Source organism: Uloborus diversus, chromosome 9 (assembly GCF_026930045.1).
Source record: "Uloborus diversus isolate 005 chromosome 9, Udiv.v.3.1, whole genome shotgun sequence".
NCBI lineage: Eukaryota > Metazoa > Arthropoda > Arachnida > Araneae > Uloboridae > Uloborus > Uloborus diversus.
In genome coordinates this window covers 124,823,357-125,111,714 of record NC_072739.1, presented here as the reverse complement: position 1 = coordinate 125,111,714, position 288,358 = coordinate 124,823,357, and the positions used below count along the sequence as shown (strand labels likewise).

Sequence of the window (288,358 nt, the reverse complement as noted above, 5' to 3'; positions counted from 1 at the left end):
TAAATGTATCGAGGAATTAATAAGAATTGATAGTTCCGTTAAATTTTAAAATGAGAAAAAGAGAAGCAAAGATGGCGCCAACATAAACGTTATTTTTCATGTCGCCAAGTCGAGTGACGTACCTACAACGGGAAAAAAAAGCTAAGTCAAAAAACTATTTTGAAGCAAAAGTTTTGAAATAACTCAAGAGATTCTAAGAGCATATTCAGCAATTATCTTTTTCCTTATTTTTCCTTTCATATGATTTGAGCATACATTTCATACAAAATACATTTTTATTAAACGACTGCATTAAAATGATTTTGATCCTACGCCAAATAAGATATAAATTAAGGCATAAAAATTAATCTTAGAAATTGGAAAAGGAGTTGTGGTTAGTATCTTGTTTTTTCACTTCCATTAAATTTTATTTGGTGAAATTTATGAAGAGCAAAAGGAATAAATTTAACGGAAAGGAAACACTATTCGTATGACATAAAACTAAGAATTTAATAAAAATTAAATTTAAAAAGGCCAGTTTTTAACACAGTATTATTAGTGTTGCAATTAATGAAAAGGTTGTAGAAATTGTCCTAAAAATACTAATGTTTGAAAAAGAGGTATACTTGCAACTAAAGATATTTTATAGTGACATAAACAAATTATAATGTCGAAGTTGTGCAAATAACTATTGAAATTGCAGACCCATGTTCCCAAAATGCAAATAATCTTGTTTTGAGTATGAAAATCAAATAACAAATTTTCAGGTGAAAAGCATAAATGCCATTCATGTAATTTTATTGTTGTTTGACTAGAACGTGCTTGTATGACACCAAGACAAACATTATTTTCTTATTTAAAGAAATAGTAAGAAGTATTTTGTTCTTAGTTTCAGTTTCACAAAGACGACTTAATCTTAACTGATAACCAAGTCATTTAAACTATTAAATATATTCTCAAGGGCTCAGTTTTACTTAACATGTTATCTTTCTACATCATTCAAAACTTGCTTCTGCGTTGACGCAACATGCGATCGATTTTTGTTTTTTAAGGGTGGCATGTTGAAGTGTTGGGTTTGGAGTAAACAGTGCTGGCACGCTTAATGTTATGATCGTTCAGAAAAATACAATTATTTTGATCAAAATTTTTAACTATTTTGTCCACTTTTTTCATGGTTAAACTTCGTTTGATTGAAGCAACTTGTTTACTTTCTACACAGTTTAACATCGTTAATTTGAAGTAACTTGATCACATCGTTAAACAAAATTAATTTGAAGTAACTGTTTCACTTTCTGCATTGTTTAACATTGTTAGTATGAAGTAACTGGTTCACTTTCTGCATTGTTAAACATTGTTAGTATTAAGTAAGTTGTTCACTTTCTACATTATGATTTCAAGTAATTTTTCTATTGTCTAATTGTTAAACATTGTTAATATGAAGTAATTTGTTCTCTTTCTACATCGCTAAACATTATTAATTTGAAGCAACTTTTTTACTTTCTAAGTCGTTAAATATTTTTAATTTAAATTAGCTTGATTCCTCCCTACATTGATAAGTCAACTGTGCTGTGTCTACATCTTTAATTTTTAGTAATATGCTCTGTGCTTTTACATGCTTTAACATCGTTAAACACTTTCATTCACGTTTATTCATCACATAATATACATATGTCGACAGATTTTCTGCTCAATTGTTATACTGAAACAAAACAGCACTGTTACGAGTATTGTCACGAACTTTTAGCAAAACTACCAGGCACATTTAAAAAGGTTTAAAGCAGGCTCGCAAATGAGAAATCTCTGGAAATTTTTCAATGAGAGAGGGGGAATCAAAGGTGTACATTCAGTGCAAATTTAAGCGTTTAACAACGAAAATCCCACTCGCTTATGTGTTAAAACAGTAAAGTTTCAAAGCTATCATTCATTAGGTGAGCAATTGACCCCACTTTACCTCCTTAAATGACGAATTTTTTTTAAAGTCACTAAATTTTGCAAACGAATTTTTCTTCTTTTACTAAAGGTATGAAAAGAATTCAACCCAATGGAGACATAACATTCTAATTCAATAATTGAAACTTTATGTGCTATTTTTTTTAAAGAAATGGTTCACTTTCTACTCCGCTAATTTCAAGTAATCCGTCCACTTTCTATATCGTAAAACGTTGTCACCCACGTTGATCCCGCATAATTTATGTGCTTCGACACGTTGTATAATAAAATATTGTATACTCCCAAAAAAAAAAAAAAAATACCGTTATGACGCGTATCGTTACGAATCTTGTGAAAACAAAATACGTTTACAAAATATTTAAAATCACAAATCTTTGAAAACAGATTCCTTTTCTTTTACAGAAAGTGTAAATTGAAAAACTTCAACGAAATAGAAGCATTACATTTTAGTCAAGTATTTCAAACTGCATAAAAAGGGAAATTTATCCAATCATTAATAAATTCCGTTCTCTTTAAAAAAAATACATCGTTTCTAATTAAGAAATGTTTATTAAAGTAAGACAAAAGGTAATTAATATCATAATAATAAAAAAAGTTTTTTTTGAACTAAAGCAAATTTAGTGGTTAAATCATACATATTTAAATAACCATACCGAAAGGTCGATACTTCAGTAATTATTATCAATGCCAGGAAAATTAATTCAGACAAAAACTTCATCGTAATACCTAGCATTCATCACTTATTATCTAAACAAAGATTTCTTTCTTTAGCTGAAGCATAAGTAAACTGCGCTCAATCAATGAGTGGTCTTCTTTCATGTAGTACAGAACCAAACCGGCAATTACGGGCTTCAATGTAAACAAAGGTGCTTATTAAATAATCGAAAGGAATTCTTTAGAGAAGTCGTCAATAACCATTCGTATAATATACTCAAGAACAACTTTCATTTCCAGGGACGGCCTCCCGACTAAATATTCATTGCGTTATTGAATGCGCAATAAATTCTCAATGAGACGCAGAGAAGAAAAAATGTATTTTGTGTTTATTCTAGTTTATTGAACAAGGATTAAGAGAAACATAAATAATTTAGAAATGAAATTTGTGAGGAGGTAAGAAATAGAACAAAGTATTCGAAAGATATTTGCGTACATTAATTAAAAACTTGAGTTGAATGATAATAAAAAACATTTCAATTTTTTTAAAAGAACATACATCTAGTATTTTGTACACAATCTAAACTCATTGAAAATATTTTTGGTTTTGCAGAGTTCCAATTTTTGTAAACTAAAATATTACTGTACCGTGTTTCGTGATTACCATGCTAGTCTACAAAGTCAGTATAACCTTTGAATTATTATTTTTCAATTTTCTCGCCATTCTGATTATATTTTACATATGACTTACTTTTATATGACTTACTGAAACGAACTTGTCTTTGTATATACCAATGCTAAGTGCACCATGCAATGCCGGGAAAAATAACATACGTTAGTGTAAAACGCTAAAAGTATTAATTGAATAAAAGCAATGTAAAAATTTAAATATAGTAAAAGTAACTTGTGGTCGCGGAACATATTTGCTCATGAGACATCACTATCGCATCCGATAGCACACATACCTGGCAAACCCAAAACAAGCGTGGGTCAGAGCAATGGCGCACATTTTTGTAAAGCATCACGCAAAGTGAAAGTGGAAGTTCATGCTTAGAGTTGAAGCTAAAGTTCTTTTTTTGCTTCAAAGATAAAGTTAATAATTTTATGGATCCACTGCAACATATTTTTCCTTGCCAAAGGGATGGTGGGTTTTTTTATTTAAGCCGTCATCGACGGACAGGTTGAAACAAATGTTGATAGGCTGTAAACTTCAGTGATAAGAAATGCGCCCAATTTATTTGGTTAAAGAAAATTTTTCGAAGTTTTTCTTAACAGAATCTTCAGCATTTTACCCTTGATTCAAACCCCTGAAAAGAATGAGTATTCGTGATCTTTCATTGGATAGAAAAGTAGGGCTGGTGAGTTGGAAGGGAAAAGATAGACTCCGACTCTTTGCCCCAAAATCAGTTCGACCCTGACTCTGGCTCCGACACCGGAAGCACTGGCAGAGTCGCGAACTTTGAGGGGGGAAAATCCCGACTTCGACTTCGATTCTTGGAACTTTAAACCTTCTACTCCTGACTCCGACTATGTTACCCAAAAATCAGTCCGACTGTGACTCTGCAGCCCTCGAAAAAAAAATAGTAATTTGAATTTTGACATCTTGAAATCAAATTATATTTTTCGCAATCTCGAGTGTGTGAATGTATGTGTGTGTGCATTTGTGTGTGAAGGCATGTGTGTATGTATGTGTATAGGCGTGTGTGTAAGCGTGTGTGAATGTATGTATGTATGTGTGTGTGTATGTATCTGTGTAAGCGTGTGTATGTGTGTAGGCGTGAGTGTATGTATGTGTGTGTAGGCGTGTGTGTGTATGTGTGTGTGTGTATGTGTGTGTGTGTGTGTGTATGTATGCGTGTGCATTCAGGATATGTACGCTACCTGGAAACAGTTTTCGCTAGAGGAGCAGCATCGTGAAGCCGGTCGACAGTGGTGCTGCAGAGGGATGCGGGAGGAAAAATAAAACCATACGACATCAAAACAGTCAAGTGAGAACAATAAGTAATGTGATTGCTAAAAGAAAACTGCTGCTCAATAAATTACTCATAGTAGAAAATTATTTCTGTAACCTTGGAGATACCTTGGACTAAAAACTAATCTAACTTTTCAGGCAAAAAAAAAATTATTAGACTTCTTTGGTCTCTTGTAAAATAATACTTCAAAACTAAGATTCTAAAAAAAAGTGGTGAGAAATAAAAAGAAAACAAGTAAATAAAAGGAAAGGCAAAACTATCTCCACCACGTTTTTATACCACTATCGTAACGTCTTTAAAAAAGCATACAACAAGCAGTTCGCAACAAGAAAAGATCTCCCCCCCCCCGCCAAAAAAAAAAAGAAGTAAAAACGACATCGCTGTTTACAGCTGATAGTGAAAGAAATGCCAGCGTGACTTTCTCAACAAAGCTGGACTTCCTTTATCAAACACTATTTTTCTGCCTTTCGGAAATGTACAGCACAAATGCGGCGCATAAATCAGAAATGAAGTTTAAAGATTGCTAGCTATAAAAAGTGTCTTTCAACGTGAAGATTAAAAGTAAATTGCATTTTGAGACTCTGAAAAACATGTATTGCTTCGACGAAATTCAGAGCATTATGTAATGTCTGATAATGTTAAATGCGTGAAGTTTAGTAGGTAATAACTTTTGTTTTTGGTTTGTCGACGCAAATAATGAATATGTCTATTATCATTTGTTTGGATTAAGAATTTATTTAAAGCTTTATTATACCATAGTTTTTTCTTTGTATTTTTTTTAAATTCCATAAATTAGTTACTTTGATTAAAATCTTTTTAAATACAAATTTAGCCCCCCCCCCTCTGCTTTTGCTAAACTGTATTTTAGACGCAAAACACAAAACCACACATTTCCGATAAATATAGATTTTTTTAAAAGAGGTTACTAATTTCATTTTCAAAAACGAGCATGAAAAAAAACCTTAAAAATGTTTTGTAGCGGGTATGACAGTTCGTTAATGCATAATTTTTGAGGGACATAGTTTTTTTATTCGTTTTGTTTTTATTTTATATATTTGACTACATTAAATAATAATAAAAATCATATCATTTTAATATGTCTTTAACTAATAGTTAAATCATGCGCTGCTGCCATAACGCACGTTTGAGGTGGAAATGGATTAATGTTCCATACACAAGTCATAAAAGTCCTTATCTATACAGTATTGGTAAAATTACCTAAAAACATTGAATGCGGGATAGCCCCCCCCCCCCCTCATCGTGGCGTCATTGGTTAAACTAATAATTGGTGTTATATTCTTTGAATAGAGGTTAGACAAGGTGTCTATTGGCCGCTTGGCATCCGTTGTAACTGGAACCCGTTGAAAAGGACAAGTCATCTGACATTTTGGTTCCAAGACAGCACTGCATCCAACCTCGTTTCTTGTAGCATTTATGAATACGTTATAATATATGTTGCACACGCACACACACATACAAACATACATACACACACGCTTACACACGCCTACACACATGTCTACACACACAATGCTATGTCGTAAAATAATTGATTATAAGTTGAGTAAACGGTCACTTCACAAATTTAACAAAAAGGTATCGGGAAATGTCTACTTTAACGAACCTCCTTTTCACACCTCATTTGTCTTTAGTTTGTATTAATTAAATCTCCTAATTTGCAGTGAATCATGATCAATTTTAACAGCAAACTTTAAAAAGGGGTAAGAAATAAAAAGCAAATTACGGTAAATAATCATTAAATATTATTTTCGAAAAGAGTCTATTAAATTTCATCCAAGTATTTTATGTATGAGAACTAAAAGAGCCTACTTTCCCGTATACCATTATCGACTTTTTAGTATCTGGTCAATATTCTTAAAATTAGCTAAAGTCGCAAATTATTTGAAACGCATCTTTTTAACATTTTAACCTGATTTCTAGAAAAAAATATGCCTTTCTCATCCGAAAAAACCGATACGTAAAAAAATAATAATAAAATAAACAAACCAATAAATTTGTAGCATCATTTTAAAAAGCAGCTAACATACTTTTTTTCCTTAGAAAAAATCTTAAATCGCTTTAAAAAAGAAAAAAAAACTATATTAAGCTCATAAAATAAATACATTGTGTTAAAAACAAATCGTTTGTTTTCTCCCTGTAGCCAAAAAAAATAAAAAATGAATAAATGTACTTTCAAAATAAATAAAAAACAACAAAGTGTCCACTTAAAGAAAACATTTTCTTTATCAATAATAATAATTTAAAAAAAAAAAAATCGTATGCGCATACCTTTATGTAGAAACATAAAGGACTTCGAATTTCTACATCAAACACTATAAAAATTTAGCGTGAACATAAAAACAGTTCATATCAACAGGAATTATTTCAAAGTAAAAACCATGTCTGCGAAGACGGAGTCAATTTCATTTTGGGGTAAAAGAGCCAGATTCGGGAGTCGAAGGTTTTTACTTCAAAGACTCAGAATCAGAATCGGTCATTTTCCCTTAAAGTACGCCACTCTGCCATTATTTGTGGAGTCGGAGTAGGACTTATTTTTGGATAAAAGAGACGGAGTCTGAGTTGAAGACTTTAAATTTCCAAGAGTCGGAGTCAATCACTTCTCTTCCTTGCCAAAGCTGCGTAGCCAGAGTCGTAGAGTCGAAGTAATTTTCGGGTACAGCAGTCGGATTCGGAGTCGAGTACCCTAAAATTGGAGTCGAGAGTTGTTCATTAAGAGCTATTTCACACAAAATGTGTTTTAAGAAAATCCGCCATAAAGTTCAGGATCTAAATTGATTTTAAGACTCGCCATAGGCGAGAATGTTTAGGGATTTGATCTGCAGACGGAAAAATTTTTCAAATCAAAAAGATATTTTCTGTGCACGTTCTTCTTTCTTTCTACTTTTCATAAAACTTTTTCCACAAAGTTTATTTGAAGCAAATTCGCCTCTGAGTTCGTAATTTGTATACGCTTTGAATTTCCCCGTAGGCGCTAATGTTAAGTATATTTTCGAACTGTTTAAAATTGTATGAAAATTTGTCCAAATCAAAAAATAAAATACGGGAATAAGGTGTCCTCGTCGATATCTTTCCAAAAAAAAAAAAAAAAAAAAAGTTAGAATTGGACTGTTCCCTCAAAGTTTTTTATTTTTATTTTGGTGGAAAAAAAGGGGGGGGGGGGCAGACAGACCGGCAGACATTTTCCTCCATCTCAATGCACTACTTTCGAATTTTTAATTTTTCGATATTCATTAATTATTTAATTTATTTTGGACTTCTTTTGTTTTCCGTGATATTTTTAAGATGTATTAAGTCTTCTTTCATGATTGTTTCTTCTTTTTCTGATTTTTACTGGGAAAGTAGGTTAAAAAGGGACTGTACTTTTCTGATTTTTAACCTTTTATCATTTCTAGCTCTGTAAGATGATTTTGAACTTAAAAAATTTGAGATTTAATTGTGTAAGCAATATTGATTGAATAACTACCGATTTATTAGTTTTTTAAAAAACATATATTGAATCTACCAGTATAAATTATTATCTAAGTTTTATAAATTGCGAAAACTGCTTTTTTTTTGTACGTCCTTTTTTCTTTGGTGTAATCGAGAACGTCTGTTTTGGATCCTTTGAGTTTCAGAGTAGACGGCAAATTTTAATTAAAGTATTTACTTGGTGTTTTGAATAGGCGTGCTACGGGAAAGGCTGTGTGCAATGGAATATATATTTTTTAATGCTTCAAAGTATTTTAAACTTTTCATGAAAATAATAAACTTGAACTAGCGTCAGAAAAGTATAAGCTTTCGCAAACAAAATTGCAGCCAGGTCTTCACTGTGTGCATGTATTGAAAGTTTTACATGGGTCGTTAAAGAGACGGCTTGATGTAGGAAAAAGACTGTTGGTAGTACAGTCATAGAAAAAAAAAAACGAAACACTTTTAATAATTCGGCCGTTATACATGCTAGAAAGAAAAGAAAATTGTCATCCGACTTAGTTTAAAGTCTTCTTTAAAGCTACGTAGGTAAAATTTTGATAAGGGACCATATACAAAGCAAAATGAGTGCCAACTCTTGATTTTCAAATGGGAACCCCTATTTTTTTGCTACATAATTATGTTTAGACAGCAAAATACAGCCAGGGTACGAAATTTCACTGCATTCCGTTCAGTAGAACAGGAGTTATTAACGAAAAACGTTTTAGGGACCGTCACCACATTGAAAACGCTGCTATCAAGGTCACGGCTTATCAAGTAACGGAATGTAAACAAAGAAAAGATCGAGATTATCTAGCTCAATTCATGATTCTTTCAAGTTCTCTTTTTTTTTTTTCGTAATTCGATACTTTTTGGCCGATAATGTTGCTCCAAAAAGCGATTTCCGGTAGAAAACTTTTGTTTTTTTTTTAAGTTAAAATATTTAATGATTTTTGTCTATCTGGATTAACCTAAGAAATACGAATGGGGTTTGGCTGGTCCATCGCATAGATCGTTGTTTAATAAATCGAATAATGACAAATTAAAAGTAATGGAAATTTTTGACTTTTCTAATATAAACCTTGGATTGCTTATATAATCATTCAGCAAATTAGCCTCATAGAAATGTAAATATCCAACCTTATACCTAGAATCATGATGTGAATATGTTTGATAAATGTATTGCACCTATGCTACAAGTTTCTTTTGGAATGAATAGAAAGTCATTTGATATAAAATGGAATTGCGCGTTTTTAATTTCGCAGAACATCGGCAGAAGTTTGGGCCATCACACACAAAAATATAAAAAATATACCGCACAACGTGGGAAGACACAGCATTAAATAGATTAGAGACTCGAGCGAAGCAAGGTCCATTTATTCTGTGAAAGTTTGCTATAAATACATTAAATGAAAGAAGTATCAATCTAAAAATAAAACAGAAACAGGAGAATATAAATACCCGTTAATGAGCAAACTGTTCATACTCGAACTTTATTTGGGAAAAATTTGGTTATTTGAATTACCACAGTGGAGAAACACAGTAATTGTTCTAGCGGATTTTTTGTAATCAAAAAAAGAGAATTTCCAAATTTGTTTCAAATCCAAATTTGTTTCAAATCCAAATTTGATGCGAAAGGTCATAATGCTCGATATTATTAAAAAACATAGCACAATCGGCGGTTTTAGTTAAACATGTAATGGCTCTTAAAAGCAATTTAGGAAAGTAATTTCCCAATGCTGTTTCTAGCAACGAGATTCACGATGGTCCAAACCGTATTTTTTTTTAAAAAAAATATTTGAGCTTAAACCAAGGTGAACCGAAATCAAACTTCTTTTCACTTGCAAACAAAGCTTAGCGTTATTTGATTTTGTTTCGCGCACTATATACTTGCAAATGAAGATTTTTTAAAGTATCAGGCACCAGGCTGGTGCACTTATACACGCAGCATACCCGACAGGCAGGTTAATCTATCCAGAGGCTACAAATTTATCCGTTCTGTGGATTTTTGCAGACAGGAATCGGAACTAGTCGTGCCGGATGCAAAAGTCACCTCATTGAAGCTGAGAGTGCGAATAAACTGGTAGGTAAAGTAAATTTATCTGCGGTATATGTTTACGGTATCTCACTGGGTGAGGTAATTTTTCTTCATCCACCAGTTTTTAGACACTATCAGCTTCAATGACATGGCACCTGCTTCATCGTTCGATTTAACCTAGTTCAGTGCTGGTGTGCTCGTTATTAGGAGCCACAGCAGCTGTCGACTGGGATAACCAAACGCATCTATATCGCCGTGAAGACGCAGGTCCATGTGGCCCCTTTGTTTGTGTAAAGAATAAGATCAGAAAGGAGAATTAGTCCCACTGTCATAAAGTTGGAGCCGAATAATCAGATATTGGTTTCTGAAAAACATGCATTTAATAAGATAGGCATCTAGTAGTTAATAACAATAATTTATTATCTCTTACTATTTTTAACTCTTTTTTTTTTTTCGATTTTTTTCCATGTTATTCAAAAGAGAAAATAATTTGAAAATTTATCTTTGTCTTGCGAGAATGATTTTAATGTGAAATGCACGGACACACAACGACCAAGAAAGTAAATAAAATAATAGTATTTAAATTATAGTTAAGATTAGACAAAGACTCAACTTAATCTAACACCAAAATTAATGTTTTATTAAATCTTTGACGAAGTCAAATTTAAAAAAAAAGTTCACAATTAGCCACAACTACTATTTTCGTGCAGAACACGGCTCAAAGCACGCGGCCCTATATTGCGACTGACATTTCCTCTCCTAGATCTTAACACATTGAAAATTATTCAAACACTTTACAAAAAAAAAAAAATAAATAAATAAATTAAATAAAATAAAATAAATAAATAAAATAATTCCTAAAAAACCAGTAAACTTATCTAAGAGCAAATATTACCTATTGACCCATTTGGATACTGTTAAAGGCGAAACTTCACACTGTCGGCTATCTTTCGAGTGCTTTTTCCAGATATAGACAAGGCAATAATTTTTCCTTTTAGCGAATTATCACCTGGAAGAGCCGTTAACTCTACACTGTCTATTGCAACATGACTAGCAAGACAATGAGGTTTTATTGTATGTTTCTGTGAAATAGTTGTGCAGGTTATTTATTTTTCAAAATTATTGTTTTAAAGAAGACAATGACTAAACGCAGGGGGAAAAAAAAAACAGAAGTATGTTAAGTAAAGCTTTATATTTGAAATTTCTATAAAATATTCTTTCATTAGACAATAAAGTAGTGTTTCGCATTATATTTACACATTCACGTTTGAACGATATCCACAAAAAACTGACGGTTGCAATATTGTGTTGTTCTGCAGAGACAGCGAATAAATTTATGCATTTAAAAATTCATAGACGTATTTCTAATGTAGCAAAACCACGTTATAATCTGTTTGCTTATTTTGTTGAACAATTTTTTTTTCTTTTTTTACGAAGAAACCAACTTTTGGAATTTCTGTTTTAAAAAAGTATACGGCCCCCTATAGTGGGAAAAAGTGAATTTTTAAGCATAGCTCGAAAACTACTGAATATTTTGAGCTCAAATTTTGGATTCTCACAAAAAAATTCTTCAAGATTGTTTTTCTGTTAAAATTTAATATGGTTTCAGATCATATTTTTTTCAAAAAATATTAAAATAGTTCATTAAAGAAACTAAAATTACATTTTAGGTGTTGTAAATGATGTTTTTATTACTGGGTCAATTCATATTTTGATATAAAAAAACAATCTTTGCCTCGCCTAATCTAGTTTTTGTGTTGTGAGTAAAAATATCAAAGTATGTTTTAACATTACAGGAGCAACTTTTCAAAACTCGATTCTGAAGTAACGGCTGGATCCAATTAAACGAAAATTTGTATACACAGTTGAAAAAAGTTGCTGATTACAAATACGTGATAAAAAAGGTAGGTTCTCTTTGGAAAATTTAAAGTTGATGCTCATTTTAATATGAAGACGACCCCTTAACAACAGTTCATTAACATAATTATGTAGAAGACATTATTCCTGAAAAAATAACACCTTACACGTGTCTCTAGTGTCAATAGTCTTTGAATACGATCGAGTGTTTCGTTTTTTTGTATGACTGTACAAGCTTGATGTATTTGAAATCTTAAGTCTACGTTCTTAAGTTGGCGCTGGAGTTTTAAATAGCTGATTAATTAGCTTTGCCATGGTTATAACCTCAAAATGAAATTAAACTATGAAAGGTCTTCTTAAAAATTTAACGTTGTTCGAACAGCGATGTGTGATTTGTTTTTTGAATGCTGAAGGTGAAAAATCTGCTAATGTTATGCTTTAGAATAACTTAAGTGTGCAGGGAAAGTTGTTTAAAACTCGGAAATTTTTACAAGCAGTTAGAACAGTTCAAAAGTGGCCGAGAGTCAGTGTCTGACGAGCACCCTCCGGGCCGAACTATTAAAGTTTCAACTTTCTCTATTCAAACTCTCAAAGTATAGCGTAAAGATAACTATCAATACTACTCAGCAATACTTTTGAAGAAGGTGAAGCCAGCGATGAGAGGGAAATCTGATGGATCTAAGAGAATGTGAGTGATTCTCTTGCAAGACAACGCGCGTCCTCACGTTGCTCAATTAACCCATGAAATCGTTGATAAAGTGAACTGGGAGGTGCTCATCCCTCTTATCGGCCTTATTAAACACCCTCTGATATCCAGTTTTTTCGTTCACTAAAGGAGGCATAAAGTGGGAAAAATTTCAAGGATTTCAAGATATATGTGAGAAATGGGCTCCGCCACCACCAAGATATAAAATACTATGCAAGCGGTATTAAAAAGGTAGCAACTAGATGGGACACGATCACAAATGTTGATGGAGATTATGTTGAAAAGTAGGAAACGTCTTTTTTTTGTTGGAATAAATTGCGTTTTTGAGGCAGTTTGTCCCTTTTGTTACTGAATGTCCCTCGTAAATTTTGCATGAATTTCAGATTGCATTTTCATAAGTTTCAATCATTTTCATTATCATGCAAAAATAATATTAAATAGTAGCCGAGGTGCTCATTATGGGGGGGGGGGGGAGGAATCACAGTCCATGTCCTGCGTCAATGAAATTTTTAGAAAGTTGGTTTTAGGGTTTTTTTTTCTCGTTCTTTAGAGGAGTGGGGTGCTTTTGTTATTGCAGATATACTTCAAGCCTGATTTAAGGCGTCTCCTTTTAAGAGCTCTGTACAATCTATGTATCTTAAGAACAACTATAAATGCCTGTTTAAGAAATGTTGGTAAGCATTTCTCGAGTCTTATTACAAGTAAGTCACGGGAAAACACATAGAAAAAGAATTATCAAAATAGATGAGTTGAGAAATACTTTCTAAATGATTTAAGGCTTAATATTTTTCCTGAAACCAAGAATCTTTGTCAAAATAATTACACGCGGATGTGCCAGAGCTATAGTTTTTGCCAACAACGCTGTGCATCACCCTCACGAATTCTCTTCATTCCTCAAAGTCCTTCTCCTTTAAAGTACTTCAAATTATATGCGGTTTTCCATTTTTTTTTTGTTTTAAAACTTTCATTTGCGTAATCTATGCAATGGAATTGGACCCCAATAAAAACTACTACGGAATAATATGATTTAGAGTTATTCTTACAGCACTAACAGCAGGTCAGTTGACTCATGTTCCTTCCATTCCCATGGTCTTTGCATATTTTCTTTTCAAATTTAAGTGATTACAACCTCCAATGGATGTTTCTGATGCCATCAGCATCATCAAATCAGAAGTTCAAATGTCCCAAATACAGCGTTACATTCGAGAAGGTTGTATTGTTCAGTGGAAATTATATGTTGGTCTCTGTCGATCAGGAAATGAGGTAAATCAATTCATTTCGAAACTTCATAAAATCGAAACAAAAATTCTTGTTTAACATTAAATTTTAAATTAAAAAATACCTGGGCAATTCCATGTCAGATTAATCACCTTCTTCACCTCCCTATCTCCTATGAGGGACACTTTTGACAAGATAAGTAATAAGACCAATTTTTAGAATTCTACTTTAAAAAATTTTACGAAATACAGGGCTGTTAAAAAATTGAAAATGTGCGAAAAAAAAAGACAAAAGTTTGTAATATTCAAGCGACTGTAAATTCTTTCCTAGTTATGGTAGAATGAAAATTCAAAAACCATTGTAAAGCCAAAGAATAGAGCTTTCTACTGATATAAGGCATAACTTTCTTCCTACAGTTGTAACTTTTAAGGTCATTCTCAGTGACTTTTGACCTTGAATATATCCAAACACGCCCCCTTAGAATTTCTCCAAAAAATATATTTTATAGCTCCAACACTTCTTCTATTACACCAAAACTTCTGGTGAGATCGCAATGGCAAGGGGCTGCATAAAAATCAGGAATGTTTAAATATTTTTGTTACATGTTTTACATTAATTCTGTTCTAATAGAGCTATAATATGTAATTATAATAGAGCCTGTTAGAGCTGTAATATGTATGTTAAAAAAAAAAAAAAAGGTGGCTCGTTCTGAGACATTTAAGGTCAAAATTCAAGGTTTACACAACAACGGTGAACAATTTAGAACTTTTACACACGGTGAACCTTGAAACCTAAACCTGTCGTCAGAAAGCTATGTTTTATACAAATAGACCGCTCTATTCTTTAACTTTCTAATGGTTTTTAAATTTTTATTCTATTGTAATTAGGATAGAAGTTACAGTCATTTGTATGTCACAACTTTCCGTTTATTTCGCACTTTAAAAGTTTTTAACAGCCCTGTATTTCGTAAAATTTTTGAAGTAGAAATTTGAAATTTGGCAGGACTACTTATCTTGTCGTATGTGTCCCTCAGACGAAATTTCATTAAAATTAAAAATGGTGAGGAGGTCAAGAAGTGACTGACCTGACATATGGAATTTCACAATGTATGGCGTTCTTGATATGGCGTAATGGAAGCTCATTCGCGAGTAACTGGCACAAAATCCATTGTAGTGGACGCTTTAGAATCAGTTTTATGTTTCAAATAATACCTCCTTTGATTCCTGTGTTGACAGAAGTTCTGTCGCAACCGATTGAAATAATCTTTGTTACATCTATTTCATTATGAACAAATGAAAAATTGACGTAGTTTTTTTCAATGATTTAGACTTTCCGCGATTTACAGAAACGTAGACGATATTCTTAGAACCAGAAATAAAGTACAAAAGAGATGGATATAGAAAACTATTTAATACTACTTATATAATACTCAATACTCAATGCTCAATAATTATCACTTTGGGGCACCTTAATTGTAAGAAAATATCTGTTTTGAATCAAGAAATATCTAACCGAAAGTAAGCATCTTTAATATTTCTTTTTTCTCGAATTTCACCCTCCACTGTGGCAATATTAAATTTGAAATCATTTTTTTAAATGATTTTTTTCATTACTCTTCTTGCCATAGACCATTTTTTTCTGCTTAGGCAAACTTTTACTAACAAAACTTGTTTTTTCGCTACGTAACAGTGATCCACCATAAAATATATACGTAGTTAGAAATAAAATTAGTTTAACAAAAACTACCGTTATCCCAACTTGCAAGTAAAACAATGATGTGGGTATAAGTTAAAGCTTAATATTTGATGTGTTTAACTCAGGCTTGTTTTTTCTTTCAAGTTGCTTCAAATAAAAATTTTGCTACAAAAAATGTAAAATGTTAACATTTTTTGGAATACATATTAATGCTTACTTGACAAAAACGTTCATAGCATTATTCTGTACTGTAATACCAAGAAGAAAAACAGATTGCTTTTGAAGATTATTTACTTTCTATATTCAATTTGAATGGAATTTAAAAGAAGACGAATTTTTTAAAAGGACCAATCGACTGCTCAAATGTTTCGATAACAAACGATTAAACGTTACTGAAAGAGTAAGCCAATTTTTAGTAACAAATCGTTTCATATGTAAAAGTAGTTTCATCATTGGGGAAACCATTTAGATAGAACATCACTCAAAGGTATTTCATTTATTGTCCAAAAAAGAAATACATTTACGTTACAGTAATATAGCCCATATTGAGAATTTTTTTAAGTAAAAAATGACAAAAAAGGGGAATGTTTATTTCTCACGCAATGGGATCGTTTCCAAAATGTTAAAAGTATTTTTTTCTGAAAGAGCATGCTTAAAAACATAGGATCTGATCATTTTTTAAATAATTTGTTTAAGTTTAATATTTAAAAAAAATTACTTAAATCGGCGCGCTTTCAATGTTTATGCTTCTCTCCGATGACATCACAAATGATGAAATGCCATTCAATGTTGCCATTCACGGTCCAAAAAGTTTAATTCGCATCTTTACTCACGTGTATTAGCAACGATATGGTTGATAGCAAACTTAGAGCGCAATTTTAATTCACTTCTTGATTATCATAACGTAGAATCGCGGTAGAAAGATGCGGCAAAGTGCATCATTTGTGACATCATCAAGATCACGCCTTGTTTCAAAAACCAGACATTTCAAAAAATTAATTAAAAATTAAATGTTGGGAAGACAAAAGTGTTTTCTGACATCCATGTTTTTTTTTTTTAATGCTTATTCTATCAATTTCAGTGACAAAAAGCACTACTTTTGACTGAAGGAAACAACCCCATTGGGTTGTTCCCTTCACTCAAAAGTTCTACTTTTAGCCGCTAAAATTGGCAGAATAAGCAAAAAAAAAAAAAAAACATGAATGTCAAAAAACACTTTTGTCTTCCCAACATTTAACTTTTTATTATTATTTTTTAAATGTCTGATTTTTAAGCCAAAATGTTTCACAGTGTGCCATGATGTAAGCCATCTTGAATCGGAGCACGTGGTAGTCTTTTCTGGTAAGATGCCTCTTCTTAATGATTTTGTTCACCGCGAGTAATTGATTAACGGAACGAGAATTGTTAGTTAGATTAAAATATTCATTTAGCGAAGTTTGGGAGTGTCCTGAAATTATTTTCTGATAGCCCTAGCTATTTGCTCACTTGTGACGTCAGCAGCGAAAATGAAAACAACGGCTGAATGCCGCTTTAAATTATTTCTTAAAGAGAAAATAAGTCAAAACTTGAAAAAAAGAAAAAAACCAACCTTACTCTATTTGATTTTTTTTTTTTTTTGACTGTGTCCCTTAGAAAAAAATATTTTTGATGAATAAGAAACAACCTAATAGTTAAATTTTTAGTTCTATACATTATCACATAATTATTATTAGCTTTGGAAAAAAAGTGTTTACACTATTATATAGCTTTAGTTGCTTCCATGACTGCATATTACTTGTATTCGTAATTTGTTGTCGTTGAAAATGATAAGCACTAGAGAAAAAACAGTTTAGAAACTGCATTAATATTAATTCGAAGCGTTTGGAAAGTTGCCTGATCAAGTAATATCCATTGCAGCATTACGACTTCTTTGTGCTTACGACTAAAATGCATCAAAAACTTATTAGACTCTCAGTGATTATCGACTTCATTTCCACACGTAAGGTAACGCGAATGCAGATATTTCTACCCTCGAGATATTAAATGAGGCGCATCAATCATTTTGGTAAAAGATTATGATGAAAAATCAATGAGAAACAGATACACGGTATCTTCATCTTCTCCTTTTTTTTTTTTTTTTGAAGGAGGAACAAATCTGATTGGCAAAAAAAGAAAGAGGAAAAAAAGAAGTAAAGCTGTTATTTAGTGTCAGTAAATGTGGAGTGAAATATTGGCTTGTGTAGTTTTCATACATTATTTGTGTTTTAAAGATAGATAATTTCAAAACTCCAGCGAAGGTGTGTTTAAAGGAAAAGCGGAAGCTCTTCTTGAAAATGACCTTAGGAACGCCAGGAGTAAGTTTGAAGAATCTAGAAAACGATTTAATTCTTAAATGCATCGCGTTGCCATTTGGCAACATGCCCAAGTTACTCTTCTAAAATACTATAGGAACAAATTAAACCTTTGTAGTTGAAAGTAAAATACCCACTGAAGATGCTACTAAATCAAATTTAAGCTTGTAATAAACCATTCTGATAGAGAAAAATTGATTTATTTTTTCGGCATACGCAAATGCAGGACTTTTTTTTTTAGTTTATTGCGTTTGAAATGACTACTTCTTTTCATTCTAAAGACAAACTACTAATAAACAGTGAGGTATTTTTACAATTTTTGTCAATGTTTTGAAACATTTGATGACAAATTATATGTCGTTTTTTCAGTTAAATTCCGGTGTTAGCAAGTGGTTATATAAACATAAAAAACACCTAAATCAAACTAGGTCTTTTAAAGTAATTTTCTTATGATTTCACGATCTCACCCTCTGATTGAACAGAAGTTTAAAACCAACAACATATTTTGGAGTATTTTTTAAAAAAATGTATGCTCTTCAACGCTAAAAGTATTTTATTGTCACCCATACTAAAATAAATACTTGTGAACGAAATAAACTAATATGTCATCCTTATTCACGTCGTTGCGAAGTGTAAAATAAAAATAAAATGTTTTCAGGGTCATGCTTCAAAATAACATTTTTGAAATGCTGTTTTGTTACAGTTTATTAAATAGAAGTTGAAAATTTCTTATTTAAATGATGCGTGAGTATGCGGAGAAAATAACGTTTTCCAAGTTATCGAAAGCAGCAATTCTAGAGATTTTTTTTTTTTTTTCGTATTTTATATACGAGAGAGAAGTTTTGCGGATGGAAGAATTTTTTTACGATGAATCCAGGTTCTGAGAAATTTTGTTTTCAAACATTTTGGAATTTATTTATTTTTATTTCGTTCATATTTTTGCGTTTCATTAAGTTTTGAGTGCCAAAGTGGCAATTTACATAGCAAAATAAGCTGTGATGGGAGGTTTCTCAGCGAAAAATTGTTGCATTCCTGCGCATGAAGTTTCCTTCAGCAGCATATTGTTATTCAAACCAGAACAATATTTTAGCACGTGTCAATAATTGTTTGACTTTCCAGAAATGAAAAGGAAAAGTTACCCAAAGTGATTTTTTATGGGGTTTTGTCAAAGATAGTGTTTATATAACACCATTGCCGACAGCATTGATAGAACTGAAAGATCACATGTGTGTAGCCTTACGAAAAATTGACATTGATGCATTCCAAAATGTATGGAACGAACTGGAATACAAGCAAAATGTGTGTCGCGTTATGACAGGCTCAAACACCGAAATTATTTTATGCTAATCTGTATGCCTGTATGCCTACTTATATATATATATATATATATATATATATATATATACACACACACACAATTTTGTGAAGAAATACAGATGTATATCGACTGATCTCCTAAAAAAGAAAGGTATATGAGATTTTATTCGTCAAAATAAAAGATGGACATCACAGGAAACAATATTTTTTTTATATCGGAATAGTTAAAACTTATAGCTTCCGTTTTATCTCGGAAAATAGGTTTAGTTTCTTTCAATAACGATAAATTTGCATGCCGTAAAAGTGATTGTGTGCACATTTATCTCCAACATGTTTATACTCAATGTTTCTTTTAAATATTTTCGTTTTCGGTGTAATCCTGGTGTTTATTACTGTTTAAAGCTTATTGTAACTTAAGTAGTGTGAGCTAATTGTCACACAATTCAGTATTAGATATATTTCTTAGGATAGTCTGTAAATATGTGTTTTATTACTTTGAGATGCTCCAAAACTGTTCCAGTTTTGCATTTAGAAGTGATTTACAAGGCTTTTCTTAACCCGTTACTGGTGTGCTGAGGTCTCTTACACCCAATATTAATTAATGTTAACATTGCAACGTTTTGCAATGTTTACATATGCAATCTTACAGTATTGTTTCAAATGTATTTGTGTGAACAAATAATGCAAAAACAACTGAATATTTTCTATATCTTCATTTTTTAAAACTTGCAGAGTGCAGTAGAAATAAAATGCTGGGGTTATATTACTCCATTTCACCACCTATGTTACAAAATCCACTCGAAAACACTGTTATTGCGTTCTGAGACTTCCAATATTCTTCAAAGTATCCAAACACGTTCAGAGAAAAATTTCTGAAAATTGTTAAACAAAACCTCTTCTGTATTTGTATTTTATAAAGATGACTAACTGAGTAATATTTATAGGCATCCATAAACAAATTTTCCAGAAAAACCCCCCGCTAAATTTTTATTTTTTCTCAGAAAATTTTATGATTTTTCAAATAGGATATCTTACTAATGTATTATTAGTACACTGTTTTGATACTGCAGAAATTTCAAGCTGCAATTTTTATATTCTTTGAAATTCTTTTCAAAGAATAAAAGTTTGCATTTTTGTCTTCGTATTATTGTTATAAAATAATCATGTATCTCAAAAGATTTTAGTATTAAAGAGAACATTTCTTTTTTTTTTTGAATCACAATCAAATTAGTACCTTCTACAAATATAGGGCAACAGCAAATTCAGTTAGTTGCTCTTTTTTCAAAAACATCAACGAATTTTTCAAGCTATTATTCAAGAAAATTTATAGATAGTGTATTCTTCGAGCAATTCAGCAGCTAGTTATTGGTGATGACATCCTCTTGTGTTCCTATTAATTGATTTCGGATTCCTAACAAATGTCCTAAAAAATGATGAATTAAGCTTTTATTTACTGCTTAGAAACGGACATTAGAATTGATTCTATATCAGTGTCATAATACCAAATGGATTACCGATACCCGATAAGACGGCATTTTTCATTCCGAATCCAAATATCAATTTTAAAGAATAGTTAGAGAAAGGTCATGAAAGGTGTTCTGCAGCGCCCTTAAGTCATCCAATACTGTGTTAAGTTTACTGGGGTGGAAAGATTTTCGTATGTGCTAGAGTTTTGCGAAATTATTATTAGATTTAATGTTTTATTCATAAACTAGAAAGTCGCTCGACAAGGTATGACAAATGAAAATTGCTTCTACATTTGAACGAAGCCATTTCCTGTTTGGTGATATTTTGTTAATTGAAATTGTAACCCTAACTCCAGTGGATTAACCATAAACTCCAGTGGGTAGCAATCATTCTTAACCATTTTTTCGTTTCTTCATTTGCCCGAAATCGTCTTACCAGTAAAACAGTTAAGTTGCCGGATCGAGTTCAGCCTTGTCACAATAAAGCCTTTCCCTGCATATTAAACTTTATCAAATATATTATCGAATTATCATACCATGGAGCGAGTGTCATTGTTGAAACACGCGGGTTACTCGATCATCGGCTATTATTTATATGAGAATGAAAAAGGCTTAACCAAATTTCCCCCCGAGTTCTTAAAAAGCAGAAGTTTTTCTTGCCCCAGACGTTCTCTTGGCGTCTGGTACATCACCAACGGCATGTTGTTTTGTTTTTAATGTTACAATTCAAAAACCACAATTACCCCAACTACGTTACAAAATTGAAGCCAGATATTCAGAAATTGGTTTCGGGAAAACAGATGCATTTAATAATGCATAATATCTAAAATGTATTAAGATATCTAACAACAATCGTTGATTTTGATTTTTTCTCATACTATTTAGAACCTTCTGAGAAAACCTTTGTAGGCTTTAAATAATAGTTCAGCTCCTTCCTGATTTACTAATAAAGTTCTAAACGCAATCATGGCCGAAGCTATGACAACACAGCAAGTAATTAATAAGCTTCTCTTTGCTTGCAATTCTGACAAAGCAACGGAGCCAAGAGACTTTTTCGCTTGCTTAGAGAGCGCAATCAAACTGGACAGATTGATGCACTTAATAAATATGCTCAATTTATCTTTAAACTGGTAGCTAAAGATATTTTTCACACTAGTTTGAAGTCTGAATTCGTGCAAATTGTAGTACTGCGGGAAACATTTTTATAAAAATATTTAACTTTCACAGGACATTGGTGAAAAACCTCTGATATCCCGAAAAGTTTCATTCAAATAATCAGTGACGTTTCGGAATTTCTTCACAGTGTACGTCAGTCCTTTGGTAGATAATTTGGTTCTGGTTATCTTCTTGAATGGAATAAAACTGTAGTACCTAGCTTTTATTTTTCCTCCGGAACTGCATCTCTCATTGAAATGAAACTCGTGGTGCAGAACAAGTAATTTGACATGTAAATATTTTATAAATATATACTGGGTGTTCCGAAAAGGGGAGGGGGGGACTGATATTTAAAAAATCAACAAAAATTTAACGGGCAGCGATAGAAATATACCGTTTGTTGCATTACCCTCTGGACAACAGTAAATTTTCAGACAGACAAACAGAAAAAATTAGTTGAAATGTTTCTCAACAGATGGCGCTACAGGTATTTTAAAAGTTATGACAGAAAACGCAGTCTAAAAGATCGGCAAAATGAGTGGTATGTTTGAAAAAATCAATAAAAACTAAACGAGCAGCATTGATTTTTCATGGTGTTTCTTTAGGCAAGGGACCAATATTTTCATAAAAAAGTGAGGTTTAAAAAGGCTACATTTCAATAATATCAATTGTTTTTTTTTACTACAGCGAAAAATAATTAATGATAATAATAATAATAATAATAAAACCAGATACACTAGTAAACGTAAAATTAAAGGGGTTTTTATGATTTTAAATTTTGACTACTGCTACTTCATAAAAATTATTTTAAAACAAAGTCCTAAAAGCAGCCTATTCCTAAAATTGAAACGTAAATACTGAGCACTTAATTATTCAACTGTCTCTCTCTCTCTCTTACGTAAAACCAGGAACTTAAACACTAGCTTGCTAATAGAAATGCCACAGTTGCGAAGAAATAATCTGCTTTCTGAAGAAAAAAATCATCTACAATGTGTGGGGAAAATATCAGAAACCTTTTTTTCCTCCGCTTAGAGCACAAAAATTTCCACATATTGGGCTCATAAATTCAGCCATAACAAGCAGAAAATCTAATTACATGTTCAGGAAAAAATGTCAAGTTTTCAGTTCAGTAATTGCTTTTTTTGCAGTGACATTTAGTTATTTAACTGCAATAAATAATTAAATAACTACACCTATGGAAGCAGCTAAAGAAAGTGCAATGAATTTGCAGTCAACTATTATGAATAAACCACAAGTTTCAGAGTTATATTTTGAGTTTTGCGAGAAATAAAAATACACGCTATTATTTGGTGCATTTTCTTTTTTTGTTTATGTATCGTATTCAGTTAAACTTAAAATTGGTTTTTCGTCTATTTATGTCAATAAAAACGATCAATTTGGGAAAAAAATGTGCCCTAAAGCTGATGTCTAAAAAAGTTTTTAAATCTAGCGTCTTTAAAGATTCAAAAACTTTCAGATTTTGCTAATTTTTCAATACATTGAAACAAGTTTTTCCTTCTGCATATGAAAAACGAACTAATTTCAATTTTTTTAGAAAATAGAAACTGTTTTAAATATTTGATGATCAAAACATGTCAGCCTTCGAACTGTTTTTTGAGTGTCAGCTTTAGGCCTCTTTTCTAGATCATTAAAAATTACTTAACAGCAAAAAGACACCAAAAGTAAAAAATTTATTTGAAAGTAGTGGTTTTAGTTCTTGTTTTCAGAGTCGCTTAAATTAATTATATATCAGCTTATTTATTTTATAATCACGTCTTCAAAACATGTTAAACACGACAAAAATGTAGCTTACACATTGATAACTTGAAAAATGTACGTAGTTTCATATTTCTATTCTAGCATTATATATCATAATCAAAGCGTTTTTATTATCAAGTATTTATAGCCACTTTTTTTGCGTAAATAAAATAAAACGTTTTCTCTTTCATAAGTTTTGATTTCATGGTCAGGAAATACCGCTAACTGCAAGGTGTAACTAAATGTAGGTTGAAAAAAAGTTTCTAAAGGTTTCATGCAAATCAGTTGATAGTAAACTGTTCCTTTAGTTTTGAACTTACACTGCGAAAAGAAAATATATTCGTTTTTTGTGTCAGTTCGATTAGCTACTGATGTTCTATCAAAAGCAGGAGCCGTTACCTTACTTTCCCTTATCATAGATTTCTATTTAATTATCAAGTCAAACTTTACTGAAGTGACGTCACGCGTTATTGCAAATCGAATACTTTAATTGAGGGCTTATCAAACTGTGGTCCACGGACCCGCGAACTTGAATAGGTTGTCAGCGGCAAACTTCGAAATAAATAAATAAATAAATAAATAAATAAAAATAGGAACAATGCATTCTTAAATTTTGCATTTGAAAACTAATATTTTGACCTTTTTAGTAAGGGAATCTTTTGAGGCCTACTCCCGACATCTCAAAGTAAAATATTGAAAGATCATGCATGAGTGGTCGAACCGTTTTCTTCTTTGACAAAACAGTACAGTCCATCGTCATGTGAATATGAATGTTCGATAAGTCGACATAACTTAAAACTGAACCTTGAAATCTACTATCCGGGATACTTACCGCGAGGGTCCAAAAAGTCCGACTAAAAAAGAAATATCTTGGTGATTAGTTCTTTCAGAACAATACCAATTCAAAACTTTAGAAACAATGTTAAACTGAATTTTCCACCAAACCGTGAAAAAAATATTTTGTGTGTAGCAAATTTTACCTTTTTGCTAAGATTTTACATTTTTATCTGCCGGTGCTTACCCTCATTTTTGGCTTCCGCTGGAAAATAAAAAATACCAATCGTTGAAAAAATTTCTGTTTGTTCAACTTGATTTTTGTACTCCAGACTTTGTAAATAAAGCTAAGCATTGTAAATTAATAACGCCTTTTTTCAAAAGTGATTTTACCCTCTAATTAGTAACAGTTAATTCAATTAAGCTCATTTATCTACTCTTATAACAGGTGTCCACAGGCTATAAAGTTTGGGAAGCCCTGCTTTAATAAAATGCCTTCAAACAAACAAGTATGGACGCAAAATTATAGTAATTTTCGATTCATACTGGACAATCTATAGTGCATCTTCTTCAAAAATCAAGAGCTCGGAAAGGAATACAAAAGTTACTAGAGGCTAATATAGAAACTTTGTAGCAGAATGAAAACGGTGCTTCTCTTTTTCATAAACTATCACGGAAGAAAATGACATCCACAGTCACCGGTATAACCGATTTAGCGGAGAACCGAGGCGTTTTATAACGAGGAGTTTCTGTATTTAAAGCGAACAGTTTATGAAACGTAAATATTGCGTTTTAAAAGCTTTTTAATTACATCATATACAAACTAAGTACAATACTTAAAACAGAAAAGGTAAATGTTTAGATTCTTTAGCAATATCGAAAAGATATCAGTTACAAAATGAATTTATTCCTTATTTAAGTGGTATACTTGACTTTTAAGATTTTTATTTTGAAATATGATTTTCTAAAACTTTACTTCACATGAATTTATCAATGCACTTGAAAAATAAAAACCATTTTTCAACCACAAAAGAAGAAGAAAAATGCAAATTAACCGAGCCTGGGCTAATATTACAAGAAATATTAGCAAAACAATTCAATCAGTTTTTAGCAGACGACGGGCAAGACAGATTGAGTATTAAAGTTCTTTTGAAAAGAAAATTAAATATAGTTAAACTTTAACTTCTTCACAAAACAATAATTTTATTTACAAAAAAAAAATATTATATACATATCGACCTTTATATTGTCAGTGTATCAGAGCAAGAATCACCCATTATTCTTTCTTGTCTAACAGAAATTTATCAGAGGCGAAATGCAAAAGCAATTTCAATGCTAATAAGAAAGCTTTTGAATCTTGAGCATTGAAGTGCTGACATATGAGGACACCCGAACCCAAGTTAAAGAGGAGCTTCTAACTTATGGTGAATTTAAATGAGGCATTGATTTTTGGATGGGATTTCCCAAAATGCTTCTTCAAATACGTATTTCTCTTTGGAAGTTGAAGATTAATATTAAGCATATATCTGAATTGATTTTTTCGGCTGAAAAGTTATGCTATGCATATAACTATTAGTAATCGTAGGTTAAAGAAACGTAATGTTATGGATAAGGAAAAACTAAACTTAAAATTTATGATTGTCTTGTTGATCATATAATGTTAGCAGGGGCGTACCTAGCATGGGTGACACCCGATGCAATAATTAGTGGCGACAATCCTCCTCTCTACAAACAGAAAAAAAAAAGATTTAATAATCTATATAAACATGAAATTCTTACAATTTTCATAAGCAACAACATTTATGTTATAACGAAATTTTAAGTGGGTACAAAAGACAAATAAAAAGTAGGAACTCTTTCTGTGTAACTTTCCCTAGACATGTGCAGGCTGTCGAGAGGTCAAAAAGGTGAGGGAGTTGTTGGTGTATGAAATTGATGACCTCTTAATTATTTCAAACTTTACCCTAAGCACAGAGAAAGATAATGGGGTTTAGTTTTTTGGTATAAAAAAAGTGACTACCAGGTCTTAAGTATTGACAATATTAACCTAATCCTGAGTACATTTAACGAAGTACTCTACGAAGAAGGGTGGGAAAAAGGGTTCGGGGGTTTCTCCTCGGAATTTTTTTTCAAATTTCTAGTCTTAAAAAAGCGTTTTAGCTTAATTTTCCAAAAACCACTTTGACTGTCATCCCCTCTGACGAACAACACTCGAAGCGGATCGCCCCCCGGTAGTGACGACACTGCTGTTAGTATTCTTCGGAATCGTGGATATTGATGCAACACAGTAAAAATGTTTTTAATTCTTCTAGACTAAGAGCCTTCATTGGAAGAAAGCAAGTTGATGGTGTTTGGCACAGACACTCCAATTTACAACTTTACAGTACATTCATAAAATATGCTGTAGTTAAACTTATAAAAAGTTCAAAATTTTAAATAAACTGGTTACTTTGTTATATTAAACAGAGAACGTTCAACACGGGCAATGTTTTTTTAAAAATATTCTGGAGCTAGATTAAAGGGCCGACATAATCTCCGATGGGATGATTGCCAATAACAATATTTCCTCAACCAAAGAGTTAATAGTTTGCAGTCTATAATGAAGATCAGAGCGACCTGGAGAATAATGTTTGACAACACTAGCACCCCCTCCCCTTCTTCAAGTTTTAAGCCAAGCTTTTTTGTTACAAAGCATGCATTGTTATGTAAAAAAAAAAAAAAAAGAAAAATAAAATGAAAAAAAAAAAAAAAAAGGATTGTATTAGGAAAATATTAGACAGCTAGTGTCTCTAATTTTTGCTAGCAACACATCTGGAGAAAACAGAGAAATTTCCCACGAAAAAGTAACGTTCATCAAATTAACCTTCAAATTTCCTAAGGCCTCATAAAACTTCTCAAAACGAACCTGTCTGGATTATGCCAGGAAACTTAACAGCGTTTGGTCGTTATTGTCTTGTATTGCCAGGAATGCTATAAAAGCAAATTTGGCAGAAGCTTAGGCAGAATTGCAAGCAATAACCAAACAGCTTATTTGCCTATAACTGATATTAAAGGTATAAAGTAGCTACTATATCTAAAGATTTCAGTTCGCCCTCGTTTGGGAATCAGCAATTGCAGGAGCGCCATATGTTAACTGCAGGAGAAGCATACAATTAATGGGCTGAATACATCTCAACACTGGTAGCTAAAAGTGTTTTTATAACAGTAAGAAATATGTGTACAAAAAATCCCTGCTGGAAATGACTGTTTGTCAGAACTACCAAAATGAGACGTGGGTATAATACTTAATTTTCTTTTGTTCTTTTTAGAAGTGTCAAGTATGAAAATAATATTCAATATGCATGCTTATAACTTGAAGTAACATTTAAGGTTACTTAATGTATAAAAAGGAATACAGTCGAGCCCGCTTAATGGAATATCGGATAATAGAATATCCCGCTTAATGTAATAAAATTCATATGTACTACAGCGTTGATGTGTGTTATTTTTATCCCGGATAATGGAATATCCCGCTTATTAGAATATTTTTTCCTGGCAAATTGCCTATTCCATTAAGCGGGCTCGACTGTATTTTATTACATATTTACGCATTTTAAGTTAACATAGCAGTAAATTCCTGTTAATTTCAAATTTTTCGTAAATAAGTTTTAAAAAGCAAAAAACTCAAAGCTTAACAATTTTTTGGAACAAAAAAACTAAATTCATTTAAATTAAGGAAAATTATACGTAGAAAATTTTTGCGGCAAAATTATGTTTTGTGTAAACCTTGATTTTTAAATTTAATTTCTGCCTATTTTATCATCAATATTATTATTGTTTTAATTATTAGTAGTACTAAGCTTTACAAGGAATATTCATTTCTTGGATCATTCCAAGACTAGGTGTTTAGAAAACTATGTGCGTACATTGCTTAAATTATTTTGAATTGGCATTTTTTTATTCAATTAGCAGCTATTATCTAAGTTTGTAGTATTTATATCATTCAAAAATGTCAAGTAAATCAAATACACTACATAACTTTCCACATATTTAAATCTCAAACCATTAGTTTACTTTAAAGACTATAACGATTCTAAACTAAAACCGTTGAAGTCACTAGATTCTTTTCGAAAATATTCACAACTTTCTTCCTAATGCTTCTTCATGTAGAACAGCTTTACCACACGCAACGAAACTCTAAAATTAATAAAAACTGAAAAAGTGAGAGGGAATGTATGGTTTTAGGCTACCTAAAATGAGGTCATTAACTTGAAAAAAGTAGAGTAATTAAACTCAGCGTGAAACGCTTGTTGATTAAAAGCTATTATGCTTCTCAAGTAAACATTTTAAGCCACAAGAATAGTGATGCACTGTAATTAATTAAATATTTCTCTTTCGATTTGAAAGATAAGAATGCATTTAATAAACATTTTTCACTGTCAACGTAAGAAATTATTATATCAAGAGTTTTTCTTGTAGTTATTTTGGCTAAGGAGGAGTTTCTGAAAATTTCACACAATAAAGGAAAAACTCTAAAAATAATGTATTATCTTTCTCTCTTTTTCTGCTTGATAATATTCTGTGCTTGCAATATTTCTTAAAAGTGCTTAATGATTTTTTTAAAAACATGCATATCATATAACCATTATGAAAACTCTGTTTGCTGTGGATCAGTCTACTGTTATATACAGCCCCCGCCCCCCAAATAGTTAAAGGAACAAAGAGACCAATAAAAAAAAATGAATCAGACTTAGACTAAATATTTTCGCGTAACAGAACTAAATATAGCGTAGTGTTAATATTTAAGTACTGTGTTAGGTAGCGCAGCATTAAGGAATAGTTTGCTACATTGAAGAGTATGTAACAACATAGGGGGGTATTGAACGTATTTTTGAATCTATACCAGTGTAAGTACCTTGAAATTCATTGTGAGAAAGTTTCTGCTAAAATACCTAAAGGCCCACTAAGTTTTTATTTCATTTGCTTTAATGATATTCTGTTAATATCGTTTTGGGTGTATTTATGTGTCTGTGTATGTGTTTATATTTATTAGAAAAAAGTACAACGTAAAAAAAAAAAAACCCGTTCTGCGAAAAATTAAGGGCAGCTAATGTTCCTAAATTCTCCCAGTAATATGTTTGGAAAAAAACACGAAATTTTTTTTTATTAAGTCGGTAAATCTTCCTGCTACTGGCATGGATCTTTTTGAAGAATTCAGAAAACTTCCCAATAAATACCAATCACGTTTTTAGAATCAATGAAAAACCTTATAAGATAATTTTTGCGTGTGTGAAATAACAGTACTGCATCATTCAGATTTACTAGTAAAGCTACCAGATCATTTTAAACCACAAAATCAACGCAGACTTACAAACACATAACTGACACCTTATTTGTCCGCAAGTCTCGGAAACACTGCATTTCGTCTTCAGATAGAGCTCAGATGCAGCTGGCCGAGCCGCAGGTTAAACGAAAGCGAAACACATAATAAAAACGTTGAGTATATTTTGAAAATGGTAGATAAAAATATTTTTTACTACTGTGAGAAGCCGGCATTATTCATACTGCTAGTAGTTAAGTAAACCTTTTCGCACAATTTCTTGATTTTTAGTGGAAACTGTTCGGACCCCGTGAAATACCGGACCCCAAAACATGTCGCATTTGAAGGAAAAATTGATGAATTTCAATTTTTCTTTTTTGACTTACCAGCTTAGTATGTGCAGCGCCATCTATGGAAACTTTTTAACTAAAATTTGGAACTCTGAGGGAAACAATTTAGCACCCACCACATGAATTTTCTGCAAGAATTTGTTTTTATCTCATTTAACCGTTCTTCTGTTATACATTTTTTAAAATAGTCAGTCTTTGCGTGCTTTTTTGTACAAATGCATTTGTTTGGTAAAATATATTAATTTTATTGTTTTCCAAGTTTTATTCTTTTTCTTTTTTTTTTGTGTGTGTTTCAAAGACTAAGATGCTTTTCCTAAATGCTCTTCGTATACATAAACTGGATGATAGTACTTTTTTTCAATTTTTTTTTCACTCCCGACAGCACGGACTTAGAATTTGAGGTGAGCTAACTCTATTAAATAAAAAAAATTACTTTTTATTTTCCTTTCTAAATGTAACGATGAAATTACCATTTATCTAATAAAAGTTTTTGTTTTCATTGAGTTTTTCAGTTAAAAGAATTAAACACTTTTTTAAGCAAATTTTACACATTTCCGTATTTGGTAACTTTCGAACCTTATCCAACACAAAATTTACCAAAATATCAATTGACATTGCATTTGTGTACTATAATGCATCAGGGTCGATGTCTAAAACTCTTTCATTTAGATACTTGATAAAACTACCTACAAAAACATTTTTTTAATTTTGACAATCCTCTTAGTCTAACCAACAATATGTTATTCATATAATTACAAAAACATAACGTTTAAAGCCTCATTAGTAAATACAAATGTATCATGGCTTCTTCTTTAAATGTGTCTTAACTTTCTATCGCTTTCTGTCTGCAATATAATTTTCTTCCTTTCCAAAACTTTCTCTATACTTATGATGACGTTTTGACGCATAGAAAGTCGTAAAATATTTGAGGCGATCGGAAAAAGCGTTTTCAGATATTTTCAAATCACAGGGGCGACGAACTAAATCCAGTTTGATATCTTTACGATCTGGCATTATTTTATACATGCTGCCGTAAAATACTTTAAATGTCGTTTCCTTTTCGGCTATATTCTGCTCAGCAAATACAGAGGATAATTTTTTCCATTAAAAAGCAACTTTATTATCAAAAAAAGTTTTTTACAACAGGAAAAATGAATAAATGGATAGATATAAATATTCAACATTCTTACAGGAATCCGTTGAAAACTGTTTGTAGTAAGTAATTGACCGACTGTGAATAAGACTCCAAAACCAGACTTCTTTACTACAAAACCAGTCTGATTGTAACTCTGAAACCTTGGTGGTTAGTATTTAGGATTGAAGAAGTTCTAGTTTAACATGCATAAACCACATGTTTATTTTCGTATGACAGGCTTGCATCACGGGTAAACAGTGAGACCTAGGAATATAAAACTTTTTAGAGACCAGGGGTTCCAAAAGTGTGTGCGCAGGGAGGGTTTGGGGGTTCCTCGAAATGTCAATGGTTTTAGAATATTCATTTATAATAGGTACAGGATGCAGCTAGAAAATTCTAATAATTTGAAGGGTGCCAGAAACGGGAAAAGTTGCGAAATCTTTGTTAAAATCATCTACTTCACTTCAAAGCCCAAATTTTCTTAACAAAAACTGAACGCAATTTATTGAAAAAAAAAAAAAAAAAAAAATACAGTGAAACCTGTGTAAGTTGACCACCTGCGGTGCAGTACCTTAGTGGTCAACTTAGACAAGTGGTCAACTTACAAAAGGTTTGGTATATGATTCTCAGCCAAATTTAGTGCAAATTGGTGGTCAGCATAGACAGGTAATCAACTTACAAGGGTGATCAACATGACAGGTTTTACTCTATTAAAGCGCGATGAATTAAAATAAAAACTGAATAAAAATAAACAATTAAATAAATTTACCTTAAAATAACAAAATACCTTTTTTTTTTAATTGAGTCAAACTCACTTGACATTGAAATACATTAAATATAGAGTAGGACTTTCCGTGTACTTTTTATTTACTGACGGTACTCTAAAGAACCATCTGATTCAAAAATGAATAAAATACATTACGAAGTCGGAATGACTCCAGTACTATAACATACCAAATCTGTATAGCTTCCTTTATCCTCACTGAATAGCACTAAAGGTTCCATTAAGTTTTATTCGTTCTAGGTAGCATCTTTTAGCAGCCTGTCACTGTTAAGAAATGTCTTTTAATGAGCTCATCACCTGTGTTAGAAGCTATTCCATACTGTCCCGAGAATTGAGGCGCTTTAGAAATATTTTCTACTAGCGCGCGATACCCGCACGACTTTGCCCGTAGTAGAAAATTAAAAGGTCATTTGGTTTGCCTCTATATTTACAAATAACGGACGATGAATTTCTTGCGAATATGCTATGTTAATAGGCTCGTCCATGTTAAAAATTTCACTGAAAAAATGGTTAAATAACAGTTTATTTTATTGTCATTTTACCGTATTCAGCCTCAACAGTCAAATAACCATAAAAAAGATGGTTTTCAAACCATTAATCGAAAGAAAAACAGTATTTTCACCGTATTTTGAGAAAGCGGTTATTTCACCGTAAAATTGAGCCAATCGGATCGACTGACAGCCAATAGGAATTCAGCGCGCGCAACGCCATCTTCCGGAAATGGAAAAGCGAGGGTGATGATAGCAAGCATGGCGGCCTCTATTGGAAAGGTAAATACATTTTTCATTTATTAGATTTTTAGTTATTTGTTGTGTACTTAATGTTATCTCTACTAACACTTATTTTAAGAGCTGAAACGCACTTATAACATATCAATGAGTGCCACTGCACCTATTCTTTTCTTACTTTAGATTATACATATACGTAAGCAATGTTGAATGTTGAATGCATTTACAGTAGTAAATTTGAAACTTTGACTCTTCTCTCTCTATTTCCCTGAGTTTATTATCCCTTCCACGGAAAATACTGTTCAAGTTGCAAAAAACAATTATCTTTTAGGAATTGTACCATATTTTGCGAAATACTGAGTATTTGGCCGAGAATTACAATCGTATACGGTTGAAAATTGTCTTCCATATTGCATGTAGTATTATATGTGTCGAATTTGGTTAGTTTATCTGCAATTCTGCACAAATTTAAATTCCTTTATTTATTTGAAAATCTACTGCTTCAGATGTATGATTTTACAGCGTACAATCATGGTAATGTTATGTAAATAAATCTTGCAGGAAACCAAATGTTTCTGCACCATGACTATTATTAAACTTGGATCACTGTGATTAATTAAATTAGATTGTTTTTTAGCAGTATTTATTATATTGTAAATCAACTTCTAGAAATTTGAAGTATGAAAAATCAGTAATAAGCTGACTTTTCATATTTATGACCACTTAATATCATGATGTCTTATTTTTTTACTTTTTCTGTTTTATGTATAAATGAGTAAGTAAGAGTAAGGTTAATGTAATGTGTCGTAAGATTTAAGAAATAAGTTATAAGGTAACGGATAAACTAAAACCCCCACTTATACGAATTTAAAAAATCCTCCCGGAACCAAATACTTTCACTTAGACGCAAGTGTTCAAGTTCCCAGCTTAATCGAATAATATTGTTTAGCTTTCCCAATATTTTTGCAGAGAAAATTTTCGAATAAATTAAGTCAGAACTAGAGTTTAAGCCGAGTTCAAAACTTTTTAGCAAAAAAGCTAAAATGTGAAAAAAAAGCTTTAGCGAAATGCTAAAACATCCAAAGTTAATGAATATCTTTCCATAAGGCAAATTATGGGGAAGGTGTTTCTTTCTAAATGTCTCAATGCGTTTCACCTGCAATTGCAAATTAAATTCCAAATTTAATTTGAAATGAAAAAATTTAGAATTAATGCAACTGCAAGCAGAAACACTGGTAAGTACAATTATTGATGTAAGATATAAATTCATATTTTTTTGGCCAACAATGGGGGGGGGGCATTAATATTTTGTCAAAACATTTCCACTAACTCTAATTTCTTTTGTCGTTCCCATTGCAAATACCAACGCAGTTATAAGTTAATAACACTGAAAAATATTTACCCTTTTAAGATGAGTATAAATTGATAAATACATCCTAACCTCTTTTTGTGGTGGATAGGGACCACATTAAAAAACTCGCATAAAAGAGTTCGTTCGTTTCATAAATAACTTCGTCCATTTTATAAATACTTCCCAATCTCAAGCTTCAAAAATTTTCATATTATGACATATTATTTATGTAACGCTTACTCATTTTGTGTGTAATGGATTACTGGGGGTATACCCTTAGAAAAATTGGTAGGAACATCACTGATCCAAATAACAATCAACAGCAAACAGAAGAGCAATTACGTCAAATGTATTTCATTTTAGCAGTAATTGCTTTTAAGCATCTTCAAATTACGAGGCTCTGTTGTTTTTAAGTAATTGGCCGAACAGAATATTCGGCTTGTCTGCAGGCAGGGCCGCCAAGAGTTAAAGGGGGGCCCCTTGTCAGTTTGGTTAATGGGCCCCCATTCCCCCATACTTTATGAGGAAGTAAGTGTAAAAAACTAAATACTTATAATTAATGTCCTATAATTTTCAAAATCTCATGACTCCGAGCAATGCCATGAGAGCTGTGTATGCACAGTTAAAAAGGTAATTAAAAAAAAAGAATTATTAAAAATCAGTTTTGCTATCTAATTTTTCTTTTGTATTTGTATTACAAACAGATGAAGCATTTTAAAATTATGAAAAATATGCTTATGATATAAATAATTAAAGTATGTTTTTAATCCTTATGTGACTTACTAGTGTTTTTCTTTTCACCTAATAGACATCCGTTGTAAGATCCTAAGAATTTGTGGACAGTTGATGGCATTGGGAAAAACTCATCAATGATGCATTTGCAAACTTTAAGAGGTACTAAGTATTTTCATTTATTTTTTGTTTCCAATTAGTCTCTTTCTGGATATCTGTTTGACAATCTTGTAGAATGCCTAAAAATTTGGTATTATTAATCTTTGAATTAAAATATTGAAAAGTTAATATCCAAGTGTTTCATTGTTATATATTATTAATCACCTATTTGATTAATTTTTGAAATTATATATTTTTAAACACTTAATGTTATGAAGTTTTTTTTTCTGGTTACTGTTTCATATTTAAATGAGTTTGATAGTAGGGTTGATGTAATGTGCCGTACAATTTAAGCAAAATTAAAAAGCAAAAATTAAATTTTAATTTAACATTTGAGGCTTTTCTATTACAGAAAAATTACTTTGAATTTGATAATAGTAGTTTGGCTATGGTTTTCAACTGCTGTAACTTTCCTTCATTCCATAGAGAAAGATGTGTTTGTTTACCAATTGTCAGATATTTACATTTGTTTGCTATTTGATGGTAGAATACTGAAATAATTAGCCGAATCAAATATCTGGTTTATCTGCCGAATAGGCAGTATACTGAGTATCAACTGAATATAGTTAAAATGTTATTTTAACATTTTTATAAAAACTTAATATTCTGAGTTATTTTTCTGGTTATTGTTTTGTTTTTAAATTATTTAGTAATTTTCAGTAAATTACTGCCCTAGAGCCAGAGCTAAGGCAGAAATACATAAAATACACCACCAGCTCAGTCATTCCATTCGAGGGTTGTAGTTTCGTGCTTATTAGCACTCATGAGCCCAGATTAGGAAGTGACTGTGCTGGAGGTGGAAAACAACTTAAGAGAGCCAAGAGTTCCAAACAAACTGGTAGCTCATATAAAAGAAGTGTTTGGCACTTTCGGCTTCCTTAAGGGGGTTTTCCATCTCCAGCTCAGTCCCTTCCTATTCTGGGCTGATGAGTGCTAATCAGCACGAAACTGCAGTCCGCAAATGGAATGACTGAGCTGGCGGTGTATTTTATGGATTTAGTAATAGAGTAAGGTTCAGGGGCATGCACAGGGGGAGGAGAGAGAGAAACACCTGTTAGCCTGAGCATGAAGGGTGCCTGAGATTTTTAAAATGAGAGATGAAATATGTGTAGGGGACATAAGAGTAAACAATATGGAGGAGGGCCAGAAAAAATCATTTGTGACGGGCCCCAAAATTTCTGGGCACGTACCTTGGTAAGGTTAATGAGGTGTGTGATAAGATTTAAGAAAAATTGAAAAAGCAATACAACTTGAGCTTAGTATTTTCTCTTGCATTAAATTTACTTTCAGTGTGATAATACTACTATTAATAAGAATTTGCATACTATAATTTTCATTCATTGTTTCAAAAAATATGTTTTTGGTCTCCATTTGTCAAATATTAAATTTTTTCAGTATTCCGTTGCTGAATATTAAAGTACAATCGACCAAACTGAATCTTCGGTGCATCCGTAATTTGAATTATATCTGTGACAAAGCCAATTTAACTCTAACCAGGAGTTTGCAATTTTTTATTTATTTATTTATTTTTTTGCATTAAAAAGTTTAACAGTTATTTTTACATTTGAAAAAAATCATTCAAGGTAAAACTAAAAATAATTCTTCAATTGAATAGGCTAACTCTTTAGGATATTATATAAATCTAATAACATTCTATCCAAGTAGCAATTTTGTTTCTATAGTGATTAATGTTACTTTTATATATTGTTGCAAATAATGCAAAAATTTGAATATGTAAAATCAGTTTTAAAAATTCAAAATCCAAGTTTTAAAACCATTGGGAAAAAGTTGGATCACTGTTTAAATGTTGTTTTCAAAAATGTTGGGGTTGGGGGGGGGGGGAGTGAGAGAGAGCTTTTTTCAATGGCTTAAAAAGTCTTGGTAACAAAGTTAAGGATCTGAAATGAAATTACTTCATAAATTATTCGAAATTTTTCTTGCTTTGTCATTTGAAATTATTGGGCATTTTATAGAATATCCTTGTGGACTTAAAAGAGGAATTAATGGTGTCAGTTACAGTTGTATACTCTTCAAACAAAGGACAAAAAAGTTTGTCGTAAGGTTAGTATTTAAATTTCACAAAGTGAGGGCTTTGTTTTTTTAGCAGAATAAAAGATCTGTTATAGGATTTTTTTTTTTTGATGAATAGTTAAGAGGAAATTTTATTAATTTTTATTTGTTCTATTTAGTATATTTTCCAATTTTTAAAATTATTTTTTGCAAGCAAGGTGAAAAATAAAGTCTGAGGCTTTATTATTTTTCTCAGAAAAAAATTGCAAAGCAAACTTTTTTTTGTATATACAGTTGAACTCGGTTAATATGAAGTATCAAAAAGCTATGAATTCGTTTGTATTAGCAGTTATTCGTAACTACTGTGAATGAGTGATTTTGTGGATGAAAAAAAACATGAAGAAATGCTGCTCTACATTTAAAAAATATTTCTGCACGAATTGTACATTTAGCACATTCATTTATAAGAAACGAGATATTTGTTTCTGAATATATTTGGAAAATATTGAAAAAGGAAGATGGTATCGAAAATCACGGAATAGGTTGTAATCCGCAATGGAAGACGAACAATTTTATCTCCGTATAAATTGCAATTTCTGCGGGTCAACAAATGTACGGACTGTATTTTCTATGCAAAATAATCTATATTTTCTTGATACACGATGGGACTTCTACTACCAAACGAAGTAATGAATAATTTCTAGAAAAGGATACTACAGTATTCAACCACAAACGTTTTTAGTAAGAGGTCAGGAATTTTTGTTCGTCTTAGCCGAGACTTGCAATTACGCATTATGCGTGAAATTTTCATTGTAATTAGATGGCAAACCAAACTTAACGAATAAAACGTTCATTTTTGCCGTGATTTCATATTAAGAGAGTTAAACTGTACATATAATGAATGTACTTTATTTGATTAGCTTTAATGTGCTTTAAATGCAACTGAATTTTTTAATAATGCTGCAGATGTATTTTAACTTGTAAGTTATGCCTTAAGAAAGCATATTTAATTTGCTACGTTCTTCCTAACGAACCAGTATGTTCTATTGTGTATTGAGGTAAATATTGGAAAAGATGAAAAGTGATTTTGCTGTTGCATTTAATTTAATGTTAACAGAAACTGATTTTGTAGTTTCAGAATACCATAATATTAGGCTTGTGTTTTACATGGCTAATTTTAATCTATGTTTCAGGTGCTTTGTGGAAATAAATCCAATGCCTGGGTCCAAGACATAAAAGATGATTTTTATTATTTGTAAATGTTGCGATTTGTAATACATTTGTTATGTTGTATATATGTATTTGTGAATTATTTTGTATTGCTCAAATTCTAAAATAAACAAGATCTCCACGTACGGTTTCTTATTTTTTCTGTGTTTAAAATATTTTCAATAATAAAGAGCTTGGATTAAATTGTCATTTGGGAGGTAAAACTCAGTACCAGCAAATTTTGCGTTATTGTCATCTACTGTACTTAAGTTTTTTTTTTTTTTTTTTTGTACAAGCTTGCTTATTTGGTTGGAACTCGAAAAATAGAGCTCGAGTAAAATGTAAAATTTCAGCATTTCCCTAATGCTGGTATGGAATTCAAAACTTATTTTTTCACACAGCTCAAAAAATCATTTCTGCAGGTATACCTTCCCATAGTAGTACATTCAAATGCAATTGCAGATTCTTGCTTCTTTTTTTTTTTTTTTTTCATGTTAGTGCACTTGAATGCATAAATGTACTTGAATGCATAAATGTTTATTGCTGGGTTTTTACTTGATTTTAGGTCCTTTTTTTATCTTTGAAAAAAAATTTAAGAAGTAATTTTTGTTTCGCTATGTCTCATAGAAAAATTTAAGTAATTTTTGTTTCGCCATGTCTCATAGAAGCCAACCTTGAAGAACCATTGCTTACCATTTTTTGTGTGAATGATTGGAAAGATCCAATCGTTTTAGTTCAGAAGTAACAAGTTTTCTGAGCATTTTTTAAAATATTGTTTGTTTTTTCATTTTTGCTGCATATTTTCATAGTTTTAGTGCATATTTCAATCACTTTTTATTGAATATAACCACAGCTCTAATTATACATTAAAAAATACTGATAATCAATCTTGTACATTGTGTAACAACATGTAAGTACTGTGTAGTGTATCTATTGGGTTTTTACTTATTGATTTTTAAAAAATTGAAGTCAATTAAAATATTCTCTTAATTAATGCCTTTATTTTTAATATTCCGTAACTGTTACAGTTGAAATGGTAAGCCTTAATTCTAAAAGGAAACTCTCTCTCTCTCTCTCTCTCGAATTAATTTCTTACCTGCATTTATAATTTATAGACTAAAGAGATCCATTCATTTAATTAACATACTATAAAACCTGACCAAATGGGTTAAATTACTGTGAATACTAGTAATTAGGTGCCTGTGCACATTTTAAATGGTTACAAAAAGTGTTTCATTAAGAGTTTTTCCACGTGCTAATCGTATGTGGTCACAATACCGTAAAGTGGTATAGTTACGGTACATCAACATACTAGTCCTATATGGTAACAAAACCGTAAAATGTTACGTTGTGGTATCTTTACGGTTTTTTTGACGTACTAGTGGAATATGGTTACAAACCCGTAAAATGTTGTATTTACGGTTTTTCTCCGTATTTTTTGAATATGGTTACAAAACCGTAAATTGTGGTTTTTACGGTTTTTCACTGTACTAGCTGTATACGGTTAGAAACCGTAAAATTACATGTTTACGGTTTTTTAACCATTTTAGTTGAAAATGGTTTTGAACCCGTAAATGTGAAGTATCAACCCTAACCGTAAACTTTACGGTTAATCAGACGGACACACTGCTGCCGGTTATTTCACCGCTCGGCATTGCTGCAGAGGATTTAAATTCACCAATGGTGGCTTAAAATTGGAATAGAAAAAGAACAAAATCGAATTTTCGAAGAATCTCTTCAAGGTGCACATTCCTTTGCTATGAACTAATTTTGTGCCAAATTTTATGAAAATTGGCCGAATGGGCGTAACAGACATACAGAGACACAGATTTTCAGTTTTATTATTAGAGAGAGGGAGAGAGAGAGTAAAGATACCACTTTTTTCGACCCTTGTGTATCGACGGCACTTATGGTAACTGCCATTTTATGTATTTGTCAGTAACTACACTGTAAAAGAATTCCGAAACGTTACTAATTATTTCCCTGTAACGTTTAAGGATTTCAATGGTTTTCATCCACTTCCTGGAAAAATCAAGTAACTTTGTCAAAAAGTTTCCTGAATTGCTACAAGTTGTACGAATGCGGTTTTTTCATTGTTGTGAAAAATATTTTCAGCTCCCAGTTTAAAAATTAACTAAGCGTATTTATAAAGTGTATCTGCTTCAGTTCGGTTACGGCCCGTCTCGACTGATTAAGCTCCCAATGGGAGCGAATAAGTCCACGGACAGCTCAGCTCAGCTCAGCTTTGCAAGACTTGCAGTAGAGTGGAATTCTTGATACTTTCTTGCAATGCCGCCTTAGCTTTGGCCAAGTTTCCTATACTGATTCTAGAGCTTTCTTGACAATTCAGGAAGGTGCCGAGCTTTTACATTATACCTACCAAAGTTGACTCTAAAGTTCAAGAGACACGACTGGCTTTAAACGGGACGGTTACTGAATGTTTCAGGAAGCTTCCAGGATAACTTCAGGAAGTTTACTGAATTTTAGCAGAAAACTTTCCTGGTTTTTCCAAGATATGTTACTGGCAGAAATTGGGCACATCAGCTGCCCATTATTTTCCAGGAACGTTTCTGAATCGTTTTTACAGTGTAGGAGCATAAGGTAAAAATTACATTTTGTATTGATTTTATCTTGTAATTGCTCTTACGCAGTACTAAAACAAAAGTACTTCAAATGGATCTTTGATGTGATTAATAATGTAGTTAATACAGGGACGCAATTGATGCAAATACCTACTATTTGTCAAAACATTAAAAGACGATACAAATTAACTTCCTGTTGCAACTAGTAGTGTATCTGAAAAAGAAATAACTAAATAAATAAATAAAAAATAATATTCCCTTCAAATATTCCTTAACTTTTTGAGAGAGAAAAAAGCATTAAAGAAAATAGTTTTATTAAATATGTCTCGCCTAAACTTCTCTTAAAATCCATATTTGCAAAAATGAAGAAATAAAAGCTTTTAAACATTTTAGCTAGAACAGGGAGATCCAGTCAACTGCTTCTTTTTATAGCTGAATATTTCAAATTCAACAGCTGTGTACTGATTACACAAACTCACATAAATTCGTTGCTTGTAAAATTTCTTTGGAAGCCATAAATTCAGATGGAAAAACATCAGCTCAGCAAGCGTGGAATTCAAATTGCATATTCCGCACGACGTAAAAAATTATTGCTCGGAATATAACAGCAAGCGAAGTAGAAAACGGAATATTTTATTTACAAACTTTTTATGATAGACCACTGCATAGTTTTCATTTATTCTGTGAGGTATGCGTATTAATCTAAACCCTTGTCCGTTAAGATTAGACATTTCAGCATAATTTGGAATTATGAGGTAAATAAAAAACTAAAAAGGGTGTAATTTACAGTTTTAAGTGGCAGAAAGGGATAAAGAGTGGTTAAGACTAACATTTTCATGCACTAATGCAGAATGTGACGTACAGATTGAGCCATAACTCAATTAATATTAAAAAATATTTTGATTGGTGATAGAGAAATGTTTTGAACAGTTTGGTCTGTAAACTTATTATTTGTTTGTAATTCGAAAGCGCATTTATTCAAATGTTTAAATGTTATTTAGCTTCTTCTGTAAGACAAATTCGGAACGTCACACATTAGTTTTGTGCAACGTTTTAAATTTTACTGGTTTTCATCAATTTCTGGTAGAAATCGATTGTATTTGAAAAAAAAATTCTGAATTTTTACAAGTTGCACGAATGCAGAATTCTCATTGTTTTGAAAAAAAATATTTTTAGCTACCAGTAAGAAAATTAATTAATCCTATTTATGATGTTTATCATTTTCCAACTGACAGTAATGTGGCCTGAAGCCCTCAAAGCGAAGTTACTTTTTGAGTGATTGTTTTAAACGGCTGGGGGAGTTGAACAAAGTCGGTTGACTCTTCCGACATTATGGTTAAAATTTGTACGCTTGAAACTGTTCTTATGCGCGCAGAAAACCAGTTGCTCAGCTATAGATAATGTGTTGTTTATGAAAGTTTTGATTCTCTTATTATCTAAATAGGGAGAATATATTTCAATTCATATTTAAAACCAAGTGAGGTATAAAAAGATGACCATCGAAAGAGACACCTCCTGGTAAACTGTTATTTCATTTTTTTAAAATATAATCTTTCTAGATTTACCTGAAAAGGGACGTTTTCCTCAACTTATTATCAATTATTTTACGATTACCAGCGACTATAATTACGTATTTCCAAATACAGGGTGTCTTGAAAAAGACTGACTGTTTTCAAAAATTTATTACAGAAGAACGATTAATGATAAAAAACAAATTCTTGCACAAAATTCATGTGATAGGCGCTAAATTTTTTCCCTCAGAGTTCCAAATTTTAGTTCGAAAATGTTTCAACAGCTGGCGCTGCACATAGTAAGCCGGTAAGTCAAAAAAGATTTGAAGTTCAGATTTTTCCTCCGATTGCGACATGGAATTACAGCCGACGATTGTTTGAAAATAGTTTTGTTCTTTTGTTCAATATTTTCGCAAAATTATGAAGTTATATTTTCTATCTTTTTTTTTTTTAAATTTACGGGCTTACTATATGTAGTGCTAGAATTATTATCTATTAGAAAAATTTTAAACTAAAATTTGGAACTCTGGCGGAAAAAATTTACGGCCCACTATATGAATTTTCTGCAAGAATTCTTTTTTTTATCATTTACCGTTTTCCGGTATAAATTTTTGAAAACAATCAGCCTTTTTCAGGACACCCTGTATATCAAACAAGGCCGGATCCAAAGATGTCGTAGAACAAAAATGTTGGATAGGTCGGCCTGTCCTCAAAAAGGTCTCAAGTCCGTCCAGATGGACTAAACTCTCAAGGACAAGCTTTGATCTGGAAGTTTTGGAATCAATCAGAGAGATTCCAAGATAATTTGGGGGAAGTTACTAACCTTCAGTGGAAAGCATTCATATTTGTTTGCAAGGTATATGTTGCTGACAGCGATTAGGCACATTAGCTAGCTACTCATTATTTTCGAAGAAAAAATCTCCTTTCAAATTCAAATACTGTTAAATCCCATTACAACGTGTACCAATTGAACAAAATATCTGTTTACACCAAATAGATGCTTGACCCCGTTTTAATTGCCATTACATTGAATGTCATAACAACGAAATCACCATTACAAAAAAACAAAATTTGAGACACTCATAGGCTTTTTGATACAGGATTTAACTGAGGGTTTTTTTTTAATTTTATTTATTTAATTTTATTACATATATTTTTGGAAAAATAGTTTTATAATGCATGTATGTATTCATAAACAAAATACAAAGTATCTGAGAATAACTACAAAAAAATATGGTTTTTAATACGTTTAAGATAGTATCATCATATAAATTATTGCTAAACCTAGTCTCTACATAGTACAGAGTTAAGTCTATGTGCTTTGTTTATGCTGTTCCTAAAAGTAACGTGAAGTTTTGAGAGCATTTAGCCTCAGTTTTTGTGTTGAACTTTTCCTTTCGGTGCTGACAAAAAGGAAAAGTAGCAAGACAATATTTAGTTAGGTAAAAAAAAAAAATATTTTTTCACTATGTGTAAAAATTTTTTTATAGTGTATCACAGATAGTTATAGCACTAGAAACACAGGACTAAATGTAGATTTATACAGTAGTACAAAATACAGACATATTAATGTGGGGTTTTTTGTGTAAGTAAGGTGTTCCGAAAATATACATAAATAGCAGCCGATATCCCTTACTTTTCGCCAACACTAAAATCCCTACCCCCTTGTTTTCATTTTCAAGTTAATAATTAAGGGGGGGGGACATTTTTAATTTCGACAAAAAGTAGGACAAACCAATTAGCAATCTAATTGTTTATTTAACTGTTACTAACATCATCAGATAAAACACTCACACTTCAAATGAACTTTGTAGGAAGCTTCGAAACAAAAACTTAAAATCACATATTATACTTCATTAGTGATAAACCTGGATAGGCTCGTAACATTGAACCAGTAATTAGTAAATTAGTTCTACGGGCATCATTAATATACAAAAACTTTTACGGTTTAACAACCAAAAGCAAGCAAAGAAATAACAGATTTCTTCAAATTACATTAAAATCAAATTACAACAATTAAATTTAGTATTTAAAGCTGTTGTTTCAAAAAGACATTTTTGTTGACTTGAATGTTAAGCATACATTATGTGCATGGTAATAATAAACCTCTTTAGAAAAACATGCAATTTACCAAAATATAAAATACATGTATCTATCCTTACTGAATTACAGTTTACGAAATTACTCTTGGGAGGGTAAATTGTAAACCACTAAAGTTTAAAAGAAGTTTAATTTTAAAAGATGACCAAAAGCGAAATTTTACGACTCAGGTGAAGAAACGTTAGAGTATCGTTGATAAAGCAAGAGCGAATTCCCAGTGGATGTTCTTCAAGCCATAAAACTCGGCGTTGCTTCAGATGAGCCAGAAAATTCCTGAAGGAAAATAAGTTAAAGTAAAATAAGTTTTCGACGCAACAATAGATTTAGGAGCTTCATCGGCACTGTTTTGGTTATTTTGTTACGAAAATTCAGCTTTTAAATACGTTTTTTGCCCCCAACTTCTTCTTATATAGTTTTCTTTTTTTATATTGTGTGACACCGAAAATAAATTAGGTGCTAAGAAACCTTACAAAAATGCCTTAAATGCAAACACACATATTGATTAAAAAAAGTCCTTTTAAAAACCTTTTTGAAGTAGGATTTTTTAAGAGGGTGGGGGGATTTTTTTTTCAGGGTACCCATTCATTGTAGATTTTTCTTATAAAATAAGTATTTTCTAAAAAATAGGGGTAGGATTGTAAAGGAATGAATATGAAATTAAATACTTAAACTCCACTCGATAATTGAAGGTAAACTCAAATCACGCTTCATATAGTTTGAATTGATTGATTTTGAAAAGTTTGATTATTTATTTAAATTTAACGGTACATTTAAATGATCCTTAGCTCGCTTTGAAGAATGTAAAAAAAAATTGAATTTCCCTTCGAGATACGAGATTTAATTCCAACTATTGCATATTTTTGCATAAAACACTAAACAATTCGTTGTTAACAATTACGAAGAAAATAATGATGACTATTTAAACTTACAATAATGTTTCAACTTTTAAATTTATACACAAGCCAGTCTTGAACTTACGTTTTCTTCGTATTTTAGAACAAATAGATTACCTAATCGCATAAGTTAAATATCATAAAGTAAAGAGGAAACTGGTGACAGTGAGATGAAATATATACAATTCTTAAAATTTTTAAACTTTGAATATTAAAGAAAATTTTTAAGGTGGATTTGTAATGCAGCTTCAAGTACAATCTTTAGAAATGCAGATATTATTTTTCTTTTAAAATTCTGTAATAATACAAAAAAAAAAAGAAAAAAATTTGTTTCACTGTTCCCCACCCATGTAGTACAATGTGGGGTGTTGTGGTAACCCAGGAGAACTTGCATGGGGTCCTGAGTCCCCCTCAGGCATATTCAAAAGCGTCATTGATTATTCCCGTGGAACCTTTCAGGATTTCATAAGTTTTCATCTACTTCCCCGTAAAATCAGGTACCTTTACAAAAAAAAAAAAGGTTGCTACAAGTTTCACAAATGCAGACTTCTCACTGTTGTGAAAAATATTTTTAGCTACTGGTTTAAAGATTGACTGAGTGTGTTTGATAAGTATTTTGGATTTAATTCAATTGCGGCCCGACCAGATTGATTAAGCTCTCAATGAGAGGGAATTAGCCACTCGCTGCTTTCAGCTTTGCAAGGCAAGGAAGATACTTGGTTCTTACTTGAAATTCTGCCTTAGCTTTGGACATGGTTGTATTGATGCTTCTGGAGCTGTTTTAGTAGTTCGGGAAGGGATCTAATCAATTGCACTAAAACTAGCCATTTTCCCTTCAGCAATCCAGAATAGCTTTAACCGGGGATATTTCAATTTTCTTTAGCAATATTCGAGGATATTTTCAGGAAGGTTACCTACTTTTAGTGGTAAACTTTCCGATAAAACAATTGACACATTAGCTGCTCATTATTTTCCAGGAACGTTTCCGAATGGTTTTTACAGTGTTGTATTTTCAAATATGTCATTCAACTGATTTGAACCATAGCTTCAGTAGCCTAATATCTAAATGTTTTCTTTCAAAAGCACATGCCGGTAGTTGGTGTTTTTCATTTGTTGAAAACCCACATTCATTTCTTGGAAGAAAATCTGCTAACTGGAGGCCAAATCCAATTAGGGGCCATACCTCCCCCCCCCCCAAAAAAAACTAAATTTTGTGTGTTAAATTACTTGCAAGCTTCACTCTAGTTATGCCTGTGATAAATAATTTAAATTTAATACGGGAACATGCTAAGTGTCTTTCCCGTGGTTTTACTTTATTTTGTTCCATTTTTGAAATATATTTAGTACTACCATGTTCCAGAGACTTACAATATACTTTTGTCAAAATTTACGTGTATGAATTGCAGTAAACATAAACTAATAGTAGGATAAATAAATACCTTTGTGCTGAACAGTAAAGTAAGAAAAAACAACGTCAAAAAAGCACAAATTGCCAATTACAGCACACACGTGTTTCGACGTTGCAGGTAGCGCCTTTTTAATGCAAAAAGTAATGAGCTTGTGGATGAAAAGACATCCGACAAAAGCTTTTGTCACGATCTTTGCACGCGAGTCCTACCGGGTTAATATCCTAACCTCTCTTCTTCTTTCATACCCATGAAACGAAATTCAGAATAAATCCATAAGGTCATCCAATAAAAGACAGGGACATATATGTTCCTTTTAGCGTAAAAACCACCAGGCAAAAGCTTTAATAAGGATAACGGTTATTGAATTTTGTGACGCACTTGCATTCAAGAAAGGCATCATTAATAACACATCTTCGCATGGTCACTGTCCCTTGAGGTTATTTTCCTTTACTAGTCTTTCGTTTGCTTTCGAGCAATGAAGATAAATTTGTTATACGACATCTGGGATTTATAGAAGTCTGTAAGGAACTGTTCTTTTGTTTCACTGATGTGTAAGTATTATGCTTATTTTCCTTTTCTAATAAGCATTAAATATTAGCTCTTAAGTAGTCCATCCATATTGTCGTGATGCTCAATGTATGTGGTGTCGTACATACATGATAAGATTCATTAAGTTATCAATTTTATTCCACCTATAAAAATTACTGTTTAATAATAATGTTGTTCACTGATGTATATGTATAGTGTTTTATTTTTTCAAATAATCGTTAAATAGTACCTCTTAAAACTTATGAAGGTTATTTGAACTTTCATAGAGAGATAAAAATAGTTCATCCATATTGTTGTAATTCTCAATGTGGTGACAGACATAGTAAGATTAACTTAGTTATCAATTTAATTCTGTATAATAATAAATACTATGTAATATGTAAAAACAATCACTGACTCATACAGGAATGCATTATGCTTATTTTCTTTTTTTTACTAAGCATTAAGTATAAAACCTAAAGATAGATGAGGGTTTGTTTAATTTTCGTAGAAAAACAAAAATAATACATTCGTAGTGCTATTTTTCTCACTATATGTAGTGACAGATACGTTAAGATTTACCAAGTTATCAAATTAGTTTTATGCAATGCTAAATACCATGTAAGAATAATGTTGTTCGCTGATGCAAATGTATTATGCTTATTTTCCTTTACTAGTAAGCAATAAATATTAGCCCTTAACACAGATGGAAGTATGTTTAACTTTCATAGAAAGATAAAAATAGTTCGTTCATATTGTTGTGTTTCTCAATATATGTGGTGACAGACATAGTAAGATTAACTTAGTTATCAATTTAATTCTGTATAATACTAAATACTATGTAATATGTAATAACAATCACTGACTCATACAGGAATGTATTATGCTTATTTTCTTTTTTTACTAAGCATTACATATAAATCCCAAAGATAGTTGAGGGTTTGTTTAACTTTCGTAGAAAAAAAAATAAATTCGTAGTGTTATGTTTCTCACTATATGTGATGTGAGATACATTAAGATTTACTAAGTTATCAGATTAGTTTTGTGCAATGCCAAATACTATGTAAAAATAATGTTGTTCGCTGATGCAAATATATTATGCTTATTGTCCTTTAGAAAGATAAAAATAGTTCATCCATATTGGTTGTGTTTCTCAATATTCGTGACGACATACATGCTAAGATTTATTAAGTTGACATTTTAGTTCTATATAGTACTAATCACTATGTAAAACACTATTGTAGCATTCTTGTATAATACTCGATTGTTTTTATTATTTTCTAATGCGGCTGCGTTAGAAGCTAGTTATCCTCTTGCAGTCCTAGTTCAATCCTCTTTACGGCATCCAGACTTTCATGTGCCACCATTAAGGCGCGGATGTCAATGGCGGTGACAATTTTTAAGTCCAGTTTTAAACCAGTTCGAGGCACCTAGGATCTCTTCGATGTGGAACTGCACTAGAGATTTTAATTTTGCCAAGGGCATTCAAAGCCAAACGAATACCCAAGGTATCTTTCAAATGCCACATAATCATACGACATCGGCGCTGATGATTTTCCGCAACTCGAAAATCCACTGACTGGCCACACCTAGCATGGCAGCCCCAATATGATGCTTTAATTTATCTGTGTGGAGTGTTACGACCAAAAAACGACCCTAGAATGAAAAGTTCTGTCTGTGATGGTGTATTTCCTTAGTTTCAACAACAATTTCTAAATACAGCAAAGCACTTCTTTACCAACACATAAAGTTTGGTTCTTTTTCCTGCTTATTGATTTTACGTTACTTCTATACTACACTGTAAGAAAATTCTGAAACGTACCATATTGTTTTCGAGATTAAATCCGGGGTTTTAAGGGATTCCTGTGAAAAACAAGTATATTTAGGTAAAGTTTCCGGAACAACTGCAAGTTGCATGAACGCAGACTTCTTACTGCTGTGAAAATTATTTTGTTTCACCAGTATGAAGATATACGCAGCTTTTTAATTAGATGTTTCGCCTTCTGTGTAGTTACGGCCCTCTCGGATAAACTGATTCCTTAAAAAGGGTAGAATGAAGTCTTTCAGCCATGCTCTTCGCAAGAAATTGCTGGCAGATAAGCTGTTTGGAAGTTGCTCACTATTCTGCCTTAACTTCGGTAATTTGCGTAAGGAACTTTGCAGGTGGAGAAGGAAGGTACTAAGCAATTGCGTTAAACATGACAATGTTTTCTTGGAAAGTTCCTGATTAATTCCAAAAATTTGACTTGTTTTCTTGGGGATTGCTTCTAAAGTGAGAAAAAATCAAGAAATAAAATCAGTTTCAGAAAAAATCAGGAGACTTTTGGGAAGGTTACCGACTTTTAGCGAGAATGTTTCCTGCTAACTGTCCATTACTTTCTAAGAATGTTTTTTTTTTTCAGTGTATGATTGAATACGAATTTCATTGCATGTTATACATAATTTAGTATGGGCTCTTTTGAAAAAAAATTATTATTACTAAACACCATTTAATTAAATTCATTGAAATTTTATATGAACTCTGAATAATGAACAATATCCATTAAAATAATATAAATCTTCATAAAAACAATTAATATTACACCTTACGTACATGCTTACCACATTCACTCACTGTCGTCTCTCCTTTTATTTGTTTCATCTCAGACCATTCTTAAAATTTGTCTTCGTAGTTCCCTTTGAGTAGTTCCCTTTTTGAAATTATCGACATTTATTTCTATGAAATATGACGCTTTTTGTAAAAAGCACAAAAGCATAAATTCCTTTTATCTAAATTCATTCAACAAATCCGTTTCTTCGTCGGACAGTACGTGCAGCTAAATAGCCAAGCCAGAGGAAATGTCTTGGAAGAAAGGGGAATATTACTCTTGTTAAGTTGACTGTCATTCCACTGCGCGGAAATTGTATTTCAGATAACAATAAAATTTATTTCGTTGTTTCATTTTGTTGAACATGGCGGTACAAGAAGCTAGAACAACAAATAGATAATTTATATACAGCGGCAGTGCTACGAGCTTATTTAATCTGACAGATTTCTTTTTTGTACTAACTGAGCCAACGCGTACTTATCTTTTTAACCCCTTAAAATCCGAGTTTTTTTTCTAATAAAACCGTTAAAAACAATTAATTAATTATTTATTTATTTACAGAAACTGAATATACACTAGTGGACTTAATTCTGGAAAATTTTCAATTTTTATGAAATTCTATCATTTAACATTGTATAATGATTAGCATTGTATAAGTATTGGATTTATTTATTTACCCTAAATCAATTATTTATCGCTTCTCTAATATGTATGTATTCATTTCATGTGAGTATTACCTGTATTTTACTTTATTTTATTTTTAATGCAAACTGTAAGAACAATACTTTTCAAATTATTTTTTATTTATTTGCATAATTAACTTTGGTAAATAAAAAGTAATAAAAAGTGATGTTTTTTCTGCAAAATTTTGACTAAACCACTGATTCAATATTGATAATTGAATGTTGATTTCATATTGATTTGAAATTGATCATTAAGTATTGATTTAATATTGGTTTGAAATTGATTATTGAATATTGATTTAATATTGTGAAATTTTAACTTGTATATTGTTATTGTAACTTTCGCTATTGTTTAATAATATTAACGTAAAATGAGCACAATAATAATAGATATCTCATGAATAAACCATATCCAAATATTAATTACACAATGTCAAATGAGGAAAAATTTAAAAAATTAAAAGTGTCCAGAACTAAGTCCATTAGTGTTTAGGTGCAAATAGTGAATATATAGGTTGAGAACCATATGGCGTGTAGCATCGCATATACCCTTCGTTTCACGGATTTACTTTAAAAAAATATATATATATATATATATAACACCAAAATAAAAATCAAACAAACATCTGTAATTGATGGAAGAAGGAAATTTAGCCTAATCCAGGCCATACCGCGTGGATGTCCACAGTTGGTTTATACTTCAGTACTTGAAACATTCAAAATGCATCAAAAATGTTAAAAAAACATAGTATTTCCTCGTAAAATAAAACAACCACATAGTTTTTACAATTTTATTCTCTGCATATTACTTCCCAACACCTCATATTTAAAACTTGTTCCCCTTGTAACGAGGCAACACTACTGTTATGGTGACTACACATCCCTGCTTACAAAAAAGCTCTTGATACTAGATTATCAGTTTTGTAGTTTGTCCAACGCAAAAACGCTTTTTTATTACATTTTTACCTCTTTTGCTTCAAATACGTCTGAAGGAATTAAGGATGTTTTATTAACAATCATTCTAAATAATACAAAAATCTACTCGGTTAAATCCAGTCATGTTCCTGGACGTAACCCTGTACTGAAAACTTAAGCAACTCTTATTGTGAAGCTCTGAGAAGTTGAGTTCCGACTATGACAATGTTTACCTCTGTTTCGTAAAATAGGGAGGGGTAATTGGCGCTAAGTTGAGTTGAGAAATTTTTTTAGTAGTTTTTCAAAAATATTCCAACTAAAATCCGTGCCGTTGTAACAAGTCTATTTTTCACTGAACTCCCCTAAAACAGGAGAACATAGTCAAGGTCACAGCTCAACTAACCAGAGTTGCACTATAATTGCTTATCCATGCTTTACTAAGACAGTTCCAAAATTTCACTTGCCCGCAATTCTTGCGAAATTGCAGAACCCAGAGTGTTACACGCTTTCAACAGAAGCGTAGTCAATCTGGCCAGGCTGCAGGCAGGTTAAAGCCAAGGCACTTAATAAATACTCTCAGCTAATTTTTAAACAGGTAGCAAAAATATTTTTAAGATCAACGATCAGTCTTCATTCGTGCAGCTTGTACTGATTCATTAAACCTTTTAACAAATACACTTAATTTTCACAGGAAATCGGTAAAACCTGTGAAATCACGAAATGTTCCTCTGAAATAACCAGTACCATTTCGGAATTTCTTACAGTGTTATGTCCTTAATATTTTTTTTATAAAACTACAATAAAAAGTAAATTCATTATAAAAGTTTGCATTTCATGTTTATTACATGTTAATTGATATAAAACATAAATATACAAACTAAGTACATTACAACTTCGTGTATTCGAACTAGCCGAGATCAAAAGCAATCCGGATTAACGGAAATCCGAATAATGGGCAAAAAAAAAATCTCTTTAATAAGCAGACGTGTCTTTTGCTGCAGCAAAAATCTATGCTTTGTAACAACATCACGTAGGGTTGCTTCGCGCCAACACTTAATCATTTACAGTTCAGCTTCAGCTTTTTCGGACCGAGGCTCAAAAATACGCCATGATGTTTATTAGTTTACTATATTTTTTTCACAATCTATGCAGAAGTTGTACTTTTAATCAAAATAAGAAGCGCATGTTTTGCCTACTTACGGCACAACTACCTTAATTTAAAATTATTGTTTTTTGTGAGTCTAATTTTCTATTACTCTCCAATTTTAATCTGAATTAACCTGAGATCCGGATAAACGGGAGCCAGATAATAATGTTCTACCGTATAGAGTGTTTAAAAAATTTCACTGACAAGGTAATTTAGTTTAAAGAAAACTATTTCAGTTTTATACATAATAATTTTCTTATCTCAACTTTTTTTTTTGTGTCATTGTTGTAAGATTAGTTAAAGCTTTATTTAGCCTTTTTATGTGGCATCAACAGCAAAAACTGAAAATGGTGTTATAAAAGAAAAAAATACCCATTGACGCCGCGAGGGGGGGATTTAGGTTTAATCCCCAGAACCACCCTTTTTTAAACTCATATTGCTATTTCTAATATCACAGTTTGTGGCCATATAAGGGCTGTTATAGCTGAATCATCTTTACCCATAAGATAAATTATGGCTGCTCTAGTACCTGGAACAAAGTTTAAAAGCGTCTAAATCTTCTCAGAACTACGATAGGTGAGCATGTGGAAAGGTATTAAAGTTTTGAAAAAAAGCTTTTTAAGATAAGTATAAAAAACAATATGTTAAAGCCCGAAAATTATTTATTTATTTTTTTAAATTTGTTTTCTTTATAATGGCAAACCTAAAAAAAAAAAAAAAAAACTATGTATATTTGGAGCAAGATAACACATAATACATACATAAATACATCTTTATTCTGATATACTTAAAAAATACTTTCAAAATATACTCAACCTAAAGAAACCAATACCGACTTTGAAAAAGCCATTACGTATGCGAAAAAACACTATAAGTGTAACAAACCAGCCGTGCTTGTCTGCATAGCAATATATCCGGAGCAATTGTTTTCATACCAAACAGAGAACCCAATTTGCATTCTTCTTCTGCTGAGATAATACTTTCTGTTGAAATTTATGATATTTGGTGTAACCTTACCGACAGAAAAGAGATGCGACTTTTATATTTTGGGTTCATACCCGCTGGAGATAAAATACAAAGCCATAAAAAGGCTTAGTTTTATTCAATTTGATTTTACTAGACACGTAGGTTCTTTGCTGGTTAGGATGTTTTTCCAAAGCGGATAAAGGGGGACAGGGGGGGGGGGTTGCTTGGAAATATGATAACACATGATAAGGTCAAAGTTAAATTGTTGCAAATAAGACAAAAAAAAATACTTATTTTGTAAAAAGATTTTTTTTTTTCATTTAATCCTTCAAAAGCAAAATACCTCTTCAATTTTAACAAATGTAAAGGTCAATTATGATTAAAAAAATTTACAGCCAAAAACCACGAATGAGTAATAGTTCTTCACCCAATTATTAATCCAAATGTAAGTTTCTAATACATATCCTTGAATGAATTAATATGAACAAGAATTTTTTTTTTTTTTTTTGGAAATAAAACTTTTGCAAGTAGTAGTACTTTAGAAAAAAATCAGGAACGTTCCAGGATAAACATGGGCAGCTAGTATGTCTTATTTCTGCCAGTAAAGTATCTCGCAAAAACAGGAAAGTTTCCTACTAAAAATCAGTAATCTTCCTAAAGAATTCAGAATCTTATCCAAAAAAAAAAAAAAAAACTGCTCCCGTTTCTGGAATGAATCAGTAGATTTTCAAGAAACATCACATACGTTTATAGCAATATCTTGGCACCTTTCTGATTAACCAGAAAGGCTTTTAGAGCATTTTAGTAAATATGGTCAAAGCTGAACGCAGAATTGCTACCAATTACCGAACAGCTTATTTGCTTCAAATTATTGCAAAGCCCCCTACAATATTATAAGACATTTTGCCCTAGATTGGTGATTAACAAATCCGATCTCTAATTCCTGCAAAGTCTACAGTATTATGAAACATTTCGCCTTCGCTTGGTGATAACCAATCTGTCCTCCCATCCTGCAAAGCCTACAGTATTCCGAGACATTTCGTCCTAGCTTGGTGACTAAACAATATGACCTCAAATTCTTGCAAAGCCTGCAGTATTATCTAACATTTTGCCCTCGCTTGGTAATTAACCTATCTGGCCTCAATTTCTGTTATATGCCTACAGTATCCCAAAGCATTTCACTCTAGCTTGGTGATTAACCAATCTGGCCTCAAAATCCTGCACAGCCTACAGTATTTTGAGACATTTTGCCCTAGCTTGGTGAATAACCAATCTGGCCTCAAATTCCTGCAAAGCCTTATGAGACATTTGCCCTCGCTTGGTGTTTGACCAATCTGGCCTAAATTCCTGCAAAGCGTACATTATCCCGAGACATTTCGCTACGGAGAGCCATTGTGTCTACTTTCTACCAGTAGTTTATCCGGAAATATACGAAAAATTCCAGCTAAGAGTCAGAAACATCCTGAATAAAACAGGAATCTTTCTGAAGAACTCAGAAAACTTCCCCATAAAAAGCCTGTCACTTTTTTGGAAATCTCCTACGTCACTTTAGCAAAATGACCAATACTTACGCAGTTTTCCACGCATATACCAAACATCTTATCTGTCTGCAACTCTTGCACAGCTAGTTCCAGGACACTGCACTCTGACCTTTTATTCGTCTTAGTCAACATGGAACGATCGTTATTGTGCTCAAGGCGAAACAACTAATAAAACACTGGGTATATTTTTACACTGGTAGCTAAAAAAATGTTCTCTAATAGTGAGAAGTCTAAACTGATACAACATGCAGCAATCCAGGAAACTTTCAGGCAAGAATACTTGATTTTCAGAAGAAACTAGTGGGAACTGTGAAATCCCCGAAAGTTGACCGGAAATAATCTGAGGTTTTGAAAATGTGTTGTCTTAATGGTGTGACGTTTCATTTACGTATATGTGTTAATTTGTCAGAAATGTTTAATCAAGAATAGGAGACTAATCTTCTAGTTCAAACATATTAATTCAAAAGAAAAATGCAATATATTTGCATACAATTAGGTCAAAAAAAAAAAAAAAAAAAAAAAACTGTAAACCTAAGCGATTAAAAAGATTTCTGTGGTAAATCTTTTTTGATAGAGACAACATGGACAAAGAGCACAAAATGTAAACCTTACCATTGTCGGTGGTGAAAGGATTTTATTTGATCAGGTATACATAAATCTGAAATTTATTGCTCACGCGTGGATTTTAAAGTAAATCCAAATGCTTTTCTGAATGGTTTGAGGCATTTTATGGCTCCCTCTGCGATAAATGCTGATCATAAATCTGAGGATAAAATTTTCTAAAAAAGACTAAGACTCTCTGAGTAAAAAACGTGTAAACATCAAACTCGTGTTAAAAGTTAATGGGTTTCTATAATATTTTACGTGATGCAGAGAATTGTTTTAAGTTTTCCATTTTTAAACAAAGTTGAATTGATAAAAGTCAGGGGGCACAACAACTGGGGCAGGATTTTAAACCCCCAAGGTAAAAAAAAAAGCCTTGGTGACAATAGAGCTCATACGGAATAAGAATGTTTTTATTAAGGTAATAAGATAAGTTAATAATACTATTACTTATGATACAATCATAAAAAATATATAAAAGTATCATTTTGTTGTTGGGGATTGTGAATGCGGGGAGGGGGGATTGAAGGGGAAAATCAATGGTAAAATAATTTTAGTTTTCAGCGCCACCTAATTTCAAAGCTTACGAAAAATAACAATGATTTGTCAATGTTCTTTTGTGTAGAACTTTGAAATACATATTTTATTGAGTATTTTAAACTCCTTTTTATCTCGATATAAAAAAAGTCATTTAGCAGTGTATTTCTTTTTGTGGCAAAAGTCTCAAAAGGGAAATTTACTTGGGTGTAGGTGATGTTTATGAAAATTCAACGTACTAAAAAAATAGAAAACCACTGATAACAAAGAACATTTAATGAGTAAATACATTCATAATTTATATCACACAATTGTTACATTTTTCTCGATTCTGTATAAAGTATTCAAAACATTTACATTTTAAAATATTTTGATCCAAAGTATATTTTTGATTTTAATCATAACAGATGAAATAAAGATATTTATTTAGCAATGTATTTCCATTGTACACGTCAATTTTCAACTTTTTCAATAAAGTGTTTGAAACTTCTATCGCTTGCGTTTTAAATACTCTCAGCAATGGAAGACTTCACAAGGACTTTTTGAACTAAAGTATTGAGAACTAAAATTTGAGCATTATTTTATTGAACCAAAAAAAAAAAAAAAAAAAGAAATAGTAAAACAAAGCAAAACTTTGTTCATTCGTATTATTCCGTCGACCATTTTTGGCAAAAAAAAAACCCTATTCTCAAATGAAAATTAAGATCATAGAAACTTGCCAAAAATGCATTTTAAAACGTTGATTTAAAATCTTCCTATATGAGCAAATCAACTTCGGCGGCTTCATCATTTGCAGTTTATTGCTTGCCTGGTTCTTTGTTTTGACAAAAATGGTCGAGAGAAAACAAATGAAAGTACCAAAAACCAATTACAAATTTTAAATTAATTTTACTCTCGAAAAGCACATATATGTTTTAACACGTTTCTGTATGGAAGAAATATTTTACAAGTCAAAAACAGAAACGTTTTGGAACTGTAATTCTTGAACCAAAGACTTAAAGGAATACTATATCTCTATATCATAGACAATTAGCCTTTAGTATAAATGACAAATATCTGTTTAAAGAATCCTATTTCTTTTTTTCTGATGACTGTGGGAGCACAAAAACTTATTAAGAAGTAGGTATTTCAATTTTCATCACGTTTTTAGCGGATGGGGTGATTTCCTTCAGTCAAAAGTACTACTTTTAGTCATTGAAATGGATAGAATGAGCAAAAAAATTAAATGGACCCAGAAAATACTTTTATTTTCCCAACATTTTTTTTAAATTAATTTTTTTAAATGTCCGATTTTTCAAACAAGACGTGGTCTTTATGAGTCACAAATGATGCCATTTGGCGCATCTTACTAATACGTTTCCACGTTATGATAATCAAGCAGCGAATTAAAATTGCGCGCTACGCTTGCTATCAACCATATCGTTGCCAATACACGTGAGTAAAGATGCGAATGAAATATTTTGTTCTGTGAATGGGCAACATTGAATGGCATTTCATCATTTGTGATGTCACACGACAAAAGTGTAAACAATGAAAACAATCCGATTTAAGTAATTTTTTTGAAATATTAAACTTAAAAAAATTATTTAAAAAATGGTCAGATCCTATGTTTTTAAAATGCTCTTTCAGAAAAAATACTTTTAAAATTTTGGAAACGACCCCATTTCAGAGTTTGCTTTGACTGACCACTCTGCCGGCCATGGGCAGGTAAAGAGCAGCAACTGTAAATTTTTCATTTTAAATTTTTTTGTAATTTTGTCATTTGTTGCACGTTAGCTTTATTCTACGAGCTTGCTTATTTGGTTTCTGCTGAACAAACGGAGCGAAAAAAGGTCTAATTCCAGCGTCTTCCTGTAGTATGGAATCCGACAAACATTTCTCCAAATATCTGGAAAACTCATTTCTGCAGATACTGCCGTTAACCTGCTCACAGAAACATTACTTTTTTAATGCGTTTTCACTGAAAAATTTATAGTAGTTTTGAGAACATCTCTGTGTGAATAGAGCCAGATTAAAAAAAATGTATCTAATCAAATTACTCACATGCACTTGATTTATATTGATACAGTACATGCTCGAAAAGGAAGCAATGTTTCTCGTAAGAATAACAAACTCTTGACTTATTTTACTTTATTGAAACTTCCTGACATTGTATTTCTCTAAAACCCATATTTTAGACTATCTCTTTTAGGTGTACAGTACTCCCCCTAAACAAAGTGATTAAAAAAACAAGGTCAGTCATTTACTTTTGATTGTTTTTTTTTTTCGTTTTTCCACGAGCTTTCTAGTGAAACATTTGCAATTTTTCTTTCTCATATTTTGTGGTAACATGCATGATAATGAATAAAGTCAGTTTAAGACGTTCTTAATATCGGTAAAAAGGATTTAAAAAAAAAGATTTAAATTACAAACCTTTTAATTATTTTAAGTGCATGAGGGAAAAGTGTATTCAAGAGAAGATCTTACTCAGGCAACAAACATTTTTTATCCTCTATGAAAAAAAAAAAACAATCCACCTCGAATGACTTTTAGTGTTTTTTTTTTAGCTTTTAAAGGAAATCACACGCTAGTATGCAAAGTTACCAAGTTTAGTTATGATTTTATATATTTTCTTTCTTTTTATAAAAACCAGAAAACATCTTCCACAGTAGGAATTAGAAATGAAAAAAAAGAATCAGTATTGTATGAAAGTAGTACTGTACGAACTATAAGTCGAACTAGTAGACGGTCTTTACTAAATTCTTTAAGGTTACATTCCACTCAATTTTAATGCATGTTTAATGATTTTTCATAATTATTACTGGCTAAAAATCAAAATTAAAAGTGGACTTTTTCAAACATGAAGTTCTTATCCACTATTATGGATCTAAAATATTCCTGAAGAATTCTGCAAATAAGCTCCAAATATCAGCTTTCAAACTGATAAAAATATCCGAAAGAAGTAAGATTCTGAGAATCTAAGGCTCGTAAATTTCTCTTACCTTTCTATTATTACATCGAGTAGTGATATGAATCCATATAATACTTTTTTCTGTCCTATAAGCAATTGCATTGCTTGAAGTTCTTCTTCCTACCGTTGTAAATTAATGACAATCATATTTATATATAAGCCGCGATTGGAGAAAGCGGCATTTTTTTTTCGGTTACGGGCAATGGCGCACGTCATCCACGCTTCAAGACTTGGATTGAGTTGCAAGGGTCCTTCTGGTTAAGATGGTTGCTCAATTGAGCAAGCAAGACTCAACTTCACTCAGTAATAGTAGTAGGTGTCACGTTCTCTTATACTCTGGTATGGTGTCGTAGACCAGCCCTTTTTTATCTATAAATGTTTGAAACACGCAGAAAAAAATACTGATATTTTTATAGTATTCATAAATATTAATATTTAGTAAATAAAAGTAAACCAATATGATTAAAATTTCATGAGTAAGTACAGTAAAAGCAAAATGATATGTACTTCCAAAAGTTGCACTTTATGCGAAGATAGGGGCCAAAACAAGAGAAAAATAAAAATTCATGTTGTTCTAATTTTAAAAATTTTAGCTCTAAATCTGATCTTTAAAGCTTGAAATCCAGTTTTTAAACTGCTATTTTAGTTTTGGATTATAAAAAGCAATCTGACCGAGATTTCAAAATTATATCTCGTGTTAACATAAATCTATTAAAACCTTACTTTCGTTTTTAAATTAATTGATAGAAATTTAGACCATGGAATGTTGTGGGTCTTTTGTTTTTGTTAACAACACAAACTAAATTTCATCTAAAATGTTTATCAAATTTTAAAAGTTAATAAAGAATAAAATTTATGCTAAATTTTTTACCGCTTCATATTACTAAAACATGCACCAGAAATATTTAATTAAGAGACAGTAAAACTTTTTCATTTCTTACTTACGAAATATATTTCTTATTTTCCAGTCTGGAAAAATACACAGCTGCATCATTTTATGTATTTTTAGACACATTGAGTCCGAGTGTCAACAACTAATTTGAATACATTAAGTAAGATTTAAAGAAACAAAGTGAAACTATAAATCAAGGAAAAAATTTGGTACCCAGGCGATATAAGATATTTGCGTTTATGCACATAGTAAATTGCGCAAACGTTTAATGTCTTTATCTACATTTTTCTGGTATTGATCTTTTTCAAATAATTTCGTTTTAATAGTCAGACATCTTTAATGTAAACCCTAAATCATTTAGAAATCCTATTGTAATTGAGATTTAATGATGTTCTATGGAATATTAAGTATTGTAATCAACTCATAGATTCTCTTTATTTTAATCGTGGTACAATAATAATACCTGCTTTTTGCAGTAATAGGCAGTTACATATGTGTTATGGCCCACGAGATTCATCAGATTATGAGTTGTATCATTCAGATAAAATATTGGTCGGGAACCACTATTAATTTATTCCTGAAGAGCAAATTATCACAAAAGTTCCAATTCAAATCCTCTTCGAAGATATAATGTGCGTTTGACACCAAAAAAGAAGAACAAAAAAAGTAAAACTAATCAAGCGCATAAAACTACATAAATATATTTCGACTTTTATTAATAATTTTTTTCAGGCAAAGTGAGTTGCTCCATCACATTTTAGTAAATATTATCTAGAAGAAAGTTATTTCTCACTAGCATCGTTCTGAATTAGCCTTTATCGTATTGACCTTTTCATTCCAGATTATTTTGACCCACTGTTTAAACAAAAGTTTGTATCATTTTTAAATCTTGACAACAAGCGCACAAACGCAAGGAGATCGTTCATTTCAATCAATACATAACCCTTCATTCAATACAAGTAGCTACTCCTTTTGTTAATTCCATTTTTTAAATTTTCACCTTGCGTTCAAACCATTTGGCGTTCTTTTGCGATGAAGAAACTAAACTTCAGAAATAGATAATGAAATGGGTCGAATCGTATCCGGGATAAAAAATATGTATAATATTTTGCGGGATGTATAACTCAAAAATTCATTTACACAAAGCTGTTAAATAGCTTCATATTACTAATACACATGTACATAAATAGACAAACAAAAAACGATTAAATGTTTTTGAACTATTATTTTTTTCACGAAAGCTCTCCTTGGTTCTCATATGAAACATGAAATACAGTAAAAGTATACGTGCATGAGATAATTTGTGAATATAGAAGCTTGATGTCTTAGTCAGTCATGACTAGATAAGTCTAGTCTACGTAAATAAAATCTTCTCGTGACTCCGACTTTTATGTACAATATAATTAAGGTCACTATCAACCAGTGATGCATCACTTTGTTCATATAATCTTCAACGAAGTCCATCTGGTCACGTTACATACACACGAGCCAGAAACAAGACTACGAATGTCCAACTGCAGCATAAGAAGTAGTATGGAGTCGACAACAGCAACCTCAGGCCAGATGAATCATCAATGTGAGCAGAGGGGCATTCGATGACCTGTCGTTGGAATACTTGTCGTCGTCTTCGCTCGCAATCATCGCGCTGAGGACCGATGCAAGCAGCATATGCCATGGCATGAGGTACATATGTTTGTTCCAGAACGCCACGGAATAAATGTGCCATGGGCCCATAAGCATAGACAGGAACATCTTCGCCGCCATGTGTGTCCCAGCGGCGTGGAACTGCACTCTGTTGCACATAATTCTTCTCTTCTGAAAAAAAAAAGATTATTTTGATTACAGTGAGTCTGAGTACCTTTGATTCATTTCAAAGGGGGGGGGGGGGCATGTTACTAGCGTCTGTAGCCTATTTTAAGCTAAAAGTGGCACCAGTAGTCAGGGTCTCATTGCGCGAAAGGTTCGGGAAGCTTGAGCTTTCCCTCAGAATTTTTAGGGGGCCCAAATATCACTGTAAAACTGTGCTTAACAATTCCAGTTTCGGCTTTTAACTGCGTTTTTTAAAGAATTAAATTATTCAAAGTGAGGACACATTTGATAAAATATGTAGCGACAAGCTAGATTTTCAAATGGAGGGATATATTCAACTCTGTTAGAATGTACTTTTACGGCATTTAATTTCCTTTATGAAGTGCGTCAAAAATGATTCAAAATGTTACTACCCAAGTTTGCTGAGAATTCAAGTGCAACATATGTAATAAACGAAAATTTCTGTCAGTCGGTAAAGTGGGATAAACTCAACTCTGAATTCTACTGGGCCACTTAGCATTAGTCACTGTTGCATCAATGTGCATAAATTGTTTCGAAAAATTTCCCCAAACAAAAAATGGGGAGCCCTAAACTGAGGCTGAGCTTTCCCTAATTTTAGAGGTTAATTGGGCTCTTACCATAGTGGGAAATGAGTAACGAAGATTTCGTGGTTGAAGCATGAAACTTCTCAAAACTCCAGCTTTTCCCAGATCTGATGCAGTTGCAACATTTCAGTTTGAGACTAGGCACAATTTCTTCGCTCAACGCCTGCATAGCACTATAAAGAGTACAGTGCTGGCCAAATGATTAGACTGAAGAGTTTTTTTTTTTTTTTTTTTTTGTTTTTTGTACACTCTTTGTACTAAAGTACTATTTATTTTACTGTTAAAGTACAGAACATATTGTACACTGATTATTACGATATTTTAGCATAATGCTATGTTTGCAGGTGGCAGCACTGTCTGCTTTGTTTATGTTCTTTGTTTATCTATCTACCAGGAACATAACCTCAATCAGCTTAAACAGTTTGCTAGTTCTTTTCATTGGTGTGTTCTGTTATATTTAAAGTTAGTTTTATGTAATTAGTGAGGATGTGTATGTGAGTATATATAATAGTGAGTGTAAACAATTTTTTACCTCCTTTTTTAAAAAGTTAAGAAATGGTGTAAACCCTGTGAAAAGTATGCCAAAAAGACTTAAAATGCTCATCAAGAACAAGGAAATGCATACTAAATATTAGATAATTATTTCACTGTTCGTTAATGTGTCCATAGTTATGTAATAAATAAAAAATTTGCTTTTAAAAGTATTAGTCTAATAATTTGGCCAGCACTGTAGTCATATCTGCACTTCATGTAATGAAAATGAAGAGAAGGACAATTATCATTTGCTCAAACAAACATGATGGAGTGCCAGGAAGCCAATGAAGCTCACATTTAGTGACTATATTCTTTTGTAATTCATGTATTTATACGCGATTCTTATCCCTTATTTAATCATGTATTTTTAATATTTTTATTGTTTATAATTTTACTGTTCTAATATTTATCAATGTTTCTTTTATCCTATTTCTGAACTACACTCGCATGTATAGGTGTCCTGAAAAAGACTGACTGTTTTCAAAAACTTATAACAGGAGAACGGTTAATGATAAAAAACAAATTCTTGCAGAAAAGTCATGTGGTGGGTCCTAAATGTTTCCCTCAGAGTTCCACATTTTAGTTCGAAAATGCTTCAATAGATGGCGCTGCACATAGTAAGCCGGTAAGTCAAAAAAGAAGAATTGAAATTCACCGATTTTTCCTCCGATTGCGACATGTGATTACAGTCAACGATTGTTTGAAAATATTGTTTTGTTCTTTTGTTTATTATTTTCGAAAAACTGTGTTGTAATTTTCTATATTTTTTTGACTTACGGGCTTACTATTTGCAACGCCGTCTATTGGAAAAAATTTCAACTAAAATTTGGATCTCAGGAGAAAAAAATTTACGACCCACCACATGAATATTTTGCAAGAATTATTTTTTTATCATTTACCGTTTTCCTGTTATAAATTTTTAAAAACAGTCATTCTTTTTCAGGATACCCTGTATCTGCGATGCATGGGAGCATATGCTGTAGCTTTTGCAATAAAAAAAGCTTTTGATCCACAATGTCTCTATTTCTAACGACCCCATTTATAATGTGTCTCTGATGAGTTGACTGTGACCTTTAAATTATTTACCACTTTCAAGGGCAGTAGGGAATGGTAGTTGGCGTCCAGTAGAGTAGGGATGATTTCTTAGGAGTTTGGCAAAAGGATTCCAACATAAAATGTTTCGATAACACGTCCCTTTTTCACTGAACGTTCCAAAAACCATTGTGGGAGGCATAACTGAACTGATTAGTGCCGCACCCTATACTTCAATTCTATTATTGCATCTGTTTTTCTATCTTTCAGAAAAGCTGTTTAAATATTTGAGTGAGGATAACCACCGGTGAATACGAAAAATGGGATCTATGTTCTTTGAAACCATGTTGTTTGAGACTACAAGAGATCGAACTATTTTTTGAGACAGAAAAAAAAATCTAGTGCAGTTTTGTCTTTGGTCATAACTTTCTATTTTCTCAAAAAAATCAAGGTTTGATATAAATTAGTTGGACTTTTTTCTCCGTAAAATAATACAGCGAAACCTGTGTAACTTGACCACTTGATGTGCTTTTAATTATTTTGTATCATTGTCCGAAATTGAAAACGAATAACTATGAAAAACTCTGAATTCCTTCTGATACATCCTCATTTTTATAATAGGAAATTCACTGATCGAGTAACGCTGATGTCACCTACAATGACACTCGCACCACTGCGTGATAATTCGCTAATATTTTTTGGTAATGTTTGATATGCAGGGAAAGGCTTTATTTTGACAAGGCTGAACTGGATTCGGTAACTTAGACTGCTTCAGTGTTAAGACTGTCATTTTAGGAGAATGAAGATACGAAAAATTCGTCAACAATGAACGTTATCTACTCGAGTTTAGGGTTAACCCACTAGGGTTAAGGTTAAAATTTCCACTATAAAAATAACAGCAAACAGGCAATTGCTTCGTTGAAATGTAGAAACAATTTTCACACGTCATTGCATGACGGGCATTTCCATTTTCAAATAAGTGGCAAAAAATGTCCTAAGTAATATGAAGGTGTTTCAAGTCAAGGCAATGTGTAGCATAATTTTTCTTTCATAAGAAAAAAGAAATTAAAAAAAAAAAAAAAAAAAAAAAAGATTTTTTAGAATTACAGTAAAAAATTTAACCACTTCAAACGACGGAAACTTAGTCATGCGTTATTTCTAACTTTGTTTTTTTAAATATAAATATGAACATTGAAAAGAGAATATCTCAATTATCGACATAATTGATGAATTAGCTTTTGCATACGTTTTCCCCCATAAAGCTCTTAAGACTAAGATGCTAAGAAAGTTTATTAAAACATTTCTTATATAGCTAAAGAGTTCTCACTTAAATGTTTAACAAATAACTTAGAAATGAAAAAAAATCGAAACATTTTTTTTTATGATTACCTGTATCAATACTAGTTAAATTTTCCCTTCCTGTTGGAAAGTTTCTATTATATCCAGGTCCGTTGGCGTACAAGAGAGTTGTGTAAGGCATACTGTCTACATCAGAGGGTTTGGTGTCAAGACCTACATAAAAAAAAGAAATGAAAATGGAACGTAGATTTGAACTGTTATACTCTAAAAAGACTTACGCTTATCCGCTCAATCTCTGGTCTTAGACACGAAACTAAGGTCGTTGCGGAGCAAATATCATCAACAGGTTAGATCGCCCACATGTTTTCGCCCACATGTTTAGGAATAGGTACTATCTGCAGCATCGCTTTATGTCATTAAACATTTTATTTCCTATATTTATATAAAATAACAGATTTTTTTGTTCAGCTGTATCGTCTTATTTCATTAAATATTTTATTTATGATATTTGTAGCTTAGCTTACAAACTGAGAGACCATCGGAAGCGACAATACTATTTTAAAATGATTAACAAGTTTTGAGAAAGGAGTGAATGCTGCGTTTGATTACTCATTTTCCAATGTAAAATTATTCAAATTACAGGGAAACTAAGTTTAATTTTTAACACTATACCTACGTGCTTAGTTTTTTTTTTTTTTTTTTTTGTTTAACAGGCTATGTCCCAGCGCAGTCAAGTTATAAAAGAATTAATTTATTCAAATTGACTTAAAAAAAACACTACCTAATTACAAATTTCGCCAGCTACAAGAAAATCCTTCAAACCGTGTACCGCCTGGTTTGAGACCCTACATTTACGTGGTCGCAAAGCAAATTGAAATAGCAACCTAGCAGGCAAGAAACTTCTGTTCTCGTCCACCTAATCAGGGCGGTCATTCCAAGCTCGTCAGCTTGCGAGATCGAGACTTTCGCTCACGTGATCGGTTGCGACGTAGAAGTGTCACAAAGTAGCATTTTAATCTACTCGAACTTAGCTTGCGGCTAGGTTCGAGTAGATTAGAATACTACTTTGTGACATTTCTACGTCACAACCAATCACGTGAGCGAAAATCTCGATCTCGCAAGCTGACGAGCTTGGAATGACCGCCCAGGAAGTTGAAGATAATTCTGTAACTTCGATAGCTAGGCACAGCCTTTTCTCTTTTTATCATTACATAACGTTAAAAAAAACTGGTAGAGAAAAAAAAAAAACACTTCCCGAAGTGATAATATTAATGAATTGATGAGACCCATCCCGAAACCTTCTTCTAATCTATATTACGAATTCTTGGACCTAACGTGTTGTTACGGGTTTTGTAAATAGTAATTTTTTTATGTACATATATGCTGATTTGTTTTGCAATCTGTTTAAATTTGGCTTTAATCCGTCAATTTCTGCTTGAAATTACTGAAGACCTTGGAACTTTAGCCTATTTGTTGATTTTGTCTTCTATGCAACATTTAATATCATACGAATAGGATTGGCGAGAAATTTAAGAGACATCGAAAAATTGGCATTATTTTTGGAAACTTACAAGTACTGTAATGCTAATAATGAAGGAAACTTGTAACGTCTAGAAAATAGTAGAATTAAATGAAGATAATCAATCCCTACGTCTGTTTAGACAAGGAAGCAATATTCCAAACAACGAGACTCCGAAAATAAAATTACGCACGCATTGTTAACCTTCCCAATTTCCAAATAACCGATAAAGCCTTGTAAAAGCAAAGAGTGAAAATTAAAAATTATTTATAGGCCTTGCTTAAAATAATTAAAAATATTTTATTTGTTTAACAAACGGAAGATGACAAATTACAAACATTTTGAATCGTTGAGATTTTCCTGATCATTTTACAACAATTCGCAAACGATATTACAACATGTTTTATCTTTCTTTGTGTTACATTAATTAAGATATTTTTATTTTGAAACAAAAAACCGTAAAAATTAGCCCGTTTGGAGCAATTAGCTCCAAATTAAATCAGCACCTTTTTCTGTGTCGGTTCACGTTTTTCTTTCTTTCAGATTTCATATAAAACATATCATTACTTCTTAAGATATAGCACAGGCAATGAACAAGAATGAACGTTCGGATACAACACCTTATTTTGAGCTATTAGTACAAGAGCTAATCAGCTCTTGTACCCTCTAAAGCAGTGCTTCTCAACCTTTTTCACTTTGCGGCACACTTAAAAAAATTTCTAGATCAACGGGGCACACTGCACTTAATTTCGCAATGGTAATATAGAAATTTTTTATCATTCACAAATAAAAAAACGGGGGGAGGGACTTTTTTCATATGAATAAAACAATTATAACTAACGTAGTGTATTTAAATTAATTTAGAAAGAAGAAATATTTCGAATGTATTGAGGTTTATAATGAACAACAAAACTACTTATATCAGACTAAACAGAAAATTATGCTTCATATGTTTCAAAGCATTTCTGTCAAACATGTCATCAAAGTGCACAGTGCAGTTAAACAATTTATCAAATAATGTTTCAAGAAAGAAGCAAGCAAGAAATTAAAACCAAGCACCTGACTTCCGTTTGACACTAATGAGGCACTTGAGCCTACCTTGAGGAGCAAAGACGTTCGATGTTCGGCACTATGCTGGAAAAAGCTACACGAAGTTCTTGATACAGGCTCTTTAGAGATGGTCTCTTGCTGTTTTTTTATAAGTGTGAGGGTTATGAAGCTGAGTTCCAAAAGATATGTCGTTGAAAATGGTATCAGCACGTCAATAGCAAGACAAGAGATGGTGGGATACTTATTCTTAACTAGCAACCAAAATTCGTCCAGAGACACTTCGCTCAACCCAAGTTTAAGAGTACGGTCACTCTTGAGGTTCATAAATTCTTCTCGTGCCTTCAAAGAAAGGTCTTTAACTGATGCAACCGCAGATGAAGAGAATGAATCGCGAATCCAGTCATATTATTCTATGTCAGTATTCTTGAAATAGTGCTTAAACTTGTCCCGAAATATGGCTAAATTCTGCCACCACATTCAGCAGCTTTACTTCCATGCCATTTCCTTCACATGCCATGTTGACGGTCCATTTGAACATATCCAATGAGCCATGATCTCCTTCTTCTCTCCACAGCTGAATTTTTGATTTGAACCCATTTTGCTTGTCCATACATGTAACCCAAATTCTCTCCTTGTCCTTGCATTTTCCGATTAAATTTGTTAAGGTGTTCAAAAATGTCAGCCATGTACTCTAGTTTTCCCAGTCAATATTTGTCTTGCAACAAACTGGTTTACTGCATTTCGTTTTTTAAAATCAAAAACTGTCGTACCTCGTCCCTTAATTCGAAAATTAATGATAGTACCTTACCACATGAAAGCCAGCGAATCTTTGTATGAAGAAGTAGGGAGTGGTGATCTGCACTCAATTCTTCACAAAGTATACGGAGAAAAGAAGAGAATTAAGCGGCCTCGATTTTATAAAATTCACGATTTTCACGATTTCAGCTAAAGCTGACTTCACCTCATCTGGTAAGATCTTTGCCATGAGAGCTTCACGATGTTGGAAACAGTATATGGTTTTATTTCCTAGTTTGCTAAGTCTCAGAACCGAGCTTTGAGAAATTACGATAAAATTAAATTAGTATCGGAACCGGAAAAGAGGAAAACAAAAGTTAAAGCTGTGGCTAAAATTCTGGGTGGGAGAGGGAACGATTCCTACCTGGGGGAGGGGGCGATAATCCCGTTTGAGAAATATTTAGAAAAAATTCTGTATAATTAGTTGATTTCGTGGAAATTAGAATCCGTTTTGAAAAACTGAAAGTAATTGGATCACAAGAAGTTAAAAGAGGTGAGGCAGCAAATCCCGCCTCTCCCCTCCTTGGGTATGTCTTATTGCACAAGATCGACTGGGTGAATTGAGAAGTTACAGAACGATGCAAACGCTATTCGGTCATAACTTTAAAACAATATACATCGAGTCCTTTTCTTTTTACCCAACTGCGCGTGCGCGACGCAAAGGAGGGTAATGTGTTTATCAGTCTATGTATGTCTGTTCCTATGTAGCGTTCTACAGGCTAAACGCCTTGGCCAATTTCGGTAATTCTTAAGTCAATCGATTTGTCTTAACCTTGAGAGTGTCACTAAACACATGACAGTAATCAAAAGTACCATTTCAAAAATCAGTTGCCATTTTGTCAGTTTGGAATCGGCGCAAGCTGGGTGTCGCACATTGTGTCGTACGCTACCTGCGTGCGACAAATGCAGGTAGTTTTCACTGCCTGAATTTTTTGTTTACTAAGTCTACTAATTGGGACCTCAGTGGCCGAGTGGTCTAAGCGATTGCTCCTCACACTTGAGGCGGTGGGTCAAGACACCTTTGTTCCGGATGCACTTTCCCCCTCTTTCTGATGTAAATTCTTTCATGTGTTCTTTATAAGAATTCAGTACTGTAATAAAAAATATATGATGCGTAACGAAGGCAAGACACTCAGATTGTAGTCTCATCAAAATAAAACAGTGCAATAAGCACCAAAAGAAAGAAAGTCTACTAATTCGATTTTCATCTCTAACTAATTGAATGTTTTTGCCTTGATTCAAGGGACTGAGTTTCGCGAGAAAGATTTGACTCGACAGTGGCCAAACGGTCTGAGTTACTGCTTGACATCGGCACACCTGAGGCGGTGGGTTCGACTCCCACCCTCGCTCTGGTTGTACTGTCTCATCTTTGTGATGTAAATTCTTTCATGTGTTTTATTATATATGTAATAAAAATACATCTCATGCCTAAGGGAGGCAAGGCACACAGGTTGTAGTCCTCATCAAAACATACCTGTGCAATTAAGCACCAAAAGAAAGAAAAGATCTAACTGACGACGCTTCCGATTTCGCGTCATCATGAGTTATACAGGCTGTTTATATAGCTGTGCTGTGGTTGACTGAAGTTCGCTCATTTTTGACGAAGGTGAAGCACATGTAGCTTTAAGCCGAGTTAGGTTCCTAAAGGGACTAATTATCAGCAGTTTAGACCATCGCAAGTTACTTAATAAACCTCACGATACAAACAAACGCTCTCAATGAAATGGCAAGATTGCGAAATATATCGTCTCCTAATCATAATAACAAAGTAATGAAAATGAAAATTAGCTAAAAAGTGTAAAATAAAAATTATTAAATAAAAACAAAAAACCCCAACTGGTAAAAACCAAAAAAAACTGAAAAGAAAAATGTATAAGCTCAGTAATTTAGAATGTTATTAAGTACAACTGAATAACTACACTGTTGAAATCGTTTTATAATCGTACACAGAAAAGACAAATCATATATTCAAAAGCAGAATAGAAGGATCAGCAGTTTTGTCTTATCTGTGTACTGTTATAAAACTATTTCAACAGTGTAGTTATTCAGTAGTACTTAATAACATTCTAAATTACTGGGCTTATACATTTTTCTCTTTAGTTTTTTTTTTTGGTTTTTACGCAGTCGGATTTCTTGTTTTTATTTAATAATTTTTTTGTTATATAACTTCGAAAATACCGTGGCACACCAGGTTCCTTGTCGCGGCGCACCAGTGTGCCGCGGCACACCGGTTGCGAAGCCCTGCTCTAAAGGCTACCTGTCAATAAATTTTGTTTAATTCCGTTTATTATTTATTGAAATATTGCAGTCACAAGTAACGACAAAAATATTCGATTGCTTAACCCCCTTTTAAGCTATTGACACGAAAATTTACCTTTGCTAGTTCGGGGCAACAATGAACCAAGTTTTGTTTTATTACGCCAGTTACTTCTTGAGGTACAGCAGGCACGCATAACTGACGAAACGTTCGATTTTGCTTCACCCTTCTTGCAGGAATCTGCTCCAAAATCTAATGGGCAGCTGTTCACATGAGTCTACACGTGTGCACCACATTTTGTTTGATTTCATACTGTAGTTTTTGCTTTAGAATGGCACAAAAAACGGTTACACACATATATTTTCCATAAGTGGTCGAAATGGGTTTCGTATACCTCAAAACGTTCAAATCCATCGAAATTCGAAAATTTGTTTGAAACCAATGCTTTTTGCAATACATTAGATACACAAGACAGACAAGTTAATTATCTATTCGCTGCGCACGATCTCGCTCTCAATATTCGCCTTTCAACCGTTTTGCATCAGTAGGTAACCTGCGACCGTACAGTATGGTCGTCACAGAGCAAATGAGGTTCTCTCGCCCATGAAAACAGGAGATGAGAACGGCCCTTTTCATCAGTTATCCTTCCATCCCCTCAACTCTTAGTATCTAAACGGCGCTTGAAAAAAAAATAATTTGAATTTTGACCTCTTGAATGCAAATTATGATTTTCGCAATCACGAGTGCGTTTGTGTGTATGTGTGTAAAGGTGTATGTATTTGTGTGTATGTGTGTGAAGGTGTATATGTGTGTGTAGTTGTGTATGTTTGCGCGTGTGTGCCGGATATGGACGCAACCTGGAGACGGTTTTCGTTATAGGAACAGCATCGTGAGGAGACGGTCGACGGTGATGCGGCAGAGGGTGCTGGCGGGAAAATAAAATGATAGCACATCAAAACAGTCAAGTGAGAACAATAAGCAATCGTGATTGCTCAAAAAAAAAAAAAAAAAAAACTGGTAGAGAAAAATAAACATTTGTAGAAGTGACAATATCAAAAATAGATAAACGTTTTGCGAAAGCAGTGAATACTGTGAATAATATTTCATTTCTCATAAAAACTAACAGTCCAATGAAAGGGAAATTGAGCTCCTTTGCAGAAAAACTCTTGATATTTGCACAAAATTGCAGATTATTGCATATACGTGCTTCGAGATTACAAGGAACCACTTTTTCAATGCAAAACAAGTGAGCCAATGATCAATAAGCTCACATGTTTTGCACTCAAAAAGGGATTTCGCGTTACCTTAAAACACGTGCATGCAGTAATCTACAATTTTGCTCCATTAAATGTTGTTATTCCTTATTTTAATCTTCATGCAGAAAGATATTTATTCACATATCCTATTAATGTTTGTTTCCATATATTTGTGTAAATTTGGCCCCAGTGCAGTTCATTCATAGACGACGCGACGTTACAAAAAATAACCTTAAAGAAACTGGTTTTAAGTAGCAAAATCTAAGAATGGACGGACATACTAAACACGATTTTCGCTTTTTATTTGAATACCCTTTAAAGAAGCTTTTATTAAACTTGATTTCTGCGGTCAAATTGGGACAAGGTTTTATAATCATTGAGTAAGGAAATTAACATAGAGATGACAGACTATACAGACAAATTCAAGCCCGTAGCTTATTGGATACGTTGATTCAAAATATTGCATTTTGAATCTCAGTTGGTTCTTAATTTATAGTTGCAAGTTTATGAAGTTCATTTATGAAATAACGTTAAGACTTGACTTAAAATGTGAACCAATCGGCCAGCTTTATTTCTTATCACTGATCGCAGTCTTGCAATGTGACCATATTATCATAACCTCGCTCATTTTCGTGCCAACGTATCTCATAAACTTCAATGTCATCTCCTTTTCACCATAAGCGTATCATCTCTTTTAAATTTCCTTATCTTGGTTAAAATCAGTGGCAAAAACTAAAGTAATAGTAAGGTGAACACACCAGTAGTGGCCACTTCAAGGTTTAAAACGCACTAGTAGTGTGCCACAGAGAAGCATATTTTTAAAGTGCGGGTCTGCAATATTAATTACTTCTCTTAAAACTCAATGTGCGTATTATATCCCAACTCCTCCTTAATCATCTCATTTTCTAAAAACACCAAAATTTCAATTTGTTCAATTTTTTTTATCAATTTTTTCCCCAATCATCAAATTTAATCCTGTATTTGCCACTCCAAAAACTGAAAATTTCAGTAGTGGCAATCTGAGATCCTACCATCCGAAGCATTTTCATTACTTACTTTAAATTCAAATAACTGATGAATAAAATTGATTCAAAATGATAGTTACATAAAGTACCAATATATTAACCATATCATTAATTATGCACTTGTTTCTTCTGAGAATGTAACCTTGAAATGGCTACTACTGAAACACTGGCCACTACTGGCGTGTTTACTTCAGTGGCGCCCATCGAGGGGGACCCCCCCCCCCCCCAGAGGCATTGGTTTAACCATAAATGCAAATTCTAATACAGTAGCTTATGCGTATGAAAGGGCCATTTTGATCAAAAAAACCCCTTTCAGAACGTATTTTCGATCAAAACATCCCCTTCAGAAGGTATTTTTGATGAAAAACCTCCTTCCAAAAGGTATTTTTGATGAAAAACCCGCTTCCAAAAGGTATTTTTGATCAACCTCTCCCCCTCCCACACCTAATGTATTTCTGGCTGCGCTAGTTGTTTACCTTAATTATGAAGTGAACTGTTGATACAAATCACAAATTAATTTGAAAGCTGAACTTCAGGGATCATAGAGGTTTGGATAATGTGCTTTTTAAACTTTTCAATAATTAAAGGTTTTTGAGGATTTCTTCCGACCGAGTTATAACATAATAGCTATAAAAGTCAAAATTCCGAAACGTCAAAAATCTGAATGCACTGATACGAAATTTTAATAAACTGATCGGCAATTGCTAAAAAACAAATACACTTCACGAAACAAATAATTACATACAAAGATTAAAGAAACGTAAAACTCTAGCCGGAGCTAACCTAATCTGGCAGCAATGTGTAAATTACGCAAATCCTACTCACAGTATTACGACAAAGCCAGATTAGATTTGCCCGAACTTTAAGTTATATATGCACTAGAGGCGAAGAATTACATACTTTAATAGTTTAATTACTGTATCATGGTTATTGACATACACTAAAAATAATCCGAAACGTTACTGAGTTTTACAATGTTACATTTCGGGTTTTAAATAGTTTTCTTCCGCTTCCTGGAAAAAGCAAGTATTATTGTCAAAAGGTTTCCTGGATTGTTACAGTTTGCACGAATGCAGACTTTTGATTGCTGTGAAAAAATTTTTGAGCTCCAGTTTAAAGATTGACTGAGCGTATTTATAAAATGTAACAGTTTCAGTTCGATTACGACCCGTCCAGACTGATTAACCTCTCAAAGAGAGCAACTTAGTCAAAGAACTACGTAGCTATGCAAGAATTGCATTGCGAGTGACTTTATTGATACTTACTTGCAATTCTGTCTCAGATTTGGCTATGCTTGGAATATTGCTTTTGGATCTTCCTTGATAAATCAGAAAGGTGTGAAGCTACAACCTTCCTAGAACCTCTTAAATAGGACAGTCTGACTTATCCGACATTTTGGTTCCAAGAGAGAATTGGATCCAACCACGTTTCTATTATTTATAAATATGTTATAATATTCACTGGTTGGTTATGTCGTGAAAAAATTGATGATAAGTTGAGTAAAATGTCACTTATGTAAGGTGAATCTAGAAAGATAACTTAGTTCACAAATAAAATTTGCACCCTTCTTAAAACTTGTATATTCACATAGGAAATTTTAAATTAAGGACTTAACCTAAACATCACCCTTTATTTTGATCTGTTTATTATAAAGCGTTCGCGTGGCTGTACTTCTTTCAAACGCTACAGGTGCTTAATGTAAAATACTGTAGACCAATCATTTTTAAGAAGTCAAGTGGAAAAATATTTTAACACTTTATGCTGTCTTGTAAACAATCCTTAGTAACTTCGTTACAAAATGTGTTTTTTTATCGTAGTGAACGGAACATGTGTATTTTAGGATATTTTATGCTTATTACCACACCACTTGGATTATCCGGACCTTCGATTATCCGGATTCCCTTTAGTTCCAGTTAGTCAGGACAAACGAGGAAGTGCTATATACCACAGGAACGAAATGGGTTATAAGAAAATATCCTTTTTAAAAACTAACTTACCTAAAATCGGGTTTCCTCTCTTCGGATTCCCGCCAAAAGCAAACACGTGAGAATGATCTGATGTGACAACAATAAGCGTGTCATCGGCTCTCGTCATATCCAGAGCAACACTAACAGCATCTTCTAATGCAAGCGTATCTGTCAGAGCACGATGGGCGTTATTGAAGTGATGTGAGTGATCGATTCTGCCACCTGTTGGAAAAAGGTTCTTAAATCCGGGGATAATACACGTTTTAAAACTACAACTATTTATAATGATATATGTTCTATACTGCCGATATCATTATTTCCTATAGAAAAAAAAATATAAGCACAGATTATTAATGTAATGAATACATACAGTGTTCTGGCAAAAAAAAAAATCTTTACATGTGGTTGGCAATTAAGAACCTGACATGCAAGCTTCTTATCATGATCTTACTTGTCCTGTTCGCTGATGATTTCGCCGAATGCCGTATTAGCCTCACAGTGATTCGGTCACAATTTAGGGTTAGCATGCCAAGTAAAAACATGACAAGAATTTTGCATGTCAGGTTATTAATTGCCATTCACATGTGAAGATTTTTTTTTTTGCCGGCACAGTATATAATGAAATAAGATGCTATAACAACGTATAAAAGACAAAAAATTTCAGATCGTAAATTTGTGAGAGTAAGCTGTAATTTTCAGAAATTAGTTAGCTTACAATGCACACTCATTTTTCATACTTTTGAGAAGGTATCAATGATATTCACGAAAATATAAACATTTCTTTCAAACTACGAATTTTATTTAAAGGCTTTTGACTCATAACACGCAAAGTTTTCCATCAAAGCTTAAGTAACTTTCTGAAAATTTGACAGCATACAAGAGAATATAATACTAAAATTTAAAATTAAAATAATGAAAATTTGATAAAATATAAACATTTAAAGCAATTAATTTTTCGCTGTGCATGCGCGAAAGATAGCAATTGATAACTTCATCATATAAGACCCAACTAACTTCTTCAACCCATAAAAAATTCCAGTTTAATATCTTAAAAATTTAGGAAGTTATCAGCGATCAAATGAGCCAAATTTCAATAATCCTTAGATAGGCGGCGAACTGTGAGGGGTTGTTCATTAAGGGTGGACTTATCTTTTCTGGGTTGTCATTTTTAGGGTTTGGATAATAACAAACACATGGAATCAACAGGAGACGATATCACTTATTCAAGAATAATCACTACCAGATATGTAACTTAATTTAACATTCTTATTGAACAAAAGAAAAAAAAAGAAAGAAAGAAAGAAAATATTTCTAAGATTAAAAACCGTAGTATAATAAAAAGTTGTGGGACGTTTAAAGAGAACTTCAGAGAGAAAACTCGATCTAGTGAAACTTAAAAAAGTTGGGACACAAAAATGTCAGAAGTTGATTTACAACATCCAAATGGAAAGCATCTATGCACCAAATAAACATATAATTAAAAAAAAAGTATAATTACGTGTTGCTAAAATTGGGGATTTTATGGTACAAGATGAGAGCTTATGGATGAAAAAAATTCTACGAAATCGAACTTTTGTTGAAGAAAAATTTGACAGCTCAGTCGGATGTTCTTTCATAGCGTATATTTACTCATTTCAGTAAAACTATAGTTCCACTTTTGTTGAGCTCTAAGCACACAAGCCTGTATCTTTCTTTCTTCTATATATATTGCGTATATATTTCAATGTTATAGTTTAAAAATTCATTTTAGTAGGTAACGTAGCTCTCTATTCATAAATATCATGTAAAAATCAGCTGGAAATACTGAATACATGTGGATGCAAAAGTAATCATTTTGCATCACTTTTAACAAAATAATAATTTTATGTTTAAAAATAATGGTTAGTTTCAGTACGATTTAAAAAGTTCATAAGATCTCTGGCATAACGTATGTTTGGACAGGGTTGAGTTATAATTGTTGCTTACATATAATTAACTCGAGATAAAATTGCATTCTTGCACTTTCCTATTAAAGGTTTTTGTTATGTACTAAATATTTTGACAGTAAACATAGGCAGTCAAAGTAATAATCACATTTTTTCCCTTTAAATATTGAAACCTAATTCTGATAAGAAACAAATATCTAAAAAAAAATATCTGCGTCACGGGACCCTCGGCAGAAGTGATAATTTTCATAGGATTAAATTATTATCATTATTTTATCTTATGAAAGTAGCAATTGGTTTATGATAGCTATAATAAGCAACGAAAGTTTTGCATTGTATGTTATCTAAAAAATCAATGTCTTCCATTTGTTGTTGTTACTGTTGTCGTTCAAGTAATAAGTTTCTATATTTTCTTTTGCGTTCAGCATGAGATTGTGATTGACGTTTATTCATTTGAATATCATGTTGTTCTTGCTGTAGAAGAACGGCATTCATTTTATCAGCTTTGTTCTTTTATCTCTGTCTTCTTTGGCGTTCAGCATTTGAAGATCGTGTTTGGGTTGATTGAATATTTCGTTGCGAGTGTTCTTGCGTCTGTTGCTGAAGTTGATGCACATCTGCAACAACTTACATTTGAATAGCCCTAAAAGAATGATTTGTAAATAACTATTGAACAATTGAATACGTAAGAGAGACAGAAAAGTGCTTGCTTCAAAATTGTTCTAAATGAAAAATAATTTTATTCTTTGATCAGCATTCAGACTACTTTTAAACATAAGTTTTGATGTCGGCGCAAAAACAATAGATTAAATGACGCGTCGTTTCTAAATATTTCGTTTATCAGAAAAAACACTCAAATTTACAAAATATTTTAGATTTTACTGTGTGATGAACAAATGAAATGTTTATTTATTATTTTTGTTTTCTCGACCGTCCCCAACCCTCGCGTTACGTAGTCTGCGGGGATGAAGTTCGATTAAAATATGTACGCCTTATCACAGTTCAAAACCCCAAATGAAGCGAGATAATTTTTGTATAACTAATCGCAAAAATGTTTTTTTTTCGAAAATAAATTTAAAGATTAAATGCTGCTTTGAGCATATATTTTCTACAATGTTATTGGTATTATATTGCATTATTAAACTCACCTTACATTAGGAGATTGCGTTATGTTGCGACGATCATCCATCTTCTGCTAGTTTCATTACTTTTTCGACTATCACTTAACGCTTAAAACTGACCCAAAGAGCAAAGGAACAAAATTTCCCCTACCATGCACACTTCTGTAGTATGCACGAGCGAAATGAATGCCAGACGAGAGTTGCGCCGTTACGCTCGTAATGTCACAAATCGGTTTAACCGCCCATAAGAAGTTATCCCTTCAAAAATTATTTGAGTACAGAAGATAGCATTTTCCGTTAGAATTTCATGAAATAAAGCACTGCAGCATATATTGGTAAGTAAAGAATGCGAACCCGATAAAATTAAAGGAATAAATTACTATTCGTATGAAAAACGAATTAAGTCTGTTATCTCAGGTAATTCAGTTTTAGAGAATTTAAGGAATTAGGAATGAAATAGCTATAAGGGGGGGGGGGGGACCAGGTTTTTTGAAATGATATTATCAGTGGTTTCAGATTCGTTATTTGGTTGGTTGTCGTGTCCACCAAGAAGTCAAATGGGTTAGTGGGACTTGGTAACTTCTCTAGCACTAGGATATCTTAGGTGTAGAGATAGGTTTGCTCCTATGATCTGGAGAAGTGCCAGTATTGCTATGTAGTTAAATACACTGTGAAAAAAATCGAGAGGTTTTTACATAAGTTTTCTGTAATTTATTTTTTCAGAAACGCATGAAGTTGCAGCATGAATGCCGATTTTACTGTGTGGTGAAAACATTTTTAGCTAACTGCAAGCATATAAAGGGCTTTTCTGTGATAGGTTTTTGTATTAAAGAAAAATTGACTGAAACCCAATCGAGAGCGGTATGTAGTCTCCGGAAACAATATCTTTGAAAGAATTGCTTGAAATTCCGTCTTAGCTTCGGCTATATTTGCTTTAGGAGATTTCTTGGTAACTTATGAAGGTTTCTGGATATTACTGTACAAATAAATAAGTTTTCACAAAATGTTCCTGAGCTAAACAGCCCATTTCAATGCATTTACCCATTCCTCCTTATCTGACCCTCATGGTAAGAAAATCCCTAAACGTCCCGAGATATTTCTGGGTAGCGTTTCCAGGATTTCACTAGTTTTCACCAGTTTTCTGTGAAAAACAAGTATTTTTACGAAATATCTTGGGTTCTGAAGCGCTACATATGTCTTGAAGGCAGACTTCTCACTTCTGTGAAAAGTATTTTTGGTTACCCTTTTGAAAATATATTAAGTGTTTTGAAGAAGTGTTTCGCTTTGAAGTCCATTACGGCATCTCCAGAGTAACTGAGAAAGGTCTGAGTTCAGCAGCTTTGTTAGAATTGCATGCAAAAAAAAAAAAAAAAAAACTGTTCAGTATGTGTTTGTTATTATGCCTAAGATTCGGATATATTTGCTTTAGGAGAGATTGCCTGGTGATGCAAAACGGTGCCAAGCTGATACTCTAAATGTATCAGTTTCTTGGAAGTTTCTTGATTTTTTTTCCAAAATCGGTTTCTGAATTCTTCAAAGCTCCAACGTTAATGTCAGTTTGAGTACTGTCTTTTTAAGAGAAACATTCCTAGTTTTTTTCCAGATATATCATTGTAGAAAATCATGCATATAAACTGATAATTATTTTCTAGGAACTTTATATATTTTTTTAAGTAAAGGCCACGGTTATTATTTCCTTTAAATTTATTTTGTCCCACTGATAACAGGGATATTGTTTGGTCATACTTTTACCACGTATTGGTTAAGATTGCATTATAAATCACTTTTCAACCAAAGAAAGAAAAAAAAAACATTACTTAAGTTGCGCAAAAAATGAGTTCATTCATGTCGCTGCTTTGCCAATGGTTACATGGACTTTTCTCAAATGCACCAATTCTGCAGTTATGATGTTGTTGTCAACAGACATAAAATGTATGCGACTGAGTAGCAAAATTTAACCTTTCAATTGCGTAACACTATAACATGTGTTAATCCCTAGAATAGGGAAAGAAATTTTTCTTCCTTGCAGGAAGAAAACCCCCACATTTAATCCATCAAAAGCATCTTAAAGGTTTTAAATATAGATTCCGAAATGTCCGATACAGTTCCAGAGGCTAGAACTTACTAAAACTGAGCTTATGTTAACCAAATGTTTGGATTGAAAAAAAAACTTGTGCTTTGATTTGATGCTTCCTTTTATTTTTGTTGCGCTTTCGCCAAGTATGTATAGAAATTACAGTAAAACCCCTCCTAACGGCCACCCCTTAAAGGCAGACACCCGTCTTATGCGAACAATTTTTGATTCCCCAGTTAAAATGCAAATAATATTATTAAACCCCTGTCTTTCGGACACCTCTCTATTGCGGACAAAAAAATTTGTCCTGTTGGTGTCCGCATTAGAGGGATTTTACTTTATTTAAGAATGCATTTACAAATCTATTTCGGACAAAACTTATAATATTTCTCTTTCTGAAAAGAGGTTCTTTACCAATTTTAAAAAATCCATGCTTTATTCATTATTTATTAATTAATTTTTCGTTGTTAGTCTACGTAATGAAATCTTAGGCGAAAAACAAAATATGTACATGAAATGTTCATTTGAAGACTGTCCTAACTTTGTATAAAAAATACACTTTCTTTCTGAAACAAGAAACAGAGATAAGCATCAAAGGAAAATAAATTAATATGGAAGAATTTATCTGCAAACAACAAAGAACAGGCAAAAGTAAATAGTCTTTCCGTAAAAGCTTTCAAACAATACATGAAAATCTGAACGAGAAGAAAAATATATTAAAGGTAAAGCAGAAATAGTAGACACATTTCCTTAAAAAGAAACAACAAAAGAAGACAGACTAAGAGATGTAAGGCTTATATTTTTCCCCCTTGAAAATCTCTCGAGATTTCTCCTAATAGTGGATATCTAACATATGGTATTTTTACAATTTCCTCTTCTAGCCTTTCAGGTTCGTCTTACCTTCCACCATAAGAAAATATCCCCTAGGGTTTTTACGCAGGATTTCTATGGACTTCCGGGTCATTTCCGCCAGAGATGGCTCTCCGTCTGGTCCGGAGTCACGGTCAACTTCATATGCCATGTGACCATAGTTGAAAAGACCTGTAAAAACAAGATGGGTTTTAACTAAGTACAGCCATTAAGATCTTACTAAGTACAATCATTGAGGGAATATGCTTTATTTTTCTTAACTTGGTTTTCAGTCGTTAGGTAACCTAGTTTCTATTTTTTTTTTAAACTTTTTTTAATGCTAGAAAAACTTTTTTGTAGTATTTTTTGGCAAGAGAAAGTGTTTGCGTTCCTCAAAAACAGGGGAAGATACAAGGGGAGGGTAATAAGGGTCAAGAATAGTTTGAACTGTTAAAAAAATATCCGTTCACATTTGTGTTTAAATATTTTATGAATAAAATGTAAACGACTTCAGCAGAAATTATTTTTGAAAGCAAATGTTTGAAATACTACTCATTTTCATATGCTTATGAAATTAATTTTTAACATTTATGCCCTATTAAGTGCATTTTTTCGGTCGATTCGGTGCCTTTTATTAGTTACCCAACCTTTTATTAGTTACCCCTTTAGTTACCCCCCCCCCAACTAGTTTTTGAAAATTTTCGTTCCCATTCATTCATTTCATTCTTTCATTCATTGGAGGGAAGGGGGTAGTATTTTTCAGCATAACTCCCCCTAAAATGGTAGTCTGTATCAACCGCAGCTTTGAACCTTAAGTCTTTAATTAGATAAGCTATTGAATGTCGTTATGTGGAACATTAGGAAAGTTACTACACAAAAGTTCAGAATTTGTTAGTTCTACCTTCCCTTCTCACCCGCTCACAATTTCACGAACCCCTCCCCCTTTCAAACCATGACATCATTTGTGAACAGCCCCTAATATAATGACACCCAATAGAAGTGAAACTTTTATATCCTTTATTTATTTATTTATTTTTTGTTTTTACATTATGAACTGTCATTTTATAGGCACGTTTTCCATCACGCTGAGCTAAAATGTTTTCTGCGCCCGCCTTAGGCATGTTTACAACAAAATTGTATATTTTAATGAAATAAATAGCTCATAAACAACGAGAAAACATAACAATACTAAATATCAACTTTTTAATTCCTGCCAAAACAATGAAAAAATATTTGTAGTTATGAAATTTAGCTTTGCTAGAAAAAGTAAAAGATATAATTCCAAGAATGAGCTTAAGCTATGTGGATTGCAACATGATTTGAAACATATGCTTGCTTAATTTCAGTTTTGAACAATGCTACATGCATTCCTCTATACTATTTCAATCTGTTCGTGTCTATCTGTAAGTGTGCTAGATCTTCTCGAGAATCACTGCGAGTCAAAAGCCAAACGAGGTACCGATAGATTTGAAATTTTCCAAAGAAAACAATAAGACCAATCTCGTAATTGTACGACTTTAATTAGCGAATATATTAGTTAAAGCGTCAATTAACAACCTATTCTCGGGATCTTTATTTTTTTCCTGTTGCCATTTAACATGGGTTAAAATAAAATTCTAATAATTGTTTTAAGAGCGCAGTTTTTTGGCTGCTGTCCAAATCTTAAAACAACTTTTTAGTCTAGAATTGTATTTTAAACTAGCTTCATTTCTCTGGATATCCATTTCATTTTCTAGACAGTCCGTGCAACGCTGGGCTATGCAGTTGTTAATTACTATTATATTTCGTTGTTCTTGATTACAATTATAAAATAACTACGTCACTTCCGTCACACAAGAAATTGCAGATCAGAATTTTATAGCCTTCGCATAAAGAGTATCACTTCACAAAGGTCGTGCAATTGAGTTGCTTTTGATACTTAACCACTTTTATGTGTCGCAGTCATGATATCTTCGTTGTAGTGCCATTTTGAGCTTACAAAATGCCCAATGCTTGTATTTTTGGACACAGGAAGTCTGATTTTTGAAGTAAAAACTGCATTATGCAGCTTAGTTTCATCTTTAAATCAATTACAACTATGCTTCTGGTTTTGAGCTTTAAAAAATCGCCAATAAGCTTAGTACTCTTTTCTTTCTGTGTCAATGGAGAAGAATGACAAAATGCTTTTAGCGCAATAAAAATAAGACGAAGATTTGCCAATTACAGTTGCATTTACTCTACTTCTCAGGAAACCCGTTTGTCTGATTGAAAGCCGGAAGAAAAACGCCATTAGGGCAGAACTGAAATAACTTTCAATTCTTATCAAGTGTTTGAATCACAAAATGCTTTCGAACGAAAACAATTAATGGGAACAGATAAAAGTTTTTCCATTAATGGGATGGCCATTTACTCTTTAATTGCTATTAAATCTAGAGATAGTTCTTTTTTGGAAAATTTTCTTGCATAGACTTGCAGAGTATGTTTAAAAGAAGGGTATTCAAAAATTAATTAAAAGTAATACTTTCGTAGATTTAACCAGTGACTTGTTCGAAATAATATGACATTTGGCATTATTTATATACAATCAATTGAAACGTAAACAGGTGTTTAGTTAATAGGACTCTTTTACAGTCAGAATACCAGAATAAATATATACTAATCAAATTGGTCAGAAAAAGAATTGTCTATTAAATCTTAGTGATTGACTATTAGAATGTTATTTATATCGGATTAGTTTTTAGTCGGAATGCCATATTATGCAGAAATAGCATAAAAGAATATCCCGGTTTTAAAAATTTATATTTCATAAACTGTTACACTTACCAGTATAAATTATACATAAAAATAAAGATAAACTCTGAAAGTTTTTTCTTATTGTTAACGGAAGTAACTACTTAAACATAGACGTATCGCACTAACGCAACCAGAAACTCTTTCCGGAAAGGTTTTTTGGTCACAGCAATCATTACACGTGTATTGACTACTGTATTAAGATTAGTAACAATGTTAAAACCAAGACCTGTTCGGGGTGCCCCCCCCCCATTTCGCAGCGCCACTGACGTTTCACAACGCTGGATTGGCCGTGCAGGTAATCATGATTTACCCTTTATGCATTGGTCAGCCAGATCCCCAAACCTAACCCTATGGGATTTTTTTTATGAGGTTTCGTCAAAGAGAGTGTTCATACACCACCAATGCCTTCAACACTGCAAGAACTGAAAGATCGCATATGTGTAGCATTACGAAAAATTGAGTGTAACGCCCCAAAATGTATGTTATAGATGTGTGTCGCGTTACGAAAGGCGCACGCATCGAGCATTTGTAAGTGAAAAAATAACTTTCAAAGTTTATCTTTACTACTTCTTTTTACAAAAAAGGAAGTATTGTATTCGCGAAAAAAAATTTCAATCAAAATTCGGCCTTTATTTCCATTTTGCTCACCCCCGAATTAATGTTGAGTTTTTTTTTTCAACCCGACCACACGCGGATAAGTGCTTAAGAATGTATAAACACTCGAAATATCCATTTTGACATTCCCCGAGTTAATTACAACGACTTTTCTCGTGATTTCCGTATGTACGGATGTATGTATGCGTGCGTATGTATGTCGCACAACTCAAGAACGGTATGCCCTAGAAACTTGAAATTTGGTACGTAGACTCCTAGTGGGTCTAAGTGTGCACCTCCCCTTTTGGTTGCGTTCGGGTGTTTTTTAAGAGATCTTTTGCCCCTTTTTTTGGGGGAGGGGGAAATCATTGTTAATTTCGATGTATACTCAAGTTGTGCTATAATTTGGCGGACACTAGGCGATATATATCGCCAGTCTTTTGATCGCCAAGTTTTGCCGCCAAGTTGGCGACAAAGTTGGCAATTTTTTTTTTAAATCTTGTTTCAATTTGGCCACTGGGGGTGATATTGAGAGAGCAAACTATTGAATCACATTAAAATTGCCAATGATTGGAAAATGACATTAAAATTGGATTGAAAGGAAGTCATGTGATGCACACATCAGCCCGTTTTTATGTATCATATATAGTTCTATGGGTAATAGATTATGAAATATACATTTTTAAAAGCGGGATATTCTTTTACGCTAACCCTGTATATACTAACCAGATTGGCTAAGAAAAGAAATACATAAATAGGCTAGGTTTTAGTGAATTATATTTAACAGCATTAAGCTGTATAAGTCAGACACCATGTCAGTAGTTTGCTTTATAAACAGTAAGTTATTGTTAAGACACTCAGCGCACTGTTAAATGTTAATTAATATCTACTTTATAGCCAAATGGTAATTATTTTTATTTTTCTACTGTGTTTTTGTTTATTCAATGTGTTTCTTTCTTGCTTAGTAAAATTTAAAAAATATTAAATATATTCTTCTCTATATTGTATTAGTACGAGGGAAATATTAAATATTTTAATTGATACTTATATAATAATGCTTGTGTTAAAATTTTTCGAATGCATTTTATAAAGTTGCCTTCTTAATAGAAAATTTCGTTGCAGCCGAAGGAAATTCCGTTTCGGCGAAACGGCGGAGACACCAAAAGTTTGAAGTCTACCGGTGTCTAGAAAGTTGGACACGGTTTAAGAACACCAAAAATTGCTCAATATACCGGACTGTGCTACTTCAAACTTATCTATTCTAGAGAATGTTTCACTGAAGGACAGTATAAGGATAAATTATTTTCGTCATACGTAAACGAAACTAGATTCTCGTATGCAAGATGTCAACGTACGATTTCTTACGGCATTTATCTTAAGTTTCAAATTGTTTAAATTTTGCATTACCTATTACAGCCTTGCTGGTGATAAGAGTCAAAGTCCATTGTTACTATACATTTGCTTCTAGGCAGGACTGTGGAATCGGACTGATTTTGGAGTAAAGGAGTCAGAGTCGGACTGATTTTGAGGTAAATGAATGGGAGTCAGACTGATTTTGGGGCAAAGGTGTCGGAGTCGGACTGATTTTGGGGTAAAGGAGCCGGAATCGGACTGATTTTGAGGTTAATGAATGGGAGTCGGACTGATTTTGAACTAAGGGAATCGAAGTCCGAAAGTTAGAAAACATGCCAACTCCGACTTTCTTTTTTTTTTTTTAAATTTTCATTGACTCCTTGCATTTTTTATACAGATGGCTACTAATTTGTTCGATTACATGTATAAAAGCTTACTAATAAGAAAATTTCTGCCATTGGCAACCAGCTGGCTTGATTGTTTATAGAACTTTCTGTAACAGCTAACTACATCTTTACATAGTTGTTTTACATTAGCGTGTTTCAAATTTTCCTTAACTAGTAGCAACTGTCAGCAAACAGGTTTGTTGCCTAACACTTTTTTGGTCATTATTTTCAAATAAAAATAAAATTTTTAATGGAACTGTTGATGGTTTTGTCATTTCTCCTCTGAGTTTTCAAGCAAGAGACTATACAGAATTCAGCAATTGACAAAATTGTGTACATAAGCACCAGCCACTGTCCAAACAAATACCTAATCCGGCTTTGAGAAAATGGGTAAAACGAGTCACATTATTGAAAGTGAGCTTCGGAATTTGCACAAGAAGTCGAAAGAGTTGTTAGGTCAGTGGTAGAAGCGTCTTTATCTCTTTGTAGAGCAACAAGTTGCGATGGTTTTATACGGAAAACATTGTGGTCTCGAAAATTAATGCCCAAATTCGAATTTAAAGCAAAGCAGTATACGGTGTAAAATATCTATATTACAAAGAAAGAAACTACTTAGCCTAAACTCGGGTGCTTGGGAGGGCGCTGTGGTGGAATTTGAATGCAGTCACCTCCTCAAGTTACAAAATTCGAGAAAGTACAAGAAGTCTGATTTCAGTTAACCTTGTTTTAAGCTAAAGTAACTTATGTCATTTTAAGTTACGGTTTTGATCCTTCTCAAATATCGTTGCTGAAAACAGCATTGGGAAATTACTTACCAAAATTGCTTTTAAGAGCCATTATATGTTTAATTAAAACCGCCGATTGTATTTTGCTTTGTCAATAACAAAACGAATTGTGAAGTTTCGCATCAAGTTTGGGTGTGAAGCAAATTCTCGTTTTTTGATTACAAAAAAGCCGCTAGAATAACTACTGTGTTAATTCACTGTTTCCAAATAAAGTTCGAGTATGAAGGGTTCGATCATGAACGAGTACTTATATTTTTCTGTTTCTGTTTTATTTTTCAGATAGATACTACGATACGTTGTGCGGTGGTGCAGTATATTTCTTATATTTTAGTATGCGATGTCCTAAACGTCTTCTGATGTCGGCGAAATTAAAAACGTGAATTCCATTTTACATCATTCCAAAATAAACCAGTAACATAGGTGCAATACATTTATAAAACACATTTATATCACTTCTCTAGGTATGAGGTTCAATGTTTACATCATCATAATGGCTGAATGATTAAATAAGCAGTCCACTAGGTTAATATTACAAAAAGTCAAAAAGTCCCATTACTAGCAATTTGTCACTGTCCGATTTATTAAATAACGATCTATGTGAGAAACCAGCCAGACCCATCCGTTTTTCTAAAGTTAAACCGGATAGACAAAAATCAGTGAATATTGTAACTGTTTTTCCAAAAAATAGATCCTGAATTAAGCTAGATAACCTATATTTTCTTTGCTTACATTCCGTTACTTGATAAGCCGTGATCTTAAAATTAAAGTTTTAAATGTGGTGACGGTCCCTAAATCGTTTTTCGTCTTTAACTTTTGTTCTGCTCCACGGAATGCAATTAAATTTCGTACCCAGGCTGCATTTTGCTGTCTAAACACAATTATGTAGCAAAAAATAGGAGTTCCTATTTGAAAATCGAGATTTAGTGCTCATTTTACTTTGTATACGGTCTCTTATCAAAATTTTACCTAAGTAGTTTTAAAGACTTTAAACCATGTCAGATGACAGCTTTCTTTCCTTTCCAGCATGTATAATGGCCGAACAATTAAAAGTGTTTCGGTTTATTTTCTATAGCTGTACATATTCACGGTCAGTGCACTGCTAAAAAAGTTCTGCACTTGGTGTTACAGCTGTTGTGTTATGGAGTGTTACATATAACTAGTTTTTGTGCTGTAATTAATGTTAGTTATAGAGATATTCATAAGAAGATGTTTTATCTGAGCTTTTAAATAATTACTACTATTATAATTTAATATCCAGTTTGGCTTTAAAACACGATTGCGAACCATCTTTGGAAGCGTTAAGGGAAGAGATAGGATTTAAGCACCCTTGTGCGAAAATTTTTCGATAAAAAATTCCAAATGTGTAAATTTAGGCAATACTCGACGATATTAGAGAGGAGGAGGTTAAGAGACCTTTCAGCAGAAATTTAAAAAAAAAAAAAATAAGTTCTAAAAAGAAGGTTAAGAAAACCTCCAGTGATGTTGGTGGCGGGAGAGGTTCCGGGGTGCCACTCCCCCGAAAATCCTTCAAAATTGAAGTCTTAAATGACTGTAAGCCCTAACTTTAGTAGTAAAAGCAGATGGGTGTGGTTCAGGGACTCGTCCGGGGTAAATGTTTGGAAATTGAAGTTCAAAAAACCAAGTTTTTAGAGGATCTTTGATGATATTAGTAGGGCTCTCCGTAGGAAGTTTTACAATATAGAAGTTTTTAAAACGCAATTGTAAGCTATTTTGGCAACGCTGAAGGAAGGTATTGTGTTCAATATGACTCTCGCGTAGCAATCTTTCAAAATAGAAGCTTGAAAACGCATTATTAGACGGTATCCAAAGATGTATTGAACTCCTAAAATAATTTTAGAAGAAATTTAATGATGTTGAAAGGGGGAATTTGAGGACGCCCACCCACCCTCCCAGATTTTTTCTTAGTTGAAGGTTTTTAAATGCGATTGTAGGCCATCGTTTGGTAGGCGTTAGACGAAAATAAGTTCAGGGACTCTCCATGTGCCACTTTTTAGAAATTGAAGTTTAAAAAACGCAATTTTAGACGTTTTACGGAAGTGTTGTATAGATAGGGCTATATACGGATTTGTCCCAGAATTTTTCCTACTTTTTCTTCTTGAAAACACAATTGCAGGCCATCAATGGTAACTTCAGAGGAAGGGGCGGGGCTTAAGTACTCAACCGCAGCAATTTTTCAAAACTGAAGTTCAAAAAATATAATTTCAGGCCACAATCGGGGCCATTAAGGAAAGGTTTGAGTTCAAGTCCCCCCCCCTGGGCCCTCCTTGGCTGCGGCATATATATATATATATATATATATATATACATATATATACATATATATATATATATATATATATATATATATATATATATATATATATATATATATATATATATATATATATATATATATATATATATATATATATATATATATATATATATATATATATATATATATGGTGGAACCACCCATTTCCAAAATCGGCCAATGTTCAAATAAAATGCTTACACCGTGAATGGATCATTGATAAAAGCGCTACTTCCGAAATGCTGAATTATTTCAAGTTTGTGCACGTAGTAGTCTAACATAGACAAAGGTTTGGCAGCATTTTCTTAGTATACCTCAAGTAAAAAGATAAACAACCACCGTAAAATACAAAAAAATCTAAAAACCGTAAGATAAGTAATAGGAGAGAAAAGAAAATGGAGTGTTTGAATTTCTTTAAGTTCCTCTATAATGGACACTTTGTTCGGATACTATTTCTTTTCTGATTGTGTTTCTTTTCCATTTTCGAAACTCAAAAGAAAAAAGAAACTTCCAAAAAAAAAATGATTCTTTACATAAGAAGTAACAATGCTTCTTACTGGACTTTCTATAAAATGTTATTATGTTTTAAAACGAAGTAGGGGAATGTGGGGCAAAGTAAACTAGTGGGGCAAGGCTAATAATATTTTATAAATTAGTACCACATGTAGTCTATTCCAGTCAAGAAAATTTTACCTCTAAAAATCAAAGAATACGATAGCAGAAGTATTTTTCAAAATCTGATACTCATACTGTAAAATTTTGCTGTAAGTCAAAAATTATTTTTCTTATTAATAAACGATAAAGTTCGTGTTATTAGCATTTGAAATACTCACTGAAACTTACTAATATTCGATGAAGTATTAATTTTTTTAATATTAAACTTATTTCTATTTGAAATGTTTGTACAATGGGTCAAGTGCATGTGAGGTAAAGTGAAATAGTTCAATTCGTTTACTTATTCAATTCTTTATCAAATCACTTACATATTCTTTATTAGTTATTTCCTTCATATAATAATTTACTTATTTATTTATTGATGCACATATTTTCATCTTAATTCATTATGTTATTCATTCATTTATTTTTCTCATGCATTAACTCATTTAATTTTTCGTTTCCTTTTCATTTATTAATTCATTGTTTTATTTACTCATTTACTTGATAATCTTTAACAATCGAATATAAAATGTTTCATTAGAAAATATATTATTTTTCACTTTGCCCCACGAAAAAAAATGAAGTGAAAAAAGTCCTTTTTTTTAAGTTCCAAATTTTGCAAAAAATAAAAAACAATGCTTCAATGCAAGTTTTTTTTTTTTTTTTTACAAAATATATTGTTCTTCCTTTATGTACCGAAGTTTACAGAACAAATTTTCAGTTTTTTCCATTCTGAAACAAGTAAGTTATCAAAACTATTTCACTTTGCCTCACATTTAACCAACATATTCGTATATTTGCATTATATATAGTGTATGACTGCAATAAAATTTATAAAAAAAAAAAAAAACAAGAACTCATACGTAGAATTCATAGCATTTTACTGCCTTGAATTTAAACAAAATAAATAAAAAAATAGCAAATTTTTACATTCAATCTTTACATTGATCGCTTTACATTTTTAAAAGCACGTTCTGAAATATCTATGCAATTGAATTTCTGTAAAAGAAATGCCTTGAAAAAGTTTGAAAAATCATAAAATAATACAAAAAAATAATTAAAATATAAATGATATCAATCATTGCTAAATGAGAGAAGATTTAGCCTCTGGGTTATTTCATTTATTTAAGTGTTTCTTTATATTCTTTAAAGAATTTTATCAGAGAAGATAAAACTTAGAGAGTACTCTTTGAACTTTTTAACGTTCTGTTCTGAAAGCATTTTTAATTTTGCTTAATAAATACACCTTTGAATTGAAGCATTTTAAATAAATTTTTAATTTGAAAATATAAGAAGAAGAAGAAAAAAAGAAAAGAGAAGATATTAAAAATGCATGACAGTTTTAGCATCCCCTAATGTTGATTAGAAAATAACTGAAAAGGAATATCTTATGTAACTTCTTTATAACACAGTATAAAGTAGAAAATTATTTTTTGAGGATTTAAAAATGTTTTAAACTTTTTGTTTTGCTATACATAAAAGATATTTCGTAATAAAATTGCAAATTCGTCTATAATATATTCAACAGGAGAACAGCAAAAAGCAATTTATATGAATGCATTTTTCTGTTATTTGTCTAAATAAAAATTTTTGTGCATTTGATTTTTAATTGCGTCTATTTCTTATAAATATTTTGCACAAATGAACAAAATATTTTCATGCACTGAATAGTTATACTTCTAAGAAAGAAAAATATATTTTGAGACACTACTGGAACGAGAATCAACCTTTAGAGATAGGTCATTATTGTCTTGAAATATGTTTAAATTAGCGTATTCTGATCAACCATAATGTTAACACCAAATATATTTGGGGGGTTAACTCTTCTTCATTTATGCGCCGTTATTCTTACTTGTTATTACAACTTGAAGTAGAGTCATAGAAAAAGAATTAAAAAAGGGAACACTCGTTCGTATTCATAGACTTTTGACACTTTGAAACGTTACTGATTGTTTTTGTGGAACGATCCGAGATTTCACACGTTTTCACCCATTTCCCCGTAAAATTAAAAATCTTTGCAAAAATGTTTTCCCAATTGCTACAATGCATTATTTTTGCTGTTACTAAAAAATATGTTAGCAACCAGTTTAAAGATGAACTGAGCGTGTTTATTAAGTGTATCGGCTTCAGATGGGCTATGGTTCGTCCAGAGTAACTGTGCTCCCGGTGTAGAACGAATAAGTTACTGGATAGCGACAGCTATGAAAGGCAAGAATTGCAGTCTGGGAGATGTGTGGTTATTTGTAGCAATTCTGACTTATGTGTGGCTTTGGTTGAAAAAAAAAAAAAAAAAACGGAACACTCGTTCGTATTCGAAGATTATTGACACTACACTAGAAACAGTTCAGAACCGTTTCTGGAGAATAATGGGCAGCTAATGTGCCCAATTTCTGCCAGTAACATACCTCGCACGACACAGGAATGTTTCACACTAAAATCCAGCAACCTTCCTAAATTTTTCCTGGAATCTTTCAGGAGAATTCCAGGATAATTCCCGTTTAAATGTCAGTCATGTCTAAGCAACCTTTAAAGTAAACTTCGGTTACCATAATATAATAGCGAACCAATCCTTCCTGATCCGAATAAAAAACAAAGCTCTAAATATATTACTTTAAACATGGGCCACAGCTAAGACAGAATTGCGAGATAAACGCATTATGGCAAACATGGCCATAGCGAAAGCAGTATTGTGAATAAGCATTAAAAATGTAGCTTGCAGGTACTTCTGGCAAAGCTACGGAATCCAGAGATTATTCGCTCTCCATTAGGAGCCTAGTACAGTCTCGATGAGCCGTAATCTAACTGAAACAGATACGATTAATAAATACGCTCAGTTAATTTTTAAACTGGGAGCTAAAAATATTTTTCCTAACAGTAAGAAAATCTGAATTCGTGCAACTAGTAGAAATTCAGAAAACTGTTTGACAATGACACTTGATTTTCAAAGGAAGTAGCTAAAAACCAATGAAATTTCGAAACGTTACACGGAAATGATCAGCAACGTTTCGGATTTTTTTTACAGTAAAACATATTCTTAAATAAGCAAACTTATCTTTTAATACAGAAGAAAAACAATGCTTTGTAAGAAATTGCATTTTATCTTTTCTAGGAAATACTGAAGTGCTGGAATAAGTTGGAGTGCTGTCAGACTGATCCTAAAGCATGCCATGTTGTTTGCTAGTTTAAAAATATATATTTTAATGCAAGTAATATGCAAGAGGTGTACGTTTCACCAAAAATAAAGTCGAATATTTGACATATTTTTATTTCCTTTCTTACTGTCATAATTTAAAACTGTTATTTAGAGAGAAAAGAACTTTTACTAATGTAACTCTACCAATTTGATCCGGATAAATAAAAGATCAGGATAAACAGGGGCCTGATAAACTAGGTTCTAGTGTAATGAAAATGTGAACAACTTTTACATATATATCCTTTAATGACTAATTTTATCTAAGAAATTGAACGTTTGACGTTAAGTCAACAACTTTCAAAAAATCTTTCACTTACTTACCCAATTTTAATGTGAGAAAAAGAATATTCTCTTTAAAATTTCCAACGAAAAAAAAGAGACAAAAAGCGTAAAATAATGTTCTTATGTAGAATAATTAAAGAATTCCTGCATAATTATTTCGCATTTTTGTTGAAACGAAAAAATCCAAAAGGAAGGAAGTATTAATTACTAGGATGGAAAAGAAAAACACAATTAGGATTCTCTCAGTGAATAAAACTTCCAAGGGAAATAAAGGGGTTGAATTTCAAAAGTCTTGTGGTACAAGTCTTCTTTTGTTCATTTCCTCTTTGAATTTTTAGTTTTTAAACAAAACTTTTTAACACGGCCTATTTTTTCTTTGAAGAAAGAAAAACCTTTTTTTAATAGTCAGTTCTTTTCGCACAATTATTGTGATCAAATTTATTTTTAACGATTTTCTTTTTAATTCTAGCAATGACGCAAATTCAATTGAATATAATTTACGCTTTTCTTTCAATTAACTCTGGTATTTTTCTTTAAACTTTAAAAAAAAAGAAGTTTTCGATTTGAATTTATGCTTTTTTTATTTCATTAGATTTCAGTTTCTTCGAAAAATATGAGCATAGTTTTCTTTTTTCCTCACCTAAAAAATTTGAACAAAAATATAAAAATATTGAGCTAATATTAAAAAAAAAAACCAGCTGATGTGCGCATCACATGACTTCTTTTTACTCCAATTTAATGTCATTTACCCATTATTGGCATTTTTAATGTGATTCAATAGTTTACTCTCTAAATATCATCAACAGTGGCCAAATTGAAACCAGATTTTTTAAAAAATTGCCTAATTTGACACCAAGTTGGCAACAAAACTTGGCGACCAGAATACTGGCGATATATCGCCAAGTGTCTACCAAATTATAACACCACTTGAGTTTTTATCGAAATTAACAATGATATCCCCCCAAAAAGTAGCAAAAAAACCCCTTTAGAAACACTAGAATGCAACCAAAAGGGCAGGTGTACAAATAGACCCTAATAGGAGTCTACGCACCAAATTTCAACTTTCTAGGACATACAAGTCTTGAGTTATGCGACATACATACGCACATACGTACATACAGACGTCACGAGGAAACTGGTTGTAATTAACTCGGGAATCGTCAAAATGGATACTTCGCGTGTCTAAACTTTCTTGGTACTTATCCACGTGTGGTCGAGTCGAGAAAAAACTCAACATTCATTCGGGGGTGAGCAAAATAGAAATTAAGGTCGATTTTTGAGTGAAAATGTTTTCGCGAATAAAATACTTCCTTTTTTGTAAAAGGAAGTAATAAAGAGAAATTCCATTTAAAATGTCTTCTTGCTGAAAGCTTGTGCAAAGATTCTTCGCGTTTTGTTCTCGCTATTGTGAAGTCCCATTTTAGTGTTGCACTGCCCAAAGATATCAACTCAAGACTTTGGAGAAATTTAATTTTTTTTTTCTTCTCAGGATTCAGAGGAACCCAAAACCTCTAGTTTCCCCATCCTGGTGCCAATCTGAAAACACTTAATTAAAGTTTAATAAATTGTGCTTTTTGTTCAGAAAACAGTAAAAGTGAACTTTTGATAAATTTTGTATTACACGTTGTAGAACTATGCTACTGCATTGTACAGTCATAGGAAAAAAAAAAAAAAAAACGAAACACTCGATCGTATTCAAAGACTATTAACACTAGAGACACGTGTAAGGAGCTATTGTTTCAGGAATAAAAAGTTCTACATTATTATGCTAAAAAAATGTTGTTAAGGGGTCGTCTTCATATAAAAACGAGCATCAACTTCAAATTTTTCAATGAGAACCCCCCTTTTTTATCACATATTTTGTAATCAGCATACTTTTTTAACTTTGCGCTATGCTTAAAAATTCATTTTTTTCTACTTTAGGGGACCGTATACTTTTTTAAAACAGAAATTATGAAAGTTGGTTTTTTCGTAAAAAAAGAAAAAAAATTGTTCAACAAAATAAGCAAACCAATTAAAACGTGGTTTTTCTGCATTAAAGTTACGTCTAAGAACTTTTTAAATGCATAAATTTATGCAATATATTAACAACATATTAACATACACAATATTGCAACAGTCAGTTTTTTGTGGATATCGTTCAAACGTCAATGTGTAAATAACGCGAAACACTGCTTCATTGTTTAAAAAAAGAAAATTTTATAGAACTTTTAAAATTAAAAGCTACACTTAAAATACTTCTGTTTTTTTTCTTCCTGCGTTTAGCCATTGCTTTTTGTAAAACAGTAACTCAGAAAAAAATTAACATGCACAACTTTTTCACAGAAACATACAATAAAACCTCATTGTCTTGCTAGTCATGTTGCAATAGACAGTGTAGAATTAGTGGCTCTCCCCGGTGATAATTTGCTAAAACGAAAAATTATTACCTTGTGTAAATTGGGAAAAAGCACTCGAAAAATAGCCGACAGTTTGAAGTTTCGCCTTTAGCAGTATCCAGATGGGTCAACAGGTAATATTTGCTCTTAGATAAGTTGACTGGTTTTTAGGAATTATTATTATTATTATTATTATTATTTTTAGTAAAGTTTTTGAATAATTTTCAATGTATTAAGATCTAAGAGAGGAAATATAAGCTCTTAAAATATCCTCTTAGATAAGTTTACTGGTTTTTAGGATTTTTTTTCTTTGTAGAGTGTTTGAATAATTTTCAATGTGTTAAGATCTAGGAGAAGAAATGTCAGTAGCAGTAGTGGGCCGCGTGCTTTGAGCCGTATTTGCACGAAAGTAGTAGTTGTGGCTAATTGTAAACTTTTTTTTTTTTGATTTTGTCAAAGGTTTAACAAAACATTAATTTGGGTGTTAGTTTAAGTTTTTGTCTATTCTTAAATATAATTTAAATCTTATTTTTCTAGTTACTTTCTCGGTCATTGTCCGTGCATTTCACATTTAAATCACTCCCGCAAGACAAAGAAAAAATTTAAAATTATTTTCTTCTTTTTTGAATAACATGGAAAAATATCGACAAAGAAAGAAAGTTATAATAAATTTTTGTTATCAACTACAAGATGCCTATCTTATATATATATCTATATATATATATATATATATATATATATATATATATATATATATATATATATATATATATATATATATATTAAATGTATAACTTTTAGACTCCGATATCTGAATATTCGGCTCCAACTTTATGACACTGGATCAAATTCTACTTTCTGATCTTACTCTTTAAGCAAACAACGAGGCACAGGGACCAGCTTCGCGGGCTGAATGCGGCTAGCGTCGTTACTGCAATGTAATTGCAGTTTGGTTATTCCATTTGATGGCTGTTGTTGGACCTAATAACGAGCAAAACAGCCCTTAACTAGGTTTAACCGAAGAATGAAGCGGATGTCACGTCATTGAAGCTGAGAGTGCCTAAAAACTGGTGGATGAAGAAAATTTATCTCACCAGTGAGATGCCGAAAACATATAGCAGATAAATTTACTTTTCGTACCAGTTTATTCACACTCTCAGCTTCTATGAGGTGACTTCTGCATCCCGCACAATTATTTCCGATTCCAGTCTGTGAAATCCACAGCAAGGACGGAATTGTAGCGTCTTCATTGATTAACCCGCCCGTTGGGTATGCTGTGTGTCATATTGTTATAGGTGCCCCTGCTAAATGCCTGATACTGTAGAAAATGTTCGTTTGCAAGTATATATAGCACGCGAAACAAAATCAAATAATGCTAAGCTTTGTTTGTAAGTGCAAAGTTACAAAATCGGAGAAATGAGAAGAAGTCTGATTTCGGTTCACCTTGGATTAAGCTAAAATAACTTTTGTCTTTTTAAACTACGGGTTGGACCATTACGAATATCGTTGCTAGAAACAGCATTGGAAAATTACTTTCCTAAATTGCTTTTAAGAGCCATTACATGTTTAACTGAAACCGCCGATTGTGTTATGCTTTTTTAATAATACCACGCATTATGATATTTCGCCTCAAATTTGGATTTGAAACAAATTATCATTATTATTTTTTTTTATTACAAAAAAAAAGTCGCTAGAACAGTTACTGTGTTTGTCCACTGTGTTAATGCAAATAATCAATTTTTTCCCAAATAAAGTTCGAGTATGAAAGGTTTTCTCATTAATGGGTATTTATATTCTCGTGTTCATGTTTTATTTTTTAGATTGATTCTTAGTTCATTTTTATGTATTTAGAGCAAATTTTCACGGAAAAAATGGACCTTGCTTCGCTCGAGTCTCCAATCTATTTAATGCTGCGTCTTTCCACGCTGTGCGTTTTTTTTTTTTTTAAATATGTTTGTGTGCGATAGCCCAAATTTCTGCCGATGTTCTACGAAATTAAAACGCGCAATTCCATTTTACACCAAAAGACTTTCTATTCATTCCAAAATAAACTTGTAACATAGGTGCAATACATTTATCAAACATATTCACATCAAAATTCTAGGTATAAGGTTGGATATTTACATTTCTTTGAGGCTAATTTGCTGAATGACTATATAAGCAATCCAATGGTTTATATTAAAAAAAGCAAAAAGTTCCATAACTTTTAATTTGTCACTATTCGATTTATTAAACAACGATTTATGCGATGGACCAGCCAAACCCTACCCGTCTTTCTTAGGTTAATCCAGATAGACAAAAATCAGTTAATATTTTAACTTTTTTTTCAAAAAAAAAAAAAAGTTTTCGACCGTAAATCGCTACTGGCGCAATATTATCGGCCAAAAAGTATCGAATTACGGAAAAAAAGAGCACTTCAAAAAATTATGAATTGAACTGGACCATCTCGATCTTTTCTTTGTTTACATTCCGTTACTTGATAAGCCGTGACCTTGAAAGAAGCGTGTTCAATGTGGTGACGGTCCCGAAAATGTTTTTCGTTAATAACTCCTGTTCTACTGCATGGAATGCAGTGAAATTTCGCACCCTGGCTGTATTTTGCTGTCTTAACATAATTATGTAACAAAAAATAGGGGTTCCTATTTGAAAATCAAGAGTTGGTGCTCATTTTGCTTTGTATATGGTCCTTTATCAAAATTTTACCTACGCAGTTTAAAAGAAGACTTTAAACCAAGTCGGATGGCATCTTTTTTTCCTTTCTATCATGTATAATGGCCGAATAATTAAAAGTGTTTGGTTTTTTTTTCTGTGACTGTACATATATAATGTATAACTGCTTTATTTGATAATGTGGGGTACTATTTTCCTAAACGATATTGTCTTGGTTATTTTCGAAAATCAGATCTATCTCTGCCCAAATTACAATTGATTTAGACTTTCTAAGTTCTGGTGTGCATTTTGATACAATTGAAAGAATTTAATCGAAAATGTACTGTAGGGTCAGCGCAATGCTGCCATAAACAAAAACAATACAAACATATACAGAAAAACAAGAAATAGAGAGTACCAAAGTTACAAATTACAAAGCTTGGAAGGAGACGAAATGAAATACATGTACGTGAATTAGGGACTGGACACGTCATCATGACACGTCATCATTGAGGATATTAATCGAATGATATTTTGTAAGTTTGGCATTCTCAATTTCTTGTTTCTCCTGAATACATAGTTTAGGTGTTAGCATTTATTGGTTGATACCCCACTAAAAAGGATCTCAAAATTTTCTCTAGAAAGTGCCGCTTTCTTGAGAAATTCTGCAGAAATCTGAAGATATTTTTAAGATTTTGTTTTGCCTCAAAAATATCTCAAGAATTTTTTGAACCATTTTAGAGTCATTCACAGCTTGCTAAATTTGTCTCAAGAATTTCTACACAAATTTAAAAACAATTTGGCGCTAAAGTAAAATCTGAAAAAAATCTGCAGATACCATTAACATCGAACAAACAACGATTTTTGCGATTTTCTTTTTCGAAATTTTAAATTTTTTTTTTTTTTTTTTTTGAAAATTCATTTTATAAATGTTGTGCGAAGGTCCTTTGATGCTCGAGAATTCAGAGGGGGATTCCTCTCATTCCTATAGTTGGGGGGGAGGGAGTGTCGATTATCCCCCCCCCCATTGAAAAAGGTTTTTCTTATTCAAATTCAGTTTTCATCTGATCTAAAGGGATTTTGGCACCAAGGTCCTTTGATCAGGAGGAGCTCATATTGGTGTTTTTGCTCCCTGTAGGGGGTCGACCCCCATGGGGGGGGGCCTTATAAAAATTCAGTTTACATCGGATCTTTGCTAAATTTGAACAGAGGTCGTTCAATGCTCAGAAATTTACGCAAGGGGAATCTCGACTTGTGTGGGAGGGGGGACCCTTAATGAGGGGGGCGACCCCCCTCATTGAGATGTCTTCTTTGTACAATATCTGTTTTCGTCGGATCTTTCACAAATTTGACACAGAAATCCTTTGATCAGTAAGAACTCGCATAGGTGGATTTTCGCCCATATGTGGGGGGCGGGGGGGGGGTCGCCCCCATGGAGTTTTTTTAATACTAATCCACAGTTTGCATCGGATCATTGCTAAATATGAAACAGGCTCTTAATGCTCAGGAGTTTACATGAGGGGTTTTCACCCCTTTGCGCTGGGGGGGGGGATAGACCCTCCAGGGCGTTTCGCCAGAAAATCTGTGAAACAGAATGTTTACACTTTTTTTTTTTTTTTACAATGACTGAAATTTTGAGATTCTAAAAAAAAAAAAATGAAGTCCAAATATAAATTTAAATTTTGAGTCATAAAATAGCTCTTTGGGAAATTTTACACTGTTTTTTCTTTTATTAAATGTTGATGTCGAATGGAGTTTTTCGATGTTAAAGAAATTATTGTGAACATAGGTGTCCTTTAGGTTTTAAGTATATAATCTGTGATAGTACAATGCAATTTTGATGTTTTTGAAGATTGAAACTAGAAATTTGCAAATACTTATTTACTTTATCAAGTATTTATTTAAATTATTTTTTTATAACTGATATCATAATTTTGATTTTTACTTTTTGAATTAAAATTATACTAATTGAACACATATTTCTACATTTTTATCCATAAAAACAAGATACGATTGACATAAAAGAACCAATCTAGAAATGAAATTAACTTTTGATTCCGCAATAACTTTTCTGTCCTACTGCAAAATCTAGAGTCCAGCAAAATCTAAGCAATTCACGACAATGAAAATTAATACAACACTAGTTCATATTCTGATAGTTTGTCCGAAAATGCTGCATTTTTTTTCTTTTTTAGTTCGTTGTAGATTTTTTAAATTTAATGATTTATGAACCACTTTTTTTCATATTTTTTTTGCTCCATACTAATCAGTTTCGGGCTTGAAGTGAAGAGAACTTGCTTGCTTGAAGCTTTACCGGCGACCGGCGATTTGTTTACGTGTTTGCCTCTTCTATGCTTTCGCTCATTCAATTTTTTTTCGCTATTATTATAATTTTAAGCTTTATTTTGTCTTTAAACTGCTTTTGCTCATATTAATTGAGCTACGGGTTTTTTTTTTTCTACAGGGTTTTTGTTGTCATGTGATTTCTTTACTATCGTATATCGCCAAATCGCTGGGCTAGTTAACGTGAAACACGTGCTTTAATTGCTAGTTAATTCTTTAGATATATACTTAATTTCCAGCTTCGTTATTTCGTTGTTTTTGTTTAATGCAAATTGAGTCTTTGATGTCCCTACTGTGCTTTAATTTTCATATTAATGTGAGGGGAAAAAATCGCACTTTTGTTCATGTGCAGCTTTTATTGCGTATTTTGGCAGTTGAAACATTGTTCGTTTTATTCGATATGTTCGGGTTTTTTCTTTTTATTTTTATTATGATTATTTTTATTTATTGCGTTATTTGCACGAAATTGAAACTACAGTTGACTGTGTGTAACTTAATGCATAGAAGTAACCTAAAGAAAAACGAATTTCACATAATAACACTCAAATATCAAATGTATAGTTAAAAATAAATTGAGCAATGTGCAAGTAGACAAGCATGGAAAGATAGACGCATGTTACTTGATTATATAGTGAAAAATGTAAATGAAAACTTGAATGTAAGTAAAAAATTTCTAATTAATAAGTAACCTGAAATTAAGAACAAAGCGGAGAATGAGTGAAAGCGTAGCAAGGCAGACGTATACACCATAGCTGAAACATTTATTATCAGGTCAGTCCCCCTTGCCAGAAACCTATTGCATACGTCTTTCATTTTTTGTCAATAAGTATTAAAAGATAGCTTAAATTAGAGACATACTGAGAACTCGGTACTTCGGCTTACTTGGACAATTTGCCGAATACTCGGTACTCGGCCAAATTTTGATGAGGTACTCGGCCAGTACCGAGTAGTTGTAAAAAATTGAATATTGTTCAAACCGGATTTTACAGTTAATAAAAAAGTGCAAGCATATAAAATACCGCAATCATTTACAATTCAAACTTACAAGTAAAATTCAAATTTTGAGAATAATGAAGTCTGTTATGCTTCAATGGAGTAAATCTTATATTTTAAAGCCCCAAAGTTGATAAAACTTAATTATTAAAAATGGGGACAAAAAAGGTAAGTACAGAAAATATGAAATGTTTATATTATTAAATGGATTTTTGCCATTTCCAAAATTATTTATAAGAAGTATAAAAATACCTTTTCTTAAAAAATAAAACGTCAAAAGCACGAATGTGCAGGAACACTGCAAACACGTGTTTTGGCATTAAAAGGAATGCTTTTTTCAATGCACAAAATGTGAGCTTACGAATTTAAAGACATCCGACAAATATCCGATTTTTTTTACATTCATATTCTCGCATTTTATGCACTGAAAAAGATGTTCCTTGTAATACAGAAACACTTGTCTTGATGGCTCGTGGCTTAATTTGGCGGGTGGGCCCGCTGTTATCAGGGGCACCCCGATGGAAGTCATTGTGGCCTCCCAAAATATTCTTTATTTGGCAAATTTGGAGTCCATATAGCTGTTTAGGCCTAGAGTATCTTCTAATTATATTTAAGTATGTGCATGCTCATTTTTTATCATTTGGTAAAGTTCGGAGTTTCATTTTGTGAATTGACAACTTAACCACTCTCCTCCTAAAAGTTTTAGTTCGGGTTGCCTCTGACAATTGTATAAAGTTTTCACAAAAAAAAGGAAAACAGATAAAATGAAGAGAACTAAGGTGAGTATGCCAAATAATAGGACAATGAGACCCCCACCCCCTCTTTTTCCCATGCAGGATAGCAAAAATTAGATTGTGACTGGGATCATGCAGCAGCACTAACTTTCACTTTAACATGCTTCGTTTATATCAAATTACAAAACTGGTAACTAATTTTTCTAGAAACACGCAGTTTGCTTAATTACCAATACGTTATTTTTATAAGAAAATTAAATTACTTTTAATTTTAGTTGAGTAATAATTTAGGTTTGCTCAGTGCTAGAATACTCTAGCGTAGTAGAGGCATGAAAATAAGCCCAACACGATTAAGATTTATTACTTTAACCAAATACCTAGCTTGAAAGAAAATTGAAAAAATCACACTCGATGAAGAGTATTTTAGGAACAGCTTTTAATTCAAAAAAATAGTCTTAGCTCTTATTGTACTAGCCCGACACTGAAAACCAACCGAACCTAAATTCAAACTGAAACTTAAAAAATGGCAAACGCCTTTTCGAAAATAAAATCTCCGTTCAGAAATTTCGAGAATGCGCTCTTAGTTCCATCAAGATAAATAAACAAATTAAAATAGGCATCCCATGCAATGAAATGAGTGGGAACCCAAAATATTGTAAACCCCAATACCTGATAGTAACAGTCGTTTAAGATTTAAGAAAAGGAAAAAATGGATTAAATAAAAAGAGAGAGTGAGAGAGAGAAAGCAATGCGAGAACTTTTCCTGGGGTGGGCTCCGAAAATTCTGCCCTTTGCCTCACTGAAACATTGTATAAGCAACGCGAGACGAGACACATTCCCCCCACTGCTTCTACTATTGCTATTGGATGAAGATAGTTTTCGAAGGAGAGGAAGGGAGCCGGCCCATACACATCGTTCGGGGTAACGTCGCTTGCCGTTTTCGTAATGCTCGCAGTTGGTTAAGTTGTGGGCCGTTGTTGAAATGGCCTGAAGGATCATTCTTAAAGTGCTGTCGCTAGTCAACAGAAAAGGAACACTTTTTTCTTATATTAGTGATTAGCAGAGTGCTAGAAATTTAAAATCAGTTTCATGCCTGATTTTATTTAAAACTGAAACACAAAAAGACATTTTTATATAATCTAACTATGCACAATTTATCCGGGTGTGCTCGGCCCATAGTGACGAGCCGCCACTGACGTGTCTGCAGTGCTCTTGCACGTTTGTGCTTTTAACGTTGTTTCATTTGCTTCAAAAAATTATTTGTTTGCCGGACTAGAAGTATAGATTGATATGCTTGGTTTTAATTCCAACTTGATTAATCCTACCTTTAATGTATTTTTTTATTTTTACTTTAAAAAATGCATAATTAAATTTCAGCTGGAATTTTGTTTTAAAAACTTATTTGGACATGGAGGTCTATACTACTATTCCAATCAGTTCATAATTCGTCATGTGTGTGTCAGTGGTATTTCTTAAAACACAATTGGAACTGGGTACTCGGCCGAGTAGTGAAAGGCCGAGTATTCGGTACTCGGCCAAAGTGCTACTCGGTACGTCTCTACTTAAAATCAATTTTTTTTTCTGTCTTGGATCCCATTGCCGAGGTTGCATCTATTTTCTTCCTCTGTGACAGTTGTGAAACTTTCGAGACTGCCCCAAATTTTTTAATTTGTATTCTCCGCAGGTGCGAATTAAGAAGGAGGAATAGATTGATTTCAGATATTTACCCTTTTATAAATTCGCAAACCTCCGCCTTGTAACATCATGGAAGATCGTCTCAGATAAATTTTTAACTTCCATTCCTCAAAACTTACATAATAGTGTACTCCCCCCCCCCCGTCCCTTACCGTAATGTCTTCAAAGGCAGGCCCGAATTAACGTACCTGTCATGTGGAGAAGGGGGGGGGGCACGCCCCTAAAACGGCAGTGGCCATTAGTGCCATAGCATATTCTGGTGGACAGTTAGGGGCCCAAAAGTTACAGATCCAGGCATGATCAAAGGTGTCCTATTCAGTCGACTCTCGATAACACGAAGCCTTACAACTTGAATATTTCTTTATCTCGAGGATTTCACTCAGTCCTAAAATAATTTAGTTTTTTCAATACAAAGTTCTCTATATCTCGAATAAACTCCTTTTAAGTTGGAAAGTTCTACGAAAGCTTTGTTTTGTCTAATGCGTTAAAATAAGAAAAAAAAACAAGATTTTCTAATCAGCTTGTGTGAGGGGATAATTATTTTATATTAGTGCTCCTAAAATGCACACAGTGCTTATGAAATCACTACATTCCTAGATTTTACACAATTGCGGCAAGTACCGTGTGCAGCAGAGTCAAAAAACTTACCCTAATGTTGAGTAAACGGTGGCCGAATTTGGAAATGCCAGGAATTCGGGAATGGGGTTTAACAACAGTATTTTCACCCTACTCGATGTGTTTCTGTGAGTCTGCCAAGTTATCCAGTTCTGAGACTCTACTGTATCTCTTTTACATATGAATGCTTCTACTTTATGCTTTAAAAGGTAAAAATATATTGCTAAAAAATGTTAAAATTTTAATTCTGATGCTACTTTCATAATATCTTATTTATGCACTCTTTTTCAAAGCACGAAAAGAGTTGATTTTCAAAAATTTCACATTAGCCAAGAATTTATTCTTACAGTAAGAAAAGAACTTATTCACATCAAGCATCACACTGAAAATTCAAAAATATCTGCAGGAATGAAAAACAATATGCAATTGAAAGATGAAAATAAATGACAATCCCATTGGCTTTTTTTCCAATCATATATCCATGACAGCAAAAGGGGAATTTTTTGCATTAATTTACCTATTTTGAAGATAATACTTAGTATGGATATTAATTAACAATTATCAGGCAATGCACATATCTACAGCAAATGTATGTGCGCACAACATGTGCCTCTGTAATATCTATGCATATTCATTATAGGGTCAAAATACACCATTACCACTTGCCCGTTTGGAACATGTAAAAATGTTGATAGAAAATGGGAAGCTCGGGTAATTCTTATCTAAAATTATTCATAAGTGTGGAAAAGTAGTTTACACAACATGAAGAATGTTTCAAATATTTGTAGGTTTTCTTAAAATTTTGTTGATCAAGTTGGTAAGTTAATTTAATTGTTTATTTTATTCTGATTATTTATTTATTTCATTTGGTTGATTCTGAACTTGATTTTAGTAATTAGTAAATTATTGATAGTCACGCATTTAAAAAAGAAAACTGCAAGCTTTCAAATGAATTAAATCTTAGCGTCTTTCTCTGTTCTTAAAATAACATATTTTTAAAAATAAATTTCAAAAAAAAAAAAATGCAGTAAATAAAACCAGTTTAGCAGGTTCATTTGTTTTGTAAAATCAGTATTTTTAGTAATTGAGAGATTATTGTGTATTATATCAGATATTTCAAGGAAAAAATAATAAATTTGCTTTCATGAAAATTCCTACCTAATTTTTGTATGATTTGTTGAAAACCAGAAAATGTTCATGAAATTTATTATTTCTGTTTTTTAGTTACAATAGTAGTTCAGCTCATTACATTTCGCTTTAATTTAATGTGCTAACTGTAGTTCATGTGGTTGAAATTTTATTTTTCACAAAATACTAAATTTCGGTATTCTTGTGAAAAATGCATGTTTTTTCTACGAAATTGTAACTCATGAGTCATGGAAAGTTGCAACTAAAGTCATGGATTTCAAAACTCTAAATGTAGCAGCCTGCACTTGCATGATTTTCAGTGCCTCTGCATACATAAACACATGTGATTGCCCTACATTATTATTGTTTATCTTGTCTGATCTAAAAATTTGATAAAATTTAGGTTTATGATTAAAGGAAGTATATACACATGCAAAATAACCTCTCCCTCCCTGCAATATAGTGCTCTATTTTCGCTAAAATTTGAATGGTTAAACATCGCTCTTTGTAGTGACGCTACTGAAATATATACAGTGGTGTTCCCATAGGGTATACTTCCTATATGCCATATACTCACAAACATTTTTTAGACATATAGTATACCCTCAAATTGCATAAATTTTCATATTATAATATACTATGTATATGATCATGTACACCAATTGTGGGTAATGAATTACTGGAAGTATAACCTCAGAAAAATTGATGGGAACATCACTGAATATATATACAGTGGAGCTTCATAACTCGTCACCCCAAGGGAAATTAAAAACATGTTGATTCAAGCGGATGTCAACTTACTGAGGTTCCATAATTTTAGTTCCTGAAGAGTTTATGTATCACTTTTACTTACCAAGGCTGCAGAGTCAGAGACTGACAGATTTTAGGACAAAAGAGTCAGATTCAGGAGTCGAAGGTTTAAAATTTCAAGTGTCGGTCATTTTCTCCCTAAGCCCGCAACTCTGCCACTGCTCGCGGAGTCGTAGTCTAAGGGTGTGAAATTTCCAGAGTCGGAGTCGGTCATTTTCCCTCCCTACACCACAGCCCTGTCACTTTCTAATGCTTAACATTTACATCATGGAAACTAATTCCAGTATATGAATTTTCTTATTTCGAAAAGTACATAATAAATCTATAATTTTTGAAAAGAGATAATAAAAAGATTCTTGTCAGTCAGGTCTGAATTCACACCCCCAGGGAACATGAAAACATGTCGACTGAAGCGGAAGTCAACTTACTGAGGTTCCATAATTGTAATTCCTAAACAGTTTCTGTATCACTTACCAGGGCTGCGGAATCGATGACTGACATATTTTGTGGCAAAGGAGTCAAAGTTTTAAAACTTCAAGAGTCTGAGTCGGTCATTTTCTCCCAAAACCTGCAACTCTGCCACTGCTAGTGGCGTCGGAGTCTAAGGATCTAAAATTCCCAGAGTCAGGGCCGGTCATTTTTTCCCTCTACTCTGAAGCCTCGTCACTTACAAATGCTTAACATTCACATTATGAAAGTTTATTCCAGTACATGAATTTTCTAATTTTTAAAAAGTACATAATAAATTCGTTATTATTTTTTTAAAGAGATAAAACAGATTCTTGTCAGCCACGTCTTAAGATAAAGTCCTGCTCACCCTTATTTGAAAAACATATCACGGTGCCACCTTTCTCTAGAGGACATTTATCTTACCTTAGCCTTTTAGAATTGCACTAACAGCACAGAGTGGTGGCTGATTCCCCTGGATAAAAATGGAATTCTCTAAAAGAGCTTCCCAAAAAAGGATTGACTGACCAAGAAATCACTGCATAAGGTTCTGAGAAAAGGTCAGTATGAAAGAATGTTGAAAGAAAAAATTGTGGACTAGAATAGCAATTGGATGTTGACTTATAGGGGTTCCTGAAAATGTGCGTCAAGTTAGAGAGATTTTAGCCCATTGAAATTAGCATTGAGCCAACCATAAAGAAAATAGATGTTGAGCTACCAGGTTAGTCGAGTTATCCGTAAGTCGAGTTTCCAAAGTTTCACTCTACATGAAACTAAAAGTTTGAAATATCTGGCAACTGTCCACATGAGACGGTGAAAGTCAACATTCTCTTATTTAAAGCTTTCACAGTAATATATATTTAAATGTGTTTAGGAATAAAGAAATTGTTGCACAATTAAGTCTCAGAAGTGTAGAGTTGATGCTAAATATCTCATATCAGAACAAAAAATTTATATTGTGTGTGTATTCTTATATATACTGCCAGCCCCGCTTAAACGGGTAACGGATAAACAAATACCCCAAATATGAATAAAACCTTTTGGAACTGAATACTTCCCCACTGAGGAATTGTCAAAGATCCTCGCTTAATCGAACAATATTGATCAGCTTTCACAATATTTTACTAAGAAGTTTTTTAAATAATTTAAAAATTAATTACGTATGAACAATTATTCATGTAAAAATATTAAATTATATTTTTCGCATACAACAGATGAGGTTGTAAGTTGCATTTTTTTCCTTGCGCCCTTCTAATATATATTTAAAATTATTATACCTATTATTTTGTAGTTCACTTAGCTTGTTTCAATATATTTTTACCAAAAACATTACTTCCATTATATAGTTATTGATTCATTATGTTGTCAATTTGGTATGATAAAGAATATTTCCCCGCTTAATCAAATAATATTTCTTGGAACTGACAGTATGCAATTAAGCATGGTTGACAGTATATATATTTTCAAAATCAGAGTAGAGCAAATATATATTATGATGTAAAAAAAAAAAAAAAATATTTCAAGGTTATTACTATCTTTCCATTAAATTATATTCTTCCTACTCTGATTGGAAAAATATTCAGGTGCATACCACTTCTCAAATAGCCAATGAAATACTTTTCACAACAAAATTTTCCACAGTATAACTAACTGTTTTTGAAGTAGAAGGGATTTTTGTTGTCAATTTATATTTGAAATACTTGACTTATGACCATTATCCTAAAAAAATTAGTACCATCTACAAGATATAAAAAAAAGTGTATCCTATTCATAACACCAATGAATTAAAAACACATTGTATACGCTGTCCTACATCAGTACGGTGAACACATTTTAGTCTAAATTAAAAAATCTTATTTCAAGGTATCTGTTTTTGCCAAGCACAATGAAAAAAAAAAAAAAAAAAAACTCTAGGTTTATTCTTCTGAACTAATTTTAAGTACTACTTTCAAAGTTATTTCTGGTAGGAAATTTTTGTTATGACAGCATCTCATGTATGTAGATTGAAATTTCAAATGCTTCTTAAGCTTTTATTTGGATGATCTACGCACATAATCAAATCTAGATTAAATAAATTATCATTATGCAATTTTTAGAGAGTTTCAAATCATTCGGAACTATGTTTTAGCCGAAAGAGTTCTAAGATTTTCTTAATTACTGTATTTTTCAAAATAAATAAATAAAATTTCTGAAAAATTAATTTTTAAAATAAAATCTTCAGAAACGCCCACCTTTAGAAAATCTCAAGTTATTTGGCCCACTTTAAGCCTATATATTCTAAGAAAACCTTGAGAATAAAAATTTGAAGATTTTCTTCAGAACGTTTTACAGAAAATCTACAGATCTTAAGTCTGTAGATTTTCTTAAGATTTAGGCTTAAAAGTGGGCCAAATACCTTCAGATTTTCTCAACTTCAGAACATTCTGCAGAAAATCTAGAGATCTTCAGTCTGCAGATTTTCTTAAGATGTAGGCTTATGAAGTGGGCCAAATACCTACAGATTTTCTCAACTTTTTTTTTTAAGTTTTTTTTGAGATCCTTTTTAGTGGGGTATTTTTATTAAAAAAAATACTTTTAGTAGTTTTACAAATTTAACCATTTGTTATAAAAAAAACTTTGCTTGTTTTTTTTCTCCTGCAAGAAGCAAATGCGGAAAAATGATGAAGGTTCCCTCTATTTCTCCTTTTCTGGATCTTTTCTTTTCTTTTCTTTTTTTCTTTAAGTCCAAAAACTATCAATTAAAACCGTTCAGCAATGATTCGTCTTTTCGCTGCAATTTGCTGGTCTCTCGGGAAAACGCTTTAGACAATTGCTTAGTTCGAAGCAAAAAAGAGAAAAATTATTTTCTTCGTATTTAGGTTTTCTTTTTTTTTTCACTGAAGACCCTGAATCAGCAAAAAAAAAAGAAAGAGAGAAAAAGAAATGGTAGCTGAAAAAAATAACAGAAAAAAAATACTGAAATGCTTGGTAGTAGTTTCGAAGAATACAAATGCGATAATCTGAGAGTACGGACAACTTGTGAAGTTGTTAAGTTGGTATCTTTGCAGCTAGTAAAAATTGTTGCAGTAGAAATATAAATAATTTTTTTTTTCACATTTTAGAATATACTTTTGTAATTTGAGCATTTAACAAACATACCTTTATTTTATACAGTTGGATTCACTCTTAATCTCCATTGTATATTTATTTTCTGATATCTTTTTCACCATCGCTAATCTTAAAAGGTATAACTGAGCACGAACTATAACGTAAACAGTCAGAATATCCGCAGTTTTTGTGTCAAATAGAATAATAATTTCAAAAGATTTGAATTTGATATATTTTATACAAAATGAGAATAAAAACTCTTTCTAAATGAGTTCAGTTAAATTTCTTTAAATAATTCTAACGTTAAGCAAAATTTAAAGATTGATCATTCATAATGTCTGTACCTTAAAGTCTAAAGTAATATAATAAAATAATGACATTAATTCTAATGAGATTGCCAAAAAAAAATCTGCGTATAAAAAATGTCGATAAAGTGAGATATATTGACTGCTAAAAAAATTAAGAAATAGGTAAAATTAAAAGTAAAAACGGGAGGGAAAAAAAACAATAAAAATGAAAAGATACCTATAATTCAGAACAAATCCTGACCAAATGGAGACAGTGTTTTTAAACTTGTAATTAAGAATGAGTCGTAGTTTTGAAAATATTTGGGGGAAGGATATACTCATGTGGGTTTTATTCGGAAAATATATAAGAAACTTTAATGTAGATTTGGGAGATCTGAGATCATTGTCAGGCTTCGGGTGAAGTTAAAGCAATAAAAATTTTTGATTGTTCAAAGTAAATAAATAAATAAATAAATAAAAATTGTACTTCTTGATGGAATGTTCATGAATGATTCAATTTTTAAACCATATTTTAACTCCTCCCTTTTTTGTTACAAAGTGTCCCACTTTATCATACTCCTGCACTCCTTGTTACGTGTGATGCCGTATCTCTTATATTTATTAGTTTTTTTCCTTTTTCAAGTAAAATGTGTGACGTCATGCGTTTTCACACCAACTCCCTTCCCCGCATTACAAACTCCCAATTTTATGAACTCTCCCTCCTACCTTAAAGTGTGACATCATTTCAGGCAGTAAGAAGCAAAGGGGTGTAAGTGCCAAAATTAAAAAAAAATATGATAATCAGTACAAGTAGAAGCTGAACCTCTCCTCTGATTTGGAGCAAGATCTAGTTGTAGTAGCAGTGGTAGGTTCTGGTATAGAGCATGCTTTAGAAAAAAAAAATCAATGAAAGTCTACTTAGACCGCAACTTCAAACGCGTTTTACTCAAAACTTAAATTTCCAATTACATCCCATTCTTTCTCACTGCCTCATTTGTAGACAAGTAAAACAAAAGAACTGTCAAACATTTTGCAACTATACGCAATAAAAAAATGGTTTCTTAATCTTTAAATCCATGACACTGGCCACAGGCAAATTATTCAACCTGATCCTCTTACCCAGTAAGTAATCTGTGCTTTTCGGGTCAACTTGGTCGAACTCCCTCTTGTTAGCCACGTATTTGTATTTGAGGCCTCTTGTCTTCTTGTCGCTCTGCCAAGAATCGATAAGATTTTGTCCATCTTCCCGACGTCCCATGTCCGTCGGGATTTGGACGTCTTCTTCTTTCTTGGGAAGAAAATTACTGCGTCCGCCTCCGAGAATGACCTGAAACGAGATAAAAAGAAAACTAATGGCGTGGATTAAGTCAATGTTTTGGGTTTGGGCATTATTTTGAGATTTTAGTTTTCATTGTTTAAAAGGAAAATTGAAGCTTTTTTACTTATTTGTCTCTGTTAAGAGAAAAGAGAAAAATAAAGCATTTCGTAACGAAGTCAAACTACATTTTAATGATGCCACTAAATGCGACGGAAATCCTCTTTAAATTGGAAGTTCATTAAATAAAGATAATTGGGTTAGACTAGCTTATGAAAAGACACTTGAAGAATTATATTGCTCTTTATGATAATTATTATGTGATTGTAAAACATTTTTGTGAAAGTTACAAAGAAGATCTTGTATATAATAAGTATTATAATACAAAAAGATGCATAGAATGCTATTTTGAATATTTAGAGTGCCTCCTTTTATGTTTTTTGTACGATAAACTTTTTCAGAGAATGTTTGATTGAAGGAAAAAAATCTCTTTGATCACTATAAGTAAAATCAAATTTGAGAGCGCATAAAATATCTGATCTCCAACCCCAATTTCAAGAGCGGAGGTCGCTGACTTGATGTATTTTGTCTTTACTGTATACTTCCTTTAGTCTTGTTACCACCTAATCTATGTAGCCTAAAAAATGTAGCTATTGACTTTTCGATTTCATAGATTTGATGGAAAGTATTCCATCCAAAGTCATGAAAAAGGTGCCCTGTCAATATTTTGCCTACATGAATACATTTGAAAACTAAGTTTCAATAAATAAATAAATAAGATAATAAAAAAGTTGTATACTAAAAAGACTTAAAATATACATAAAAATTGATTAAATAAATAAAAGTAAACGTACTTGACAATATAAAATTAGATGCACGGGGAAGGTGTCTAAAAAGAAAAAGTGATTTCAATTATCTTCTCCACTTGTCCACAATTTTCGTTTCCTGGCTTATTGGTTTCTTCGAGGCAAATGTAGCACATGCCTTATGATGTTATTTAAAGGACTGTTTTTTCAAAAAGCTAAACGTTAAAATTAAAAATTAAACATAAGACATGTGGTATATTGTCTCGAAACAAACCAGTGAGCCAGTAAATAAAAATTTTGGAAAAGCAGAGAAGATAATTGAAATTACTTCTTCTTTCTACACTTTTTCATCATGCATCTGATTTCAAATTCTCAAGTAAGTTTACGTTTATTCATATTTTAAGTATATTTTAAGTCTTTTTAATAGACAATAACTTTTAGTATATCTATTAATTATTTATTATTGTTTTTTTAATTGTTACAGACTAGTAGAAAAGTTTTTAGTTTCGCAAAAAAATCGAAAACTTGTCCAATATTTTACATTAAGGTGATTTCTCCAATAAATGCCAATTTAAAAAACCAAGACCAACTTACATTAATATTTCTCCCAGGATCATTTTCAACTAACTGTCGAGCAATATCTTTGCATCGAGGTCGGCTATCTTCTGGTATCTTAGCGTCACTTTCCCAGTACCGACTCGCCGAATGGCCATACATAGCAGCAGGGGTAGCATGCGTCACTCGCGTTGTCGTCACAAGTCCAGTTGATTTCCCTTCAAAAGAAAACATAAGTTGGTATCAGAACTACGAAATACTACATTAGCTATTAATATCAGGCTACTTAATTTATCTAATGTTGTAAGTTTTTATAACTCTGGTTTTTTTTTTTTTTTGATGAAATTTTAGTGAGACCGCTAAATCAAGTTTTTCTTCAAGCAAATACGTTTTTAAACTAGCTGATGTGAGCATCACATGACTTCCTTTTACTCCAATTTAATGTCATTTTCCATTATCGGTAATTTTAATGTGATTCAATAGTTTATTTTCTAAATATCACCGAAAGTGGCTAAATTAAAACAAGATTTTAAAAAAAAATCGCCAAATTTGTCACAAGTTGGCGACAAAACTTGGCGATCAAAAAACTGGCGATATATCGCCAAGTGCCTTCCAAATTGTAACACCACTTGAGTTTACATCGAAATTAACTATGATTTCTTCACAAAAAGGGACGAAAGATCCCCTTAGAAACACCCGAATGCAACCAAAATGAGGGGTGCACAACTAAACTCCACTAGGAGTCTACGTAACAAACTTCAACTTTCTAGAACATACCGTTCTTGAGTTATGCGAGATACATACGCACATACGCATATCAGCACATACATACATACGTACATACAGACGTCACGAGAAAAGTCGTTGTAACCAGGGCTGCGGAGTCGGAAGGAAAATGACCGACTCCGACCCCGACTCCGACTCCGACTCCAGATTAAAAAATATTTTTTTAATTGTATTTTTTCATTTCCCTCTCTCCCTTCAGGGGAAGGGGGAAAACCTTTAAACAGAGATTGAAATATCATTTCTTTTTTAAGAAAATTTCGCATTTTGTTTTTTATTGTAAACCCAAGACGCATACAACGTTTTAAATTCAATTCAAAAATCAAATTTTTCAATAGTTACGAGTTTAAATGTGAGATGACTTAAAAATCCCTTTAAAAAAATTGAAAAGGATTAGCTGTAATTTGCCCCCCCCCCCCCCTTAATGTTTAACAAAAATATATTGATCAAATCTTGTGCTTTCAATTTTTGAAAGCTGTAACTTGAGAGAAAAAAAGCTTTTTTTCAAAGTTCATGTTCTTGAGAGGGAGTGGTTTGGTCCGTGTGATACTCATCTGGTAGGTGACACCAAAAGTTAATTTCAGAGTTAAAGCAAGCAAACTGAGGGACGGCTACAGAAAGTTCAAGCTAGATGATTGCCATAATGGCAGTTATTTTCTCATTAGTAGCTTTTTATACATATTTTATTGCCTAACATTTCAATTGGTAGTCAGTTTTTAAAAAATGCAAGGAGAGTCAGTGAAAATGAAAGAAAAAAAGAAGCCCGGAGTCGGGAGTCGGAGTCGGCATGTTTTATAACGACTCCGACTCCGACTCTTTTACCCCAAAATCAGTCCGACTCCGACTCTTCGACTCCGACTCCGACTCCACAGCCCTGGTTGTAACTAACTCGGGAATCGTCAAAATGGATATTTCGCGTGTCTATACGTTCTTAGGCACTTATCCACGTATGGTCGAGTTGAAAAAAAAAAAAAAAAAACTCAACATTCATCCGGGGGGTGAGAAAAATGGAAATTAAGGTCGATTTTTGAGTGAAAATATTTTCGTGAAAACAATACTTCCTTTTTTGTAAAAGGAAGTAAAAAATAGTGCACTGATTCTTGTTATCAACAACTTTTTGCCGTCCAGTATTTTAATTTTCAGTAACGGATAGAAAGTAGTCAATAGGTTTTGCAGGAAATTAAAATTTTAAAATAGCAGCAGTTTTTCAAGTTTTTTTTGTCGTCACATAACAGCTGACATAATAGGAAATTAAATGATGCAACGTAGGGTAAATTTGGTGTATGAAGTCATTTTCATGGTGTGTGTTGAGTAGTTTGGTCTTGCAAAGTCCGGTTTCGGATTCATGACGTTTCTGTTAACAAACGCTGGAAGAAATTTATATGACATTGTAACATCTAAATTCATTGTTATTCAATTGCTGCAACATTCTATGTAGAAAAAAAAATGATAAATTGGGTGCGCACAATTTTAAAGATGCAAACTAACTCCTACTTTAATACGCAAAAAAAAAAAAAAAACAATATAATGCAATTGGTGTTTCAATTCAAATTATACCATGTACCACAATGGTTGAAAACGCGCAACCTTTAAGAGGTTTCTAGAAAACTATATATTTCATGTAAGTAAAAGAAATAAAAATAAGGCTTAATTTGCTAAAATACCAATGCACTGAGCTTTGAGAAAACTCCTTTTCCTTAACAGTATAAATAAATATGATCCACATAGGATAAGTTTAGACTCTTATTGTTTCAATTTCTAGGTAAACAGCGTTAGAAATCTTAGTGAAAAAAAAAAAAAAACTAACAATAAGATATATTGGCTCGACGATGATGTGACTGATGAGCTTAATGCTTAGCAAGAAATATATTAATAATTAATTTTAAGCGGGATTTCAATCACATACCCTCTCATCTCATGTGGTGATTCAAATACATTTCCCAGAGCAGTTAATTTACTTCAATGTATGAATGATTATACTGATAACGCACTTAAAAAGTTACCTTAATGTAGAAGCACAGTATTAGTGTTTATACACTAATATAAACAGAGAAATTAGTATTAAATGCAGTCAACTCTTGATAACTCGAAGTACCAAGGAACCGGCTCAAACATTCGAGTTATTGGTAGATTAAAATATGGGAAGTTTTTACAACAGTCTAATGAGTTTGAGACCCGATGAAAACTTCGAGATAAAGGAATATTCGAGTTATAAGCTTCGAGTAATCAAGACTCTACTGTAGTTAAAATTGTGATGATTGACTACTAGTCACTAAAACTACAGGTTTCGGACCAGCTACGAATTAAAAATTTCCAAAGCTGGAGATGGGTTTGAAAAATAATTGCTATTAAAAATATTATAAATATTTCTCATCACATAAATATTAATAAGCATTTTCATACTAAAAGTTTTTTTATTAATAAATAAACTCAATTTCCTCGTTTATCCACTGCTTAAGATTTGTAATATTTTATCTGGCAAATTTAACAAATGGTTTATTTTATAGAAGAAGCATATTTGGTTGCAATATTCCGCTTAAATTTAAAATATAATTTTTAAGGAGTGAATTTTTTGCTGTTACCAATGTTTCCAAAGATATTAAGGTAAAAATAGTAGAATGTTGTGTCTTTTAAAATCAATAATATATTAACTTTTTCGAAAACTCAAAGTAATCCTTCATTAAAAATTCTATAAATATTTTCTAATCCTTTCTTGACATCCAATCCAATATTTTATGAAGTTGGTTAAGACATTTCCACGAAACTGCTTTTACTTTTTCCCATTACCTAGTTTTTTTTTCTTGTAGTACTTATTTTTATGACGAAAATATTTCTATCTCGCAAAATAAAGACACATTACTCTTGAGAGATAGGAAAAAAAGAATCAAGTTTCTTTTCTGAACGGAAAATTCAAGGAAAAAGACAAGAAAAAAATTATTCTTTTGTATCTTTTGTACAATTTGCTGTATGTTTTTGACTGATGAAAATAAAGAAAAAAACAGATGAAATATTTCCATGAAACATTAGATAAGACTTAAGTGAAATATTTCTATGAGCCATAAGGCATAAATAAAATTTTAAAAAGACTAAGAAGTCTGAATTATATTATATAGGATTTTTTTCCAAATAGATTTTTTAATATCTCTTTTAAACTACTTATTACTCGTATGATGATGCAAATGTTAAATGTTTAACTAGTAAATTTATTTCAAACTGAAAAAGAAACAATTTTACATGACGTCAGTTTTTTTTCACTTACAACAGTTATTAATACAATAAAATTCATGTATACAAGCATATGTACACTTTCTAAGTAACTTAATACAGATATTAGCACTCTATACGGCAATTTTAAGAACTAATCAATATGTAATGTCTATCAATAGTTGTTAAAAAAAAAGGAAATCATTTTCATCATAAATTCAGAATAAAAAGCCATATGTGGAGGGGTTTTTCGAGTGCGATTTTGTATTGAAAAATAATGTTTAAACATTAAATGAGTAAACAAGAAACAAAACATTTGTTAATGTACATATGTGGCAGTGAGAAGAAAAGGGATGCAAATGAATTTTTTTTAGCTTCAACAAAAACGTATTTGAATTTCAGATCCTCGGTAGACTTTAATTGATTTTTTTTCTAAATAATGTTGTGTACACTGTAAAAACTGAGGTGTAATAATACTCCAAGTTTGGTGTTAAGCAACTCCAAAAATTGTGCAAATCAACGCTTTATTTCAAGTCAACAGCATATCTAGATTTCCCATTCACCAAAAGTGGTGTAACTGAAACCAAACACCGATATTGGTGAATTCTTACACTTACGTCACATGCGCAAACACCATTTGATGATCCGTTGACACCAACTTTGGTGTAAGATTGGAAAACAGCCGGTGGCAACCAAACATTAATCAGTCTCAAGCACGTTGCAGCGTCGTCAACACACAATTGTTGTGTGCACAGGATATAAGTTTTCAAAAGGTGTGTTAAATTTTATTTGTAATGATATGTCAATTACCGTAAACCAAAGCTACTTTGCACCATTGTTAAAAAAGTCTTTAGTCCATCCGAAAGATAACCTAACGAATATATTATTTTATGAATGATCATTACAACTTTAGCAGCCATTTTCAACATGGCTGCTTTACGGCTGGGTTTACGGTATATCAATTCATATTAAAATAACATGTTTGTGTGTGTATGTGGTGTGGCGCGCTTTCTGGAAAAACGGTAAGGCTTAGTAAACACTTTTTTTTTTTTTGTAATAAAACTTTTTTTGAGGAGTGAGAAACTTTATCGTTATTGTATCGTGATTTTTGAAATTTTTATATTCTGCTTGTTTTTGTAATTCGTTTTTATTTATACCAGACTTTTAAGACTGATTAAGAAATCTTCTTGAATAAATTTGATTGAAATCTTAAACTGTTCCATTTTTATGTTATTTTTTGAAAAGTTAATTTTATTGTTCTAATATGCAGATAATTTTAGTTTCCTTAAGTGTTTTTGAAAGATACTTTTTTGAACATTTTTTAGGCATAAATGTCCATTCCTCGTATTAAAAATAAAAAGTTGAGAATCTTCATATACAAAATAGTTATATATATTTGTGTTGTTAATAATCAATTGGAAAAATAAAACTTGTATAATATGTTCACTGTAAAAAAATTTGGTGTATCTCAACACCACAGATTATTCTTGGTGTTTGCTAACACCAAGAATAATCTGTGACGTTTCACTACACGACACTTGGTGTAAAGTAGTTGCCACCATTTTTGGTGTTGACATACACTAAAAATTTTTACAGTGTAGCAGAAACTAACAGAGCTACAAGTAATATCCGTTGCACCAACGCGGAGGAGAAGGTCTCCTATCTCATTTGTACAAGTTATCTCGAAACTTTTAATTTGACACTTACATTCCTCTTCTTCTCGCTGCCTCATATGCATTAAATAGTACGTTATATATCACGTTCACTTGCTATCGAGTGCATACACCGTAATTAAAACAGAATGATTAAAATTAAACCGACAATATTTTAAGGCCCATAGCTCTCTTTCTACTAAACAGATTTTAATGAAGTTTCTAATATATACTGCGCAGATCTTGCGGTCGAGAATTACATAAAAATAGTTGGAAATTTCGATAACAGGAGGTGCTGTTCAACTTAAGCCATTTGCAAAATAGCAGTTAATGTAATTTTTCTATGAAGGCGGGACGTAACAACGAAATCATTTATCAGCAGTGAGCATATCACCCAAACAAACATGTACGCATTAATAGTAAAACATTAATATTATCGTAATAAGTGCGGTGCTTTTCAGCAGTCTGTGCAGACCAATAGTTTGTTTAACCATCCCATTTCACTCATACTGCGAAATGAGAAAAAAAAAAACTTTCCTGTCTTTTCGCGTACTCTTCCGATTTCCTGCCCAGCTTGGTCACCAGCTCTTAGCCCTTGTGACTTCTGGTTGTGTGGTTTTCTCAAAGACTGTGTTTATAAATGAGGTGTGACAATGAAGTGGACTTGAAATTTGGAATCAAACATTATGTTTTCCTTACTCCTATTGACATGCTGCATAAGGGCGTTAGCAACGCGGTGTTGCACATCCAGTTGCTGACAGGCAAAATTAACATAACAGCAGGCACGTTTGGAAACAAATATAACATTATTCGCCTTCTAAACTGTTACCTTTTTTATCTTTATACGCCGCTAAAGCATTACCTGGTGGCAGCATGTACATGGTTTTTTGCAAAAAAACCTGTCCGCATAAAGCACCGTGTGGTTGAAATAAGTTTCTCTATTCGAAGTAGTATGTAGCTTAAAGAACACGAATAATAAAAAAAAAATGGTAAACTTACCTATCAGGAAGATGGAAGAAGAATAGAACAATAAAAAAAACACGAGCTGATGAGCTTCACCCCATGACTTCCTTTGACTCCAAATTAATGAGAATAGTGCCTTGGAGTAAGCAAGGAAACAATTGAAATATTTTCACCCCTTGTTTTTTGATGCAAAAATGCGTTTTACAGACATTAGTTTTCCCAATAGCGACAAAGCGCAGAATTGAAGCGAGATTCGAAAAATAACATTTTTTGCTAAATTGTTCGCCAACTTGGCGGTACATCGACAAGTTGGCGTCTGGAAGCTTGGCAACATTTTGCCAAGTGTTCACCAAATTTGATTGGTTTGTTCTATTGAGTTTATTGGCGCAAGAGTATGAGTAGGTCATACTGCGCCAAACGATTGTCGAATAATGGAAAGGAGTCAAAAAAGTGATTTTTATCCAGGAGCAAAGGACATAAAACTTCTGAAATTTTAAAAAAATTGCCAAAATAAACACATAAACGAAGTTTTAAATTTTGAATAACGAGCCGAAAGGAATAACTGATAAACAATTTTGAGCAATATAAAAGATGTAAACAAAAAACAAGGAAAAGACAAAAACAAAGAAGAACGAACACTAAATTAAAGAAATAAAACCAGTCTCCTGAAGGAAGGAAACAATTCACCAAGTTTGAGTTTGCATAAAAATTAACACTGATTTTCTATAAAAAGGTGTAAAAGACCCCTTTTGGAACATCTGAATGCAACCGAAAGGAGAGGTGCACAACTAGACCCCGCTAGAAGTTTATATACCAAATTTCAACTTTCTACGGCATACAAATTTTGAGTTGCGCATGATACGTGCACATAAATGTATGCATACATACGACAAGAGAAAAACTCGTGCACTGTAAAAAATCTCGGAAAACTCTCTGAATATATAAAAAAGTTTTCCGTAATACACAGATTCGTACGCCCTCCGCAGTTTTCTGCTATAATCAAAAACGTTTCCCGTATAGCAAGAAAGTAAGAGTCGACGCATGCGCAGCTCACAATTTTATAGTCCAGCAGCAAATCTAAACTAAAACTTTCGAAAGCACGCAATGAAAACAAGTGCTGTGACTCATGTATGCGAAGTAACACTCATCAAGGGGATTAGTAGAAGTTTTGTTCCTCGCATGAATTCACTGAAGATAATTCTAAAGTCTTATATTTTCTTGCATATATATCGTCATAAGATTGAATTTGAAGCTATGTCACTTATTTTTAAGTACGAAGTGCAAATTCTCGACGCATGCTCGCGGAAGGAATACAAACTGAAATTGAAAACCAAATAACTACCGAGAGGACGCCATGTAAATTCATTGCGTCGCATAACTTGTGTAGGTAATTTACTTTTTTCTTGGATACTTTTCTTCTTTCTACCAAATGGGTAATTTTTGTTGGCAGAATTTTATTCTGTCATAAAAATCACCTTTTTGGTGACCAAAGCCTGCAAAAGACCACCACCGACGAATAGGTAAGTCGCTTTGCAACTCTATTACTTTAAAGAGATTTAGTTCATATAAATCTCGTTAAAAAAAACTATTTTCTTCAGTATTATTTTTTCGTTGTGAACTATTGCAATTTGAAAATATTTTACATTACATAGAACACATATTTAAAATGCAAGTGTGTCTAGTTTTATTCTGTAAAATTTATGAATTGAAGATTATAAAAAAATTTAAATATGTGTTATTGTGTACTTTGTTTTTATGTGTCAATCTCAGTTAATATTTGGCTATGTATCAAGCATTATGAATTAAATGTTATAATATGCAAATTGTCAGGTTTGATAGTTCGTCTTTAAGGTTGCATGTTTTCATTCTCTTGTAAACAGTGTAGCTAGATTGTATGAAGTAAAAAAAAAAAACTATCTCTTGTAATTAGGAACATAGTGCTTCAGTATTATCTAAATGACGATATCTCTTTAAATATTTGCATTAGCGAAACGCTTTAAATTAGTTAAATGTGTATTAATTTATTTAACAAATAGATACATATATGTATTTAAAAGTGTCTTCATTTTTTTCGTTTTACGAGCCTCAATTTTACCAAAAGCAAAAAAAAAAAAAAAAAAAAAAGAAAAAAAAAGACTTAATAAAATAATTTTGTATTTTTACACCATATTAAAGTATTTGACTTATAATTTATATGATACTTTGATTTATAATGTATGTGATACTTTGATTTATAATGTATATGATGTTGCTTTTTCAAGGGGGGGTGGGCGCTTCATAGCATTTTATGGGTGCACCATCACTTTTATGGTGGGGGAGGGGTTATTCTCGTATATATGAAATGGAATAATCATGTAATAGAGTTCAATGTTTTAATAAATAAAATATATAATGCATTTTGCGCACACTGTAAAAATAAAATCAGTAACCTATTTTGAATAAGTATTTATATTTGTGATGAACTGGAAAAGGGCAAGAACAGAAGAATCAACCCGAATGGTTCCAGCAGGGGAACTTGGTGTCATATTTAAATTCATCAATTTCTCTGTTGGTACTTTTCGGTACACTTTGTTCGTCAGTGAAATTGACTTGAGGTGAACGAATTCCGGAACGCGAAGGGTAGGTAAGTCCTGTCAAATTTTATCCGAAGATAAAAGATATCAAGTTTGATACAAGATATGTTTTTAAGTTCTGCATTAAAAATACAATATGTTGATAGTTTTGTCTTGAAAATATTGAGAGAAAAACTGAAGTTTAAGATTGTTTAACAAACAATCCCCACTTTTCAGAAGGTACCCCCACTCCAATTCCCCGACGATTTTGTGATTAGGAATGAAACTACTAGATTATTTCATAATTTTTCAAAAATTTATAACTGTGCATATGTTATGCTGTTAACCATGCTATTTGTCATTAGAAATTCCAAAAAAAAAAATCCACGAATAATTCTAAAATTGCTTGTATTATTGCTCTTAGATATGAAAGAATTGAAACTGATATGGTATGCAATACTATAATAAAGAATTATAGTTTAGAAAAAATCACGGAAAAAGGATTCCGAAATTCTCGGAAACGTTTTTGAAAATTGTTTGGAGAATTCCGAAATACTCGGAAACGTTTTCGAAACTTTCATGAACCACAGCTGCACAGAATACTCGGAAACATTTCTGGAAATTACGGAAAGAGGATTCCGAAATACTCAGACACGTTTCTGGACATTACAGAAAGAGGATTCCGAAATACTCAGACACGTTTCTGGACATTACAGAAAGAGGATTCCGAAATACTCAGAAACGTTTTTGAAACTTTCATGAACCACAGCTGCACGATATACTCAGAAACGTTTCCAGATTTTTTTTACAGTGTGGTAATTAACTTGGTGATCGTCAAAATTGATATTTCGGATGTCCATATGCACGTGCGGTCGGGTCGAAAGAACCCCTCAGCATTGATTCGGGGGTGAGCAAAATGGAAATTTAGGCCGATATTCGAGGGAAAAATATTTCGCGAATAAAATACTTTTACTATGTAAAAGGAAGTAAAAATGTTCCATCAACAATCAACAAGTGGTAATTTTGAACATATAACGAGAAATGAAAGAAAACAGAACAAAAATGTAAATTCGGATGTTATGCCTAATTTATGGGAAAATGTTACAGATATTATTCCACTTTTTTGCACATAGCAATGCCAATCAAGTTTAGATTCCACTTGTCCATTGAGCTGGAGCGATACTTTGCACATGCATGGTACACATTACATTCAAGTTTCCTGTAGTCATAAACCACATAGCGTTAGATCAGGAGATCGAGGTGACGTCATATGAAAAAACAACTTATTACCCTATCATTTGCAAAATGTTGCCGTAACAACACTTGTACTGCTCTTTGGGGTCAGGCCGAAGGCCCCGGTCAGGCTTCATCTTGAATCGAAAGCCTTAAACGGACACTGCCTTGTCGGCATTAGAGACACTACGAATGTTCGCAGCATATGCGGGTATCGTGTGCAATAACCGAGCATGTTACAGGTCCTGTTAACCACAACTTTTCAAAATTAAAAGGACCAAGCAGGAATATATGCTCCTTGTGTTTGCTCAAGATCAAATATATTTCAACTAGCAGCACCATTTGTTGGGGACTGCAGAGCCGGCTTTTGGAGATTGTGGGAACTACATGCTTTTAATTTTTCATTCTTCTTTCTTCATCCTAATTAGTAAATGTACCAATTTTTGTTTCATTCTGATTAATCCTTTAAGCTACATACAGCTAGATTTAGAGATACTTCTTTTAGAACCACCCAGTACATAACATATATTTGAAGTTTTATTCAGTTATGGCTCGTAAAAATGGAGTTTTAAGCCTTAGAGCATTGTCACTTTAATTTTAACCACCTCCTACGGGGTATAATGATATATTTAAAATATTACTGCAACATTGCTAATATTTTTTAAAAGTATAGGCAAAAACAATGTGGAGAAAACTTCCTTGATTTTTTACAAAAAGATGCAAATTCTTAATAATGGAAACAGATTCAGTAAACTTCACCCCAACAAGTTTTCGAAATTAAACACTATTCACTTTATTCAAACAATCATTGGTATATAAATCAACGCAAGATTGTTTGACAGTTGCTCGTTGGCAAACATTGCAATTTACTTGTAACTTCGAGAACGAGGAAACAATGTAATCGACATTTCTCTCCTTGACACCATGAACCGAATGAGGACAAGTTCGACAGCCGGTGATTACAGCATGCGACAGCAATAGGTAGCAATTTAATTACTATGCACATCGTGTTAGCTTACGTAATAATTTAAGTCAATCTCTTGTTCAAGTAAAATACCAGTTCACAAACTTAATATTGTTGATAGGAATATTTAGTGTATTTATAAAATGTGCACTTGAGTGGTCCAGAAATATCGTTTTAGATATAATTGTAGCATTCGTTACTAAAAGTAAATGATGGCTAGAAGAAATCATCATGTATGTTATTTATGAAAAATAACTGTTCATTTCTTTTTCTTTTTCTTTTTTTTTTTTTTTTTTTTTTGCCAAGTACACTAGCTTTTGTTTTATTGACTTCGGCTTTTGGAAATAATTTCAGCGAAAAATATAGTAGAATATAGAAATAAAATTTCACAGAAATTGCAAACAAGGTATTGTTTGCTGAAAACGAAGTAGGCTATTTTAAATCATAAATGTTATGTCTGTGCCACAACTAAGGTTTTTGCTTCTTAAAATAGTTTTAACAGGCGTGTTGGCTCACACCAAAGGTTGTTGAAAAAGTATTCGATCTTTTTTTTTTGCAACTGAAAATCTGATGGTAAATGAATCAAACTTGCTTTAACCGTGAACCTTTATGCGTGAAGTTTTTCTTGCTTGTCAATAGAGTCAGTCACGTGCAAACAGAGTTTGACTCAGTTAGGTGCGGGGAGATATGCCGTATCTCACAGTGAGCAAGGTTCACATATTAAGGGTTACTCGAAGCGGGGCTGACGCCCAGCACTGGGACCTTCCCCGGCGCAATAAGTACCAAGACCGTCCGTGGCAACCAGACGGCTCTCGGCCGTCGCACCCAGCGGATCAGGGGGTCCGGACGGTGGAACCTAAGTGGCTACACACCCCCTAAGCTAAGTGGCGGGGTGTGTGCGGAGAAAAGTTAGTGAACAAAAATCTCGTTTGGTTTTTTAATTTCAACAAAAATGACAGAATGGCTGAAGCAACGCTTTTCGGAGACAGTTTTTTCTCATATTTCTTGCGCTTAATTTTGATGTTTTTGGCAAACACCTAGTTTCCTGACGCTTAATAAGCTTTTTACTCTCTTGATATGAGTCCTTACGATTTCTCACTGTTCGCCAAAAAAAGAGGTGATTGAAATTAGCGGTATTTCAGACATAAAATAACAGTATTGAGTCTCAGCTGCCGTTGAATGAATGACTGTAACGGCAGTCGAGCTACACTTTTATTCTGGAACAGGTCTTCTTGAAAAGCTTTCAACAATGGTTGCACCACAGCGAGATGTATGGGAAATCTCAAAGAGACAACTACAAGAGTGATTCGATTTCCAACGCCCCAAGCTTGCCAGTTTTTTTTCTTTCAGCAAAAGGTCGGATGCTTTTCTAACAGTCCTTGTATTAAAAAAAAAAAAAAAACAATATATCTGACAAAAAGTAACATAGGCCTAAATTACATTAATAAGTACGTTATATTCAATATTAAAGTAATTAACTTTGCTTTCCATACCTTCAGCTTGGGCCCAATTAGCTAGACAAGGTATCCGCGACTGGAAACTGCTCTCGCACTGCTCGTACACTCCACTGTCATCCAGACCAACCGTTTCAAATCTTCCTTTAACGCCACATAGGAGAGCCGTTGCGCAAGCTCCAGAATCTCCAACTTGACTATCTGTGTTGTAAGTCTGTAAAATAATTAAGCAGTTGTTAAAAAAAATTGTCCCAGTTATACTAGGTTGAAAGTATAAATAACAAAAAACTTCTATAAAAAGGCAAAAAAGTAAATTTGTTCCACACAATTAAGTATCTTGGAGAAAAGAAGATAAAAGAACGTAAAACGGGACACATTTTTTTTTCTGGGAAACTGCATGCTTTTATTAAATATCTTTACATCCAAAAGCTTACTTTTTTTGCATTCAAAAAGGATTTCCTTGATATCCCAAAACATGTGCTGCAGTTTTTTGTGAAATGTTTTTGCCTTTTACGTTGTTTTATTGATTAATTTTTTTACTGTTCAATCACGAATGTGTTTTTAATACTTAAATATAAGAGGCTTTGTTGTTGTTGTTGTTGTCGTGTGCCAGCGATCCTAGCAATTTGGGATGCCCTGCTTCACTTTTCCAACTGTACCGTAATCTGGTGTGAAGTCCGACTTTTACAGTACACACATGCCATAAGGACCCGTTCATAGGGTAAGCAACCATTCACAGCTTAACAACACATTCACACAAAGAAAGGACAAGGACAGGAGAGGGAAAGTACGTTGATGCCTGAGCTGGGATTCGAACCCAGACCTTCCTGTCACAGTCAGACTTCACTGACCACTAGACAAGGCAGGCGGCATAAGAGGCTTTAATAATATTTAAGAATTAAAATACTCCTAAATACGACTGAATTTTGCGAGTATACTATCCTTATATATATAATACTCAATGATCGAGAAACCCGCGAGTTTCAACAATGAAATTCGCGCCACTGCGTGATATTTTGATAATATGTTTTGGCAATGCTTAACACGCAGGGAAAGGCTTTATTGTGACAAGTCTGAACTCGATCAAATAACTTAACTGTTTTTCTGGTAAGACTGTGTCATTTCAGGGGAATGAAGAAACGAAAAAATGGTCAACAACAAACGCTACCTACTGGAGTTTAGAGTTAATCCACTTGATTTAAGTTTGCCACCAAAAAGGCAATGGCTTCGTTCAAATGTAGAATAGTAGATGCAATTTGCAACCGTCAAACCTTGACAGACGACTTTCTAGTTATTAATAACCGCTTATGTTATACCATGCATCATTAGTTCAGCAAGTCTTGAAACGCGAATTTTCGTTATTTCACTCAATTATTTGCATTTCATTTCTTAATGCTTATTCTCAATCTTTTTCAGTCATCTTCGACTTGATATCTCCATCTAATTCATGGTCCTTTACTAAGTTTAATCTGATGGGACACTAAATCTATTTATTGCTATTGATTAATACTTCGGCAATTTCAGTCTTTAAGTCAAGTTTTCAGGTTGGAAAATATATTATTTAGCCCGTACGTTCTCGAAAGTAATGTCCAACTTTATGTAATCGGAAGTAATTAAATACGTTATCTTATTTTACTAGGGAGATATAATATAAACCGGAATTTGACTCTAACGCTGTTGCTACTAATAAATCAATGGTGGTACTTTGCCAACATGTTAGTGGGGTCATCTAAAGAAGGATTTTTGTGCTTGCACACACTTTAGAGATCTGGATTGCATGATTGAGCAAAAAATGCGCGCGTCTGTTGAGCAGCGCATAATTATTAAATATCTCTCAAAAGAGGGCACTAACCGCCCTGAAGTTTTGAGATAGCTTTACGCAGAGTTTGTGGAAGAAGCACTTCGCACATTCGAAAGTATGAGTAGGGTAAAAAATGTATAGTAGCAAGAAAAACTGTAAAAAACGAACCTGATGAAAAGAGACCGCGAACAAGAATCACTAAGGATAACATTGTTGCAATTCGTGATATTACTGACGAAGGACAACTAATGAAGACTTTTACTCTTATGCCTTTTGGATGAAGTAGAAGCCATATATCACAGCACACGAGTACGCCAAGTGATACGCAATGTCATTTTCGTTTATTAGAATGCAAGGCCTTAGACTGTCTGTTTTCCTTAGCCAAGACCAAGCGCCAATTTGCGCATGCGTCAAGGCTGCTCTGGTTTTATCAAAATAGGCAGGGAAACCCAGAAGTAAAAGGAAAAACTACGCGTTCAGCAGTTCTTCCTAAGTCGCGTCGAAAAAGTTTGAGATAGCAAGTGCGAGCGGAAAGTGCTCATCCTCATCCTAACGCCCCTTTTTAAAATGGTATCTATCCTAAATGGTGGTCTTTGCTTTCGAGAATGGACAGTACTACCGAACAAAACTTACGAAATTTCATCGGACGCCGCTGGAACTATTACGTTCATTCCAAAGTGGGACCACTATCAAAAAAGACTTAGGAGAACAAAATATTGATGATGATGCAATTATATATAGGAATTCGTGAGCAATTCAATCTTTACATGTTCCCCTTCTACCTAAAACGACTGCATCGAAAACTTGGCAATATGATATAAATGATGTGTATCAGAGATGTGTATCAGAGGACACATTGCAGAAAAATAATAACTTTTGTAAAACGTTTTTGGCTGATAGGCACATTTTTTTAAAAGAAATTCTGGTTTATATTGTATATACGCTAGCAATTATGCATTTCAAATAACGCGAAATTTCTTCAGCAGGACTTTCTTGTTAATTATTTAAATATGTTTCCTTTATATATACAAACGTTTCAAATGTAAAAAAAAATAAATAAAAAAGATCAAAAATGACATAAGTTAGCATCAATGGAGTGGTTGAAAAAGTAAAATTACACTAGTTAAATGGTTTATTTTTAAATCAAATGAACTTTAAAGTTGAAAAGTACGCCTTCAATAAAGATTTTAAAAAATGGAAATAATTTAGTGCCCCTATAAAACATAAGAAGTGATCAACGCTGTTGTTGCGTGTTTTTGCTTTGTTCTGTTTTTGGTAAAAGTACAGAATTGGGGCTGGCTTTTTTTTTTTTTTTCATTCTAACCGTGCCAAAAATAGAAAAATATTGCTGAATTTTAGCTGAAAACGACCCTGTTTCTTCCAAGATAGGATATGTTACTAGCCTAAATTGGACACACTAGCCCCCCAATAATTTTCTAGGAACGTTTCTGAATTACTTTTGAAGTATAGTTGGCGGCGTGTTTTATTCAAACGTCCGCCCAAAAGTAGTTTAAAGTAAATTTGACCAAGCTAGCTGACAACTATTAGGGTTACCAAGTGGAAAGTCAGTACTTTCCAACAGCAATTAGTCCAACAATATTTCCGAACCACCCCTATTTTACACATTTCAACAAGTAATATATTTAAAAAACTTATTATACATAGTCTCGGGAAAATTTAAGTAGATAAGCCATGGAGAAATATTGATATTAGTAAAATTTTGTGTCAAAAGAAATTATTTGGCGATACTTCTTCAGTACCTATAAATATTTCATGCATCATACAGTGAAAAAAATCTAGACAAGGTGCAAGCGAGTGCAAGATTAAAGTTTTCACAACTTTTTTCTACATATCACCCGAAAGGAAACTAAAGAACTTTAACTTTAAAAAAGAATCAGTGAAATTGAGATACTAGATTTAAAGAAAGAAGAGGAATATCTCTAAGTGAAATACGATGAAAGATAGCCGGACTATCCTTCAAGTCGATAATAACCAAAGACCGCGTTAGGAGATTCCGATTCTCAAAAGAAGATTTAGAATGATTTATATTCTTTTCTGAATCAGCTTCCCCTTTCCCTTTGGAGTTTTTTTTTTATTGAACGACTTCAAAGAATGGGAATATCTTATTTTATTGATAATCGGATGGACATAGAAGGGTTATAAATAATGGATCTCGGCGTTGAGTCTAAAATTAAAGCTCAAATATGAGAAATGTGAGTTACATGACAGACATATTGCCACCAAATTTAGTATATATTTTTTCAATTTACAGTATTTGGTTGATTTTATTGAGTATAAAAGTTACAAAGAAATTTGCATTTAGAGCTTCTATGTTTTAAAACCTTTATTGCGAAGGACGACATATTTCGTTTTCCCAGTTTATATCGCTAAGCACTACTGATGAGATTAAGAGTCCTCTGTACAAAGTTTTATTACATTGTTGCAGCTTGTTCATATAAAGATCAACGATCATAAATAATGGATATCTGCGTTGAGTCTTAACTTAAAGCTCAAATATGAGAAATGTGAGTTACATGACAGGCATATTGCCACGAAATATAGTACATATTTTTTCAGTTTACAGTATTTTATTAAATTATTGAGTATAACAGAAAGAAATTTGCATTTAGAGCTTCTATGTTTTAAAACCTTTATTGCGAAGGACGACATATTTCGTTTTCCCAGTTTATATCGCTGAGCACTACTGATGAGGTTAAGAGTCCTCTTTACAAAGTTTTATTACATTGTTGCAGCTTGTTCAGATAAAGATCAACGAGCATAAATAATGAATATCTTCGTTGAGTCTAAAAGTAAAGCTCAAATATGAGAAACTTGAGTTATATGACAGGCATATTGCCACCAAATTTAATATATATTTTTTCAGTTTACAGCATTTTGTTGATTTTACTGAACATAGCATTTAGAAAGAAATTTGCATTTAGAGCTTCTATGTTTTAAAACCTTTATTGCGAGGGACGACATAGTTCGTCTTTCTATATTATATTGTTGAGCACTACTGATGAGATAAAGAGTTTTTTGCACAAAGTTTTATTACATTGTTGCAGTTTGTTAAGTGAAAGATCTACAAGCATAAATAATGACTACGTTGAGTCTAAAATTAAAGTCAAATATGAGAAATGTGAGTTATATGACAGGCATATTGCAAAAAATTTAGCATGTATATTTTTTCTGTTTACAATAGTAGATTTTATTGAATACTCCCGCTTGAAAGAAATGTGCATTACGAGCTTCTATGTTTTAAAACTTTTATTTGGATGAACGACATATTTCGTCTTTCAAGATTATATCACTGATTACTACTGATGAGATAAAGAGTCCTCTGCACAAAGTTACACTATATTGTTGCTGCTTGGTAAGTGAAAGATCTACGAGCATAAATAATACATCTCTGCGTTGAGTCTAAAATTAAAGCACAAATATAAGAAATGTAAGAAATGTAAGGCACATATATTTATGCATAATTTTTACTTCAAATTGAATGTAAGCTATTTGTAATGTCCTCTACAATTAAATATTGGCTCACCCAGAGTTTGGACAACGTTACTTTCAATTTCATCTACTTTAATATGTTCTTACCTCGTTTCTTAAATATATTCTTATTTCTTATTCTATTGTTGGAGATTTAATAAGACGTTGAAGGTAAATGGATTTTTTTGCTGATAAAACTTGACGGAGAAGGTTTGAAGGATGTGGTACATTGTTTTCAATTTGAAATCTTTTAATATTAATCTTTTGCCACAGTAACCGAAGAATGGTATTTGTTTTTCTATTTCCGTATTTTATACTATTCTTGAAGACGCTCAGCAACCATATCTTCCATCATCACCATCTGTAAGTGCCTGTAGATGTTTTTGCTTAGTTTTCAAATTCTTCAAGGCAATTTTTGTTTCACTGGATGCTAGAGATATTCAGCTTTTCATTTCATCAGTTGGTCGATAAAATGAGTACCAAGCGTGCTTGGGAACTGAACCCTGGGGGTTCCGTTTTCGGCTAACCACCTAACCGGAACATCTGCCTAGCACCCCAGAGCATTTAACCAGGAAGACTGAGATAGGCACAGTAGGATTTTAAAGGCCCCCATGGGCTTTTCGTTTCACTGGGTTTGGTTTGAATGCTAGAGATTCAAGGACTGGTTCCTAATCTGTGCCCCCCCTTCTCAAAAAAAAGAAAAAAGAAAGAGAGCGAAACATCTGAACTAATAAACATTACACACATACATAAAATACACCGCCAGTTCAATTATTCCATCCGAGGACTGCAGTTTCGTACTTTTTAAGCACTCATCAGCCCGGAATAGGAAGTAACTTAGCTAGAGGCGGGAAACCTATAAAAGGAGTCAAGAGAGCCGAACAAACCGGTAGCTAATGTAGAATGAACATTACATTGGAATACACCATTAGCTAAGTGTAGCACTACGATAACTTTACCCCACTTTATTGGAACTGCTCGATTGCAAAAAAAAAAAAAAAAAAAAAAAAAAAAGAACATGAAAACAATATATATCAATATAGTAATAGAGTGCTTTTATAAAGTCTTGAGAAAAAAAAATATTTTTTTAAATCTTAATCCTTATCTTATGAAACATTTTTTTCTTTAGTGCTATACTAGCTAAAAACATGAAAGTGGCGTTAACATGGAAAACTAAAAATGGTGTTTATAAAAGAAAAAAAAAACAATATCTTGAACTTTCGATTAACCGAAGATAGTTTGTTCCGCCTTTTGTGGTTCACCTTTGGCGAAAATTTATCAAAATGTTATTTTTCATTATATGTAAGAAACAAAAGTATAAAATCACGAAACATGTATTAAGGTGAATTATTTTCACTTACGGTTGTATATTATGTAGAAACAACTCTTTCTTATTTTTCCTTGAAAAACCGAACACGCACTTTAAAATAGAGGAGGACTCTCCAAAAAAAAAAAAACCGAAGAAAATAGATTTTTCTCTCACATATCATGATCGATGAGTCAAACTTTTTGAAACCCATGATCATCAATGCAAGGCATTCAAAAGCCACAGTTGAATTGCCCAGTTTAGTAAAAATATATGCATCAAATAAACTCTACGATCGAAAATCAGAAACGTGATTTCAGGTTTCAGTAGCTCTAAAGTATATACAGCTTCAATGCTGATATTGAAGACAAAAGGTCTGACCAGTATCCTAAACTTCAAAGTTTCATGCTATTAATGCAATATTTATTAAAGATCGTTCTTTTGCGTTAACGAAAAATTATTTAGGAGAAATACTTATCAAATTAGAACCGTAATTACACATATTATGAAAAACTATTTTAGCGCTTAACTAAGATTACAATACATGCTAAAATTTAATCTAAACGAGTTTTTAGAGAGTACGTGGAAACTTTCAAAGTTTTGCTTTCATTCCTATTTTTTTTAATTCTGTTTATAATAATAAAAAATAGTATTTAATATTAATAATTATAATAATATTGATATTTAATATAAATAACTATAATAATAACATTAATATTGATGATAATAATGATAATGTTGATGAGGAAAAAAGTAATAAAAGTATTATTATTAATATTATTGTTATTATTTTTTTTTCTAGGCTCTCATTGGTTTTGCTGCACGTTTTGTATTTTCAATTTTGTCGAAACAATAGCTATTTTCATCTGATCTCCTGCCAAGATCATGGTGTCAGCCCACCATTTTGTTTACCGAACGTTTTTTGTGTGTTTTGTCTTTCTTTTACTCCATAGTGTCCTTCACTCCATAGCAACTGTCTAGATCATTGCATTAATTTCAATTTTGTACTTTTTTATCTCTATAATTGCACTTGGATTTCGTCACCTGGTGCATTATTTTTATTCATATTATAATTCATTTTCTTTATTACTTGCATAAATATATCTTCTAATCTGTTTTCTTCATTTGTACTATTATTTAGTACGCAGCTGTACTTTTTTTGCTTACTTCTCACAGATCGTTATTTCTTTCGCCATTGTTTTTAACATTAAATTATCTAACTGATTCCTTCTCCTCTTTTATCTTAATCTTCAACAGCAGAAAAGTGTATTTCTACTCTTTATCACCAAACAATATCATTGTTCTCGATAATAAATGGGGATTTTAATGTTTTCTTTTGACATTTGTCCTTTTGGTGCAGTTTCTAGACATTTTTTGCACAGTTTGTGTTGTTGTTGTCGCATTACAATTATTACTCCTAGAAGGTAAGGGGTCCGATTGACTTTAGAAGTTGAACCACCTTATTAACTCCAAAGACAACACGAGAAAGATATACAACGCAAAGAGAGGAAATAGCACCCACGGATCCGGTAGGAATTGAAACAACAACCTTTTGCATACAAAACGAAGTTTCTATCCCATAAACTACGGACACCTTGAGTAGTTTGTGCATTATTCTCAATTACATGAATTTTAATGCACTAAATTACAAAGTTCAAAGCTGATCAATGTAGCTAATCTAAGATGCCCTAATTCTCCAATTAATTTTAGAAAAGATAATTTACTTTTGTGCCATAAGTAGAGTAAAATATTATTGCAATGGCAGGTAAATGGTGAAACCAATATGAAAATATAATCACATCTAGTAAGGGTTTTGTCCTAAAGGTTTATAATGATCCACAACTTGAAACAGGGGATTTTAGAAATATATTTCAATTATTTTTTTAAATAAAAATTATAATTCCTAGCATTGACCAAATTTTGCGCTAACCTCTTGCTTAAAGATTCCTTTTTCATTAATAAAAAATAGAGTAATAGAAGAAAATATGTTTTATCATATAACAGGAGAAATGACCCCTTCTCACCAAAAATGATGCACAAAAAAGAGTGGTAATAAAATAAATATTACGAATTTATACGGCATGACACTCACCTTAGCCAGAGCAACGTATTCAAACTTATCAAAAGCTAACTCGCTTTCTTCTCCAGTTTGACCTTTCTTCTGACCTCGAAGGATTCTAGCCGTGGTAACTGTGGTCAAACCCATCCCGTCTCCAATGAATAAAATAATGTTCTTAGCAACATTATAGTTCCTGTCATCTTCTAAGTTCTTTAAAAGTTGATTCTTAGCTTGCTGGTACCAGTACCACCTATCTGTAAAGTAAAAGGTAGACTCAAAACACATTTTTTTTGGAAACATTCACACAAAAATTCAAGTTAACAATACGAACTAAATACAAAAACATCTATAAAATAGCAAAGATCTCTTGAAATGTTTTCTACAGGTTCCTATGGGACAAAAGATAATCTAAAGGTGCGTTTTGGGAGTTATCTTTTAAAAAATTCGCAACAGAACCCTAAATTTTAAGTCCAAAAATGACACTTCAAACAAGGACAAAAAATGTTCTCCCCCGCCGCTCTGAAATGAAAACTTCTAAAACATGCAGCAGGATCCTTCTTGACTCTGTAACTCATGGAATCCCAATTCTACTAGGGAGCATTGTGTAAAATATCATCACCATCTTTGTTTTCTACTCTGTGTTAACAATTATCACTGAAATCGTGTTATTTAAACATCGTTTGTGTATTCATGATTGTATATGGTTCATTATATTGAGCATTGTGTTTACAAGTGACTAATGTCAATGCAGATATTGAACGGTTATTTATATATTCAATACAATGAAACTATTGAATAATTTTTTTATTTAATTAAAATGTATTCTGACCAACACAAGGCGTTGTGTTTTGCTACTGACTAATGGCACTGCTGTAAAGGACGGTTATTTACATATCCAGTACAATGAAACATTTGAATAATATTTTCACTATGAAAAGTTATTTAGAAGAGTTACATCAAGCGTTGTGTTTTGCTAGTGACTAATGTCAATGCTGTTAAAGAACCATTATCTCACTGTAAAAAAATTCTGAAACGTTACTGAGTATTTCCGTGTAACGTTTCGGGATTTTAACAGTTTTATCCACTTCCGGGAAACATCCAGTATCATTGTCAAAAAGTTTCCTGAAATGCTACAAGTTGTCCGAATGCTGACTTCTCTCTGATGTAAAAAATAATTTTAGCTCCCAGTTTAAAGATTAACTGAAAGTATTTATAAAGTGCATCGGTTTCAGTTCGCTTATGGCTGTTTCATGCTAAGTAAACTTCCAAAAGGAGCGAATAAGTATGGAATCCATAGCTTTGCAAGAATTGCAGATGAGAAAATTTCTGGCTTAGCTTTGGCTAAGGCTCCTATATAAGAGGAGCTGATTTATCCGACATTTTGGTTCCAAAAATGTCGGGCGAAAAAAATAGTATTTGTGCAAAAATCTCATTTCAGAAAAGTGGTGTCAACGCTTTAGATGTGTTGCCTGATTGATGTTTGATTATTTTATTCTGTAGATGAAGACGATTTAATTTATACAAATTAAAAACAAATAAGGTGAAAAAATGAGGTTTATTACAGTAAACATTTTTTGATACGTTTTTTTTTTTGGAATTTGTGAACTAAGTAATCTTTCTAGATTTACCTTAAGTGACATTTTACTCAACTTATCATCAATTGCTTTACGACATAGCAACCAGCGAATATTATAACGTATTTATAAATACTAGAAACGAGGTTGGATCCGATTTTGTCTTGGAACCAAAATGTCGGATAAGTCAGCCTGTCCTTTTCAAGGAGCTCTAGCTTTGGCCATGGTTGGAATACTGCTTATGGAACTGTCTTGATAAGTCAAGAAGGTGCCAAGCTGTAATATTATCTCTATCTGAGATTACTCTGAAGTTCCTCAGAAATACGAATGATCTTAAACGGGAAGATATCTAGATTTTTCTGGAAGGTTACTGAATTTTAGCGGAAAACGTTCCTGGTTTTTGCGAGATATGTTACTGGCAGAAATTGGCCACATCAGCATCAGCTGGCTATTATTTTTCAGGAACGTTTGTGAATCGTTTTTACAGTGCTCTAATACAATAACTCATCTAATACAATTTAACATTTTAATAAGATTTTTATGATGAGAAGGTATGCAGAACAGTTACACCAAGCATTGACTTTTGCCAGTTACTACTGTTGATGCTGTTAAAGAACGATTATTTTCATATCCAATAGAATAAAACATTTCAATAACTTTTTCATTATGAACAGTTATTAATAAACATAAAAAGGTATTCAAAAAAGTTAGTCAGAATAGTATAAAAAGGTATTCAGAATAGTATATTAGTATTAAAAGAAGTAGGGAATAAATCATATGCTTACAGTGAAAAAAGATCTAGTTTCTTTAATGCTAGAAGCCACCTTTTTTCTTTTAATGTCTTTGAAATCGTATGCATTTTTATCAAATGCTCTGTAACCCTTAACAGGGTAGGTGCGGTCTCACAGACTGCTCAAAAGTTCATCTGATCACCCCTATTTTATTTTCAGTCCGATTGAATGATTTTACCCAATAGCTTTTTGTTTTATGACCTTGAACGTCCCCCTTTCTTATCAGTATCTTTAGGCAAATGCATCTGGTTTAAATTTTACTGCATTCTGTAGAAGCGGTCTGTGAGACCGCACAATTTTCGGCTGTTGTAGACATGGCTTTTAACGTTAGATCCGCGGATACAGGTTCATTTATCTTATCCGCGTTATGCGGAAAAGATGCAAAATATTCTAGATGAGGTGGAGATGTGTTTCAAATGTTTATAAATGTTACGAATTGATGTTCTTAGGACAATGAAGGCTCAACTATTCCTCGAAATACGAAGCAAAATACTAATAGTTAAAGGAGTGTCAAAATTTTCCCGTAACATGATATAATCAATTTTCTGGTACTAAAATGTTCGTAATATATTTAACAATTAAAATAAAATCAATAATAAATAATAGATTCATTTTTATTACAAGTACTTAGTTATTTACTGCAGCATTTGATTTTTTTCGAAAAATCTTGTGGCAAAATTCCTCGGAAAAGGCGTATTTCGATTCAAAATTCAAAAATATTTTTCCCCCATGCTAATAAGAGTTCAAAGAACATCTCGGCGAGATTACAGAAATGTATCTTAATTACAGGATTTAAAAAAAAAAATCATAAATAGAGCGGTCTCTGGGACCTCACGTCTCCTGTTACGTCCTACTTTTTCACCTCTCCTGTTACGGGTTAACCTAGATGCATTTACTAAAATACCTCTAAATATTATTGTTCGTTAAATATTACAATATTTATTCAAACTCAAAAGTGTGTTTTATAATCAATTTAGGGTGAAATTAAAAGAAAAAAACAGTGAAAACCAACATAAAAGCTCAATCGTATTGGATGAAAGAACAATTAATTCATTATGACAAGTCTTAAAAGACGTAAAACGTCAGTACGAAATATCTAATTTTCTGAGTTAGTCAAGCAGAGACTCTTCAAATAGTTTGTTTCTGGAAAGAAAAAGCAAGTTGTATGACGAAAAAAAAATTAAAAACATTTTTTTTCTTCTTATTAAGGAAAAAGACATTCTCGATACTTTTGCTTCAACGGGCATATGGTGACTTCTTATTGATGGATCCGAACTTCAGCTGGATCATTCAATCGCAAATAATCCGTTGAATGACATCATTTCCCTTTTACTAAAGGGAATCAGGACCCCAAGCCCTTTATTTCAGCGGGATAATAGACGGCAGCTAGATTGGTCGCACTCCATTAATTGTGATAGAAAAAAAGAACAAAGAAGAATAAAGTTGACCTGAGTAGCAGGGAATAAAATGGATTGGCAGAAATATTATATATTTTTAAAAACTAATTTCTGTGAGAACTACCATTTCTTTATAATGTATTTTTTTATGGTTTGTTTAGTCGTCTAGCTGATATTTTAATACAGAGTATAGCAGTTTCCTGTTTTGAGATTTTCTGATGCCCCATGGCGTGAAACAAGGAAATTCAAACGGCAACTTTATAAAAGATTAATAAGAAGTTAGGAGCAAAAATTTTTTTAGAACAGTGATTGGAGAGGGTATTTTAAACCCAAGTTCATAAGTTTTGTACTTTTACAGTTAATTACATTAGAATAGTGTAAAATATAGTTTTTATACTGCGTCATTTTAGATGTTTTATTTCGCTTTTGCTATATATATATATATATATATATATATATATATATATATATATATATATATATATATATATATATATATATATATATATATATATATATATATATATATATATATATATATATATATATATATATTTACAGATGATTTACAGATAATGCACGGTAAAAACGATTCAGAAACGTTCCTGGAAAATAATGGGCAGCTGATGTGCCCAGTTTCTGCCAGTTACATATCTTGAAAAAACCAGGAATGTTTTCTGCTAAAATTCAGTAACCTTCCTCAAGTTATCCTGGAAGTCTCCTGAAAAATTCAGAAACCTTCCCGTTTAAAGCTAGTCGTGTCTCTTGAACTTTAGAGTAAAGTTTGGTAGGTATAATTTAAAAGCTTGGCACCTTCCTGATTTGTCAAGAAAGTTCCAAAATTAGTATTGGAAACTTGGCCAAAGCTGAGGCAGAATTGCAAGAAAGTATCAAGAATTCCACTCTACTGCAATTCTTGCAAAGCTACGCTGTCCGTGGACTTATTCATTCCCTTTGGGAGCTCAATCAGTCAGGACGCGCTGTAACCGAACTGAAGCAGATACACTTTATAAATACGCTTAGTTAATCTTTAAACTGGGAGCTAAAAATATTTTTCACAACATAGAGAAATTCGCATTCGTACAACTTGTAGCAATTCGGGAAACCTTTTTCACAATGTTACTTGATTTTTCCAGGAAGTGGATGAAAACCATTGAAATCCTGAAACGTTACACGGAAATAATCAGTAACGTTTCGGAATTTTTTTACAGTGTGGATGATGAATTTCTCGCCAATATGCAAAGTTAATTTGGTCGTCCATGTTATGGTAATTTGTTCGTCCATGTTATGGTAATTTTCTCGTCCGTGTTATGATAATTCGCTCGGTATTTCTTTAGAGGAATTAACTCCACTAATGGTGACTTAACATTGGAATAGAAAAAAAAAAAAAACGAAATCAAATTTTTGAAAAATCACTTCGAGGTGCTCCCCCCATGCGACGAACTAATTTTCTTTCAAATTTCATGAAAATCGGCCATAAAGTCTAGGCGCTAAGCGCGTACAGAGATCCAGCGATCCTGAGACACAGACTTTCAGCTTTATTATTGGTAAAGATGTAATTTATGTGTGTTTAAGAAAACATAAATTATCAAGGAACTGAAATATGTAAAGTTAAAAAAAAAAATACGAAATAAAAAAAGGTATCAAAATATGAAAAGTGAGAAAACCAAATACCAAACGAAACCAAAGAAATAACGGGAAGTAAGAACTAACACGTTATCAGAGGAAATATTTTTTTGGTTCGTTATTGTTTTAATTTTCAGTTGGTAATTTTTTTTATTTGGTTTTCCCCTTTTTCATAGTTTGATATATTTTTCATTTGTTGTTTTTTGAAATGTATTGTTGTTGTCTTGTACAGTCATAGAAAAAAAAAAAAAAACGAAACACTTTTAATTATTCGGCTATTATACATGCTAGAAAAGAAAAAAAGGTGTTATCCGACTTGGTTTAAAGTCGTCTTTAAAACTACGTAGGTAAAATTTTGATGAGGGACCATATACAAAGCAAAATGAGCACCAACTCTTGATTTTCAAATGGGAACCCCTAATTTTTGCTACATAATTATGTTTAGACAGCAAAATATAGCCAGGATACGAAATTTCACTGCATTCCGTGCAGTAGAACAGAAGTTATTAACGAAAAACGTTTTAGGGACCGTCACCACATTGAAAACGCTTCTTTCAAGGTCACGGCTTAACATGTAACAGAATGTAAACAAAGAAAAGATCGAGATTATCCAGCTCAATTCATGATTTTTTGAAGTTCTCTTTTTTTCCGTAATCCGATACATTTTAGCCGATTATGTTGCGGCAAAAAGCGATTTACGATCGATTTTTTTTTTAAAGTAAAAATATTTACTGATTTTTGTCTATCTGGATTAACCCAAGAAAGACGGATGGGGTTTGGCTGGTCCATTGTATACATCGTTGTTTAGTAAATCGAATAATGACAAATTAAAAGATGGAAATCTTTGCCTTTTCTAATATGAACCTATTGGATTGCTTATATAATCATTCAGCAAATTAGCCTCATAGAAATGTAAATATCCAACGTTATACCTAGAAACATGATGTGAATATGTTTGATAAATGTATTGCACTTATGTTACAGGTTTATTTTGGAATGAATAGAAAGTCTTTTGATGTAAAATGGAATTGCGCGTTTTTAATTTCGCAGAACATCGGCAGAAGTTTGGATCATCGCACACAAAAATATAAAAAATATACCGCACTACGTGGGAAGACGCAGCATTAAACAGATTGGAGACTCGAGCGAAGCAAGGTCAATTTATTCCGTGAAAATTTGCTCTAAATACATAAAATGAACGAAGTATCAATTAAAAAAATAAAACAGAAACAGGAGAATATAAATACCGTTCATACTCGAACTTTATTTGGGAAAAATTTGGTTATTTGAATTAACCAATGGACAAACAATGTAATTGTTCTAGAGGCTTTTTTGTGATCAAAAAAGAGACTTTGTTTCAAATCCTAATTTATGCAAAAGATCATAATGCGTGGTATTATTAAAAAGCCATAACACAACCGGCGCGGTGGTTTTAGTTAAATATGTAAGGGTTCTTAAAAGCAATTTAGGAAAGTAATTTCCCAATGCTGTTTCTAGCAACGAGATTCGAGATATTCCAACCCGTAATTTAAAAAGACAAAAGTTATTTTTACTTAACCAAGGTGAACCGAAATCTGTCTTCTTGTCATTTATCCGATTTTGTAACATTACAAACAAAACTTCGCATTGTGTAATTTTGTTTCGCACTCTAGATACCTGCAAACTAACATTTTCTATAAGACCAGGCATTAAGCTGGTATTATGCGCAACATACCCGACAGGCGGGTTGACCTATCCGGAAGCTACAATTTCGTCCTCGCTATATTTCGCAGATTGGAATCGAAACTAATCATGCGGGATGCAGAAGTCAACTTATTGAAGCTGAGAGTGCGAATAAACTGGTAGATAAAGTAAATTTATCTGCTGTATGTTTACGGCATCTCACTAGTGAGAAAAAATTTCTTCATCCACCAGTTTTTAGGCACTCTCAGCTTCAATGACATGACACCTGCTTCATTGTTCGGTCAAATCTGGTTCAGGGTTGCTGTGCTTAATATTAGGACCCACAGCAGCCATCGAATGGGATAACCAAATCGCAATTACACCGCTGTGAAGACGCGGGTCACATTCAGCCCGCGAATTTGGTCCATGTGGCCCGTTGTATCTTCAAAGAATAAGAACAGAAAGTAGAATTAGTTCCAGTGTCATAAAGTTGGAGCCGAATATTCAGATAATGGATTCTGAAAAACATGCATTTAATAAAATAGGCACCCATTAGTTGATCCCAATAATTTTTTTCACTTTCTTTTTTTGATGATATTTTTCCATGTTGTTCAAAAGAGAAGAAAATAATTTGAAATTTTATCATTGTCTTGCAAGAATGATTTTAATGTAAAATGCACGGCAATGACCGAGAAAGAAAATAGAAAAATAGTATTTAAATTATAATTAAGAATAGACAAAAACTCAACTTAATCTAACACGCAAATTAATGTTTTGTTAAATCTTTGACGAAGTCAAAAAAAAAGAAAAAAAGTTCACAGTTAGCCACAACTACTACTTTTGTGCAGAATACTCATCTCCTACATCCTAACGCATTGAAAATTATTCAAACACTATACAAAAAAAATTAATTCCTAAAAACCCGTAAACTTATCTAAGAGCAAATATTACTTTTTGACCCATCTGGATACTGTTAAAGGTGAAACTTCACACTGTCGGCTATTTTTCGAATACTTTTTCCCGATTTAGACAAGGCAATATTTTTTCCTTTTAATAAATTATCACCGGGAAAAGCCATTAATTCTACACTGTCTATTGCGACATGACTAGCAAGACAATGAGGTTTTGTTGTATGTTTCTGTGAAAAAGTTGTGCATGTTAATTTTTTTGAGCAATCACGATTGCTTATTGCTTTTATTTGACTCTTTTGATGTGCTATCATTTTATTTTCCATACCAGCACCCTCTTCAGCACCATCGTCGGCCGGCCGCCTCAAGATGCTGCTCCTCTGGCAAAAACCGTCTCCAGGTTGCGTCAAAATCCAACACATACACACGCATACATGCACACACCTACACACACACACACGCATACATACACACACCTACACTCACACACACACGCATACATACACACACCTACACATACACATACATACACTCATGCCTGTACAGACACAAACACACATGCCTTACATGCACACACACACGAACGCCTACACACACGCGCGTACACACACATACGAACGCCTACACGAACACGCGCGTACACACACACACACACACGAACGTCTACACGCACACGCGCGTACACACACAGCACTGCATACACAACACGCACGCACATGCATACATACACACACACGCACACACACACATGCGCCTATACAAACACACCCACACACACGAACGCCTACACACACGCGCGTACACACACACGCTCGTGATTGCGAAAAACATTATTTAAATTCAAGATGCCAAAAATTCAAATAAATAAATATATATATATATATATATATATATATATATATATATATATATATATATATATATTTTTTTTTGAGCAATCACGATTGCTTATTGCTTTCATTTGACTGTTTTGATGTCCTTTGATTTTATTTTCCCACCGCCACCTTCTGCATCATCACCGTCGACCGGGTCCTCACGATGCTGCTCCTATAGCGAAAGCCGCCTCCAGGTTGCATCCATGTCCTACACACACGCGCATACATACACAACTACACACACACACACGTATACACACACACGCCTACATACACACACTCGTGATTGCGAAAAACATAATTTGAATTCAAGATGTCAAAATTCAAAATATTTTTTTTTTTTTTTTTGAGTTATTGTTTTACAAAAGGCAATGGCTAAACGCAGAAAGAAAGAAAAAAAAAAAAAAAAAAACAGAAGTATTTTACGTGTAGCTTTTAATTTAAAAAGTTCTATAAAATATTCTTTTATTAGACAATGAAATAGTGTTTCGCATTATTTACACATTGACGTCTGAACGATATCCACAAAAAACTGACGGTTGCAATATTGTGTTGTTCTTCTGCAGAGACAGCGAAAAAATTTATGCATTTAAAAAATTCATTGACGTAACTCTAATGTAGAAAAACCACTTTATAATTGGCTTGCTTATTTTGTTGAACAATTTTTTTCTTTTTTTACGAAGAAACCAGCTTTCATAATTTCTGTTTTAAAAAAGTATACGGTCCCCTAAAGTAGGAAAAAATGAATTTTTAAGCATAGCACAAAAACTACTGAATGTTTTGAGCTCAAATTTTGGATTCCCACATAAAAGCTCTTCTAGATTGTTTTTCTGTTAAAATTTAATGTGGTTTCAGATCATATTTTTTTCAAAAAAATATTAAAATAATTCATAAAAAAACTAAAATTACATTCTAGGTGTTGTAAATTATGTTTTTTTTTATTGGGTCGATTCATATTTTGATATAAAAAAACTATCTTTGCCGTGCCTAATCTAGTTTTTCTGTTATGAGTAAAAATATCAAAATACGTTTTAACATTACGAGAGGAATTTTTCAAAATTCGATTCTGAAGTAACGGATGGATCGAATTAAACAAAACTTTGTATACAAAGTTGAAAAAGGATGCTGATCACAAATATGTGATAAAAAAAGGGGGTTCTTATTGAAAAAATTGAAGTTGATGCTCGTTTTAATATGAAGACGACCCCTTAACAACAATTTTTTACCATAATTATGTAGAACTTTTTATTCCTGAAACAATGACACCTTACACGTCTCTAGTGTCAATAGTCTTTGAATACGATCGAGTGTTTCGTTTTTTTTTCTATGACTGTACCAGCTAGAACGACAGTTTGGGGTGTGCTGCTTCACTTTTTCAACTGTACCGTATATTGGTGTGAAGTTCGATTTCTACAGTACACACATGCAAATAAAGGCCAGTTAAGAGAGTAGACAACTATTCACAACACAACACATTCACAGAAAGAACAAGGACAGGAGAGTGAAACTACATCCATGGCCGAGCCGGGATTCGAACCCGGGACCACCTACTCGCAGCCAGGCTCCTCTGACCACTAGAGAAGGTTGGCGGCTTTAATGTGAAAGATTCAGGAAGATTTTCTGGTAATTGTTACTGTAAAATGGCGTACTTACAGCATCGCTGATTTTATACGGCAATTTATACCGGAGAAATGAGCGATCCCAGCTCTAATTAGTTGCTGTGGCCTACCAAAGAAACCGTGAAAATTTACAGTAACATTTGATTTTTACGGTAATAGTTACTGGCAACATGGATGCCAGTAACAATTACCGTAAATTTCACGCGGAAAATTTTTAAGTGTTGAAATATATTACCTGTATTATATACAGTTCTGTTTACATGCTCTCGTTCCTGCCGTTTTTTTAACCGTAATTTTCTATCGTATTCAAAATTATTTTGATGCTGTTCCAAAACGTGTACTACTTTACAAATTCTTTTTTTTTTTTTAAAGAGTAGAAGACAGTATGTTCCAAATTTGTCGAAATATTTTCAAAGTACTTGACAGAAAAAGGTATGCATAACATGGTGAAAACTATTTCCCAACACCTCATTAAAGTCAAATTCATGTTTGTAATTAATAATGTAATTAATATTTGATCCATAATTAAAGTTGTAATGATATTTTCTAACTGCAAACTAATCCCATTCATATTATACAGTGACTGTATACTCCTAATGAAGCAAAAGGTTTTGAATAGCTACGCAGCTTAAGAGCAGAAAATGTTACACTTATCACAAAACGAAGAAATGTCTTAGAATTTCCTTTGCATGTGTCGCCGCGTTTCTATGAATGTGAAGCATTTTAGAAATTCGAAATTTCCGCTTGTATTCAAGACTTCATTGAAGTCATGGCATTATCTCCATGTCAGTGCACTCATTATAAGAAGTTGAAAAGCTTTTAACATTAGGAGAATAATAAACTTGGCATTCTGTAAGAATATTGTACTTGCTGGGAAGGAATTGAAAGCTGAAATTTGGTCAGAGTTGGTGACAAGGGCTCTACAATCCTCTTTGACGCGTAATGTTACTTTTAATTTCACACGTCTTGTAAAAGTTAAAATCTAGTTGTTCCCGTAAGCATTTAGTCTCAGAATAATATATTTTTTAAAGACTTGGAATAAAGGTTTTGTGCGTTCCGGTATGCATTCATCTCCGTAGTGGAATGAATTAAAGTGGCAAATACGTTTCAATTTAAAGGTTTACCAATTCTCTCGCTTGAAAATGAAAAAAAAAAAAAGTTAAAACCTGTTATTAAATCGTTAAAACTAATAAGAATAACTTCTGAGTCTGTTATGTTTGCTAAATCCATAAAATATTAGACTGAGGAAATATCATCTCTTTACTGACGATATACAACACTAGTGGTACCCGCACGGCTTTGCCCGTAATAGAAAAATTAAAAGGTCTTTTGGTTCGCCTGTATATTTACAAATAATGTATGGTGAATTTTCTTTTCAGTTGGCTTGTACCCATGTTACGGTTCCACGTTATGATAATTTCGTATCTCGCCAATTGACTTGTGCCCATGTTACGGTTCCACGTTATAATAATTTCGTAATTTACTCGACCATCTTATGATATTTTTGTTCTTAAAATTAGAATGGAAAAAGAACCACATCAAATTTTCGAAAAATCGCTTTGAGGTGCACACCCCCATGCTACAAACTAACTTTGTGTCAAATTTCATGAAAATCGACTGAACGGTCTAGGCGCTATGCGCGTCACAGAGATCCAGACATCCAGACATCCTCCGGACAGAGAGACTTTCAGCTTTATTATTAGTAAAGATAAGGTACGTACTTTACTTTTTCCTATCCTTCTAAGGTGTGCTTTAGTTACAAAGTAGGAAACTTAAAAATTAAATACATTTTAAAATATCCTTCTTTTAATAATTATACCTTGAATTTTAAATGAAGTTCATGCCTATATTGCAATTTATTGTCCCTGCTATTCTTTTAGAAAAATAATTTAGTACTATTTATATTTAACTTAACTTAAATATTCTAAACATTATAACTTCTTTCCTGGGTGGATGACATGTCTTAGGTTTCTACAGAGTACGAATGATACGCATGAGAGATGGTTTGCGAAACGTGAATTAGAAGCATCGTGAGTGTCGTTCGTACTCTTTAAAAATCTAAAACATGACGGACAAAACTTGAGCCAAAATCAGTGAATGTCATTGTCTGAAAATTCCTGAACCATATAGGCGAAATATGAGCCAGAAACTTAGCGACTGTCATTCGTGCTCTGAAAACGCCTGAAACATTTCAGCTGATATGTGAGCCAGAAGTATTTTGAATCTCACTTATGCTCTGGAAAAGCCAAAAACATGTCGGAAGAAATATCAACCATAAGGACATCGACTGTCACTTGTGCTCAGAAAACGCCTGAAACATGTTAGATGAAGCGTGAGCTACAAACATAATGAATGTCATTCATGTTCTGAAAAAGTTAGAAACTTGTCAGTAGAAACATTAACCAGAAGCATTGTGGATTTCGTCCGTGCTATGAAAAAAATATGAAACGTGTCTGGAAGTACTTGATAGAAAAAGCACGCACAAGTGCACCATGTCAGGCGAAATATCAGCCATAAAGACTTGTTCTCAGAAAACGTCTGAAACATGTCAAATGAAGCGAGAGCTACAAACATAATGAATGTCATTCATATTCTGAAAAACCCAGATATATGTCTGGAGAAACATTAACCAGAAGCATTGTGGATTTCGTCCGTCTTATGAAAAAATATGAAACGTGTCTGGAAGTATGCGATACAAAAATCTCGCACAAGTGAACCTTGTCAGGCGAAATATCAGCCATAAGGTTATCGACTGTCACTTGTACTCAGAAAACGCCTGAAACATGGTAGATGAAACGTGAGCTACAAACATAATGAATGTCATTCATGTTATGAAAAAGCTAGAAACTTGTCAGTAGAAACATTAACCAGAAGCATTGTGGATTTCGTCCGTGCTATGAAAAAAATATGAAACGTGTCTGGAAGTACTTGATACAAAAAGCACGCACAAGTGCACCATGTCAGGCGAAATATCAGCCATAAAGGCTTGTGCTCAGAAAACGTCTGAAACATGTCAAATGAAACGAGAGCTACAAACATAATGAATGTCATTCATATTCTGAAAAACCCAGATATATGTCTGGAAAAACATTAACCAGAAGCATTGTGGATTTCGTCCGTCTTATGAAAAAATGTGAAACGTGTCTGGAAGTACGCGATACAAAAATCTCGCACAAGTGAACCTTGTCAGGCGAAATATCAGCCATAAGGTTATCGACTGTCACTTTTGCTCAGAAAACGCCTGAAACATGTCAGAAGATGAAGCGTGAGCTACAAACATAATGAATGTCATTCATGTTCTGAAAAAACCAGAAACTTGTTAGTAGAAACATTAACCAGAAGCATTGTGGATTTCGTCCGTGCTATGAAAAAATATGAAACGTGTCTGGAAATACGAGATACAAAAAGCACGCACAAATGAACCACTTGTCCGTTGTCAGACTTTTTCATCCTTTGTTCTTTTATGCACTGAAGAAGGGGTTTGATTTTATAACCCCGAAACAGCTGTTTGTACAGTTTTTAAAACTATTTTTAAATGATTTTATTTTTATATGTATGCAGGTTGTCATATTTTTACTCATCTCTCTCTCTCTCTCTCTCTCTCTATATATATATATATATATATATATATGTTTTTTTTTACAAGATGGGACATTTTATTCCACTTTACACCGTTTGCCTCGCTGAAATTCAAGTCAGGAGAAACAGGTGATTGTCGCTGAAAACCTCATAAGTCAGTAGAGGTTAAGAGGTGTACAAACAAAAGAAAAACTTAGGAATTTTATAAAGAAACAATTAGGTCATTTTTGATTTTATGTTGCTACTTGTCCTGCAAAACACAACGCGAAACTATTCCTTTTATTCCTTGATGCTGTTCTTTATTTTCAAATTTGCTAAGCTTCAGTAAGAGCCTAAAAAAATCTCAATCCATCTAAAGATTCAGGAATTTGGAACAATACGTCTTCGACTTCAGTTCTCAAAAGATGTTATTGGTGAAGTTATCATTTTTAAGAATGCAACATTGTAACCAGTTTCTGGATTACTGTTTATTCAATGTAAATAAACTAGAAATGGAATTTTGTGTAAAATATTTCTTTAGTTTTAATATTTTAGGAGTACTTACAGTAAAAATAAAAACTTTATTGTCTTTTGAAATTTCTGTACATCGAAGTTTTTTTTCCCGCAAGTTTCAACTACGGTACATGAAGGTCCAACTGTATTTGGTCCTGCTCTTTGATAAATTTATTTTAGCAGTTTAATTTTTCTCCGAGTTTTTAAATTGTAATAGAGCATCATTTAACAATCTGTTGCTCATTACGCTAATTAAATATTAGCTAATTAAATGGTAGCTATCTAAATGTTAGTTATGTACTACTACTATTGCTTGAAATTTCAATTTACTTTTTCGTAAAAAGGTATCTAGTTTTTCCTTAACATCCAGTCAAAATAATAACACGAAGTTATTATTATTTTTTTATTTCTATGCCCTTCGTATGGTGTTGTATTTTTCTAAAAACACACAGAAAACACAAAAACGTACTACTGTCTTCAATAAAAGATGTATTTATTATTCTTATTTTACTTGCCCGGTGATAGCACCATGCAAGAAAAAAAAGTTTTTTAAATTTTTTTATTTATTTTTTTTTAAAAACTATATATTCAGTTTTCTATTTAAAAACTTCTTGAATAAAAAGGCAACTTTAGTATGGTTCTCTTAAAAAGAATGTTTGAAACGTTGACCCAGAGCAAGACTGTTCTTTTAAAAATTAAAAATTATTTCAAACTAAAAATATATTATGGCAAAACCAGTCATTTGTTTGTTAAAATGCAATTGCTACCTTAAAACTGAGAATCTTTTATTCAGTCATTAACTTCTGATTGCAGGACAAAAAAGACTCTTTATCGAACTGAATGTCCACGCAAAGGTAATTTGGGCAATTCTAAAAGTACTGCAGGTTATGTGGTTCCTTATCATGAATATCATAATATCAAAAGCAGCGAAACATTTTTTTGTAGAACGCTTTCTAAGGTAAGATACTTTTTCCTTTAATTGATGACCATTTAGGATCACATTTTAGTTTATCTTATCAAACTAATTACAAAGCTTTGTGGAGTATTTCGTTATTTATAATAATCAAATTACCTAATCACTTAGTTCTACCTATTTGCTTTTTAGGAATTGCTGTATTCCATAATATCAAAGTTGAATTTCGTTTGATAATAGGAAATCAAAAAGAATTTCATAATTTAATGCCACAATTTTTCTTGCTTCTTTTATGAAAGTAAGTTAAATTCTTTAAATTACTAAGTTATTTGACTAACCAAACATTTATAGTAACCAGCCAAACTTTATTCTACATTCACTAACATTTTTCAAAATATAAATTTTTCTTAGATAATACTGATTTCTTTTTATATGCATCTTTGCAAAATATTGTAAGAATGCCAACAATGTTTCTTTGATAAAATGTTCTCAAAAAGCATGATATAAAAGAAATTGAATTCGCTTCAAATGCTCAGAAAGATCTCCAAAATGCTAAATTATGTATTCTTACAAAATTGGTAGCCGAAAAATCTGTTCCTTCAAAAAATGAAACCATTCCAGTAAACCATAAACACTCTTCCGAATCGCTGTTTTTTCTTTCGTTACGACAGAAATATCCAACAGCAAAGGAATGTTGTCGGTTCTGAAGCACTCACTCACATGGAACATGATTTATTGATGTCATTTCCACCCGTTTATTCTTTTTGAAGAGTTCTGACGCTCTAGAATTTCTTAGAACGAAAAGAGATCGCCTGAGAAAGCTATTTCTATGAACGCTTCATTAACAATGGTACCAATACAGTTTTGAAGACAGAGAAAGAATGGAAGAATAATTCTGAAGAACAAACTCCTCAACTCTCACATACATAAATCGAAATCACTAAAATTTTATTTATGCATATATGTATATGCAAATTTTCTAAATATAATGTTGATCAAACTTAAAAACACAGAGATTTCGAAAAAATGGGTCATGTAAAAAACAAATTAGGTCAGTGTTTGTGTAGCTATAGAATGAAAGTATATTTGAAACGGAAAATTTTATGAAAATACCGTAATTGGGTGTTTAAATTCTTAGATTTACTTAAAATGCATATGGAAAATATTAATAGTGGTACAAATATAGTTATTAATAAATTTTCATGCCATCAGAAATTAGAAACGTATTTTTTTTAATGCACGCTAATATTTTTATCAACTGATGGTATTACCTTAAAGAATCCCACTTCAGAGCAAATTTCATATTAAACATTCAGATGAGAAAACTCACTAAAACAGTTTTTCAAAGCTAAAAACTAAAGTAAAACAAACAATATAATTATGTAAAAGTCCCGCATAAGCGGAACATCTGCATTGAACCCTAGAGACCTTGGTCATAAAAACTGAAATGGGCAGATTACGCCTTGTCCTTTACGATCCTTTGCGCCATTGGGCTTTTTAGGGACATATTTTCGCACACTTGTAGAACCATCACTTTTTCTCATGCAAATATAATTTCAGCAGTTTTTTTCCCTACCAGTCTAAAGAATCTCTCAAAATGATACGACTGGAAATTTTGATCGAATAAATTTATGATGATTGCTGTCACGCATGACATTGATAAGAACGGCCCGTTGGCGATTCACGGGAGTCCCAAAATATTGCTGCAAAACCAACAGCAAAATCTACTGGTATATTCAAAGGAAGATTTCAACAAGTGTGCTAAAATTTGTTCTAAAAGATGTTTTTTAGAAGGAACATGGATCAGTTTTCAAAAAAAGTTTTCAAATGAGTTTCAGAACTTTTTTTAGAGGTATACTGAACCAAACAAGTATTTTGAAAAGTATTCTGAGGCAAATTTTGAAGTCTGTTTCAAGTGAGCTTCAAAGTGTTCTAAAAAAGGAGACAAATGTCCCAAGATTTGCTGTAAAAGAGCAAAGTGACCTTGATAAATCCTTCAGTATCGGAAAAATTTACTGATTTTTTGACGATTTTTATTATGCAATTATTGTTGCATTCTCACGCCTTTGCTGCAATACTAAAACATATATCTGACCTTAATATGCTCGCAAGACTAGTCTCCATAGCTGATAAGGATGTACAGGATATTTATTTTAGTTACCTTAAAAAAATAGCACACTTTCGTTACAAAATCGTCAAAATCAACATTTAAAAACAAACACGATTATTGGCTTGACAATGCAAAATAATTGCCAACACACAAGACGAATAATTTAAGCTTCAAAATTAACATAATGCAAGGCGAAATAATTATAAACCATCATTTCTTCTTAAAGTCCATCAAAGTTTGTAATGACATTTCTGGTTTAGAATTTAGCTAATAATTCATTTATTTCTGAAGTCAACTACAAGTACATGTCATTATAGTTACTTGACTACTTGAAAACATTTCGTCACATTCTACTGTTAAAACCCTACACCATAAAATAATGCCATTTCAGATTAATATTGTGTGCATTTGTAGTTTAAAAATGTTACATCATTTTCCCAGTTAATGCACTTTGGCAACAGAAATCAAAACTTCGGACTTAAAAGGTTTCAAAAAATATATTCTTTCCGTTCTGATTTCTCTCTGACAAGAAATATAATGGAATCCATTTTATTTCCAACCTTTCGAAACTGCACTTCAACTATTGAAAGGAAAGAAATCTAACGGGACAAAATGGCAGAAATGACGCCAATTGGTTGAGTCATGTTCAAGAACCAAGAATATTGACCTTCCAGCTTATTTTCAAGATGACAGGAAAGTAGAGTCATAAAGATTGTTAGGGGAACCTATAAAAGGAACGATTTAATCCACTATATCAAACAAAACTTGATTTTATTTCATTTAAATAGCGTGTTATAACATTTGTTTCATAGCTAGAGCAATTACTTGCATTAAAACTGTAGTGCATTTTTAAATAAAATAGAGCAGAAACGTTTCATAATTGATTGTAAATATTTTCAGGTTGACAAAAAATATAATCATTAAGATCTTTAGAACCTGCACAAAAAAAAAAAAAAAAACGATTGAATCCAATATTTAAAACAATAGTTTTTTTTACCCATTTGAGCAGTGGGTTATTCCATAACAATTTTTCAGCCTAAGAATCAGATTTTTTTTCACAAAGCCCTAATTTGGACTTATCATTTCATTCAGCATACTTTCTAGTACATGAATCCAGTAACAGTTTGCAAAATTGTCAGACTCGATGCTAGTTCAATATTTTTTGCTAATATCACTGGTACATTTCTAAACTTTTACATAAAACATTTGTGCGAAGACCTTTCATTAATATCAGTAAACGTGCGAACGTGTTTAACATACACAGACTATTTTACAGGTGGATTAAATCAGCAGTTGAAGTTTCATGCCAACCGTGAAAAAGCAAATGTGTTCAAAAATTTGCTTATCTCAGGTTGCCGAGTCTAAAAAATATAAAAATTGGCTATGAATATTGAAGCATACAAAGAGAACCAGCTTCAAAATTTGTTTTTTTTTTTTTTTAATGAAAATCTCTTTTTCCTTTAAAAAACGTTTCTTTTCCTCTAATCTTCAACAGAACAAAAAATGATTTATAAAATTTGCCATCGCTTCTCGGAAAAATCCAATTATACGAATTTTGATTATCAGAATGTTGTCTGGTCCCGACTGTTTTGGATAAATGGAGTTCTACTCTACATGTTAAATAGCATAGTGAGCAAAACGTTTTTGTTTAAAATTGACACATTTTCGGAATTCCTCATCTATAAAGAGAAAGATGTTTTCCACTTCTTAATATCTTTAGTAAAAATTTGCATTAGTTTCCAAATTTCATACAGCTTTTTACGAATTTTTCCAGCGTCAGTTGTATGAGTGGATGAAAAAATCGTTGCTTTAATTAGTAATACTTAAGTACAATTTATCTTTTATCTTTAATCTTTTAAAATCAGATTTAAAGTGTTTTTCTTTCTTTTTACAGAAAAAAAAACAGTTGAAGCAAAAAATAAAATAGCAAGTTGACGGACATTTGATGTGCGCAAGAATATTTCGTAAAAGATGCAACTCAACCTAACAACTTATTAAGTGTTATACGTATTTTCAACAATCAACGTAATTGTAAACAATTAGTAAATCATTTATATTTCAGCTTTTATGATCGTTAATGGTTTCTGACCACAAAATAAGGAATTGCCTAATATAATTAAAACATAAAATTTCTTTATTGTGTCTATAAGGTAAGATTTTCTTTTGTTTTAAAAAACAAACTACAATTTTCTACTATTCATTTAGCAAAAATACAAGGATTTTGCAAATAAAAAATAATTCAAAGGTTTTATCAAAAATTTTTCAAAATTAGGATTTAAATGCACATTTTCTACATGACTATTTAATTATTTATCAATACATTTTGTAATTCAAAAAAATGCTTTAAAATTATGTACAAAAAGAGAACACACTAAAATCAAATCAAAAATATGTAACATTTTTATACACTAATGTATTTTTAATGTAAAAGAAAGATTTATCTTTAAAAATCTTTAGTCTACAATTGTTTCTTCTAACTTTCGATTTCTTTTTTGCTATTTCTTCGACATCTGAGACAGAATAAAAAGTTGGTCGGAAAACATTTGGTTGATTTGATACATGGTACGCTTTTAGAGGAAATAAAAATACGACCCAATTTCTTTGTCTGACGCGTACTTGACGCATGTGACATAGAAATACCAAGTTCTTTATACATAAAGTTCATGTTTCTTAATTTTTTTAAAAGTAAGATTGCTCTTTTTTGTGCGATTTTTGCAGTATTTTGCGTGAGTGTGTGTGTTTTTTAATATTTTTTGGCAACATTTGTTTTTTTTTTTTTTACTCAGAGTTTTTTTTTGTTATTTTTTTATTTGTTTATTTATTTATTTATTTATTTATTTTTGTCAGTGAAGCATCTTTGCCCATTATAGAAATGGTACTTGTTTTGTTTCCAGTTTTATCTTATATTCACATTCTTTTGAGGTCACAAAATTGTAATCTTTTACCTGCAACTTTGTTTTTATCCGTGTATTTGAAAAATCTTTGAGTACACTATTTGAGACTTCTAAATTATCAAAAGAAAAAAAAATCAATATTTTATTATAAATTATTTTTTTCTCTCAAAACAGTACATCTTTAGCTGATACATGCCCAAAGTCGATGATGTCTGTAGCTAAATAATGATAATTATCTATTGAGTATAAATAAACCAGATTGAAAAAAATGTCAGGTGAATAGTTTCTAAAATATGGAACATAAATGCTTTTGAAAATGTTTTCTTCTTTTCCTTTTTCATTTACTTTCTTCCATTATCTAGAAAATTTAAAAATAGATAACAAAACTATATCATTAATGGATTTTTTAAAGTTTTAAGCAAATTAAGTTAAAAGCATTTAGACATCAAAATCATGTTTTAAAGACTATAAGTATGACCATGACTAAAGTATGTAGTTAGACCTTTATTTCTACTCAACATTCAGACTGTGTGACTCGTTAAATGGTTCCAACAATTAAAAAAAAAAGGCATGAAAACTTATTAGTATTTCGGGGACATGTTTTAAGGATGTGATAAATCATTTTTTATAGAGAAAAAAAAAGTAATGTATTATTAGAGTAGCCTTTGTAGAATGTCATTCCATGAGTAAACTACATTCTTTTACATTGAGTAAAACGTTCCTTGTAGTCTCGAAATGCGTGTCTGTAATCTTCACTATCATTTGCGCATTTTATATATATATTTTTATTTTTAGTAGAGTATCTTAAGACGTTTTCTTGAGGAAATTGTTTTCCTATTTGGCGGTCAGAACTTCAATTTCCAAAAGAATTTCAAAAGGTGCATTTCGCTATAAAATGCATGCAGATATTTTTATCCTAATAAAATGAGTTTAAAAATGCTTTGCAGTATTTTAAACTCATTTTATCTTATACCTCTTAGCTTCAAAGTACTTTTTCTTTGTAGTTTCTTGTTCTCTGCGATAAGGATTTCAGTGCGAAAGACTTTTACAACATCTGCTGCGCAAACATCCGAAGCTTAAAGTAAACATTTGAGTCTATCTTAATGTATTTAAAAATTTATTTTAAACTTCTCGATTCCAAGACAAGGCTAAAATGCGATTCGTTAACTTTAATTACATTTAATCGCAAAGTCTTTCGTTTGCTGAAAACGGCAATTCAAAGTCGAATCTTACAAAAATGCATGTGAACAAAGAGTTTTCAATTAGAAATGCTTAGGTTTTTAAAAATCCCTTGTGCTAACTTTTTAATTATTTGTGCTTAGAAGTGTGCAGTTACGTTTTAAAACGTAAAGCTTCTCCAGCGGAGTGAAGTTTTAAAAGCAAAGGAAATTATTCTTAATGAATTTAATTGAGTTTCTTCTTCAATGATAAAAATAAATCGAAATAATAATGTACTGACTTAAAGAATACGGTAAATTTATTATTTATCAGTGTGATTCTTATGGTAAATAAAGTAAGAGTCAATTTTTTAATTTTTCAGATTCAAATTTTAAAGAACTTATCGTATCTCTAGTAGTTTATTAATAAAATTCTTGACAAACTTCTGTAAACATATTTTTCCTACTGATAACGAGAAAAAAGGAAACACGAAAAGAAGTTTAAAGTAGCTAAAATATTTGATTCTTAAAATACACTAAGAGGAGAGCTTATTGCATTTTTTTAATTAAAAAAAATCATGTCTTTTAATTTTATTCTTTAATTTTATAAGCGTTGCTGAAAATTCAATTGCTTTTGCTTCTAATTTGCATAGAAAAACCTTAAAATCAGGGGTGTCTCCCAATTTTGCTGACATTTCATCCCTCACCCCTGTTATTTTGTTCTAATCATACCTTTTAATATATTAAAGTGGAGAGGAAATTTGAAATGTCGGCGAAACTGGAGATACACCAAATCAATAATTTTATTGGGCATATCATCGCCTCGGAGCAACAGTAGGATATCTAACTGCTATTTCTAGGCTTAGACATCTTAATGTTGCTCTGTCAGAATTATATAGAAAAACGTGAACTTTATGCTGCATAACAATGAATTTATTTGCAAAAAGTCAACAGTGAAATACATAAACAGCCACAGCCATTTAGAACAGTTCTTTCCCAATAATGCAACTAAAAAAATATAATAATAATAAAAAAAACATTTTATGGCTCAAAATCCTTCTGTAAAAATGTTAGTGTTGCATTTGAGTGTAATCATCCTCCCAAAACATGAATAAATTACATGATGAATATTGTTTTTGAAATGCTATTTTGATCGCATTGTAAAATATGTGCAATAATTTGGAAAAATTAATAAAATGACCAATCATTATTATACTAATTGCTACATTAAAATGCTCGTTTACTTTAAATGTGTATACATTTTCTCAATTTCAGTGCGGACGTTGTAAAAAAAGTTTCTAAAATGCATTCGTAAGCACTATGATACTTCTTACAGCTTGAATATGGAGATATGACCGATAAACTGGAAGTGGAAATAGAGCTCTTCATTTATAGTAATAGGTAGGATCAGCGAGAACGTGCGAGCAGTAAAGTTTTTTCTACTCACACGATCTCGCTAATCCTTCCTTTTGAAAAATGAAGCGGGCCGTTTCTACTTCCCGTTCATCCGCCATCTTAACGTGGTCAGGCAATTTTCATGTAGCATTTTTATGGGCTGTGCTGTAAATTGCACTCCGAACCTGTTCAGCATTTTTCCGCTCAGGATATTTGATAAATTTAAACTTAGGAGCACCTTTGAGGACAGATTGGTGGTGGGGGGGGGGTGGCGTTGAGAGTATATTGGGAACAGTTTTGGGCACACTCTCTAAATCATCGTTTTCTTTTGTAGAAACGAAATTGCAACAATTTTCTTGAACTACCAGCTAATGACTTACCTCAAAATGTAACTGTTACTAGAAATTTTGTTGCGATGACAAACTATCGGTAGGCGCCGCGAAAAAGAGATGGCCTTCGGTTTCCCGTAAGACCATTGATTGTTCGTCAGTGTTTAACAGCTACATCGCGCGATTGTTAAAATTAGTAGCAAAAAATACTTGTATAAATGAAGGAGTGTTTCATAAGTGCTGTAAAAATGAATTTAACCCATTAAGCGCCGCTATATGAACCACATTGGAAATACTTAAGTTTTCATGTGTTTGGATGTTCAATACATATCTCTAATCATATGTAGCTGAAATTTTGCAAAAATATTTATTAGGTTAGGAGATATGGTATGGTCCCAAAATGGGACACTTGGCGTTTAATGGGGATAACATACATATCCCTGTCACTATGTTGATACTTGAATAATTTCTGGCTAAATCCATTTAGAAAGTCCTAAAATCATTTTTATATAATGAATACAGCTAGTTATTGGTACTTTAAGTGCATATTTAACATATTCAAGCTTTAAAATGTAGAACTTTTAAGTTTTCATGAGATCCAAAGCTATAAATTGTGGGCCCCCTTGCAACAAAAGCTGTGGAGGCCTGCCCCAGGGGCTAGCAGTGTACATTTACAACGTTAATAAGTATTAGTATGCTGTTATTTTTAATTTCTTGAGCCGTTCGGCCTCTTAAGGACGTCTCCCCCCCCCTCGTTCTGCCCGTACATCACTCCAGGTCTGGTTTTCATTCTTGTTTCATTCCTTCTTCTTGTACATTTTTGTTCAAAACGGAACTTTTCCCACCCATTTTACTACCTTTTAGCAAAAAGCTTTAGGATTTTCATACACAAAAAGAGAAGAGGTAGTTTTTTTTATTAACCATGTCGGAGATCGAGGGACGGTAAATGGCAATGACCCGAAGCACTATATAAAATGGCTCTTATAAAATGGAACTAAGATATTTTTGGGCTCCATGACGGTGCATTTGTGTCATTATAGGCAAGGGTGTTTTTACAGTTAGCATTTCGACTGCTTCATAACATGTTTCATGACATGATTTATGCATCATCATAATGTTTTTAGAAATAAATGTCCAGCATGCTTGACATTGAGGAATTATCAACGGTTATAGTTTCTCCGATTTCATCCAACAAATTACGATAAATTGAAAAGGTGAAAATTGAGCCAGTTATCGCATTATCTGTGATCTAAGCGATTTCCATTAAAACAAATTTTTCTCAACTATCTGAACAGAATTAGGCATTTCACTAACAAGTGATACTGCACTCATCTTCTTGTTTTAAGCTTAAATGTATTATTTTAATATTGTTTGAAGCTCGTAGCAAAGTCGAAAATTCTAACTATATATTTGATAACAAAAAAAAAAAAAAAAAAAAGTGAAGAAATTTTTCTATTGAAATTCGACCTCCCTTATTGAAAGGGGAGCCCTCAAGGGGAAGGGGAGGGAAATATTTTTATGGGGGGAAGAATAATTTTAAAGGGAATTTTGATCTTTTAAAGGAATCTCTTCCGTGATCTGTAGAAATTCAGAAAGATGCGTCGTCTTCCTTAGGGAGGATTTGCACCCCTGTTATTCCAGAACTTTTTTCTAAACGAGTAGAATGTCACTTTGTTTTGATAAAAGCGCCTGCTCTTGACCTTGAACAACAAAAGAGTGTTTACAGTGAGAAAATAAAAAGGGGGCTGTGGTTTCGACAGGAAAAAAGGGGAGAGTTCATTCATGCAGAATGGGTTTGGCATGACTAGCTCTGCTAATCAGAACACGCCAAGTCTCCCATTTTGGGACTTCAGTAAATAAAGTCCAATAAAACTCCTTTAAATTGTTTTTCTTGGCCCCTGTTTGTTGTGATTTGAAAAAAGCTCTATTGAGCTTCATATTCCATGTTTCGAATTTCCTACATTCGCATTAATTATTTTTAGGGAATTTTTTTCCCGTGTAATGCAAAATCAAGAAATTTTTGCAAAATTTAAAATTTTTTTTTTAAAAAAGAACATACATTCCAAACCTTTTTGAAAAAATTAGGAATAAAGTTTGATTTTTTATCATTCATTTTAAAAAATTTCAAAATGATATCTTAATTACTTGATGAAAAAAAAATATTAACTGAAGGTTCCCAAAATGGGAGACTTGGCGCTAATGGGTTAAAAGAAAGGACATTTTTTGGTGTTTAAAAAATGTTCTGAAAAGTGTTTAAAATGTGTGATGAACGAAATAAGAGTTATCAGAATTTTTTTGACGAAGATTCCAAAAAGTGTGCCTCGAAGTTCTTAAAAAGGAGACTATGCTCAAAATAATGTTCTAAAAGTGTCTTCAGGTTTCCTGGAAAGTCAACAACGTTTTCAGTTTTATAAAATTGTCTGCATAAAGCCATAAACATTTTTTTTTTTTTTAAATGGGGCAAATAAGAAAACATAGTGGTAAAATAAGCCACTATGTTTACCATACCACTCAACTGAAAGCTCACAATTTAAAAATATTGAGAAATGTTTAAAAAGGTAAGAAAAGCTGATTTGAAATGGCAAGCAGTCATTGAGTTTTTGCTATCAGTTTCCGTTTTTAAACGTAGTATATTTCTTTAAACATTGAGTTGAATGTTTAATGTTTCTCTTTCAGTTGCAAACATTTCATCATCTCTCATAATCAATGGCAGTGTGCAATTGGGACAAAGTAACCACTAGGCGTGGGTAACTTTGCACCATTTGTTGGTACAGTGTTAAATAAATAAATATAAATTTTTTGTAACTAGTGATTTTGTAACCGTATGAAAATTAGTCAATTAGCTTTTGTAAACCGGCGGAAAACAAATCCTTTCCACAAAATATTTCCAAATTTGAACGCTCCCATTTGAAACTTTTTCCCTAAATCTCTCTAGTATTTTGACGTAGTGTAAAACATGTTCTTGGTACGAAACTATTCCCCTATTCAGAGGTTCGCTGTAAAAACTTAATATTACTTTATCTCTCTCACTAATAGTTTTATGCAAAGTTAAGCATTTTCTTTGTGAACAGTAAAAAAAAAAAAAAATCACAGTACGTTAAATTAAAAAGCAAATAAACTAACACGGAAGCAATAAATGTAACTGTAATGGGATGGTTTCCTCCAGTCAAAAGTACTACTTTTAGTCATTGAAATGGATAGAATGAGCAAAAAAAAAAAAAAAAATACATAGACCCAGAAAATACTTTGATTTTCCCAATAGTTTTTGTTTAATTATTTTTTTTAAATGTAAGATTTTTCAAACAAGACGTGATCTTCATGACGTCACGAATGATGCAATTTGGCGCATCTTTCTTCTACTTTTCCACGTTATGATAATCAAGCATCGAATTAAAATTGCGCTTTACGCTTGCTATCAACCATATCGTTGCCAATAACGTGAGTAAAGATGCGAATTAAATATTTTGTTCTGTGAATGGCAACATTGAATGACATTTCATCATTTGTGATGTCACATGACAGAAAAGTAAACAATGAAAGTTCAACGATTTTAGTATTTTTTAAAAATATTAAAAATTAAAGAAATTATATTAAAAAAAATGGTCAGATCGTATGTTTTTAAGCATGCTCTTCCTTTTAAAATTTTGGAAACGACCCCATTCATGTGCAACAACCAAATCTAGCAAATATTAAAATTCAAATATTCAAAATTTAAATACTCTCATCAGAACTCCAATGTCCCAGAAACTATGGCATTTTAAAACACAATTGGTTAGCACGCATTATTTTTGACATCCCAGCTCAATAGAGAGATTTAGAAAGAATAGGAAAGAGTAGATTCGAAAACGGATCTATTCCGTCCCTTTCGAGTATTGACGATCCTTAATGGGGCGAGTCCGATTACAATCCTCTCGAGCTGTCTACTTTCCCGGGGAAATCGAGGGCATCTAATAGCCCTCTAAGAGCTTCAATGGTAGGAAACGATGTCAATAAATCAAACTGTCCTTGAATGACTAAGTCTATTACTGACTGAATATATCTGCATTAACGGGCGGGGTAAATGTATTGGATAATAAATGGGGCATGCTACAGAGATATGCGTGGACGAAATTGATTTTTAACACTCGCTTTTAAGGGACCATTTGACAAAATTTCATTTCCCGTTTATGTCAGTGTGCTTTACTGCAGCAGTATATTATGTACTGCTTTTAAGCAATGTTAATTGGTAAAAAAAATCTCGAAATAACCACATAATGCCTTTTAAATGGAAGGACAACAAAATATATCTTGTTTATTAACCGAATACGTTTAATTTAAGCAAAACCTGCAACATAGTTTCTGATGTTTGATAATTTGTTACAATATAACTAATTTTAATTTTATGTATAATCCTTCAACAAAACAAACATTCAATAGCAGAAAAGAGACTTGAGAAGGGAAACTCACTGATTCGGTATACCCAAAGGTTTCACTCTCCATCTTTTAAAATATAAATAAAATTAGCGTAACTTGCATGAAAAGTTCCAAATCGTCACTGATTATTTCCGTGGAACGATTTGGGATTGCACAGATTTTAACCTATCTCCGCGTAAAATCAAGTATATGTTTAAAATGGTTTATTGGAGTGCTACAAGTAACGCGAATGCAGACTTTTCGCTGTTGTGAAAAATATTTTTAGCTACCAGTTTAAAAATTGACTGAGCTTGTTTATTAAATGTATCTGCTTTAGTTCGATTACGGCCCTCCCAAATCGACTAAGTTCTTAATGACAGCGAATAAGTTACTGGATAGCTGCAAGAAATGAAGTTCGTTTCTTAGCAACAATTATGTCTTAGCTGTGTAAACTGGGAAGATGTTATTCAATTACATGAAATCTACCTAAAGTTTTCTGAAGATTCTCGATGCATTACTGGCATCAACCGGGGATTATCCAAGTTTTTCAGAAAGTTTTAAGAATAATTTCAGAAAGATTAATGACATTTAGCGGAAAACGCTCCTGTTTTTTGCAATATATGTTATTGACATAAATTGGGAATATCAGCTGCCCATTATTTTCCAGGATTGCTTCTAAATTGTATTTACAGTATAGAAGGAGAAAGGTTGCGACAGCAAAATTCGCCAATGTAACTATGCAGTGAACCGCAAAAGCAGTTCGAAGCAAAATTTTCGATCTTATTCAAATGAAAGGTTTTCGGGATACCCCATACAAAGACGTCTTTGACTACTAGACATAGTCCTGAATTATATTGAGTATTTTTTTTTCCTTTTTTGGTCACAATTTAACTTCTTCCTATGTTGACCAACAATCTGGATGAAAAATGTGATTCATTTTAACGGAAATTCTTCCTGTATATATATATATATATATATATATATATATATATATATATTAGTTATATATATATATATATATATATATATATATATATATATATATATATATATATTAGTTATATATATATATATATATATATATATATATATATATATATATATTAGTATATATATATATATATATATATATATATATATATATATATATATATATATATATATTAGTTATATTGATCAAATATGCAACAATCTTATCTTCAGAAAATGACTGATAGCCAAAAATACATTTATAAATAATTCACTGAATAGTGAAAGTTTCACGATTTTATAAAAATATTTTTTTCTCTACAAAAGTTCGCCCTACAGATTTCAAACAAGTTCAAAAACACGCAACTTGTTTCCTCAAAAATAGTGTAACAGCAGCTCAGAAAATCCCTTGGAACGTACATATCAGGGTTTGAAGATAGTCCTTAATATCCCATCTCATCAATCATATCAGGTGTAATTTATGTTCTCCGTGTTCTGTTATCTCCTAGCTCCCAATCAATACTCATCTTAAGTCGTGTCACGTGAATAAAGGATTCTCACTGTGAAAGAAAATGCCAGAGCTTGATTAATTAATGTTGCCATCCGGCATTTCTAAATTCAAAGATGATCCTCTTACGAAATTTCAAATATTTCTATAGTTCAGGAACTTGGAAAAGATATGAGTTTTCAAGCCTTGAATAAAGGATGAGGTACCAAAATTTGTTCCTAATTAAAATTTCAAAATCCTAGAGTTCGAAATAAGTTGTAGGATTAAGAAGTTTTTAAAACAGTTTCTTCATTTTTTTAATAACGTTTCTTATTCAATATTTACGGGTTTTTACGTGAAACAAAAAATAACTCCCACTAAAATGTGATCAGTACGATACATATGCCGCAAGAGACAATTAGAAATTTAAGTCATCTTTAAAGTGCGATTACATTATCGTATTGTTTCTTATCCATTGATTTATGCAATCGTTGAAGGTCAAAAAGACGATTTTTTTTCTGAGCTCATGTTTTTCTTTTATGATGAAAATTTACTTCTAAGAAGAAAGTTTATTGAGTGTTTAGTAGGGATGTGTCGTTCATAGACGAACAAGTATAAAAAACCAACTCCTTAAAAAAACGGTGCTTTACGATCTCCTAAAAAATGAACGGTCGTTCTTTTGAACGATGATATTTATTGAATATAATTTCTCTCTCTCTCTCTCTCTCGTTTAAATTTAATAATTTATTTTTTTAATCTCTTTCGACCATAATTTAATTTAATACATATTATTTTTTTTTAATTTTATTTTTACTACACTTTTAGAAATATTACAATATTTCACATGGAGAGTTTTTCTTTTTAAAAAACAATTTCGCAAATTTTCTGTTTTCAAAACAATTGTATTATTATTATTTTTGTTTCAATAAAATTTAATTATATCCTTTTTGTCACTGTGGAACCAAATACGTGAGTTTTAGAATATAAACAGTTGCTTTACTTTTTTGACACTCATTTGAAGGAAATAGAAAGTGATTAATGGAATATATTTTTCATTAACTATTTTATTAGTGTTTTTAACTAATTACTATATTTTTTCACTTTTTTAATGTTAATTTGAATTTTTTATCAGGAAGGATTTTTAAAAAAAAAGTGCGATAACCATCTTTCAATATTTAGTATTTGCTAAAAGATATTTGAGTTATAATCCAAAAACTTCTTCGTGGATAAACTACACATTTGTTATTAGGCGAGTAATCATGCACTATTTCTTACTGATAATTTAAATTTCTCACATTTTAATTACATATTCAAACACGAATTTGTTATTTAACTGAATACTTATTGAAGGCTTTAAAAATCATTTTCCTGGACAATGTTGATTACATTTTTCGAGACCGATAAATTTCTTTTCATCTTTCTTCTTTATAGCAAAACTTAATTAAATGTCTCAAAAATCTTTGATAACACTTTTCATTTTCAAAATTGTCAATGTTTCAAATGAAGTTGATATTTATCTGAAAATTTTTAATACCACTCTAAAAATAAATCTTTACTTGCGATTAAAATATGTACGGTTTCTAAGTTATATGCAATGTCTTATTTTTTTAAATTATTTTATTATCATTACTATTATTTTTTTTAGTTTACCGTTATTATTATTATTATTATTTGTTTATTTGCGTTTCTGTCCCTTCCTTTTCGGAAAGTTAAAATACTATTTTACAAACTGGAATTGAGAAAAGTATTGATTAAGAAATTTAATGCTTTTATTCAAAGAGTAAATTGCGATTTTCGAAAAATAATGTTAGTTCTTCAAAGTTTAACAACGTAGAGATCAATTAAAAAAAAGAAATGTAATTTCTTAAAATAGGTGATGGTTTTGACAGTAGAAGATACGATATTTGAAAGAATACCAAAACATATAGCAAGCTATATAATGCATTTTCAGTAAGTTACCGCCTTATGGCCGAGGCTAAATATATTTTATGTATATAATGCATAGTTTATTAGTTTAACGACACATATGATGACGTGTATCAGAATTAATGATACTTATTAGTGTTTGATTTTCAAATACATTTTCGTGACAAATGTAATGTCTACTTGGTTCCCAAACGTTATATGGTATGCTTATGAATATCCATGAAAGTAATTTGAATTCTAACTAAACACGTATTTGTATTAGTAGATCAATTATTTCGGAAAAATCAATATCCTGTTTCTGAAGCGTTATTTTTAGTTACTTTTATACCTAAAACATTGCATTACAGATTAAAGTGCTACTTTTTACGGTATGAATTCAACATGATAATAGTTTCGATAAAATATTTAACGACTTCATTTCCCAAAATTTAAGTGATTTATTTTCCAAGTGGAAGTACTCTTTTAAAAGAAAACATCCTGCAAAATATTTAGTTCTTCTCACTTTTAGCTTTTCTGTAAATTTTTTGCAAAACATAGTACTAGAAAAAAATGATGTGCTTTTTTTTCTTAAATAAATTAAAATTAGTCTGCCATGATGATGGGGGCGAAGTGCGTCAATCAGTCTTGTGATCTTATTCCTCTTCCTACAAAGCTAAATTTTTGGAATTATCTGATTGCAATAAAAGGTTAACCTTAAAAAACTTTGTATTCTGATCTTTCTGCAAACATATGTTCAATAATTTAAAATTTTTATTGTTATATAAGCCGTTCAAAAATTGTACATTGGCTAACTTAAAATGTGAAAGAGTCTTTAAACTATTCAATGGTTTTAAAAAAAACCTTAAGGAAAATCTTCTCACTCAGAATGCATGAAACTACAGGTTTTCGATTTCAGTACATAAAGAATTTTCTGCTCATTTTCAAGGCATGATGAGTTTAATCAAACGAAACAGAAACCATTTTTATTAAAACGTTAGTGTAGTTAGTATAAAATATTTACCTTTAAAATCGAAAAAATAAATAAATAAATAAATAAAACAGGCAAACTTGGATTATTTGTTTGATGATGTAAAAAAAGTAAACTTGTGATAGTTGTTTTACTTTCACTTTTAATTAATTTTTGAACAAAAAATAGAAACTCAAATGCTCAAAGATAAGAATTGAATTGGATTTAACTATATGGATAGTTAAGCTTTTTTAGTTTCAACCTCTTCTTGCTGTATGGGAAAAATGTATCTACATAGTTTAGGTGTTATATGTTTGCTGGAAAAAAGGCTGTAAGCGAATTTTAGTTTTAAGTTCCAAAACTGTTTTTAACTTTGCTGGATAAAAAGTCCACACTTAAAACGGAAGGAAAATGAGTCAATACTTATCAAAACATAAACTAAGCAAGAAAAAGAAATTTGCTTGAAAATTCCCAGAAATTGCAAACTATGATCTATAGAGTTTTAACTATCTTGAAATACAGTGAATAGCAGAGTGATGATAAAAAAAAATGGAGCAACGATAAAATAAAAATTTAAACAATAAAAAATGCAACATTTTTTACTTTAAATTTTATTAGTTTAATAACATTTATCAAAGCGATAATAAATAAACATCAAAAATCAGAATTTGGTTCGATAATTTCTAAATTATTTGAAAGGATATATAATAGTTATAATGACCTCGATGCACTAATCAAGTTAATACTCTTTTTTTAACTCGAGTCATAAATTTCACACGAAAATAAATTGCCAAAATATTTCCGCTTCTACTTAGAATGCTGAAACGGTCGTTATTGTTGAAAACTTCTCCATCATGCATTAAAACACTAAATTCTTCTGTATCATCAATCACTTTCGCCATTTTTTTCCCTTGCTCCCGCTGTCTTAATTGTCAGTTACAGTGATAATATCATGTGCCACGAAACAACTGCTGTTTACAGGATTCAACGCAGTATGATTAATTAGCGACGTCATTTGGCATTTAGGAAATTTCCGCTGAAATATCCTCATTTATTTGCACTTTTTTTTTCACGCACAACAACCTCTGTTTTTTAATTAATTACTTTTTCTCGGAAAAGCACTTGTGGAATAATAGGAAACACTTAGATGATTAGGAAATTGGCTAGCTCAATTTATTTCTATGGAATTTTTGCACCAATGCTAGCGGGAGGAATGTTTTTCTGAACAAGTAAACAAAGAGTAGGAAAATATTTCATTAAGTTTCCGCCCTACAGTCAGGGTCAAGGCAGAAATACATCGCCAGCTGAGTTATTCCAGCCGTGGACTGCAGTTTCGGGTTGATTAGCACTCATCAGCCCGACAGAGGAAGTGATTGAGCTGGAGGTGGAAAACCTCTTAAGGAAGCCAAGAGTGCCAAACAAACAGGTAGCTAATATAGAATTAGGGATGACCAGACGATTGACCGAAGCAATGGTTCGGCTCAGCTCGAAGATTGAAGGCATGCCTTCATTCTTCGAGCTGAGCAGCATGCCTTGAGTTTTCAGTCTCTGCTACATATAATAAAATATGGTGTTTGAGTGTCAGTTTTTTCCGTTACGGCGTCAGTGACACGCGTCCCTGGAAGGCCTAAAAGCTTGAAATTTGGTAACCAGATGTAGTTTCTTTCAAAGTTGCGCACCTTGTTGCTCCATTCTTTTAAACAGAAAAAAATGCTATTTTATGTTTAATCTGAATGTTAGCATTTTTACGCAATATAGACAACACTAATTGTTGTGTTAGTACATTGTTGCAAATAGCGACGATCAATATTACTAGCTCTCCTATTGTTACTCTTAACAACGACACTTTCCCGAAGCGTTCAGTTCAATTTCAGAAATAAATATATATATTGTTGTGGGAAGTGTTAGTAGAACATATAGATTGATAAACTCGCTCTTTAACTTTAGTTATGACGCTTGATTACACTTTATTTATGACGCCTAATTCAACTAATATCTAATGCTTTTAAACTTTATTTATAATGTTAAATTTAACTAATTTCAATTGCTTTGGAACTTAATTTCTAATACTTATCAAACATTATTATATGTCCCTTTCGTTAAATGGTAAATATCTTCCTATGATTCTGCTCATTACTTGTTTCGTTTTGAAGAAAATATTGAAATATATTAAAATTTGAAATTGAACCCGGTTCTTTTAGAAAAATAAAGATAATTTCGAAAATAAAATTCAATTTTGCTGCACATAACTTTATGTTGAACATATTCATTTTACAATACATGAGATAAGAAAACTGAATACCACTAAATTTGAAGTAATCTAGAATCTAGGTGAGGTTGGTATTTTACACATGTACCTTTCACAACAACAAAAAGAGGATAACAACTGTTTTTTATTTGCAAATTTTTCAATATTAAGTTGTAACTTGTGAAAAAACACATCTCAGTTCTCTTTAAACGATAATACTTGCTTTAACCTTTCGACTTGATTCCTGCTAATGCTACAAATACACACTTTAAAAACGATTCAGAAACGTTCCTGGAAAATAATGAGCAGCTGATGAGTGTGTGCCCAATTTCTGCCTGTAACATATCTTACAAAAACCAGGAACGTTTACCGCTAAGAGTAAGTAACCTTCCTGAAATTATCCTTGGATCTTTCTGAAGGATACGGAAATCTCGCCAATTAAAGAGAGTCGAAAGGGAATTTGGTTTAATTCAATTGGCAAGACGCTTCCAGATTTACTATGCAAGCTCCAGAAGCATCACTCCCCACGCGGTGGAATTGCAGACAAAAACTAAGCATTTCCCTTGCTTGCAATTCCTGGCTGGCTACAACTGTTCATGAGACTTTTTAGCTCCCGTTGGCAGCTTAGTCATCCTGGCCGGACCGTAGTCGAACTGATGACGATGCATTTAATAAATACGCTCCTTTGATTTTTAAACTGGCAGCTAAAACTTTTTTTCACACAAGTGAGGAGACTGCATTCATGCAACTTGAAGCAATTTAGGAAACTTTCTTGCAAATATACTTGATTTTACGGGGAAATAGATGAAAACCCGTGAACCCTGCAACGATCCACGGATATAATCAGTAACGTTTCGGATTTTTTTTACAGTGCAAATTCATGGGATATCTGGACAAAAAGTGCACTAAATTCTTCAAAAACGGCGATAGTGTCGAAAATTTTACGAGCTCCACTCCACCGTCAAACCGTTACTTCATTTGTGGATAGTCCCTAAGTGTTTCTAACCTGTGTATTACTGAAAAAATAAGAAAAGTGTTGCACCAGATAACAAAACTTAATCAATTTATTGCAATAAAAATAAAAAATTTTCCTATTTTACCAACAATAATGATCCAAACTCAAACTTTATGCTTAACAAATATAATCAATTTTTGCCCTTCGGAAAAAATCCCTCAAAATTAAATCAGGATTGTTCTCAAATTTCATTAATAATGCCAAAACTTCAGTCTCTTGCGTGATATCTTTAAAGCAGCAGTCATTCATGAGCCTTTGAAAAGGGTGATATGCTTTCAAAAGGCTAAACGGAGCAGAACATATTAATTAGCGTTAACAACTCCTGACTCGAAAGTTACTGATAGCAGCGGAGTCAGAAATAAAAGGTTTTGTTTTAAATTCTCATAAAGTTACTTGTTAATTTTGGGTATCGTGTGAACGAATTTCAGAAGATGTTTTAAATAAACAAAGCGGCTAATGATTTTTTTGTGAGTAAAAATGAAATTTTCAGAAATTTTAATGATTAATGGAACGCTGCTTAATGGCTAAAGTAAGTTATTTCAATGATAAATTAATTACTGCGAAACAAAGTAATTAATTATTACTGAGGCAAAGCTGATTTGCTGACAAAGGATGCATTTAAAATCTGTGTTTTTTTTAAAAAATATTCAGGTGTTAAACAGAGACGAAATGTAAGAGGAGTTATCAATTTAATGCAGAAATTAAAGTTAATTTATAAGCCCGAATAAATATTTGTGCGATGCTATAAAAATGTAGTTGTAATATCAATTAATTAAAAGCATACATATTATTTGATTAGAAATGATCTTTAAAGCGAAGAAACTGTAGATGAGAATTCGTCTTTAACTCCTAAAGTATCACAGCAACCATGGCCAAAGCTAAGCCAGAACTGCAAGTAAGTATCAAGCATCTTACTTCCCGCAAAGCTATCATACCTAGAGGTTTACATTTCACTCCCCTTCAGAGCATAGTCAATCTGGGCAGACAGCAGCGGAACGCAAGGTGATACATTTAATAAACATGCTCAGATAATATTTAAACTGGTAGCTCAAAATATTTTTAACAACAGCTGGAATTTGGAATTCGTGCAACTTGTAACAATTAAGGAATGTTTTTTGACAAAGATGTTTGATTTTCGCAGGATATTGCTAGAAAACTGAGAAAACCCGGACCACAGTCCGAAACTAATCTTTGACGTTTCTGAATTGTCTTACAGTGTTCTGATTCTTTAGCTTTTTCTCCTATCATATAGATATATTTTCGTCAATAATATATAAAGATATTTATGATTTTTCAAACTAATGTGTCCATAACTGGCCAATTAAAAGCAAGTATTTTAATTTTGGTCACATATGATCATACTTACCTTTTGGTCATTGTTTCTCAAAACTGTTATTCAGCTTATGTTTTAGTATCAATTCTGATGACAAGACATAGGCTAAACTTGACAAACGATACACTAAATATGCAGCAGTAGAATTGTTCTATTTATTTTAATTATTTCAGAGAAAGGGGGGGGGGGGTCATTCGAGTCAGGCAGGATAGACTCCCTTAAGTGGGTCGATAAAAGGGGTACCAAGCTTTCTTGGGAACTAAACCCTGGAGGATCCGCGGTCGGATGACAACCTAACAGGAACATCTGCCTATAACGCCAGAGCCCTTGGTCAGAAAGACTAAGATGCCCATAGTAGGCCTTGGACGTCATGTTATGTTGTGCCACTGGTTTTGGGGGTTTGGGTTTTTGTAATTGGTAAGTCAAGATACTTTAAATTTAGTTATATTGTAAGAAAAGTATTTTTGAATACTTTTTGAGTTTATCTCCTGAAAATATTTCAAATCGGCTTGTTTTTAGTTACTAGTCTTTAGTAGGCCTCTAAGTGAATGTGAACATAAGTGGTCAAACCATTGCATACTAACATACCTGTATAACAAAACATATATAAATCATAGCCAAAAATTAAACAAAATTTCGTAGATATAAAAGTATAAGTTCTGATACTGTGGGAATTTCTCTTTCCCACGAACTAGAACTGATGCATAACAGATAAACATCAATCCAAATTAAAAAGGAATCCATTAGCCATGCCCAAAACTTGCCATTTACCGTACCTAACTTAAACATGTTTTGCATACAGACAAATTGAAGTTATTAATAGCTCTATTTTTTGGATTAAGTACTCGCAATTTATACGATTTTTTGTTTCTTACATTTATTTGTGCATCAAATATTAGTAAATCCTGGTATGTTTTATTTTTAGTGCTTCTTTTTAAAATTATTTCCATTTAAAGACATCTTTTTTTTTAGCTTAAAATTCACCAAGTATTTTAATTTTCAGTCAGCTGTTTGTACATATATGAGTATACTTATCATTTCATTAAACATATTGTTCTAAGGGAGGGGTGGTAAATGATACTTAGTTGAAATGATACATACGGGAAAAATATTCTTGGTACATACCAATAGAGTAGATAACAGTATTGGTTCAAGTCAGCTGACTAAAGAATATATCATTATTCTGAGTTGAGTCATTTTCATCTAATAGCACAGTTAGCAGGGATCTAAAAGTGTTTTTTAATCTACAAGTACTTGGGATGTTAAATATAACTTGACCATTCCTTTAATCACTTTAAATGCATGTTAATTTAACTTTAGCACTGTCATTTATTAAATACAACCATGTTCCAAAAGAATTGTTGAGACTGAATGAAACATAAGAGACAAACCCAAATAAGTGAACAGGGCACTCTTTTTCCCTTATACGCAGATACATTTTATAGCTTATTTTTGTATTTATTTTTTAATCCAAGATAAAAACAAAAAGTAGTAGTTCTTTTGGCGTGGTTGAGGGATTATTTAAGTTATATGTCCTAACCTTTATACACAATTAGTTTTAGTTAAAAAGCAGTGACATAAGTTCAAAGTTTTTTTTTTTTTTTAATATAAATCTGATTTTTTGTAGAAGACTAAAATCTACATATACAGTGGCTCCTAAAAGTGCTCGTACACTTTGAAATTTTTTAATAAAACCAAAATAACGCGAAACTGAATTCGAATATGATGTCCAATATTTTTTCACATCATTCCTATGTCATTCTAAATAAAACCCTGTAGTTTTTTCAAAATATTGTCGGATCTGCTTCTTGAAATGGGTCAAAAAAAAAAAAAAAAAAAAAAAAAAAAAAAAAAAAAAAAACGAGGAGACAGAGAAATATTACGCCGCAAAAGTCAGTGTATGCTCAAATATTTTCGAATAAATTCATGATTAAAATTATCAATATCGTTTTTTTTTAATTATTTTTGTATTGTGTTGACCGTTGAAAGTCATTTGGTTTTAACTTTTTGTTTATTTATTCCTTAATATTGTGCTCATTACTTTTAAATAGCTGGCATTCGTACAAAACCACTAACACCATTCGAAATTTGAATTTTTCCCAAACAATAGGGTAAACTGGTTTGAAGTGTCTCTAAATTAGTAAATTTATTCCATTTTATAGTAAAGAGCTTGATAAATTGCTTTAAAGAAACGAATCAGACCGAAGACAAGGTAAGAAAGGGTCAACCGGCAAAGTTGACATGATCTTGGTTTTACAGTAAAAAATGTACGAAAAATACACTTTTGAGTGCTGTAAAAGTTTCTGCAGAGTAAAATGAAAATTTCTAATAATAATTGCTAAATTTTCACCCAAAATTGTTCGCCAAGTTCTCTGATTAGCTGGATTAAATGGGACACCTCTTCCCGCAGAAAAATTTCTTGGCCGTGTAGTGAAAAACATACGCTTTTCGGCGCAAAATCAATGATAAATAAGCTCAAAACGTTTTCGAACTACGTCTTACTTACAGATCAAAATGAATTAAACATTTTTGGTTAAATTGTTGTATAGTTGTAAATAGAAGAAAAAATTGGTAACTTAATCTTAAGAACTAATTTAGACCAGTTATTTGAGACGGTGAAGGTGTTCTTGTATGAGGGTGCATATCAACATTAGGACTTGGTAGTTTGGAATTTTTCGATGAAATAATGAGTCATGCTGTTAATTTAAATAATTTAAAAACTAATTTTATACTCTTAGCCAAAAATTTGGTAATCAGAAACAACTTTTTTTGTTTTTTAAATCAAGATAATTATAAGAAGCACACGGTTTCAACGTTTGAGTCTAGCACTTCAAAAATTATCCTAAAGATTAGAAAATACCCCCCCCCCCCAATCTCCAGATTTGAACTTAATGTAACACATTTAGAAATATCTGGAGGTTAGATTACAAAAACACGGCTTTGAAACGAAAATAGAGCTAGAAACAGTAAGAACCGAAGTGTGGTTGAACACTTACTCAGAAATTACGAAAAACAAAGAAAGAAAAAGAATGAAATCTATTCCCAGACGTTTGAAAGGTGTTGTTGCTATTGCATGATATTCTACTAAATAATAACTAAATAAAAAGTTAGATTACTCAATAATGTATAGACATTTTTAAAAGTGTACAAAGACTTTTGTGAGATAAAATTTAAGATCTTTTTGGTTTTTGATTTGAAAAAAAAAATAAGTTTTAATATTTTTTAAAAACATTTCATGTAGTTTTGTTGATAATTGATCATAGACCTTATAATAAAATAGCTATTCCGAAATATTAATTCTAACCAATGGATATAGGGTTCTACTTCATTGGAAGTCGTAGGTGTACGAACACTCTTGGAAGCCACTGTAGTCCTTGCAATTTATTATTTCAGGTCACTTGTTTAATTTTAAAAAGAATATTTATTTTAAAATTTAAAAATTGCATTAAAGTTTATTCTAAAATAAATTTTATAGAAAAGTTTAAGAGTGTGAAAGTATTTCAACTCGTTTCGCTCTTTGAATACTAGAATTCACTAAACCATTTTAATTCGTAGTTTTAGAAATTCAAATAATTATATTAATAAAACTAATATTTATAATAATTTATAAAGCGAAATAATTGAATATGTTCTCAGAGAAAGCTACACATTGCGATACCTTAAAAAAAAGCTATATTATTAGTTAATGAGACTATACAGCCAATTGGAGATAAAAGTAGTCAAATTGGATTACGCTTCAAACGACTATTATTTTACTTCTTAGTTTTTATTTATTTTTCTGATGGACTAGGCACTTAAACCTTTATTTTAAAGCAATGATATTTGCATCCATTCCTGAGAAAGAAAGAAAATATATTCAAATAAATGACAACGATCAACGAATGGAAACACTACACAGGTGCAATTACGCGACAAATGTCTTAGAAACTAACCTTCTAAAAAGGATACGAAAGAACCGTAACAAAAGCATACAAAATTTAAAAAATGCCAATGAAATGGTTTAATTAAATTCCTTAAAGATAAAAAAAGGTTTAAATAAATGCTGGTAGCTAGTTATTAGTTTTTTTTCTGTCTGACAGTTCAAAAACCTTAAAATATTTCAAATTAATCAGAAAACTACTGATATGACACAGATGTTATTGATGATGATTATATGATGCAGAAAGATCTAACAATTGCGTATTTCTCAGAAACGATAGTGTTAAATTTTTATGTTTGGCATATCATTTGGATTTTTTCTGTTTTTACTACCATGTACTCTAGTTCATTTTCAACTGTCCTTCAGCGGCGCCAAAATATACGAAAACGTCAAATTTTAACATCAATTAACAGGTTTTTTTTCACCACAATATGCCACTTTCACGACGTCCGAAGCAATAATACGGAACTAAAACAATTACCTTTATGGCTAAATCTAACGTTCTCACAGAACAATTTCATTAACTGTCCTAGCAGTGTAAGATTAATTGCTATTTCTCTTTTCAAATTTCCTCTGCCATATTGCGTAGCTTCCTTTTTTACTCCGGCATCTTCCGCTCAGTGAACTAAAAGCTGCATATATCAATGCCGTCATATCAGCCATCAAAATGCACGAAATCTCACACAATTCCCTGTCTCATCCATCACCCCATCCTTTATTAATTCCCTAGTCTTGCCAACCAGGTTACTAAATAATGAGCTGTCCTTTCGGAGCCTCTTGACAAGGTTTTAATGGCTTTCAAATGTAAAGGATACTCGCCAGCATGATTAATGAATGGTTTGCAATATGGTTGATTCAGCATTTTTCGGATAGTTAAGATATTTTCTGCATGACTTGTAATCTGCATTTGATAGTAGATATACAGGGTGATTATAATTAAAGTTCCACTTTCAAAATGCTGTAAAAATAAAATTACTGGTCAGAATGACGTCAAATTTGAACGGAATATTATTGAAGACGGGGGGGGAAAAGTATGGCAGAAAAAAAAATAAATAGTTTGAATTTTTAGCAACAGATGGCACTGTAAGCATCATAATTTAATGAAATCTGTTTTTAATTGTCCTGAGGCCAAAAACCGTAAAAAAAAGCATCAGTAAAAATCAAATCGGTCTTTAATTTTTGTGAGACTGGCGCAAAAGATGTTCAATATGCTGTTCCCCGCCTGGTTTCTGAAACAAGTTGAAATCGAGAAACAGCATGTTCCACAACTGATTGAAGTGTTTCCGGGGTCACGTTTAGAATGTGTTGCGCAATGCATGCCTTCAGCTCAGCAAAGTTTGCAATCGGAGCACTGAACACAACAGCTTTCAGATAGCCCATAGCCATAAGTCATATAGGCGGTAGGTGATCGGGACGGCCAGACTGTAGGGAAATGGCAATTTCAATGAGTCTTGCGCATGACAGGTGCTTTGATTTACATATTTTGACACCTGCAGAGCCATCTATTGTTAAAAATTCCAACTATTTATTTTTCTTCTGCCATTAGTTTTCTCCTTTCTTCGATAATATTCCGTTGAAGTTTGACATCATTCTGACCAGTGGCTTTATTTTTACAGCGTTTTGAAAGTGGAACTTTAATTATAATCACCCTGTATATTTACGTCGAACATAATATCTGTGCGTCAGAGCCAGAGGAACGTAAGTCACATTATGATAATTTTAGACTAGAGAGGGAACACTTTATTCATTGACCATGCAAAGGATGGGACGCGCGCTCTTTTAAACCTCGTAAAAAACTGAAAAGGATTTTTTAAAAAGAATTACGCTCAAATGGCTCGATGCATGATAGGCTTCTACATCTAAAGCACTAAAAAACTGAAAATCGCAATTTTTGGACTGACGTATTCCTAGCTCTGAGGCACAGATATTATCGAGCGATTCCTTTATGCTAACTAAGTGGCGTGAAAAAAAAATATAAATAAATTTTCCCTTACTTATACTACTTCCCCCTCGTCAATTTAAAGACTTCATACTTTTGAAAGTATTCAGGGGCAAACAAACGTCTTAAACACTGTAAAAAAATTCCAAAATGCTACTGAATATTTTCGTGTAACGTTAAGAGATTTCTATGGTTTTTATCCACTTCCTGAAAAAATCAAGTATCTTTGTCGAAAATGTTCCTGAATTGCTACAAGTCGCACAAATGCAGACTTCTCACTGTTGTAAAATATGTTTAGCTCCTAGTTTAAAGATTAACTGAGCGTATTTATAAAGTGTATCCGCTATAGTTCGATTGAGTTCCGTTCAGACTGATGAGTCCAAAGGGTGCAAATCAGTCTATGTACTACGTAGTTTTGCAAGAATTGCAGGCGATTAAGATTATTGATACTTACTTGCAATTATTTCTGAGCTGTGGCCATGTTTGCATTACTGCTCTTGGAGCTTTCCTCGAAACGCAGTAAGGTGTTAAACTATTATAGTATGTCGACCTAAGTATACTCTAAGATTCCAGAGACACGACTGGCTTTAAACGGTAACAGTTCTGAATACTTTAGGATAATTTCAGTAAGGTTACTGAATTTTAGCGGAAAACGTTCCTGGTTTTTGTAAGATACGGTACTGGAAGAAGTTGGGCACATCAGTTGCCCATTATTTTCCTGAATCATTTTTACAGTGAAGGGTATTACGAGCTTCCCAACAATACCAAGCTCAATGCACCAAAATGCATTTTTCGAACAGAAAGAGCGACTTAAAAAAGCAATTAAAACTTAATGTTTCACGCTACAAACAATAAGTTTCAACAATGGAAAAGAGTCAAAGTTTAAAATTTTGAGTTTCGGTAGCTAAAAAACACCTTTTGATTTTTTATAGTGAGTTAAGGTTATTGAACCTTCGACGCTTTGTGAAAAACTTTGTTTGGGGAGTTTTTTAAGATAATTTCAAATTGGACAAAAATGGATCCTCCATTCGCCTATAAATAATCATTTAGGGCGAATATACGTTTTTCATTAGTATCGCCGTTAATTAGCGTCTTATTTCAAAAAAAAATGTATTAATGATATTATAACTCGGCAATAGCTACAGAACAAAAAAGAGTGAAGAAAATCAACTGACAAACACAGACGAAAATGATACCGAAACATACCCCTCACGCAATAATAAGTTCTTATATTGAAATTTTAATGAAGGAAAAATATTGAAACTATTTTGAAAAATATTTAGTACAATATTTTCGCAGGAGGATAAACTATTTTCCGCTGTTTAGTCAATTACCATCAACCCTTTGTTGGTAAAATTAAAATAACATCATGCCATTAATGTTTCTTTTTTTCCGTACTTTATGTATCACTTAAGTATTTGAACAAGAAACCCTTTGACTCTGAATTTCTACGTAATGGGGTCGTTTCCAAAATTTTAAAAGTATTTTTCTCTGAAAGAGCATCTTTAAAAACATAGGATCTGACCACTTTTTGATAAATTTGTTCACGTTTAATATTTTTAAAAAATTACTTAAATCGGAGTGCTTTCATTGTTTACGGCTTCTGCCGATGACATCACAAATGATGAAATGCCATTCAGTGTTGCCATTCACAGTGCAAAATATTTGATTCGCATCTTTATTCGCGTGTATTGGCAACGATATGGTTGATAGCAAGCGTAGAGCGCAATACTTAATTCGCTGCTTGATTATCATAACGTGGAAACGTAGTAGAAAGATGCGGCACAAAGTGCATCATTTGTGACGTCATCGAGACCACGCCTTGTTTGAAAAATCGGACATTTTAAAAAAATAATTAAAAAGAAAACTGTTGGGAAAATGAAAGTATTTTCTGGGTCCATGTTATTTATTTTGCTCATTCTATGCATTTCAATGACTAAAAGTAGTACTTTTGACTGAACGAAACCACCCAGTTTCAAAGGTTTTCGGACTCATTTTAAAACCAGAATGAATCATTTGACTCAAGACAATCGAGGCAATTGAAGCAAAGCAATCCAAGTACGGAATTTTAAATTTTGCAGGTACCCAGTAAAAATTATAGGGGGACCTCTCCTCTGCAATTGGGAAAGATAGTGCTAGTTTAGTAGATAATGCTAGATAGTGGTAGGTGCTGCTATACAGTTGATTTAGGAAAAGAAACCAATAAAAGCCTACGTAGGGTCTGAACTTAAAATCCGTTTCACTAAAATCTTTAAATTTAACACTTACATCCCTTCGCTTCCCGCTGCTTATATTCTTAACTAAAATATTTTTGAACAAAAGTGTGGAAATTCTTACCTCTTACAGTATTAAAACGATTCATATTTACTTAAAATACACTTGTAATATATGTAGAGTTGTCAGTTGAAACATATAATGCATCATACTGATTTGAACAGTTCTTAACGGCAATATTATGTTTAAATACAGGTAGTAGAATCTTTAAATATCAGTCTGCTAAAGCTTATTACAGTATGTTGTACAGAGGCTTTACTAGCGTAAGATTAACGGTTTCACTCTGCCTTTAACTTTGCCACTCTATATCATTTTATATTTTACGCCCTATCAACACCCAGTTAGAAGATAGAAAGTCACGTAGATCATGAACTTCCTGTGTCCTGTGAAACTGCATGATATTTCCTATATTTCCCCCACTCATCCATCATTTGATCCACCATTGACTTCCATGTGTCGCCACCCAAGTTAGTACCGAATAAGCTGTCTTTCTGAAGCCTTCAGCCAAGATTTTAATGAAGTTCAAACGAAACGTATTTTCCTCAGAATAAATAAACTAAGGTTCATGCGTAGTTATAATGATATTTTTGGAGGTATTGACAGCTTTAAAATTTTAGGAACTGTCTCAAATATCAAAGTACAGTCGACTTTTGAGGAAATAAAATCTTAAACCTTGAATAGTCGTTTATCTAGAAGTTTTCATTCGGTCCGAGAATAATTTAGTATTTTTAATTTCAAGTTTTCTCTATATCTCGAATGTACTCCTTTTAAGTCAACGTTTTTACGAGTGTTTTGCTTCTGCATAAAAATACAAGCCAAATAAGTAAAAACGGTGTTTTTTTCACTTTAACACATTTTTTTCTACCAGCTTGTGTGAAAAGTACAAGGTGTTTCAAAATGAATAGCGGGGTTTTAACGTGTTATAACATTTATTACACCAAACTTACAGCCACAAGTGATATATCAAATGAAAGAGAAACTCAAACGGTTTTGTTTGTTGGCATCAGTGCGCATGCGCGTGGAATGTTTCTGCTGCAATCCGCTAGAAAGCGCTTGTAGCAAAGATGGCGACTAAAGAACAGAAAGCGTTTTGTGTTTTATCTTTCAGCAAGATGGTGCGTCGCCTCACTGGCATATTGAGGTACGCGATTGGCTTAACCTAACTGTACCCGACCGCTGGATTGGCCGTAAGGCGCCTAATGACAGGACTTGTTTCCCATGGCCTCAACGGTCACCCGACCTAACGCCGTGTGATTTCTATCTTTGGGGGTTTATTAAGGACCGTGTGTATGTGCCTCCACTGCCAGCCGACCTTCCCGAATAAAGGAACAGGATTGAAACAGCTGTTGCTGCAATTACTAATGAGACACTCATCAAAAATGGGGAAGAACTCGCATATCGTCTTGACGTGTGCCGAGTGACGAATGGTGCGGACATTGAACACTTGTAGGCTATTATGTAAAAAACTGTTTGAGTTTCTTTTTCATTTGATATATTACTTGTGGCTGTGAGTTTGGTTCAGTAGTTCGCCTCTATGAACACAGTGTTGCAAGATTGCGTGCGAAGTAGTCTTTTTTTTTCTTTTACCCGTAGGTGACGACCTAAAATTTTATTGCTGGCTAGTCTTTGAGCAACTCAAAATTTTACCAAAAATGAGAAAAAGTAGCCTTTATTTTCTGAATAACTCAAAAGATCTGTTTTATAACAAAAAGACATTTAAAAGGAATACGAAGTGGAATTAAGAGAAAAGAAATTGGGCCTACGTCAAACTTAATGACGCTTTACGATGCCACAAAAAATGAAAGCAATCAAAAATAACTTCTTTTTTCGACATATCTTAATAAAATTTGATCTGTGTAAAAGTATTCTTGCATAGTACAAATAATTAATTTTATTCAAATTATACTAGTTATAGTTTATCCATTATGCACCATTCCTGAAAAAATAGGTACAAATTATTCTTCAGATGTCCCGGAAAGGAACTTCTTGCAATTCGAACAACATATTTCTCTAAGTTTTCTTGCCGGTCTCATAGGACTTGTAGTAATCTTGAGTTGACTAGATCACTGTTCTATAACACGCATATACATAAGTATTATTTTGAAATACTTAAGAGAAGACAGTTTTCTTTTTTCTTTTTGACTCGGGTTAATCAAATATAATGTTTTGCTCAATTAAAAAAAAAAAAGGCAGCTCTAAATTTATTCAAGCATGAATCAACACCAGTTTTTATCAAACGATCGCTTCCCTCCCTTTCTTTTTTTTTTCCCTGTGCGGTTACTTGAAATTCTCATTTGCATTCATTATCATCGTTTGCTGCACAAGCGCAGCCATATTTTACCTGTTTAGGGAAGATGGATTTCGACATTATATAAATATTACTTCATAATATATTCATTTCCAAAATATTTCATGACGATTCTAATTTTATGAGTTCTAATATTAGTAAAATACGCCCTGATTTGGCATTGAAAATCTATATAAGCTACCTACTTTCTGTAAGAAATGACAACAGTATAATTATATCATCAACCATTCCTCTCATCATTTCAAAATTGATGTCACAAACATGGGCAAACAATAAACCCTTTGTCTATGAAATACGCCATTTGATTTCAAAGGCTTTCAAATTCTAAAGATGCTTTGAACTTGATTAATGAGAGTTTGTAAACATGTGGCTGTAAAACGTAACGTACAATCATTGAGTTTTAGTAAAAGCCTCTTTACCGTTGCAGATCCATTTATAAAATATAGTCTAGCACTATAATTAGAAGAAAAGTAATTTAAAAAGGAAAGTTTAAAGAACTATGACAAAAAAATGTTCCCGGAAAAAAAATCAGCCATTCTTTTTGTTGTTATTTTAGTTTCGATGCAAAAAAAAAAAAAAAAAAAAAAAAAAAAAAAAAAAAAAAAAAACTAATAATTATAATAATTTACCAAAAAGGCGCCTAACAACTTCATTCTTTCAAAAATGGTTGATAACAAATTGAGTTGTCACACACCTTTGTACATAGAAACTGGCTATTTTCTGTCTAACGTCAATATTAAAACAATATTCGACCCTGTAAGTCATGGTACATACAAAAAATGTTTTTAGCTGTGACGTTTTGCCTGGCAAAGTCTCACTGTCTCTTTAGATAACGAATGAATTTCACCAATAGGTTTGTGCAACGTATGTATGGACCTTAATCTGCATTGGATACGGCCTCCCGCAAAGGGTTTCAACATCAACTCTGAGATTGACACCCCCTCCGAAGAGGACTGAGATCAGTATAGTACATACTTACCCTTAGAACTTATTTGTGCTCTGTAGAAACCTGAAGCATTAAAGGCGAAACAGGGCGCACCACGGCCCATAAACTAGGGAACTAGTTACCTAAAGCTATGTAGACTATATCGATGGCGAAACATCGATGTTGGGAATAAAAACATCGATCGGTACTGATAAATCGAACAAAAAACATCAATTGTTTTGAAACTCAATGGTTATTGCATTTTTTTGGTCGAGGAATCGATTTTTAATTTTGAACAACAATTTTTTTAATCATCGATATTTTTCCACGATGTTGCTTCTGTATCACATATTCTCTGTTTTTTTTTTATAATTTAAATATACAACATCGACACCGAAAAAACATCGAACGCTGAACACCGATATTTTAAAAACATGAACCGTATATCCTCGATGTTTCCAAAACATCGAACATCGATGTTGCAAAATGAGTGCACACCAATGTAATCTTTACTAATAATAAACTGAAAGTCTCTCTGTCTGGATATGTGGATCTCTGTCTCTCTGTCTGTGACGAGCATAGCGCCTAGACCGTTCAGCCGATTTTTATGAAATTCGGCGCAAAGTTAGTTTGTAACATGGGGATGTGCACTTCGAAGCGATTTTTTGAAAATTCGATTTTGTTCTTTTTCTTTTCCAATTTTAAGAATATATTATCGAGAAAATTATCACAACGATGACGATTAAACTACCAAATTATCATAACGTGGAACCATAACATGGGCAAGCAAATGAACATAGCAAATTAGCGGGAAATTCATCATCCATTATTTGTAAATATAGAGGGAAACCAAATGACCTTTTAATTTTCTACTACGGGCAAAGTCGTGCGGATACCGCTAATTGGTAATATGTTCAAAAGTGAAAAATGTAACCTTGATTATTTATTGAAGACAAGACGCTTACTTATATGCCAGAACTTTTTAAAAAGATATTTTAAAAGCATCTAGACAACATTTTCGTTTAAAATAATTTAGAAAATCCTGCATGAATATTTTTAAAAAACTATATTTTCAGCTATGGATCTTGAAAAACTGCCACTTTTCTTCGTAAATCAAATATTTTGGGGCATCAAATAAATACATGGTAGTAGTTTTTGCCTAGTACACTTTTGAACGATAAATAAAGATTCAGTCCTTTTTTTAACCACTATATTTCTTTTTTCCGTAAAGGACGAAAAAATATGAAAAGATGTTAATCTATACCTTCTCTTTCAAACATTTTTATTTCAGCATGTTTCGTTTTCCTTCTTTCTTCATTCTTTATTTTAAAAGGAAACAGATTTTTCATAAATGGGATATATATTTGAGCTAAAAATAAAACCTTTTTTTTAAGTCTCCTGCTCAAGAGTTTATTTTTTATTTCTGAAATGTATTAGCGTCAGAAGAGATAATGTTTATTTTAAGTTTGACAACGCGATTTGGGATGCAGTTTTTTAATTAAAGGGAAAGAAAGATATTGATTTGCAGATTTTTAGGCTTTTACTTGTATGGAATAAGGTAAATTTTTGTTAGACTTTTTTCCATCTCCTCAATACATGTTAAAATGGTAAGATACTTAATTTCCGTGTTATTTATGCAATTTTTCTGATTAGTTAATCCATCTTCTTCCATGTTTTATTTGTTTTTAGCAATAGTTTTATTTTATTTTCTGCGGAAACTGGTGTTGAAGCAAATTTCCCTAGTCAAATTGCAAGTTTGTTTAAAGTAAAGTAAGAAAAATAAATGTAGAACGATTAATTTCTGATTGAAACAAAACTTATTTTAAGTTAAATAATTCGTAATTATTTTTAACAAAAGAAGCTAAAAACAGATTTCAATGTTATTTCAGTTCTATGTTAGAAAATCTATTTGATTTTTTTTTCTATTTTTTCTTTCCTTTCTTCATTCTTTTTAGCCTACTTTTCCAGTAAAAGTCAGAGAAGAAAGAAAAAAAAAGCACGAAGGAAAACTTAATGCATCTGAATAATATCGCGAAAAGCAAAAAAAAAAAAAGTCAAAAATAAATAAAATAACGAAATAAATATCAAAATAAATAAATAAATAAATAAATAAATAAATATTGGAAAGTAAGGTATTGAGATTTGGGATATGGAAGAATGTCTGTCGGTCTAATTGTCGGTCTTTCTGTCTACCCCCCCCCCAAAAAAAAAAAACCTTTGAGTGAATATTCCGATTCGAACATTTTTTTTTTGCATGAAAGAGCTCGGCGAGGACACTTCATTCCATATTTTTTTTTTTAATTTGAACTATTTTTCATTCAATTTTAAACAGTTCATATCCCTTAACATTAGCGCCTACGGGGAAACTGAAAGTCATATTCTGAACATAAAAGATATGATTCAGAAGTTTCAAGAATGATCTCAGAACTAGATATGTATTGGACATTTAGATACAACGCACTAAAATTCTCCAAAATATGATATTTCAGCATCAACACAGCTTCCAATGTTCGTAGCCGTTCTGTAAGTTCTCGGGAGACATGCTCTCAAGGGCTCTCGTCGAAGCCAGCTGGACTGTTTTTTTTAACAATCACGATTGCTTATTGTTCTCATTTGACCGTCTTTGATGCCCGGTTCCTTTTTAAGCTAGGACCAGGGGCAGCACCATCGCCTGCCGCGCCAGCCTCTGCATCTTCTGGTCCTGAGCACTGTCCCCCGGAATCCGCTTCTGGGCGGTGGCGTCCATGTCCTACACACACGCCTACGTGCATACACTCACGCCTACGTGCATACACACAAACCTAGACACACACACACACAACTGTACACACGCAACCGCTCAGGAGGAAGGGCAGGCTTGGGGGAACGGGAACTGTTTCTTAAAATCAATAACCCCAATGAGTAGTGTTCTGTCGCAACTCGTGATTGCAAAACACAATTAACTGTAAACAAGTCGAGGCTGTAGGTTGGCTGCGCCAGTGTTGTCACATTAAATTTGACCAAAACTTCGTCGTCGACGAGCGACGTGTGAGCGGGCGCGTAGTCGTGGAGGAGAATAGTCACCCTTGGTCGCCAGGTGGATACAGTAGACTCGATCCCTGAAACGGGGGCGCACTTCAGCGTGAAAATCCTTTTCCGTATCTCCCACTACAACGATCTAAACTCCTGACAAGAACTCCAGCAAAGGAAGATAAGAAACAAAAATTTGAAAAGGCAAGAAATACTGTCATTAAGTCATTAGATGATGTTTCGCCTAAAGCTTCTCAGAAGAATTAAAATGACTACTACCAAAAAGACAGTAAATCAAATATCTCTGCTACAACATAACTCTACACATAAACCTACATAAAACTGCAAAATAGAATAATATGAAGACAGAAGGAAAGAAATTTGAAGATGTAAGGTGAATTTTCTGTGATGGAATGTACATTGAAAAAGATGATCAGCCAACAGAAAACTGTATACAATGTCGTATTTGTACTCAGTGGTGTCATAAAGAGTGTTCGGTATTCGAAAATGGTGATGAATTTTGTTTGTGATAACTGCAAGGATTAGTAATGTAGAAGTTTTCTTTTTAATATGCTCCTATAATTTTGGATGTTGATTTTTCTTAGTTTAATTTTTTGGTTTGTTGTAATAATAACTGCAATAATTAGTATTGTAGCAAAAATGTTTTTTTTTAATATGTTCCTTTAATTTTCGATGTTTATTTTCTTTTTAAATTCAATTTCATTATTTAATAACTGCAACATTTAGTATTGTAGCAAAAAAAAAAAAAATGTTTTTTAATATGTTCCTTTAACTTTGAATGGTTATTTTATTTTTAATGTTTAGTTTTATGACAAATAATGTTGTGGTTCGCTTTGCCTAAGTACTAAATCCACTTTACCCGGGGTATTTAGCAAAGTGGATATTCATGCCATTGTTGAAAACTGGCCTTGTATCTAAAAGTTCAGTTAATATTAAGGACAACCGTTATTGCATAACGTAAGTTCATTAAATGAAGAGTGATTATAAACATTTGTTTCAACGTCCCCAGTTATAACTAAACGACAATAATCAAGGAAAGTCTAAGGTATTCACGTTGCCCGGGTTTTCCCTATGTATCTAGTTTTTGGTGTCAAAATTCGGAATACTTTATGTTTATACATTAATATATGCGCAGACAATTTTTTTTTCGACTATGAAAATTGTTTCTTTAAGTTGACATATTTTATTGTTTTTATTTACTTTTGAAAGTTCATTAGTTCATTTATAATTTTTTTTTTTTTTTTTTTGGCGGCAGGGGAAAAACAAACGACTTTTTTTTTATGATGCATTTATTTTAATGAACTTATTTATTTTAATTCTCTTTTTTTTTTCTTTTTGAAAGATTTTTTTTTTATATATAAAGTATATTTGCTGATTTATTTAAAAAGTGCTGCTTACTTTATTTTGTTCGTTTTTTTTTTACCCATCTAATTCTTTAGATGAGCGGGACATATTTTATTTCTAGAAATCAGCTTAAAACTTTTCAAAGTTATGTTTGAAATAACTTGCGATTTATGCTAATTTTAAGAAAATTGATCAGATACTAAAAAGTTGATATTGGTATACATAAAAGCAGGCTCGTTTATTTCTGTACGGAACCTTTTTTTCATTTGCTGCTAAAAAATTAAATGAAAGGAAAACAGTGAGCTCTTATGAAATCCTAAGAAAAAAATGTTTTAACATGCTTCGGCCCTAATTCTCTTTGTTTTTAAAATTTCTCGAAATAATTTCAAAGTGCCAATTTACATAAAGTTCAAAGTTTCAACATATAATCCCATACATTTTTAAAATTATATTTTAGGTATAATTTAAAAAAAAAGAAACATTTTCTTGAAGGAAATACACCTGCAACTCAAGATTTAGTCTTATATAGGATTTAGATTTCCCTTAGAGGTTTTTTTCCTACTTTTACACTTCTGTGAAATGAGCAAAAGAAACACGGCGACATTTCGGTACCTCAGAGCCAGAAGAACTTTTAGTCCATAAATTGCGATTCTCTGTTTAATAGTGCATAAGAGGTAGAAGTTGATCCCGCATCTAGCCTTGTGAACGTAATTCTTTTAAAAAAATCCTTTTCAATTTTTTACCCGATTTGGAAGAGCGCGCGTCCCACCCTTTGCATGTGACAAAAAAAAAAGTTTTTCCTCTCTACTGTAAAATTATCCTAATGTGACTTGCGTTCCTCTGGCTCTGAGGTACGGATTTTAAGCTTTCGTTTAGTTTTTCAATTTTGAATTATTTTTTTAAATGTAATTCATAATGGTTGAATTCAGAATTGTTTCTTCGTCTTTGCTTTCTTCTTCTTCTCTTTTCCTAACCTTAAGTAGAGAAAAAACTTATATAGTGAGCCAGTAAATTTTTTGTCATTCTTTAACAGTAAATCTAAAGACCACTCTATTCAATTGACTAAAATAAATATTAAAATATTTTTACTGCAAGAAAACATAAAGCAAAAACTCTTGCAGTTACTCTATGCATCACTTCGAAAGTTAAATACTTCCATACTTAGTTAAACAAGAATGAATGTTTTCCAAATTACAAAGTAAGCAAAAGATAATTATTTGAAAATAATTTTTAAGCCTAAAATAAAATGTTAAGCTATATTTAAAAAAAAAATCTTATTATTATTTTATTTATTTTTTTACAATACTTAGTTGGATATTATCAGTAAAACAACAAACATAAATCATAAAGAACTAGGAGCATATTGAATATTTATGAGTAAAAATTGTGTTTTTTAACATTGGTAAATTCAAGATAATGAATTTATTATTGAAATTCATACAAAATAGTATTTGGACAATACCATCAAACGTTGCTTTACTTTGGCAAAACTTTATGATGGATAAATTATCTTATTTAAACAATTTATGGCTTAAGTATTTGATCTCTTACAAAAATAATAAAAATGTAAATTCTTTAACGATATTTGAAAGAAAAATGACTGTAAGAGATACTTAAGGATCATTTTCAAACCAATAGAAAAGCAGCAAAAGTAAGCAGCAGAAAAACTCGCAAAGCAAAACAAGAGGTCGTTGGAAATCATTAAACTACGCTATTAATGGGCACTCTTCCATATAAATAGATCTGCGAATATCATTAAAGTCAACCTTTAATCTTATTATCACATCATTAAAGAATTTCATGGCAAATAATGAAGGCAGTAGCAGAGAATAGTTTATCCTCCTAGGTAAACTAAGATTTTTATTATTATTTTTTTTAATTTTTATTTATTTATTTTTTTTAGTTTTATTTTATTTATTTTTTTACGGAAGCACACGCATTTTTTTTAAGAAACAGCTTTATAAGCCGCATACTTGGATCAGTTTTTGTTGTGTGTCAGATTATATTCAATTGTTTTAAATATACGGAAACACGGACGTTTTTAGTCGGCCCGAACTTAACACTAGAATAGGGTCGTTTCCAAAATTTTAAAGTATTTTTTTCCGAAAGAGCATGCTTAAAAACGTGGTATCTGACCATTTTTAATAGTTTGTTTAAGTTTAATATTTAAAAAAAATTACTTAAATCGGTATGCTTTCATTGTTTATACTTCTGCCGATGACATCACAAATAATGAAATTACATTCAGTGTTGCCATTCACAGAACAAAATATTTAATTCGCATACTTACTCACGTGTATTGGCAACGATATGGTTGATAGCAAGCGTAGAGCGCAATTTTAATTCGCTTCTTGATTATCATAACGTGGAAATGCGATAGAAAGACGCGTCAAAATTCATCATTTGTGACGTCATCAAGACCACGCCTTGTTTGAAAAATCGGACATTTTAAAAAATTAATTAAAAAATAACTGTTGAGAAAATGAAAGTATTTTCTGGGTCCATATTATTATTATTATTATTTTTCTTATTCTATCAATTTCAGTGAGAAAAATGTACTACTTTTGACTGAAGGAACAACTCCATTACGGGAGAGGTCAGTTTGACCCCAAACATATATGTTTTTTTGCTAACTAATCCTCTGCATTTTAATAAGTAGCTTAATCTTTTCTCGACTTCTCCTAATTAATCGTAGTGGACATTAATATAAAGTTTTCAAAAAAAAAAAAAAAAAGTTTTGTTTCTAAATCCCAAAACTATAGGATTTTACTTAGAAGTTTTTTTACTGTGAGGTCAACTTTCTTTTTTTAAACAGCTTTCCAAGCCGAAAAATTGTATATTTGTCAGTTTTTGCTGTGTGGTATATTATATTCCATTGTTCTAAATGTATGGAAAGGCTAACGTTTTAGTATTAGTCAGACCGAAATTAAAGTATTTTTTAGAAATTGAAATTCTTTATAGTTTTTACTCTAACATTGACTGGCCTACACTTTTTGTTTGCTTTGTGATAAGTAGACATTAATACACATGACTCATTGCCATTACGATACGAATGATATTCATGAATGTTAATTTGCTGAGGAAGAAATTACGAATATGATTATATATACTGTTAACAGCGTTTTTGCATGTAAAAATAGGGATTATATTATTTACCTCTTTTTTAACAATATCATTCATTTTACATATTTTTTGTAGTTATTATTAGTTCTGAATATTTTGGACATATTATTTAATTTTGTACTTTCATACGGTAATGACAAATAGCAGGTTGTATCAAAATTATATTTCATGTATTAATATCCAGTTTTATGTATTAATGTAAGTAATATCTAATTTCACGGAAATGAAAAAAAAAAATCTACAAATGAACAATAAATAGTTTTTTTTATTATTTTAAATTTTCAAAAAAAAATAATAATAATTAAACTTGCACAATTTTAATAACGTCCTTACAGCAAGATAAAAGTGCTTCTGTGCAAGCTTCACTTCATAACACACTGTGAGATATTAACTACCGTCACATTATTTTCAGAAAGGGAGAATTATTTTAAAACCTTTTGGTAATTTTATCTTTATAATTTACCCATGCAAATAATGAGTACCTATTAAGAAAATTTTAAAACAAAATGAATATTTTAAAAAGCTTATTTTTTTACTATATCTTTGAAAAACTCTGAAACAAAACAAGCATTTTTAGTCACATTACGTCGCCTCGTGTTGCATTGACTCTAATTATCAGCATTTTTCTTTTTCTTTTTTTTTGTTTAGCGTACTATTTTTTTTATTGTTGAAAAAAGTAAGAAGTGAGAAAATGATGTTGTTCATTTTTATATTAAGGTTTGTTAAAAGAGAAAATGGAAATCCAAATTAAGAGAGCTCTCGATAATTCGAAACCTTATAACTCGAAAGTTCTTTTAACTCGAAGTTTTCATTAAATCTCAAAATCTTGTTAGGGCTGTTGAAACTTCCCATAACTCGAAGATTTTATCCGGTATCTTGGGACTTTCAGTCATTGAAAGTTGACAGTTACTATACAACTTTTCTCAATGGGATAGTCCTTGAGCGTGTGAAATATATACTACCGTGTGCAGGTAAACGGCAGTATCTACAGATGTGAGTTTTCGAGTTATTTGAAGAAACGTGTTTTGGATTCAATACTAACAATAGGAAAATGTTGGAATTAGATTTCTTTTTCGCTCTTTTTTTCCAGAAGAAACCAAATAAGCGAGCTTAAACAATAAAGTTAATGTACAAAGGATCACAAAAATGCAAAAAAATGAAAAAGGAAAAATTTGGAGTTGCTGCCCTTTACCTGCACACGGCAGTATAGTACAGCAGATCCGGAGAACTTCGATTCTCCAGCCTTTGTTGATCCGTGTCTCAGGATCAAATTTAGCCTTTTTAAAAGTATTTTCAGATAGATAGTTTGCATTATGTTGATATGACATTACTATGACAACATCAAATATTTGCTTTTAGCTTGATTCAGGGTTTTCGAAAGTGGGGGGGGGGGGAACCGCTCGGTTTTATTCTGCTGTAATTAGTATCCAAAATTGAGTTAATTTGCGTCTTATATTCAGTTAATCAAGGATTCGTTAATTAACGTCGAACTAATATACCCTTTAATTAGCGTCGTGTTTCAAAAAAAAAAAAAAAAATGGAAACTCGGCAATAGCTACTGAACAAAAAAAAGAAAAGAAGAAGAAGAAAGAAATTGGTTAACAGACAGAAAAGAATACGGTACCGAAAGGGATCCCTTCCCGTATTAATATATAAAATAATAAAGCTCTATAAAATTAAAAGCAGCAAAGCAGAAGTTTATTACTACGTTTCAATAGAGATTCTTATTAAAATGATTCTAAAAAACTCGAATATTTGATCAAAAATCTAGGTAGGCTGCGTTCTTTCTAAAGAACCTGTTTTTTTTTTTTCAATTCCTGATGTGATCTGTTATTAATGTGCCTTTACGTGACCGTACTTTATTCAAACGCCACAGGTGTCGGATACAAATAAAAGTGGGCCAAAATTTACTCAATGAATGTTGGAAATATAATTTAATATTTTTGAATGTAGCGTAAACAGTTCCAAGCAATTTTGTTGTGAAACTTGATCTGTGTATTGAATTATGAGATGATCCTGCTTGTTTAAATTTTTTGTTCCATATGGACAGTGATTCCAGTTTGTCCCGATTCACGACATTGCAATATATATGTTAATCAGTACTACCAAACTTAACATTATTTTCTATTAAAAAAATCCTAAAAGAATTGAAGAATGAAGTAAAAAGGCAAGGAAAAACTATTTTTAAAAAGGATAAATTTTTAGGCAAAATTCTTTAAAGTTACCATTTTATATATGAACAACCCATAAAAACCTGTGGAAATGAATTAAAAAAAAAAGAGTATATATTTCAGATACGATTGGGACTCAATTGTTGCATATTTGTATAGCTCAAAATTTGTATGTTATGAATCTGAAACTTATTTTGATTTTTTATCTCTACAATATCATGAAGAAAAAAAATGAGAGGAAAAAAAAATTGCACTTGTCTTAAATAAAATTCAAGTTTCAAAAACTATGCAATCAATTACAGTCGAACTGGCTTATAACGAGCCCTGAATTAACGATAACCCGGATTTAGCGAGAAAATCAAAAACACTTGGTTGGTACAATGTTAAGTTTATAGAAGAGTGCTCGCTTTTAACGAGCAAACCCCACTTAAAGCGAGCAATATTTTTGTGGTTCGTAAAATTTCTATTGATTTCCAGCTCAACTTATCCTTTTTGGTAAGTTTTCTTTAACATTCGAAAGTCAACCAAAGTTAGTAATAAATCATAAATTCTGGGAACAAGCAATGTAAAAAAAATTCCGAAACATTACTGAGTATTTCCGTGTAACGTTTCGAAATTTTAATGGTTTTTATCCACTTTTTGAAAAGTATCATTGTCAAAACGTTTTCTGAATTGCTACAAGTCGCACGAATGCAGACTGTTGTGAAAAAACACAAAGTGTCTCACTGCTGAAAAAAATATTTTTAGCTCCCAGTTTAAAGATTAACGGAGCGTATTAATAAAGTGCCTCGGCTTCGGACTGATAAGGCGTTCTAAAGGCGCAAATCAGTCTATGAGCTACGTAGCTCAGCAATAATTACAGACGAGTAAAATTCTTGATACTTACTTGTAATTCTGTCATAGATTTGGCCATGTTTGTAATACCGCTTTTGAAGCTTTCCTGGAAACGCAGGAAGGTGCCAAACTCGTATCTAATACCTACCCAAGTTTAGTCTAAACTTCCTGGCATTAAACAGAAAGATTTCTAAATTTTTCTGCAGGCTTCCAGAAAAATTTCAGGAAGGTTACTGAATTTTAGCAGTAAAGGTTTCTGGGTTTTGCAAGATATGTTACTGGCAGAAATTGGACACATCAGCAGCCCATTAATTTCCGGGAACGTTTCTGAATCGTTTTTACAGTGAGCGATGACAGCCCTTTTTTTCAATTTCTGGAATAATGAAACATTTAAAAATTATATATATGGGTATTCTTTAAAAAATGATGGCACACGAAACAGACATTAAGACAGTTCAAAGAAAGTAACCAACTTATTTTGTACTGTACAGTGATTAAAATGATGGAAAAAAAAACAAGTATAATGAAATTTTTCATAAACTCGCTTTTCACAAGCATTCGGTTATAACAAGCAAGTATCGTAGTCCCTTTGCGCTCGTTATAAAATAGTTTGACTGTATTAGTATAAATTATAACAATTTAATTATAGTAAATTTAGAAATCAAGACAACTATTAAGTATGGATGGTACTAATGGCTATCAAAGGACATCAGACGATTTTGATTTAAGAAAATTCCTATTAATAAAAAAAGACTCGTCAAAATTCATCATGCCTTCAGAAAAGAAGGAAAAAAACCCTTCAAAAAAACTTTTTTTCTTCTTCGGATGCAGTAAGGAGATTAATGCATATTTCCGCTTGAAGATTACATTAAAAAAAATCTTCGAACATTTATCTCTACACGAAAGACACCAAAAAACCTTTACCATACCTTTTTCGCTGGGAGAAAAAAAGAAACCTCATTTTAGGATAAACCACCCGTGCTAATGGGAAATCAAACAAGAACACACTTTTCCATACGCATTTTTTCTTCCGGTAGCTCACAAAAAGAAAAAAATAAAATAAAATGTCTATTTTTTTTCCCTTTTTTTGCTCAATTTCTAACTTCCTTTCTATTGGATTTCATGTAAAATCACTAGTTACAAGAATTTGCTGATACCGATTAAACTGCGACACAACTTTTTTTTGTATTTTTCTTTCGCTATTGATCTAGTCTTAGTGCTTCTTTTTATCCTTCTGATTGCATTTGGTACTAAGAAAGAGAAAGAAATGAAAACGTTTGAAAAATACTGATCGCAAAGATGATCAAACGATATTTGTCTTTATTTTTATTTTGCTTTACATTCTTGCAGCTTTTAGTGCTATACATTCAACGAGGAAATTCTTATATTTCTTGAGAAATTTAATGTTCTGTTCAAAATGAAAACAAGGAAGTAGTTTGCGAAAAATATGTCGATTGTAGTTTCTTTTTTAATCTGCACAACTACTCAGAATTTCTAAAGCACTCTAAAGTCATCTCTGCTTTTCCTTGAGTCATAAAAAACAATAAAGGCATATATAGCCGGCTTTTTCAAGAAAATATTATGCTTTGAAAATGTGATAAATTAGTTCATACTTAAAGTAATAGTTTAAAACATCTTCAGTTTCTTTGATATTTAAAAAGAAGTTCCGCCCAGAACTAATAGAGCTTACTTTCTTGTATACCAACAATGCCTTCCTAGCACAAGATGAGAATAATGTAAACTATACCTTTTCAACATTTAAAGCTGGTTCCTAAAAACAAATGAGACCTGTTACTTGAAAAAAAAAAAAAAAAAAACTGAGGAAATAGATAGGCAGGATCGTTCTATTGTGACGAACGTAACGTTGTATAACAAGTCTCTGTTTCGTTGTATAACAAGAGTTTCAAACGTTTAATAATCATTTAACTGAAAAAAAAAGGGAATGCTTACAACTTTTTCGTAGATGAGTAATTTTATACCGCACCATGCCAAAAATGTAAGATTTTTGACTTTCCATCATTTTAAATTTCAATAAAATTTTACATGAAGATTACATACAAGGCAAGTAATCTTGCCAATTTTTAGATTTTTAAGTAAATGAATCCTTAAAAATTGACATCATATTGGATTTTTAAAATTTAGCTATTCTAATTAGGGCAGTAAAATATCAAAAAAAGTTAAGTATAAGGTTTGTATTGTGAGGAAAACTAAACTAAATATCACTCTGCACTATTTTCAGAAATGCATAATATCTCACGAGTGAACAAAAATGGATCCAATAACGGCAGTTTGAGGTTTGAGTTACCAATGTACAACTGCAACTGATAGCATTAAAGAATGTGGAGCCCCCATTCGTGACACAACCCTCAGATGGCTGAAGTGACATTCAAGAGCGGAAAGACTACGAGAATTTGCAGTTAATGACTATCTAAACGACTGTCTCGTGAATCTTTGATGATTTAAAGATTAATACAGTGCGAGTGCAGGATCGAACTGAAGTTTGAATACTTTAATCACTTTCTTGCAGGCAGAAAATTAGGCTACACAAAGTAGGTTGGAAAAAAAAGTTTTCACGGAACTTTTTCGTGTTGATTTTTATCTGTAAAAGAAATTATTCATAATCACGTGGTTTTATGCTTTTAGAAATAACATAAATGTATAAACATTAGAATAAATTGAAACATGAGTAAAATTATTCCTATTGTAAGTATAACTTGTACATTTGATGAGAAGTGGTTGGAAACAGGATAAACGAAATAAAAGGATGATTATAAAAATATTTTTTTGCTAAAGAGCTTTGTAAACTTTATTTCTTTTAGAAGTTAAAATTATTTCCGCGTTACGTGAAGATGTCTATTATTTGATTTTAATAAAAAACAAATATTCTTTTCTTTTTCAGCATCCGCTAATTTTTATTTTGAAACTAAAGCAGTAAATGAATAAGAAATATAATAAGTTATTTTAATTTTTAAAAACATCGACATGTCTTAAAATGTATTGGTCTATTTTACTACGGAAAGTATTTAGTTAGAGTGGTATAAAGGAAACCACCAAATTTAAAAATATTTCACATACTACATAGTTCAAAAGTTAGTTTTATTTCATTTCGTAGTTAAATTTTTTTAATATTTGTACTTAGTTCAAATAAAGTATACATTTTCAGAATGTATCTTTGATGTCTGTAGAGGATAAAGCCTCTTATTTTCATTTTGAGTGGCAGTAATATAATATATTCGAATAGAAATATGCATAGTGCCTTATTTGCCCGTATTTGATTTTGTCAGATCATAATCTAACTATTATGACATAGGCCTAAAATTCGCCTTTTAATGTTTCACTTTTGCAATCTATGATAACTGATTGACAATTTAAAAGTTATAAAACGGAACATCACTTAAGATCGTTCAGTTTTAGACAATTGGAAATAAAAAAAAATCAGTCTGTTAAATGAGAATTTAGTAATTTAGTTGAGAATAGTATTTTAGGATTTTATACTTCTTATTTTGTTACTCATGCTCTTTTAATGTTTTTTAATAAATATGAATACTGTTTTCTTCAAACCTTACTGATATATACTTAAAACGCGTAGTTTAGGCTACTTAGATGAAATTATATTGATTAAAAAAATTAATAATACATTAAGTAACGTGCTTTTGGTGAACTGTTCAACGAAATTGATCATTACTTACAAAAACCTCGCGAATTGTCATGAAAAAAATCGTTGCCATTTAGTAGTCTTTAAATGTATCTGCAGCTCACACAATGACCAAAAAGCATTTTTAGTTATGAAGATACTTTCTGCTTCCCACACGTATTGTAAAAAAAAAACCCCTTCCCTTTAGAAATACTGTAGTTGCATCTCTAAAAATAAATGCAAAAAAAAAAGGTTTTTGAAGTTTTTGAAAAATTTTCAATACTACGCAGAGCAGAAAAATAAAATATTTTGCATGAGCTACTTTTACATCTGAAAACACAATTTCAGATGTAGTTCGGCATATTTTCATTGCATATGCAATATTTATAAAAATGCATATTTCTTGGATATGATTTCCTTTTTTCTGTAATCCATATCAATTTTATGCAAAAAATAAACATCATGACGAATAAGTCTTTTTATAAATAAAAATCAAATTAATTTAACATAAACATAGAAAACTTTCACAGAAGTGACAAAATTTAGGGCTACTATATGACAACATACAGATGACAGTAGTTATGCGTATGATATGTATATATGCAAGTACATTACTTTTATTTGTATTCAAATGTTTCACGTAAAAGATTTCTGACATGATTCTGGTCGCCCGACGATAATGGGGACCATTTTTTGATAAATATGTTTACGCTTAATATTTTTAAAAAAATACTAAAATTGTAGCGCTTCCATTGTTTACGGCTTCTGCCGATGAAATCACAAATGATGAAATGCCATTCAGTGTTGCCATTGGGTAGCAAGCGTAGAGCGCAATTTTAATTAGCTGCTTGATTATCATAACGTGGAAACGTAGTAGAAAACTGCGGCAAAGTGCATCATTTGTGACGTCATTAAGACCACACCTTGTTTGAAAAATCGGACATTTAAAAAAAAAAATAATTAAAAAAAAAAACTGTTGGGAAAATGAAAGTATTTTCTAGGTCCATGTTTTTTTTTTTTTTTTTTTGCTCATTCTACCCAGTTCAATGACTAAAAGTAGTACTTTTGACTGAAGGAAATCACCCATTCATATTATCAGGACGTGAAATGGAAATTGGAACAAGACGCATGGGATATTCCGTTTCAAAAATGTTAAGGAATTCAACATTCCGAGAACCTCACTTTAAAAACAATACGGAAACGTCATTGGAAAATGATGGGCAGCTGATGTGTCCAATTTCTTCCAGTAACATCTCTTGCAAAAATTAGGAACGACACCTCCCTTATTTTTCAAGAAAGTTCCTAAAGCAATATTGCAAACATGGTCAAAGCTGAAACAATATTTCAAGAAAATATCAAGAATTTCACTCGCCTGCAATTCTTGCAAAGCTACGTAGTCCGTAGACTTACTTGCTCCATTTGAGAAGTTAATCAATCTGGACGGGCAGAAGTTGAACTGTAGCATATACACTAAAAAATACGCTCAGTTAATCTTTAAACTGGGCGCTAAAAATATGTTTCCCAACAGTGAGAAGCCTGCATTTGCGCAACTTGTAGCAATTCAGGAAACTTTTTGACAAAGGCCAGGAAGTGGACAAAATCCATTGAAATCCCGAAACGTTACACGGAAATACTCAATACCGTTTCAGAATTTTTTTACAGCGTTGATTTTAACAGAAAACTGGACGAAATGTGTGGTATCCCGAAAGATTAACGTAAAATAATCTGTGACGTTTTGGAATCTTCTTACAGTGCAATACTGCTAAAAAGACCAAAGGGATCACCGCAGGACGTACTAGGATAGACAAAAAACTAGCCTCCAATTCAATCTTTTCTTGTCAGTAACTGTGCTTATTCTCTCCATCTGTCTTGTGTCTAGCTTAAAAGTGTTTCAGGCATTTTTAGTCTCTTAATACGCATTTAGTCAGTTACTGGGGCCGTAGAATTACCCCGTGCATCCTTCCGCTCGTTCCCACTGACCAATTGTTTTGCGAGGCTAAAACGATTAGTTTGTTCCTCCCTAATATGTTTTGACGTTTTGCATGTATACAACGGGATTCATCTAAAATAGACAGAACGTCAAGAGGTTATATTATACATCCAAAGAAACAACTTTCATTAAAGAATGTTTATATTTTTTTCACACATGATCACTGTATCACGACTGCAATACAATGCAATGTTTAAGCAAGGACGATACTTCTAGAATTCATTTTTTCAGTTCATCCACATTTCCGTAGACTAAATTATAACGCTATAGTACAACATTTGCAATTCCATTTAACTATTTTGGCTTGTATTTCATATAGAAAAAACTCTCCAATCAAACTAGGCAGAATCCAGTCTAGAAATGTCCTTTTCCTCAACGTTAGCCGAAAGCTGTAAATTATCTTTTCTAAATTTTGTATTTCAAAATGTACTTACACCATAAAAACAAATTAGAAACATTCCTTGAAAATAATGGGCAGCTAACGTGCCCAATTTCTCCCAGTAACATATCTTGCAAAACCAGGAAAGTTTTACGCCAAAAGTCATAAACTATTTTTGAAAGTATCCTTGAATCTTTCAAAATAATGCAAACATTTTCCAGTTAAAGCCATTTATGTCTCTGGAATCTTCATCTAAAACCTATGTCAGTTTTTAGAAAGAGCTTGGTGTCTTCCTGAAAAACCAAGAAAGGTCAAAAACCGCCTACGACTGAAGCTAAGACAAAACTGTAAGGAAGTACAACGCATCTCACATGACTGTGACTCTAGCAAAGCTTGGAAGCCAGACTTATTCACTCAAGAGAGTGAGCGTTAATCGAGCTGGATGACAACCAATGCACTAAGTAGATACGCTCAGTTAATCTTTAAGCTAGTAGCTAAAAATATTTTTCACAAAAGTTTGAAGTTTGCATTCGTGCAACTTGTAGTACTTCAGGAAAGTTTTTGACCAAAATACTTTATATTTACAGTAAATGGGCGAAAACCTGTAAAAGCCTGAAACGTTCCACGGAAATAATCAGTGACGTTTCTTATTTTATTTCTTACAGTGTAATGTTTAAAATTTTACTTCGTGTGCTATTTTTAAATTATAAAGCCAAAATAGTTTAGCATCCTTTTTTACACTTTACTGAAGATTTGTGAATAAATTATGATTATGCTAACTCATCACAAGATCATAGTACAATTTCAAACATCTTCCCATAATACGTTTTTCAAAAACTGAAAATTAGGACCAAATTAGCAAACACACGACATCATACTGCTATTTTTTCCCCATTTCCTTTACATTTTTCTCCCTCTTATATATATATATCTCTCTCTCTCTCTTTTTTTTTTTTTTTTTTGAAAAAGAAGTAAGCTTCACTAAAAAAATTCAACTCTGATTTGAACCCCAGTGCTTCGTGTTTCTTGAGTTTTCCTCAGGAAATGAAATTTACTCTTCTTTTTTACGACGAAACGGAGTTATGAGTTAATTGGTTTTTACGACCTTTTCAACGGTAAACTTTTTATGTTCGTCATTAAATATGAGTTCACAGAAGCTAACGATGTCTTAAATATAATATGAATTTTTACTCTCTTCTGCCTACTTTTATGGAGATGCTAAAATACGTTAATTAGGAAGTAGAGAGTAATGAGATATCATTAGTTTTATGTCCTCCTCAAAGAATATTTGGCATTTCTACATTATAAAAAAGGCATTTGCAGGAGATATATTCTCGTAATATTGAATAATAATGTACAAATGTGCAATTTACTGAAGCCATGCTTTTTAATGCAGCTTTTATAATTAGTTTAAAAATAATGTAGTATTATTTGAAACTATGGAAAGTAGCATTTTCATTTATATTTTAGCATCAGAATACGAAAATTAAATTAGTATGAAATATTTTCAACTGCGGAAATTAGTACAGTAAAATCCCACCCTCATTCAGCATTTACATCTCAAATATATTATTGCCTCTTGTTTTTTAAAATTGATATATATATATATATATATATATATATATATATATATATATATATATATATATATATATTATTTATCCTGATAATGACACACACAGTGAGGATAATGATAATGATAATAAAGACAAAAGCTCCAAAATTCTGCATTTAAACATGACTGAAGGACCTGCCTGGGGCAAAGCTACTTGTACGATACGTATTTAAAAAGTGAAGAGATTGCATCTGCAATTGGAAACATTTAAATTGAATGCAAATAGAAGAAATAAGTTTTATAGAAGTAAAACCCGAATTCACTTATCCCAATTTCCAATAAATGGAGATTTCACAAATGTAACAAAACCATTAAAGTAGACACCATAATAATTTAGACTAAAACCAGTTATCTAAGAAGTTTTTTTTTATTAATGTAGAAGCACTAAACTTGTATTTTATGCAAAACAAACTTTATTCTTTTATTTCAAAACAACAAAAAACACCCAAATTTTGCCACATAGCAAGAGAACGATTTAAATTTACTACAAAAAAAAGAAAAGAAAAATGCAGATCATAAATCGTACTCTGGAGATATGACTCATTTAATCTCTCAATGGAAAAAGGATAAAGAATGACTTTAGATAAGGAGTGGCAACACCCAACTGTTCACAGAATACTTTCTGTTATTTACACTAAAAAATGTACTTACTTCAAAATGACACCAAATTCATTTTAATTGATTGAAAATAAAAAAATGGAGAAATTTTTTCCAAATTCATGCTAATACGGTAACTCCGAAAAATGATCAAAGATCGAATTTTTGGAAAAAAATCGGAGACATGACCACACACTTGGTATTAAGCGATTTGACATGAAATGATACTGCCCTGAAATTGATGATGAATATATACTCCAGGTTTCCAGAAATTTTCTAATTGAGTTGGGTTAAACTTAAAAATATGTAAAACATAAGTAAACTAAAATGTTTGTGTTTTCTTTTTCGTTTCTAGATCTGAGGATGTCTTATATTAGTATTTCTCAACCTAGAGGGGAATGAATGTTCTTTTGTTTTGTACATAAAAGGAAGAAGTGCAACTTGGATATAATTAGCTCAATTTCGTAATCAAATGTTTCCTATTTTTAACATTATCGACTTTTTTTGTGGTGTTTAGTACAGTTATGCTATGCACAGTTACTACGGTGTTTAGTTCAGATACATCCTCATGTATCTGAATCTGGCTTTTAAGCACTAGCATACATAACGAAAACATCAAGCAAAACATATAAAATAACCAGATGACACTTTTTCACAGTTACAACCTAATGTTTAAAACCTTTTCAAAACCAAAAAACGACCTATCTTCAATTAATGTTGTGAAAGTGACTGGTATTACATGCTAACTTTACCTAGCCTACCTACTTTCTTGATTAACTCATCAAACTAATTTGTTTTGGTTCTTTTATTTTACCTTTTCTAATAATGTGTTCAAAATCTATTTATTTGTAGTATAACTAAATTTTGTTTCAAATTTCCCTTTTCTGACTGAAGTACTTACTGTATTGATCTCATACGGTAGTGGTAATGATTAAAGCTATGAATCAAAGAATGAGTAACGACGCGTCCACTATCTTGGGGCTAAACGATGTTTTCCTCCTATGTCTACTACGGTGAAGTAACGTGTTTCACTCAGGGCTGTGGAGTCGGGGTTAGACTGATTTTGAACCAAAGGAGTCGGAGTCGCTTAAAAACAGGCCGACTCCGACTCTGGGTTTTTTTATTTCACTTTATACGGACGCTTTACCACCAAACCCTTTTCTAATGTCGATTTTTCAACCTCTAATCCTTCTATAAAACTCGAACTACAAAAGTACATGTAGGAATTGTTCCTCAATCTTCTTGCTGAGGGAGTGGATTATTTTCTTACCACTCACCAGTCACTTTTTAAAACAACATTTTTCGCCCAAGTCATTGTCACTGTAGCGACAAAGAAGGTTGTTTGTTTAATAGTAAAATCTAGCGATATATATTTATATCTATCCCGGTTTCGACTAATACGGAGCAGGCGACTGAAAAAGTATACATTGGCGACACATTTCATTACACCAAGGGATGCTTCAGAAGCTACGTTACTCTGTATTTTCCAAAAAATTCTAAGAAATAATTTGTCTGGCGATTAAAATTTCTTCAAGTGTCCAATTCCTTGGCTATTACAACTTCTGTTAGCCTCTCTCTCTCCCTCTAAACATTTTCACGGGTGTACAATTAAAGTCCTGATTTCAAAACGCTATAATTTAAAAACTAATCGTATGAAAGTCATACGGCCCTGTTTATTTGCTTGGCAAAAGGGACAATGGTTCCAAAATCAGCCAATATATGGCGCAGTCATAGTTCGACTTGCTGTTGCTGATTACTAAAAGTGGGCATCCTGACCACAATCATGAAATCAGCACAGATAGGGATTGCAATACTGGTATATCGGTATACCGAATACCGCTATTTTGAGTAATTTTGCAATTTCGTAACACCGGTATTTGCTTGGGTGAAACACCAGTATTTTCGGTATTTGCCGAAAATAAATTGTTTAAATTAAAGAATTTTCAATTGAATTTATTAAATATCTACTTATATTTTAAATGTATATTTATTTTTCCATGATACAGAACCAAAATCAATCTACTAATGTAAAAATTTGGCTTTAAAAGCACGAACTAATAGAATATCATTAAACAAAAGTAGCGGAAAGATTACAAAATGATACTGTCATTACTAGATGGTGAGATGAATCGCATTTTTGTGCGCTTTTGAGCCCCAACTTTTTGCATTTTCCATTTCCCTGATCACTAACTTTCCTCTTTGTGAAAGTTGAATTCGAGTACAATTGTGAATGTATTTGTCCTGTGAAAAGTTCATTCCAACCATATTGAAGTAATATTTTGAATTAAAAAAAATATATATATTTGTCTCAACTGTACTAAATTTTTATGCTAACCATATTGAAGTAATACTTTGATTTTTTAAAAATATATTTGTCTCAACCGTACTAAATTTGACAAAAACTTTTTCTTGAAAGCATAGCAAATGGTAATTTGTTGTCACTAGTATTGGTGTGTTGTCCTGTCTCGCTGCTTGGCTTTACACTTGAAAGATAATATTTTAAAATTATATAGTCCCTTAAATTGTGCATAGAGGAGAGGCTTAATCAATTGAAACATACTTTGAGATATTTACGCAATTATAATTGCAAAAAATTGTGAAGGTAAAAAAGCGAAAACGAATAAAAGAAAGTAACAAGATCAAATTCGGTCAATTTCATGGTAAATTTCAAATTAAACTGCTAATTAAAAGCAAACACAAACCTCTCATGTTCAAGAGACAATGAAGTTAATATTGGAAAAGTATCGTCTCTCGGAAAGAAATTACTACTAGCTATATATTTAAATAATAACACTAAACACATTAAAAAAGAAAAACACACACATACAAAAGCATTTATTCAAAAATAACATGCAAGATACCAAATTATTTGAAGGTGAAATACTTTTAGAGAATTAGAGGAAAGGAATCGGACATGGTTAACAGTGGTAACAGTAACAAAGAACATATAATACATCTGCTTCAATTTTCTTTTCCTATTTTTCATGTTACAACTAATAATATTTTTACACTGCAAAAAAAAAAAAAAAAAAAAAAAAAAAAAAAACTGATTTTATGGAATTATAGCTCCATTTCAGATTACGCAGGATATTTCACATCAGTGAAAGAAAATAACTTTAGCAGTTATGTTTGCAATTAACATAGATAATAAATATTCCTGAAGTTTTTTTTTTTTTTTGCCTTCGGTTATAACCTTCAATGCTCGCGATTAGATGGACATCTGTTTGTTACACAATAAAGGGGGCTCAATTTAATGAATACTCATTAAAAAAAAATGGAGTTTCTGCAATCACTTTAAAGATCGCAACTCTTGAAAACTTTAACTTCCAAATTGAATTTCTCAGGTAGTATGCATCTTAGGTTGTTTACAATAAAGTCCGAAGTGAACATTTCTTAAAAGGAATCAATATTTCAATTTCTGTTTTGGATTTTTTTCTCTCCTTTCCTTGATGGAAAAAAGCAGGAGTCGGAAACGGAGTCGGTGACTTTAAATCCCCGGAGTCAGGGTTGGAGTCGGAGTCGGTCATTTTCCCTCCAACTCCGCACCCTTGGTTTTGCTTCTTGATTGTGGTTTCTACCTAACTCATGTTAAACCATGACTCCACTAAAAAACGCTTACGCTTATAGACCGCGACAATCGTTGAAACTTATGGCAACAAAGAGGACGCTACAGGGAACCTCTGTTTCCATTACGTTGTCATTGATTGGTGGATCAGGTGTCCCGATCAGTGCCTCTTGCGGTCAAAATAGCCGATGTCCAATCAAAAATAAACAAACTTCGAAACGTTGACATTGATTGGTGGATGGCGGATGATAGTTGCATCGGTTTAACACAGAGAAGTCATAAATTGTCAAGGCCAGTTAAGCGTCAGTGCCATCTAGTGGGGCCATGGTTAAAGCCAATGAAGAAGCACTACAATCAAGATGCAAAACACGCTATTACACCATAGCAGACATAGAAGAATGCTGTTTAGCCCTAAGATGGCGGACGTGTCACTGGAAATAGGAGAGGGGAACGCAACCTTACGTCAATGTTCAAAGTGGGCTGCAGAACCTGAAATTTAGGGAACCTCTGCTTTACGTCACTAGCAGCTCCTCAACACTATCATTTCTAAATCCATTCTGATCACCCCCCCCCCGCCGCCACAAAAAAAAAAAGGATTTTTTGTGCACATCCTCCAGAAATATTTATTGACTATTCTTGATAGACAGAGCCTCAAATTGTGCGTTTTTTTTTTATATTTTCATGTCGTCTTGTAACCCTAACTAAGTTTCTATTTTAAGACACACTTAAAATAAATAAACAACATTTATTAACGATGCAATATAGTCAAAACTTGATAATGCAGATTTTTACTTTATCCAGTTACCGTCATTTTTAAGTGACATGCGATTAATATATTCCTTGACTATATAATATTAAAGTTTTGAACTTCCTTTTTGGTTTTTAACACATAAATTAGCGTTTCTTTAGTCACTCCCCCTCTCCACGAAAAAGAAAATTAGAAATTCTGTGCTTCTTTTTCCCAAATCACTTCGAAAACATTCTGCAATTTTACTAAAATTAAAACGAAACACAGAAATTCCAAAGGAATAAACAGAGCCAGTATGTAGTATCAACAAAAACTTTTTTTTTGCCTTAGTTGCAAAGGACTTTTTTTTTTCAAAAGAAAAATTATTTTTAGTTAGAACAATTGCTTCAAAGATGTTTTTGTCAAAAATAAGCATAAAAGTAAATGAGAACATTGATTTTTATCGTTAGCTCTTTCTCTAACAGAATGAGCTTCCATTAAGATTATTTTAAAGAAAAGCAAATAAGTTGGAAGTACAGCAGTTAAGGACGAGCAAATTATTTATTGTTCTATCCTAAACTCAAATTTTTACACATAAAGCTTTTTTAAGTTGTTTTACGCTAAACATTTCCGGATTGTTTTTTTTAAATATTACTTTCAATAAACTTTTCTGACGGAAAAAAGTCATTCAAGTTTTTCCGCTCGAGTCTTTATATTAGATGAGGAAAAAATCATTTAACGCATTTCGCCCCGAACTTTTTTTCGGAAGCATTAGGGCACATTAAGTGTTGTGCTCTTTTGTTCAGATTTTTTTTCTAGAAGAACTTAATAATTCTTGTAAAGTGCACATACTTAAACCTTTTCCCGGAAAGAACTCATAATAAAATAGCTAGGAAAAAACTAACCTCTTATTGCGTTGCTGAGAGTCGGTAGTTGTTATGGTTATTATTGGCAAGGACGAATACTTTTTGATACATTATTATAATATGTGTGCATTAATAATTAATTATCCAGAATTAAATTAACTACACATGTTAAAAGCATTCTGACAACAATAACATTGTGTAAGGGCATTTGACTTTCAAAAACTACCGTCACCTACAAATATTTTTCTTCATTGACATTCTTTTACGATCTATGCTCTTTATGTGTTTCGTTGTTATTCAATACAATTACTGCTCCGCTTATATTGTCTGCTAAATTTATGCATTACTTGAAGCAGTAATTACAGGGTGTCCTGAAAAAGACTGACTGTTTTCAAAAAAAATATAACAGGAGAACGGTAAATGATAAAAAGTAATTCTTGCAGAAAATTTATTTCATGGGCTGTAAATTTTAACCCTCTGAGTTCCAAATTTTAGTTGAAAGTTTCGCCAATAGATGACGCTGCAGATAGCAAGCCCGTAAATTAAAAAAAAAGACAAAAATTACATCATAATTTTTCGAAAATAATGAACAAAAGAACAAAACAGTATTTTCAAACACTCGTCGGCTGTAATCCCATGCCGTAATTAGAGGAAAAATCGCTGAATTTGAATTTTTCTTTTCCAACTTACAGGTTTACTATGTGTAGCGCTATCTATTGAAATATTTTGGAACTAAAATTTTGAACTCTGAGGGAAAAATTCAGCGCCCACCATATGAATTTTCTCTAAGAACTTGTTTTCTCTCATTAACCGTTCTCCTGTTATAAATTTTTGAAAACAGTTAGTCTTTTTCAGAACACCCTGTAAACATTGAGTTTAATAGTCAAATACGATATCGTAGTAAAGACGATTTCGGCTTAACATTTTCCTTGAATATTTTAATGTTGATAAAAACACTGTCTTTCTGAACTTTGTATTTTTTTCAGTACAGCAGATACTCGTTCGCTTCATGTTACGTTTTTTACAATCGTATCACTAGTACATTTTGTGAAGTATTCAGTGGCGTGCACCGCACTCAATCGTATGGAATATTTAAACTGTTCTCGAAAGAGCAATGTAATTTTAAACCAAATTTTATATTAAATCATCTGCTTACTTGCTTTTAGTGTTTTTATATTATTTATTTATTTATTTTTAAAGAGTTTTTATTTAAATGCTAATTATACCATTTTATAAATTCTAAAATACTTAAAAACGTTGTTGTACTAAGAATCGTGAAATAGTCCTTAGACGGATTTTTAAAAATTATTCGGTTAATTTTGTATGAGATATTCAGGAAAAGTAATAAGATACAGAGAGCATACCACAAGTAAATTTAACGAAACTTTTGGCTAGAATACGTGCAATAGTTTGAGAAAATAATATACCAGCTACAAAAATTTTAGTTGTTAATAGCAAGGACGGTATTTTTCTTGTAACCAACTCCTTTCTCTGACTCATTTTATAATTTTATATGGTTTACAGATCAGATTTTGATCTACACACTGAGCAGTTAGTATTTTTTCTGTTTCGAACAGTCACTGTAAAAAAAAAAAAAAAAAAAAAAAAAAAAAAAAAAAAAAAATCTGAAACGTTACTGATTATCTCCGTGTTACGTTAGGGGATTTCAAAGGTTTGCATCTCATTTCCCTTAAAATCAAGTATCTTTGCAAAAAGTTGCACAAATGCAGACTTTCCACTGTTGTGAAAAATATTTTTAGCAATCAGTTTAAAGATTGAGCAAGAGTTTTTATTCAGTGTATCGTCTGCAGTTCATCTGGAGACTGTCCAGCTTGATTGAGCTCCCAATGATGGCGAATAAGTCACAGGTTAATTGCAGTTTTGCCAGTCAAGGGATATGCTTGTTTCTTACATGCAAGTCTGTCTTACTCTTGGCCATGATTGCATTACAACTTCTGGAGCCTTCTTGGCGTATCAGTAAGGTTTCAATCAGTTGCATTAAACCTAGTAATTATTCTTCAAGGTTTTAGAGATATGACTGGCTTTAACCGGGGGAGATTTCCATTTTCTTCAGAAAGTTTCAAGGAGAATTTCAGAAAGGTTACTTACATTTAGCGGAAAGGGTTCCTGTTCTTTGCAAGACATGTTACTGAAAGAAATTGGGCACATCAGCTGCCCATTACTTTCCAGGAACGTTTCTTAATGATTTTTACAGTGCAGTGTTTTTTTTTCTCATCACACTAAAAATGCCCCCCCCCCCCTGCCCAATCTTCCCCTATTTTTTTCAAACAGTTTTTGGACGCCGGTTTTCTTCCCAAGTCTTCGTTCGACTTCCCAAATCGACTTCTCTCAAGATTTTAGTTCAAAGCTTTTCGCTAAAAATGCGTATAGTACGTGCACAAACTCTTGCAATCAGGACGTTTCCTACAAATAATTGATTTTACTTGTGGAGACTGCAGTAATTTACATAGTGTTGGTTCCTGTTAGAAGAATAGACGTTTCTGTTATGATGTATGGTATTTCGAAGAAGCAACACCTTGAGATTGAAGCTTTTGAAACAAATAATAGGGTTGTTTCCATGAAGCAAAAGTGCTACTTTTTAGCATTTAAGAGCCATTGTCTGTAAGGATCAGGCAGGTTGTGATTGTTGACATTTTTAATTTTCTTCATTTTTGCAAATGTTGTTCCTTATCATGAATGTAATGTTTGTGCAAAATATGAGCTTTGTCTGCCTTACTGTTTTTGGGAAATTAAATTTTTTAATTTAGGGGGCGTGGCACATTTTTGCGTGTTTTTTAAATTTGCAGATTTTTAAGATCTTGTAGCTTTAAGCGCCCCTATAATGACATGGATTTTTAAATTCTATACTATTATATGGTCTTCTTAGATACTATTACAGCTGTCAAATCGGTTTCACTACGAGGGCGACGGCCACGAACTCCGTTTAAAAATGACCGAAAATGAATTTTTTTCTATATTCAAGGCCAATTTTCTCAAAGCGCCTTCATGATGACACCAACATTTTTAGATCATTTTCCAGCCACACTTACATACATCAAAAATATGTATCAAAATCGGTGTCACTATAAGGGCGTCAGAAGATATTGGAACTTTTATTCGATGAATTTCACAAAAACACAAATATTTAAAATCTAACTACAACTGTCGCCCTCATAGCAGAGATCTGATACTAAATTAGGTTGATAACTAACATGTTTGTCTGACATTTGCACAAAAAAAATCGGTGTCACTCTTATTATTTTTGGAAATATAATCGTTCGAAGTTAGTACGTTATGGCGTTTTTTTATATTTATTTATTTAATCTTTTCACCCCCAGATAGTTTTTTTGAACATATTTATTTTTAATTTAATACAAAAATGTGTATCTTTTAACATAAACAGCTTTGGGCAGTAAGAGCGTCTTTTTCTTGAATAGAAAATGACCGTTTTGATATAGGTACAGGCAGATGTATTGTGCATAATATGTCTAGATTATCATACCAATACTAATCTTGTTTTTTCGGCCAAACAAATCTATTTATTCCAATTGTTCTTGACATATATTTGACCTCAACTTGCAAATGGATTTTATACGAAAGATGTATACAGAGAAGCTCTTACAAACATCTTATATAAATGCTTCAAATTTTCAACTAATAAATACCCCTGCATTGCCAAAAGTTCAATTTAATGAAATTGGATGGTCCTTATCTTTACGAGCTCAGTTCAAGTTCACTTCAAAGCAGAAGGAGTATTTATAAGAACAATTTACGATTGGTGAAAATACTGGGAAAAAACAACATCCCCGTCAAGTTGCACACTAGATGAGAAATGCAGTTCGTAACGGGGAAAAAACTGTTCGTTGCTTCAGAGTATTGTACTATGAAACAAATCCTATCCTTTTTTTTCGATGGAAGAAACAAAATAACGAATGCATTCTCAATACATCAAATGAGAATATTGAAGAAAGCGAACATTCAGAATCTGAAACTGAATTTGAGGATAACGTAGACCAAAACGAAGAAAACATTAAGAATCAAGTCAAACCAATTTCAGAAAGACGGTCATCTCTTATTGAAAACTGCTAATTTTGTAGCACTAAAGCATGGGAAAACATGGTATCCCAGAAAAAGAGTAGAAGTTGACCATTTGCAAGGTTATGTCAAATGCATGTCAAGAACAATTGGAATAAATAAATTTGTTTGGCCGGAAAAAACAAGACGAGTATTGGTATAATAGTCTAGACATGTTATGCACAATAGATCTACCTGGTACCTATATCAAAACGGGCATTTTCTGTTCAAGAAAAAGACTCTCTTGCTGCCCAAAGCTGTTTATGTTATAAGGTACACTTCTTTGTATTAAATTAAAAATAAATATGTAGAAAAAAAATCTGGGTGTGAAAATATTAAATAAATAAATTAAAAAAAAAAACGCCATAACGTACTAACTTGGAATGATTATATTTCCAAAAATAATAGAAGTGACACCGATTTTTTTTTGTGCAAATGTTAGACAAACATGTTGGTTATCAAGCTAATGTAGTATCAGATATCTGCTATGAGGGTGACAGTTGTAATTAGATTCTAAATATTTGTGTTTTTGTGAAATTTATTGAATAAAAGTTCCAATATCTGCTGGCGCCCTTATAGTGACACCGATTTTGATACATATTTTTGATGCATGTAAGTGTGGCTAGAAAATTATCTAAAAATGTTGGTGTCATCATGAAGGCGCTTTGAGAAAATTGGCCTTGAATATAGAAAAAAAAATTCATTTTCGGTCATTTTTAAACGGAGTTTGTGGGCGTCGCCCTCGTAGTGTCACCGATTTGACAGCTGTAACAGTATCTAACAAGACCATATAGTAATATGAAATTAAAAAATCCATGTCATTATAAGGGCGCTTCAAGCAACAAGCACATTAAAATCTGCAAATTTGAAAAACCGGCAAAAATGTGCCACGCCCCCTAAACAAAAAAATTGTTTTCTCAAAAATGGTGAGTCAGACATTTCTCAAATTTCGGATTTACATTACATTTATGATAAGGAACAACATATGTGAAAATAAAAAAAAATAAAAATGTCAACAATCACAAATGCTTTAAACTGCCTGATTCTTACAGACAATGGCTCTTAAGTTTGATAGAATGAGAAAAAAATGAAAAAATAAAATAAAATAAAAGCATGGAACAAAAGAAGTATTTAATTTTTAGAGCGTTTAGTTTTTATTTTATTTATTTTTTTTAATGTCCGTATTTTGAAATTAAGCTTGGTCTTTATGACGTCACAAGTGATGAACTTATAGGAGCGCTTCTCCACTGTCACGCTGAATGCTTCCTCTTGCTATCTACCGCATTTCCACGATAATTAAGGGGCGAATAAAATATTACGTTCTACGCTTGCTATCAACCATATTGTAGCAAGAGCATGTGAGTAAAGAAGCGAATTTAATATTGCGCTCTGCGCTAGTGGCATCAGTGAATAATACTTCATCATTTGAGATGTCATGTGGAGAAGCGTCAAAAATGAAATTGAATCTGCGTACCGATTAAAAAATCCGTTAAAAAATTAAACATTGTCATTATTTTTAAAGATCAAATCCTATGTTTTTAAGCATGCTTTTCGGAAATAAAAATTATTCTTAAAATTTCGGAAACGACCCCATTTCAACTTTAAAGTTTATAATTAACCTGAACGAAAGTAATATGTGTGGAAATTTAAAGCACAGTGTTAGCAAATTTTTCATTTATCTTTTTTTTTTTTTTTTTTTGTTTGTTTCTTTTTTTACATTTTTGTCATCTATTGCACGTTGGCATCATTGTAAAAACTTGCTTATTTGGTTTCCGCTGTAAATAAAGCACGAAAAAAAATGACAAATTCCAACATTTTCCTATTGCTAATATGGAATCCAAACACGATTCTTTTTTTGTCTCAAAACCTCATCTATGCAGCTATTGCGCTTTGCCTTCCGTGGCAGCAATGATTAAAAGATTTCTGTACCTCAGAGTCAGAAGGACGTTAAGTCCAAAAATTGCAATTTTCTGTTCATTAGTGCATTACATGCAGAAGCCTATCCCGCATCGAGCCATGTGAGCTTAATTCTTAAAAAAAAAAATCCTTTTCAATTTTTTACCAGGGTTAAAAAAGCGCGCGTCCCATCCTTCATCCTTTACTTAGTCAAGAAAAAAAGTTTTTCCTCTCTACTGTGAAATTATCTGACTCTAAAGTATAGATTTTAGGAATCCGTTAAAAATACATATACACACTATGGGGTTGTCTCCTTTAGTCAAAAGTAGTACTTTTTGTCACTGAAATTGATAGAATAAGCAAAAAAAAAAAAAAATTAATAAATAAATAAAAAATAACATGGACTAGAAAATACTTTCATTTTCCCAACAGTTATTTTTCAATTAATTTTTTAAAATGTCCGATTCTTCAAAGAAGGCGTGGTCATTTTGACGTCACAAATGATGCACTATGTGGCGCATTTTTGTACCGCGTTTCCACGTTATGAAAATCAAGAAGCGAATTACAATTGCGCTCTACGCTTGCTATCAACCATATCGTTGCGAATACACGTGAGTAAAGATGCGAATTAAATATTTTGGACCGTGAATGGCAACACTGAATGGCATTTCATCATTTGTGATGTCATCGGCAGAAGCGTTAAACGATGAAAGAGCACCGATTTAAGTTTTTTTTTTTAATATTAAACTTACTACTTAACTTAAAAATGGTCAGATTCTATGTTTTTAAACATGCTCTTTCAGAAAAAAATACTGTTAAAATTTAGGAAACGACCCCCCCCCATTCTGGATTTTATGATCTTCCTTTTAGTTCATTGCACATTTCACTTTCGACTTTTTTCCGTGATTTAACATAAGGACAACGGTTTCTGTAAAAAATATTCGCGATGTTTTTGCTTAATTATTAATTCTTATATTTAAGTTGTACAGTTATACATTATATTTAAGTTATACATTATTGCAACATGATTGAGATTTTAACACACAGTTTGAGGTAACGTGAAAAACGTATTTCAGCTTTATGGAAATTAATTATAGAAATATTTATTAGTGAGCTAATCAAAAATAAATCACAAGTCTATCAGGAGAAAAATCGGATTAAGAGAGACTTCGGAGGCTACAAAATCGTTCGTGCGACTTTTGCAACTGAACTTCTAGAATCGAAATAGCGTTCTTTTAATATGCGGATTCAAAGATGCTATTCCAATATATGCGGATTCATTTTGGTAAAATACCATAATTTTAAATAATTAAATAGAGTTCAGTTATAACTATTGCCCCAATTTCACCTATTTTTTAAACAAATTTAAAAGAATTCACATAATGTTTGCAACTGCAAAAAAGAAAAAAAAAAAGAAAAAAAAGGTGGGGTAGGAAAAATTGTTGCCGCATACTGTAAAAAAAATTCAGAAATGCTCCTGAAAAAAAGTGGGCGGATACTGTGTCTAAGTTTTACCAGTAGCCAAAAAACAGAAAGGTTTCCGCTGAAGGTCAGTAACAAAGGTGAAATTTAACCGGAAATGCTTGAGCAATTTGAAAACCTTCCCAATTAGCCAGTTTCATTTTTGAAATAAATCATGAGATTTCGAAGAAAACTTAAAACTAAATGGATAGATGATCATCTTCCTAGTTTCCAGGAAGACTTCTAGAGTATCTTTGTTTCAGCAAAAAAGGTTGGAGGCTAAGGCAGAATTACACGTAAATGCCAAAAACTTAGCTTGTAATTCTTGCAAGACTACAGTAAACAGTGACTATACTTCGCCCTCTCTTGAAATTTATTCAGTCTGGAAGGTTAGTACACTGTAAAAAAATTCCGAAATGTTACTGACTATTTCCGTGTAACGTTACGGAATTTCTACGGTTTTTATCCACTTCCTGGAAAAATCAAGTATCCTTGTCAAAAAGTTTCCTGAATGGCTACAAGTCGCACGAATGCAGACTTCTCACTGTTGCAAAAAATATGTTTAGCTTCCAGTTCAAAGATTAACTGAATGTATTATAAAGTGTATCCACTACAGTTCGATTGCGGTCCGTCCAGACTGATAAGGGGGCCAAAGGGCGCAAATCAGTCTATGGACAACGCAGCTTTGCAAGAATTGCAGGCCAGTAAAATTCTTGATACTTAACTTGCAATTCTTTCTTAGCTGTGGCCACTTTTGCAATACTGCTTTTGGAGCTTTCTTCGAAACGCAGTATGGTGCCAATCTATTCTAGTATGCCCACCTTAGGTTACTCTAAGATTCCAGAGACACGAATGGCTTTAAACGGTAAGAGTTCTGAATATTTTAGGAAGCTTCCAGGATAATTTCAGTACGGTTACTGAATTTTAGCGGAAAACCTTCCTAGTTTTTGTAAGAAATGTTTCTGGCAGAAATTGGGCACATCAGCTGCCCATTATTTTCCAGGAACGTTTCTGAATCGTTTTTACAGGGTAAGCAAGCTGAAGGCAAAGCATTGAATAAAGATGATGAGCACACTGTAAAAAATCTCGGAAAACTCTCTGAATATACAAAAAAGTTTTCCGTAATACACAGATTCGTACGCCCTCCGCAGTTTTCTGCTATAATCAAAAGCCTCTCCCGTTTAGCAAGAAAGTAAGAGTCGACGCATGCGCAGCTCACACGGCATTTTATAAACCAGCAGCAGTTCCAAACTAAAACTTTCGAAAGAACGCAATGAAAACAAGTGCTGACTCATGTATGCGAAGTAACACTCATCAAGGGGATTAGTAGAAGTTTTGTTCCTCGCATGAATTCACTGAAGATAATTTTAAAGTCTTATATTTTCTTGCTTATGTATCGTCATGAGATTGAATTTGAAGCTATGTCACTTATTTTTAGGTATGAAGTGCAAATTCTCGACGCATGCTCGCGGAAGGAATACAAACTGAAATTAAAAACCAAATAACTGCCGAGAGGACGCCATGTAAATTCATCGCGTCGCATAACTTGTGTAGGTAATTTACTTTTTTCTTGGATACTTTTCTTCTTTCTACCAAATGGGTAATTTTTGTTGGCAGAATTTTATTCTGTCATAAAAATCACCTTTTTGGTGACCAAAGCTTGCAAAAGACCACCACCGACGAATAGGTAAGTCGCATTGCAACTCTATTACTTTAAAGAGATTTAGTTCTTATAAATCTCGTTAAAAAAAACTATTTTCTTCAGTATCATTTTTTCGTTCTGAACTATTGCAATTTGAAAATATTTTACATTACATAGAACACATATTTAAAGTGCAAGTGTGTCTAGTTTTATTCTGTAAAATTTATGAATTGAAGATCATAAAAAACTTTAAATAAGTGTTATTGTGTACTTTGTTTTTGTGTCAATCTCAGTTAATATTTGGCTGAACATTTATGTATCAAGCATTATGAATTAAATGTTATAATATGCAAATTGTCAGGTTTGATAGTTTGTCTTTAAGGTTGCATGTTTTCATTCTCTTGTAAACAGTGTAGCTAGATTGTATGAAGTAAAAAAAAAACTATCTCTTGTAATTAGGAACATAGTGCTTCAGTATTATCTAAATAACGATATCTCTTTAAATATTTGCATTAGCGAAACGCTTTAAATTAGTTAAATGTGTATTAATTTCTTTAACAAATAGATACATATATGTATTTAAAAGTGTCTTCATTTTTTTCGTTTCACGAGCTTCAATTTTACCAAAAGCAAAAAAAAAAAAAAAAGACTTAATAAAAAAAATTTTGTATTTTTACACCATATTAAAGTATTTGACTTATAATTTATATGATACTTTGATTTATAATGTATATGATGTTGCTTTTTCAAGGGAGGGTGGGCGCTTCATAGCATTTTATGGGTGCACCATCACTCTTATGGTGGGGGGGGGGATTCTCGTATATATGAAATGGAATAATCATGTAATAGAGTTCAATGTTTTAATAAATAAAATATATAATGCATTTTGCGCACATTGTAAAAATAAAATCAGTAACATATTTTGAATAAGTATTTATATTTGTGATGAGCTGGAAAAGGGCAAGAACAGAAGAATCAAGCCGAATGGTTCCAGCAGGGGGACTTGGTATCAAATTTAAATTCATCAATTTCTCTGTTGGTACTTTTCGGTACACTTTGTTCGTCAGAGAAATTGACTTGAGGTGAACGAATTCCGGAACGCGAAGGGTAGGTAAGTCCTGTCAAATTTTATCCGTAGCTATCAAGTTTGATACAAGATATGTTTTTAAGTTCTGCATTAAAAATACAATATGTTGATAGTTTTGTCTTGAGAGAAAAACTGAAGTTTAAGATTGTTTAACAAACAATCCCCACTTTTCAGAAGGTACCCCCCCCCCTCCAATTCCCCGACGTTTTTGTGATAAGGAATGAAACTACTAGATTATTTCACAATTTTTCAAAAATTTATAACTGTGCATATGTTATGCTGTTAACCATGCTATTTGTCATTAGAAATTCAAAAAAAAAAAAAAAATCCACGAATGATTCTAAAATTGCTTGTATTATTGCTCTTAGATATGAAAGAATTGAAACTGATATGGTATGCAATACTATAATAAAGAATTATATTTTAGAAAAAATCACGGAAAAAGGATTCCGAAATTCTCGGAAACGTTTTTGAAAATTGTTTGAAGAATTCCGAAATACTCGGAAACGTTTTCGAAACTTTCATGAACCACAGCTGCTCAGAATACTCAGAAACATTTCTGGAAATTACGGAAAGAGGATTCCGAAATACTCAGAAACGTTTCTGAAAATTACAGAAACAGGATTCCGAAATACTCAGACACGTTTCTAGACATTACAGAAAGAGGATTCCGAAATACTCAGAAACGTTTCTGAAAATTACAGAAAGAGGATTCCGAAATACTCAGACACGTTTCTGGACATTACAGAAAGAGGATTCCGAAATACTCAGAAACGTTTTTGAAACTTTCATGAACCACAGCTGCACGATATACTCAGAAACGTTTCCGGATTTTTTTTACAGTGCATATTTAACACTGATAGCTAAAAATATTTTTCTCAACAGTGAGAAGTCTGCATTCACTCAACTTCTGGCAATGCAGAATTTATTTTTTTTAGCAAAAATACTTTTAAATCTCAGGAAACTGGTAAAACACCGTGAAATCTCTAAACATAACGCTGTAAAAACGAATCAGAAACGTTTCTGGTAAATAATAGGCAGCTGATGTGCCCAATTTCTGCCAGTAACATATCTCGCAAAAACCAGGAACGTTTCCCGCTAAAATTCAGTAACCTTCCATAAAAATTCTAAAATCTTCCCGTTTAAAGCCAGTCGTGTCTCTGGAACTTGAGTAATCTTAGGTAGGGATAATAGCTTGGCACCTTCCTAATTTATCAAGACATTTTCAAAAGCAGTATTGAATGCATGGCCAAGGCTAAGCCAGTATTGCAAGTAAATGTCAAGCATCTCACTTGGTCGGAATTTTTGCAAAGCTTACGCGGTCCATTCTTATTCGCTCCCTTTTGGGGTTTAATGAGCATGGACGAGCCGTAGTTGAGCTAAAGCCGATACACCCTTATAAATGGCCGATAATTATAATTTATATCGGCTATTATAAATAGCCGATACACCCCTATATATATAATCTTTAAACTGAGAGCTAAAAATATTTTTTACAACAGAGAGGTATCTGTATTCTGGCAACTTGTAGCAATTCAGGAAACATTTTGACAATGATACTTGATATTTCCTGGAAGTAGATAAAAACCATGGCCATCCCGAAACGTTACATGGAAATTCTCAGTAACGTTTCGGATTTTTTTACAGTGTAGCTGGAAATAAACTGTTACCTTTCGGAACATCATTCAAGTGTACTAAACTAGTAACAAAAACTTAATAGGCTGCAAGTTCAGTGTATTGGGAAATGGTGAAAAGAACATGCAATTTTCCTTTATTTACTTATTTATTTATTTTTCGCAAATGCTTGCAGCTATTGGGGGAGATTTTGGAAAGGTGTAAGGAGTATATAACTCGTAAAGTTAAGCTCATATAACTATTCGAATAATAATCTATTACCTTGCGCATGCGTGATTTTTAAAGAAAGAAAACTAGCGAAATATTTTCATCTATATAGTTTAATGTTCCTTTAAAAAGAACGTTTAGCAGTAAAAAAGCTACATATTTTGCTGTTCCACTTAACGTAATGAAGGACTATTTACAAGGGATAAGAACTAAACGAAAATTGTGTTCTAAACGTCGTAAAAACCAATTAACTCATAAATCTTTTCAATAAGACGGAGAGAGGTTGTTTTAACAAATAAAAAAAAACAGTCGTAAAAATAGCAAAAACTGCAATACAAATTAATTTTCTTTTTGCCAGAATTTTTTTTCCATTCCCGTAGAAATGAGAAAATGGAAAAATGGAATAAGATGATTAAAACAAAAATCTTGTGTTTTCGCTTTTTTTCCCTTTTGACAAATATTCTGTTTGAATATTTTTTTTTAATGCAACTGCACATAATCATTTCCTCTTTTCAATTTAACCCAAGTGTGATATCATATGTACCATTAAATCTTTTTTCCGTAACAACACAAATCAGAACATTAAAGCACATTTTTAGCTCTAACTCATTTTCCTTTCATTCACGAGTAATTTAAAAATTAATTTAGATATTCAAAGCTTTAATTATCTCAGAAAATGCATAGAAAACGTATCATTAATTTTTTTTCTGTTTAATTTAAAAATGAAATTTTAAGCAATATAAAGTAATGATCTTGAACCTTTGATGGGGAGCAGTTATCTTTCAAATATTCCTGCCCCCTCCACCCCCTTTTTTTTAAAGAAGTCAAGAATTGTTTATTATCCTCACTTGGCCAAACTTGATGTTGCTTTGATTTTTCAAATTACCATGGCCACGGCTGATTTTTATATTTATTTACCGCGAAAACTTCGCCGTCATAGTTACAAATCATCTGCGGTTTGATTTAATTTATATTTTCGTCAAGGCTTAAATTAAGCAGATTTTACATTAAAAAAGGGATTTTTGTGTAAAATTATGTTTTTTAAGGGAAAAAACAAGTACATAGCTGAACTTAAACAGCAAAATGTTCTCCAAATACGAAAATTCCCGATTACCCATTCCCATCATTTAAGATTGATAAGAAATAACTATGAATAACGTTATACAATATAAAAAGTATTTATTATAAGTGTACGAGTGGCTAGAATTTTTTTTTTTCTTTATTACCGCATCTTAATCACCATGTTTTTTATTTATGGATATACCTCGTATTAAGTATTCCAGAGAATCACGTGTCATAATAAGATGGGAGCAAATGTCTTGGCCATCTCTTTTTCTTTTTATGTGCAGAAACAAGAAACCCAACGAGTAGGGTGAAACCGCAGTTCGTGATGGTGAAAACATAACTTGAATTCAAGACCATAGAACTCAGTTATTTTTTTGTGGTTTATTGTGCAGTATAAAAACAGCCAAACGAAATTAACAGATATGCTTGCATTTATCGAGGTACAAACTTTTTAAACTTGCTACTTTTTCATCTATTGGGAGCATTCCTGATGTTTTCCCTAAGTTGATTAGCTAACTGATCGAAAGATTTTTTTTGTTGAAAAGCAAAGGGTTGTCGAACTGAACTACTGACTAAAAGCTAATAGCCGAAAAGTTAATTGTAAACCAAAAATTTTTAGTCTAATATAAGAAGAAATAGACGCGGTATTGTAAAAGCTATTCGTAAAAAGCTGTATATAACGCCTATTTATTTTTCTCTCAATTTTTAATATAAATTTTATTGGTTACTTTAGAATTACTCAAAATATAAAGGTATTAAGATCAACTGTAACTGTTCAGTGTTTTGATCAAGAAACCATATACTTATATAAAAGATTATCATATAAGCTTTGTGCTACAATATGATTAAAGTGAAAAACAACGTAAATAAAGCACAAATATTGGAGAAGATACAGCATATAGCTATTTCAAGGCTACAATGGAGCCTCTTCATCAGTGCAGAAAGCTCACCAACACAACACCAACACAAAAGTTGAGTTCTCACGCAACTTTTGGTTGTGTTGGTGAGCTTTCTGCACTGATGAAGAGGCTCCATTGTAGCCTTGAAATAGCTATATGCTGTATCTTCTCCAATATTTGTGCTTTATTTACGTTGTTTTTCACTTTAACCATATACTTATTTCATTTCATACTTTTTAGCGCTATCCAAGCTGATAGAATTAGTCTTAAAAGTTAAAATATAATATATATATATATATATATATATATTTCACTACAGAATTTTCTGTGAGTTAAAGTTGCCATGATCAACTATAGTTCACCATTATAATTCGCATTTGACAGTTTCATGGTAAATGGAAAAACTTGTTGCATCACGCCTCGTCATAACTCATTTGGATACATCGCTTTCTCTCTCTTTCTATCGAAAAAACAAAAGACAAATTTCTTAAAATTTTAGGCCAATTAAGTTGTTACAACACTAAATAATAAATGAAACAGTAATGTATTTCAATCCTCGAAATTCGCTACATTTTAAAGGGGGCACCGGTACCTGGTTACATGTAATGTTAAAAATCACTAAGCTTTATATACCTTTTGCTCAACACGTTTTAATGATAGTACCTTGCAATTTTTTGTTTGTTTTCAAAAGATATCTAAGATTTACGTAAGTAACATTTTAAGACGTAAGTGACTGTTTATTTTGAAATTTATAAAATTTTGTGCAAAAATCACTTTTTAAATGAAAAACCAAAAAAAAAAAAAAAAGAAAAAAGAAAAAGAAAAAAAAACCCTTTTTCCATAAAAATAACTGTTTAGGAAAAAGTTTTAAGTTAAAAAATAAAAATTATATTAAATTAATACTTAATTAAGTTATATTAAATAAAAAAATAAAAAATTCACTTCAGTTTAACTATGAACATATAAAGAAAACAAGGTGATATGTTCAAAATAATATATAAAGTAATTTTCAAGAAAATGGAATTTGAGTTCTTAAAACAAACGTTTTAAAGAAATTCGCATTTAAAAGTAAAGTTTTACGTACATTTTCATACAATCTTGCAGCATAAATATTTAGTTAAGTATTTTTAATCTACGTAGTCACATGAATTTCGTGTCGCATGAAAACTTAAATATTTTGAATAGATAAAAATTTATTTATTTTTTTATTTATTTATTGACGTTTAGGGTACCAAATCCTTTTACAGTTATCTATTGATTCGTATTCAATCAATAATAGTAATAACAAATAAATAAATAAATAAATAAGTATTTTAAATTTTTCTTTAATACTACAAAAAGCAATTAGAGAAATACATTTCTTTTACTTTTCTATTCAGAAATTAGTTCCAATAAAAGAATAACAACTTGTGCAATAAAATCTCTGTATCAATTACTGATTTACATTGCTGATTCTTCGTTGTTTTTAACTAACTCAGTTGCATAGTTTTTTTTTTTTTTTTTGTTTTCTGACAAGCACAGTATATCGAGGCTTATGTATGTTATAACTCTAGTGCATAAAACTAGTTTCAAAGTTATTTTTAGCGGAGGGATTTTTATGCAGTTGTGCTTCACAGAAAATATTTTTCAAGGCTTAAATGGGTTTCAATTTTTTTGTGATTAACTGTACTCACATCAGGTTTTACATTCTTTCAAAAAGTATTTGTTTCTGATCAGTAATTAGATCAAGCGTGAATTTTTAAAATCATTAAACGTAGAAGTACTAATTTAAATATAAATCAAAACTTTAATGCAGCTGCTTAACAGTGTTTAAGCCCGAATGCGACGTTATCTTTATTTACTCATTAAACTATCTTCACTTCAGGGATAAAATATGATTCTAAGCTTCAGTGATGGTTAATTATTAGAGCTATAAAACAGCAGCCCATAAAAAATTCTCCCATTAGATTCGACGAAAAGTAATTAGCTCATAACTTTTTCTTCAAATGAAATAAAAATCATCTCTGCTTCACAAAAAAGAAGAGAAATAAATATACATGAACATATATGCGTACGAGGAAAGTCCAAAAGTAATGTTTTTTTCAGGTACGTTTTAGTGGAAAGAGTGGAAACAAAATTTTAACTATAAACGTTGAATTTATGTTCATTTCGCATTAATGGAAACACGTTGTTTTTACTTCGCATATAATGCTTTCTTTTTTTTTTTAAGCCTATCATTCTTATGCAAAGAAAATTTCTAAATGGTGTACTTTTTCATTTTTCAAATTTATCATTAATAAATGAAGAGAATTTAGCGTAATTTAATCGGATTAAAACATTTTTGAATAATGCTTGAAAAATCTTAACTAACCACTTGCAAATGCCAAGAAAACTATTCAATTAGACATTTTTCAAAAATGTGGGTATTTACGGCGACGCTTGTTTTACATTACCGCCAAAAAACTCCCAATGGATTTCATCCAAATGTTGTCGGACCGTTGCACAAAATTAAAAAAAAAAAGTTTTTAAAGTAAGATGATGCAATAAGTTCTTAACATATATTTTTCAAAATGTCGTCAAGCAACTGGAGCAGGCATAAAGGCCAATGCTATAAACGATTATCGTTTTTGAATGCATAAAAAAAAGAAATATTTTGCAAGGCCTAAATTTTTTCGATTTTGTTTGGCTCACGAAAATTAAAACCTTTCGAGAATAAGTGCTTTTACAGTTCTTAATAAATAGCACTCAAACATTGTTGTAATTTAATTCAACAAGTATAGTGCAATGACATTTTCTTAAGCCATACCATCTGAATGCTGTATTCAAGTATCATATCATTTTTAGAATATCTATGTTTCCTACAGGACTACGCTTAAAAAGAAATGAAACGTTAAATGAAACGTTAAAGAAACGTTAAATGATGTGTATAACTTAATGTTATAAACATCATTATTGATTAATGTAAAAACTATCTTTGGTACATTGTTGAAGGACTGGCAGAATTATTAAACTATATTTATTAGGGGAACACCTTGAAGAATTTTAGTGGAAGCTAAATACCGAAAAGTACATATAAATGGTCCCTTTTATGTGAAACGTCTTTAGGAATGTAATTTAAATGACTGACATTTCTCACACCATAACTGTTTAAAATATTGTACATTGTACAGTTTTACGTTAAACGAAACCGTTTTAAGAATCTGTCCTACTAAGAGATCTTAGTTGCATACAAATAATAATAGTTTACTATAATGATTATATTTACCAAATTTCCCCTTAGAAATGAAGATGTGTAAAATACATAAAAATATTAGTTAGAATAAAATAACATTTTTTAAGATAGCAGTTGTTTTTTTTTTTTTTTAAATGCCAAACAATTATATCAGACTTATAATATATCTGCATGATTTGCTCAATGTTCATTTTCTTTTGATTGTTTTTTTTTCATGTAAACAAGTTTTTATTTAAAAAAATGCTGCTTTAAAAGTGACCGAAAGGTCCAACTACTATCAAAAAATGTCATTTACAATGAAACTGTTAAGCCTTAAATTAACTCTTTGAAACTAAGATGCATTAACTAAATAAAACAGTTTTAAAAAATATTCGCTTTTAAAATATCTAACTGGATGAAACATTGTTAGAAAACTTTAATCTGATTCATGGTAACATGGTCAATGTGCATTATCTTCAAACGAAGCTTTGTTTTGACTGCGCTTATTGCAAAAATACATTGTGAAATTGTTTTATTGGTCTTCGATCCAGAACATCAAATTTTTATGAAAAATGAGTTGGAAGATGATAGTTTAATAGTTATAAATAAACCTGTAGGTCTTGCTACTCAAGATGAAAATTAAATAAATTTATATATTGACTCTTCAAAATATTCTTAAAAAGTTTGGAAAACTACTTAATTTGCTACATCTCATTATATAGGGCAAGAAATCGTAATATCTACGATTGTTTCGTAATACCTATGACGTATCATAACAGGTCGTATACAATATCGAAGTATTATAATTTGACGCATACGATATCGACGCATCATAAAATGTACGATTTTATAAAATTTAATTTCAACTTCCGTGTTTCAAACAAACATCATCCATAAGCCTTTTCTCCGAAACAAAGCAATAAAATTCACCTTCTAACTCAGAAAACGTGTATTTTTATTTTATCTCCGTATCAAATTTATTACTTTTCTTGAAAAGATAATTAAACTTTGAAAACTATCCAGAGCCACAGCAATTCAATGGTAACTGAAGGTGAGTCTTATCTTCTCGAAGTTTAATGGCCAGAAAAATGGTCGGATGGTAACGAGTCTGTGAAATTGTCAAATCAGCCAACACGAACTGTTTCGTGATATGTTTCATGAGATCTACGGATAAGATAACGGAGAAAAGTCAAACGTATGCACTTCGCGGACATGTTTGGTCATTTTTCTTAGCGTTTCCTCTCACCTTAAATTAAAAGTTACCACATCTTTTATTATCTTTCGACCACTTTTCAGAAGATTAAGTATTGTAGAAACAGAAAAAAGTAAATCCTATGCCAAACTATCAAAACTGATAGTTGCATTTAAAATCATGCAATTAAATAGAACTACTAAAACGGTTATTTTGGAGGGTATAGTATACAGAGTTCTTAAAAGGTTTTGCGTTAAGAAAAAAATATTCACAAGAAAAGCCAAATTTCCAGAAATTTTGAGGCGGCGGAAAAACACCAGTTTTTTTTTTTTTTTTTTGGAAAAAGTGGGTTTTTATTTTTTTTTAAACAAATAAAGTAGCAGTTTTTTTAAAAAACAATTGTCTGTCTTACAAAATAAAAAGTGTCGATAAGTTAAATATATCGGCATGGAATCCATTTTTCTTCTTAGCTCATACGCAATATTAAAAAAATATATACTATTTGAAAAATGAGCTTTCTTGCATCATACATAACTGCCATTAGCTTTCCACGTCCAAAAGACCTAAAACTATCCAAATCGTTCAAATCACTTTTCAGCCACTTATCTTATGTAGGGAAATTTTCATAAAATGTTGAACCAAATTTTGATTTCCATGTTTTTTGTTTCAGTTAAAAATAATATGTCTTGAAATGTGCAAAATTTTGAATAGTTAAATGCGTCTGCATGGAATTCATTTTTCGTCTTAGCTGAAATATAAAATTTAAAAAAATGTATATAAATAACAATAATACTATTTGAAAAATTAGCTTTTTTGCATCATACATAACTGTCAGTAGCTTTCTTCGTTCAAAAGACCTAAAACTACCCAAATCGTTCATAGCACTTTTAGCCACTTATCAATTTTCATAAATTATTGAATCAATTTTTAATTTACAGGTTTTTTGTTTCAGTTTAAAAATAAATATCTCTTGGAAAATACAAAGTTTGGAATAGTTAAATGCTCTGCATGGAATCCATTTTTCTGCTTAGCTGAGATAAAATTTAAAATAAATAAATACATAATAACAATTAAAATAAATAAATACATAATACAATTGTATCGTAACTGCAAGTAGTTTTCCTCATAAAAAAGGCCGAAAACTATCCAAATCACTGTTCAGTCACTTATCTTCGATTGGGTACAATTTTCATAAATTGTTGAACCAATTTTCGACAGTAATTTGCAGTTTTTTTTGTTTCAATTAAAGTTAATATGTCGCAGTCTATGTTATTATATAACATGTAGCATGAGCTATATACACTGCTTGACATTGAAAATGCAACACCAAGAAGGAGTTGACAGAAAGTGATGAACTTTGGAAAAAAGACAGAGACAGTAAGGAATAATAAATGATCTTAATTTCAAAATGATAGGCAGAATACAGAGCGAGAACGGCGTTGGCTCAGTAGGATGTAGGAACACCGCGGACAGCGATATACGAAGAAACACGTATATGCATAAGGGTGCGGATGGTGTCCAGAGGGATGGCTCTCCATTCCCTTTCAACCATTTGTCACAGTTCATCTTCTGAACGAGGCAGGGACAGAGTCTGCAAACGGCGTCCAATCACATCCCACACATGTTCGCTTGGTGACAGGTCAGGAGAGTATGGTGTCAAGGGAAGCATCTGTGTGCCTTGGAGAGCATGTTGGCAGATGCGAGCACTGTGTGGTCGGGCGTTATTCTGCAGAAAAATGACATTAGGTAGTTCTTGAAGGTAAGGGATTGCCACCGGTCGCAGCACATTATCCAAGTATCGCTGAGTCGTCATAGTGCCCTGAATACGAACTAGAGGTGATATGGAATTGTACGTAATTGTGCCCCAAACCATTATGCCACGTCGCCGTCGTCGTGCGGTGGGACGTTCCACAGTTACTGCCGGATAAGATCTGTCTCCACGTCGACGATACACCAGTATGTGGCGAATGTCACTGGATAAACAGAAGCGGGATTCATCTGAGAACACGATATTTCGCCATTCTGTCATCCACGTCGCTCTTGTCCGGCACCATACTAAACGTTGCTGTCTATGTTGTGGGGTCAATGGTTTAGCGGACGCCTTGATTGCAGACCATGTGCGACCAAACGACGGGAAATGGTTCTGGTTGACATGGGAACATTCAGGGTATCTTGCACCTGCTGCAGAATCGAGGAACAAGTGAGTTGTGGGTCTGCTACAGCTTGTCGGTGGATGCGTCGATCCACGCGTTCTGACGTCACTCTGGCTGCCGCTGCATCCCTCAATCTTGCCACATTTCGTTGTTCAAATCACCTTCGACACAGCCGATGCACGGTACTCGCATCCATGTGGGTCTCAGTTGCGATGTGACGTACGGACCAACCACCCCTTCTCAGTCCGATCACCATACCCCTCGAAAAATCGTCTATCTGCTGGACGTGCCTTCGTTGACGGCGGACTGGCATTCTCTCGTGTTACACGTATCCTCCAAGACAAAAACAAAATTTCTTCGATAATTCTCCAGTCAGAAATAACGACACGAATATTACCCATTCTGCAAGTTATTTTCCTTATATCTTACTTCACGTGCGTCGGAGAGCTGCGCACATCACATCATTTGCATCTCAGTGATGTACGTCTACTCTAAAACTTGTTCACTCTCTGAACATTTCTGAACATTCCTTCTTTGTGTTGCATTTTCAATGTCGCGCGTGAGCAGTGTATATGCATTTAACTATTTAACACTTACACTAAGTGTTGAATAAATAAATACATCTGCATGGAACACTTTTTTTTCTAAGATGAGGTATAAAATTGCAAAAAAAAAAAAAAAAAAAAAAAGAATTAGCTTTTCTCTCTGTATCATAACTGCCAGTAGCTATCCTCGTTCAAAGGGCCAAAAACCATCCAAATCGTTTCGATCACTGTTCAGCCGCTTATCTTGGTAAGGTACAGTTTTCATAAATTGTTGAACGAAATGTTGACAAGAATTTGCACGTTATTCGTTTCAATTAAAATTTTAAATAGAAAGTAGCTGTTTTTAAAAACATGTATGTGCACACATATAGGGGAGAGTATTGTACCTTGGCACACCCTCATATTTTAATTTTTAACGTCAGTAATTTGAATCAAATTTAAAATCTAAAAGTCACATTAAAATACCCTATCATACTTCTATGAAATATATTGTTTTTTTAATTCAAAAAGTATGAAAATAAGATATTGGCAGTCATTTAAAGTAAAAGTTCCTCGGTACAACATCTTATTGTACCTTGGGACAAATCCTGTTGTACTATGGGAAAGTCTTCATGATTCAGGAAACGGAACCAATACTTGAGCCAATTTTGCAGCAGAAAACAAAACAAAAAAAAAATTTTTCATGGTCGTGAATTAAATCATGAATAATTAGTTATGAATTACGAATAATGAATAATGAATTATTACCTAGCATTAAATTTGTATAAAAGACAACATAAGATTAGAACATTGTTCCATGTTCCTAAACATACCTTACTATTAAGAACCATGCATATGTTGTACCTTAGAACGTGTCCTAAGGTACAAAATGTTTAACTGTCCCAAGGTAAAATCACTACGTGGTTTAAGAAAAACCAAAATGATGGTCAATCTAGATGCACTATCATTATTTTCTCATAAGCAAAATATTTAAAGCTCTTTTCTCTTATAACAAAATAAAATTCAGTTGATTAGTTGACAAATACAAAGACAGAAAATGAAATAAAAATCTAGAAAATATTCACGTTGGAGCCATGAAATTTTCCTTCTCTCACAAAATCGTCAATTTTACTCATTTGGCGCTGATTTTTACTATGGCACCATTTAGCGGCTAAAGGTTACTGTTAGAAATTGCAAAAACATGGCTCTAAAAATAAACTCTTGGAAATTAGCAGTGTGTCATGATACAAACGTCCCAAGGTACAACAGTCTCCCCTACACATTAAATGACTGTTCAACACAATAAATGGCTATGTATGAAAATTATCATTTTCAATAATTGATATTATTAGTCTAATTCTGTACAAATACATTTGTAGTTTCAGGGAGAAAAAATGCAACTAATAGCTTATGTACAGAGAATTTAAATTATACTACAGCTTGTATGTCGGTGTTATTATTTGGGGTACTGAACTTAAAGTTTAAAGAAGAAAAACATTAGAAAGTAACTATGTAAAATTTCTAAGTTCAGTACTTTCCGATAATTCTAACCTTAATTTATTGCTATAAAAAAACTTTCAGATCCATACTTCAGTCTCTTAAGGAATCAAAGAGATTGCTTATAGATTTTATTTCGTCTAAACATTACGTTCTGATTTCCTGACGTCTTTGTGTTGGGTACATATCGGTCACATGATCCGTTTCGAGTTTCGTTGAAAAAGTGCGATAAAAAAATTTAAAAAAAAATGAAATAGCAACTAACAAATGATAGCATAAATTTTGCATACACATGTTGTAAATTGCGAAATTTAAGCTACCGGTGACGCCCAATAAGAGATTTTTATGACTTGCACCTGTTTTTAAACATGAAACACAGTATATACTAAACCAAACTGACAATTTTAGGAGAAAATAATTGCAGAACAACTATCGCAAACAAATTAACAAATCGCTACAAACATTTCAAACATATATCATGCTTATTCCGCTTAAACAAGGCTAAATATCCGTTTTAAAAGTGAGAATTTTTCAAAGGATTTGATTTAAATCGAGCTCTTTCAAAGTTTTCATTTATTAATTTTTATGTTCCCATAAAATGAGTAAAACAATTGTTATTTTTAATGCCTCATTTTAGAGAACTGAAAGCCCTTTATAAATTGTACTCTGTTAAATGTATTTTTCAACAGCTTTATAAGCATCTCTATGAGAGCTATTCTCGGGAAAATACGAAGCAATTCGTAACTTTTATTGCAAAATTTTGTTCTTAGCAACGTTCCAACACTTTTTGCAAGCAATTTATTTAATGGGATGTTACGCCATCAGAATAGTAGTATGTGAGTAAATGAGATTTTTTTTTCATACAAACTGTTTTATCGATTAGCTTTTAAAATTACACTGAGCAATTAAGTTCACGCTTAGATTACTTTTTAAATGAGAATTTGAATTAAAGAATTTTTTTTTCTGTTTACGGCGAAGCCAAATGATCAAAGTGTATATCTTGGATCGTTTGAAATAAAAGCAAATGTCCAATTTAAACAATAAATGATTATGTTAGTGCGAGATAAATTTAGGTTTTCGATTTTTTTCTGAAAAAATTACAAAATTACTTACATTTAAAAAGTTGGTTATGAAAAAGGTTTCTTCATGTTGATAATGGTATGGTGCTCCATCGCAAAAATTAAAAAAAAAAAAAAATCAACAAAGCCAATAGAAACAATTTAAAATAAAATAAAATCCTAACAATATTGTGCCCAGGAAGAATTGCACAAGTATTGCTTCACTCTCAAAAGTTTTTTTTTTCTTTTTCTTTCTTTTTTTAAGTGTTAGAAATAATTTTTACAATGTATTAAAATTTATATAAAAACAATGAATTATTCTGACCTGTCCGATTTTTTTTCAAATATACCTAAGTTATTCGAAAATTTTACATCAATGTTCTACAAATTGAATTTGTAGTACTAATTATGCATATTTAAAGGTGCAAATAATTTTATGTTTATCGTTTTTTTTTTTTTTTTAATAATCATGGTAGATCATTTTAAAGTTTGTCAAGGGTTTTCATGCCACTTTCCTGGCCATGAGTTCATTGTTACAAATAAAATGAAGAAATTTCGAATCTTCTGTATAGTAACGCTGTTTCAACTCACAATTTTCTTAAATTCTTACAATATTTTGCAGTTCTGGTTTGCCTGGAAATCTTATTCAAATTTTGAAGTTGAAAACTAAGGTATGCATTATTTTTGCTGTCAGGCTCCTTTAAAAAATTTCTGGCTTATATAAGTTTTTTTTTTTTTTTTTTTGAAAATAATTTATGTTATATTTAATTTAAGTAGGCGTTAAGAATAAAACATAGCGTATTTTAACACTAGAATTACGGGAGGGTTGGATTTGCTAATCGGTATTTTCACATAAAACTTAATCCTTCCTTGACTTTCTCTAAACCATCGTGCAGTATAATAATACAAAGGTTTCAAAGAAAATTTATTTTTTTAAACCCGAACTTTCGGATCCTTGACGCGTGGGAAGATATAATTTTGACCCCTTTAAGAAAAAAATAATTCAAATACATTTACTGATGCTAAAACAGAGCAGCAAACTCAAAAATGTCTCTTGGAACATATCACTGCAAGAATTTGAAGCACTCATAATATTTTTTTACATAGAAATTTGCCGCTTGTTTCTGTAACGCAACTGAATCGTCGATGGGTATTTTGAGGGCCGTTTCAACTCTTTTTTAATACTTCATTAACATATGATCGAAATTAACTACCTCTTAATTTTTTAAATAAACTGTGTCTATACAAATATGTTAGTTTTTAACTATTTTCAAATGTATCACATTATGCAGGGAACTATGCAGATTTCTTCTCAGAGGGTCAAAATGACCCCTGCCGCATTGCCAGGTATACGACCGCCGTAACTCTTGTGTTAAACCTTAAATATAATTCTGGGCCTTGGTAACAGGCTCTGTGTAGCTAAAACTGTGTAGCTAGCTCACTCTCCTGAAATTTTATATACCAGGACAAAATTTCAAAATGTAATATGCTGAAGTTAGTTCCTTTTTGACTTCCTTTTACAAAAAATGAAGTATTGTATTCGCGAAACATTTTTCACTCAATAATCAATCTTAATTTCCATTTTACTCACCCCCAAATGAATATTGAGTTTTTTTTTTTTTTTTCGACTCAATCAGACGAGCCTAAGAACGTATAGACACGCGAAATATCCGTAACGACGGTTCCCGAGTTAATTACAACGGATTTTCTCGTGACGTCTGTATGTAAGTATGTATGTGCGTATGTGCGTATGTATGTCGCATAACTCAAGAACGGTAAGTCCTAGGAACTTAAAATTTGGTACATAGACTCCTAGTGGGGGTCTAGTTGTGCACCTCTCTTTTTTGTTGCATTCGGGTGTTTCTAAAGGGGTCTTTCCCCCCTTTTGGGGGGAAATCATTGTTAATTTTGATGTAGACGCAAGTGGTGTTGTAATTTGGCGAACACTTGGCGATATATCGCCAGTCTTTTGGTCGCCAAGTTTTGTCGCCAATTTGGTGACAAATTTGGCGATTTTTTTTTAAATCTGTTTCAATTTGACCGCTGTTGTTGATATTTAAAGAATAAACTATATAATCACAATAAAATTGCCAGTAATGGGGAAATGACATCAAATTGGAGTAAAAGGAATTCATGTGATGCACACTTCAGCTCGTTTTATTATTAAGCTCCTCCTAAAGAATCAATTCGTTTGAAAAAGAAAAAAACATTTTTAATAAACTTGCAATCATAACACCTGTCCTACTTTTGGAGAATCACCGAATTATTATTGATGTTTTTTATCAAGTTACTAGCAGTACCCGCACAGCGATGCTTGTGCTAAAAACTAAATGGAAGTCCGTTGAATAAAAAAAAATTGACGCCCCCTCCCCCTCTGATGTAAAATAATCATTTTGTTTGTATATAATGCGTACACATCTTTTCAAAAAAAAAAAAAAAAAAACTATTTAAGTTTCTTTGGAATTTAAAACTTTTTGTCAAATCATTAAATTAGATTTACAGTAGTTTTAAAACTCTATTTAGCGAGTAAAGCGGTTTTTACTACAGTTCAAAATACTTCGCCAAATAAACAAAGAAAGACATCAAATAATATCGTTCAAACGCAAAAATAATTCCGCAGCTCTATATTTTATCGCCAAACTTGCCCAGCAACCACACTATCATAATCCATAACGAAAAGCAAAAAAAAACATCCCGTGCAACATTCAAAAATCATCGTTAGAAAAAAAGAAGAAAACGTCGTACATTTCACTAACGGATAATAACAAATGAAAAGTTTCTTTTCTTTCAAAGCAAATCGTCAAAACAATGAATTGAATTAACGGTTGCCTTAAAACAATAATCCTAGACTGAATTGCTCAGCGCCTAACGTGCCAAGCGACCACGCTACCGAAACCCAGCCCTTTTGCGAATGAAGCGGATGTTTTTTCTTTGGCAATAATAAATGTTTCGCCAAACAAACAAAAAGGTATAAAATCACATTAACAGTAGCTTTCAAATCTTTATATATTAAGAGCTGCATTGCCCGGCTGTGCCCAGTTTACCTTGAGAACAAAGATTGTGTCAAGTGACATATATTCAACAATTAATTAAAAGAATAACTTAATAATTTAAAGAATAACTTAAATAAAAGAAACAAAACACCATGCAAAATTACCCTTCCAAACAATGACGACAGATATTGAAATACTTTTAAGAAATTAAAATGCGAAAGATGGGTTTTGAAAGCGTAACCATGGAAACATGAAATAAAATAAGTTTTAGGAAATGAAAAATAAGGAAATAAACAATGGATTCAAAAAGCGTAACCATGGAAAAGCGAAAATAAAATAATTGACAATCTGAATCAAAATGACAAATTTCGAAATTGATTTAAAAACGCTTGTAACTTTTTTTCCTTTGAAGGTAGAAACTAATTTTTTCGACCATAGGTCGAGAGAGATCTTGAGTAAAAAATCTCGCTTTTTCCAACGCTGTCAAAAAGAAAACTGTGGGACAATTTCTTCACATTTTACTGATAGATTTAAAGAAGAAAGTATTGCTTAAATTTCAGCTAAGCCTAAAACAGTTCGAGCTAAAAACGCAAATTACTCCCGCCGTAATTAAGTTAGAGCATTGAAATAAATTGTTCAGAATGCAGAAAATTCTGCCCTTTTTAACGATACATAATATTGATATGTGCAAGTGATTGTTCACCCCTTTAATAACCAATAGTAGGCAATTTACGTGAAATTTGGGCCTAAATTTGAATAAAAAAAAAGAACTATTTTTTGGATTTTATCGAAATATAGCCTATGTTACTTACTAAGAAAGCACCTTTCATGTAGTGAAAGAATTTTTCAAATATGTGCTGTGCTTCAGGAGATTACTTCGAGCATATAAACACACAAAAATCCGCCCTCTCTCCTTATAATATTAGTAAAGACAGTAATGCTTTTTTTTATCACCACACTCGTTGGTTTACGTAACTTGTGCGTATTTGCGTATTGATCCTATGCAGTGGCACAATATTAAAATTTCATACCAAAAAAAAACAGAAAAAAAATATTTTCAATACTAAGTTTTTAGATTTTTTAGACTTAACAAACCAATCAGAAAGCATAACATCATTTTTTTATTCTCGTTGTTGCATTCAAGAATAAATCAGTTTAAAGTGGTATAAAATCTCATCTTGATCTTTTCTAATAATGGGTTTTTCTTTTATTAATCAATTAGTTAATTTATGTAAAGGGTATTTTTTTAGAGGTATAGAACATTAAGTTGCGAACACTGTTTGATCTGTGAGTCATTTTGATAGTTGTCACTTGTTTTGTGTTTAGTTTGGTTTGCCATTTCATCATGAACAGACAGCAGGACGGTGCAACTAGCCACGCAGCGCGTATCACAATTGATTTATTGAAAGAAACTTTTGGTAAACGAATAATTTCGTTTAATGGACCCGTGAATTGGCCTGCGAGATCATGCAATTTAACTACGCTGGACTATTTTTTGTGGGACATTGTGAAGTCTCAGGTCTACACCGATAAGCCACAGACGATTGACGTCTTGAACAAGAATGTTCGCCATATATCACTCACATGCGGCCCCCATTGCTGCAAAAGGTGATAGAAAATTGGACTACCCGATTAGATGTTCTCCAAGCCAGCCGAAGTGGCCATATACCAGAAATCACATTTAAATAAAAATGGCAAAGAATAATCTTTCGAATAAAGCCAAATTTATGGCGACTTATATCATTTAACGGTGTTTTATTTGAGCCTGAAGTTCTATACCTCTAAAAAAAACACATTTTATTTGACATGTGTTCCTACTGACGTACGAAATATATGACGTACAAATTGAGTTACTGAATGTGCTCAAGTAAGATAGAAATTGGAAAAAAAAAATTAAAAATAAAATTCCCAATTTGTTCATTTTGAACCCGGATGTAGTCGCGTTTCTTTATATTACGTTAGTGCTCGCGTTTCGGTCTTTTCCCCGCCCTAGCGATCTATAAGACGTAAAATAGTTATGATTTTTTTTGGGGGGAGGGCGTTTGCTTCAGCTTATAGAATAGAAAACATTTCAAAAGTATGCAATGATGCAATGAAGGACAATATTTACAGCGTACGCTGAATGAAAGTTGTCGGGAAAATGACTAGGTTGTCGCGATATTGGTCTAAATGACTAACATTCATTTCTGAAAGTTATGCACCCTTGAAATACCAAAAAAAAAAAAAAAAATGTTGGAATTATGTGTGAGGTTTGGTACTAATACGCGATTACTTAGGTTTAAAAAAAGTAACTGAACTTAACTATTTCACTTTGCTCCACATTTTCGTGCAACATTTGGGCTTAAAATAGTTGTATTGCAATGAAATGTTCTTAAGTTGCTTAGGAAGAAATTTACTAAACATTGCTTGTTGCTTTTCTACCATACCCAGTTTTAATAAATATATTCATTTGATTATTTCATTAAAATTAGAAAATGAAATCTTCTACTGTTTGATTTTGCTAAATTATATCACACTTTATTTCTCAAAAGATACATTAATCTGCTGTGTCAGCGTTTCTAATTGTTGCTTTTAAAGTGCCAGTAAAACTAATTTCTCCCCATTATATTATCAAACATGTTAGGTCTTACTCATTTCAGATAAAATACAAGTTATAGAAGTACGCCATGCGAAAATTTCGTTATTAAATCAGGCAAAGTGTTTTCTACCGAAGCTCAACTCCAAAATATAACAACCTTCTAAAGAGCAAAAGAATTAATTTTAAGGGGCCTTAAAGCAAATTATGTTTACGAAGATGTTAATTCAGGTTTATGGCAGAGCTCGGAAAACAATTTCTTTGAGAGAATGCAATTAATTTCTCGTAAAACCTAATCCATTAGGAGCAGAAATTTTCCATGTTTTATTACACGGCTATTTTACTGAGATAATTCCAAAATATAAAGCACTTCTGACGGTTCGTAGAGTGGTAAATGTTTCTGTTGCAAGCAAGTTTTAATTTTAAATAATTGATGCTGTTGTATGTTTAATCCAGTCATTAGTCAACGGATACATTCTTGCAAATTTAATGGAAGAAAACAAGTGAAACTGAGCTTTGGATGGTGTTTTTGCAGCGGTTTTTGTGATTCAGCTTCAAGAAGTTTTCATTAAAAAGATATCGGGGTTTCTTCAAGATATTAATCAAATTTTGGTTTTTATACCCCCTTACACAAAAGAAAACTAAATTGAAATTCCACAGCAAAATACAGGATGTTTATAAAGGCTTGCACTAATTGAGAACCATTAAAAAAACTGCTTTAGATTCAAACGCGATTGTTTTGTTTTTTTACATTTTTATTCTTAGCTCAAAAAGTTTGTTTTTCTTTTTCACAACGATAATGGATTTTAGAGAATCAGTCTTTTGTAGTTCTGAGAAAATTTACACGATTTTCAACTTTGTGTCAGGCACAAGCACGACCAGAATTTACTTTATAGGGGGGGGGGGGTAGTTGGCCACAACAGTGTTAAGATAGATATAAACTGTCATTTTTAACTGGAAATGTGTTAAAATGAAACGTTCTGTGGGGTTGACACTCAAAATCTTCGTTGATAGCGCTCATGTGACTTTTTTTTTTTTTTCACAGAGGCCATTTTTAGTTTGCAAAATTAGAAAAATGAAAAAAAAAAAAAAACAATCCAAATCAAAGCCACTCATGTTTCTTGGATACATAAGAAACCTTCGATGAAAACTTTTACATCGATATAGAAATAGCTTGGCACCTGAATGATTCATCAAGGAAGCTACTAAAGCAATTCCAGTTGAAGATAAGATGGAATTGCAAACAATTCCTTCGAGGTTGTAATATCTGGAAGCTGAATTTGGCCTTTGATTGGAGTCGGTCAACCCGAACGGGCCGTATTTATGGTGAAGGAGAAGCAATAAAGAAGATTAATATACATTTGCACTGATAGTTGAAAACAATTTTCACTACAGAGTGTGCTCGGCATTCATGGAGCTTGTTGCGATTCAGAAAATGTTTCACAAAAAAAAAAAAAAAAAAAACTTGCTCTTCACAAAGAATTGATATAAAAATTCCCTCAGCGTTATCCGGGAGTAATCAGTGATGTTTCGCATTTTTTTAACAGCATTAAGTTACCGGTTTACCGATTTCAAATAAAGCGCTTTTACAGACAGTAACCTCGCTAACCGCTGATGTCATCAAACTTCAACAGATCAATCGACCTGATAAACTGGTTGATCTATTCGAACATTCCCGAAGACTCCGTATTGGAACTAATTAGCATATCAGAAAGGTAAGAAAAAACCATTCTATGAACTGTAAGTATTATCGTTATAACAAAATTAGAAGGGTTGTTTTGCGCAGGGCATCCTTTTTTTCACTCAAAAGATTTCAGGCATAAGGAAATTAATTATTAATTAAGTAATTAAGGAATGAAGATTATTGAAATGCATATGGAAAATGAAATCATACAAAAAAAAACCATGCATGAAAATATAACAGATTGTAAAAACTGAATTAAATGATATTTTAAGTAAATAAATAAAAATCGGGGAATATCTTTATCAAAATGAATTAAACATTAAAATTTCAATAAAACCGTCTATAATTCAAAACGGAGAAAAGATGTTAAATTTTACAAACGCTCAGAAAGTTCCCTTTTTCGAAGAAAGAAATAACCTACCAGGAAAATCTAATATATTCTGCAATTCTTTTTTTTTTTTTTTTTTTTTTTTTTTGAACTGAGGTAAGGTTGGTCGCTGCAGGTTCAATTTTAGAGACGTTTAGTCGTTTTGCTTGTAAATGAAATTATAAGATCGTTCGTACGGTTTTAGAGTCTGGCTCTGATAATGTATTACTTAACCTTAAAAGAGTTAATTTATTCTGGGCGAGATTATAAACTATATAACTATATAAGGAGAAACGGCAATGTATGGAGGTTCACTTGGGTTGTCACCACGTTGGTGCAGTACGTTATTTGAAGGCTATATTATGTACTCCCCCTCCTCTTTTTTTTTTAAGCTTTACTCGTTGAGTAAAGTTAAGAATTTTTAAATAAAACACTAATTGCAAAACGATATCAATCAATTTGAAAAAAAATAATAATAATAACATTGAAAAAAATTTAAACTTCCTATGATAAAAAAAGATATAAAGCCAATGCATAAGGAAATTTTAAACATAATTCTGAACAAGAAAAAATATACATGTAAACAATTTCGCTTTCATCTATATACTTAACACTAAATTATGGAAGCATTAATCATCTGCTTGTCAAACAAAACTTTGGAGAAGTTTTTAAAGCGATCTTTCCAACAATAAATTTATCAGAAATATTTCATAGGTATCATTACCCCTGGAATAAAAAAAAAAAAATCCTTTAACGTCTTAAAGAAAGACTGCAGAGTTTATTTTCATCTTTAAAGTATCGACTTTTTCTATGAAAATAAACATAGTGAGCTTATATTAGGTACTGCGCAGAAAAATGATTAATATTTTTTTGCTTCTTAATTTCTTTATAAACTTTCTCGTGACTTTTTAGTGTCTTCCACTTAAGGATTTTCTTAGAAATTTATTTTAACTCTCTATTCATAAGTATTTTTAAAAGGTCTTTTAGAGACATTGCTATTTTTTCCTGTATTGTGTTAGTATTGCGTTCTATCAGTTTAAAAGACTAGAAACAAAGATGAGAAATTAAGAAATATTTCTTTTTTTTTTAAGTAACAACAACAGTAGTGTAACATTCGTACCTTTTACACAGCAGCACTTTCAACTTTCAGAAGGCCAAAATATAGAAAGAAAAACACAATTTCCAAAAACGAACTCACCTGAAAGAGATAAAAAAGCAATTTTAGAGTTAAAAAGCACGGTATTAAATTATATTTTACGTAAGGTGAACTTACGTAAGGTTTGCACTGAAAACAGTTAAATCAACATATGTAAGAAAAAACTTCAAACGTTAAACTTATAAACTTCAAAATGAGCTTATGACAAAATATAAATAGCCGGAGAAATACCGTTGTTAATACAGTTGAGCCCGATTATTAGATTATCGGGTAGGAAAATATCCCGCTTAATACAATACATTTTAAAATGTACCAAACCACTGAAATGCGTTATTTTGATCCCGGTTAATGGGATATCCCGTTTATTACAATCCCCGTTAAAAAGGCTATTCCATTAAGCGGGTTCAACTGTAGTTGAAAAAATACAATTTATGCATGTGGCCTGATTACCAGGAAAGCTAGTTAAGCGTAAAACTGTGTCCATATTGAACCAATGATAAGTATTTTGGATTAGATACAGTAAAATCTAATGTGAAAACATTGCAAACACTTTTAAATATAAAAGTACAGACATTGTACTATACAACAAGTACAACAAACTTACTAAAGGCATTATTTTGTATATTACATATGCTATAGAATTATACAAATTAATAAATCTATATACAGTGGCTCCCAAAAGCGTTCATACACTTACGATTTTCAATGGAATACACCCCTATCCATTGATTAAAATTTAATAGCTGGGAAAAGGTATTTAATTTTAAGATCTATGATCTATTTTCAACAAAACCGCATAAAAAAATTTAATAACATAATAAAACTTTATTTAAAAAAAATAATAATCAAAAAGTACTAGAAACTTTATCTCACAAAAGTCTTCGTACACTTTGAAGAAAAAAATCTATAGATTTGTAAACAATCTAACATTTTACTATGAATATTCTTTAATATCCACAACGGCTTGTAAACGTATGGAATTAAATTCCATTGCGCAATATCTGAGTAAGTGTACAACCACGTTACAAGCCTTACACTTTTTAGTTCGATTTTCGTTTTAATGCCGTATTTTCGAAATCTAGCTTCCAGATATCTCTAACCATGTTAAGTTCAAATCTGGCGGTTTTAAAGTTTTTTCTTAAACTTCAGGAATTTTTTTGAAGATCTAGATGCAAACATTGAAAACTGTGTGCTTCTTATTTTTATATCGATGAAACCAAAGTTGTTTCGATGATCACATTTTGCGCTAATAGTTTTTTTTTAAATATTGAAATTAACAGCATGACTCATTATTTCATCAACTAATTCAAAACTACCAAATCCTGATGCACACCCGAACATAAGAGCACCTTTACTGTCCTGATTAACTGATCCAACTAAGCTAAGATCATAACGAGCTTGGTCTAACCGGGCGGACCATCATTATGCTCAAGTCGATACATTTAATAAATACGCGTAGTGAATCTTTAAACTGGTTGTTAAAAACATGTTTCACAACAGTGAAAAGTCAGCATTCGCGCAATCTATATCAATTTAGGTAACATTTTGACAAAGTTGCTTGATTTTCAAAAGAAATGGACGAAAATCTGTAAATCCTGGAAAAAATATTTATGAAAATAATCAGTGACATTTAGGAACATTTTTACAGTGCAATACATCCGAATAAAAAGCAGAAGACGTTCCATGTACAACAAAAGAAATTTCATATATCTAACATTCCTATTTTTAACCTCCCTTTTCGAAACGTATTTTAAAAGAACTACACAAAGAAAGCCTGAATTATAAAAGATACCTTCAAAAGCGAATTCTTTCTTTATTTTAAATATTTACTTTCTAAATTAAAACTCGAAGAGATGTACCACGTTATATAATTTAAAATATTTTTTCCAGTTATCTTTTATGGAATTTTTTTGAGGAGTAAATAGAGCTGAAACATTAATGATCAAAAAAGGAAAATCTCGAAACGTAAAAATATTATTCCCTTAAGAGATATCTAAAGTAAAACACAGAAAAAGTAGTCTGCTTATTTTCGAAAAGCGAAAATGCTGTTCTATGCAGAAATAATTTATTATTTAATATGTGAAATTGTGTGTTATAAATTTTGCAAGAACTCATGTAGTAATCCCAAAAAATATTTACTATTTTGGAGAAAATACTAGGAAAAACATTGTTTTTATTATTTGGTTCACGTGTATTTTTAGTGCAGAAATGCAATCTCTCTTTTGCAAACATTATCTGAAATTTATGCAATTCCTCAGAAATTTATATTTATGATTCTTTACTCTTCTACATTTAGCGATTTAAAAAATGCTTTTTAATAGAAGATGTGATTTTTCTTAAACTTGAAATATTTAATTCTTTTATAATTTTTTGAAACAACATTTGTAAAAAAAACAAAAAAAAAAAACAAAAAAAAAAAAAAAAAACAATATGCACGTGTTTCGGGGTTAAAAAAGGGCTTTTACCTTTCAGAATGAGTTTTCTTCCGACGCTAAGAAGCATAATATATTATCTGTAACCTAATAGAAATTGTGTTAAGTTTAATAGGAGAAAAAATGTTTTCACTTCAAAATTTCATACACTTTTTGAACCCGCTTTGAGCACTTTTCGAACACAGACACTTGTCCACCTTTTTAAAACACAATAAAAGGCCCTTACTTGAACAACTTTTAAAACACTTTTTGCAACATATTTTAGAGCATTTTATTAAGTTCAACCCTCTTTTTGCTACGCATTTCAGAACATTTTTTAAACACAGAAACATGTCCTTTTTTATCAGGAACATGAGATACGCAAGGCATCCTTCAATTGATACATTTCCCTGTTTCTTAATGTATTCTTCGAAGCTTATTTGGTTCAGTGCACTTTTTGGAACGCCTATGAAAACATTTTTTAAACACTGACACATGCCCCTTCCTTCATCAGGAACATGAGACTCAGAAAGCATCCCTCAATGGATACATTTTTCTGTTTCTTAAGGTATACATCGAAGCATAGCTTTTGAGTAGTTTTTACAACACTTTTGGAACACTCCCTTTATTATGTTAGTAGTTTTTGCAAATGAATTTTCAGGCATCTCCCTGAGCAGTTGTCAACCGCAGCTGGGCAACGTAGGGTCTTCATCTCGGGAGAGACAATATTTTTGACGGCACTTGCGATGAAACTAGGCAGTGATTCGTTTAAACAAAAATTCTAGTAGTGCCATCATCTTAATTTTATTGACTAGTGTTTCGAGATAGCTGTTTAAATTATACTGAAACGAAATAAATCTATGTTTTAAAACTGTCCCGAATGTTTTCCCTATCTTTTCTCAGATGAGCCTCCGATATGATTTCAAATATATTCATAATTTAGCCAATCTAAAATATCCCGAAACGAACACGTTTGAAACAGATTCATAGTCCATATCATTACGGTTTCTTTTTAACAGAGTACATTCGGACCTTCTTTTACCACAACATTCAGCCAAGTGGAACACTTTTTCTAAACTAAGGTATTCCAAATATGATTCTAAAGTGCACTGGGAATTTTAAATGTACTGATTTTGCACTGAATAGGAGGTATATTTTAACCGAGAAACACGTGTATACGATTACTTGTGAATGGTGTGTTTTATGTACAATGCGGAAAATTCTGGTTCTCTTTTTCTTGGCATTGCTCTACCCTTGTTAATACTTTATAGTTTGCTTGATGTAACTAATGTTCAATGTTCTTGAAGTAAATTGTTTAGTCAAAAAAAATAAAAAATAAAAAATGTTTAGGCTATTCTAGAGCCGCTATATAAATAGGCGATCAGCTTAAGTTTATCCATTTTGGATCGGAATAGTCATTGTTGTGGAGTTAGGTTTACCAGCGCAAAGTTTCGGGTTTTGTGGAACTGGCCAAACATAATGCTTCTTCTCTACATAGTATAAAATGAAGTCGCCAAAAAGCGTCTGTTTGTTTGAACGCGCAAAACTCGAAACCAACCCGGTTAATTTAGCTGAAAATTTCACATTATCCTTCTTTCAGCACCGGAAATGTTTGCAGACCGGTTCGAAGAAAATTCAATGTGTAGTCCTTTTTTTATTCTAATTTAGGACCAGTTTTCATATAAATTTCCGAATATGAGGGTTAAAAATTACTTTCACATATTTATATTGCATATTTTTGGAAAGGGTAGAATTTTCCGCGTTCTACATACTTGGTTTTAATGCTCTGACTTAATTATGGTGGGATTTGCGTTTTTAACTGTATTTGTTTTAGACTTAGCTGATATTTAGGTACTACTGTCTTCTTTAAATATATCAATTAAAAGTGAAAGAATTGTCCCACAGTTTTCTTTTTGGCACCATTGGAAAAAGAGACAGTTTTTACTTCAGATATATCTCGACCTATGGTCGAAAAACTGAGCTTCTATCTCCAAAGGAAAAAGAGTTACAAGCTTTTTAAAATCAAGTTCAAAAATCTCATGTCCATTCAAATTGTTAACAATTTTCCTTCTCATTTTAACTCGTTGAACCTATTTTATTTGGTGTTTCTATGGTTATGATTTTTAAATCCATCTTTTTGAATTTAATTTCTTAAAAATATTTTAATATAGGATGTCTTCATTGTTTGGAAAGGAAAATTTGCATGATGCTTTTTTTTAAATTTATTTAAGCCTGACTGTTCAATATACGTCACTTGACACAATTTTTATTTTCAAGGTGAACCGGAAAAGCCGGGCAACGCAGCTAGCTATTTAATAAAGAATTCATGTGTCGCTAATAATTGCTCAAGTGAAAAACCCCCAAACGCAATAACTCGACAGAAAAGGCAACCGCTCAAACACGCATATAGTAATCCAACGGCTTATTCGCTCTCATTCGGTGCTTAGTCAGTGTCGGCGGGCCGTGATCCAACTTAAGCAGATATATTTATTAAATGCGCTTAGTCAATCTTTAAACCAGTCTCTAAAAACAATTTTCACAATAGTGAAAAGACTTCATTCGTGAAACTTGTAGCAATTGAGAAAACTTTTTGACAAAGATACTTGATTTTCATAGGAAATTAAGACTTTTGAAAACTCGAAGCATTCCACAGAAATTATCAGAGATGTTTCAGATTATTTTTAGTGCAGAACGTATACGAAATTGCTAAAAAGTTACCATAGTTTATGAATACAGTGCTCAAAGTTGCAGCTTTTGCTTCGCAAATAAAGCAACATATTCAAAATCTTCATAACAGCTTTCCTTTCGAAGATGAAATATCAATAAAAGCTGATATGTTTTCCCTAAAAGAGTTTTAAGATTGTCGCTTAAAAACACCCAATAATCTCCACAAAAAATGCTCCACACTAGGGAGGAAAATCAATCGTTTGGGGCCTGGGGCATTTTCATCGATCTCAAATTGATTTTCACTTAGTGAAGTTTAAAGAAAACTTTTTGTTGACATTTCTCCGCCATTACAGCGAAAGAAGTACTTAATGATGCGATGAGACTAAACTTCCCAAAATACATAATTGTCTTCCATTTTAAGGACATCTTTAAGGCTCAACAAGTTGCGTGAGTTTTCTATAAAGTTTTGGGATTGAAAGATTGAAAATATTTAATTTTTGTGGGAGTTTGAGCATCAGTTCATGTACTTAGTTACCTTGCAACAATTGTATGATAGAACAAATTCAACGCATGTAAAGTTTTAAAGAAATACTTAGACGCTTAGGTTGAATGTAATGAATGTTATCAAGAGTTTCTACCTTTAGCTGGAATGTATTCAAGTGTAAAATACTAGTTTCACTACCTTTGCAATGAATGTGATCAAATTGAAAACACGTTTTTCTACCTAAAGGTTGAATGTATTCAAGTGTAAAACTTTGCTTTGAACTAAAGATATGTAATCTTCTTTACTAATAATAAAGCAGAAAGTCTCTCTGTCCGGAGGATGTCTGGATGTCTGGATGTCTGTAGGATGTCTGTGACGCGCATAGCGCCTAAACCGTTCGGCCGATTTTCATGAAATTTGGCACAAAGTTAGTATGTAGCATAGGGGTGTGCACCTCGAAGCGATTTTTCAAAAATTCGATGTGGTTCTTTTTTTATTCCAATTTTAAGAAAAAAAAATATCATAAATTACGAAATTATCACAACGTCGAACCGTAACATGGGCACAAGCCAATTGGCGAGATACGAAATTATCATTACGTGGAACTATAACATGGGTACAAGCCAATGGGCGAGAAAATTCACCATACATTATTTGTTAATATACAGACGAACCAAAAGAGCTTTTAATTTTTCTATTACGAGCAAAGCCGTGCGGGTACCACTAGTTACTAATAATAAAGCTGAAAGTCTCTCTGTCGGGAGGATGTCTGCAGGATGTTTGGATCTCTGTGACGCGCATAGCGCCTAGACCGTTCGGCCGATTTTCATGAAATTTGGCACAAAGTTATTTTGTAGCATGGGGGTGTGCACCTCGAAGCGATTTTTCGAAAATTTGATTTTATAAGTTTTCTATTAAAATTTTAAGCCCTTTACACATAATCTTTATTAATAATAAAGCTGAAATTCTCTCTGTCCGGAGGCTGTCTGGATGTCTGTAGGATGTCTGGATGTCTGGATCTCTGTGACGCGCATAGCGCATAGACCGTTCGGCCGATTTTCATGAAATTTGGCGCAAAGTTAGTTTGTTGCATAGTGGTGTGAACCTCGAAGCGATTTTTCGAAAATTCGATTTTGTTCTTTTTCTATTCCAATTTTAAGCCCATTTTTCACAGAAATTTAATAAAATGGGAAAGAATTTGTTCTGAAAATTATCTTTATTTATCTTTCTTTTCTTTACTTCTTTATCTTTCTCCTTTTCCTTTCTTTTTAAACAACAAACCTGAAAGTCTCTCTTTATCGATGTCTGGATCTCTGTAACGCGCGTAGCGCCTAGACCGTTCGGCCGATTTTCATGAAATTTGGCGCAAAGTTAGTTTGTTGCATACTGGTGTGCACCTCGAAGCGATTTTTCGAAAATTCGATTTTGTTCTTTTTCTATTCCAATTTTAAGCCCATTTTTCACAGAAATTTAATGAAATGGGAAAGAATTTGTTCTGAAAATTATCTTTCTTTTCTTTACTCCTTTATCTTTCTCCTTTTCCTTTCTTTTTAAACAACAAACCTGAAAGTCTCTCTGTATGGATGTTTGGATCTCTGTGACGCGCATAGCGCCTAGACCGTTCAGCCGATTTTCATGAAATTTGACACACAATTAGTTTGAAGCATGGGGGTGTGCACTTCGAAGCGATTTTTCGAAAATTCGATTTTATTAATTTTCTATTAAAATTTTAAGCCCTTTTTCACATAATCTTTACTAATAATAAAGCTGAAAGTCTCTTTGTCTGGAGGATGTCTGGATGTCTGAATCTCTGTGACGCGCATAGCGCTTAGACTGTTCGGCCGATTTTCATGAAATTTGGCAAAGTTAGTTTGTATCATGGGGGTGTGCACCTCGAAGCGATTTTTCGAAAATTCGATGTGGTTCTTTTTCTATTCCGATTTTAGGAACAAAATTATCATAAGATGGACGAGATTACCATAACGTGGAACCATAACATAGGCATAAGCCAATTGGCGATAAAATTCACCATACATTATTTGCAAATATACAGGCGGACCAAAAGTCCTTTTAATTTTCTATTACGGGCAATGCCGTGCGGGTACCACTAGTTATAAAATAATAGACTGTCTTCCTTTAAGTTCAAGTTTGAATTAAATTGTTTTTTTTTTTTGTACTTTTTTTTGTTTTTTCTTTCAAATAAATGATTAAAGCATTCAACATCTTGTTTTGAAAAATAAAATTTCATTAAGTTCTACGATGGTTTTAACGAACAGCTAGTTCTTTTGCCATTTTTGAAACAAAATTTTTATATTTATTCTTTACTTCATGGCTACTTTGAAATTTCGGTTAACTTAAAAAAAAAAAAAAAAACTGAAAATGTTTGAGAAGAAAAACTAGAAATAAATCTCTGTTCAGTAAAGTATATACTGTCGTAAAAGATCTTCCTATGTGAGATATTCATATGAAAGAACGAATAAAAACTAAGAAGCAAGAGAGTTCCCAAACTTTTCCATTTCGCGGCTATCTTTGAAGAACTAGAATTTTCTATACTTATCACCCCATAATCTATGATATACTCTCTTTCTCAACACACACACACACACACACACACACACACACACACACACATATATATATATATATATATATATATATATATATATATATATATATATATATATATATATATATATATATATATATATATATATATATATATATATATATATATATATATATATATTAGGGTGGTCCTTATTTTTGAAGTTGTAGATATTTTACACGACGCCCCCTCAATTTGTTCTATTATACAAATAAATGATCCATGCAAAATTTTAAGTCAATCCATGAATATTAACACGTGCCCCTAGGGCCCCTTTTTTGAGTTTTAAAGAAAAAATTCCGGTTTTTCTCATTTTTATGTAAAAATATTCCTAGGTTTCATATTTAAAGTAATTTTGAACCTCAATAGATGTTGCTACTTCCAGACCAAACATTCTCTCACTTTCATTCTGTAAAATTTTACATATTTCATAGGGTACTTGTACACCAATGACCTTGGGACAGGCATACCGCTATTCGCGCTCGTTTCAAACCAAGCGGCAGGGGAACATTTCTTTCCACCAAGATGGACACAAGGGATTCTAAAGGCCATTAATGAATGATTTTTGACAACAACAAATTGCCTCCTCCAGGCTTTGGGGATGTTGATTTAGAAAATTTTCTCTGTATGTAATAGGTGTGGCAAATAGGGTCACTAGGTTTCCATACTATAAATATAAGTAATGACAATTATATTTTAATTCGCTGTTCTTTAGTTATACACTTAAATGTTTACGCATTCTTATAATTTAAATTTTGAAAAATCCTCGATTACCCTACCATAAAAATAAACTCTATTTACCATATCTAAAATATAAATTTAAAAAAATTCCAGATCGAAAAAATGTAAAAATCTATACTTTAAACTGTCTTCTAGTTCAGTACATAGTCCTTTATTATCATCAAATTCCTCTTGCAATTCACAAGATTTAGAAACCGAAATGGATATCTATCCAAACCTGTTGAACCTTTTTTCTATATCTGGTCTATCACAACGCAAAAAAGTTTGACAACTATTGAGATCTGCACGCATTTCATCAATGTTAGACAAACGCCATATTAGGGACAAAGATGCTGCTCATTTAATAACAGCTTATGTAGATGCAGTAAATTTAAATCCAAATAACCTTATGGTCACTCGTACATCCCTTAAGAGAGAAAGAGAAAATCTTCGAAAGGAGTAAAATCAGATTTCATGAATTTAAATTTAGATTTTTTAGTTATTCCCTGGGATACAAAGCTACATCCAGATGTAACTGGAAAAAAACGCTGATTGGCTTACCATATGATAGCTTCAGGTTCCAAAGTTGAACAGCTACTCAGAATTTCTGAGGTATTTCTTAAGTTGTATATGATATCTTAAATGATTGTTCTTTATTGCTAACTGTTCAAGCTGTAGTGTTTTATACAGCGACTTACAATACCAGCCGCATAAATTGTGCATGTAATTTTTTAGAGCAAAAGCCGAACGGTGATATATTGCATTTGAATTGCTATCATCATGCACTTGAAATCATACTGCAGAGTGTCTTTAAAGAAATTCTTGCCTCTCTTAGTTCTAGACTCGATACTTCATTATTTAGGAGCTTCAAAATTCAAAATTACACATACCACTTAAATTCTAAAAGAAGAATTTGATGACATATTATTGTTCATAGAAAGCGGAATTAAGAAATATTACAGAGAATTCTTAGAACGTGTAACAATATTTCTTGGTGACGTCCTCCCTCCTACAGGGATAGGTTTCGGCAACCTGGAGCTTATCTGTGAGCCAGAGGGGTGGCAAAAGGAATTTATTGTTTGAATATTTATATATTTAGGAAACAATTTAAACTGGTCTTACATGAAGAGATTGCCCTTAAATGCTGTTTTGCAGTTAAATGTTGTATGAAGATATAGTTCTTCGCAGCAATCCATTCTAGGCCTTTTAAATTAATATAAAGTCTAGTGTCTATAAAACCTGCAGCGTACAAAATGATGACAAACATGCAGCAGAAGCAGTGATTGAAAAATTCATAAATCACTTATGGTCCTTAGGGGATGAACTAGTAGCTTTGTCCGTATTGGATGAAGGAATTAACTTTGAAGATAGGAAAAGACTACTCCAAAACATGATTGCTGAATAGGAAGACGTGTCTGATGATTGTATAAAAATTTTTAAATAAGAGTGGATGATTTGGAATACTTTCTTAGTAAAGATCTTCCTCTTTATAGAATCAATTACAAGTCAATAAAACTGTTTGATAAGTTATAAACACCAAAAGATGTTTTCCTATTTGATCCTGACTCATATAAAAATGAAGGAAGCTATTTAAAGGGAAGAGATATCGTTAAAATGCTGAAAGTTGTGAATGATACAACTGAAAGAGAAGCACAATTAATCGAAGAATTTCACAATCAATTTACCAAATATGAGTCACAAAAGCAATTTAGTATTTTACAGACACTCCAAGACTATCGGAAAAAAAATGCACACGATTAAGATACATTGAGAGAAGCGTACGATTAAGGTAAAGTTTCTAAAGCAATATTTCATTCTTATTCAATGTAAAATCTTTAGACGATATGAAGTAATTGAAAAGATTAATTTTAGTGCTACCTCGCTGTAAAAATATTTTGCAAACATAGGAGAAACGATGTACGAGGTGTGAAGTAAAGAATCGAAGATTTGTGAGAAAATTATCAAAAGTGTTAAAGTTCAACGTCTTAGGGGCACGTGTTATTATTGACCGATCGAGTTCAAATTTTGCACCGATTACTTTCTATTATAGTGTCACAAAACTAGGGGGCGTCACTTGTTGAATTCCGAAATTTTTTTCCCCATATAAATAAGGACCACCCTATATATATATATATATATATATATATATATATATATATATATATATATATATATATATATATATATATATATATATATATATATATATATATATATATATATGTGTGTGTGTGTGTGTGTGTGTGTGTATACAGGGTGTTTCAAAATTAATAGCGGGTTTTAACATGTTATAATATTTATTACACCAAACTTACAGCCACAAGTGATGTATCAAATGAAAGAGAAACTCAAACAGTTTTTTACATAATAGCCTACAAGTGTTCAATATGAGCACCACTCGGCACACGTCAAGACGATATGTGAATTCTTCCCAAACTTTGATGAGTGTCTCAGTAGTAATTGCTGCAACAGCTGTTTAATCCTGTTCCTTAATTCGGGAAGGTCGGCTGGCATTGGAGGTACATACACACGGTCCTTAATAAACCCCCAAAGATAGAAATCACACGGCGTTAGGTCGGGTGACCGTGGAGGCCATGGGAAACAAGCCCTGTCATTAGACCCCTTACGGTCAGTCCAGCGGTCGGGTACAGTTAGGTTAAGCCAATCGCGTACCTCATTATGCCAGTGAGGCGGCGCACCATCTTGCTGAAAGATGAAGTTTTCTGGTTCATCTTGTGTCAGTTGAGGGAAGAGCCATAGCTGTAAAGTATCCAGATAAGAAGTAGCGGATTGCAACAGAAACATTCCACGCGCATGCGCACTGATGCCAACAAACAAAAAAAAAGAAAACAGTTTGAGTTTCTCTTTCATTTGATATATCACTTGTGGCTGTAAGTTTAGTGAAATAAATATTATAACATGTTAAAACGCCGGTATTCATTTTGAAATACCATATATATATATATATATATATATATATATATATATATATATATATATATATATATATATATATATATATATATATATATATATATCCTGAATGCGTCCTGAAAAAACTGACTGTTTTAAAAAATATATTGCAGGAAAACGGTTAATGAGAAAAATATATTTTTTGCAGAAAATTCATGTGACACGGGCCGTAAATTTTAAATTTATTCCCTCCAAAGTAGCGAATTTTAGTTCAACAATTTTCCAATAGATGGCGCTTCAGATAGTAAGTCCGTGAATCAAAGAGGAATTGAACACTACATCATAACTCTTTGTAAAATGTTTTTAATGAACAAAATTACGCAACAATTTTTAAAAGTGTCGACCGAAGGCTGCAATCACCTGTCGCAATCGAAGGGAACAACGGTGAACTGCAATTCGTCGTTTTTTGACTTACAGGTCTACTATCTGCAGCGTCATCTATTGAAAAAAAAATTGTATTTAAATTTAGAACTCTGTGGGAAAAAATTTACGGCAAACCACATAAATTTTCTGCAAGATTTTTTTTTCTATCACTAACCGTTTTGCTGTTATAAATTTTTAAAAACAGTCAGTCATTTTCAGGACACCCTGTATATAACAGGTAGAACTCATGGCACCCAGTTTGTGAACGCCGACGTTAGGAAACCCAAAATAATGAAAACTTTAAGAATTCGAAAATGGAACAATAGCAGTAAATAATCAAATTTAGAATGCTAGGCAGAGATACTAAATGATTTTTTAAGTTCAGATTTTGTTCACCCATGTGTCACTGTGAATGATTGAATGAGTTAAAAGAAAGTATATCGAATTAACCGAAAACACACACACACACACATACACACACACACCCCAAACACACAAACAGGGTGATGTTGCCGTCCACCAGAACTCGCAGCCCGGATTGACACTGCAAGATAAAAATGAAAGGGCATTTAAAAAAAAGTTTATAAGTTTTTTGTGCTTTAAATGATTTTTTTTTTCAAACTAATGTACAAACGTCCTGTAACTGCGCTAAAAAACTCTAAAGAGGTTTTTTTTCTCAAATACATTATTGTTCTGCATTTATTGCTTTTAATGAGAAGTGTGAGTACTTAATTTATTTATTTAAACATTGTGTTTCATGTCATCACTAAACTTTTCTTTGGACGGAAACTCAGGTTAACAAGATAAAACACGTATATACTTTTACTTTTCATTTTGAAGCTCCGTTCTGAGTTTAAGTAAAATTAATGAAAAAGCTGCGAGTTCACGAAATTAAATCAATGCCTCTTCATGAGCACACGTAATCATCAATTATCATTAATTAATCATTTTAGCACACCAGAATACAAAGAGGGATTGGAGTGCAAATCCCTAGAACAGGGGTTCCCCAAAGTCGGTGACGCGTTACACTAGGGTGCAGCTGGTGGAGGCAAGAAGTGCTGGGATGTGTCCAGAATATCATTAAAAATATATATAACTTGCGGCCTGTCCCGACCTTTTTCAGGTTAAAACAACCCATCTATCTTTAAAAAAATATTATGCTGTAACTTTTTAATTTAAAGTTTAACACAGTTAGCAACATTTTTTGTTTGGTTTGCATGATCAAGAGAGACAAACACTGAACAATACAATCTTCCCGTATGCACCGTTGTACTACGCACCGTAAAGTTGTACATTTGAACTTTAGATTTGGTGATGGTGATGGCATAAGAAATTTTCTTTCGAAATTGCAATCACTTAAATTGGCAAATATGCAGGGACCATGCAAATACAAGGAATATGAATCAACTGATCTACTTCTGATGTTGTAAGAAAAATACTCTAAATCATATAATTCCTTAGTGATTTCAATTGGGGTTCAATTACATTGCAAAGATTCGGCAAAGTAAAGTTACGTAGTAAAATTATTGGGATATCGCATTTAATTTTAAAAGTATTTATATAAGAAATTTTGATAAGATATACTTTTCCAGGTATTTCCCCGTTAGTTACTTGTAATAAAAGAATCTAGTAATGCTCACTACCATCGTCTAAACGAGCTCTTATAGTTGTTCTTAAAATACAGAGATTGTAAAGGGCTCCTAAAGGAGACGACTTTAATCAGGATTGAAGTATAATTGCACGCGTTCCTCTAGGGCACCACAGGATGATTTTGATGAAAGTAATTGTCAAATACGAAGGTGACACCTCTCATAATTTTCTTGAACATTTATTTCCTTTCAGAGTTCCATCTACGCCTTCTTTGGCCAAACGGTGGCACATCAAAAATTCGACCTACGTTATGAGACACCCTCTTGAAGAAGTTCTTTCAATTGCTAGTTTTTCCTTGTGGAACATACGGCGTCTTTGTGGAGGATATATTCAAAGTAGTTTAAATGTTGAATAGTCAGTTTTTGAACCACCAAGTGAAGTGCCGGCAGTTCCATAAAAAACCATCTCAAAAGCCAGTCTGCCGGTTGATCGATTTTTGGCTAGTGTTGAATTTATTAAGGTTTACAGTTAAACAGGGGTATGCCAAAAAACATTAATTTGCGTTCCTGATTTTTATGGACTAATTTTATTTTCTTAGAATTGTTTTCTTTGATTTTCTGTGGCTTGGCGGTGGCAAACTAAAGTCCGTTATTCAGTAGCCGCTTCATTGGCAAGTTAAGCCTTTTTATTTAAAATTAGATTTTGATTTATATCGTTTGACATTGAACGACAATCTTAGTATTTCTGCTGACGCTCTGCTTTCAATATGTCGTTACAGAGATCTTTTTTTAATGTTTGCCATAAAGCAATAGGATCTAAAAAATGCCATAAAATTTAAAATAGTTTCAAAATCATACTTCTTGTCATTTCTCGGATTTTGTAACTTTGTACTTGCAAACAAATCTTTGCATTATTTGATATGATTTTGCGCGCAAAATACTTGAAAACAAACATTTTTTATTGTATATCAGGCATTAGGTTCTCGCTCCTATAGTGAAACTACACGCAACATATCTATAACCGGGTTTTCCTGTTCAGAAACTGCAATTCCGTCCTTCCTGTGAACTTAACAATCCGGAATCAGAACTAATCGTACTAGATGCAGAAGTTATCTCATTGAAGTTGAAAGTGCGAACAAACTGGTAGGTAAAGTAAATTTATCTCCTGTATGTTTACGTCCTCTCGCTGGTGAGATAAATTTTTTTTATCCACCAGTTTGTTGGCACTCTCAGGTTCAATGAAGTGACATCTGCTTCATTGAACGGCTAAGCCTAGTTCAATACTGCAATGCCCATTATTAGTACTCGCCGCAGTATTCGCTTCGGACAATCGAACATCTAGTGTATCGCAGTGAATACGCGGGCCATTTTGACCCGCTATTTGCTTAAAGTAAAGGATAACAAAACAGACTTAGTTCCAATGTCATAAAGTTACCGAATATTCAGAAATTGGTTTCTGAAGAACGTTTATTTAATAAAATAGGCATCTAAAAGTTGATAACAATATTTTGTTATAACTATCTTTCTTTATCAATATTTTTCCATGTTATTTAAAAAAGAAGAAAATATTTTATCTTTGGCTTGCGAGAATGATTTTAATGTGAAATGCACGGACAGTGGCAGAAAAAGTAAATGGAAAATTAGTATTTAAATTATAATTAAAAATAGACAAAAACTCTACCAAAGCTTACATCCAAACTCGTATTTTGTAAAGTCTGACGAAGCCAAAAAAACACAATTAGTCACAACAACTACTTTGTGTGCAGAATACAGGCTAAAAGCATGCGGTCCAATACTGCGACTGACACTTCCTCTCCTCGATCTTAACACATTGAAAATTATTCAAAACACTTTACAAAATAATAATAATTCGAAGAAATCAGTAAACGGAGCTAAGAGCAAATATTACGTATGGACCCATCTGGATACTGTTAAAGGAGACATTTCACACTGTCGACTATTTTTCGAGTGATTTTTCCCGATTCAGACAGGACAATAATTTTTCCTTTTAGCAAATTATCAGTGACATGAACCATTCATTCTACACTGCCTACTGCAACATGACTAACAAGACAATAAGTTTTATTGTATGTTTCTGTAAAAACGTTTATTCTTTCACAGTTATTGTTTTACAAAAGGCAATGGGCTAAACGCGGAAAAAAAAAGACAGAAGTCTTTTAAGTGTAGCTTTTAATTTAAAATGTTCTGTAAAATATTCTTTTATTAGACAATGGAATAGTGTTTCGCAGTATTTACCATATTGACGTTAAAAAGATATCCACAAAATACTGACGATTGCAATATGATGTTGTTTTTCTGCAGTGATAACTAATAAATTTATACATTTGAAAAAATTATAGACGTTAACTCTAATGTAGAAAACCCACGTTATAATCGGTTTGCTTGTTTAGTTGAGCAATTTTGTTTCTTTTTTACGAAAAAAACCCAACTTTCATAATTTCTGTTTTAAAAAGGTATACGGTCCCCTAAAGTGGGAAAAAATGAATTCTTAAACATAGCGCGAAAATTACTGAATATTTTGAGCTCAAATTTTGGATTCCCGCATAAAAGCTCTTCTTAACTGATTTTCTGTTAAAATTTAATATGGTTTCAGACCATATTTTTTTCAAAAAAATATTTTTTATAATTCATAACAGATCTAAATTTACATTTTAGCTTTTGTAAATAATGTTTTTATTATTGTGTCTATTCATATTTTGATACAAAAAACAGTCTTTGCCGTATCTAATCTAGTTTTTGTGCTATGTGAAAAAAATATCAAAATACGTTTTAACATTACGAGAGGGGATTTTTTCAAAACTCAATTCTAAAGTAATGGCTGGATCGAATTAAACAAAAATTTGTGTACAAATTTAAAAAAGGATGCTGATCACAATTATGTGATAAAAAGGTGGGTTCTCATTGAAAATGTTGAAGTTGATGTTCGTTTTAATATGAAGACGACCCCTTAACAACAACTTATTGACATAATTATGTAGAACACATTATTCCTGGGGAAAAAAAAAAAAACACCTTACTATACGTGTCTCTAGTGTCAATAGTCTTCGAATACAAACGAGTGTTTCGTTTTTTTTTCTTCTATGACTGTACCAACACCCTCCGCCACAAACTAAAATATATTCAGATAGATACTCTAATGCATCAGATAAGGTATCAATTGAGTGTTTCAGATATCTATGGAGATGAATGAAATACAAAGTAAATCAGTCTGCTGCTAAGGGATGGTTTGTCTTTAAATGATTTTAAAAGCATTGTAAATTTTAAAACTGGTGGTAAGTATGAGTCTTATTTGATTGCCAGTTGAATGAATGCAGTAACACAGATATATAAGATAAATAAATACCTTACAGATATATACTTTATAAAATTTTCATCTTTGCAAGTAAACAGTTTGGAGCTTGAATGCTCCCGATAACACCTCTGTAACCAGGAGGTGTAATTCAAGAAATCTACATAACCATTATGCTACGAAAACTAACGTGCGACCGACAACTTTCTAATAAGAAATATAACCCCTTAAACTAAAAATTACCCACTGTCCCTAACATACCCCTTCTTACGGTACTGCTGTGAACAACAAACCTATTGTCTATTCAATTTTGTTACGTTAACTTTGAACCGAAATATTGAATGAAAAATTTGGGCTATGTGGGCCGAAATGTTCGAACTTCTACATAACACTTAGGTTTTATCAGTAAACTGGGGCCCCCTAATCCAGGGCTATGGTCGAACTACATACATTATACCAGACAGCAATTCTGAGACTGCAATTTTGTTATTTTCAAACGTCCTCAGTCAAGGAAGAATAACCGCGCTGGAGGAAGATGTTATCTCATTGAAGCTGAGAGTGCTAACGCACTGGTAGATAAAATAAATTTATCTCACCAGCGAGTGTCCGCAGCATGGTGCGTTCGAATTGTGAATTGAAGGCAAAGCTCGGGTATTTAGCAGTAAGTTACCGCCCCTAAGCCAGGGCTAATGCAGAACTACATGCAACATAATAGATAGTCCAGTTATCACATCCCGAGACTGCAGTTTCGTTCTTATTAGAACACTAATCCAGAGAGATGAGTTCTAATAAAAACGAAACAGCATTATCTGGATATGATAACCGGGTTGGTAAATTGCATGTAGTTCTGCAATAGTTCTGGCTTAGGGGTCGTAACGTACTGCTAAGTCTTTCAACAATCTCAATGAATTTTAATTTTTATAATCATCATAAAAAATTCTACAAGTACAGCAAATTTTAATAAAATCTTAGATGGTGGGTGTCTTTTTTGGAAAATCCTGGATGATTTCACATGGAAAGACCCCCGGCTCTATTGAGAGTTTGATTTATTAACTTTTTGACTGCCATCGACCTCTAGTGGTGATATTTTAAACTATTTTAAAGCAATGTATTTTTCAAATTAAAAATTTGTTCCGATAAAAATGATACAATTCGCGCATTTATCTCTCAAACCTTGTTGCTCATATTTTCGTTCAAATAGGGTCACCTATACAATGGACCACACTGTAAATATTGTTTAAGTAGTTACAGTTTTTATCACCTTCTTCTTCCTCTGCAGAATAATAAAAATTAAATGTGAATAAAAAATATAATAAAAATTACTAAAAAGATATCTTGAAACGTCATTCCGGTACCGTCATTTACAAAACATTCTCCAGTAAGAATTCTAAACAAGTTTTATTGCCCGTTTTTCAAGAAAACTTCGCAATGAAAATACGCCAAAAAACTGAAGTAATCTGTTTTCACCATCTGTTGTAATTCTGTTTACCAATATATCAACTTTTTTTTTCCTTTAAGCCAAATTTCTGGTTGCCTGCACTTTCCCTCCGACTTTCCGGTTTATTTAACTTTTCCCACTTTAAGGAATAAATCAACGATCTTTTTCCTCTTCCCTCTCATTATTCTGAAAGCTGAAGAATAAATTTAAATAAAAAGTTTCACATTTTCAACATATATATCGAGGGGGAAGTGTGATTACTTCACAATGAAAATGCTTTAAAATAAAGCGGCTGATTTAAAAGTAACACAAAAGATGTAAAATATGTCATAGCTCTTGTTTATTTAAATATGTAATGTGAGTTTAGTTTTTAATCATAGAAATTTCGTAAATAATAAGTAAATAGGTTCAAATTGTTTTATAGAATTGTGATGGCCATAAATGTATTTTTCCTTTTCAACACTGATTTAAGTGCATTTTCCGTTAAAAATGTGAAATTATTGAGATTTTTCCGAACATTTTCCAGCAATTAAATCCAAGCAGACGACAATTTTTAAGGACTTACCTTTCTTATTAAGAGGTTTTATCCCCACTTACCTCATAGTAAGGGGTAAGTGGGTCACCCCCACACCAATCCATTTTTTTAGATATTCAATGAAGCATATCTAAAAAAATGGATAAAGGATTCTTACTTGATAAAGTATTGAATTTTAGTGTGAATTATTTTTTGTAAATGCATCTATTTATGAGATATTTACTGCCTTTTCAATTTGTATCAAGGACAATTTTAAAACAAAAAGCAAAACAGTTTTATTTGTGAAGTTTACTGAAAGCCTATTGGTATATATTTTACATTTACATATAAAGGTGTGCAACGTAATACAGTTGATTAAGATCAATTTCGGGAAGTCAGCCAAAACTATAAGTTAAAAAAGAAATTGGAAACACTAAATGACTGCGTTTATGTAAAGTTGGCTAAGGAAGAACTATAACCACTTTATCCTCAGTAACTATGCCACCAAGCCAGTAAAAAGTGCCAATTTGCTCTTGTAAATTCAACTATTTACTATTTCCTACTCAAAATTAGAAATTAAATTTATTTTAGAATTCCATTACAAAAAGAAACTAAACTAAACACCCAATAATAAAATAAACACTGATTTCAATTACTATACGATGAATTATTTTAAATACCTAATTATGTACGATCTCCTAATTTTTAATAACCTTTTGAAGTCGGGCCTCCTATAAACTACTACCTAACGTAACTAACAACCCACCGAATACTGAATTAAACACTAAGTTACTAAACACGAAATTAGTCCTTGAAACTAAACCTAATCAGTTACGTTAGGTAATAATTTATAGGAGGCCCCGACTTCAAACGGTTATTAAAAATTAAGAGATCGTATATAATTAGTTAGGTATTTAAAATAATTCCTTGTATAGTACTTAAAATCAGTGTTTATTTTATTATTGGGTGTTTAGTTTAGTTGATTTTTGGACTGGAATTGTAAAATAAATTTAATTTCTAGTTTTGGGTAGGAAATAATATGTAAGTGTAATCGGTAATTTTTTGCTTTTTAGTTCCTTGGTGTTTTTTTTAAAGTAATTTATTAGATTTACTTTCTCTATCATTGTTCGTCCATTTCACATTGAAATAATTCTCACAAGCCAAAGATAAAATTTCAAAATATTTTCTACTTCTTTAAATGATATGGAAAAAAAAAGAAAGTTAGAATTAAAACAATCTCAACTACTAGATGCCGACTTTATTAAACGCATGTTTTTCAGAAACCAATTTCTGAATATTCGGCTCCATTTTTATGACACTGGAACTAATTGTGCTTTAAGATCTTTTACTTGAAGCAAACGACGGGTCACACGTGTCAGCTTCGTGGGCTGAACGTGACCCGCGTATTTACTGCAATAGACTAGAAGTTCGTTTAATCCATTCGAAGACTTCTCTGCACATCTTAAAAATGGGCATAACAGTCCTAAGCTAGAATCAATAGCTCACTGAAGCAGATGTTATGTGATTGAAGCTGAGATAGCCTAAAAACTGGTGGATGAAGAAAATTTAGCTCACCAGTGCTGATTACAATTTGCGAAATCCACAGCATGGGACGAAACTGTCGTCTCTGGATTGATTAACACTCGGATCGGGGATGCTGCGTGTAGCATAAGTGCGCCAGCTTAATGCCTAATACTATTGAAAATGTTCGTTTGCAAGTATATAGTGCGCGTAACAAAATCAAATAATGCTAAGCTTTGTTTGCAAGTTCCCAAGTTAGAAAATCCGAGAAATGACAAGACGTCTGATTTCGGTTCCCTTTGCTTTAGGCTGAAATAACTTTTGTCTTCCCTCCTATATATTTCGGGAGGTGTTTGCAAGAAACAAATTGATTATCAAATATATATTAGTAGTACAGCAAAAATATAACTGGGAGCTAACCAGAACATTAAAAATTTAAATCTTGTGCGAAAAATACTTAAGAGCCATTATTTTGAAGTTCAGACAAGGTATGGCAGTGACCATTTTTGATTTTTATAATTTTTTTACATGTCAAAGTAGGTCATGAGAAGTGAACATTCTGAAATTTTTAGCCTTCCAAAAAATTTTTTTTCGCTCGTTAAAAATTCCCAAAGTTTGACGTTTTGCAGCGCTTTTTAGAAAAATTCTAAAAGTCGCGTTTCAGTGCGCTTTAGCTCTTTACAGAAACACCACCCCACGGTTATGTTTATATTTATTGGTTGTACTGTATCTAGTGATGATGACTTCATAGTTATTTTGGTTGGGGGTTGTTGCTTTCTTCAGATAAGGGGTCGCAAAGTATGGATTTTATCCGTTTTCGCGCAAGTTGAACCTGCGTTATTTCCCCCAAAAAGCCATCCCCCGAAAAAAATGTAACATATACTGAAAGTTTATACTATGAAGAGAGTAAATGGCACAAAATTTGTTTGAGGTTTAATTTTTTTTAGGAGAAAAATACCCTGATATTTTTCAAATTATCAAAAATTGTGCTTTTTTGATCGCAATTAACTCAAAACAGCATCACTAGGAAAAAAAACCTTTTATATATTATGGTACCTGGCTATGTGTAAAACATCATGAAAAAGAAAGCAGCATGGGATCTCTTCTTGTTTTCCAGAAAAAAAAATTTTTTTTGTAGCTCATTTTATGCGTTTTCTCGTACGTAAAACATGTGTCCAGTATGCAGATTAGATCTTCTAAAACTTTAAGGATGTAGTAAGAATGTATACATGTGTGTATAGGGAAAGAAAAAGACTAGTAATACTTTATTTTTCTGATTTTTACAAATTGATGGTATTTTAATTGCAGGTAATTCAGAAAACGATAAATCCATATCATATATATATATATATATATATATATATATGTATATATATTTATATATATATATATATATATATATATATATATATATATATATATATATATATATATATATATATATATATATATATATATATATATATAATTTTTATTTTTATTTAGTTATTTATTTAGTTATTTATTTATTTATCATGAACAATATCTGCTTCACTTTCCTCTAAATGTCTATTTTCTATGTCATCTTCAAATACCTCTAAAAGGCTGTCAGTTCTTGATAAATCAGTATTATTCGCTTTTTCTTGCTTGGGATATCAGCTAAAAACAGTTTGAATTTGACTTTTTGTCAGATATTCGTTCCGTTGGGATATTTTTATGTCTTCAATCAGCTCTGTTCTCATTGCATGTTCTACTTGGTCGGACGTATGTTTTCTGCCGGTTTTTTACCATAAAGGAACTTTTCATAAAGAAATTCTATTTGTTTCAATGAAAATTGTGTACTTTAACGAGTTGGGAGAGCCCACCCCTCACATGAGATTTCCAAAATGTTTTCTTCTTTGTTTTCTCTTTTGTTGCAGAACATGCAATGAGAATAGAGATGATTGAAGACATGAAAATATTCCAACCGAACGAATATCTGACAAAAAGTCAAATTGAAGCTGCTTTTAACCGATGTACAAAGGAAAAAAAAAAGCGGATAATGCTGATTTATCAAGAACCGACAGCCTTTTAGAGGTATTTGAAGATGACATAGAAAAAAGGCATTTAGAGGAAAGTGAAACAGATATTGTTTATGATAGTTCTTCCATTGCTACGGACATAAATAAGAAAGGGATTGATACGATAAATCTATATATATATATATATATATATATATATATGATATCGATTTATCGTTTTCTGAATTACCTGCAATTAAAATAACATCAATTTGTAAAAATCAGAAAAATAAAGTATTACTATTCTTTTTCTTTCCCTATACACACATGTATACATTCTTACTACATCCTTAAAGTTTTAAAAGATCTAATCCTGCATACTGGACACAAGTTTTACGTACGAGAGAACGCATAAAATGAGCTACAAAAAAAATTATTTTCTGGAAAACAAGAAGAGATCCCATGCTGCTTTCTTTTTCATTATGTTTTACACATAGCCAGGTACCATAATATATAAAAGGTTTTTTTTCCTAGTGATGCTGTTTTGAGTTAATTGTGATCAAAAAAGCACAATTTTTGATAATTTGAAAAATATCAGGGCATTTTTCTCCTAAAAAAAATTAAACCTCAAACAAATTTTGTGTCATTTACTCTCTTCATAGTATAAACTTTCAGTATATGTTGCATTTTTTTCGGGGGGTGGCTTTTTGGGGGAAATAACGCAGGTTCAACTTGCGCGAAAACGAATAAAATCCATACTTTGCGACCCCTTATCTGAAGAAAGCAACATCCCCCAGCCAAAATAACTATGAAGTCGTCATCACTAGATACAGTACAACCAATAAATATAAACATAACCGTGGGGTGGTGTTTCTGTAAAGAGCTAAAGCGCACTGAAATGCGACTTTTAGAATTTTTCTAAAAAGCGCTGCAAAACGTCAAACTTTGGGAATTTTTAACGAGCGAAAAAAATTTTTTGGAAAGCTAAAAATTTCAGAATGTTTACTTCTTATGGCCTACTTTGAGATATAAAAAAATTAGGAAAATCAAAAATGGTCACTGCCAAAATTTCCGTTTTTTGTCTGAATTTCAAAATAATGGCTCTTAAGCGCTTATATGTGTAGGCAGAGCCAGCAGGAAAACAGGCTTTTAATTACGTGGCTGGTTACGCGAATTTTGTTCGTTATCAAACCTCGGCAAATGTCTTGGTGTTATCTTGTAGCAATCAATTAAATTCGCGTTTGGAAGAGTAAGATCGCGTTTAGGTGATGAAATGAGGTGGCGAATTGTGGGGAGGCTAGAGGCAGGCAAATCGTAAGTCCAGATATGCGGATATTATAATTTAACTCCCTGCGACGTGTGAAAGCTACGGAAACTGTTGCAAAATAATGTATCCATCGAGAGAAAACTGGGGAAAGGCTGCCCAAAAGCTGCAATGGCCAGGGAAGATAGCCATATGTCCATTTTAAGAGGCGTAACACAGGGGCGCCTTATTTTTGTAATTTTATATTTTTGGTAATAAATTTAATTTTCGGCGATAGTATGCGCAAAACGTAGTATGTGCATCAATAGTATGCATGACAGTTTTAGTTGCCTGAGAAAACTCAACAATTCTTCTGATTTTTTGGTTCTATCTGAAAAGAAGTAATTTTTTGTTATCATGCGCAATTTATTTTGAAGTAAAAGAAAAACGCAGAAAGGTGCAATCGCTTAGAAAATTTGCCAGTTTTATGCAGTAATAACTGTTAATGTCAATAAAAAGCAAATACAGTGGAACCTTGCTATTAATGCACATTTCGTTCCAGAAGGAAGTTCGAATGGCAAACCATCTTCCTGAGCATTGAGTCGTTGTTATTATTTTATCATTTATTTTTAACTCAAGACAGCACTATTTTTAATAAAAAATAACAAAAACAGCTATTAATAAGTACAACATTTCATGGAATTTGCGTGGATGATGTGCAGCGAACGGAAAGAGACGAAAGTGAGCTGAAGCGACTGTGTGGCTTGAGCAATACTGCAGTGAGCAGGTAAAAGTCGTGAACAGTAAAGAGCAGTAACCACAATTTTTTCTCTTTTTCCTCTCACTCTTTGCATTATATATATGTTATCATTTTGCAAACTTGCTTGTTTGGTTCAATATGGCACAAACGCGTGAAAGTGTACACATTAGTTATAGTCAACCTTAGTCTATTATTTCACGTCGTTCTTATTTAAGGGGTCTAAGGACCTTTAAGCTTCAAAATTTTCGATTTTCTGGAAAAAATATATGTTATGCATAGTTTAATTCTGAACAATTTGATACCTTATTTATTACTATACGCCAAAAACTTTTCGAGTTATTGTAAAAATGCCTAAATTTTCCCCATAGAGATTTATGTTAACAGTAGCTGTTTAAGCCTCTTTTTCTCAGGTGCCGGTTTCTTCGCTTTTCTCGTTTTGCGCGCATGATATCTCCGAAAGTTTCTTATATATGTCCGTAAAACTTTTAATGTTTGTTTATCTGGTTTATATTTATGATCTGAACCTAAATTTATTTATTTTTCTAAAATTATTTATTAATTTTTTTGAAATTTGGTAAGTTAATATCGAAAATTTCCAAAATTTTGGGTAAAAAAATATTTATTTTTAAATATTAACTTTAATTTTTTAGTTGAAATTTAGGTTCAGAGCGTTAAGATGTAACAGACAAACACGCATGAAAAGTTTTACGGAAATATATAAAAAACTTTCTGAAATATCATGCGCGCAAAACGAGAAAACCGAAGAAATCGGCACCTGAGAAAAAGAGGCTTAAACAGCTGCTGTTAACATAAATCTCTACGGGGAAAGTTTACGCATTTTTACAATAACTCGAAAAGTTTTTGGCGTATGGTAATAAATAAGGTATCAAATTGTTCAGAATAAAATTATGCATAACATATATTTTTTCCAGAAAATCGAAAATTCTGAAGATTAAAGGTCCTTAGACCCCTTAACTAAACACTCTCCCGTCATAATATGACGGTGGAAAATTTGCTTCTACATTTGAATGCAGCAATTGCCTGTTTAGTGATATTTTGGTAGTTTAAGTTTTAACCCTAAATGAAGTCCAGTGGATTAATCCTTAACTCCAGTAGATAGCATACACAGTTGACGGCTTTTTAGTTTCTTCGTTCACCTGAAATGACCGCCTCACTCAGAAACATATTATTCCGGAACGACAGGAATATCACGACTTAAACTGCCATCGCAGATTTCCTCAAATATATATTTGTAGTGCAGCAAAAATATACCTGGGAGTCAAATAGAACATACTACTAGTAGACTGAAACGTTTTTAAACTAGTAAAAATAATTAAAGGCATTTTCATGATTTATCAAATTTCATGAAAAGAACTGAACTACAGAAAAAACCGCCGATTCTACATGAAAACGAAAATCTTGTACGGCAAATACGTTAGCACACACCTGTGTAGGCGGAGCCAGCAGGAAAACAGGTTTTATAATCTCTTGGAGGGTTACAAGAATTTCGTTCGCGAGCACAGGTCGGCGAAAGTCTTGGAGTTATCTTTTAGCAATCGGTTAAATTCCCCTTTGGAACAGTAAAATTGAGTAACCACTAACATTTATAATGATGAAATGAGGTGGCGAATTGTGGGGAGGCTAGAGTCAGGCCAATCGCAAATCCAGTGTGAAGATATTTTAATGCAACTCTCAGCGTGGTCTGAAACCTATGGAAGCAGTTGCGGAATAATGGATCCATCGAGAGAAAACTGGGGAAAGGTTGTCCAAAAGCTGCAATGGGCAGACATGATCACCATATGTCCATTTTATGAAGCGTAACAGAGATGCTACTGCTTCTCAGATCTCTCGAGACCTGTATCTTGTTACCATTGATAAGAGATAAAATGGAGGGATTGAAAACTTTCATTCATGAAACCAAGACCCCAAGTCACGTGATGCAATTTAAAGTCAAGAATTGTAAAAAATCAGGTTTATTTCGCTTGTTTCACGCAAAACGCTCCAACCATTCGTCGTTTTTTAGTCACATGACTTGGGGTCTTTGGATCAGCTTTTGCTAAGCCAATGATTCGACTTGCTACCTCCATTCTAATTCCTGCTCTAAGGTTGCCACAGGAAGCCGTGTAACAAGGTTGACTGCTTCCAAAAGAATGAATGAGAGATGGTTGTTTGCTAAAAGACCGGCAAAAGGCTCTTCAAATGCCTTTGCCTGTCTTTCAGCAAGGCCGAAAAATGTGTGTCTTGAAAACAAGAGCTAAAAAAAATCGACTGACATATTCGTTTTTCTCGACCAAAAACTAGTAGGATTTGATATTTGTAGTAAGGGTGCAGATAAAAAGTTTTTCTCTGCAGCGTAGTGCTATTTAAGAGGTCGTCTTCATATTAAAATGAAAAACGGGAGAACAAAACCATAAAAGAACGCTTGTAATAATTAGAGCCCCAATTATATGCACAATAAAATCATTAAAATATACATTAAAATTCAAAAGAATGCACTAAAAATGTTTTGTTCACCCAAAAAGAAGTTTACACTATGCGCAAAAAGTTGCATGTGCAAATAATATGCACGGCCGTTTTAATGGCTTGAGAAAAACCCACTGTCCTCCTAATTTTTTTTTGATTCTATCTAAAAAACAAAGTATTTTTTTGTTATCATGCACGAATTTTTATACGTGTAAGAAAGCGCAGAAAGGTGTATTTGTTGAAAATATTGCCGTTTTTATGCAGTACTAAGCTTTATTGTCAATAAAAAGCAAATACAGTGGAACCTTGCTATTCGTGCACATTTTTTTCCAGAAGGAAGTTCGAATGGCAAATCATCTTCTGACCCAATGAGTCGTTATTATTATTTTTATTTATTTTGACCCCACGCCTGCACTATTTTTGATAAAAAATAACAAAAATTTAGTAGCACAAAATTTTAGAGTTTGCACGGATGATGAGCAGTGAAGGGTAAGCGGTAAAATAGCGGATTTTTGTTGCATGCAATTACATTTTCCGTTTCCTTCTATAAGCATTGAAGAAGGATTTGCAAGAAACAGATGAACTACTGAATGTCGTACTGCTATTGCAGATTTTTCTGAAATATATATCAGTAGTACAGCAAAAATATAACTGGGAGTCAAATAGATTATACTCATGTTTGTAAAAATTGCAACACCAAAAAGGAATTATGCAAATGAACTGAAACTTACAGAAAATATATAGCAGGATAAGATATGCAAATGATTAGAATTACAGAGACATCGTGCATGCGTGGACGCCATCTGAACTTTGGCGTACGCCCTGTATATAAAGGGTTGTAAAGGTTTTTCGGAATCATTGTATAATTATCCGACGATGGTAGATGTTTCTCTAGTACTCAATTTGCCTTGTTCAAATCGCAGAGCACGACGACAGTATACGAACGAGTAACGGAGTTGACATGGGGCCGCATGATCTGCATGCGTGAGGGTGAACTTACGTATAGAGAAATCAGTATCTGCACGTGGCGTAATGCCTCAACAGTGATACGTATTTGTACAAGATGGACAGAGGACGATGAAATTAGACGAAAGTCTCGCGCCAGCAGCCGACGCAACCGAACGACGCCACGAGATGATCGACGCCTCACCCGCCTTGCTGTAATGAATCATATAACGTCATCTCGTACGTTCGCACAACGTTGGAGCATGGCTATAGGTATCACTCTTGCTGCATCCCCGGTTCGTTGACGTCTTCTGCGCCTGGGTCCCTGCATGCAATGATTCCCATATACATGATTCCCTTTACCCTCAAACATTGTGACTTCCGGCTTCAATGGGCTCACCAATACCCTCAATGGTGTGCGAACTAGCAACAAGTCGTCTTCACGGATGATTCCAGATTTAATCTGCACTTTAACGATGATCGTGTACGCGTCAGACGTTACACATGGGAGCGTCACCTCCCAGAGTGTGTAATCCGACGTCATACCGGCATAACGCTAGGCGCATTGGTCTGGAGTGCTATTGAATATCAAGGGCAGTCTCATTTAGTGAGAATTATGGGTAACCTCAATAGCGAGCGCTACTACAGGGACGCTGTGACGCCGGAGGTACTATCCTTTCTTCAGAGCATTCCTGGTGCAGTGTTTGAGCAGGACAATGCCCGTCCACATGCCGCATGTAACGTACAAGTGTTCTTCGGTACGCGAAAGGTTACGCTACTTCCCTGATCTGCCCGTTCTCCGGATGTGACGCCCGTCAAGCATGTCTCGAATTGCGTTGGTTGGAGACTCGCCCATGTGTCTCGTCCGGCAGATGGTACAGAAGAACTTTGGCTTTAGATTGAAGCCATATGGGATGCTGTTCCTAATCATGACATTTAGAACCTCTATGAGTCGATGCCTGACGTGTACAGGTTCGCATAGCTGCTCGGGGTAGTTATATTCGATATTAGTTTACGCCAGTTATTTTCATTTCATTGATCTGTAATTTTGATCGTTTATTTGTAGCACTATGAGTAATATGTGCAATAAAATTTGTCCCTTTCCAATGATTCCTTCATGTTGTTGCAATTTTCACAAACATGAGTGTACTACCAGTAAACTAAAAATTATTTACATTAGTGTAATAATATAAGGGAATTTGCATAATTTATCGAATTGCATGAAAATAACTGACCTGAAGGAAAAACCAGTTTCTGGATAAAAACGCATATTATTCAACGGCAAATACATAAGCGAACACATGTGTAAGCAAGAGCAGCTATACAGATAGGCCGACGCATCAGCTTAAGTTTAGCCATTTTGGATCGGATATTTCATTGTTGCGGAGTTAGTGTTACCACAGCGAAGTTTCGTGTTTCTCCAAAATTGCCGTAAATAATATTTTATTTAATAAACAATTCACGTGTGTGTGCAGCTAATAATCGCTCGCAGTGAACAATCACCAAATGCGATAACTCGCCAGAAAAGACAACCAAATACGCGCTCCGACCCAAAATGGCTGATCTTAAACTGATGCGCCGGCTCGTATACATAGGGGCCTTAGTGGAGGCGGAACCAGCAGGAAAACAGGCTTTATAATCACGTGGACGGTTAGACGACACCTTAACAAATGTCTTGGTGTTATTTTGTAGCAATCGGTTAAATTCACTTTTGACTAAAGTAAACTAGCGTTTACATGATGAAATGAGGTGGAAACTTGTGGGAAGGCTAGAGGTAGGCCAATCGTAAGTGCAAATATGCAGATATTTTAACCCATTAAGCGCCAAGTCTTCCATTTGGGGAACCTTTGATAAAGATTTTTTTCCTCATCAAGTAATTAAAATATCATTCGGAAATAATTTTAAATTGAATGATATACTACCTAACTTTATTGGTAATTTTTTCCAAAAAGGTTTGGAATGTAAAAAAAAAAAAAAAAAAACCTTTGATATGTGCAAGTAAAATACTGCAGTCAACGCTTGATAAGTCGAAGTTCCAAGGGACGAGCGAAAATCTTCGAGTAGTCGGTGGTTCGAGTTATGGAAAGTTCCTTTCTCAACCATATGAAGAATAATTTTTCTTTTCTTTTTCAGGAATAGTATTTAATAGATAAACTACAATAACACTTACAGATCAGATAAATTAAATATTAGTGCTACGTAAATATATCTTGACAGTGAATAAATTTTCTTAAAATACTTCAAAAAAGGAAGTTTGTTTTGACTTCTTACTTTTTTATCGCACTTAAAACGTTATTAAGTTTGTATGTCGATGTCCAAATTTATTTTCTCTTAATTTTAATTCAACTGCTTTTAACCGTGTTTCTGTCCTAAAAGCAGATTTCTAGAGTCATCTAGAAAAAAAAGCTACTTTTTTTCATTTTTTCCAAAATTTTAAATTTCTTAAAGAATTGCCAGCAAATAAAATTTTATGTCATCAGTCACGAAAAAAGCTCCATCAGCTACTTTTGACGTAATCATGCCGCACTGTGTGTATTAAGGAGCCTTATTTTAAATAAAGTATGCCTTTCACAGAAGCTGATAAGCACAGCAATGTGTTAAATTAGAAAAAAAAAACATTTTTTTTTCCTTTCCTATTTTGACTGCATTTTTTTTTTTTTGCATGAAATGGAAACGAAACTCTCGTAAAAACTTCGACTTAAAAGGATTATATTTGAGGTATCAAGACAACTTTGTATTAAACACGCTAAATTTTTTTGGGACCGAATAAAAACTTCGAGATAAAAAACGTTCGAGTGATAAGGTTTCAAGCTGTCGAGATTCTACTGTACACTGTATTGTATATTCATTGATATACTCAATTGAGAAATACGTTTCGTGTAATCACTATTAGGTTGGGTGGGGGGCGCAACTCACAGAAAAAAAAACGAGGGTTTAAAGCCAATTTACAATACACTTGCAATATTTTTACTATAAAGGAACAAATATTCTGGGGTAAGACCGACAGTGTGACAGTGTCTGACCGACAGTGGGGTAAGAGACAGTGTACAGTAGAATCTCGACAACTTGAAACCTTATCACTCGAATGTTTTTTATCTCGAAGTTTTTATTCGTTCCCCCCCCCCCTCTCCCAGCTACAACTCTTCCAGAAATTAAGTAAACAATATTTTACACCACAAATAAGTTTTGCTCTTTTTTTTCATTTTCTTTTTGTTCTTTTACTTGTGATAAGTTTTAGCTGTTCTTTAGCAGTTGAAAAGCGTAGGCTATGAGAAAAGCATAATGTATCATTGATTCTGAATGATTTGATGGTACAAACTCCACTCCCCCATCCCTCCCCTCCTATTCCAATGGGGTCGTTTCCAAAATTTTAAAAGTATTTTTTTCTGAAAGAGCATGCTTAAAAACATAGGATCTGACCATTTTTAAATAATTTGTTTAAGTTTAATATTAAAAAAAAAAAACTTAAATCGGCGCGCTTTCAATGTTTATGCTTCTGTCCGATGACATCACAAATGATGAAATGCCATTATGTGTTGCCATTCACAGAGCAAAATATTTCAATTGCATCTTTATTCACGTGTATTGGCAACGATGTGGTTGATAGCAAGCGTAGAGCGCAATTTTAATTCGCTTCTTAATCATCATAACGTGGAATCAGTGTATAAAGGTGCAGCAAAGTGCATAATTTGTGACGTCATCAAGACCACGCCTTGTTTGAAAAATCGAACATTTAAAAAAAATAATTAAAAAATAACTGTTGCGAAAATGAAAGTATTTTCTGTGTCCATGTTATTTTATTTTTGCTTATTCTATCAGTTTCAGTGTCAAAAAGTGCTTATTTTTGACTGAAGGAAACAATCCCATTAGTTCGGGCTAACAATTTTCCAGTTCCCTTTAAATTCAGAAAATAGCTGTATTCCTATTCACAGACACTATTTACAGGCACATTGTCATCAAGAGGAGACAGAGCGTGTCAATGCCCACCCCTGTCTTTTTTAAATGAATTTATTTACATATAAGTTGGCATGGTTTTTGCAATTTTTAAGTATAATTTACTTTGAGTAATGTTTTTACCATTTATCCCTCCTCCCTCGAAAAATTTGAATAGTCGGGCCTGCGTAGTTAGATGAGTTTGTCCATGTCCCTTTTAATCATAACATGTTTAAACCTATAACAATAGTGCTTGGCGAGTAATATATCATTATCACATGTTTATCCGCACACATGTTGAAATTTGATTAAGTGCACTTAAACCACAGCTCGGATATTGCGTGCAACAGTACACTTTAATTAACTGTAATGTTCCCGAGACGATTACATACGTTTTGTGACAGATATTAAGGTAGTGTAAAGGAAAACGTCTGTTTAGATTAGAGAACCGCATTGGGTTAAAATCGTATAACTAGTTTTTTTCTTCTATGCTTAAATATTGTTAAGAGTTCGTGATACAACTTCAAACTTTTTTAAATGACGACACAGCTCTTGAAAAAACACTGGAGATTTATTTACAACTATGTATAAGAAATATCGTTACATCTTCTAAATCAATCATCAGCAATTAAGCAAATAACAATTAAACACCGTATACTCAACGGTCACACACGTATTTACTTCAAAATACGCAAAAACACAGCGAAAGGCAAATACACACAGAGTCAAATACATGCTCTCAAAGCAACAGATCAGACCAATCTGATCTGCTGTCTTTTTATCACGCGCGGAGGCTATTTATAAATCCTAGAGAAGTTTCGACAAAATTCGAAATGTTTCTCGTATTTTCTTTTTATTCCATTCACAAATGTTACCGTGCAGAAGTTTAGGGACCATATGCTTCATTCGAATGTAAGGGGGCTGTATATTTATTACAAGACACTGTTTACAGGTTAAGTTACTACACCAATTTTAGATGAAAAATAATGGAATAAACGCCAAATTTAGACAGATTACAACACATTAATCACAAAAAATAATTACCACTTGCAGAATTTCTAACAATATGTAATTGACAAATTACATTTCGTTCCCAGAAAGCTATTTTATTTTGTGTCTCGCTGTTACCAAATGTAACTTTATCTACTACGAACCGTGTATATTTCTTGTTAAGAGAACGTCTTTTTTTCCCATGTTTAAAATCTTATAATTTTTAAAGAAGATACCAATGCATATATATCTGTAATTATTCGATCTGTTTAGTATTTGTTTTAATGTTCAAACATGATTTAGTTATCGGAAAAATTTTCTCGAAATTTTGTTAAGTATTATAAAGTAATATGATATGCAACATAATATATAATAGTAAAAAAATTCTGTGTATTAATAGAAATGTTATTTAACCGCAAGCATTCCTGTTTTTTTTTTCAAGAAATGTTACTGGCAGAAATCAAACATATTATCTGCTCATGATTTTCCAGGAGCATTTTTAATTTTTTTTTTAACCCCGACACACAAAGGAAGGGGGTTATAAGATTGACGTGTCTGTGTATTTGTGTGTCTGTCTGTGGTACTCTAGCACCTAAACGGATGGACCAATTTAAAAAAAAAATGTTCAAAATTAGCATTGATTGAGAGTGTTCTTAGCTAGGTTGCATCTTTGGATGATATTTATTAACGAAGATATTAATTAAAAACCCCTAAAAGTTTTTTTGTGATTTTCGCAGTAAAACATAGTTAAAAAAATTTGAATTTAGTACCAAAATAAAGAGAATTTTTTCCGCGTTTGATAGAATGTTTTTGGAACTTCCACGTTTCATAGAATTCGAGTTATAACGTTTTTTTAAGCAGAGATTAATAACGGCTAAACTTTTATTCACGCGATTGATAACTAATTTCATTGTTGGCAGACAAGAAAATTAAAAGCAATGATTTCAAATTGTTATCTTATACCACTTTCTTTTTAATAGCAAATAAAATACTTGACATAGGTTTTTAATAATATAAGGCTTTTAAAAGCATTTTCAATGTTTCCTCTTAATTCTATAGCTGCGACTCAGTCGGGGTTTTTAAATTTTTAATTTTATCGTTGTTGCTGATGTATTTATCAAAATGAAAGATCTTTAACATTCAAAACAAATAAATATTTCTGCATTTTCATTGAAAAACGAAATGACTTAAGCATTTGAAAAGACCAAAAATATATATATATATATATATATATATAAATGTATTTCACCGAAAAAGAAAACGAAAACGATAGAGAATTCAAATTTGAAAATCAGACACAGCGGAAAATAAAATAAAAAGTCCAAACACTTGGCACATACTTTTTCAAGCGGATCGTTTTCCAATTGCTATAAGGGCGGGGAATGGAATTCCCGGCAGTTTTGTTGAGAAAGATATTGGGTTGAATTGATACAAGTCAAAACATTTACTTCAAATCCAAAAGGAAGCACATTTTCTCTCCAAATTGATTTTCTTTAACTTCGCTGCTTTTTAGAGCTCGGATTTGTTTAAGATTTACGATTTTGCTTTCAAAAAATGACAACTGTGCAGTTGAAACAAATTTCGGGGCTCAGAGTTGAAACATTTAAGTAGCTGCGTCTAAAACGTGAAGAGTTTTTAAATGTGGAGAGCACTCGAAACAGATCAGCAAAGTGCTTCTTGATAAAAAAAAAAAAAATGTGTCCATTTTTTGTGTGCGTGTTTGCTTACTTATCAGTCCGCGTGATTGTGCTTTAATTACATATACATTCAATTCTTGATAACTCGAAGTAGCCAAGAGACCGGCTAAATCATTCGAGTAATAGGTAGGTCGAGGTATCGGAAGTTCCTCTCCCAGCCTTAAGAATAATTTCTATTTTTATTTCAGGAATAGTGCATTATAGACAGATTACAACACTTATAGTTCGGATAAAATTAATTATTAGTACTACGCAAAAATATCCGAACATACAATAAAATTTCCTAAGATACTTGGATAAAGAAAGTTATTTTTGACTGCTTGCATTTTGTATCATATCGTCATTAAGTTTGAAAGAACAGGCTCAATATTTTTTCTTTTGATTTTAGTTCATTTTGCTTTTAAACGTCTCATTGCTCTAAAAGCAGATTATTTGAGTCATCCAGAATATAAATAATACTTTTTCCAAAATTTTAAATGTCTTGAAGTTTGACCAGCAATAATATAAAATTTAAGGCCGTCAGTCACAAACTAATAAGAACAGCAATGTGTAAAAGAAAATATATATATATATATTTTTTTTTCTTACTTTGGCTGCTTTTTATGCATAAAATGGAAACCTAACTCTCGAAAATACCTCTTAAAAGGAGTGAGTCTATTCGAGATATCGAGACAGCTAAGTATTGAAAACACTGAGTTATTTTCGGCCCGAATAAAAACTTCGTGGTAAAAAATTCAAGTTATAATGCTTCGAATTGTCGAGAGTGAACTGTACTAGAGTAAAAAAAGTTTTGTATATATTACGATACGTCAGTTTCACTTCATAGCACAAAAAAACAGTCCAAGACAGGTTGTATACTTCAAATTTTAATTCTACAATTTTTTGTGATTGCACATGATCATCGTTTGTAATGTATAAGTTTTGGAATAGATAGTGTCTTAAACAATGATTTATACTTGTGTTACATTCATGTGCTGATCAACAGTTTTTCTTATAATATAATATTATTCTTAAAATGGCCATTTCTTAAAATTTAGCAATTTAGTCTTGACAATCATTTCTGCAGTGTACTAATCTATTTTTTAAATGAATAAACCAGCTGTTATGTTTCTTAATTATTACTCTCTGGCATCATTTTTATGATATGTCTTGCTTTTGACAATTTGCTTAAGTCAAACTTTCTTTGTGCTTCGGCACTTTGCGAACATAAGTGAAACTTTAGCATTTACCAGAATTCTTAACAATAGGTGTAAGATAATAGCTTGCGACCTTCCTGATTTACCGAAAGAGCTCCAAAGCATTATTGCAATCATGGCCAAAGCAGAGACAAAATTACAATCATCTTACTTACTGCTCCTCTAACGAAGCTACGTAATCTAAATCCTTATTTGCTCTAATTGCAAGTTCAATCAATTTAGTCGGGCTTTACATCTATCAGACGCCCATAGACCAAATAAATACGCTCTGTTAATCTTAAAACTGGTAGTTAAAAATATTTTCCCAACAGTGAGAAGTCTACATTTGTGTAACTTGTAGCAATTCAGGAAACTATATTTATAAAAATACTTTATTTTCACAGGAAATTTATAAAAAAAATGTGAAATCCTGAAACGTTCCAAAAAAAAAATCAGTGACGTTTCAGATTTTTTTTAATAGTAAAGCGTTGCCATAAATTTGTATCAATACAGATACCATCATAAACGACCCTACCAGCAAATACAAAGAAACAAATTTCTTTTAGACAATAGATACTTAACTAAGCATTTCACAATGTTCCAAGTGACCTTGACATTGACATCATTGTAATTTCTGCTTTCTCTCCGATATACAAAACATTGTTCATGGAAAAAAACTGCAACTTTAAAACACAGACATGAAATTTATTTTGCCTGTTGTACGTCACAGCCTTGTTGATCTCACTAGCTATCCAACTGCTTTAGAGGCCATTTTTTAACTAAAAAGATGCTTCCACGCCGGACCCAAATGGCACTTTATGCGTAGTTTCAAACCTCCTTTCTGTAACTAGTTTTATTTTTAATTTATTTTTTGTTTTGACACTAAGACGCGAATATAAAAATACTTGCTGGTAAAATTTTTGTTTTTCAAGCTAATTTTATTTTTACATGAAAGACCATACTTTAAACTTTTTTCTATGTAATTTTAGACAATCCTCATATATAGCATAACCAATGATCGAGTAACACTGATGACGTCATCTACAATGAAACTCGCGCCACGACTTGATATTTTGATAATATATTTTGGTAATGTTTAAAATGCAAGTACTGGTTTTATTGCGACGAGGCTGAACTGGATCCAGTAACTTAACTGTTTCGCTGGTAAGACTGTGTCATTTCAGGGAAATGAAGAAACGAAAAAGCATTAAACTATGAACTCTAACTACTGGAGTTAAGGGTAAATCCACTAGAGTTAGGGTTAAAATTTCGACTATAAATAAATCATCAGACAGGCAAAGGCTTCGTTCAAATGTAGAAACAATTTTCCCCCATCATATCTTGACGGGCGATTTTCTGCATTTAAGTAACTGTCGTAGCAGGTTACCTGCTTTATTTTGCCTTCTGCTCTGAAAGTTCAGATAATGGCGATAACCACGACTCCACAGCATTTTTCAGTAAATAATCCGAAAGCATCTCACTGTGAAAAGTTTATTCCAGTGGATTTTCCGTCAACTTTCCTAACCAGATCGTCGTTGATTAAAAAAGGGCCGAGCACTCCAAACCTTATTGTGAACATTTGTTCTATGTCCATTAAACATTCTACCTTTCTTTCCCACCATTAAATCCCTTATCGTGCCTGCAACGTAAACTTCTTCAACTCGGCAATAAATTTCAGCCAATTTTACATTCCTTGTCTTCAAAAATTGAGTTACAGCATGAATCTCAGTCGGTGGGCTCAGTAATACTCTCAAACTTCTTAAATTATACGAGCAAACTGGAAACACAATGTTAAACAACCAAAATGACGTCAGATGAAAGCAAGTACACAAGGGAGACTAGTGCGCAAGCGTGGAACGCCTAAAGCAGCGTTGCGACAGCGGTAAAGTTAAACGGTATTTATTTTTCGATTGATCCGTGTCGAAGGCAAGAAATGTTTTCAAGCAAAATAACGACTAATGCAAATTAAGTTAAAGAAGCAGTTAAGGAAAACATGTCTCGTGCTAACTCCAAAATTTAACAAATAATAAATGTAATCTATTTTATTGTATAATCCCACATACCATACATTTGTGATGCAGGTTTCTAGTAGCGTGATTACGTTCCATCTTTCATGTAAATGTCAACAATTTACCTAAAAATCTTCTAGATCGCCATTTTTCGTTTTCTGGCACGTACTTCTCTCTCATATTGCATATTTCAAAAGTATTTTGCATATAACAATATTTTACAATGAGTAACAATGCCAATTTTGGTTAAAATGCATAGTTAGCACGGCTACAATGCTTTAACAAAAATTTTGAAACGCTTTAAAACATGCGTGATACATTAAAATGAATTTTCTATTACAGAATTTTCCACAATTTTCAGTACATTCTTTTACAAAATATGACGTGTCTTACGCTCAGCTACGCATAAAACTCTGAAACGCTGCTATCAAGTTTTGGAAAAGTGTTTTAACAGTATCTTTGCAATAATCAACCCAGAAATTAATTTAAACGTTACGCCTGACATAACTTAGGAAAGTTTATAAACGTGTAAGTGCATGTAAGTGTAGTTAGAAGCGTATTTGCCTGGATAAAATTATATGAAAGTAAATCCGGCATTAAATGTTGAAATCCTGTTTGAATTCGGTTTATTAAAGTATTAACTTTAGTATATTTGTAAGTAATATATTTTGAATTTGATTAAATATATTAAATCATAAATTTTTACATACATGATTAAATGCATTTCGATCTAATAAATATAATGTTTCAATAAAGATGAATCTCTATTTTCCAGGAACATAAAGCATGACGTTACTATATTTAATAATTAAAATTTCATCATTACTATATTTACAATTGGAAGACAATTACATAGTTAATAGACAATCTTTTTTTTCATGCAGGTCAATACTCCTGTTTTATACTGTCATGCAATTCTTTTCAGAATTAAAGTTGTAAAAAAAAATTTAAAAAAGTCAGCATTTTGTATCTTTCAAGCAAAGATTTAGCATACTAAAACACTGTGTGATCTGTTGTACCTTACAATTGATCTCAATTCGCTAGTTGCAAAGCACGGAACTTAGGAATTATCTACAAAATTACGTTTATCAGCTGACAATTTTTAAATTTTTGGCTTGATTGTTAATATAATAAATACTAAGCTCCAAAGAACACAAGGTTCTTTGAAGGATAACACTGGGAAATTCAAATCACCTAAAATTTACAAACTGCACTGTTTATGTATCAGTACATATTTTTTGTTTTTAAAAATTTGGAAATAATGAAATAGACGTAACATTTGTTGCGTTTATAGTTCAAACTATGGTATTAGCGTCATTTACTTATAAAAACTATAGATGAGTCTTTTGTACAAAAATAATTATGTACGTAAATGCCGCTATTTTTAATGCAATTTTCATCTGTTTCAGTGCACATTTCGAGTAATACGAAAGTGTAATACTTATAGAACTAATTAAAACGCGGTGATGTGTGCATCACATGACTTCCTTTTACTCCAATTTAATGTCATTTCCTCATTACTGGCAATTTTAATGTGATTCCATTATTTACTCTTTAAATATCACCAACAGTGGCCAAATTGAAACAGATTTTTAAAAAAAATGCTAAATTGGTGACAAAACTTGGAGACCAAAAGACTGGCGATATATCGCCAAGTGTCCGCCAAATTATAACACCACTTGAGTTTCCATCGAAATTAACAATGATTTCCCCCCCCCCCAAAAGGAGCAAAAGACCCCTTTAGAAGGACCCTCATGCAACCAAAAGGAGAGGTGAACAACTAGAGCCCACTAGGAGTCTCCGCACCAAATTTCAACTTTATAGGACTTACCGTTCTTGAGTTATGCGACATACATAAGCACATACGCACATCCGCACATACGGGCAAACATACATACGTACATATAGACGTCACAAGAAAATTCGTTGTAATTAACTCGGGAATCGTCATTATGGATATTTCGCGTGTCTATACGTTCTTAGGCACTGATCCACGTGTGGTCGAGTCGAAAAAAAAACCTCAATATTCATTCGGGGGTGAGTAAAATGGAAATTAAGGTCGGTTTTTGAGTGAAAATTTCTTCGCGTAAACAACTTCCTTTTTTGTAAAAGGAATTAAAAGTATTAGTGTGCAAGAAAAAAAAAAAGCTACTGATATTGAGAAAAAATGCAAGATTTTATTTTTTAACTCGTTACTTAAAGCTGTAACGTTTATTGACTTTTTCCCCAAGTTTTGTTTACATTAGAGGAGGCAAAATTGATTATGATGACTTCTGTAATTATCGAAAAAGAAGTTCAGAAAACAAACGACGCTACTTAAATGAGTTTTAATTAGTAGAGATTAGAAAGAGTGCATATAAAGTAACAGATCTTAAGCGAAATTTTTAGCCTCATGTTCTCTATTTCTTTTCTTTGTTATAATAGGCTCAAGCTCAAGGGGAAAAAATCAATGAGAACGCAAAGAACATTTTAGCAAGTTATTAAAGTTTCTTCTGCTACTAATGTACAGAAAAGCTCAAAACGCTTATTTTTATCACACTAAGTAAATTCTTCCCGCCTTAAAAAGCTTGTTTAAATTAAACAGTAAGGATGGGGTCCTTTTTTGAAATTTTAAAAGTATTTTTTTCTGAAAGGGCTTGCTTGAAAACATAGAATTTGACCATTTTTTAAATAATTTGACAAAGTTTAGTATTTTTTAACAATTATTTTAATCGGGGCAGAGATTCAATTCCCTTTTTGACGCTTCAGCACATCACTTTACAAGAGATGAAATGCCATTCACTGATGTCATTAGCACAGAGCGCAATATTTGGTTTGCTTCTTTACTCATGTCTGGTGGAGATGGTTGATAGCAAGCGTAAAGCGCAGTATTTAATTCTCTTCTGAATCAACATAACCTAGAAACGTGGTGAACAGCAAGCGTAAACATTCAGCGCGCCAGTAGATTGCGCGCCAAAGTGCATCACTTGTGACGTCATATACATCACGTCTTGTTTGAAAATCGCACACTTAAAAAAATAATTGAAAATTTAAATGCTATGAAAAGAAACGTATTTTATGGGTCCATTTTATTTTTATTTATTTATTTTTTGCTCATTCTATCAACATCAGTGACTAAAAATTGTACTTTTGACTAAAGAAAACAACCCAACGTGCAGAACGCATCTTGCTTTTTTTTCACTCGTTTTATGCTGTTTAAGAGAAAAAAAAAAACATTATAACGTTTGATCGTACAAATTTACAGAGTAGCATACACGTGTTTCGAGTTGCAAGTAACCCCTTTTTCAGGCAAAGGATGCGAACAGATGAAAGAACTGACATCCAACGAAAAATATTGCAAGCTGTTGTCGACAAGGTTTAACTGTTACTTTTAATACGCAGAGTTGCAATCAGAAGTACAAAAAGCGGGGAGGGGAAAGCGGTTGGGGGGGGGGGGGCTGTCAAAAACCTCTCGTTTGTTCTTGGTTTTAACACACATTACCAATCCCAAAGGATATTTACAGCATCCTTTACGACTGTAAATGTTAACTGCGCTTGCGCGTAATTAAGCCTTTTTTTATTTTCATTTATCTCTCTCTCTTTCTCTATTTTTTCTATGAAATTTTTGAGCAATAACAAATTGCTTACTATCCTCACCTGGCCAAAGTTAATGTTGCTCTGATTTTTCAGATTACCATTTCGATAGTTGTTTATAAGATTTATTTAGAGATCAAAACTTTCGTCATCATAGATACAAATTGTCTCCTACCATTTCCCTTTTTGTGGATATGCCTCGCATTACCTACAGTTCAGTTACTAAGAGTTTAGTTACCGGATCCAGTTTATCCTTGCCAAAATTAAACATTCCCCTGCATGTCAAACATATCAAATCATCATGTCGTGGCGTGATTTTCATTGTTGATGGTGTCAGGAGCGTTAAACAATCATTGGTCATGATTCTAGAAAAACACCGTTCATGACATGATAGGTGCAAATTTCTTGGTCATTTCCATTTCATTCCATTTGCTGAAACAAGAAACTCAACGAGTAATGTCCTATCGCTATTCGTGATAACGAAGAACATAATTTGAATTCAAGATGGCAAATTTAAACAATGCTGGATGTTTCCATTTTTTTCCATTCTCAGCAAAAATCCTCTATGCTTCTGGGCATTTAGAGTCAAATCGCACCAGTTTTTGTAAATATTTCTAAAATTATAATTTGAAAATATCAAAATTCAAATGATTTTATGTTTATTAATTCTTATTTTTATAAATCAGTTTAGTTTTAAAGGGATACATTTTGAAAACAAAATATTGAACAGTTTAGAGTTTTGAAATTTTTTGCACTGATTCACCATATACTTAATAAACAAAATCATAAACTAAATATTACAAAAAAATTAAATTAAATTATTATTTTTTTTAAATGAAGTATTTTTACATTAATAAAACTCAAAATATTCTTGGTCAATTTTCCATTTTTTTACGAAAAAAAAAGCACAAATATCTAAGCATTATTTTTAATTCGGCAATTAAAAAAATAAATTCAACAAAAGACAAAAACTATTCAAAGAAAAATTTTGAAAATTTTAAGATACTTATATTTTTTTAAATCGCACTTTTTTTGCAATAAACTTTTTTTTTTTTTTTTTCAATTTTGCCGAGTAAAAATTAAAGCAAGCTGTTTGAAAAAGATATGCTCCAAACATCGTTTCTTTATCGGTTCTTGACTTATAAGAGTTTGAATGCAAAACATCGAGAAAATTTGCATCACGGAGAAAAACGCGTTCAATGTTTTAAAACAGTATTAGTTAAACACATGCATTAAAATAATTATGTTTTTCGTTCTAAGATAGAAACAAGATTCAAACTTTATTTTAAGCTGAAAAAAAAGGGAAAAAGTTTTTACATTATAAAAAAAAATGCAAAATTTGACGATTTTTGTGTTCTGGACCATCGTAATTTATATAAGTTCACGGGTAGAAATACATACGGTGTTAGTTGCATTACCATGATGTGGATTATCCACTGCAAAAAAGGAGTCACAAAGGCAATGGTTTATTCATTTACAGAATTTTAATTTAATCTGTAACTATTCTATTTTCATGTTTATTTTCTATTTTAACTGTTACTTTATAACAATTTTAATACCGTATAACCTCGCATTATTCCGCATGCCGCAAAATTCGGGGGTCACCAGATTTTCAATAACTCTTGCCTGGTCATTTTCGGCATGGTGGAAAAATCGAGGTTAGGAAAAAAAAAATAATAATATAAAATATATATGTTCAGCCTAAAAATGAATATAAGTTCTATACATATCTTATTAGTATTAATAAAAAGTTTAATTTTGTAAAAAAATATTTACTAACAATGTCATTTGTTATTTTAACAAAAAAAATATTGTTTAATAACGAATAATTTTGCAAAATTAAATTAAAACTAAGTAAGCAAACATTTAAGCAGTAAGTTACCGCCCCTAAATCAGCACAAAGGAATTTACCATAGCTATTCACAATTATAAGAATTAAACTTACCTCTCTAAAAGGAATCTAAAATAATTTATTAAAAAAATATTGAACAAATCGCAGAAACGATGATTGCTTCCGAATTGATTATTTTATTGGCATACAGTTAAATCCATTAATAATGAACTACCGTAAATAACAAGCACATATTACATGCAATACACTTTTTTTGAAAAAAGGTTGTTTTCGGGATTTTTTTCCTTACAGTGGTTTGCTTTCTGATTGAAACTGAATGGGGAGATTTACTTTTGTTTTGTTGCAAAATAAACTTCGAATTATCCGGCATGCCGGAAAATTCGAATTCCCCGGCATGCTGGTCAACCTCGCTTTTTTCCGGCATGCCGAATAATGCAGGGTAATACGGTAGTAACTCAAAGCATAGTGATTTGAGCATTTAATCTAACTTCATTCCCGGACAGTTCAATTTCAAGCTTTTTCAACGCGACAATTTTTCAATTAAAAAACCATTTGCTCCAATTATGACCAAATAACTCTAAATAACAACCACACCCTGCATTTAACTTCTGGGGACATGGTGTCATCAGTCATTACATTTTTACGAGTTACCATACTAATATTGATAATAAAGTTAGCATTAAGAAATCTGACTGATTTACATCCCCTGGCTGCACCTCTGATCTAAATATGTTTGTTTTCTAACATTCACACAAAAACAGGGCACAGGACAGAAGCACTCTAAATGGCGGAAACACCCAACTTCTAAATTTAGGATTTTGTTTTTAATTTTATCATACTAAGTATGAACCTCCTTACACCAGAAGTCACGATGACAAAAAAAAAAAAAAAAATCCACAGATAATAAATCCTTTAACCGCATAAAAAAATTACTAAACTCCAAAGCGTTGTTACAGAAGCTCCATGCTTGCTAACGTTTGTTCTATACACCACGTCCCTCAAATACAAGAGGAACTCACCCGAGTCCTAAAGATCCAATAAGAAGTATTTCGATTGTTAAAACTTATTTTTTATTGTATAAGTGCCATAAGTTATAAGTTTTACTGGTAGTCAAATGCAAAATTACCAGCTTTAACTGAGATAGCTTTAAATTTAGGACATATTAAAGGTCTGATTTTTGTTTTCAGGAAGTTAATTACTTTTTCAATAACCATATTTTATTTTACACAAAAGTTGGTCAGTTGTTTCAAAAAAGCGTAACAAAGAAGCTCCATTTTTTTTTTTCAATTTAATTTTTAATATAGCAGTTAAGGTTGTTTTCCATTTTTACTAGGGCGTATTTACTGTCTTCTCCTTTTTGAGGTCCACTAGCCTTTGAATGTGGGAACTCTTCCTGGATGGTGGCAAGGGGAAGGGGGTAGGCTCTCCTGGCTCATTGTACTCGTCCATGTCCCAGGAAATGACTTCCTCTCTGACCTGACTCTCGAATAAAAAGAGTTATCTTTAGGGGAAAAAAAACAGCGTTCAGCTTTCAGACATCCAGCACTCAGTATACATCATCTAGCACCAAGGGCGCCCATATGGGGGGGGGGCATGTGGGGGCTTAAGCCCCCCCCCCTTTGAATTTGAGCTTCCTTGCTTTTTTTTTTTTTTTTTTTTTTTGCAAGAATGAAAAAGATTTTAATAACTCTAATCTGTACTGAAATCGGTTTCTATGGGGAAAGTATCCTGCTAAACCATGGGGAAAGTATCTGAGCCCCTCCTTAAAATTTTGCATATGGCGGAATGCAATAAAATTTTGTACTTTAGCAGCTTTTAGTCTCAGAAACTCAATTTGTATTAAAAATAATGCTTCCTATTTGAAAATTTGGAGTTTGTGCTCATTTATATTTGTGTATGGCCCCTTATCAGAAATCTAAGCAGATCCCAATTGCAGCGGTATGATACTACCAGGTTAGGTTGGCTACAACTATAGTCCTTATTTTACGTTGAGAACCAAATAAGACGATTTCAATTTTAACATTTACGACATTCAATTTGCCGAATATTTGCGTTGCTCAATTGTAAACATATTGCTAAGGTTACAATTGTAAAATCGAGAAAAAAGAGGTTACAATTATCGAGGTTATATTATAAGATGAGAGGTGATAAAAAAAACCTCCCCCCCCCAATACCCCCCGATTTCCATTGGAGTCCCATTGTATTTTCCTTGCTAGTTAATCGTTTTTAGCGGGAACTCATAAAAGCAATATGTTTGTTAAACGATCCTAATATAAAAAGAATAAAATAAAGAAAAACATACGAAACGAATGTGAGCAGAACAACTTGATTTGTTACTTAAATGTATTATTTTCTTGGAAAAGGAATTACACTGGTAGAAAAAAAACTTCTTCAACCGATCTCGTTTAAGGCGAAAAAAAAGGCGTGTAACGTTTCCTTAAATCTTAAAATCTTAACAAAGGGAAAGAAGTTCTCAAAATGGCAAAAGTTAAATAGAGCGTAAAGATCGCATGAAAGTTGGGGAACCGTGAAGTAATGTTTTAGGGGGAAATGAAAAATAATTGGTAAATAAAGATTGTAACAGATGTTAGAAGAAAAGAGCTGAATTTTATTTTTTTAATGTATTTTAGCTACGAGAGCTTTCATCAAACATTTTTAGGCAAAAATATTTCCTTTTTTTTTAGAAATAATAATTTCAGATGTTGGTATTAAATATTGGAGAAAATATTTCTATTTGGAAATATTTATAAAATTGAGAAAATCTCTAAGTCATAAAAAAATGTAAATGAATTTTTACGGTTTTTCTTCTTTTTTTTTCTTAGTTGTTGTTGTTGATGTCTACTATATGTCAAAGAGCTATTTTCAAAACTAAAGTCGTTTCTGGATAGCATGTTACAACATAGAAAAACAGCAGAAAATTACAAACCAGGTTTTGCGGTCATAATTACTTATTAGTTAGTTTTTTATTGAGTTAGTTTGTATTTGTTTTTAACCGACTTCAAAAAGGAGGCGGTTATCAGTTCATACCGTATGTATGTTTTTTTTTGTTTGTCCACTCATAGCGTCTCACCTAGTGCTCCGATTTTGATGATTCTGTTTTCAATGGATAGGGGATGGCACAACTTAGGTCCCATTACTTTGTTTGACCATATTTGTTCTTTAGAAAAAAAGTTATGGGCAAAAAACAGTAAATTTTATGCAATTTCCCTATTAAATGGTTAAAATGATATTGTATCGAAGTTTGCACTTTTCATCCGTGGAAAACGGTGGCTCAGTGGTAGAATTCTCGCCTCCCACACGAGCGACTCGGGTTCAAATCCCGACTAGGACAAAGTTAATTTTACTAAATTTTCGTTTCTACTGTTTCCCGTATTTTCTCGAATGTTCTATTAATTTCTGTATCTTTCCAAGTCTGGAAAGTTCCAGCACTTTCTCAAGTTGTATATAAGGAGATGTAACTTTCATTCGTGGTTCTGAATAAAGATCTCGAGTTGAGACTATGGAGTATTCGCTTCATTTGACTTTCACATTGTCTTCGCTATCTTCATCTACGCGACAATATGAAACTCATTGTTATAAAAGTTTGGTGCCATATAACAGTAACATTAATAGTAATTGTAATGAGAATTTTGAATGAAGGCTTCTCTGAAGCAAGCATCAAATTTCTTCAAGGGATACTTCGATAATGGGGAATCTGGCGCTGTCGCCTCATTTTTAGCGTAAATAATTTTATTTTAGTAACCCTGCTGATTTATAGTAACCCTATGTGAATTATCAAAATCTTCCTTTCTTCAGTGCTATTGCTCCATAGTAGGGGTAAACCTAACCTGGAAGCGAGGTGATGCAGTGATTAGGATCTGCTTAGCCTTCACAATGCTACCATTAGGTTTGCCTCAACTACTCTGTAGTATTTTTATCGTTATCATCTATGCCGATAACAGATGATCGAGGCTAAGTAAGAAAATACAAGATTGCATCATGAGCAACTTAGATGCTTTGAAATGTAAATTAGTTAGGAAAAACGCAATACTTAAATGGTTATACTTAAATTAACTACACATTAATTCCAAAGAAGAGCAAAGATAAGTTTTTAGTGCCAATTGCTTAAAGTTTAACGCGTGTTTATAGTTTTTTTAGTATGGAGCATTTTTATGAAAAAAAATAAGGTGAAGTTTCGTGATGGTAACTTCTTACTATTTCTGAAAAAGAAAAAAATAAAAAAAATTTGAAAAAAAAAAGAACCGACTTCAAAATTGCTCTAAAAAGTGAAAAATAGTTTTATTCTTTAAACACCATCGATAATGCTTTTAAACATAATTTTTGAAGTTGGCGCAAAAACGATAGATAAAATCATTCACAGCCATAACTCAAATACAACTATAAATTTAACCAGACCCAGTTTCTTCACTATCACATACATTATGAATTGATGAGAGCATATTTGAATAACGATATAAATGTTTCGTTCGTAACTTTGGATGCTTTTCTGAAAAAAAAATATGAACGATGCATGGTTACACTGGATTTTACATTTTGTTTTTGCGCCAACTTCAAAAATTGTGTTTAAAAGGATTATCGATGGTGTTTAATGAATAAAATTATTTTTCACTTTTTAGAGCAATTTTGAAGTCGGTTCTATTTTTTTTTTTCAAAATTTTTTTTCCAGAAACCAATATCTGATGATTTAGCTGTGCATTCGTAATATTTTGATGAATCGCATTTATCTAGGTAACCGAAATGAAAGAAACAAAAGGTTTAAGGGTGGTTAAGGGGATTATTAAGCTTAAAGTAAGCTTAAATATCCCAATTAGTTGTCCAGTTATTACTAATTCCGAAACTTGTAGTTACTGATTCAGAGGTGATTATAAAAAAATAAGGCCTCGAAACTAAAAAATACATTTTACACACACCATTTCCAGTAAGTGAGTACTTTTCTTTTTTTTATTTTTAGTCACTGCAAAATCATATTATTGCTTTTAGAAATTAAATTTTATAAAAATGTAACTAATGTTCTAGCAAATGCTTTAGAAGTATTTTTTTTTTCATTTTTTAAGTGAATTTGCAAACTATAAATAATACTTGTCAATCAATAGTTAATTAAGGATAATAATTAGTAAACTAATATTTGTTTTTGCATTGATGGTGCAAGGAAGAGTTATTTTTATAACTTGAGCATATATTAGCATAATAACCAGATATGGTATAATAATGTGTTGCGCCACTCATGTGTAAACAAAATAAAAATTATTTTACCATTATGCAATATATTTTACTACATTTAACTTATTTGTTATATCTCTGATAAAACTATTTGAACTAAGTACGTCTTTTGTGTAAACTGTTAAAAATAGTACACATTTTGTTTTAATATAATGTCTTGTTTAAAACTTTTGCTGAAACTCTCTTTTTAAATATTTACTACAATTATTATTATAATTGTTTCTATTACTGCTATTGTTATTATTATTAATTTTCATATTATTATTATTATTATTTTCCATAATTTTTTTATTGTTATTATAGTTATTATTATTTTTATTATTATTATTATTATATTTATTATTATTATTATTATTATTATTATTATTATATTTATTATTACTGTTCTTATTACAACTTTTGTATTATTATTATTATTATTACTATTATTATTGTTGTTTGTATTTTTATTATATACATTGATTTTGGTGTGTTATACCCGCCATTTAACGTAGATTTTATAAATCAACGCTACATGAATAGCGTAACAACACCTTTAACACATTAAACACTTTTAATGACACTTTTATGTTAGTGCATTAATACAAATTACAATGTAACATAAATATCTTATCAAGTATGATAAATAAAGTTTTTTTTCTCTTAATTTCAAATAAGCGCAAGGGGTATCATATTCGAAAAAAATAAATAAATAAAGTAAAATAAAGTACACAAATTGGTATGGCTCATGGCAAAGTGATGCCAAAAATACTTCAACCATTTTCAATTCGAACTCCAGAAAACTTCACAGATTTAATCCGTTACGGCTAGTGGAATAAATAAAATGGAAACATCAAAGGTTGAGACTCAGTGAAGGAAAAATGCCATTTGAGAAAATAAGGGACGAAGTAAATAAAAGTCAAGAAGACGTTACACGCGAATTTCTTAAGGACATTTTTCAATCGATGCATAAAAATCAAATTGAATTTCTTCGCGTTTACCATGCCCTTGCGGTATT

The 288,358-nt window shown here is 32.2% G+C and overlaps 1 protein-coding gene across 1 annotated transcript; it reads right to left on the bottom strand.

Annotated features, from left to right (window-relative positions):
• Positions 1–61,309: 61,309 nt before the first annotated feature.
• LOC129230470 (alkaline phosphatase, tissue-nonspecific isozyme-like) lies at positions 61,310–267,456 on the bottom strand. The gene is made up of 9 exons (XM_054864872.1): positions 267,276–267,456; positions 134,729–134,949; positions 126,080–126,254; positions 113,275–113,453; positions 111,679–111,886; positions 81,109–81,249; positions 75,119–75,310; positions 65,310–65,432; positions 61,310–61,755 (listed from the first exon to the last, which is right to left on the bottom strand). The coding sequence occupies exons 1-9, from the start codon at positions 267,454–267,456 to the stop codon at positions 61,409–61,411; spliced, it is 1,767 nt and encodes a 588-aa protein (XP_054720847.1). The 3' UTR covers positions 61,310–61,408.
• Between the last annotated feature and the right edge of the window lie 20,902 nt (positions 267,457–288,358).

Excerpts from the sequence above, each read along its gene's own strand:
- LOC129230470 (XM_054864872.1), bottom strand. The coding sequence starts at position 267,456 with ATGACGTCGGATTACACACTCTGGGAGGTGACGCTCCCATGTGTAACG. Across the intron at positions 113,454-126,079 it reads TAATTGGGCCCAAGCTGAAG|GGAAATCAACTGGACTTGTG; the intron begins GTATGGAAAGCA and ends TTTCTTTTGAAG. Across the intron at positions 111,887-113,274 it reads ATCCTGGGAGAAATATTAAT|GTCATTCTCGGAGGCGGACG; the intron begins GTAAGTTGGTCT and ends ATCTCGTTTCAG.